At 38.2% G+C, this 288,358-nt stretch overlaps 4 protein-coding genes across 4 annotated transcripts; 1 reads left to right on the forward strand and 3 right to left on the reverse strand.

The window, feature by feature from the left end:
* Positions 1–56,050: 56,050 nt before the first annotated feature.
* Positions 56,051–146,772, reverse strand: LOC145013231 (uncharacterized). Its single transcript, XM_078972042.1, has 8 exons — positions 146,768–146,772; positions 146,077–146,675; positions 144,411–145,921; positions 138,760–139,078; positions 57,237–57,271; positions 57,095–57,142; positions 56,117–56,146; positions 56,051–56,059 (listed from the first exon to the last, which is right to left on the reverse strand). The coding sequence occupies exons 1-8, from the start codon at positions 146,770–146,772 to the stop codon at positions 56,051–56,053; spliced, it is 2,556 nt and encodes an 851-aa protein (XP_078828168.1).
* Positions 146,773–162,333: 15,561 nt separating this feature from the next.
* On the reverse strand, positions 162,334–163,384 carry LOC145013239 (uncharacterized). The gene is made up of 5 exons (XM_078972050.1): positions 163,344–163,384; positions 163,131–163,251; positions 162,817–162,999; positions 162,660–162,728; positions 162,334–162,587 (listed from the first exon to the last, which is right to left on the reverse strand). Exons 1-5 carry the CDS (start codon positions 163,382–163,384, stop codon positions 162,363–162,365), a joined length of 639 nt encoding a protein of 212 aa, XP_078828176.1. The 3' UTR covers positions 162,334–162,362.
* Positions 163,385–164,130: 746 nt separating this feature from the next.
* LOC145013250 (uncharacterized) lies at positions 164,131–165,978 on the reverse strand. The gene is made up of 6 exons (XM_078972060.1): positions 165,956–165,978; positions 165,808–165,863; positions 164,924–165,075; positions 164,536–164,803; positions 164,339–164,432; positions 164,131–164,266 (listed from the first exon to the last, which is right to left on the reverse strand). The coding sequence occupies exons 1-6, from the start codon at positions 165,976–165,978 to the stop codon at positions 164,131–164,133; spliced, it is 729 nt and encodes a 242-aa protein (XP_078828186.1).
* Positions 165,979–236,934: 70,956 nt separating this feature from the next.
* Positions 236,935–237,837, forward strand: LOC145001370 (protein DMP4-like). The gene has a single exon (XM_078960745.1). It carries the CDS (start codon positions 237,037–237,039, stop codon positions 237,655–237,657), a length of 621 nt encoding a protein of 206 aa, XP_078816871.1. The 5' UTR covers positions 236,935–237,036; the 3' UTR covers positions 237,658–237,837.
* The last annotated feature ends 50,521 nt before the right edge of the window (positions 237,838–288,358 follow it).

Below are 288,358 nucleotides of genomic sequence, written 5' to 3' on the forward strand. Positions count from 1 at the left end.
GGACCGTGGGAAGGTGCCGGCGTGATCGTACACACACTCGAGGAAACCATTTTGTGATCTTTTTTTATGTAATCGGTCGTGACTAAATTGTTACATTGGAACCTAAATTTATTACTCGATGTTTTGATGATTGTAAAAATGAAAAATTTTTGGTTTCGGAATTTATGACGTTACAATAACTATATTTTCAAATGCTTTGATACACTTTTAAGGGGGGTCGGGGTGGGGGGGGGGGGGGGGCGATACAAGAAAACACACGATTATCCTCGTGTGAATAACATAAATCTTTGCTATACTTTTTGTTATAATCAATCATATGTGATTTATAACTATCATACGAAAACGTTCTCATGCATTATAACACGATAACACTTTGTCCATTTTGAAATGAAACATGTTGTTATATAAATACCAAACACTTAATTTATATTTTGAGTATAAATGTTTAATGATGTCATTACAAATGTTATACTTTACGTACAAAGTCGACACTACACTAAGGTTTACCATACAAGCGAAACACACTTTTGGAAAAACTATAATAGGTATAGTTTACAGGGAAATCATGAGATTTTACATACTATAAGTACTATATCAAGGAAATACTTTCATATACAAGAACAAATGGACTTTTCATACGTAAATCTATTTCATACTATGTTTTGTGAGACATTCAACTTCACATACTTTCAAGTATGCCGTTAAAGTCGTGTATTATATACCATAATCTCTTGTAGGGAGAACGTGATACTTGTGTCTAGATCTATACGGGATTGACAATCCCGCACCTAAATTGTTAGTTATAGTTAGACCGGTAGGTCTGGGGTGACAAACATCATAACATTATAATGCCTGAAGAACGTTGTTACAGGCAGCCTAAATCAATAGCATGGTTATAAAACTATCATGGAGTATTCAAAACACAATGATTTACGAGGTTATCAAATCCCTTAGCGATTTTATACATACATTAATCTACTATTCTAGGCATGAAAAACACTATTGCATTACAGTTTTGGAACTTTTAAACTACCACACACTTATGAACAAATATTGGATTTTTAGAGGTAAACATTCAAAACAGTCGGGTCTTGGTAGAAGGCTACTTTTGTACTAGTAGGAAATATGGGATTTTCTAGGAGTTTTCAAACAATTTCATTTAAATTTATACAAACATTGACATTAAATACTTATGAACTCACCAGCTTAAATGCTGATCTACGCTTTCAAAGTAACTTGTATTCTTAGGTCACTAGTAGACAGGTACGACGACCAGGTTTAAAGAAGACGGAGCAGTCAAGATTCGTCTTTTATTTTGATTATTTGTTATGGTGTTTTATTCTATGAAATAACACACATGTATTAAAATTCTGCTATTAACACAATAGATGATGTTGTTGCTTGTTTACTACTTTGCACTGTTGTGATACTTTACATGACGTCCTCTGCCCCAGAACGTTTCCACCATTTTTGGTTTTGGGGTGTGACAGATTGGTATCAGAGCATTGTTTATAGTGAATTGAGTATGTCAACCCATAAAAGATATACAAACTATAAATACAATGGGATTAAAATACTATGACCAAGAGTTTATACTTTTAAATAATAAAATATTTAACTAAGTATAGATGCCTGCATTCATACTAAAATCAGTGTCACAGTGACAAAATCAAAAGTATTACGATTGTTGAGTATCACAAGTAAGCTCGGGAATGTATGGTCAGTCCTTGGAGTGGCATAGCCTGATCAACTATGCTGGTCCAAGGAGTGATTAACATATGCCCAAGAATGATTGTGATATGGCAACAAGTCTAAAAACTTACCAGCACTACTAAAATAAAGACATTAGGAGTATTTTGTGTTACTATAATTAATTAGTTGAGAACTAAAGATCTTAATTAATAGGTCAATAGTTTCCGAGTGGATATACTAAGGTTATAGGTAACCAGGATGACATAAAATTAGAATTTATGAAATTTTGCTTTACCCCCTGTTCCTTATGAATTTGGAGTTAAGGTCACTTATTCAAATGCAATGCTAGATGGTTTGGAGAAGAGCCAGAGGATGATCATCCAATCCCTTTGGGTGATCACCATATTGAAGGCTTTTCAGATGGTGCTATCTCCGATCCCGAGGTTGAGAACCTACCCTCGGTTACTCCCAACCTAAATCCTAACCCTCGTCCTGCTTTTCAAGGCCCGACGCCTCATTAGGTAGAATGTTTGGAGATATGGAGCGAAGAGAAAGATCAACCTATGCCATTTAATGGAGACCGAAGCTTCTATAACATAAGCGGAGGAGGCACAACAGACAGAGTTCTGCCAAACCTGATCCGTAGTGTTTCCCAAAACGAAATCCAGGACATGTCAGTTCTCCATCGTATCGTAGAGGTTGATGCCAATACATGAATGCATACCATCTGCACTGTTCACCTTGAAAATGCTTGTGAGAGATCTGAGAGAGACCATGAGGCTCTGCTCTAAGCACTAGCTGAAACTCGAGATGAAGTCATAGAGCTCCGAGTACGCCAGAGGGTGTACGAAAGACACATGCTAGATATAGGAACATCAACTGGCTGAACTAAGGGTTCACCAGAGGGATGACCGTCACCAGTAGGAGATGCTTTATCTTTCCTTCCTTGTTATAAGGAATTGTTTTCCTGTCTATGCCCTATGTAGCAGTTTTCTGTGTAACTACCCCAGTACCATAAGTACTTTTAGTTAGGCCTTTATACTGTCATAACTTCTCTACTCCGGATATGATGTAAGACCCACTACAAGGTCAATTTTCCCAAACTTATTACATCATAAATATTAGTGATATTGACAGTCGGCTAATTTCTGTGTCAATCTTTGTTCAAATACTTTCATCTTACTATAGTTAGAATTCTATCTGAAACTCACTCTAGTCAAGCGATTGGACTATGGTAATTTAGCTTCGGGATAATTTCCAATTCTCTTTCAAAATTTGGATAATGTTATTCACCAACCAATGATACCCTAGTTTGGACGACAAACGTCTTGTGATCATTCTAGGAACTTACTTCTACTCTTTACTAGGACTGCATCATAGGGATATAGGTCAGACCCTCGAGAACTTACTTCTACTCTTTACATGAATGATCAAAATACATCTAGGTTCAACCATAATCACTCACGAACTCATTTTCTTTCGTATAACAGAATCATGTCGTCATCCATAAATAGTCAGTCGAACAACGAAACCCCTATCCTTCATATCGACGCCGCTACATTCCAAGTTGTGGTAATAGTTTCAGTGTCAACTGTCCTTGCAAACCTCAGCGCTAACAACGCAAGCAACGGGGTTGACAATTCTGATTGTGGTATCGATCCAGGAAGCCAACAAATGATAACAGTCCTAGACTTGCAAAGCTGTAAAATCGAGAATAGGAAACGAAAGCGTCAAGCCCAAAAGGAGCGCAAGTAAACCCAAGGACTTGCCATGCAACAGCAAGAAGTGGCAATTCCTGCCGTTTCAGCACCGATCAGACCATACAAGGGAAAACTCCCGAAGTGTAACAAGTGTGGTTTTCATCATAATGGGGCTTGCCATTAATTACAATGTTGCAATTGCCACAAAATAGGGCACGATGCTCGTAGTTGTGGAGCACTGGCACGACCCATCACTCAAGTCCCTGACATCGAAGTCAACCCGACTTTCTATGGTTGCAGTGAAATCGGACACTTTAAAAGGAATTGTTCGAAAAGGAGGAACAACGAAAGCAACCGTGTCCCCATAACTCCGACCCGACACGTCACTTCCACCACTGATGCTGGTGCAGGCCAGATATGTCACCAATGAGGTGAGATAGGACACCTCAAGAAGGATTTTCCAATAACAAAGAACTCTGACACAGATGGTAAGATACTAAGGATCACTGTTGCCGGAGAGACTACTCCGGACCCACGTTAAAGTAATTAAGGTGTTTCATTGTAATAGACTCAAAAACTGTTGAAAGAAAACTAGTGCAACTTGAGTCTTATCTTTTGCGGGATTCGGTCAGTCAAGGCGCCCTCGTGCTACATATACTTGCTTTTTGTAGTATACCATGTTCGAAACAGTAGTCTTGTAGTTAATCTAAAGTGCTGAAACTCTGCTAAAAGTTACACTGTTGTGTTTTGTTTTTAACATCATTTATGATCTAAGTCTAATGCCTCTTATTCTGAGTAGTCCGACATTATCATATAACGAGTCAATTCGACCCTCACAACACCATATTCGTACGTAAATTCTTTTCTATATAATTGCCTTTCTAGTGAAGCCGTCATTCCAGAACTCTGAAGTACTCATGCATAGAGTACCTAATGTTTTGGGTCCTTCCCGAAGAAACCTCAGCAAATCTCCCCGGAATACCACTCGTACAGTACGTCAAGTTCAATCCGAAGACCCATACGGTTGATCTATCTCTGAGGAATGTATACACAAGGGTGATATATAATCAAGGCTCTACAGGTTTAGAATTGATGGTTCCGCTTTAACTTCTTTTCGTTGTTTGGATGTGAGCTTAAAGAATAATCATTTATTCAACTACCTTTTCAATCTTAATTATATATGACTAGTATACGCGAGACTATGATTGATGAACCAGGTATGACTTCTGATATGAACTTCAGGACGAAGACTACTTAACACTACTAGTGATAGTGCTGCCACACAAATAAACTTAGAACCTAATCAAGTGCCTTCCCGCTGAACGAGGACAAGAGATACCGATAGAATAGAAGCACCTATCCTATTCCTTAGTTCATGAGTAATCGTATTTTCTTTTGGATCTTCTCGATGTCTTTCCAGAAGAACTCCCAGGATTACCTCCACAACGTCAAGGTTAACTTCGGAATCAGATTAACAACGTCAAGGTCCTCACCCTGGGGAACTCCAGTCTAGTTCGTCAAGAAGAAAGACATATTGTTTAGTATGCGCATCGACTACAAAGACCTCGACAAGATTTCCATTAACAAACATTACCCTCTGCCTCGTATAGATGGATTGTTTGACTAGCCGTCAGGAGCAAATTACCTTTCGAAGATGGATCTGAGATCTGAGTATCACCAGTTATGAGTGTTAGAGGAAGATGTCCCAAGGACGACCTTCCAAACACGATACGGACACTACGAGTCCATAGTGATACCTTCCGGATAAGACCAATGCGCCCGCGGTATTCATGGACTTAATGAATAGGGAATGACGTCTTTACTTGGATCAGTTCGTCATTGCCTTCATAGATGACATACTTGTCTATTCTCGTAGTAAGGACGGCATGGTAAGCATCTACGTCAGATCTTGGAAACATTAGGATCAGAGAAGCTCTACGCTAAGTTCTCTAAATGCGAGTTTTGGATTCGAAGAGTCGAATTCCTGGGTCACATTGTTAGTGAAGAGAAAATTCATGTGAACCCTTCCAAAATCAAAGTCATTGAGAACTGGTCAGCACCAAAAACGCCTACAGAAATTCGCAAATTTCTAGACCTTGCTAACTACTATCATAGGTCCTTTCAGAAATTCTCTCAAATCGCGAAGCCTCATATGACTTCGACCTAGAAGGGCCTGGCCCTTGACTGGGAAGAGAAGCAAGAGAAAGCATTCCAAACGTTGAAGCAAGCCTCATGCACTGCACCGATACTATCCCTCCCAGAAGGAATAGAAGACTTGGTGGTCTACTACGTTGCATCCAATAAAGGGCTCGGTTGTATTCTGATGCAACGAGGTAAGGTCATTACCTATTCCTTTTGTCAACTTAAGACACTCGAAGCCAGCTATAAAACACACGATCTAGAGTTAGGGGCAGAGGAAATTGCACCAAAGGTTCGGAGATCATTCGGGAGACGATAGAGGATATCGTTCAGACTTGTGAACGATTGAAAGCCTCTAGAGACCAACAGAAAAGCTACGCTCACAAGAGAAGAAAACCTTTGGAATTCTAGGTGGCAGACCACTTTCTTTCAAAAGACTAACCCTAGAAGGAATTCATATGCTTCGAAAAGCATGGGAAGCTAAATCCAGGATACGTAGGGCCTTTCGAGATTCTTTCCACAATCGGCCCAGTAGCTTACAAACTCAATTTACCTCGCAAATTCAGTAACGTAAATTCTATTTCCACATATCGAACTTGAAAAAAGTGCCTATCCAACGAAACACTTGTAGTTCCACTCAATGATATCGAGATCAATGAGAGCCTCAACTTCGTGGAAGAACCCGTAGAGATCATGGACCGAGAGGTCAAGCAAATGAAACAAAGTCGTATCCTAATAGTGAAGGTTCGCTAGAATGCCAAGCAAGGACCTGAATACACTTCGGAGTGTGAAGATCAGATGAAACAAAAGTACCCACATCTTTTTCCCTAATCCACAAATATTTACCTTACGTTAAATTTCAGGATGAAATTCTCTCTAACGGGGGGATAATGTATCACCAGCAAAATTTAGGTCAAAAACAATTTGTTCAATAACCTTAATTGGGATAAATAAAGTGATAGAGATCATAACTAGATTTCCAAAAAGATAAAGAAAAAAAATCCGAGTTAAACAAAGAAGTTATGACCAATCAAACATCCACGACAAAACCGACAAAGCGTAGTTTAGTGTCAAAAGTGAGTTTAAGATAGAATACTTTTTAGCCTTAATTATCTTAATGAAAGCTGTAGAGTATGTCTCCACCTTCGTGTGGTTATAAAGAACGTCGAAAATGGAGCTCGTACGCAAAAGTTATGGCCTTCCGAAGATACAGCTGTCTAAGAGCAGGACGCGTGTTAGAAACCCTAATTTAACTGAACTCATGACGTGAGCATCATTTCTCACGATGTGAGGAGTCAAATCACCACTTTTCAGCCCTAGAATGCAAAAGTCAAGTCTACGTATAAGGCTCACGACGTGAGCCTTAAAACTCATGACGTGAACAGTCTGAATGACCCTTCCAGAGCAAGTTGATGAGTAACGCATGCCATGAGCGAAGCGGGAACAAACTCATGACGTGAGTTATGAAAACTCACGACGTGAGAGTCGAAATCTTGCCTATAAATAGAAATCGAAGCCTTCAGAGTTTGGCTACTCATTTCCATCCTTTCTCTTACTTCTACACCCTATTAAACCCTTCTAAACCACCCCGAAGCCTCGGTAACACCTCTCACACACGATGCGAGTCCCAATGCTCCGAATCCCCCGAGAAACTAACTTCTTTCCAGTTAAAGTACTGCCCGCGTGAAGCTCGTTTCTGTTGGGTTTTAGCCATAAGAACTTTCCTATGTGCGCATGCAAAACCCTATTGCTTGGATCTAGGCTTTCTAATAAACATGCTTTTGAATCCAAGACTTCTAATGGCTAATTAGACTAAATAACAATGATGAAACAGATCTAGAATCGTACCTTTGAATTCCTTGTTGATCTTGGTTGTCTTGGAGCTTCTAGAGTCACAATTGTCACTCCTCTAATGGCTTACAAACACCAATAGCAAGCAAGATGATTTAGGAGAGAGGAGAGGGGATGAATTCGGCTAGAGTATCCTTGCTTAAGGTTGTGTATCGAATTCCCTCACCCATAGGGTCTATTTATACTTGTAGACTCCTTAAGGGTTTCATCCTAAACCCTAATTGGATAATCTTCACTTAAGGCTATCCAAATCCATTCCATAGATAACCATATGGACGATTTGAGCTATCCTAAAGCTCTTAGAATCCGTCCAAGGTCCATCCTAATGGATTTACAGTCTAAAGTCTAACTATCAAACAATTGACAGTTTATACCCTCTTATTTAACTAATCTCTTTAAGTCACCAAATTAATACCAATTAATTTATGACTTATATTAATCAAATAGTCAAATATTATTCCTTATAATATTTACTCTCTCTTAACAAATCATCCTTCAAGTTGCTATGGTGAAGGCAACCCAAAAGGACCATGCACCACCGAATATAGTTATAGCCTTAGACACTATTCCAACAGTCTCCCACTTGGATAAGTCTAGTAACTATACAAGTACAATACGGTTTGCAATCGTAGCTCTCAAAGACGCTGTCAACTCTGATCTAATCAATCTTGTCCTTTAGATAAGGGATCGTACAGTCCTCTGTTAGATATCATGCTGACAATCCTATGGAATGGTTAGTCTAGCATTTAGATTTCTCGATCTCCGATTTATTTGACATAGAACTTAATCGAACACATCAATTCAGTTCTGACCGGGCCCGGCACATAAGTCAAATCAAATCATCGAGTGGCCAAGATATCTCTTCTACCCTCTTAGGATAAAATTTACAGATAAACTTCGAATTATATGCATTTACTTATTCATTAACCAACTACACACAACAATGCGTTTTATAACATCAAGTTACTGATGCGTTTTCGCATTATCAATGTACAATCAATTAACAAATAATAAACCATATATCTAGGTTTTAAGACCATATGATAATTATCGTCTCGCGATCACCTTTTATATCGTATTCCATAAAGTGATTCCAGCAAGCGCGGGTTTATTCCAATGCTCAAAACCAGTTCATAAGCACTCATGAACGTTGCAGCAACCCTTGCTATGTCTAAAACCATTTAGACATTCTACACACCAATTCATGACAATCTTCATTCATATCTACTCCCAACATATGAACGATTGTGGACCATTTGAATAATTCGATTATTCCTAATAAACTCAATTATTCTGGAAGTCAAAACATGCAAAGTGAAACAATAGTTAAACAACTAACATGTGATAGTAACTTTACTCATAAATAAAACTTCTTTATTTAATCATCAAATGTTAATTACATTTATCTATTATACGTTTCTAATACTATCTAATCTATACTAATATCATCCTTCAGCCCAATACTCCTAGCATGCTGCAAGTGCTTAACCCTACTCAGTCCCTTCGTAAGCGGATCTGTTGGGTTATATTCTGATGATATCCTCTTCACTACGAGTTGTCCTTCTTCTACACGATGTCTAATGAAGTGATATTTTCTGTCGATATGTCGAGATCTACCATGATCCCTTGGTTCCTTGGTCAAGGCAACCGCACCTTCGTTATCACAGAAAATCTCCATGGGCTCCTTTATGGCCGGCACAACTCCAAGATCACCGATGAAGTTCTTCAGCCATATTGCCTCCTTCGACGCTTCGCTCGCTGCGATGTACTCTGATTCGCACGTTGAATCAGCTACGGTTTCCTGCTTGGAACTTTTCCATGTCACTGCTCCTCCATTTAGGGTAAAGACCCAGCCCAACTGCGAACGGTAGTTGTCCCTGTCGGTTTGAAAGCTGGCGTCACTATACCCTCGCACCTTCAAGTCATCACTCCCTCCAAGGACTAAGAACCATTCTTTCGTCCTCCGAAGGTACTTAAGGATGTTCTTCACCGCAATCCAATGTGCTTTGCCAGGGTTCCCTTGATATCTGCTAACCATGCTCAAAGCGAAGGCTACATCAGGGCGAGTACAAGTCATAGCGTACATGATTGAGCCAACTGTGGAAGCGTATGGTACTCGGCTCATTTCAGCTATCTCAGCTTCGGTACTCGGACTTTGAGTCTTACTCAACTTGGCATTTCCTTGTATCGGTAGTTCTCCCTTCTTTGAGTTTTCCATACTAAAACGTTTTAGTACCTTCTCCAAGTAAGTATTCTAACTAAGTCCAATTAGTCTCTTACTTCTTTCTCTTACTATCCTTATTCCCAAAATGTAAGAAGCCTCTCCGAGATCCTTCATGGCGAAGCACTTCCCGAGCCAGGACTTAACCTCCTGCAGAGTCGGGACGTCGTTTCCTATGAGTAATATGTCATTGACATATAGAACGAGGAAGCTTACTACACTCCCACTGGCTTTGACATATACACAAGATTCGTCTTCGCTTCGTACAAATCCAAACTCTTTGACTTTCTCATCGAAGCAAAGATTCCATCTGCGAGACGCTTGCTTAAGTCCATAAATGGACTTCTCAAGCTTACACACTCTATTCGAATGCTTCGGATCCACAAACCCCTCTGGCTGAGCCATGTAAACATCCTCAGCCAACTTTCTTTTAAGGAAAGCGGTCTTGACATCCATTTGCCAAATCTCATAATCATGAAATGCGGCAATTGCTAGCATCACTCTAATAGACTTAATCTTCGCAACTGGTGAGAAGGTCTCATCATAGTCAACTCCGGGAGTTTGAGTAAAGCCCTTCGCAACCAATCGCGCTTTGTATGTGTGTACGTTCCCATCCATGTCGGTCTTCTTCTTGAAGATCCACTTGCACCCTACGGTCTTACGTTCGGGCACGTAATCAACCAAATTCCAAACTTGGTTATCGTACATGGATTGGATCTCGCTATCCATCGCCTCTTTCCATTTCGCAGACTCCGGGCCTGCCATGGCTTCCTTATAGCTATTAGGTTCATCAAGATTTACTAGTGTACCATCACTAATATACGTGTCCCCTTCGGTAGTAATATGAAAACCATAAAACTGGGGTTGAACTCTAATTCTATCAGAACGTCTAAGAGGTAAGGATTCGTCAATCGGTTCAACTGGAGTTTCCTCCTCGGGTTGAATGCCAGCGGTAGAGGTTCCTTCATCTATCGATTCTTGAATCTCTTCAAGTTCGATTTGCCTCCCACTGTCTCCTTGGCTTATGAGTTCTCGCTCTCGGAAAACTCCTCTCCTCGCAATAAAGATAACATTATCTTTCGGTCTATAGAAGAGATATCTAAAGGAAGTTTGCGGGTAGCCGATGAAAATACATCGCTCACTTCGAGGTTCAAGCTTGTCGTGAGTATCTCGTCTTACGAAAGCCTCGCAACCCCAAACCTTGATATGTGCCAACGAGGGAGCTTTCCCCGTCCACATCTCGTGAGATGTTTTAACAACCTTCTTAGTAGGGACTCGGTTAAGGATATGGGCGGCAGTCTCTAAGGCATACCCCCAAAAGAAGATAGGTAGTGAAGCACGACTCATCATAGAGCGAACCATATCCAATAAGGTTCGATTACGCCTTTCTGCCACACCATTCAACTGCGGTGTCCTAGGAGGCGTCAATTGCGAAACTATTCCACACTCCTTGAGATAATCGTGGAATTCAAGACTTAGGTACTCTCCTCCTCGATCGGATCGAAGCATCTTGATTTTCCTGCCCAATTGATTCTCCACTTCATTCTTGAACTCTTTGAACTTTTCAAAGGTTTCTGACTTTTGCTTGATTAAATAGATATACCCATATCTACTATAATCATCGGTAAAGGTCACATAGAAGCGGTTCCCATCCTTCGTGGTTGATCTAAAAGGTCCACATACATCGGTATGTATTAGGTCTAATAGTCCCTCACCCCTTTCACAAGTACTCATGAAGGGTGACTTAGTCATCTTTCCAAGTAAACAAGACCCGCATGTGTCATCTTCCCTAAGGTCGAATGACTCCAACACTCCATCCTTTTGGAGTTGGGCTATGCGTTTCTTGTTGACATGTCCAAGACGACAATGCCACAAGGATGCTTTATCCATAGTAGTGGAAGAATCAATATTCAAAACATCATTTCCTAAGTTATCAACAATCATAACAGTTTCATATATTCCATTACATGGTATAGCTTCAAAGTAAAAGGCACCATTTAGATAAGCCAAAATAGAACCATTCTCATTATTAAAAGAAAATCTAAATCCTTGTCTATATAAACCATGAAATGAAATGATGTTTCTAGCCATTTCTGGCGAATAGAAACAATTGTTCAAATCTAAAACTAAACTATTCTTAAGCACTAAAGAATACACTCCAATCTTGGTCACAGGCGACGATCTTAGTTCCCCATGATTAGATTGATCCTTCCTTGCTCCACATCCCTACTTCTTCTTAGTCCCTGCACATTAGAATAAATGTGATAACGACAACCGGTGTCAAGAACCCAAGAAATAGCATGATTAGAATCGTTAGATTTGATTGCATATATACCTGCGAAAGATGGCTTGATCTTTCCTTCCTTGATGGCTTGCAGGTAATCCGGGCAGCTTCTCTTCCAATGTCCTATCTTGTGGCAGTGGTGGCACTCTGCCTCCTTCGGGTTAGAGCAGGGCTTAGAGGGATCAACTTTGGTCCCACTAGAAGAGGAACCATCTCGGGCTTTCACCTTTCGATAGTTATTTGAAGAAGCTTTCCTCTTCTTTCCCTTCCCTTGACCAATAGCCAAGACAGGAGCAGCGGATGGATTGGGAGTTGGTGCAACAGACTTGTCCTTGAAATTGCTCTCAGCAACCCTCAAGAGACCTTGGAGTTTACTTAGAGTGACTTCCTCTTTGTTCATGTGGTAGGTCATCCTAAATTGATTATACATCGGAGGCAAAGAGTGAAGCACCATGTTGATCGCCAAGTCTTCGCCGAAGTCAACATTTAACTTGCGAAGGCGGTCGACATACCTTTGCATCTTTTGCAAGTGCACGGTAAGAGATTCTCCATGACCCATCTTGGCGGAAATCATGTTAGTGAAGATCTCGTAACGCTCTTGTCTCGCGTTTTGGTGGTACCTCTCCAACAAGTCTTGATGCATCTCGTATGGATACATGTCCTCGTAGGACTTTTGGAATTCGGAGTTCATGGTGGCGATCATGATGCAATGTACTTTCGTTGCATCTCGCTCATGGGTTTCAAAGGCGGTGATTTCGGCGGGAGTAGCAACTTCGGGGTTGATTTTCTCGAGCTTCTCGTCGAGGACATACTCTTTATCCTCATAGCGAGCAATGGTGCGAATGTATCTTATCCATTCGCCAAAGTTCGTTCCATCGAAGGTGACCTTTTGGAAAAGACTCATCAACGTGAAAGAACTAGCAGTAGCGTTGTTTGCATTTGACATCTATAGAAAGGACAAAAATAGATTAGAACAAGAATCCATAATTATCACCCAATAAGAAAAATTAGGGCTAGGATCCAACAATAACATTTACATACTAGAAAAGGGATGCCGTAATCCAACATGCAAATAAATTGAAAGTAAGTGAATGACGATTCACTAATTCTCCATCACAAAACTTAAACCTTTAGTCCTAAGTGTTTTTTGAGAATTCCTAGGTTCGGATGAGATTCATTGAACTATTCAATGGCATGTTTAAATCTCGATATGCCCCTCTTGTTTGTGACTGGGATTTCGAGGATCACAAGGCGGGTGTGAATTACCATGAAAATTCACATGGTGCCTTCATTGTTACGATCACCTATTCGATGTGCCGGTAAACCACACACGCTCCATCGAACTATGATAAACAATGAATCACCCTTTGCCACCTTCGCTTAGAACCAATTAGTGTGCCGGTAAACCACACACGCTCCACTAACATCTCAGCAAGGTGCAAAGTGTAATTTCATGGGATTGCATCAATTCACTTTTCCTAAAGTAACTAAGATTGGGAAATTTTAAAAGAAAGTTTAGTTACTTCGTATTTCTTATTATACTTTTAATGAGAGGATGAGGTTGCCCTATCCTACCCGTTCGGCTAACGACCCTCCACCAATCAAGCAAGCGGTGGGTGTGAGTGTACACCCATTAAGCGCCATTTTATAGGCCGCAACCTTATACCCACCTTATAGATCGGCTTCGTGAATGAGGCCTACTAGCGGTAAGACTAGCATTTAGTTATACATATATATATATTATTCTAGTAATATTATATAAGTATAGGGTTGCATTTTAAACTTTTCAAAAACTAGGGTTTGAAATTTAAGTTGTCTAAATTAAAACTTTAATCACAAATATAAATTTCAAAACTTTAGGGTAGGTTTTAAACATTTAAAACATGAAGGATCAAATAACAAATAATTCCAATTAACAATTAATATTCTAATTATCTTTATTTGATTTATCTTGATTTCTTTGAAGATAATTACCAAAATAATTAATTATTATCATATAAGGAAATTAAATATTTTATTAGATGATAAATATCTTTAATTAGATCAAGATAATAGTCATATTTATCAAAAAAATCGGATTTACTTTGATCTAATATGATTAAGGTAAGTTTCCATAAGATAATTATGAAAAAATCCCGAATCTGGCCATTCTTGACGCCTGGACTCGCCGAGTGCACAAGGGGACTCGCCGAGTCAGGCCTACTCGACGAGTCCACCTTGGAACTCGACGAGTCAGTGACTCAAAACCCAAAAAAATGAATTTTGCAGATTTGTTTCAGTTATTCAAGCAATAATTTAAAGAAAACCAATCTAGGCTCTGATACCACTGTTGGGTTTTAGCCATAAGAACTTTCCTATGTGCACATGCAAAACCCTATTGCTTGGATCTAGGCTTTCTAATAAACATGCTTTTGAATCCAAGACTTCTAATGGCTAATTAGACTAAATAACAATGATGAAACAGATCTAGAATCATACCTTTGAATTCCTTGTTGATCTTGGTTGTCTTGGAGCTTCTAGAGTCACAATTGTCACTCCTCTAATGGCTTACAAACACCAATAGCAAGCAAGATGATTTAGGAGAGAGGAGAGGGGATGAATTCGGCCAGAGTATCCTTGCTTAAGGTTGTGTATCGAAATCCCTAACCCATAGGGTCTATTTATACTTGTAGACTCCTTAAGGGTTTCATCCTAAACCCTAATTGGATAATCTTCACTTAAGGCTATCCAAATCCATTCCATAGATAACCATATGGACGATTTGAGCTATCCTAAAGCTCTTAGAATCTGTCCAAGTTCCATCCTAATGGATTTACAGTCTAAAGTCTAACTATCAAACAATTGACAGTTTATACCCTCTTATTTAATTAATCTCTTTAAGTCACCAAATTAATACCAATTAATTTATGACTTATATTAATCAAATAGTCAAATATTATTCCTTATAATATTTACTCTCTCTTAACAAATCATCCTTCAAGTTGCTATGGTGAAGGCAACCCAAAAGGACCATGCACCACCGAATATAGTTATAGCCTTAGACACTATTCCAACAGTTTCTTCACCCAAGACTCGCGGTTACGTCAAGAACGATCGTTCTTGGAAGCGAAATGTTGCTCGATTCACTACTTATCAAGTGATATCATACCCCTATAACTACGTTTTCAAATGCATTGTAAATGCTTTTTATACACTTTTACGGGCGGGGAGGGGGGGGAGGGATACAAGTAAACGCACGATTATCCTCGTGTGAATAACATAAATCTTGGCTTTACTTTTTGTTATAATCAATCATATGTGATTTATAACTATCATATGAAAACGTTCTCATGCAACATATCACGATAACACTTTGTCCATTTTGAAATGAAACATGTTGTTATATAAATATCAAACACTTTATTTAAATTTTGAGTATAAATGTTCAATGATGTCATTACAAATGTTATACTTTACGTACAAAGTCGACACTACACTAGGGTTTACCATACAAGCGAAACACACTTTTGGAAAAACTATAATAGGTATAGTTTACAGGGAAATCATCAGATTTTACATACTATAAGTACTATATTAAGGAAATAATTTCATATACAAGAACAAATGGACTTTTCATACGTAAATCTATTTGATACTAAGTTTTGTGAGACATTCAACTTAACATACTTTCAAGTATGCCGTTAAAGTCCTGTATTATATACCATAATCTCTTGTAGGGAGAATGTGATACTTGTGTGTAGATCTATACGGGATTGACAATCCCGCACTGAAACAGTTAGTTATAGTTAGACTGTTAGGTCTGGGTGACAAACATCATAACATTCCAACGCCTGAAGAACGTTGTTATAGGCAGCCTAAGTCAATAGCATGGTTATAAAACTCACATGGAGTATTAAAAACCTAATGATTTACGGGGTTATCAAATGCCTTAGCGATTTTATACATACATAAAGCTACTATTCTAGGCATGAAAACACTATTGCATTACAGTTTTGGAACTTTTAAACTACCACACACTTATGAACAAATATTGGATTTTTAGAGGTAAACATTCAAAACATTAAGGTATTGGTAGAAGGCTAATTTTATGCTAGTAGGAAATATGGATTTTCTAGGAGTTTTCAAACAATTTCATTCAAATTTATACAAACATTGACATTAAATACTAATGAACTCACCAGCTTAAATGATGATCTACGCTTTCAAAATAACTTGTATTCTTAGGTCACCAATAGACAGGTACGACGACCAGGTTTTGAGAAGACGGAGCAGTCAAGATTCGTCTTTTGTTTTGATTATTTGTTATGGTCGTTTATTCTATTAAAGAACACACATGTATTAAAATTATACTATTAACGCAATGGATGATGTTGTTGCTTGTTTACTACTTTGCACTGTTGTGATACTTTACATGACGTCCTCTTCCCCATAACGTTTCTGCCGTTTTTGGTTTTAGGGTGTGACATATTCTTCCTTGTTGCTAGTGGTGTTTACGACTCCATTAGAGGTAGAATAGTTAGCCCATTAAGCTTTCAAGAGTCAAGGACTTTGTGGGTTGTCTTGTTATTGTTAAATAACAAGTAAGGTAAGGTTTCTAACCCTAATCATATGTCAATTTCGAAATATGTATACTAGACATTAGGGTTTATAGCTTTGGATGATTAATGCATGTACAATTAGAGAAAACCTAGATCTAAAGCTTTAGGGTTGCATGTACACCATAGGATTAATGTAATGCTTTAAACCCATCAATAAATTGTCACACCCCCAAACCGGAACGGTAGAAACGTCCGGGGGTGGATGACTTCACGTTAAGTATCACAACACATGCATCATAGTAATCAAAGTACAACAACCATTACATTAATAAAGTATAAGTTTTACATAAGTATTCAAGTCATTGTATATATGACATCAAAAGTTATATAGCAAAAGCTAGAAGACGTGACTGTATACTTCTCCGTCTTCTCGAAATCTTGGGAATGTACCTGTCTACTAACTTTCATGAGAATACAAATGGTTTGAAAAAGTGTCAACATTTAAGTTGGTGAGTTCATAAGTATTTTTTTTGGAAAATATATCTTCTTTATTATTTAAAACATTAATGTATCTTCCAGAAAATCCAATATTTTCTTAGTAAATAAATCGTAGTCTTTGTACTTTGAGACTAAAAAGTATTAGTTTCTTATAGTTAAAAATCTTGTGACTCAAGGTTCATATTCATGCATTTGAAATGACCTGTACTGTTACCTCCTATGATTGCTTATTTTATATTAATTATAAATGATTAAAATCGAACATACAATCGATTGGGTGATTCTGCCCTAAGCCCACAACCAAAGAAGGAACAAGAAGAAAGGCGGAAGTCACACATTCCACTGTCTATCGGATCTTTATTATATATACTCTTAACTTATACATTATGTAATCAAAGACTTTAGTAAAATTGAAGCTCGATATATGTTTATTCGATCTCTTGTTCGTACCATATTAATAAATAAGGTAATGTTTTACTTTCCATGTGACTATATGTAAGTCTGGAAATTTTGTTATAGTAAACAAAGTAATATGGTTTGATTATTTAAATAAAACCATTGAAAGTACATTTGCTATGAAGTTTGTAAGTAAGGTTAATAATCAAATAAAATTATTTGATAATACATTATTCGTAAATATATCGTTGTTTTCTCTTTGTTATAAACCGCTACTTTGCATTTGTACCCATTTAGTATAAATCGGTACTTTGTGTTTGTACCTCCATTTAGTATGAACCAGTACTTTGCATTTGTACTCTGTTAGTAAAAACTTGTACTTTGCATTTGTATCCTTTTAGCATAAAGTATTTGTACAAGAGTATATAGTTAACCTTTGTATATTTGACTCGTAAAAATAGTATAAATGTTCCATAAATTATACCTATTATAATTTATATGAGTGTTTTGATCGATATGTAATATTCATGAAAGTACCCCATTTGCTCGACATGTCACAAGGAGGATATGAATTCGATTGTAGTAACTTATATATATATATATATATATATATATATATATATATATATATATATATATATATATATATATATATCACAACTGCATCTGATATAAATTGATTAACAACAATTGGGGAAGCCAATAAACAGTAGATGGAAATGTGGGTTGGGGATTGAATCCAACATTAACATGTTACCACATCATGGTTTTTTGAAGTCAGGCCAGGAGTGTGTTAGCATCAAAACGGATAATGACTTAAAAGGGTAATATATTTTTTGATTTGTACACATTTAGTCACTGACATTTCTTTCCGTCCACATTTACCCCTTCAACTTGTTAAACTATATACATTTAGTCATTATGACCGGTTACTCTTGGTTAGCCGGTAAAAATGACTTAATATAGTAATATATTTCTCACTTTGTACACACTTAGTCCTTAATATTATTTTTGTTGCAAAATAAGTCGTTTCTGTTTTTGTACTCATTGAACACTTATGAATGAATTATTTAGGTTCTTCTCACGACAACTTACATGGGATAGCCATATGGTGGTGGGATAGGTTGAGGTGGTCCTGCTACATGCTATAGGCCAATATAGTTGGTGCGGGCTAACTGTAAGACATAGGGACGGAGGCTCGAGAATAACAGGTGGGTTAAGGTGGCATGCTGATAAACCCTAGGTATTCCAGTTTGATGATTGAATGGACCTGTTGCATTTCACATTCTAGTCCAGTGATTGATTGGTCCAAGGTATTCCAATCTGATGAGTGTGGGCCCGTTATGTATGATAATACATTTTTTGTATCAGGTATTTTGGGGGAAATTCACTAAACGTTGTGATTACCAGTTGTTTATGTTTTCAGGTTCTATCGTTGATCGTGGGAAGACAAAGACATGATTGTACACACTCATCAACAGTATTGAGGATTCCATGTTTCTTATATTACTCTGATTTTCGATAAATGTATTTTGGAATAAACGTTTTTTCTTAATAATGGATTTATACTTATGGATTTTTGCCTCATATAAAAATAAAAATTTTTGGTTGTGAAAATGAGACATTACACATAAACATCAACAACCCCACACAAGTCATCAATGATTGTCCCACATAAGATGTCGTGAGAAAAATATAAAGAAATTAATCATTCATAGATACTTAATGTGTACATAAAAAAAATGACTTATTTTGAAACAAAAAATATTAAGGACTAAATGTGTACAAAATGAGAAATATGTTACCCTATTAAGTCATTTTCCCAGCTAACCTGGAATAACCGGTCATAAGGATTGAATGTGTACAGTTTAACAAGTTGATGGGGGTAAATGTAGACGAAAAAAAACTCGGTGACCAAATGTGTACAAATCAAAAATATATTATCCTTTTAAGTTATTATCCCGCATCAAAAATGTAAAAAGGTAGGGAGTGGTTGTTTGTTAGTTTAATGAGTTTTATTTTAGAATTTTTTTAAAAGTATAAACTTAGATCAGCCAATAAAACACATTATTCATGTTTGTCTCTGCTCTCTCCTATCGTTAAGACCATAACGCGCCTTCCTTAGCGAGATTGATAGCATTTTGAAGGGGTTGGTGTTTAGCACCTTTGGCACTTTATTGGCGAGAGTCAGCATGCGCACTCACTTCAGACTAAGTGGAGAGTTTAACTGGGTAACCGGTTGGTTACTTGCCAAATGACAATTTTGACACAATTAATCAAAATTTTAGGCATTAATGAACCTAAAAAATTATCAAAGGTTAAAACCAATAATTTCTTGAAAACTCAAGGGAATTTATGACATTAAGCCAATTTTAAATTAGCAACTTTCCATTACTATGATAATTTGCTTCTTCTTTTGTTTGAGCCATCCAAGCTGTATACCCATCGGTATGAAGCAATTGATGGGAGACTGCAGACTCTAACTTTCTGTTTTTACAGGCTTGTCTAAAGAAATATGTGTACATCTTTGAATAATCTCATTATTGCACTTGGGTCTATTTGCTCATATCAACAAATGTAGAAGATGGTATTAATGGGTGTGAGATTCAGATTTTGGAGCTCTAATTGTGGTTCTAGCTTTGAATCTCAACATGACTGATTTCATAGCCAATCAAGGGATGAGCGAAGGATGTCATGACTTTTGATTTTAGGTTGCTTATGATGGAAATGTAGTATAAATTTTAAGTCGATTAGGTCTCAATTTTATTTTTGTGATTAGTTAATTGTTAACAGCGAAATGACACTATGGCTACTCAAGCTCGTCCTACGAGGTATATTTGTAATATATAATTTCCATTTAATTCATGCTTTATACATATATTTAGCACTTGGAGGATTATTTCCATTGTTTCTTTTCCAGTCAGAAAACTTTTCCAGACAACACTTTACCAGACAATACTTTCCTAGACAGAAACTATCAAACGGGACCTAAGTCCAAGAGTATTTCTTTCTAATTACCAGTGGTGCACTCAAACAGAGTGCTGCACCAAATGCTAGGGTTACATGCATTACCACAACAAATGATTTTTACTATTTCCCAAAATACAAAATGAAAAAGATGTTTATCGTTTCTTACTTACTTAATAATCTTTTTTCATTGTTGCTACTAATTTTATATATTCTTTTCTTTATATGGCCAATTGAAGTTAAAAAACAAAGAAAATGATATACCAAGTGTAATGTTAATGTATTTACATATACATATACTTATGTTAAACTGTTATGGTTGATGATATCACCGATTACCAAACATGTAAACTGATGAGATATTAAAACTCTTTGATCGATTAGATCTTTGCAACAGGTAGATAAAGAACGTAAAACAATGAAACAATACTCAAGAATGGATTTGAATGTGTTGAATGATTAGAACGTTCAATCCTCAGCAGAGCTCGATAAAGAACTTCCGCTGTAGAGGATTCTAGGGTTACAAAAGAGATCTTCTAAAATTACACGTAAAAACCCACGATCTATCAGTTATAAAAAAGATGCATGCAAGCAACTATTAATAAACAAACCCTAGTAAAATAAGATACGGATGGACAGGCCCATGCCGTATACAAGATGGGCTAGGAAGCAAGCCCAAGACGCAACATCAAGTACCCAACAATCTCCCCCTTTGCGTCAATTGGGGCGAGACCTCACTCCAGCTTGCTTACCCCCGCAGCACTGGCTTTCTTGACGGTCTTGAACAGGCAGGGGATGATAGCAAGAAGTGTTTGTCGGAAGTGAATGTACCAATTTATCATATCATTGAAGTACTTTTTATCACTATCCGAGTTCTGCTTGCAACGATTGATGATACCCAGAACATGCTCCAAACAGGTAGTAGTGTAAAGATGTTTGTCAGCCAAAGCAAACAGGCATTTCTGACCTTCTGCTCTGGTGAACATGACTGAGTTCTGTTTCAGATCAATCTTTCCCATCTTCATTCGGTATATATCGCTTGCAGAACCGACTGGAGTGATGATGGGCTTATTCCTCAGAACATTAGCAACTTCTTGATCAAGCTTAGCCACCTCCAAAATATAGCAAACTAACATTCTCTTGAAATGGTCTATGATCGGACCATATTCAGCTTCATTGACAAGAAGAATGTTGTGCAAGACAATCCAATCGTGAGGGTTTAGGTTGGGAAGATCAGCCAGAGAGATGGAATGCTCAGATTTTTCAGATCCCCTCAAGACCTTGAATCTAACATTAACGAAATTGCCTTCACGAACAGGTCTGAGAACCCGAACATTGGTTATCTTCTGTGCGCTCCATTTCTGGTACTGAGGTTGAGCGGTCCTCAGATAATAGTCTATAAGCTCCCTATGCACCTTTGGGTGAGGATGGGGAACTTCAGCTATATGAGCGAATGCATGGAAGATGAAGGCCTTTCGGGTCAGGGGCATGTCGAACTGGGAATCGACCGAATTGACACGGTCTAAGGAGATGACCGGTTCTAACCACAGAGTGCAAGGAGACTCAATGGCTTCTTTGATAAGCACTTCGAGAGTCCAAGGAGGAAACAAAGTTTTCCTGCTTTCAAGGTGATCATGAGCCTCCTTTATCTTCCTCTCCTTGGCCTCGGCTTCCCTAACGATGCGAGCATTTTCATCCAGCTCTCTCTCTCTGGTCTGCTTCCTGACTAAGCTGACAATCGGTTCTTGATCATCACTTTCAACACTGTCGTCGGCAATTTTTTTGGCTTTGTTTGAGCACTCAAACCTGATGAAGGAACAGGTGTTGGTTTGGGTGCTTTCGGAGGGACAAGTGATGAAAATGTAAGAGATTGAGCTTTGGAACTTGGAGGGGGTTTCGGTTGAGCTGTGGACTTCTTTTCTCCCCCTTATTTCGGATGGTCCTCCTACTCAGGAATGCCTTCAATACGGCTAAGCAGGGCAAGAGCAGGAGCGAGCTTCTCTGCAAGACTACGCCTCACCGAATAGTTGAGAATCGGATCATGGGCTTCAATAATGTTAGACAAAGCTCCGTGGACATCTGAAACACAACTCTTGACCACAGCTTTCTCAAACCGAAGATAATCAATCTCCTTCTCAGCTTGGGAGAGCTGATGAGTTGCCAAAGTATGCTCGGATGACTTTCGAGCAAGCTCTTCCTTTGTGGTGGATTCGGCGGCAAGAGTGGCTTGGAAGGAAAGAAGACGATCCGCAACCGAGGACTGAAATGATTGGTTGTCTTCTTTGAGTTTTTGGCGAAAGCTGGCAAATTGGTCTTTTTCAGTTTCGAAGGAATGGACCAGCTTCTCCACAACGGTGCGGATCTTCTTAGTGTTTGTCTCTGATGCCGCCTGTAAAGACTCCAGCCAGATCTGGGCGTTTTGAAATAGTTTTTCGACTTTTTCGGTCGCAACAGCACTAGCCTTCATGGATTCGTCAATGGCAGCAGCAGCTGAGCTGATAGAGGCTTCATGTGCTTTAGAGAGAGACTCCACCATCCCCTGAATGGCAGCCTCCAAAAAGTGAGATGTTGAGGAAGAGGAAGAAGCCACAAGACTGTCAATCTTCTCGTGGAGTTCCTTGATGTGCTTTTTAGTGACTGGAGCATCATCATCATCATCACTCTGAAGTTGATTGGGGCTGTAGTAGATGGAGTCAAAAACGGTATCCTCACCTCCCAAAAATGTTTCGGTTTCAGCAGATGGAGTGGGAGATAAGGGTGCGGTTGGTGGTTCGATAATGGTAGTGGGTTCGGGAATAGAAGTGGGTTCGGGAATAGAAGTGGGTTCGGGTTGTGAAGTAGGAACCCCCATATCAGATACGTTGGTTGGAACCTCATGGGTGGTAGTTGTGGTGGCTTCTGTGAAAAGTGGTGGGGGAATGGAGGTTGTTGTGGTTGGAAGAGAAGTAGAGGTTGTTATGGGGGGAATAGAAATAGGGTTAGATATGGAGGGGATGGAAATGGAGGAGGTTATGATGGGAATGGAGGAGGTTATGATGGGAATGGAAGAGGTGGTTATAGGAGAAGGGGAAGGAGGTTTTTATGAAACATGTACCTCATGATCAAGCGAGTGAGGCGGAGTTTCGCCTCTAGCCGACTCATCTGAGTCAGAATGGTTCTCTTCCGAATCGCTGGAGGAAGAAGAGAGAATAAGTTTTCTCTTTGGTTGTACTTTCTTCTTCTTCGCTGGTGGGGAAAGATCTTGTTTTGAGGGTTTTCGCTTCTTAGGAGAAGGAACCTTTGCCCCCTTTGCTGCTTTATTGGTCTTCCCTTTCTCGGGTTTCTTCACTCTAGCAGCAGGTTTATCTGCATCATTAATGGACTGAACCATTTCAGCAGAAAGTTCCCTTGGACCCGAAGGATGAAAGTCCTTGTAGGCTGTCATTATTACGCTCTCCTTTGACACCCCAGTGGACATAGAGTCCGATTGGATCGGACGAAAGAAAATTTAGTCGGATCGGTAACAATTATCTTGGTGGTGTGGAAGACACTGATGGTGGAGAGAAGGGAACCTGCAACAGTGGGAACATGAAGTTTATCCATGGCCCACTTGGTGATGAGTGTCCAGAATCGGGCGTAGGATACCTCAGTGTGTCGAGAGGAAGAGGCTAGGCTCTGAATGAGTTCCTGCTAGAGAACCGAGCCATAGTCGAGGTTGAGGCCGTGATATAGACCATAGAGAATGGTCATAAAAAATTTGCTGGCCCCATCAGAACCAGAACTGTGCTCAGAGAGCCCTTTGAACAGAATGGTGAAGAAACCATTCCATGGAGGAGGGAGACACGACTTCTTGAACTTGGTGACCATCGTGAGAATCTCCGTGTAACCCATGTTGTAGAACATCGAAAATAATTGCCCGACGGTGATGGAATCGGGATTAACCCTAGATTCATCGGCTTCAAAACCTAGGAGCCAACAGAATCGTTGCTTGGAGATGGAGGTCTTGTGAGAAAGAAGATCAAAGTAGATGCAATCCACTGATCTATCATAATGGTCTGTGGAGAAGACCTGGGAAAGGCATTCCATAGGCACAACCTCGACCTTGGAAAGAGAGAGCACCAATGGAGAGTATTTGAGGCACTCTACCATGGGATACATATAATTCTCGTAAGCTTTAGGGTTGAGATCGATCACCAGGCTTTGTTGAGCGCGGATAGGAAGAATATTTGTGCGTGAAGAGGTTTCCTGAACTGATGAAGAATCCGCCTTTGTTGAAAGTAGAAGATGATGGACAGTAGATTAGAAATCACCTGATTTTGCTCGTTTGAGTTTTGATTGTGGTAAGTTTGGAATGAAGCAGATGTGTTCCTTTTATACTGTGGGTAGAGAAGAGAGAAAGATCATCCCCCAAATCTTCTTGATTCACGAAACAATTTCGGATTTGACAGAAGCGCGATGGTTGGCACTCCCGATGATTACGCATGAGAGAGAAGAACTGTTCTGTTTTGCACGCGTGCCCGTCACCTCACTATTTGTAACACCGAAAATTTTCAAAACAAAATTTTCAATTTTTATAAAACATAATTCCATTGATGTTCATTAAACAACCATTTAAATTATCCAAACAAGACAATACAAAATCCCAAGATCATGATATCAAGCTCCAAATGTGTGTGTGTACGGATCAAGCCGGCGCCTTCCCGCGGTCGTCACTAGTACCTGAAACAATAACATCAACACTGTAAGCACAAGGCTTAGTGAGTTTCCCAAAATACTACATATAACACATATTAGCCACTCGAAGCTATAACTCTGTGGGTCCGTGCACCCAAACTCTGTGAACCCTCAGGTTCTAACTCTGTGAACCTTCCGGTTCTAACTCTGAAAACATGCACAACATCAACACATAGAAGTAATGCAGTACAACACATAACATACATAGCATACAAATACTCTATCACATAACTCTGGTTACCTACACAAGGTAAAGTACAGTGAGAAGACTCACCTCGCATGTCTCGGTAAATCGTAAACCTGAAATCGCTAATCACTCGACCTGTCGAGCTGTCGTCCCCCTATAGCACAATACACTTCTAATTAACACTTTCCCCACTAGGGTTGACCACACTATAACAAGTCATTCTAGGTCAACGCTGGTCAACGGTCATCTTTGACCGAACTCGGCGAGTACCAAGGCGACTCGGCGAGTCTGGGCGTATACACCAATTTCCCTGGAATCCTCCCTTGACACGTCGAGTATTCCCTCAACTCGACGAGTTTCACCTGGCCTGAGTTGTGGGGCCACCACAACTCAACTCGCCGAGTCTCAAGAACAACTCGGCGAGTCCAGCTAGACTCAGTCCACCTGTCCATTCTGACTCCCCCTTGACTCACTGAGTCCACCTTTCCCAACTCGGCGAGGCCACTCACAGAGTGGTCGGGCAACATTCATGCTACTCGGCGAGTCCATGCCATGCACTGACTCAATCTTGCTCTAAAGGTCAGATCCAGTTCAATAATCCATAGATCCAGTCCCTCCAAGCTTATTTAGCACGTAAAGTTACAATCTTGATGCACATACAACCTTTATGTGACCATATATGATGTTTATGACTCAAATACTACAACACAAGGCCAAAGACTCTATTGTCACTCATAAAGCTTGATGAGTGAGGCTCCCTGGACCTCTATGGATCCAGATCCATGGCCTCAACTCAAAGAGGGAACCAATGGGCATCAAATCATCCCATAAATGACCACCACAAGCCCTAAATTGCATCATGCTTCACTAAACAGAAAATGGTCCGAGATAATACCTCTAGAGTGATGATCTAAGCTCCAAATCCACGAAATAGCAACCTCCTTTGCTTCCTCTTGCCTAGGGTCTCCTTCTTCTTGCTAGATAACACACACAAGATCAAGAATGGCTCCTTTCTCTTCACAAATAGCTCAAGAACACAAGGGTCACTCACTGAGGGTTGGGTGAGCACAAATGATGGCCATAAGGCCCTTTAAATAGGCCTCAAACCCGGAGATTTAGGGTTTCATTACACAGCGCAGACTCGCCGAGTCCATATCATGGACTCGCCGAGTCCAGGCGCGCACCAATGCTCAATTCCGCGTCTCTACTCGGCGAGTCTGAGCTCCAACTCGCCGAGTCCCTCTCACAATATGACAAAATTAGATTTACAAGATACCTGGTAAAAATCCGGATGTTACAATTCTCCCCCACTAGAACTAGACTTCGCCCTCGAAGTCTCGCTCTAAAATAGCTCCGGATGCTGCTCCCGCATCATATCCTCCGGCTCCCAGGTCATTTCTAATCCCTTCCGATGTTGCCACTGCACCAATACCAGAGGTACCTCCTTGTTCCTCAAAATCATGATCTTTCGATCCCTAATAGCCACTGGTCTCTCAGCATAATTCAGGCTTGCATCTACCTGAATATCCTCTAGTGGAACCACTGCCGACTCGTCGGCTATACATTTCCTCAACTGCGATACGTGGAAGGTGTTGTGAATCTGTCCCAACTCTGCTGGTAACTCCAGCCGATAGGATACCCGTCCTACCCTTTCGATCACACGAAACGGACCTATAAACCGGGGCCCCAATTTGCCCGTCTTCCTGAACCGGATCACTCCTTTCCAAGGAGAGACCTTCAGGAGAACAAAGTCGCCGACCTGAAATTCCAGCTCGGATCGGCGTCTATCCGCGTAACTCTTTTGTCGGCTCTGAGCGGTCGATAACCTTTGTCTGACCAGCTGTATCTGCTCTGTCGTCTGATTCACGATCTTCGTACTGCCCATTACCCTTTGCCCAACCTCTCCCCAACATATGGGAGTCCGACACCTCCTACCATACAACAGCTCAAAGGGCGGCATACCGATGCTCGAATGATGGCTGTTATTGTAGGAAAACTCCGCCAAAGGCAAATACGTATCCCAACTACCCCCAAAGTCCAATACACATGCCCGAAGCATGTCCTCAAGTGTCTGAATCGTCCGCTCACTCTGGCCGTCGGTCTGGGGGTGGTATGCGGTACTAAAATGCAGCTTAGTACCCAACTCCTCATGAAATTTCTTCCAGAAGCGGGAGGTGAAACGCACATCGCGGTCTGAAACGATCGAGATCGGCACCCCATGCCGAGATACAACCTCCCTCACATAAATCTCCGCCAACTTCTCCGCCGAAGAACTCTCACTGATGGCAAGGAAGTGAGCGCTCTTCATCAACCTATCCACAATCACCCAAATTGCATCGACTCCTCTGGCAGTCCTCGGCAATTTGGTGATGAAATCCATAGCGATCTGTTCCCACTTCCATTCGGGAACCTCCAATGGCTGCAACTTGCCATGCGGTCTCTGGTGTTCGGCCTTTACCCTTCGACAGGTCAAACACCTCTCGACAAACCATGCGACATCCCTTTTCATACAAGGCCACCAATACTCCTTCCTTAGGTCCAAATACATCTTTGTAGCCCCGGGATGGATCGAAAATTTCGATCTATGAGCCTCCTCCATCAATGTAGTACGTGTACCGCCTACAAACGGTACCCAGATCCGGCCCTGATAAGTCATAAGGCCTCGACTATCCGATACGAACTCCGAAACCAACCCAACGACCCGCTCTCTCTTCTGCATCTCCGGAAGCACAGCCTCAGCCTGTGCCCCACGAATGGCGTCCAGAACTAGAGCTATCACAGTCAGTCGCAAACATACATTTCGCAGTGGAGCACTCTCCGCCCTGCGACTCAATGCGTCGGCTACCACATTAGCCTTTCCCGGGTGGTACAAAATCTCGCAATCATAATCCTTGACCACATCTAACCACCTCCTTTGCCGCATGTTTAGGTTAGGCTGATCCATCAGGTACTTCAAGCTCTTATGGTCTGTGTAAATCGTACATCAAACCCCATACAAGTAGTGCCGCCAAATCTTGAGGGCGAACACCACTGCCCCCAACTCCAGATCATGCGTGGGGTACCTCGTCTCGTGAGGCTTCAACTGCCTCGATGCATATGCTATCACATGTCCCTTCTGCATCAGTACCGCTCCCAGTCCCAAAATCGATGCATCACAGAATACCACAAAACCCTCCATCCCTTCCGGGAGAGCTAATACCGGAGCTTCACACAACCTCTGGCGAAGCATCTCAAAGGAGGTCTGCTGCTCGGGACCCCATCGAAATGTAACACCCTTCCGGGTCAATCTGGTGAGTGGAACCGCAATCTTGGAGAAATCCTTAACAAACCTCCGATAATACCCTGCCAACCCAAGGAAACTCCGGATCTCAGAAGGTGACCTTGGCACCTCCCACCTCATCACTGCGTCAACTTTGGCCGGATCGACCAATATCCCCTTCTGGTTAACGAGATGTCCCAGGAACTGGACCTCTCGCAACCAAAAATCGCACTTGGAAAACTTTGCATAAAGTTTCTCCGATCTCAAAACTCCAAGAACCTCCCTCAAATGCTCCTCGTGCTGCTCTCTAGATCTCGAATATACCAGAATATCATCAATGAACACAATCACCGACCGATCCAACATCGGCCGACATACCCTGTTCATGAGGTCCATGAATATAGTCGGGGCATTGGTGAGCCCAAAAGGCATCACCACAAACTCATAATGCCCATAACGTGTCCTGAATGCTGTCTTCTGGACGTCCTCGTCCCGCACTCTCACCTGATGATAGCCCGACCTCAAATTAATCTTGGAGAACCAAGATGCTCCCTGTAACTGATCGAATAAATCGTCGATCCTCGGCAACAGGTAACGGTTCTTGACCGTCAACTTATTCAGTTCCCGATAATCAATACACATGCGATGCGAGCCATCTTTCTTCTTCACAAACAGGATGGGTGCTCCCCACGGCGAGCTACTCGGCCGAATAAACCCCTTCCCCAGCAACTCCTGAAGTTGCGAGGATAACTCTTGCATTTCTGGAGGCGCAAGGCGATACGGCACCTTGGCGATAGGCGCGGCTCCAGGAACCAAATCGATACCAAACTCCACTTGCCTCACGGGAGGCACACCTGGTAATTCCTCGGGAAAGATATCTGGAAACTCACGCACCACCGGAACTTCATCCACCGAACTCGGTCTCTCGGAGATCACTCGTGTATCCATCACATACGCCACAAAACCCTTACAGCCCTGCTGTAAACATTGCCTCGCCCTAGCAGCCGAACAAAAGGCTGATCCAGAACGTGTACCCTCGCCGTAAACCGAAAGAACTCCCCCACTAGGATCTCGTATAGTCACCAGCTGACGCTCGCAATCGATGACTGCGTCGAATCGGCTCAACCAGTCCATGCCCACTATAACACAGACATCACCCATCGCAATAGGAATCAGGTCGATCGGGAACTCAACCCCAAAAATCTCTAATACACATCCCCGGAGGACCTCCGTGGCACAAATCACTCTGTCGGCGGCTATGGAAACCCGCAGGGGCTGACTCAGTGCCCCCCGACTAACACTGATATGCTGACTGAATGCCAAAGATACAAAAGATAGACTCGCACCCGAGTCAAATAACACTAAAGCAGGTACAGAATTCACAAGGAAGGTACCTATGCATAGCATAATATAAGCATAATATCTCGACACCATAAATAAGTAAATAAAGAAAGCGTACCAGCCACGACGTCGGGTGCAGCGCGGACCTCTTCCGCAGTCAGCTGAAAGGCTCTTCCCCGAGCCCTCGGTGCCTCGGCCTTCACGGGCCGACTTTCTGTAGCAGTAGCTCTGATGGCGGCGGGAGCAGACCCCTGAGATACTCCGCGCAGCTGCGGACACTCTGGCTTCCGGTGTCCGGTCTGGTTACAGTGGAAGCACACTGTAAACCCCTTGGGGCAGTCCTTGGCCATATGCCCCTCCTTGCCACATTTGTAGCAAGACCCCGCTCGACAGACTCCATCGTGACCCTTGCCGCACTTTCCACAAGTGCGGCCCTTCTGGCTCCCGGGTCGGGGATCAGCGGGCTTGGCCCGCTTGGCTGCCGGCTGGGACTGTGCCGGCCGCCGATCCCTCCCCAGAGACTTCGCCTCCTCCCTGGCCTGAGTCTCAAGCTCAATCTCCCTCTTCCGAGCATTTGCCTGGAGCTCGGCAAATGTCCGATACGAGGAGTTCGCAGCGAACTCCCGAATATCCCGTCTCAGAATGCTCAGGTAACGGCTCATACGTGCTTGCTCGGTGGACACGTGCTCAGGGCAGAACATCGCCCTCTCATGAAACATCCTCGTAATAGCTGTGACTGACTCGATACCCTGCTTGAGGGTCAGAAACTCCTGTGTCAGACGTTCCCTCTCCACCTGAGGAACATACTCATCTCGGAACATGGTAGTGAACCTCTCCCAGGTCACTGCCGAAAGCTCAGTCGGCGTGAAGTGTGCCGTCACAAACTTCCACCAGTCCTTCGCTCCCAAGCGAAGCTGGTTCAGCGCGAATCGAACCTTCAAATGCTCAGGGGACGAGCAAGTGAAGAAGCATCCCTCCATATCCGATATCCACCTCATAGCTGCCACCGGATCCTGCGTACCATCGAACTCTGGTGGCTTGGTGTTGCTGAACTCCCTAAACAATGTCGCATCACCCCCCTGGGGTCTTGCCGTAGCAATTGCTGCGGTAGCCGCTGCAACCGCAGCCTCAGAAAGAGCGGCATAGCGCTCGTCAAATGTCTCAATCAACGCAGTCTTAATGGACCCGAACATCTCTGGTAACTCAGCTCTGATGACCGCAGCCACCTCCTCATGAATGATCTGTCGAATCTCCTCATCGCTAGTCCCGGCATCCTCCGGCATGCAACGTGTCCTCACCATGATCAACCTCTAAAATACAACATGCGATAATTAGAATTTACTCGAACACTCTTACATTCGACAATCCGCCCCTCCTTGATTCTTGGTATCCCAAGATTCTTATTTGGACTGTGTACCGCACCGGTGCTTTCGGTAGTACGGGCCCAATACTACTGTCCGCACCGTCTCAGTACACACCCCAAATCTTCCTCTTCGGATCCCAATCCCCAAGTACTCTATTATACTTAAATCACTCTGTAACAGGTCTCACACAAGGTCCCAGCTGCTACCTAATTACTCTCAGCATCTCATAGCAGCTCACCCTTCCCTAGGCTAAGGCATCACAAAACAGGCCACTCTAGTCCTATTAGCAATACCTAGCCTACTCTAGCATGCAAATACATCACTTTGATAATAACTATCACATAATATAGAGGTATTTTGGGAATTCACCGTTCGGGCGCTGGCTGATCGTACACACGTTTCTTCCTGGAAAATCTTTTACTCTTAGAAAACTTTGGTTTTATTTTGAAATATATCTTCAATTCCCCAGTTTGAGTTCAAATACCCCCGAAGGTGTACCCGAATCCCTCAAACCATCTTTGCCGGGGCTTCGGCCTCTTTCCCAAAAAAAACTCCCTCAAACCAAGGCTCTGATACCAATTTGTAACACCGAAAATTTTCAAAAGAAAATTTTCAATTTTTATAAAACATAATTCCATTGATGTTCATTAAACAACCATTTAAATTATCCAAACAAGACAATACAAAATCCCAAGATCATGATATCAAGCTCCAAATGTGTGTGTGTACGGATCAAGCCGGCGCCTTCCCGCGGTCGTCACTAGTACCTGAAACAATAACATCAACACTGTAAGCACAAGGCTTAGTGAGTTTCCCAAAATACTACATATAACACATATTAGCCACTCGAGGCTATAACTCTGTGGGTCCGTGCACCCAAACTCTGTGAACCCTCAGGTTCTAACTCTGTGAACCTTCCGGTTCTAACTCTGAAAACATGCACAACATCAACACATAGAAGTAATGCAGTACAACACATAACATACATAGCATACAAATACTCTATCACATAACTCTGGTTACCTACACAAGGTAAAGTACAGTGAGAAGACTCACCTCGCGTGTCTCGGTAAATCGTAAACCTGAAATCGCTAATCACTCGACCTGTCGAGCTGTCGTCCCCCCTATAGCACAATACACTTCTAATTAACACTTTCCCCACTAGGGTTGACCACACTATAACAAGTCATTCTAGGTCAACGCTGGTCAACGGTCATCTTTGACCGAACTCGGCGAGTACCAAGGCGACTCGGCGAGTCTGGGCGTATACACCAATTTCCCTGGAATCCTCCCTTGACACGTCGAGTATTCCCTCAACTCGACGAGTTTCACCTGGCCCGAGTTGTGGGGCCACCACAACTCAACTCGCCGAGTCTCAAGAACAACTCGGCGAGTCCAGCTAGACTCAGTCCACCTGTCCATTCTGACTCCCCCTTGACTCACTGAGTCCACCTTTCCCAACTCGGCGAGGCCACTCACAGAGTGGTCGGGCAACATTCATGCTACTCGCCGAGTCTGTTCTTCGGACTCGGCGAGTCCATGCCATGCACTGACTCAATCTTGCTCTAAAGGTCAGATCCAGTTCAATAATCCATAGATCCAGTCCCTCCAAGCTTATTTAGCACGTAAAGTTACAATCTTGATGCACATACAACCTTTATGTGACCATATATGATGTTTATGACTCAAATACTACAACACAAGGCCAAAGACTCTATTTTCACTCATAAAGCTTGATGAGTGAGGCTCCCTGGACCTCTATGGATCCAGATCCATGGCCTCAACTCAAAGAGGGAACCAATGGGCATCAAATCATCCCATAAATGACCACCACAAGCCCTAAATTGCATCATGCTTCACTAAACAGAAAATGGTCCGAGATAATACCTCTAGAGTGATGATCTAAGCTCCAAATCCACGAAATAGCAACCTCCTTTGCTTCCTCTTGCCTAGGGTCTCCTTCTTCTTGCTAGATAACACACACAAGATCAAGAATGGCTCCTTTCTCTTCACAAATAGCTCAAGAACACAAGGGTCACTCACTGAGGGTTGGGTGAGCACAAATGACGGCCATAAGGCCCTTTAAATAGGCCTCAAACCCAGAGATTTAGGGTTTCATTACACAGCGCAGACTCGCCGAGTCCATATCCTGGACTCGCCGAGTCCAGGCGCGCACCAATGCTCAATTCCGCGTCTCTACTCGGCGAGTCTGAGCTCCAACTCGCCGAGTCCCTCTCACAATATGACAAAATTAGATTTACAAGATACCTGGTAAAAATCCGGATGTTACACTATTGAGGTCGTTACTCTGTCGGCTGAGTCAGCATCTTATCTGTTTAATAACTGTCATCCAAACATAAGATTATAATGGAACCGAACGAGATTTTTGGAAAATCAAAGATTTTCATGCATAGAGTGTGAAAGATAAGGAAATAAAGTGAGATATATGTGGGAATCTGTGATGTCAATATAGACACAAAACAGTTGATCCCGGGAACGAATCACTTTCTTCAAGGTCAAGAGAGACCTTAAAGTGTTTGTATGGATTCTTGTTGAATTACGATCAAACGCTTTCTAAGAAGCGTTGAAAGGCATCTTTTTGTAAGGCTTAAAAGGGTGGCTTTCGCTTCATTTTAGAATCCCGGACCTTGACATAAGATCGAGACTAAATGAAGTACTTGTGAGACCGATGTGGTCTGTTGAACAAGTAGGCTAGATAATATATATAGTGACTTGTTGAAGATTTGTGATGGTGAAATCTCAAAGAAAAATTAAACTGGATTCTAAGGGAAGAAATGTTATCGTAAATAACAATTTCATAAGAATCGTACAACCAAAAAGAGATTTCATGTTGACCGTCAATTCATGTTAGGTATTGAATTTTGGGTTTCACTGAGCACATAGTGACACGTGGCTTAGATCATAAACACAGAGATTGTGTAACCATAAACCTCAGTGGTTAATTCCGAGAGTCTCAAGGGTTACCATATGGGACCGAAATATGATGGAGAAGAGTATTGAGGTGGTGAAGAGAAACGATAGTACCTCTGCTGAAAATAGTGACCCAGCAGTAAACTCTTAACCCATATGAGAAGAGAGTAAGGTAGCTCAGGATTAGAATAAATGGAGCAGCCTTATTGGGAAGACAAGGTTTGTATATACCTAGTCATTAAGGCTTTTATTCAAAATCAGTTGAGGCTTTGGACAACATGCAGCAGCATGCTTCTAGGGACGCTTAACTAGTTAGTATAAAGTGTGAGAACCAAACCTGTCCCATCGATATTTAAACAAGAATGAAAGAGGAAAAAAATATTTTTGGAGATTTTAAGTTTTTGAAAAGAGAAAAACCAAACAGAATAAGTAGTAAAAAAAATTGAACCGAACCCGAAATGGACCGAACGCTCGGTTCATTTCGGTTCCTAAAAAAAATATTTTTGGATTTTTGGAAAACAGCTTTACAAAAGTTTACAACCATAGACAACACCTTTTGAGATTGAGCGAAAATATGTGCTATGGGACCGAACCTGAAATAGACCGAATGTTCGGTTCATTTCGGTTCCCATGTGAACCGAACCCGAACTAGACCGAACGTTCGGTTCATTTCGGTTCATTTCGCTTCTAACTTTTAACTTTGGGATGGTGTCTTTGGTACCGATTCTGATTCCATCATTCCTAGACCATGAAGGATTTTATTGAAACTTGCTTCAGGTAGGGCTTTGGTGAAGATATCGGCCAGTTGATCAGTGGTTCAAACAAAGTGAATTTCGACATTTCCATCCTCCACATGATCCTTAATGAAGTGATACCTCAATGCTATATGCTTGGTCTTAGAGTGTTGCACTGGGTTATGACAGATCCTAATTGCACTTTCTGAATTGCAATATAGTGGGATCTTTTTCATGTTAAGTCCATAATCTCTGAGCTGGCTTTGGATCCATATGACTTGAGATGTGCAGGAGGCGACTACGATGTACTTTGCTTCGGTTGTAGAAAGGGAAACGCAGGTTTGCTTCTTTGACTGCCAGCTGACCAACTTCCCATCAAGGAATTGGCAACCCCCTGTGGTGCTTTTCCTGTCTAAACCACATCCTCCAAGGTCTGCATCAGAGAAGGCTTGAACGAAGAAGCCTGAGTTGGATGGATACCATAGACCGAGAGAGGTAGTTTGCTTCAGATACCTGAGTATATTTTTCATTGCAAGCATATGTGGTTCTCGTGGGTTCGCCTGAAACCTAGCACAATAACATACGGAAAACATGATATCAGGCCTGCTAGCAGTAAGATACATTAAGGACCCAATCATCTAGCGGTATAGCGTAATGTCAATTGCCGGTTTCTCCAGTGAAGGGGTGAGTTTGGTGCCGAATGCCATTGGAACTTTAACCTTTGAATCTCCCATCATACCAAATTTGGCAAGAAGAGTTTTGGTGTATGCTTCCTGGTTGATAAAGATGCCTTCGGGTCCCTGTCTAATATTTAATCCAAGGAAAAAGTTAATCGGACCCATGGAGCTCATTTCAAATTTAGTCTCCATCAGCTTTCTAAATTCAGCTGTTAAGCTGGGATTCATTGAGCCAAAGATGATATCATCGACGTAAATTTGTACAATCATAAGGTGGTTACCTTCCTTCTTACGAAAGAAGGTTGGGTCAACCGAACCTTGTTTAAATTTAGACATCCTTAAAAACTTTGTTAGCATTTCATTCCAGGCCCTAGGAGCTTGTTTCAGACCGTAAACCGCCTTGTCCAGAATATAGCAGTGATTTGGGAACTTCTCATTGACAAAGCCAAGAGGTTGCTCCACGTAGACTGTTTCTTTGAGTTCTCCATTCAGAAAAGCGCATTTGACATCCATTTGGTAGACCTCGAAGTTTTTGTGTGCTGCATAGGCAAGAAAAATGCGAACAGATTCCAGCCTTGCAACTGGAGCGAAAGTCTCTTCATAGTCAATTCCTTCCTCCTGACAGTATCCTTTCACGACCAGACGTGCTTTGTTTCGTATCACATTCCCTTCCTTGTCCATTTTTTTTCCTGAATACCCATTTGAGACCAACAACTGATGCATTTTTAGGAGTTGGAATGAGGCGCCAAACTTTGTTCCTTTCGAATTCATTCAGTTCGTCTTGCATAGCTTGAACCCAATCGGAGTGATCAAGAGCAGTGTTAACTGTCTTTGGTTCAACTTTTGAAACGAAGGAATTAAACATATAGAATTCTACTTTTGAAAATAAGGAAGTTTGTTTTGCCTTAAGTTGTGATCGGGTCAGAACCTTTTCAGTAACATCACCCACAACTTGAGAGACAGGATGATTTCTGGTCCATTTGACGAGAGGAGGGTAATTTGGATCATAGGATGGACCCAATTCAACGTTTACCATCTCTTCTGATTCGGATTGACTTTCATCATCATAAAGCATATTGGCATTCTCCCCCTCGAATGATGAGCTTTCTGGAGCAGTGGGACTTTCGGGTATAGTGAAGAGTTCGGGTGCTACTGTGCCTTCAGATGTTGTGGAGTGTTTAGGTGCTACAGTACCTTCGGGTGCTATAGTACCTGCGGGTGCTGTGGAACGTTCGGGTGCTGCAGTACCTTCGGGTGCTACAGTACCTTCTGGTGCTGTGGAGCGTTCGGGTGCTGCAGTACCAGAGTGCTCCCCTCGATTGAAGCATTAGAACTGGATACTCCTTCATTCATTCGCCTTGTAGCATCTTCTACTAGTTGCTTCAGATGATCCACCTTGTTGTCTGCTGCGCTGGCTTCTGAGTTAATGGCCTTCTCTGGTTCATCAAATAACTCGACAAACTTCTCAAAGAGATTTGCAATAGATATTGTGACTTGACCTGTTTGAGGAAAGATTTCACCAGTTGTGTCTATGTTGGCTTTTAGCTTTTTGACATAGCTATCATCAAAGGTCACGTAATAAGTCTCTTCTATTTTCCTTGAACGTTTGTTTAATACCCTGTACACTTTAGAAGTGAGAGAATAGCCCAGAAAAATTCCTTCATCGGCTTTGACATCAAACTTGTTGCGATGTTCTTTAGAGTTGAAGATGAAGCACCGGGAACCGAACACATGGAAGAATTTAACATTCGGCTTCCTATTGTTGATGATCTCATAAGGAGTGAGCGTGAATCGCTTATTGAGATATGACCTGTTTTGTGTAAAACAAGCTGCAGAGATAGCATCAGCCCAGAAGTATAAAGGTAAAGAAACAAAACTTAGCATGGTTCGAGCTGCTTCACACAAAGATCGGTTTCGTCTCTCGACTATTCCGTTTTGTTGAGGTGTGTAGGGAGCTGAGAAGTTGTGACTAGTTCCTCTTTCTGCCAAGAATTCTTCGAATTCTTTATTTTTGAACTCCAGCCCATTGTCGCTCCTGATGTTGCGAACGACTTTCTTCAGCTGTACTTCAACCTGCGTGATGAACATCTTTAGCTTGTGAGTCGCTTCATATTTAAGCTTCAGAAAGAACACCCATGTAAAACGCGAAAAGTCATCAACAATAACAAGAATGTACTTGTTACCGCCGATGCTTTCGATTGATGATGGACCACACAAGTCAATGTGAAGTAACTCTATTGGTTCAACAACTTTTGTGTTTATGATTGATGGATGAATTTGACGAGTCTGCTTCCCCATTTCACATGCCGCACACAAATGTTCTCTATCGTACTTGAGCAATGGAAGACCACGAACATGACCTCCAGTGACAAGTTTGTTGATATCCTTCTAGTTGAGATGAGAAAGCCTTCGGTGCCATAGCCAGCTTTCGTCAGATTGTGCCTTTGATAACAAGCAGATTGCTGGATTTCCTTTGATGGGTTTGAGGTTTAGGGGAAACATTTCACCTTTGCGCTCTGACTTGAGAATAACTCTGTTCGTTTGCTTCTTAATTATTTCCGAACCCTCATCATCAAATGAGACCTTGAGACCGGTACCTCCAACAAGCTGAGATACACTGATGAGATTATGTTGTAGTCCTTCTACGTATGCAACCTTCCTGATCGTGAAATCACCGTTTGTAATCATTCCATAGCCTTTTATGGTTCCGAAGGAGTTGTTCCCGAACTTGACATTTCCACCGTTTGAAAGAGATCTGAATTCCCTTAGCTCTTCCTTCCTTCCTGTCATGTGACGTGAGCAGCCACTATCGATATACCATTCTTCGTTAAACTGCTCATCACTGATAACCTGCACAAATTAAGCAGATTTAGGAACCCAAAGTTTCTTGGGTCCACGTGAGCCTTTCACAGGAACAGGAGTAGTAAGAGAGATGTCAACAAAATATGTTCTTTTTATTAACGTTGTTTGATCTTTCTTTTTTATGGTGAAAATTTTAATTTTATTGGGATTTGATGCTTTTGGTTTGGACTCAGATTTAACTGACGAAACCTTTGATTTCCCTTTCAGGCCAGTTGAAGATTTAGGTTTTTGAGTTCGGGCAGAATTGGATTTAGAATGGGGTTGAGAAGAAGAATGATGGAAAGAATTAGAAGAGTTAGAATGAGAGAATTTAGACTGAGATGATTTCTTGACTTGATATTCTAGGTGACCCTTTCGGTTTTGATTATCAGTGGGACCGAACCTAGAATTTTGGTCTCTTTTGCTCTCTGAACCGAACCTCTGCTTTCGGTTGACACTGTTCTCTGAACCGAACCTCTGCTTTTGGTTGACACTGTTCTCTGAACCGAACTTCTGCTTTCGGTAGATGTTTCTCTCTTGTGGTCTAACAATATTTTTCTCTAACTTTAAATTTCTGTCACGATATGAGAAATAGGCATTTTGAGACTGCCAAAACTGTTTTCTTTCAGAAAGATTCTTCTTGTATCTATGATTCCTTTGTTTTTTTCGGTTTCTCATCTGCTTCAGCTGATGATGGATGTTCGCCTTTTGTTTTTGTTTTGTGTCAACAGGTCCACTTTGAACTGATGAAGATTCACTTGAATCTGCTTTTTCTTTAGGGACATCTTTTGTACCACTAGTACTTGGTACGTCAATGTTATCAGGCTTGTTCAGTGGCTCCGAAATATATCTTCCTTTTGTTTTCCAAGATGGTTGCTCTGATAGACCAACTGTTTCATTAGCATTGTCGATAGGGGCAGACCAGAAGAACTCATCACAACCATCAGCATTATCTTCGTTTACAATGGCTGTGAGTTCGGCTGTCTGATGTTCGGTTACACCTGTGACCTTATACACCTGATTTGGTGTTGTCCTTACCTTTTGGTAAACAACAACCTTTTCTTCAAGGTTTAGGGACTTTTGTTAGGACAAGCGAGCAAACTCCACAAAATTTTCAGAGATGAGATTTTTGTGGTTTTCGGGTTTGCTCTTGACAAACTCAGAACAGTCAACTTCATCCTCTACAGAAATTTCACTCATATTATCATCCTCATTAAGCTCAGATGCATTTTCAACATTAATTTTATTTTCTAAGCTCAAATTGGCATTCAATGAGTCAAACTTTTGTGTGGTTTTTTTCCTTAGATTCAGTTTGTCATTTTCATCCAAAAGGTTTTTCAACATGTCCTTATGGTCCTTGGACTTAATGAAAGATTCAATTTTGTCTAGACCATACATATATGTCGGATTAACATCCTCAGACGAAACCACACTTTCACCATTTTATGCTTCAGCGTCGATTTCATCCTCCTTAAACTCAAGGAAGGGCAAAATCATACGATGAATTTTCTGCCCTATTTCACAGTTTAAATGAAGTTGAGTAATATTATTGTAAAGACGCTTAGCAATCAAACAAAAAACATTTCGCTATTTTAAAAGTTTTAAATTGTCTCTTTGCAAATAAATGTTTTCGTCCTTGGTTTTAATTAACTCCGACTCCTTCAGTTCGATCCACATCCTTCATTCACCACTCTTCGAAGACACCCTGCTTATTTGGTCAGTTAGGTTAGAATTGGTGACTCGAGTTTGAGTTAAACTGCTGTCTAGATGAGAAATTCTTGAATTAACAATTTTTAATTCTTTTTCATATGAGCATTGTGGGACTTTGAATGAAACAAAAACAGACTGTACCTTCTTGATCAGTTCATCAAGCTCGTTGAATTGCACGCTGAGCGGTTTTGCTGTAAAGCACATGTCCTGTTGCTCCTTCGTGTCTTCATTCCCACCATCTGTGTTGTATCCCCTCATCTGAGATACATCAGACACCATCAAGCATTTTCCACCGCTATCCTTCTCTTTCGCTAAGCCTTTCCATGAGAAGGCCTCCTTACTCCATCATCTTCGGAGTCGGATGACCAGACCTCCACTCCTCCGAACTCATCATTCGCTACCGAACCCTGCACAATTAAAGCATTCATAGAAGGGTTAGCAGTAGATTTCTTCTTCCTGATCTCATCCAGCTTTTTCAGCAACAAAGCTTCTTCATCTTTTTCCTCATCCTTTTCTGCCATTTTCTTGAGGACACAATCTTTTGCATAGTGATTCTTTCCTCCACAGTAATAGCAGCTCACTCCCGAATCTCCTTCAGTTTTCGGTTCCTTCTTTGATTCTTTTGCCTTTGGTTCGTCTTTGACCTTTTCAGAACTATAACTTCCCTACCAATTTCGGTTCTTATTGGTGGGAAATCTTTTCTTGATGAACCTCTTGGGGTTTGATACCATCATGGCATAGTCTTCAGAAGTAAGATCATAGTCCTCTATGTTGAGGTCTTCATCTTCCATAACCGCTTTACTTTTGGATAGGAGGGCCAATGAACCCAGGCTTGAAATTACATTTTTCTCCTGTAGTACGATCTTTTCTTGAGATTTCAAAATGCCTACCAGTTTCGCCAGAGAATAAGATTTGAATTGCTCATGCGCTTTAACTGTGGACACTACAACTCTCCACTCAGATCTGAGGCCGTTCAAAAACGTAACCTTCTGCTCAATTAGCTTCCTTTCAATATCATGTTTAATCATCTTGCTAAGAAGATGATTGAAGCGATCGAACGGTTGAGTCACGGTTTCTTCGGCTCCCTGCTTGAATTCATCAAACTCGGACAAGAGTAAGGTTTGAATGGAGTGTTCAAGATCTTCGTCTGTAGAATACAATTCTCGAAGCCTATCCCATATTTCTTTGGCAGTAGTACATGAACTCACCAGCCTGAAAGTGTCAGATTGATGAGCGAATCTGATTAATCTCAATGCTTTAATATTGCACTGAAATTTATCTTTTTCGTCTTGGGCAATATCTTTAACATCTTTCAAAAGATCATTATACTCCTTTTGAGTTTTAATAATCCTTGAAGTTGCAGAATGAGCGAAGGGTCCCGATACGATTGCTTCCCAGATGAGGTATCCATTGTCCTCAGATCCTATAACATAATCTTCAAAGTGATGTGCCCAGACTTTATAATCCTGGGTGTAAAGGATGGGAATCTTCGTTGTTGATCCAATGCTGTTCGAAATATTAATGGGATTGGATTGCGACTCGTCCATGCTTGATCGAATAACCTGTTTGAAAGATCAGACTTGTAATATATAATATTAGGGCAAGACGAATAAGTAATGAGATACGTCAATTATGGAGTGACGGCTCAATAAATATTAGTTAATGAGGAATAAACCCTAATAGCTTCTTTCACAGAAGAGATGTGTATGAATTACACAGCCTCCTGCTCTGATACCAATTGAGGAGATATTAAAACTCTTTGATCGATTAGATCTTTGCAACAGGTAGATAAAGAAAGTAAAACAATGAAACAATACTCAAGAATGGATTTGAATGTGTTGAATGATTAGAACGTTCAATCCTCAGCAGAGCTCGATAAAGAACTTCCGCTGTAGAGGATTCTAGGGTTACAAAAGAGATCTTCTAAAATTACACGTAAAAACCCACGATCTATCAGTTATGAAAAAGATGCATGCAAGCAACTATTAATATACAAACCCTAGTAAAATAAGATACAGATGGACATGCCCATGCCGTATACAAGATGGGCTAGGAAGCGAGCCCAAGATGCAACATCAAGTACCCAACATAAACATTGTTAATGCAAAACCAATTTACTCTTCTTATACTTAAATTAAATTAGGAATGTTAATTTATCTAAACTTTTGACAATAAAATATTTAAAAAAAATCTAGAAATCGGAAAACACGAAGTGATTTAAAGACCAGTTTCAAAATCTTAAGAAAAACCAATTTCGGTTCCAAAATTAGTGTAATCTAAAAACCAGTTAAAATACAAAAAATAATATACAAATAGCCAAATACAAAAATAATATACAAAGATCTAGAATATCTTTGATCCGTCGGAAATACTGTTCGCCCATTTTTTTTCTTTTCCATTTATAAAGTTTTATTGGTAACCAATTAATTTTGATCAACTATATAGTCCAATAAGTAAGAAATTATGATTTTTCAAATTCTGAATAGGGTTTATCTTTTGCCCTCTAACTATTGCAATTATATCATTAGTTGCATTTTGATATGGTTTAATCCTTTTGGGTTGAATCCAAAATTGAAAGAACCTAAAAAGAGGATCTTCATTATTTTTTATTTAGCAAACACAAAAAAAGATCTTTGTTAGTTGTTTCGTTCATCATATACTAAGAATTGTTTCGATGTCAATAATTGGTTAGACATATATTTGCAAATGCATTCCCTTTATTTAATATCACATATGTCAAGAGATGAAATAATCACGAAAGGAAAACTATTCGATGTTTACTAAATTGGAAACTAACCACCGAAACAAAACTATTTATAAATATAAACTAATTCACATAGTCTTAAGTACAAAGATATTATAAATGATATTTGTAGATCCTTTCAATAAAAATAGTTTTTACTGAAAAAACTATACAAACTCCCTCCCCACCCTTATGGCCGTCCGCCGCATTACGCAAGTAGACGGCTACTATATATATACATATATATATATATATATATATATATATATATATATATATATATATATATATATATATATACCACAACTGCATCTGAAATAAATTGATTAGCAACAATTTGGCAAGACAATAAATAGTAGATGGAAATGTGGGTTGGGGATTGAATCCAACATTAGCATGTTATCACATCATATTTTTATGCCACATCATGTTTTTTTGAAGTCAAGCTAGGAGTCTGTTAGCATCAAAAGGGATAATGACTTAAAAGGGTAAATATTTTTTGATTTGTACGCATTTAGTCACTAACATTTTTTTCCATCCACATTTACCCCTTCAATTTGTTAAATTGCACACATTTAATCATTATGACCGGTTACTCTTGGTTAGCCAGTAAAAATGACTTAATATGGTAATATATTTCTCATTTTTTACACATTTAGTCCTTAATATTTTTGTACACATTTATTCCTTAATATTATTTTTGTTGCAAAATAAGTCGTTTTTGTTTTTGTACTCATTCAATACTTATGAATGAATTAATTAGGTTTTTCTCATGACAACTTATATGGGATAGTCATATGGTGGTGGGATAGGTTGAGGCGATCCGGCTATATGTTATAGGCCAATATAATTGGTGTGGGCCGACTGTAAGACGTAGCAACGGAGGCTAGAGAATAGCAGTTGGGTTAAGGTGGCATGCTGATAAACCCTACGTATTCCAGTCCGATGACTGATTGGACCTATTGCATTTCACATTCTAGTCCAGTGATTGATTGGACCAAGGTACTCCAATCTGATGAATGTGGGCCCATTATGTATGATAATACATTTTTGTATCAGGTATTTTCAGGGAAATTCACTAAACTTTGTGATTACATGTTGTTTATGTTTTAAGGTTCTATTGTTGATCGTGAGAAGACAAAGACATGATTGTACACACTCATCAATAGTATTGAGGATTCCGTGTTTCTTATATTACTCTGATTTTCGATAAATGTATTTTGGAATAAACATTTTTTCTTAATAATGGATTTATAATTATGGACATTTGCCTTGCTTAAAAATAAAAATTTTTGGTTGTGAAAATGAGACATTACACATAAGCATCAAGAACCCCACACAATTCATCAATGATTGTCCCACGTAAGATATCATGAGAAAAATATAAGAAACTAATCATTCATAAATACTGAATGTGTATAAAAACAAAAATGACATATTTTGAAACAAAAAAAATATTAAGGACTAAATGTATACAAAAATATTAAGGACTAAATGTGTACAAAATGATAAATATGCTACCCTATTAAGTCATTTTTCCGAGCTAACCTGGAATAACCAGTCATAAGGATTAAATGTGTACAGTTTAACAAGTTGATGGGGGTAAATGTGGACAAAAAAAACTCGGTGACCAAATGTGTACAAATCGAAAATATATTACCCTATTAAGTCATTATCCCCATCAAAAATGTAAAAAGGTAGGGAGTGGTAGTTTGTTAGTTTAATGAGTTTTATTTTAGGAAAAAAAAATAAAAAAAGTATAAACTTAGATCAGCCAAGAAGAGCATAGTATTCATGTTTCTCTCTGCTCTCTCCCATCGTCAAGACCATAGTGAGCCTTCCTTTTGAAGGGGGTGGTGTTTAGCACCTTTGTCACCTTCTTAGCGAAAGTCTTAGCATGCGCACTCCCTTCAGCCTAAGTAGAGAGTTTAGCGGGTAACCGGTTGGTTACCTGTCAAATGACAATTTTGACACAATTAATCAAAATGTTAGGCATTAATGAGCCTAAAAAAACATTAAGGGTAAAACCAATTTTAGCAATTTTGACACAATTAGTCAAAATGATAGGCATTAATGACCTAAAAAAACATCAAAAGGGTAAAACCAATAAGTTCTTGAAAAATCAAGGGTATTTATGACATTAAGCCAATTTTGAATTAGCAACTTTCCATTACTATGATGATTTGCTTCTTCTTTTGTTTGAGCCATCCAAGCCGTATACCCATCGGTATGAAGCAATTGAGGGGAGACTGCAGACTCTAACTTTCTATTTTTACAAGCTTGTCTAAAGAAATATGTGTACATCTTTGAATAATCTCATTATTGCACTTGGGTCTATTTGCTCATATCAACAATTGTAGAAGATGGTATTAACGGGTGTGAGATTCAAACTTTGGAGCTCTAATTGTGGTTCTAGCTTTGAATCTCAACATGACTGATTTCATAGCCAATCAAGGGACGAGCTAAGGATGTCATGACTTTTGATTTTAGGTTGCTTATGATGAAAATGTAGTATAAATCTTAAGTCGATTAGGTCACAATTTTATTTTTGTGATTAGTTAATTGTTAACAGCGAAATGACACTATGGCTACTCAAGCTTATCCTACGAGCTATTCTTGTAATATATAATTTCCATTTAATTCATGCCTTATACATATATTTAGCACTTGCAGGATTATTTCCATTGTTACTAGTTATTATCGGAAAAATTGTCTGAAAAGTCTTATTAGTTTGGGAAAAGTTACAATTAAGCTCCAACTTTTTTTTGAATAGAAAAATTCTAATTATTTGATTTTAAATGATAATACTGATGGGTTTTAGCCATAAGAACTTTCCTATGTGCGCATGCAAAACCCTAATGCTTGGATCTAGGCTTTCTAATAAACATGCTTTTGAATCCAAGACTTCTAATGGCTAATTAGGTTAAACAACAATATTAAAACAGATCTAGAATCATACCTTTGAATTCCTTGTTGATCTTGTTTGTCTTGGAGCTTCTAGAGTCACAATTGTCACTCCTCTAATGGCTTACAAACACCAATAGCAAGCAAGATGATTTAGGAGAGAGGGGAGAGGGAGGAAATCGGCCAGGGGTTCCTTGCTTAAGGTTGTGTGTTGAATTCCCTCATCCATAGGGTCTATTTATACTATTAGACTCCTTAAGGGTTTCACCCTAAACCCTAATTGGATAATCTTCTCTTAAGGCTATCCAAATCCATTCCATAAATAACCCTATGGACGATTTGAGCTATCCTAAAGCTCTTAGAATCCGTCCAAGGTATATCCTAATGGATTTATAGTCTAAAGTCTAACTATCAAACAATTGACAGTTTATACCCTCTTATTTAATTAATCTCTTTAAGTCACCAAATTAATACCAATTAATTTATGACTTATATTAATCAAATAGCCAAATATTATTCCTTATAATATTTACTCTCTCTTAATAAATCATCCTTCAAGTTGCTATGGTGAAGGCAACCCAAAAGGACCATGCACAACCAAATATAGTTATAGCCTTAGACACTATTCCAACAGTCTCCCACTTGGATAAGTCTAGTAATTATACAAGTACAATTCGGTTTGCAATCGTAGCTCTCAAAGACGCTGTCAACTCTGATCTAATCAATCTTGTCCTTTAGATAATGGATCGTATAGTCCTCTGTTAGATATCATGCTGACAATCCTATGGAATGGTTAGTCTAGCATTTAGATTTCTCGATCTCCGATTTATTTGACATAGAACTTAATCGAACACATCAATTCAGTTCTGACCGGGCCCGGCACATAAGTCAAATCAAATCATCGAGTGGCCAAGATATCTCTTCTATCCTCTTAGGATAAAATTTATAGATAAACTTCGACTTATATGCATTTACTTATTCATTAACCAATTATACACAACAATGTGTTTTATAACATCAAGTTACTGATGCGTTTTCGCATTATCAATGCACAATCAATTAACAAATAATAAACCATATATCTAGGTTTTAAGACCATATGATATTATCGTCTTGCGATCACCTTTTATATCGTATTCCATAAAGTGATTCCAGCAAGCGCGGGTTTATTCCAATGCTCAAAACCAGTTCATAAGCACTCATGAACGTTGCAGCAACCCTTGCTATGTCTAACACCATTTAGACATTCTACACACCAATTCATGACAATCTTCATTCATATCTACTCCCAACATATGAACGATTGTGGACCATTTGAATAATTCGATTATTCCTAATAAACTCAATTATTCTGGAAGTCAAAACATGCAAAGTGAAACAATAGTTAAACAACTAACATGTGACAGTAACTTTACTCATAAATAAAACTCCTTTATTTAATCATCAAATGTTAATTACATTTATCTATTATATGTTTCTAATACTATCTAATCTATACTAATATCATCCTTCAGCCCAATACTCCTAGCATGCTGCAAGTGCTTAACCCTACTCAGTCCCTTCGTAAGCGGATCTGCTGGGTTATCTTCTGATGATATCCTCTTCACTACGAGTTGTCCTTCTTCTACACGATGTCTAATGATGTGATATTTTCTGTCGATATGTCGAGATCTACCATGATCCCTCGGTTCCTTGGTCAAGGCAACCACACCTTCGTTATCACAGAAAATCTCCATGGGCTCCTTTATGGCCGGCACAACTCCAAGATCACCGATGAAGTTCTTCAGCCATATTGCCTCCTTCGACGCTTCGCTCGCTGCGATGTACTCTGATTTGCATGTTGAATCAGCTACGGTTTCTTGCTTGGAACTTTTCCATGTCACTGCTCCCCCATTTAGGGTAAAGACCCAGCCCGACTGCGAACGGTAGTTGTCCCTGTCGGTCTGAAAGCTGGCGTCACTATACCCTCGCACCTTTAAGTCATCACTCCCTCCAAGGACTAAAAAACCATTCTTTCGTCCTCCGAAGGTACTTAAGGATGTTCTTCACCGCAATCCAATGTGCTTTGCCAGGGTTCCCTTGATATCTGCTAACCATGCTCAAAGCGAAGGCTACATCAGGGCGAGTACAAGTCATAACGTACATGATTGAGCCAACTGCGGAATCGTATGGTACTCGGCTCATTTCTGCTATCTCAGCTTCGGTACTCGGACTTTGAGTCTTACTCAACTTGGCATTTCCTTGTATCGGTAGTTCTCCCTTCTTTGAGTTTTCCATACTAAAACGTTTTAGTACCTTCTCCAAGTAAGTATTCTGACTAAGTCCAATTAGTCTCTTACTTCTTTCTCTTACTATCCTTATTCCCAAAATGTAAGAAGCCTCTCCGAGATCCTTCATAGCGAAGCACTTCCCGAGCCAGGACTTAACCTCCTGCAGATTCGGGATGTCGTTTCCTATGAGTAATATGTCATTGACATATAGAACGAGGAAGCTTACTATACTCCCACTGGCTTTGACATATACACAATATTCGTCTTCGCTTCGTACAAATCCAAACTCTTTGACTTTCTCATCGAAGCAAAGATTCCATCTGCGAGACGCTTGCTTAAGTCCATAAATGGACTTCTCAAGCTTACACACTCTATTCGGATGCTTCGAATCCACAAACCCTTCTGGCTGAGCCATGTAAACATCCTCATCCAACTTTCCGTTAAGGAAAGCGGTCTTGACATCCATTTGCCAAATCTCATAATCATGATATGCGGGAATTGCTAGCATCACTCTAATAGATTTAATCTTCGCAACTGGTGAGAAAGTCTCATCATAGTCAACTCTGGGAGTTTGAGTAAAGCCCTTCGCAACCAATCGCGCTTTATATGTGTGTACGTTCCCATCCACGTCGGTCTTCTTCTTGAAGATCCACTTGCACCTTACGGTCTTACGTTCGGGCACGTAATCAACCAAATTCCAAACTTGGTTATCGTACATGGATTGGATCTCGCTATCCATCGCCTCTTTCCATTTCGCAGACTCCGGGCCTGCCATGGCTTCCTTATAGCTATTAGGTTCATCAAGATTTACTAGTGTACCATCACTAATATACGTGTCCCCTTCGGTGGTAATGTGAAAACCATAAAACTGGGGTTGAACTCTAACTCTATCGGAACGTCTAAGAGGTAAGGATTCGTCAATCGGTTCAACCGGAGTTTCCTCCTCGGGTTGAATGCCAGCGGTAGAGGTTCCTTCATCTATCGATTCTTGAATCTCTTCAAGTTCGATTTGACTCCCACTGTCTCCTTAGCTTATGAGTTCTTGCTCTCGGAAAACTCCTCTCCTCGCAACAAAGATAACATTATCTTTCAGTCTATAGAAGAGATATCCAAAGGAAGTTTGCGGGTAGCCGATGAAAATACATCGCTCACTTCGAGGTTCAAGCTTGTCGTGAGTATCTCGTCTTACGAAAGCCTCGCAACCCCAAACCTTGATATGTGCCAACGAGGGAGCTTTCCCCATCCACATCTCGTGAGGTGTTTTGGCAACCTTCTTAGTAGGGACTCGGTTAAGGATATGGGCGGCAGTCTCTAAGGCATACCCCCAAAAGAAGATAGGTAGTGAAGCACGACTCATCATAGAGCGAACCATATCCAATAAGGTTCGATTACGCCTTTCTGCCACACCATTTAACTGCGGTGTCCTAGGAGGCGTCAATTGCGAAACTATTCCACACTCCTTGAGATAATCGTGGAATTCAAGACTTAGGTACTCTCCTCCTCGATCGGATCGAAGCATCGTGATTTTCCTGCCCAATTGATTCTCCACTTCATTCTTGAACTCTTTGAACTTTTCAAAGGTTTTTGACTTTTGCTTGATTAAATAGATATACCCATATCTACTATAATCATCGGTAAAAGTCACATAGAAGCGGTTCCCATCCTTCGTGGTTGATCTAAAGGGTCCACATACATCGGTATGTATTAGGTCCAATAGCCCCTCACCCCTTTCACAAGTACTCGTGAAGGGTGACTTAGTCATCTTTCCAAGTAAACAAGACTCGCATGTGTCATCTTCCCTAAGGTCGAATGACTCCAACACTCCATCCTTTTGGAGTTGGGCTATGCGTTTCTTGTTGACATGTCCAAGACGACAACGCCACAAGGATGCTTTATCCATACTAGTGGAAGAATCAATATTCAAAACATCATTTCCTAAGTTATCAACAATCATAACAGTTTCATATATTCCATTACATGGTATAGCTTCAAAGTAAAAGACACCATTTAGATAAGCCAAAACAGAACCATTCTCATTATTAAAAGAAAATCTAAATCCTTTTCTATATAAACCATGAAATGAAATGATGTTTCTAGTCATTTCTGGCGAATAGCAACAATTGTTCAAATCCAAAACTAAACTATTCTTAAGCACTAAAGAATACACTCCAATCTTGGTCACAGGCGACGATCTTCTGTTCCCCATGATTAGATTGATCCTTCCTTGCTCCACATCCCTACTTCTTCTTAGTCCCTGCACATTAGAACAAATGTGATAACCACAACCGGTGTCAAGAACCCAAGAAATAGCATGATTAGAATCGTTAGATTTGATTGCATATATACCTGCGAAAGATGGCTTGATGTTTCCTTCCTTGATGGCTTGCAGGTAATCCGGGCAGCTTCTCTTCCAATGTCCTATCTTGTGACAGTGGTGGCACTCTGCCTCCTTCGGGTTAGAGCAGGGCTTAGAGGGATCAACTTTGGTCCCACTAGAAGAGGAACCATCTCGGGCTTTCACCTTGCGATAGTTGTTCGAAGAAGCTTTCCTCTTCTTTCCCTTCCCTTGACCAATAGCCAAGACAGGAGCAGCGGATGGATTGGGAGTTGGTGCAACAGACTTGTCCTTGAAATTGCTCTCAGCAACCCTCAAGAGACCTTGGAGTTTACTTAGAGTGACCTCCTCTTTGTTCATGTGGTAGGTCATCCTAAATTGATTGTACATCGGAGGCAAAGAGTGAAGCACCATGTCGATCGCCAAGTCTTCGCCGAAGTCAACATTTAACTTGCGAAGGCGGTCGACATACCTTTGCATCTTTTGCAAGTGCACGGTAAGAGATTCTCCATGACCCATCTTAGCGGAAATCATGTTAGTGAAAATCTCGTAACGCTCTTGTCTCACGTTTTGGTGGTACCTCTCCAACAAGTCTTGATGCATCTCGTATGGATACATGTCCTCGTAGGACTTTTGGAATTCGGAGCTCATGGTGGCGATCATGATGCAATGTACCTTCGTTGCATCTCGCTCATGAGTTTCAAAGGCGGTGATTTCTTCGGGAGTAGCAACTTCGGGGTTGATTTTCTCGAGCTTCTCGTCGAGGACATACTCTTTATCCTCATAGCGAGCAATGGTGCGAATGTATCTTATCCATTCGCTAAAGTTCGTTCCATCGAAGGTGACCTTTTGGCAAAGGCTCATCAACGTGAAAGAACTAGCAGCAGCGTTGTTTGCGTTTTACATCTATAGAAAGGACAAAGATAGATTAGAACAAGAATCCCTAATTATCACCCAATAAGAAAAATTAGGGCTAGGATCCAACAATAACATTTACATACTAGAAAAGGGATGCCGTAATCCAATATGCAAATAAATTGAAGGTAAGTGAATGACGATTCACTAATTCTCCATTACAAAACTTAAACTATCAGTCCTAAGTGTTTTTGAGAATTCCTAGATTCGGATGAGATTCATTGAACTATTCAATGGCATGTTTAAATCTCGATATGCCCCTCTTGTTTGTGACTGGGATGCCGAGGATCACAAAGCGGGTGTGAATTACCATGCAAATTCACATGGTGCCTTCATTGAAACGATCACCTATTCGACGTGCCGGTAAACCACACACGCTCCATCGAACTATGATGAACAATGAATCACCCTTTGCCACCTTCGCTTAGAACCAATTAGTGTGCCGGTAAACCACACACGCTCCACTAACATCTTAGCAAAGTGCAAAGTGTAATTTCATGGGATTGCATCAATTCACTTTTCCTAAAGTAACTAAGATTGGGAAATTTTAAAAAAATTTAGTTACTTCGTATTTCTTATTATACTTTTAATGAGAGGATGAGGTTGCCCTATCCTACCCGTTCGGCTAACGACCCTCCACCAATCAAGCAAGCGGTGGGTGTGAGTGTACACCCATTAAGCGCCATTTTATAGGCCGCAACCTTATACCCACCTTATAGATCGGCTTCGTGAATGAGGCCTACTAGCGGTAAGACTAGCATTTAGTTATACATATATATATTAATCTAGTAGTATCATATAAGTATAGGGTTGCATTTTAAACTTTTCAAAATCTAGGGTTTGAAATTTAAGTTGTCTAAATTAAAACTTTTAATCACAAATATAAATTTCAAAACTTTAGGGTAGGTTTTAAACATTTAAAACATAGAGGATCAAATAACAAATAATTCCAATTAACAATTAATATTCTAATTATCTTTATTTGATTTATCTTGATTTCTTTGAAGATAATTACCAAAATAATTAATCATTATCATATAAGGAAATTAAATATTTTATTAGATGATAAATATCTTTAATTAGATCAAGATAATAGTCATATTTATCAAAAAATCGGATTTATATTGATCTAATATGATTAAGGTAAGTTTCCATAAGATAATTATGAAAAAATCCCGAATCTGGCCATTCCTGACGCCTGGACTCGCCGAGTCACAAGGGGACTCGCCGAGTCAGGCCTACTCGACGAGTCCACCTTGGAACTCGACGAGTCAGTGACTCAAAACCCAAAAAATCAAATTTTGCAGGTTTGTTTCAGTTAATCAAGCAACAATTTAAAGAAAACCAAGCTAGGCTCTGATACCACTGATGGGTTTTAGCCATAAGAACTTTCCTATGTGCGCATGCAAAACCCTAATGCTTGGATCTAGGCTTTCTAATAAACATGCTTTTGAATCCAAGACTTCTAATGGCTAATTAGGTTAAACAACAATATTAAAACAGATCTAGAATCATACCTTTGAATTCCTTGTTGATCTTGTTTGTCTTGGAGCTTCTAGAGTCACAATTGTCACTCCTCTAATGGCTTACAAACACCAATAGCAAGCAAGATGATTTAGGAGAGAGGAGAGAGGGAGGAAATCGGCCAGGGGTTCCTTGCTTAAGGTTGTGTGTTGAATTCCCTCATCCATAGGGTCTATTTATACTATTAGACTCCTTAAGGGTTTCACCCTAAACCCTAATTGGATAATCTTCTCTTAAGGCTATCGAAATCCATTCCATAGATAACCCTATGGACGATTTGAGCTATCCTAAAGCTCTTAGAATCCGTCCAAGGTATATCCTAATGGATTTATAGTCTAAAGTCTAACTATCAAACAATTGACAGTTTATACCCTCTTATTTAATTAATCTCTTTAAGTCACCAAATTAATACCAATTAATTTATGACTTATATTAATCAAATAGCCAAATATTATTCCTTATAATATTTACTCTCTCTTAATAAATCATCCTTCAAGTTGCTATGGTGAAGGCAACCCAAAAGGACCATGCACAACCAAATATAGTTATAGCCTTAGACACTATTCCAACAAATACATCGTTTTCTGTTACAAGAAAATAAATGACTTTTTTGTTTATTTGAGCTTAAATAAAATAATTGAGACTTTTATGTAAAAAAAATTGAAGACTTAATTATAAGTTTTTTTAAAATATTAGGACTTTTCTAACAATATCTTATTTTCTTTATGTAAATCGTGTGTGTATATATATATATATATATATATATATATATATATATATATATATATATATATATATATATATATATATATATATATATATATATATATATGTCCCATGATTTGGAAATATATTGTAAAAGGTGTAACGTGATCCGAGGATATGGAGTTGAACATGTATCACTATTTATATTTTTATGAGTTTTTTTGTAAATTCAATTAAGGAAAGAGAATGAAAATTTTGATAGAAAGAAAAGGTGAGGAATAAAAATATTTATTATTTCCTGTTCCCGAGTTCGAAGGAAATGAAAAGAAATGAATGAAAAATTTTAAGTTTTTGTGCTCCCGAGTTCCCTATTCCCAACTTTTATTTTTAACCTATAATGACAACATACTTTAATTTTTAACCAATCATAGCATCTTACTTTCACTTTAACCTATAATAGCAATCTACATTCTTTTTTAACCCATCACAGTATCTTTCTTTTATTTTAAAGTTTATTTGTTATTTTTGCATGGTTAACTGTGTAATATACGATTTATAACCTAATATTATCTGAAATAGTTGTTCCTACGTATGTCTTAGAGCATGAGCTAACTAAATAAATTAATCAACTTCACAAAACTTCTAAATACTTTGACATGAAGATCTCTCAGACATCTTCAGATATTAATCATATACGTGTACTATTGTAATGGATCATATTATCAAAATCCTTCCACCTCTCACATCGATGCTAACACAATAAAAGAAACTCACTCAAATCACGAGCTATAGTGCAATGAGGATGATACGAAGAATGAGGGTTGATGTTTTTATGATTGTTGTGAGAAAAAAAATTGTGTTGCACTCCCTCTACCAATTGTTCAATGAGGATGATAACCAAGATGATTTCATCTTTTAGTTCTCAAAATTATATGAACAAACTTTTTATAAATATAAAGTAAAAGAGTTATACAAAATCTTTGGAGATTAAATGATCACCGAGAAAAAATCTAATTTTAAATTCATTATATAAAAATCAATTTTAAATACATTACATAAAACATCAAATATATCACATTACAAAAGTATTTAATAAATCCAAAATAAAGATCAAATATACCACTCTACGGCCCCAACACTATCCCATTGATAATTACACACCGTAACAATGGTGGATACAAACATTAACCCACCTTAAAGTGGGTCCCACAGGGAAAAAATGTTCTCTAATTTTATTTATTTATTTATTTTTTTTGAGAAAGTATACATTCTGACACAATTTCACGATTTTTGGCACATATTTACTTAAAAATCCAGGAAAAAACCATGTCAAATCCGGTATTATTTTTTTTTTTTTATAAGTAAAAATTGGCCACAGATTACACATGTCTCATAAGTAACGGCTAGCAAAGTTGCACGACCATCATTGGTAGTGGCCAACAAAGCCGCACAAAACCCTTCGAAAATATCCAACGATTGATCCATATGTAGACACATGTCAAGATTTCTTGTATGATCATTTTGTCTTCTACTAACTAATTTCTTAATGAATTAATGTCAAAAGCAAGAACCACCACAACGAGTTAAATACGAATAGACCCATAAATATCAACATGGACAAGTGTCCGGTTAGACCAAAGATAAGTTCCCTTCAACATACGTCGTCCACTTCTTACCATAACCCTTAAAGATCTGTATGGACACGTGTTCGGATAGATCAAACACGTGCACTATCTCATGCACAACTAGAGATGGGACTACATAGAGCCTTATTGGATGAACGGAATTGCACGATTTATTATTTAATTAGTGGACTTGCAATAATTCAATAAACATGAGTGGGTCCCCTCGAATTTACAAAACTAGAAACTGCCTATAAATATCATTGCCATTGATCTAATTATTCATACGTTCATTATCATTTCACCTTTGAAGCAAACATTACTACATAAATTAACCCTATTTTTCTCCTCAAGTAGATGGCAAGCTCAAGGATGGCAAGGTTTGTGAGTGAGGTAGCGCCCCCACAATTTGTGAGTTTGATGAGACATCGAGCGACTAAAATGTTGGACACTATTACTGAAGACGAGAGGGAAGCAGAAACAAGTAGTTCTTGCGCTCCATCAAATTATGCGAGGGGTGGTAGTTCCATGCACTTTGGTAAACAAACCCAAAGGAAGTTTTCTGTGTTTGGAAATTGATGAATGGAGCTATGTTTTATTTTGGGATTTTTTAGTTGAATTGTTTTAAGAGACAGGTTTTAGTTTCACTCTCTCCAGACCAGTTTTTTTCAGTCTTTTGAGTAGTGGGGTTTTAAAGTTATTAAAGCCAAGAGTAGTATATTTTTATCAATTTATGTAAACGAAAAGTTATGTGTACTAAGCCATGAAACTTTTGTTAATGTCTTTAATTATGTTTTTAGTAAAGTAAAAACGTGTTGTGTTACTACTAGCAAGTGCGATTGTAAAGTAAAAACACTTAGGTAGCGTTTGGTATGTGAGATTGAACAAATTAGGATAGACCAATACCATTTGATGTAGTGTTTGGTGAAGATGGAACTAGGAAAAAAATGGGAGGAAGACCAAATCAAATGGTACTAAACTTTCAAAATTTAGTTCCACTAAAAAAAATAGAACATAAATGGACAAGGAATTTAAGACTAAAATGTCGTCAATACCTTGTTTGGTCTTCTGCAATCTCTCGATTTCTTCAAAAAAAAAAAAAAAAAAAAAAAAAAAAAAAAAAAATCCAATAGGTCATTCGATTGTTAAAATATTTGATAAACTCAATTATTTGGTTTGCTTTTTTAGTAACTAGTGAAGAGGCTCGTGCGTTGCATGTCTGACTTTATTTTGGTGCGTCACAAAAATAGGATGCTATAATTGCTTGAGTGTGAAAGTATGATGCTTAACAATCGAAATAACCAATTATGTACCAAATGAAAAATCTGATCTAGATAACTAGATACCATGTATCCAATAAAAAAGTTAAAATATGGCAGTTTTTATAAGTTATATAGATACAAATAGAGGAAACCTTAACTCTAACTCATAACTTCAATTGCTCCACCAAAAAATGAGACTACATAGAAAATGACATCTTTTTTTTTTTATAATCTTTTACTACCCGATACATTACAATTGCTCCACCAAAAAATACATCGCGTTGCCCTAAGTCATAGTCCTGGGATAAAGAGCACCATAATATCCTTGCTAACTTTCTCATTTTTTTGGAAACTAATAATGTAAAATATACAAAATAGAGTCCCAGATTCTTTTTTTTTTACAACATGATATCATTTTGTTGTATTTTTGTACCAAGGTTGTTAAAATTTAAATAATAAGCTGTTATCTTCTTTAATCACCATATATATTGACCTCTGGTATGTTGTATTTTTCCGTTTGGTGTAAGAGATCAATATTAAATAGTCAAGCATGGAAAACCTTTCAGCTCAAGAGTAGCAATTTCCTTCACCACTTCATGTCTAATTCAAATTGAGCATCGGCTATAACAAAACATAGTATAAATAATGAAATTTGTTTTTAAGCATTCATTTATTTAAAAAGTAATATAAACAAGAATAATAAATTAAATTTTACCTTTTTCAAAAGTAAAATCGTTGAAAAAACGGATGAGTTTGTTCCTGTTTGCAAACAGCACATTCACAATCAGTGGTGGTTTTTTTCTGGTTAGTAGGGAACCGCTATTCCAAAAAAAATAAAATAAAAACCATCTTTTTGAAAACAAATATTTATATGGGAATTAAAAATTGAATATTTGTTATATATGTGTATTACCTTGAACAAATGGAAGGCTTCTAGCTGTTTGAGTCCTACAATTGAAGAAAAATGGTCAAACATTAAAAAAAATGTATAAATGTAATAATACGTAATAAATAAATACCCTAAGAAGATTCATGAAAATACTCATGTTGTCCAATGAGTAAACATATCGAACCATCACATCACACGGTATTTGAACGATCTAACAACATTACTCGTAGTCGCTAAAACATTTTTGCAAACTCTCTGTTTACAATTTAAGAGAATAAAATAAGTAAATAAAAATAATATTAATATAGAAATAAACAATAAATAACCTTGACATCATATCTTCTAATAATGTAGTTGGAGATTACAACAATCTCTATAAATGGGCTTGGCTAACATATATTTCCTGTGGAGGATCATACTATCCTAAAATATCGACTTATGATTCCAATATTCCTAGCTGACGAGATATGTCCGATGTGTCGTTAGACATGTTTGGACTCTTTTGGAGAGCATGCGGTTCACTCTAAAGAACTCTCATGATTCAAATATAGACACAATATGGTTAGGGATGTTTTGTGTAACAACATGATTTTTCAAACAAAAATTTTCAATTTAAAACTCATAAACAAATGTCTCATCATTAATTATCAAAAAATAACCAACAAGTTTTCAACACAATTATTCAAATCCAGGATCCACAATCATAGCACAACATCAAGAGTGTGTGTACAATCATGTTGGTGCCTTCTCGCGATCCTCAGACGTACCTGAAACACATAACATATAACATGGTAAGCACAAATGCTTAGCGAGTTCCCTAAAATACCACATACAACAATCCGCCACTCGAGGCTATACTCTGTACGACCCTCTGGTCAATGTGTCTCAGCGGGACCCTCCAGTCCCGTAGCTCGTTGGACCCTCTGGTTCGGTCTAGCTCGTTAGACCCTCCGGTCCGGTTTGGTTGAGGACCCTCTGGCCTCGTAAGTCGTTGGACCCTCCGGTCTGGTTAGAATAATACATAGCATATATAATTGCAAAACACATAATCTCAAGCAAAGACGTATGACCTTCCGGTCCACACATAGATACCACCCTAGGTAACGTATAGTAAGAAGACTCACCTCGGGTAACTCGAATGATCTCAAACTCGAAACACTGATCTAGCCTCTGCCTAATCACATACAGAAAATATCTCTACTTAGAAAAGGCTCTCAAAGGCTAGACTAATCCCTTACTATTCTCTCAGAAGGGTAAAAGACCATTCTACCCCTTCAATGGTCCAAAAGTCCATTTGTTGACTAAACCCTAAAAGTCAACAAAAGTCAACCCTAAGGAGTACGCGGTGCGTACCAGATTCCTACTATGGGCGTACTCGACCACTATGTTGATATCGGGCTGTTTGAACCCTACGCCCCGCGTACTGGGATTTACGCTCAACGTACGTCCCACTTTTACTATTAACTCACTTATGGTCTTAACCAGCTAAGACCTTGGCTCAAAATACAAATCTGGACCCCTACAATCTCCTAATCCATAAAGTCGAAGACTTTACGCCTTTGCATGGCTGTAAAGGACATCATCATCCAAAACACACCACTTCCTTCACTAAAGAACTCATATCTCATACATGGCTCACTCCTAATGTCCAAGATTGGATTTTTATGGATCTATAACACTTTATACACTAAATATGGACAGATCAAGGTCTATGGAGCTCCTTTACTCATAAAGTCTCCACCTTTGGGACAAAAACCCTATAAATGGTCCATAATGCACAAATCAAAAAGATTGAGAAAGCTCCAAGCTTTTTACCTCCAAATGATGCTCCAACCACAGAAAGTTCAGATCCAAAGCTTGCCCTCCAACTCTATCTCCTTCAATGCCACCTCCTTCTCTTCAAAAGCACACAAGAACACTTTCAAGCTCAACCACACTCACACAAGCTCTAGAACAAGGGTTAGGGTACACTTAGGGTTTTGCTCTCTAGAAATGGTGGCTAAACTTGAGGCCATAATGTTCCTTATATAGGGCTCACCCCCACAATTAGGGTTTTAATCTGAACCTAGTACGCCCAACGTACACTATGGTACGGCCAGCGTATTGGGTAGCTTCTATGTCAAGACTATGCTCATGAGTACGTGCATCGTACTCTCCCTTACTGTGACAATAGTCAATTTCGGGTCAAGTCAAATTCAAACAAAGTCAACAAGTCAAACCGGTCAACTTAGTTAACCCTTTTATATTAGGGTTTACATTATGTGATTACTAAATAACCCACTATGTTAATGTGAAAACATCAATTGGAAAATTCGTGTGTTTAATTTTCCATAGCCTTGATAACGCTAAACAATGAACCAAAGCGATAAAACATTATTACACACTCATCGAGAGTGTGTAGGACATTAAAACATGGCTTAATGGGGTTTACGGACCTTGCATTGCGAAGCTAGACACTCAAAAATGACACAAACGAAACCTCTCTCAATCGTATTCACTTTCTTTTTTAAATCTCTCCCAAACCTCTCCAAAATATCTCTCAAAAGTTCTCGTAACTTTTTATAATCACTCGGGTCATCCCGAACCTTAACCGAGTCAAAACCACTTAAAACGGAGTAAAAATGAGTAAAATAGTCTTAAGGTGCCAAAACTCCTCTTAGGAGCCGAGACCCTCTTAAGAGCCGACCCTAGGAGAACCGAAACCTCCCTTCTGAACCGAGCCTCCCCACTGGAATCGAGAAGTAGCCGAAATCAAAACCTCTAGGACCGAACCTCCTGAGAACCGAAACCCCTAGGACCGAAACCCGCCTGAGGACCGAAACCCACCTGAGGACCGAACCTCGCCTTCGGCCCTTCCCTTCTCACCTTCGGTTCTCCTTCCCCTTCTCTCGGTTCCTCTCCCAAGACCAAACCCTACTTTCGGTTCCCCCATCCACCTTCGGTTCTAAGGGCTGGGACCAAACCTCTGGCCCAGAATTTCGAAAATTTACAATTTTTGCCGGATTTTCAATATTTTTAGTATTTTAAGCCCATTTTTCATCATTTTAACGCGGGATTTTCACCAAAAACTTTATTTTAACATATTAAGACCCATATGTCTTAATTAATCACGTTTTTAATGCAAATCTTATCCAAGATTTAGTGGTTAGAGTAATTAAGATGGAGTGTTAACTAATCTTTGATTTATGACACAAGCAACCACCACACCCACTCCATGACTAACCCACACACCTCCCCACCATACCTTGTCACTTCCTTGTACTTTTTCCCTCTCTCACAAGTTATCCACACGTTCTTAGAGCTGGACACTCATCCTATCTCCTCATTCTCACTCACTTTCTCTCTCAATTTCGGGATTCCAAGGCTGATCATCAAGATTTCTTACACTCTTGGTAAGTATAATTATCCTCCTTGTGATTATTACACTCCATTCTACTCAAATCGTGGGTTGCTCACACATATTTCATCCCTTTGGTGTTAGATTGTTGAAATCTTCAAGGCTTCTTCATGTGTTCTTGAGTTGAACACCTCCCTTCTCCTACATCCATCCACCAAAATCACACAAGGTGAGTTCATACCCCTACATTTTCATATTTTCTTAAGTTTTAAGGGGGTGGGGGTGGGGGGGGGGGGCAGTACAAGTTAAATCACCAAGAACACAACTAAATGCTTCTAACAACTTTCATCAGAAAAGTTTGACTCCATTCACGGACTGTTTTGGTCAACTAAAACATTTTAGTTTTCAAAATTGTACAAGGTGCAAGTATTTCAAGTTCATAGATTTCAAATTGATACTTGCACATTTTCATACGATTTTTCTACAATTTATGGTGATTTTTACAAAACTGCCTATCATCTCAAGAACCAATCTAGACCAATCTGTGTTTATGGATGTTTTCACCTAAGTTGGAGATCACTAAAAATCATGGAAAAATTTATGAACAAACTAGACTCATTTTCCTAACTTCTAGAATTTACGAATTCTGATTTGGACCTGTTATGAAGAAGTTTATAGTGAGATCCATGTGGTATAGATGGGAGGTACATTAAAATATTAGACCACACCATTCATTATAAGGTTTGAAGAAGTTTATAGATGATCCATGTTGTACAGGAGGGAGGCATATTATTAATAAGACACTAACATATAGAAATCATTCTTTATATGGATTATCATTCAATAAACTTATAATCAATATCCAATTTCAGTATAAGCCTAAACGACAGAACTGAAAACAAACATTTGCTTCTAGTTAAACATACCTAAGCTTAGGAATAAAAAGAAATAACATGTTAATAAATTCTTTCTCCAATAATGATCCATACTTCAAAATTGAGTAATATAACCAAAAAGAAAACCATTATATTTTTGTTATATTGAGACTTATTGTGGATCTGAAAAGTAGAAGTACAAACCTAAAACAATCAAGTACAACATGGAAGCTGAAGTTAAACATAAATTTTCTTTGAAATAACTAAAGGATAGAAGGTTGCTATAATAAATCAATAAACCAACAAACTAAAATAGGATGATTTAAAAGTCAAAAAACATCAATTTTCTTTCTTCAAGAACTAATCCACATGTGGAATACTCTAACACTCTAAAATTTAAGGAAATTTAAAATTTTCAAAATAAACAATTAGTCAACATTATTTACAAAAAGAGTCATTGTTTCAAAAGCATTATTTCAAATCCGAGTTTTCCCACAACCCAGTGACACAAAATAGGAAGCTATGTACAATCACACCTTTGCCTTCCCACGATCCTCGGAAGTACCTAAAAATGATAAACTAAAAACAGTAAGCCAAAGCTTAGTGAGTTTCACCAAAGTACGAACACAAAACATACATATAACAACATATACTGGGTCCATAGCTAATAAGACCGGATTACCCCTTAGCCCACAGTATGAACATGACATTCCAATCGGGCCCTCACCTCATATTTGGATTGCAGCTGGGTTTGTTGGCTACCGTACAAAGCAGTACAACTGCAACCTAACATAATATGTCGACATATGTAACAGATATAAGTAAACACAGAAACAACAAATACAGATAATTCTACATATCTACTAATCAACCGCAATCTAGCATAATACTATCCTAACTAGGATAAATCATCTAGTGGGCCAGCATAGGTGACTTCAACCCACGATATAGTGAGGAAAACTCACCTCTTAGTCTAAATGCAAGCTGAATAAATCTCTACTCTGAAAAATCAACTCAACGATCACTTAACCAAAACCAAGGATCCAATCTTAATTAATCAACTCAAAATACCAAAAATACCCATAGGTCAAACTTGGTCAAAACTCTAGTCAAAGGTCAAGGTCAATGAGTCAACTCGATCAATGTAGCTTTGTATGTGGGTCGTACTTAGCTCCTATGTTGGGCATACTCAAGCTTTGATTGAAATCTAGTGGTTAACCCTATATGCGCATCATATACTGGGTTACACACGGCATATGCATTGAAACCCTTTTTCCTCAATAAGAGCTTAATACATTAAGGTCTTACGTCCTAATTGCAGATCCAAGGCCAAAATACCACTGAGAGTCTTAAAGTTTCCAACTTTATGACTTCGCATGCCCATTAAGTGCTTAATATCAACAAACTTAACTTCTTAACGCCTAAAGACCTTCTAGATCATGCATGGGGAAGAACTAAGCATTAAGGTCTCATTTTTATGACTCAAGACCACTCATTGGGTCTGAAAGGATGACATATTTGGTTAAGAGCATGCAAAGCTGAAGAATCACATTGGTTGGGACCAGAAATGCCCTAAATGAAGAAATTACTAAATCTATAAGAAAAGATAATCAAGCTAAGAGATTTTTACCTCCTAGAGGGTGCTCACACATAGAGAATCCCAGATCCAAGCTTCTTCTAAGCTCCAATGTCCTTCTACCACCTTCTTCTTCTTCAAGAACATCACCAAAACACACAAATGAGCTCAAAATTTACTCTTCTCACTTAGGTTCATCTAGAGGGATGATTTTTAGGTGGAGGATGATGAGGGTGAAGGTATTGGGGCCATAAAAAGGATTATATAGGGTGCAATACCTCAAAATAGTGTTTTGGGTCGGAAAAATGTATGTGTTACGTACCTGAGGAGTACATCGAGCATACGTGTACAAGGCACACTTCCTTTATGCATGAGTACGCCATGAGTACACCCCGAGTACGTACGACATATAGACCAAAAATGCCAACCTTTCTAAAAGTTAGGGTTAAATATGTACCTTCGCAGAATGGGTGTTACAATCTACCCCACATAAGCTAGACATTGTCATCGAAATTAGATGTTGCGAATAGCTCAGGATAATGGTCCTACATCTTTGCCTCCAACTCCCAGGTGCACTCAGAGCCTCTTTGATGTTTTCACTTACCTTTACCAAAGGTATCTGATTTTCGCGTAAGAACTTGATATTTCTCTCCACTACCGCTACTGACCTCTTAATATAATTCATGCGATCATTAACCTATCTTCTTCCAACATGCACTTCCGCAACTACGAAACATGGAAAATGTTGTGGATATGACTGAGATCACTTGGCAAATCCAACTGGTAGCCCACCCTGCCTACCTTGGCAATCACAGGGAATGATCCAATATATCGAGGACCCGACTCCCCCAATTCCTGAAGCGTATCTGTAATGCCCGTAGATCAGGGCTAGTCAATTAAGAGATGTTAAGCATCAAAAATGAATTTTTGATGTAAGATTACTTTGAAGGAATAATCTTAACTAAGTTGTAGTATGTGTTACAAGGATTCCATACATATAAAGAACACTAAAATCCGAGTTATAACAAAGAAGTTATGACGTGTCGAAGTTTCGCGACAGAACCGGCACGGCACAGCGCGACGTAAATAGTGAATTTACGTTAGAGCTATATTTAGCCTTAGCGATCTAAACAAAAGTTGTAGAGTCCGTTAAACCGAGAGCGTGCATAAAAAGAATGTCCAAATCTGACTTCGTATGAGGAAGTTATGATTTTCTGAAGTTTCGACTTAGCAGTATACAGCCCGAATACTCGATTTGAGACCGAGTGGTTTTTAGCCGAAACAATCTAAACGAGAATCGAAGATCTCATTAGTTGTAGTGAAACGATAAAAAGATAGGCGAAAACGGATGTCGGATGAAGAAGTTATGAATTTATAACGGAGTTTTCCTGTCCCGACATACTAAACGAAAGTTGTAGAGCGTAGCCTCACCTACGTGTGAATATAAAGAACATCGAAAATGGAGCTCGTATGAGGAAGATATGAGTTTTTGAAGTTTATTAAATAATTAAAGTATTTAATTTAAATATAAATTCGATATTATCCGAAAGAGGGGGGAGTCACCAGCCTTATCCACATTACGCCCAACGTAACATAGAATTACGCCCAACGTAATTCGGGGTTTCAGCCCCCTATAAAAGGAAGTCGAGTCCAAACGAGTTCTATCGCTCCATTCTTCCTTCCTGTAACGTTTTTACCTCGTTTTTCGTGCAAGAAATATCCCGAAGCCTCGGTATCATTCCCGAGCCCTGAAGCAAGTCTCGAAGCCCCGAAGCCCCAAAGATCCCGAGAAGTGAGATTCCCGAGCCGAAGCTCTCCCCGCGAGAAGCCAATTTTTGTGAAGATCTTCTAGATCTACCGAAGAATACTACTTTTCCAAGTTGTAGTGTTGTCCAATCATCTTCTAATCAAGTGAGTGTGTGGTCACTTTCTTCTAACACATAAATATTAAGTATTTGCTACGAAATACGTGCTATGTGTATAATATATTGTTGTTTATTAGAGATGATTGTGGAATGGATAAATTATGTAAGTTTTAATGAGAAACTATATATGTATTTTCTATCTAAAAATATGTTGGGTAGAGCATGAGTAGATGAGGTTGTTGGTAGGTGGTAAAAGGTGGGTTGGACCATGAGATAAAAGGATAAAGAGATAAACTTGTTTTAGATATGAGAGTATGGATCAGAGCAGGAGGTTAGTTTTAGATCCAAGGGTACGGATCAAATCAAGAAGTTAGTTTTAGATCCGGAAATATGGATTAGGTAATGAGGCAAATTTAAGATTCGGGAGTACAAATTATGTTTTTTAGAACTACGTGTTCATTCGATAAGGTATCATGTGTATAGTTCCATTTAGGAACGTGATTTTAATACAAGTATTGATTATAATATGAAATATACATATGTATGTGAAGTATTTTTCATTGTCAGAAATACGTGTTAGATATATTTGATAATATACAATGTGCGAATCAGATATCGTTCAATATGTGTTAAGATGTGTATATATGATACTATTACTTAAAAACTTGTGTTAAGTATACACTAGTTAGCGTTTCCTAAATGGAGATAGTACCCAAAATTGATTATAAACATTGTAGGTTTGCCTAGTGATGGGTTAACACTTAAATGGGATGTTTAGTTCAATTAAGATTGGAATTTGGGTAGTCTCTTATTAAGAGTACGTGTGGGGTGAGATTGATGATCGGTGGAGTACGTCCTACGTACAGAAGTACATTTTATGTACGAAGTTCTTTTCAAAGCTCTATGTCTTGGGTTCTGCTTGTGCCAGGGTACTATTATGTTCTCGGGTATAAGTCTTTCGCGTAGCAGAGTACTATAACATGCCAGAAGTACTATCATGTACAAAGTCTTTTTGACACTTTTGTGTGTCGGTTACAGGAGCGTACGGGAGTACTCTAGTAGTATTTCCCCCATACTTTTATTTTGAGAGAGCTTTGGAGTCAGCGTTTCTTAGATGAAGTAATCAACCGAGCTTCATATGTCAGTGTTTTCTTTCACAAAGTAATTAAGGGAACTTCCTAGACTGCCTAATAAAGTGTGTCGGTAATAGACCACTGCTAGGTATGTCTGGTGTTATATTGCTGGATAGGATGCGTCTGGGGGTGAAATACCTCATCTATTCAGGCCACTGCTAAGCAAAGTTCGATGCTGGGATAGGTAGAGTCTGGGGGTACAATACCTCATGATAGTCGGACCACGCTTAGGCATTGTTATCTAGATAACTACCCCTGAATTAATTGTCTTGTGGTTCTTTCTTTTACGAACAAAGGTTCGTGGTGAAACTTATTCCATTCCCGTCAATTGATGTCTTTATTGATCCTCGTTTGCTGCCAGGGAATTTCCGAAGCAGCTTCGTCAGTTTGTGTTTCATATCAATTCCTTAGGCTAGATCTCGTAAGATCATTGTATAGGGTCAGTATGTTGGGATCGACGGGATGGGATATATTGTTTTTGAAATATAATTTATATGTGTTTATAACATTAGTGGTTTCGCAGGATCGAGATATACCTTATTATCACGTTGTTGGAACTAAGAGCTTTCATTCTATGTGTTCCTTAGGTGATTGGGTTCACCAAGGATATTCGAACTAAGTGTTCATTAGATATTTGAACTTAGTGTTCATCAGGGATATTTGAACTAAGTATTCATTAAGTGTTTGTGAACTAGGTGTTCATTGGGTAGTATTGCAACTAAGTGTTCACTAGGTGTTCTTAAACTAGGTGTTCATTAATTATTGTGAACTGCGTGCTCACCAGAGGTAATCTAAGAACCTTGGCAGCACTAGACTTTGTGCCAGTTCCTTAGGGCAATCCTTAGGAATGAATGCGACAAGGGTAATCGGTTCTTAGGACAAATCTTTAATAAATAAATGGAGATAATGGGGGTGGGTAATTGGATTGATTGTTTGATAATTAAATATAATAATTATATTATTGTAGGTTGAAAATCCTATATGCTCACCAGGCTCCCAAGCCTGACCCACTCAATTTTCTTTGCATTACAGGTAATGGCACAAGAGTATATGTTGGTGGACTTGACAAGAGATTTTGGATTATAGGCCAATAGTTATGAATAACTGTTGTAAGGTCTATTTTGTTCTGTTTATGATTTTGGTCTATATTGAACATGACATCCTGAGATTTTGTTATATAATGAAAATACATTTCTTTAAAGAAATGCTTTGATAATATTTATCATATTTTGTTTTAGGAACAAATTCCGCAACTGTTTTCTTCAAAAGATTACTCTGGTTTTATAAAACAAAGCATAAACAAATCGGTCTTTTCTAGCCGTGAAAATGGGGATGTTACAGTTGGTATCAGAGCATTAGTTTAAGCGAACTAGGAATTTGTAGGAAATTTCTAGACTTAAACTTAGAATGCTAAGTAATGATTGTGAGGAGTGTGTCTAAAATATGTTAGGTAGTACACCTAAATTGACACAACCACTAGTTATTTTAGGAATGATGCCTAAATTGCTTTTATGTATTAAATGTTTTGTGTGATAGCTATTTTGATGCTATTATTTGTTCGGATCTATGGTCTGTTGCTGACTGCATCTGGAAACCTTATGTGTTTAGGATTCTAAGCATATGACTACAATATTAGAACTAGCATGTAAATGCTTCGGGTGATAAGGAGATTTATACGTTTATTGTAATTCAAGCTTTCTTATCTTAAATTCTCGCTTGGTACACTGAATGTCTGCTTGGATGTACAAGAGGTCATGGTGAAGACTCGTAGAGAAATTGAGTAAATGGAGGAAATGAAGAAGGCTTATGATAGTGGATGACACCTATCAGAAGATATTGTAAGAGTGGTATCTTGCCTTTAAAGTATGTCTTATGAAATAACACTACGTTTAGAGGAGTACGGTACGTCTGAGGTACACCTTCGATTGGCAGGATGATGGAACGATTGATGAAATTCTTGAAGTTGTCTCATCGTCTGATATTTTCATCACCAATCGAGTTAAAGTAGAGTTGATGATTGAAGATTGAGTAATGAAGAAGTCCTAGTAGAGTGTAGGGAAATTGTTTATGATTATTTGGACACATTCGTAGGTGTTAAACTGTTTTGTGATTTTCTTGTATGGTGACTTGGTCGACTGCGGGACAATACTTGGGACGAGTATGAGTAGGTGTCAAAGGTAGTAGATGCATATACTACCGGAAGCACAAGACTCGCACTTGGATTAGGGAAAGTCACAAGGTTACCAAGAAGCTAGTGATTGATTCCGTTTTATTCTGGTATGTCATTACCATTGTTTCGGTAATGACTAGTAAGATGGTTGTTGTTCCGACCCTAGTGTTCATATCCAATTGGAGTACGACTACGGTGAGTATGTTACGTGGTTTAGAGAACCTAGTTCGAAGTAACATTGGACGTAAGTAAGAAGATTGAAGTCAATGCATCATTGGTATCGCATTAATTGTTCATAAAGTTTGTAGCTAGAAATGCTACATGCTGAAATGTGATTATATCACATTAGAATATGAAGGAAGGTATATTCCATTCTGGAATTTAACTTTAAAAAGACCGAGTCTAAGCGTCGCATCGTGCGATGAGAGGTCAGTAGAGCACGACCCATCGGTCTGTTACAATAGATAAAGGAAAGTATTTATCCTAAGAAGAAGAAGGAGTCCACAATAAGGACTTATTTGGTAACTCAAAGGTTACGATTGAAAAGTACGACATGGTACAATAAGCAAATGCAAGAATCGACATCGTCTGCGGTCAAGAAAGCCATAGAGTTAAATACTCTTTCAAGAAAACATAGAAGTTACGGTTATTACCTAAGATGAAGAAATAACGTGTGGAATCATTATGCAAGTCATGTTTCGTTGATGATTACGGGACGTAATCATCCTATGGGGGAGATAATTGTAACGCCCGTAGATCAGGGCTAGTCAATTTAGAGATGTTAAGCGTCAAAAATGAAATTTTGATGGAAGATTATTTTGAAGGAATAATCTTAACTAAGTTGTAGTATATGTTACAATGATTCCGTACATATAAAGAACACCAAAATCCGAGTTATAATAAAGAAGTTATGACTTGTCGAAGTTCCGCGACAGAACCGGCACGACATAGCGCGACGTAAATAGTGAATTTACGTTAGAGCGACATTTAGCCTTAGCGTTCTAAACAAAAGTCATAGATTTTGTTAAATCGAGAGCGTGCATAAAAAGAATGTCAAAATCTGACTTCGTATGAGAAAGTTATGATTTTCTGAAGTTTCGACTTAGCAGTATGCAGCGCGAATACTCGATTTGATACCGAGCGGTTTCTAGCCGAAATAATCTAAACGAGAATCAAAGATCTTGTTAATTGTAGTGAAACGATAAAAAGATAGGTGAAAACAGACGTCGGATGAAGAAGTTATGAATTTATAACGGAGTTTTCCTGTCCTAGCCTACTAAAATAATATAATAAAAATAAATTCAAAATTAGCCTACGGAGTCTAAGCAAAAGTTGTGGAGCTTAGTCTCACCTACGCGTGGATATAAAGAACGTTGAAAACGGATCTCGTATGAGGAAGATATGAATTTTTTGAAATTTATTAAATAATTAAAGTATTTAATTTAAATATAAATTCGATATCCGAAAGAGGGGGGAGTCATTGGCCTTATCCACATTACGCCCAACGTAACATAGAATTATGCCCAACGTAATTCGAGGTTTCAGCCCCCTATAAAAGGAAGTCGAGTGCAACCGAGTTCTATTGCTCCATGTGTTTTTACCTCGTTTTTCATGCAAGAAATATCTCGAAGCCCCGGTATCACTCCCGAGCCCCGAAGCAATCCCAAAGCCCCGAAGATCCCGAGAAGTGAGATTCCCGAGCCGAAGCTCTACCCGCGAGACGCCAATTTTTGTGAAGATTTTCTAGATCTACCAAAGAATACTATTTCTACAAGTCGTAGTGTTGACGATCATCTTCTAATCAAGTGAGTGTGTGGTTACTTTATTCTAACACATAAATATTAAGTATTTGCTATGAAATATGTGCTATGTGTATAATATATTGTTGTTTATTTGAAATGATTGTGGAATGGATGAATTATATAAGTTTTAATGAGTTAAACTATATGTGTATTTTGTATCTAAAAATATGTTGGATAGAACATGAGTAGATGACGTTGTTGGTAGGTGATAAAAGGTGGGTTGGACCATTAGATAAAAGGATAAGGAGATAAACTTGTTTTAGATCCGAGAGGATGGATCAGAGCAGGATGTTAGTTTTAGATCCAAGGGTATGGATAAGATCAAGAGGTTAGTTTTAGATCCGGGAATATGGATTAGGTGATGAGGAAAATTTAAGATCCGGGAGTACGGATTATGTATTTTAGAACTACCTGTTCATTCCATAAGGTATCAAGTGTATAGTCTGTAACGCCCTGACTCTCAGGTAATACTTTAAATAAAGTATTTTTGGATTTTGGCCCTACTCGATGAGTTGGTTTCCTTACTCGTCATGTAGCAGCGGGTGGGATTGCGAATTAAGTGATCTACTCGACGAGTCCTTTATGGGACTCGAAGAGTAGGAGCTGGAATGTAAAACCGTAATTCCTGGGGTTTGCACCCCTATTTAAATAAGACCAAGCCACTCTTAGTTCCTTTTCATCCCCTTTGCATCTCTAACTCGTGTGTGTGTGTGTGTATGTGTGCGATTGTGTGTTGAATCTTTGAGAGAATAGTTTTGGTGTAGGAGGTTGGGGAAAACAAGTGTTTGAGGGAAGGAGCTCAGAGGAGATCCGAATTCTACTTCTGTGGACATCTCTTGGGAAGGTATTTAACCATCACCCTCAGTTATTTCAGTTTAAGACCTCATCTTTGAATGAGTTTTAAGGTTTTATAAGGGTATTAAGTTGGTATGGCAACCCATGGACTAGATCTGAAGTTGTAAATTCAGATCTGGACCCTCTTTGACTCATTCAAGCACAAAGATCCAGCTTAAGTTAAAATTAAGGTCCCCTTGGTCCATGAACACCCATTAGAAGTTTCGTTTTGACATTAAGATCTTGTAAAGCAATGCATGCACGTAAAGTTTGCAACTTTACGTGATAAGCAGGCTTAAGGAAGTTAGATCTGCCATTTAGGGACTTGTCATGGCTTAAAGACGTCTGCATGTTAAATTGGTTGAAGGGACTCAGCGAGTCATATAAAGATATGTATTAAACTCGGCGAGTTGGATGAACAACTCGGAAAGTTAGATGAAGGAAGCCGTGAACTCGACGAGTTGGTTGAACAAATCGGCGAGTTAGATGAAGATGGTCATGAAACTCGACGAGTTGAAGAACAACTCGGCGAGTCGTATGGGTTTTAGCCAAAGATAGGTTTGATCGGGATTTGATGGAACTCATCGAGTCACCCTGATGACTTGGCGAGTTGGAATGTGCTTCAAGGACTCGGCGAGTTGAGGTCAACATGGACTGCTGACCTTGATCGAGGACATTGACCTTGATCAAGATTCGACTAGTGGGTTATGGAGTGCCTTATAGGGTTAAGGACTTATGAGTATATTGTGCTGTGGTTATAGGTGGTGGAGCCTGTGACGAGTGATCTGATAGTTAGAGCTACCTTCCATGTCGACATCTGCGAGGTGAGTTATCCTCACTATATCGTTAGGGTCTGCGGCACCAAGGTCGACCCTTTAGTCGTTATTGTTACAATATGCTACATGTGATATGATGTGTTTGATTGGGATTAGGGGAGACAAGATGTTATGCCTTTATGATCCGTAGTGATTGGTGTGTTAGTGACCTGCTAGGTTGGTGCTCTTGTTACGAGAGAATTCTATGATTGATGATCAGTGAGATAGATATGCTTGATGTTTGTATATGCCTATTTAAGAAAGTATGCGCACATGGTTATTTGCTTGTGGGTTGGGTTGAGGCGGTCCTTCTTTGTGCTGAACGCCAACATACCCTATGAGCGGTCCGGGGAGATTGTAAGCCACGTGGCGGACCAGTCATGCCGAAGGCTCGGGATAGATTCAGATAGACTATAGGCCTAATAGGGTGGACCAGTCAGGCTGATGGCCCAATATGCATGTTGATCGATTGATCATTATTGACATGGTTTCCGACAGTTCGATATTGGTATTTTGGGGGGTAGCTCACTAAGCCCTCGGGCTTACAGTTTTTAGTTTATTGTTTTAGGTACTTCAGTAGATCGATGGAAGGCGAAGGCGTGACCGTACCGCTCCTCATCCTTATGATATGTTTTGGGAAACTCTGATGATAAATGATTTGGAAACGTTTTGTAAAAACGATTACTATTTGTTTCTTTTGTTAAAATTAAAAGTTTAAATTTGGTGGATGTCACAAGTTGATATCAGAGCCTTGGTTTGAGCGAATTGGAGGAACATTTGTGTGAATCCAGTCTCAAATCAAGGATATTTTCGGATAGCAAAATTTTAAAATGATTTTCAAGATAAGGATGGAGGATGCAGAGAGTACGATCCGCCAGAGCCTGTAAGTAAGCCCCAAAATACCATATAGTTATTTGATATTCTAATATGATTAGAACAACATGCTAGTGCTTGGCTAGGGATCTTTAGGAATCGCATGATAGATTTGCCTGATTATATGATGCCTATTAGCCTAGTGTTCGTGTATATGGAATTAACATCAGAACTGTAGATGTTTAGTCACGGCTATGTGTAGTCAAGATCTTATAGCATGAGAATGTCTGATTCAACCTTAGTGTAGGATCGGATATTCGAAAGTCTATCGAGTCTAGCATCATGTGCAACCAGTATACACTAGCGCTGCAGGGATTGATGGAAGTTTCATGGATGTGTGAGTGGTACGAAGCTGCATGATCAATTACAAGATAGGCGATGTCCCCTATTAGTGAGGGTTGAGCGCATAGTATGTTGAGTATAGTATTAGGGCTTTGTGATGATACTTGAGACAAATATGGGTAGGTGTGGAAGGTAGTATGGGCCCGTATTACTGAAAGCACAGGACCCATATGCGTAGCAAGGAAGTCACAACCCCTAGAGTTTTGGGTTTTGGTCTCCCGATATTATATTGTTTATCTGATATTTTGGGTATGTTTGCAGCATGGTGGTGACGAGATGCTTTGCTGATGCATCCCGGTCGGGATCTAGGTCAGGATCGGGGACGGGAGATGGAGGGTCAGAGGTGCCAATAGCACCTGAGCCCGTAGTTCAGATTGGGACTGAGGAGCTGGATGCCAGGATCCGGGAGATCCTGCACGATGAGGTCACTGTGGAATTTCGAGTATAGTTGCCAGAGATGTTTGGGTTGATTAAGACCACGATGGTTGAGTACTTTGATGAGCCATATGTAGCTCTAGCAGAGATAGCTGCCGCTGCAGCCACTTCGGTTGTAACAGCGGCTGGGATTGGAGGAGGAGCCGGCAGGGCTTTCCAATACCAGGACTTCGATAATACGAAGCCCCCGACATTTGATGGTATACAAGATGCTATTCGGGCTATGGGGTGGTTATCTGACGTGGAGGGATGTTTCTTCACGTGCTCTTGTCCTGCTGACCAGAAGGTCAGATGTGCCCTGAACCTGCTGAGGCTTGGGGCGAAGGACTGGTGGAGATTGATGACAGTTTCATATTCGGATGACCAGCAGACTGCTATTACCTCGGAGCAGTTCAGGGATATGTTTCGCACCCGCTAAGTTCCTCGTGTTGAGCAGGAGCGACTTGCTCAGGAGTTATTGACTTTGAGATGGGATGGAGAGTCAGTGATGGAGATTACCCGGATGTTCACGGAGAGGGCTATGTTCTGCTCGGAGTTTGCATTGGAGCAATCTGAGGTGACCCATTATCTGAGTATGCTCAAGACAGATATACGATAGTTTATGGCTACACATCGTTGTGCTACCCTCCTGGATCTTCAGGAAGCCGCGAGGCGGCTTGAGTTGGAGATAGAGCTGCAACTGAAGGAGCAGCGTCAGGCACCGACCCAGCTGCCGCCGGCCCCTAAGTGGTCTAAGACTGCTGATACACGATCTGGGGGTCAGTAGAGCCGCACTTGTGGAAAGTGCAGCAGGGTTCATTCAGGGGTTTGTCGAGCAGAAGAAGGATGCCATAAATATGGCAAGGAGGGGCACTATGCCAGGGACTACCGTTAGTCTGCCCCTCCACCAGACATGAGGATTTGTTACCATTATCATCAGCTTGGTCATGTGAAGATCAACTGTCCGCAGCTCGCCGCTAAGTCGGCGCAAGGGTCTACTCCAGTTGCTGGGAAGATTGGTGATGGGAGGCTAGTTAAGGTGGAGCCTCCGAAGGCTCAGGGACGCGCGTTCCAGCTTATGGCCGAGGATGCCAAGACTGCACCAGATGTGGTTGCTTGTACATTTCTATTCTCTGCCTTAATTATTGTATTATGTTAGGCTTATTGATTTTACCTGTTATTAGGTACGTTGTTAGTAATATCTTTGCCTGCTTTGGTTCTATTTGATACGGGGGCGAGTCGATCGTTCGTAACTCAGACTTTTAGTATAGGGTTCAGGGTGCCGATGGATGATGTCGAGTGCCCATTGCGGGTCTCGATCGCCAGCGAGCATGGAGTTTCCGCTTCTTCGGTCTACCGGGGATGCGAGTTGGAGATTTTCGGGGTGCCTTTCCTGATATATTTGATTCCTATTCCCACGGGGGATGTATGCATGATTATAGGGATGGATTGGCTCAGCCGTTTTGGTTCCATGATTGACTATGAGAGGCAGCGGGTGGTAGTTCGAACCCCAAGTGGGGGAGAACTTGTAGTGTATGGAAAGGGCACCAGGTTGGGATCAAGGTTTTGTTTGGTAGCTAGGTCCCGACAATATATTCAACACAAGTGTGCCAGTTATTTGGCATATGTGAGAGATACACGGGAAAGGGAGCAGCTCTTAGTTTCAGAGGTTCCGGTGGTGAGAGAGTTTGCTGATGTGTTTCCGGAAGAGTTACCCGGAGTGCCTCCGGATAGGCAGGTTGAGTTTAAGATTGATCTAGTGCCAGGTGCGGCCCCTATCGCCAAGGTGCCGTACTGTTTGGCACCGCCTGAGATGCGGGAGCTGTCATCTCAGTTGCAGGAACTGCTGGGTAAGCAGTTTATTCGTCCGAGCAGTTTGCCTTGGGAAGCGCCAATCCTTTTCGTCAGGAAGAAGGACGGTTCGCACAGGATGTGCATTGACTATAAGGAGCTGAACAAGTTAACGGTGAAAAACCGTTATCCGCTCCCGAGGATAGACGATCTGTTCGATCAGCTGCAGGGCGCATCTTGGTTTTCCAAGATTGATTTAAGATCAGGATATCACCAGGTTAGGGTGAGGGAGGAAGACGTGGAGAATACCGCGTTTCAAACTCGTTATGGTCATTACAAGTTCGTGGTGATGCCGTTTGGGCTCACCAACGCACCGACAGTGTTCATGGATTTGATGAACCGAGTCTACAGACCGATGCTCGATCGCTCGGTCATCGTATTCATAGAAGACATCCTCGTATATTCCAAGACCCGGGAGCATCATGAGGAGCATCTCAGGGAGCTACTGGAGGTTTTGAGGTGAGAACTGTTGTATGCCAAGTTCTCGAAATGCAAGTTTTGGTTACGAGAGGTCCAGTTCCTCGGACATCTTGTTAACCAGGAGGGGATTCTGGTTGATCCGACCAAGGTAGAGGCGGTTATGCAGTGGAAGGTTATGAAATCTCCCTCAGACATCAGGAGTTTTTTGGGTTTAGCAGGGTATTACCGGAGATTCATTTGCGATTTCTCCAAGATTGTCGCACCCCTCACTCGTCTAACGAGGAAAGGGGTAGATTTACAGTGGGGCCTGGAGCAGCAGAGGACGTTTGAGACCCTGCGACAGTGTCTATGCGAGGCGCCAGTTTTGACACTTCCCGAGGGAGCTGAGGATTTTGTGGTATTTTGTGATGCGTCCATCATAGGATTGGGGGCAGTCCTCATGCAGAGGGGACGAGTGATAGCTTATGCATCAAGGCAGTTGAAGCTGCATGAGATGAGTTACCCCACACACGATCTTGAGTTGGGAGCGGTGGTCTTCGCTCTCAAGATTTGGAGGCACTATGGAGTCCATTGTACGGTATACACGGATCACAAGAGTTTGAGGCACATCATGGACCAGCCAAACCTGAACATGAGACGGCGCAGGTGGCTCAATGTGGTCAAGGACTATGATTGCGAGATCCTTTACCATCCTGGTAAAGTGAACGTCGTTGCGGATGCTTTGAGCCGCAAGTCTGCGGGGTCTTTTGCCCCAACTAGATGCATGAGGATAGCGGTGGATTCCCCGCTGGTACGTTTGGTCAGAGATGCTTAGATCGAGGGTATGAAACTGGAGAACTGGAAGTTAGAAAGGATTAAGGGCGAAAGCGCCCGATTTGTTCAGGATCGCCGCGGGCTATTGACCCGACGTGGTCCGGTTTGGGTTCCGATGACCGGAGGAGTTAGGCAGATAGTATTGGAGGAGGCTCATAAGTCTCGTTTTTCTATTCACCCGGGGGCCACCAAGATGTACCTGTTGGATTAATGTCAAAGTCCATAACTATAATTGGTAAGACTTGACCCGACCCGGCATGGTCCATTTGGGTTGCATGGCATCATGCACTTGGATAGACTATAATGAGAGAAATAAGACACTTATGGTTATTAATATATTATAAGTTCTAGTATATTAATAATAAGAATAATAAGATTATTTAATTAGTATTGATCAAGAATTAATCTAGTATTAATTAAGTGATCAAAAGAAGACTAATTAAATATATGGGTTGATTGTGTAAATCATCCATACTTGTATAGTGGGCTAATGCTCCATGGATAATCAAGTTGGGCTAAAACCCATAGGATGGTCCATGGATGCTCCATGGTGTATTTGAACCCATGGATCCAAGGAAATGGAAATTCATGACAATTAGAGTTTACCCTAATTGTATAACTATATAAGCATCTTATTCTTGAGGAAAATCGGCCACTAGAGATAGTAAGAAAGGGCTAGCCGATTTTCATGAAGTGTAGAATTCTCTCAAGTTATTCCAAGTGTATTTGGTGTTGTGTGAACCATTTGAGGTGTCACACTTGGGGCACTAGGCACTCAAGCTTCATGAAGACATTCTACATCAAAGAGGTATGTATTCTATCTTGTTATATTGATAGTTTTGTTTGCTAGATTAGGATAATACCTTGGATGTTCATATTTGCATATATAATAGAGAAAACATAGATCCAAAGGTATTTAGGGTTGCATGTACACTTAGGAGTGTTAGAATGCTCATAACCCAACAGTGGTATCAGAGCCTAGGCTTGTTTTCTTGTTATACTTGCAAATGGAGCAGAAAAATCGAGTTTTGATGCTGTCAGCCCAGCAGACTCGACGAGTCCAAGGCAAAATGCATCCAACTCGCCGAGTTATGTTCATGCACTCGACGAGTTGGACCCCATACAACATATTTTCGAGGTTTTTGGCTAGAAATGGACTAGGAACATTACCCTAAGTTGTTTTTGAACTTATAAACTTGTTTTTTTAATGTGGTAATGTTCTTGCTAATCCATTTTCAAAGATAATTGTCAATAGATTCATGTTTTGTATTAGTTTAAAGGTTAGACTAATTACATGAAAAAGTTTGATTTGAATTATCTTGTTCTTATGAGTTGCTTAGATTAATAGAAAATTTAATTGAAATAGTTGTTTTCAATCCATTTTAATCTAAGAGTTGAGTATAAAATGTGTTTGTGTAACTTGTCCTCAAGTTACATGAAGAGTCACATTAAAGACTCATAAAACTCATAAAATTTACAAAGGTTACAAAAATGAAGAGTCTAGTTCTAATTAATTGGAGTTATGACTCCATAATTTGTCCTCAAGTTATGGAGGACCAAGAGTCTCTTCATTAAATAAAAAAAAAATATATGTAACGTTAATTAATTCCATAAGTTATAAAATAAAGAAAAGTTAATTCTTTTATTAGTTTAAAGTCTTCCATAACTTGTCCTCAAGTTATGGAACTTGAAGAGTTTTTGGATTAAAACTACTTTAAATAAATAAGTTATGGAATTAATTAGTTTTGAATAGTTTCAAAACTTGCCCTCAAGTTTTGGAATTTGAAAAGTGTTCAGTTATGAATACTTTAATTCCAAGTTAGCCCTTAGAATTTTAAATGTTATAATTCAACCCTTATACTTTATAATATTATAAGTTAATAATATATATATATATATATATATATATATATATATATATATATATATATATATATATATATATATATATATATATATATATATATGTATAAGAGTAAAGTCAGTCTTACCTCTAGTACGCCTCATTCACGAAGCCGGTCTATAAGGTGGGTATAAGGTTGTTGCCTATAAAATGGCAACTTAATGGGTGTCCACTCTCACCCACCGCTTGCTTGACTGGTGGAGGGTCGTTAGCCAAACGGGTTTGACAGGACTATAATTCTCCCTTCATTAAAAGTATTAATGATAAATACTAAGTAACTAAACTCTTAATAATTCCCAATCTTAGTTACTTAGGAAAATGTGAATAAGGTGCTAATCCATGAAATTACACTTTACACTTTGTCTAAGTCGTTAGTGGAGCGTGTGTGGTTAACCTGCACACTAACTTGGACTTAACAAGGTAGGTAAAGGGTGACTTAATATTTATCATAGTATCGATGGAGCATGTGTGGTTAACCGACACGTCGATTGAGGGGTAATTTATTAAGGGTACCAAGTAATTTGCATGGTTACTTCACACCTTGTTTTGTGATCCTCGGCATCCCAGTCACAAAACCTGAAGGGCACACTCGAGATTGAAACATGCCATTGAACAATTCAATGAATCTCAAAAGATCTAGGAGTTTCAAAACCAATTTAAACCTAATAATACATTTCGTTTATCTTGATGGAAATTGGTGAATCGTCATTCACCTACCTTCAAATTGTTTTATAGCTTGGATTACGGCATACCTCTTTTAAGTTATAAAATAGTTTGTTGGGTCCTAGCCTTAATATTTCATATTGGGTGTCATATTAAGGACTTTAAGATCAACTATCTTGAATATTTCCCAAAACATGTCTGTTTTAGACATTTATGATCTTCCCAAATCTCTTGAAACAAGCATTCCTAATGAAGATGATGTCCCATGGATATCATACTTCTTTCTCCTCCTCCAATTATTCTCCCTAACCCACAAGTTCTTGAAAAGTTTAAGATCACTGAAGCCCCATTGGCAAGGCAAGGTCTAGGTGTGATCACATCTTGGAGATGTAGTCACATATTGACAAGCCGGGAGAGAAGGGTGTCAAAGTCTTGAGAAAGTTGGTGGTTCAACTACTTTCTAAGTCACATAGTGAGTTCTTTTGGAACACCTATGAAACAGACTATGACAAGACCCTTAATGATCTTATCTATTTGTTAAGATCAACTTCCTGAAAACTTGATGGACATTGACAATAGTGACACAAGAAATCCAGAAAAGCATTCTCTTCCCAATGGAAAGGGATCAGCCATAGTCAACTCGGTTGACCAAATGGTAAAGAGAAAAGTCCAAGTCTGTGATAGTCTCGTGTACCATTATCAAAGGGTACATATGTTTATATTGCCAAAGGAAGGGGCATTGGTTGCGAAGTTGCCAAGTTTACCTAAGGATGTTAAAGTCAATAAGTTTGACTCTACTTTAGGTAAAGTCCACTATCTAACTCTGTTAAGTTTCTATTCTGAGATTCTTGATACATGATGTGACTGGGTCACATGGTAATGTTTTAAGAATCAAAGAAAAGTAAAGGAACTCAAGAAAGAATATGCTGAATCTGATCGCATAGATGGATTTCTATCGCGTAGTTTGAAAATCGGATTCTTGAGCTACTTCTTAGGAGTTACGAGATATTGCTTAGGAATAGATAACAACAAGTTTTCATATGGATTGTAAGGATAAGTTTTCCGCAAAGTTTTAAAATAAAGAAAAATTTTGATTTTAGTTATTTTAAAATATCCTTACAATGGCATTTGAGGGAAAATTGTTGCTTATATGATTCCATTAATAGCAAGAGTGGAAATATGTAATTGATTCTTTCATTTGTGGTAATGTCTAAATTTACCAAATAAGGAAAGATTCTCATCATCCAAAGTCTCAATTGGACCGGGACTTGGAATCATGCAAGTTGTACAGCATGATGAATGAGAACTTTCAAGTATTGGAAAAATTAAGACTAATTACTTGTTCACATGGATGTGTGAGTCAAGTAATGGACTAAGGGATCGAGTACATAGTCATGTGCACTGATTAAGTCCACCACAAAAGATATAAGGCTATTCATCATAGTTTACTAAAGCTCAGTAAATATGATTATACTTACAAGCTTAAGTGTAACTCTGAGACATTGGAAAAGGTTCCAATGCGTGGCAGAGCAGATAAGAAGAATCAAATTAGGCAGAAGGATAAAAGTTTCTCAAATCTGAAAAGATGGGAGAGTACTTTAGTATCAGCTTTGTGATCATCTCAATGATTAAGAAACCATATCAAAATTAGTTCTCTAAGGAAGTCTTAGTGCATTCTTATGACTAAGAAGAAGGGATCTTGAATTGTTGAAATGGTTAAATCAAGAAGATGAGTTATACTTCGTTCCAACACAAGTCTTAGAGTCATACTCCAAGATTGTAATTTGAGTGACATGTCTTTAAGAAGGTTTAAAACACGTGTCAAATGTAAGAGTAAAAGTGTCCTACTCTTGTTCATTTGAAGTTGGTAAGTTGTGATGTTTTGGATAAAACAAAGACCAACTAAGGCCAATTGTGTGAAGTGTTTGTCTTGATTAGAATCCGTACTATCTCTTGGATGATTGACAACGGAGTCTTATAGGTCAAGAGGACAGTGGGAGTCTTAAAGGTCTTGAAAGTCTCAAGAACTAATCAAGAATGAAACCTGAATTTCCTCACTAGCACACAACTTGAGGTTTATAACCTATTGTGTTGACATATTCTGTGCCCATTCCAGTTAAAGTTGGCTTTGCATATGAGTTCTTAGAGTTCTCAAGGTGTTGCACAACAACTTGGAAGCAATGGCAGGCCCTTGAGCTGCCAGGTGGCAAGAAATTAAGATTGAGTTCAGTCCATATGAGTTCAGATTTGTCATTATCCTTGTCTTGTGACTATGGCTTTGACAATTCACATGGATAATACACCATTAAATCTAAGTGTCATAAGTTTTCTCTCCGATTCATGAAAATGATGGTGAGGAAACACTTTCACTAAGCAGATTTTAGATAGATAGCAATTGTGATATTTGCATTCGCAAAGTCGTTAGTGGAGCGTGTGTGGTTTACCGGCACACTAACCTGGACTTGTGAGAAGTGGCAAAAAGGTCTAACCATTATGATTACGGCATCCCTCTTCATAATTGTTTAGACACACAAGTGTGCTATCTAAGGGAAGGTGTATGATTTTGATAAAGTTCTATCAAAATAATCTAGTATCAGAAATCTGAACTTTGGTAAGAAAGTCAATAAAGTATTGATTTCTAGAAGTCCAGCTGATTTCTGAGTACATGTCAAAGCTAGTGGGAACATAAGTGTTATGCTAATAATCATCATGTTAGTGGGAGCATGATAATTATGATAAGTATTGCAAGTTAGCAATGTTAATTATAGAAAACAAAAGTTTCAACTGGGAAAGAGTTGTTTTGCTATAATTAAGGGAGAGGAAATTATACTTCATCTCAAATCTATAAGCTTAGATCGTGAGGTTTTAATCATTTAGTCAAGGATATATATGAATTTCATGTTGGAATGGCTCAACATAAGGAAATTCTGTATATGGGTCCATTATTTGCGTTCTAAAATTCGATTATGATTACGGCATCCCTTTTCATAATCTGAATTATGAGAACTTGGCAAATAGAAATGGAAATGTTATAGAAAAAGACTGGTTTAGTCTTTATGTGAGACATCATGAATCGTGTCCCATATGCTTCAGATATAGGATCGATTACATGTGCTATAGTTATCCGTTCTAAAAGTTTCCAAATGCCTGGGGCATTAAGAAGGGAAAAGGTTTAGAACTGGATATGACTAAAAGGATTAAACAATTGTCGATGACAATCTAAGGTTTACCAAAGATTGGATGCTCAAGGACAATTGGAAGTATAGTGATAATTCTGGAAGGAACATATTGACATAATCTGTAAGGAGGCAACTCTTGTTCAGAAGTGATAGTCAAAATGAATCTGGAAATGTTTCAAAGTCAGAAATTTCAATCTGTGTAAGATTAAGGAAACTTAATGCAAGAAGGATGTTTCCAAGGAATTGATATCCTTTGGAATACTCTGTAATGATTGTTGCCAAGTCTTTGTGAATTTGTGCATAATCGTTACAAGAGGATCAATGCATATAAGTTTAGAATCTAACAGATTTCAGTAAATGACATGAATTTGGAATTCTTGCATTTGCAGTAAGGATGTGGGAGTGTGAAAAGAGAATCATTGAAGTTATGTTCAATTGTTCTAGTTCACAAAGTAAAAATCATAGACAAACATAGTATGCATACTTGGTGTATGGCATGACTAGTGTTTAGAAAACATAGTGTACATGCTTGGAGCATGGGACAACTATTGTTTTAAATTCAAGAATAAAGTTGATAGCTGAGACAGTATTCAATGAATAATGTGTAATCATATGGTGATAAATAAAAAGTGTTTTATTTATATTCATAAGTTCTGATACCATTTTGGATTCGATTATTATTGTGTTTCACTTTGCATGTTTTGACTTCCCAAATAAACTAGGTTATTCTTCCTGAATGACTAAGTTATTCAAACCATCCATAGTCGGTCATATGTTGGAAGTAGATATGAATTAAGACTGTCATGGGTTGGCTTGTAGAGGTCTAAGGTATTGGACAAATGGCTACAAACACTCATGAGTGCTCATAAGTTCTGAGTATTGGATTCAACCCGCGCTCATTGGAATCACTTCATGGATTTTATCACGAGTGATCATGAGATGATAATATCTTATATTCTTCAAACCTAGAGATATGAGTTGTTACTATGAGTTGATAGTACATTGATTGCACGAAACCGCATTTGGTAACTCGGTGCTATAAAACGTGTCTTTGTGTATGATTCAACAAGTAGTAGAACAAGCCATATGAGTCGAAGTTTATCCATTCCTTTTACCTTCGGGATAAGAGCGATATCTGTGGGCCCCGCGATGATTTGATGGTGACAAATGGAAGTGCTCGGCCGGGCCAGGACTGATTTGATTTGTTCAATTAGTCAGTCGTCATAAATCGGAAATCGGGAAACAACAAATGGATAGAGAGAATGATTATAATCCATGTCTCAGTCCATATGATATCTAGAATGGAGGAATATATGATCCCTTATCTAATGGACAAGTCATTGACAAAGGTCAGAGTTCATCTACAAGGTCAAAGTTCGACAGAAGCTTTTGAGAGCTACGATTTCCAGTTGGTTCCTGAAGTCATACGCAATAATAGTTTTAGACTTATCCAAGTGGGAGACTGTTGGATTAACGTCTAAGTCGATAACTATAATTGGTAAGACTTGACCCGACCCGACATGGTCCATTTGGGTTGCATGGCATCATGCACTTGGATAGACTATAATGAGAGAAATAAGACACTTATGGTTATTAATATATTATAAGTTCTAGTATATTATTAATAAGAATAATAAGATTATTTAATTAGTATTGATCAAGAATTAATCTAGTATTAATTAAGTGATCAAAAGAAGACTAATTAAATATATGGGTTGATTGTGTAAATCATCCATACTTGTATAGTGGGCTAATGCTCCATGGATAATCAAGTTGGGCTAAAACCCATAGGATGGTCCATGGAGTATTTGAACCCATGGATCCAAGGAAATGGAAAGTCATGACAATTAGAGTTTACCCTAATTGTATAACTATATAAGCATCTTATTCTTGAGGAAAACCGGCCACTAGAGATAGTAAGAAAGGGCTAGCCGATTTTCATGAAGTGTAGAATTCTCTCAAGTTATTCCAAGTGTATTTGGTGTTGTGTGAACCATTTGAGGTGTCACACTTGGGGCACTAGGCACTCAAGATTCATGAAGACATTCTACATCAAAGAGGTATGTATTCTATCTTGTTATATTGATAGTTTTGTATGCTAGATTAGGATAATACCTTAGATATTCATATTTGTATGTATAATAGAGAAAACATAGATCCAAAGGTATTTAGGGTTGCATGTACACTTAGGAGTGTTAGAATGCTCCTAACCCAACAGTACCGTGATTTGTGTTCTAGTTATTGTTGGCCTAGTATGAAGCGAGATATCGTTTGGTACGTTGAGAGGTGCTTGACCTGTAGGATGGTCAAGGTCGAGCACCAGAGGCCACATGGTAAGCTACAACCTTTGGAGATTCCCATGTGGAAATGGGAATGGATCGCGATGGATTTCTTCATGAATTTGCCAAGGACGGCAATGGGATTCGATGCCATATGGGTCATCGTGGATCGATTGACCAAAAGTGATCACTTCCTATCCATATGGGGAGTTCGTCGGTAGAAACGTTGGCCGACCTGTACGTCCGCGAGATTATCTCTCACCACGGAGTCCCGGTTTCCATTGTTTCAGATCGGGATGTTTGGTTTACTTCACGATTTTGGCAGAAGTTCCACGAGGAACTGCGTACGCGGCTGCATTTCAGTACGACGTTCCATTCGCAGATGGATAGGCAGAGTGAGCGGACCATCCAGACCCTCGAGGATATGTTGAGGGCATGTGTCATTGATTTTGGTGGGAGTTGGGATTCCCACCTACCGCTTGTGAAGTTCGCCTACAACAACAACTACAATTCCAGTTTTGGCAGCCTGCCTTTCGAGCTGTTGTATGGGCCGAAGTGTAGGACCCCAGTCTGTTGGCGAGAGGTTGGGCACAGGGTGATGGGTCGGACAGAGGTAGTTCTGCAAACTACCGAGATGATACAATAGATTACACAGCGACTGCAGACTGCTCAGAGCCGGCAGAAAAGTTATGCGGACCGGTGCCAATCTGAGATGGAATTTCAGGAAGGTGACATGGTTCTCCTGAAGGTCTCACTCAGGAAGGGTGTGATCCATTTCAGGAAGAGGTGAAAACTGGGTCCTCACTATTGGGCCGTTAAGGGTTGTTTCCAGGGTGGGCAAGGTGACTTATAGGTTAAAGCTCCCTGAAGAGCTTAACCGGATCAACAACACGTTTCATGTTTCACAATTGCAAAAGTGTGTGATGGACTAGTAGGCAATAGTGTCGTTGGATGACATTCAGGTCGATGAGCGCCTGAACTATGTGGAAAGGCCTGTGGCAATTTTGGAAAGGAAGAAGAAGATTCTACGGAACAAGGAAATACTCTTGGTAAAGGTACAATGGGAACATCGGAAGGGATCCGAGTGGACGTGGGAGCCAGAGGCAGAGATGCGCGAGCATTATCTGGAATTGTTTACCCCAACGGACTTCGAGGACGAAGTCTAGTTCAAGTGGGGAGAGTTGTAATGTCCAGACTCTCAGGTAATACTTTAAATAAAGTATTTTGGATTTTGGCCATACTCGACGAGTTGGTTGCCTTACTCATCGAGTAGAAGCGGGTGGGATCGTGAATTAAGTGATCTACTCAGCGAGTCCTCTGTGGGACTCGACGAGTAGGAGCTGGAAAGTAAAACCCTAATTCCCGGGGTTTGCACCCCTATTTAAAGAAGCATAAGCCTCTCTTAGTTCCTTTGTAGCCCCTTTGCATCTCTAACATGTGTGTGTGTGCCATTGTGTGTTGAAGCTTTGATAGAAGAATTTTAGTGTAGGAGGTTGGGGAAAATAAGTGTTTGAGGCAACGAGCTGAGAGGAGATCCGAATTCTACTTCTGTGGACATCTCTTGGGAAGGTATTTAACCATTACCCTCAGTTATTTCAGTTTCAGACCTCATCTTTGAATGAGTTTTAGGGTTTTATAAGGGTATCAAGTTGGTCTTGCAACCCATGGACTAGATCTAAAGTTGTAACGTCAGATCTGGGCCCTCTTTGACTTATTCAAGAATAAAGTTCCAACTTAAGTTAAGATTAAGGTCCCCTTGGTCCATGAACACCCATTAAAAGTTTGGTTTTAACATTAAGAGCTTTTAAAGCAATGCATGCACGTAAAGTTTGCAACTTTACGTGATAAGCAGGATTAAGGAAGTTAGATCTGCCATTTAGGGCTTTGTCATGGCTTAAAGACGTCTGCATGTTAAATTGACTGAAGGGATTCGGCAAGTCGCAAAGCCGACTCAAAGATTCATATGAAGATGTGCATTAAACTTGGCGAGTTGGATGAACAACTCAGCGAGTCAGATGAAGGAAGCCGTGAACTCGACGAGTTGGTTGAACAACTCGACAAGTTGGATGAAGATGGTCATGAAACTCTACGAGTTGAAGAACAACTCGGTGATTCGTATGGGTTTTAGCCAAAGATATGTTTGCGTGTATACCCGTCGACTTGCAAGGAGGAAACTTGACGGGTAGCCTTAAGGTTTGATCGGGATTCGAAGGAACTCGACGAGTCACCCTGATGACTCGGCAAGTTGGAATGTGCTTCAAGGACTCAGTGAGTAGCCGGGTGTACTCGGCGAGTTGAGGTCAACATGGACAACTGACCTTGACCGAGGAATTTGACCTTGATCAGGATTTGACTAGTGGGTTATGGAGTGCCTTATAGATTAAGGACTTATGAGTATATTGTGTCATGTTTATAGGTTGTGGAGCCTGTGATGAGTGATCTGATAGTTAGAGCTACCTTCCATGTCGACATCTGCGAGGTGAGTTATCCTCACTATATCGATAGGGTCTGCGGCACCAATGCCGACCCTTTAGTCGTTATTGTTACAATATGCTACGTGTGATATCATCTGTTTGATTGGGATTAGGGGAGGCAATATGTTATGCCTTTATGATTCGTAGGGATTGGTGTGTTAGTGACCTGCTAGGTCGGTGCTCTAGTTACGAGAGAATTCTATGATTGATGATCAGTGAGATAGATATGCTTGATGTTTGTATATGCCTGTTTAAGAAAGTATGCGCACATGGTTATTTGCTTGTGGGTTGGGTTGAGGCGGTCCTGCTTTGTGTTGAAGGCCAACATACCCTATGAGCGGTCCGGGGAGACTGTTGTCCATGTGGAGGACCAGTCATGCCGATTGCTCGGGATAGATTCAGATAGGCTGTAGGCCTAGTAGGGCGGACCAGTCAGGACGATGGCCCAGTATGCATGTTAATCGATTGATCATTATTAACATGGTTTCTGACAGTTTGGTATTGGTATTTTGGGGGTAGCTCACTAAGCCCTCGGGCTTACAGTTTTTAGTTTATTGTTTTAGGTACATCAAGAGATCGAGGGAAGGCGAAGGCGTAACCGTACCGCTCCTCATCCTTATGATCTGTTTTGGGACACTTTGATGATAAATGATTTGGAAATGTTTTGTTAAAACGATTACTATTTGTTTCTTTTGTTAAAATTAAAAATTTAAATTTGGTATAAATTTGATGGATATCACATAGTCCCTTTTAGGAACGTGATTTTAATACGAGTGTTGATTACAATATGAAATATACATATGTATGTGAAGTATTTGTCATTGTCAGAAATACATGTTAGATATATTTGATAATATACAACGTGCGAATCAGATATGGTTCAATATGTGTTAAGATGTGTATATATGATACTATTACTTAAAACCTTGTGTTAAGTATACACTAGTTAGCGTTTCCTAAACGAAGATAGTATCAAAAATTGAATATAAACATTGTAGGTTTGCCTAGTGATGGGTTAAGACTTAAATGGGATGTTTAGTTCAATTAAGATTGGAATTTGGGTAGTCTCTTATTATAACTACGTGTGGGGTGAGATTGATGATCGATGGAGTACGTCCTGCGTACAGAAGTACATTTTATGTACGAAGTTCTTCTCAAAGCTCTATGTCTTGGGTGCTGCTTGTGCCAAGGTACTATTATGTTCTCGGGTACGAGTCTTTTGCATACTAGCGTACTATAATGTGCCAGAAGTACTATTATGTACAAAGTCTTTTTTGACAATTTTGTGTGTCGGTTACGGGAGCGTACGGGAGTACACTAGTAGTATTTCCAACATACTTTTATTTTGAGAGAGCTTTGGACTCAGGGTTTCTTTTATGAGGTGATCGACCGAGCTTCATATGTCAGTGTTTTATTTCACGAAGTAATTAAGGGATCGTCGTAGACTGCCTAATAAAGTGTGTCGGTAATAGACCACTGCTAGGTATGTCTGGTGTTATATTGCTGGATAGGGTGCATCTGGGGGTGAAATACCTCATGTATTCAGGCCACTACTAGGTAAAGTTCAATGCTGGGATAGGTAGAGTCTGGGGGTATAATACCTAATGATAGTCGGACCACGCCTAGGCATTGTTATCTAGATAACTACCCCCGACTTAATTGTCTTGTTGTTCTTTCTTTTTCGAAAAAAGGTTCGTGGTGAAACTTATTCCATGCCCCTCAATTAATGTCTTTATTGATCCTCGTTTGCTGCTAGTGAATTTCCGAAGCAGCTTCGTCAGTTTGTGGTTCATATCGATTCCTTACGCTAGATCTCGTAAGATCATTGTATAGGGTCAGTATGTGGGGATCGATGGGATGGGATATATGGTTTTAGAAATATAATTTATATGTGTTTATAACATTACTGGTTTCGCAGGATCGAGATATACTTTATAATCACGTTGTTTGAACTAAGAGCTTTCATTCTCTGTGTTCCTTAGGTGATTGGGTTCACCAGCGATATTCAAAGTAAGTATTCATTAGATATTTGAACTTAGTGTTCATCAGGTATATTTGAACTAAGTATTCATTAAGTGTTTGTGAACTAGGTGTTCATTGGGTAATATTGGAACTAAGTGTTCATTAGGTGTTCTTGAACTAGTGTTCATTAATTAATGTGAATTGCGTGTTCACCTGAGCTAATCTAAGAACCTTGGCAGCACTAGACTTTGTGCCAGTTCCTTAGGGCAATCCTTAGGAATAAATAGGAAAAGGGTAATCGGTTCTTAGGATAAATCTTTAATAAATAAATGGAGATAATGGGGGTGGGTAATTGGATTGATTGTTTGATAATTAAATATAATAATTATATTATTGTGGGTTGAAAACCCTATATGCTCACCAGGCTCCCAAGCCTGACCCACTAAGTTTTCTTCACATTACAGGTAATGGCACAAGAGTATAAGTTGGTGGACTTGACGAGAGATTTTGTGTAACATCCCGATTTTAGTGGAGTAATTAAATAGTAAAGTAGGAGTCCCGAGAAGTGATTTTATTGTTATTGTATTTTATTATAGCCCAAAAATCGAATGATAATTGGAGGATTGTTGGTTCGGGAAGCTAAATGTCAATATTCGGACCTCTGGGGGATTAATATAAAAGAAATTATGGAAGCGGGGGTTAAAAAGTAAATATTGGACTTGATTAGTAAGGATTTTCCGAAGGAGGGGTTGAAATAGTAAATTAGGTATCAGTTTTGAAAGAAATATGGCAAGGAGGTACCAATTGTGTTGTTATGGGAAAGATTCAAAAGTATCCGGGTATAAAACCCATCGCTACTCTCTCTAAACCCTAACTCTATTTCCAGTCGTAACCTTCCCGTTATACCTCCCTCTCATCTTCAATCGGCCGCCATCTTCTATCTCTCAACTCCAACACCACCAACATGTCGATTGTTCAGGCCAACCGAGGCCAACGAATCCAGCCGCCATGACCGGAGAAGTTGAAGACCACTGGGGGGAGGGGAGAGCGGGTGATCCTTTGTCGATATCGGGTTGCTTTTACCCCCAGTTGCCGCTGCACTTTCGTTGTTGGAGTCGAAGTTGCCAACGAGGACCGAGCATCGCTTCTTCGCCGCTGCTGGACAGTTCCGGTGAGGTCACGATCGTTCCAATCGCTCTTCTTCTACGTTGTTCAGATATTGCTGATGCCCATTCGTTTATCGCTGCTGCCGTCAATGTCCTTCAAGATCGACAAAGGGCTGCGGTGGGTGTTTTTGCACGTGTGTGTGTGTGGTTCTGTGAATGTTGACGTGTGTATGCATTTTTGGGCTTGCCAGAAAACAATTGGAACCACCATGGCAACCAACCATGGTGGCTGTCGGCCGGATGTTACTTTTCTACCACCATATACCACCATCGGCCACCGCAAGGGTGGCTGTGTGTGTGTGCAATCTTATTGTTGGGTGTATGTATCTTAGTGTGTGTGTGTGTGTGCGTGTTTGAGATTTCATTGTAAGTTGTAATAGTGTAGGAATAATGAAAAAGAAAGTCTAAACCACCACCGTGAGGTGGTGGCTGCCACTTCTCGCCACCACCGGCCGCTGTATCGGGTGGCGGTGTGCCTCGTTTGCATTTTTGGACTCATTTGGGGGATGCTTCGTCAAAGTGGGCCTAATGATGCCCTAATGGGCCCAAAGAAACCCTAATTTGCCTAATAAAACACTAATAGGCCCAATGAGGCCCAATGTGACCTAAAAGCCCAACCAATGGACTAATGAACTAGTATTGGGTTAGAAAACCCTAAGGGCATAGAACCCTAACTTGTGGAAATTGATCGGAACACACACACGTGAATTATTTAGTAAACTTGAAATATTAAATAATAATCATTGGCAAAATTAACCTAAAAGCAATATTGGACTTAATGGATTAAGTCCTTGGTAGATTAAGTCCTTAATGGGTTAAGTAGGAACACTTAACCCTAATCATCATTTCATGTGAAAAACCCTAATTTTGGGATTTTGGGCTTTTACTTATCGGGACCCACATTTGGGCCAATGGAATGGAATTAAGCATTAAGCCCAATTACATCATAAGACTTATTTAGTAAAGTGAGGGACTGAATGGATTAAGTCCTTAATGGGTTAAGTGAGAAACACTTAACCCTAGTTGTCATTTTATGTGAAACCCTAATTTCACTTGGGTTTTGTGTTGGGCCTTTCCTTTGGGATTTGGTAATTAGATTATTAATGGGCCATCCAAGAATAATCATATGGACTAGAATATGTTGATAGGCTTAGGGTAAGGCCCATATGAGGGTGTGGGCCCAATTTGGAAAATTGGGCCATATGTTGGGCTTTGGTCCACTACTTGACTATTGAGCCTATAGTGTGTGAGTTGGACTTTGAGCTTGGAACCCAATTATTAATTGGTGTTGTTTTATAATTGACAATTAAGGAATCTGTCAACCAGCAGATGGAGTTGTATCTGCGGGACTTCAGCAGTGTCAGGTGAGTTATCCTCACTATACTAAGGGGTCTAAGGCACCAAAGCCAGCCCATTGGATTCGATATCTTAGTAGTTACTAATATGTTGAGTTTGAGTTAGTAATGTATGCCAGTTGTTATGCTAGTTTGGTAGGTCGGTAGGAATACCTGTGATACTGATTGATTACCTGTATGTGCATTTATTTGTTACATGTCGACATGTTATGTGGGATGGATTGAGGTTGTACTGATCCGTGCGGTAGCCAACAAACCCTAGAGTATTCCAGATATGAGCTGAGGGCCCGATAGGCATTCCAGACTCATACTGAGGACTTGAGAGTATTCCAGATATGACATGAGGGCCCAGTAGGCATTCCAGACTCATACTGAGGACTCGGGAGTATTCCAGATATGAGCTGAGGGTGCGGTAGGCATTCCAGACTCATACTGAGGACTCGGTAGCATTCTAGATATGAGCTGAGGGCCCGGTAGGCATTCCAAACTCGTACTGTGGGCTCGTGGGTATTACAGTCTGTAGGGTTGTGGACCCGTTATGTGCTGTTCTGCTCAGTTTGTTATGATATGCTATTGTTGATGTGGTTATGTGGACTGTATGTGTATCGGTATTTTGGGGGTAACTTACTAAGCTTTCGGGCTTACAGTTCACTATTTTGTTTCAGATACTTCAGAAGATCGTGGCAAGGAGAAGGCGTGATCGTACCGCTCCTCATGTTCTATGATTTGTGTGATATGGTTCTAGGGAATACTCTGATGCTTAAACTATTTTGAAAACAAATGGTAATAACTTAATGGTTTTAAATGTTTAAAAAAGTTTTAAATTGGCTCGCGGGTGTTACATTTTGGATTATAGGCCAGTAGTTATGAATAACTCTTGTAAGGTCTATTTTGTTCTGTTTATGCTTTTGGTCTGTTTTGAACTTGACATCCTGAGATTTTGTTATATAATGAAAATACATTTCTTTAAAGAAATGCTTTGATAATTTTTATCATATTTTGTTATGGGAACAAATTCCGCAACTGTTTTCTTTAAAAGATTACTCTAATTTTATAAAACAAAGCGTAAACAAATCAGTATTTTCTGGCCATGAAAATGGGGATGTTACAGTATCACATCCTTCCAGGGTGAGACCCTCAGTAGCACCATATTGTCAACCTGGAACTCCAACCATGATCCACGCCGGACGATATAGCTCTTCTACCGACTCTAAGTTGTCTGCAATCTCTTCCTGATCTGTTGGATGAGCTCTGTAGTTTAGAGGACTACCTCAGTCCTCCCCATGAGTCTGTGACCTACCTCCTCTAAAAAAGATTGGGGTACGACTGTTGGATTAATGTCTAAGTCCATAACTATAATAGATGAGACTTGACCCGACCCGGCATGGTCCATTTGGGTTGCATGGCATCATGCACTTGGATAGACTATAATGAGAGAAATAAGACACTTATGGTTATTAATATATTATAAGTTCTAGTATATTAATAATAAGAATAATGAGATTATTTAATTAGTATTGATCAAGAATTAATCTAGGATTAATTAAGTGATCAAAAGAATACTAATTAAATATATGGGTTGATTGTGTAAATCATCCATACTTGTATAGTGGGCTAATGCTCCATGGATAATCAAGTTGGGGTAAAACCCATAGGATGGTCCATGGTTGCTCCATGGTGTATTTGAACCCATGGATCCAAGGAAATGGAAAGTCATGACAATTAGGGTTTACCCTAATTGTAACACTATATAAAGATCTTATTCTTGTCAAAATCGGCACTAGTATTATTCTAGAGACGGCTAGCCGATTTTCATGAAGTGTAGAATTCTCTCAAGTTATTCCAAGTGTATTTGGTGGTGTGTGAACCATTTGAGGTGTCACACTTGGGGCACTAGGCACTCAAGCTTCATGAAGACATTCTACATCAAAGAGGTATGTATTATATCTTGTTATATTGATAGTTTTGTATGTTAGATTAGGATAATACCTTGGATGTTCATATTTGCATGTATAATAGAGAAAACATAGATCCAAGGTATTTAGGGTTGCATGTACACTTAGGAGTGTTAGAATGCTCATAACCCAACAGTGGTATCAGAACCAGGTTTGTTTTCTTGTTATACCTGCAATAAAAGCTGGAAAAAAATGAATTTGTTGCTGTCTGATCATCAGACTCGGCGAGTCCATCAGGAGACTCGGCGAGTCCATGCCTAAAATGTGATCAATTCGATCCAACTCGCCGAGTTGGTTCATGCACTCGACGAGTTGGACCCCCAGACAGCATATTTTCGAGGTTTTTGGCTAGAAATGGACTAGGAACATTACCCTAAGTTGTTTTTGAACTTATAAACTTGTTTTTTAATGTGCTAATGTTCATGCTAATCCATTTTCAAAGATAATTGTCAATAGATTCATGTTTTGTATTAGTTTAAGGTTTAGACTAATTACATGAAAAAGTTTGATTTGAATTATCTTGTTCTTATGAGTTGCTTAGATTAATAGAAAAGTTGAATGAAATAGTTGTTTTCAATCCAAATTAATCTAAGAGTTGATTCTAAAATGTGTTTTTGTAATTTGTCCTCAAGTTATATGAAAAGTCACATTTAAGTTTCATAAAACTCATAAAAGTTGGCAAAGGTTACAAAAAAATGAAGAGTCTAGTTCTAATTAATTGGAGTTATGACTCCATAATTTGTCCCCAAGTTATGGAAGACCAAGAGTCTCTTCATTAAATAAATAAATAAATAAATAAATGTAACCTTAATTTATTCCATAAGTTATAAAATAAAGAAAAGTTAATTCTTTTATTAGTTTAAAGTCTTCCATAACTTGTCCTCAAGTTATGGAACTTGAAGAGTTTTTGGATTAAAACTACTTTAAATACATAAGTTATGGAATTAATTAGTTTTGAATAGTTTCAAAATTTGCCCTCAAGTTTTGGACTTTGTAAAGTTTTCTCTTATGAATACTTTAATTCCAAGTTAGCCCTTAGAATTTTAAAAGTTAAAATTCAACCCTTATACTTTATAATATTATAAGTTAATAATATATACATGTATAAGAGTAAAGTCGGTCTTACCGCTAGTACACGTCATTCATGAAGCCGGTCTATAAGGTGGGTATAAGGTTGTTGCCTATAAAATGACAACTTAATGGGTGTCCACTCTCACCCACCGCTTGCTTGACTGGTGGAGGGTCGTTAGCCGAACGGGTTTGACAGGACTATAATTCTCCCTTCATTAAAAGTATTAATGATAAATACTAAGTAACTAAACTCTTAATAATACCCAATCTTAGTTACTTAGGAAAATGTGAATAAGGTGCTAATCAATGAAATTACACTTTGCACTTTGTTTAAGTTGGTTAGTGGAGCGTGTGTGGTTAACCGGCACACTAACTCGTATTTAACAAGGTAAGCAAAGGGTAACTTAATGTTTATCATAGTATCGATGGAGCATGTGTGGTTAACCGACACATCGATTGAGGGGTAAACACTTAAGGGTACCAAGTAATTTGCATGGTTACTTCACACCTTGTTTTGTGATCCTCGGCATCCCAGTCACAAAACCTGAAGGGCACACTCGAGATTGAAACATGCCATTAAACAGTTCAATGAATATCAAAAGATCTAGGAGTTTCAAAACCAATTAAAACCTAATAATACATTTCATTTATCTTGGTGGAAATTGGTGAATCGTCATTCACCTACCTTCAAATTGTTTTATAGCTTGGATTACGGCATACCACTTCTATGTTATAAAATAGTTTGATGGGTCCAAGCCTTAATATTTCATATTGGGTGTTATATTAAGAACTTTAAGATCAACTATCTTGAATATCTCCCAAAACATGTCTGGTTTAGACATTTATGATCTTCCCAAATCTCTTGAAACTAGCTTTCCTAAATGAAGATGATGTTCCAATGGAAATCATACTTCTTTCACCTCCTCCAATTATTCTCCCTACCCCACAAGTTCTTGAAAAGTTTAAGGTCACTCGAGCCCCATTGGCAAGTAAAGGTCTTGGTGTGGTCACAACTTGGAGATGTAGTCACATATTGACAAGCCGGGAGAGTTGGGTGTCAATGTCTTGAGAAAGTTGGTGGTTCAATCACTTTCTAAGTCACACAGTGAGTTCTTTTGGAACACCTATGAAATAGACTATGACAAGACCCTTAATGATTTTATCTATTTGTTAAGATCAACTTCCTCAAAACTTGATGGACATTGACAATAGTGACACAGGAAATCCAGAAAAACATTCTCTTCCTAATGGAAAGAGATCGACCATAGTCAACTCGGTTGAACAAATGGTAAAGAGAAAAAGCTAAGTCTGTGATAGTCCCGAGTACCATTATCAAAGGGTCCATATGTTTATATTGCCAAAGGAAGGGGCATTGGTTGCAAAGCTGCCAGATTTACCTAAGGATGTTAAAGTCAATAAGTTTGACTCTACTTCAGGTAAAGTCCACTATCTAACTCTGTTAAGTGTCTATTATGATATTCTTGATACATGATGTTACTGGGTCACATGGTGATGTTTTAAGAATTAAAGAAAAGTGAAGGAACTTAAAGAAAGAATATGCTGAATCTGATCGCATAGATGGATTTCTATCGCGTAGTTTGAAGATCGGATTCTTGAGCTACTTCTTAGGAGTTATGAGATATTGCTTAGGAATAGATAACAACAAGTTTTGATATGGATTGTAAGGATAAGTTTTTCCGCATAGTTTTAAAATAAAAGAAAATTTTTGATTATAGTTATTTTAAAATATCCTTACAATGGCATTTGAGGAAAAATTGTTGTTTATATGATTCCATTAATAGCAAGAGTGGAAATATGAAATTGATTCCTTCATCTGTGGTAATGTCTAAATTTACCAAATAAGGAAAGATTCTCATCATCCAAAGTCTCAATTGGACCGGGACTTGGGATCATGCAAGTTGTACAGCATGATGAATGAGAACTTTCAAGTATTGGAAAAATTAAGACTAATTACATGTTCACATGGATGTGTGAGTTAAGTAATGGACTAAGGGATCGAGTACATAGTCATGTGCACTGATTAAGTCCACCACAAAAGATATAAGGCTACTCGTCATAGTTTACTAAAGCTCAGTAAATATGATTATACTTACAAGATTAAGTGTAACTCTGAGACATTGGAAAAGGTTTCAATGCATGGCAGAGCGGATAAGAATAATCAAATTAGGCAGAAGGATAAAAGTTTTCAAATCTGAAAAGATGGGAGAGTACTTTAGTATCAGTTTTGTGATCATCTTAATGATTAAGAAACCTTATCAAAATTAGTTCTCTAAGGAAGTCTTAGTGCATTCTTATGACTAAGAAGAAGGGATCTTGAATTGTTGAAATGGTTAAATCAAGAAGATGAGTCATACTTCGTTCCGATACATGTCTTAGAGTCATACTCCAAGATTGTAATTTGAGTGACATGTCTTTAAGAAGGTGTAAAACATGTGTCAAATGTAAGAGTAAAAGTGTCCTACTTGTGTTCATTTGAAGTTGGTAAGTTGTGATGTTTTGGATAAAACAAAGACCAACTTAGGCCAACTATGTGAAGTGTTTGTCTTGGTTAGAATCCACACTATCTCTTGGATGTTTGACAAGGGAGTCTTATAGGTCAAGAGGACAGTGGGAGTCTTAAAGGTCTTGAATGTCTCAAGAACTAATCAAGAATAAAACCTAAAGTTCTTCACAAGCACACGACTTGAGGTTTATAACCTATCGTGTTGACATAGTCTGTGCCCATTCCAGTTAAAGTTGAGTTCTTAGAGTTCTCAATTGGTTTCACAACATCTTGGAAGCAATGGCAGGCCCTTGAGCTGCCAGGTGGCAAGAAATTAAGATTGAGTTCAATCCATATGGTTTTGGATTTGTCATTATCTTTGTCTTGTGATTATGGTTTTGACAAATTCATATGTGTAGGAACTCATACACCATATAAATCTAAGTGTCATAAGGTTTCTATCTGATTCATGAAAATGATGGTGAGGAAACACTTTCACTAAGTAGAATTTACCTAGATAGAAATTGTGATGTTTGCATTCTCAAAGTCATTAGTGGAGCGTGTGTGGTTTACCGGCACACTAACCTGGACTTGTGAGAAGTGGCAAAAAGGTCTAAGCATTATGATTACGGCATCTCTCTTCATAATTGTTTAGACACACAAGTGTGTTATCTAAGGGAAGGTGTATGTTTTTGATAAAGTCTTATCAAAACAATCTAGTATCAGAAATCTGAACTTTGTTAAGAAAGTCAATAAAGTATTGATTTCTAGAAGTCGAGCTTTCTGAGTACATGTCAAAGCTAGTGGGAGCATAAGTGTTATGCTAATAATCATCATGTTAGTGGGAGCATGATAATTATGATAAGTATTGCAAGTTAGCAATGTTAATTATAGAAAACAAAAGTTTCAACTGGGAAACAGTTGTTTTGCTATAATTAAGGGAGAGGAAATTATACTTCATCTCAAATCTATAAGCTTAGATCGTGAGGTTTTAATCATTTAGTCAAGGATATATATATGAATTTCATGTTGGAATGGCTCAACATAAGGAAATTCTGTATAGGGGTCCATTATTTGCGTTCTAAAATTCGATTATGATTACGACATCCCTTTTCATAATCTGAATTATGTGAACTTGGCAAATAGAAATGGAAATGTTATAGCAAAAGACTGGTTTAGTCTTTATGTGAGACATCATGAATCGTGTCCCATATGCTTCAGATATAGGATCGATTACATGTGCTATAGTTATCCGTTCTAAAAGTTTCCAAATGCCTGGGGCATTAAGAAGGGAAAAGGTTTAGAACTAGATATGACTAAAAGGATTAAACAATTGTCGAGGACAATCTAAGGTTTACCAAAGATTGGTTGCTCAAGGACAGTTAGAAGTATAGTGATAATTCTGGAAGGACCATATTGACATAATTTGTAAGGAGGCAACTCTTGTTCAGAAGTGATAGTCAAAATGGAATCTGGAGATGTTTCAAAGTCAGAAATCTCAATCTGTTTAAGATTAGGAAACTTAATGCAAGAAGGTTGTTTCCAAGGAGCTGATCTCCTTTGGAATACTCTGTAATGATTGTTGCCAAGTCTTTGTGAATTTGTGCATAATCGTTACAAGAGGATCAATGCATATAAGTTTAGAATCTAACAGATTTTAGTAAATGACATGAATTTGGAATTCTTGCATTTGCAGTAAGGATTTGGGAGTGTGAAAAGAGAATCATTGAAGTTATGTTCAATTGATCTAGTTCACAAAGTAAAGATCATAGACAAACATAGTATGCATACTTGGTGTATGGCATGACTAGTGTTTAGAAAAACATAGTGTACATGCTTGGAGCATGGGACAACTATTGTTTTAAATTCAAGAATAAAGTTGATAGCTGAAACAGTATACAATGAATAATGTGTAATCATATGGTGATAAATAAAAGGTGTTTTATTTATGTTCATAGGTTTTGGTACCATATTGGATTCACTTATTATTGTGTTTCATTTTGCATGTTTTGACTTCCCGAATAAACTAGGTTATTCTTCCGGAATGACTAAGTATTCAAACCATCCACAGTCGGTCATATGTTGGAGGTAGATATGAATTAAGACTGTCATGGTTTGGCTTGTAGAGGTCTAAGGTGTTGGACAAAGGGCTACAACACTCATGAGTGCCCATAAGTTCTGAGTATTGGATTCAACCCGCGCTCATTGGAATCCCTTCATGGATTTTATCACGAGTGATCATGAGACGATAATATCTTATATTCTTCAAACCTTGAGATATGAGTTGTTACTATGAGTTGGTTGTACATTGATTGCACAAAACCGCATTTGGTAACTCGGTGCTATAAAACGTGCCTTTGTGTATGATTCAACAAGTAGTAGAACAAGCCATATGAGTCGAAGTTTATCCATTCCTTTTACATTCGGGATAAAAGCGATATCTGTGGGCCCCTCGATGATTTGATGATGACATATGGAAGTGCTCGGCCGGGCCAGGACTGATTTGATTTGTTCAATTAGTCAGTTGTCATAAATCGGAAATCGGGAAACAACAAATGGACAGAGAGAATGATTATAATCCATGTCTCAGTCCATATGAAATCTAGAATGGAGGAATATATGATCCCTTATCTAATGGACAAGTCATTGACAAAGGTTTGCATTTGGTTCCTGAAGTCATACGCAATAATAGTTTTAGACTTATCCAAGTGGGAGACTGTTGGATTAATGTCTAAGTCCATAACTATAATTGATAAGACTTGACCCGACCCGGCATGGTCCATTTGGGTTGCATGGCATCATGCACTTGGATAGACTATAATGAGAGAAATAAGACACTTATGGTTATTAATATATTATAAGTTCTAGTATATTAATAATAAGAATAATGAGATTATTTAATTAGTATTGATCAAGAATTAATCTAGGATTAATTAAGTGATCAAAAGAAGACTAATTAAATATATGGGTTGATTGTGTAAATCATCCATACTTGTATAGTGGGCTAATGATCCATGGATAATCAAGTTGGGCTAAAACCCATAGGATGGTCCATGGATGCTCCATGGTGTATTTGAACCCATGGATCCAAGGAAATGGAAAGTCATGACAATTAGGGTTTACCCTAATTGTAACACTATATAAAGATCTTATTCTTGTCAAAATCGGCACTAGTATTATTCTAGAGAGGGCTAGCCGATTTTCATGAAGTGTAGAATTCTCTCAAGTTATTCCAAGTGTATTTGGTGTTGTGTGAACCATTTGAGGTGTCACAATTGGGGCACTAGGCACTCAAGCTTCATGAAGACATTCTACATCAAAGAGGTATGTATTCTATCTTGTCATATTGATAGTTTTGTATGTTAGATTAGGATAATACCTTGGATGTTCTTATTTGCATGTATAATAGAGAAAACATAGATCCAAGGTATTTAGGGTTGCATGTACACTTAGGAGTGTTAGAATGCTCATAACCCAACAACGACATCTCCGATCCTAGAGAAACTTGTAAGGCAATGTATCAATGTTGCAGTGATAGTTGTTGTTGTAAGAAAACTCTATGAAAGGTAATTAGGAATCCCAGCTCCCACCAAAATCTATGATACTGCCCGCAACATATCCTCAAGTGCTTGGATGGTCCTGTTGGATAAGGTGTCTAAGTCCATAACTTATTTGGTACATACTTGACCCGAGCCGGCATGGTCCATTTGGGTTGCATTTCATCCAAACGATTTATGGATAATTTTATGAGAATTGTATTCTTACGATTTATTAATATATTATAAGTTATAATATATTAATATGAAGTCATGTTATTTAATTAGTTTTAGTCTTAAATTAATTATGAATTAATTTAGAGATTAAAAAGAAGACTGATTAAATTATGAGCTATTATATTTTATATAGTATGGTCTAATACTCATTTGTTAATGGGCTAAGCTAATATGGAAGTCCATGGATGATCCATATTGCTTTTAACCCATGGATCCTTGGAAAAAAAAGACATGGGTTGTTAGGGTTTCACCCTAACCATGCACACTATATAAAGAAGCATATGATGCAAGAAATATGGCCAAAGGGTAGACTCTAGTTGTGTGAGACTTAGTGGTGGCCGATTCCACAAGAAAGTATACTACTCTCTCAAAGTTTTCCAAACATTTGTGGTGATTTGTGATTCCATTTGAGGCATTAACACTATTGGTGCTTGGCTCTCAAACTCCAAATAATCAACCATCATCAAAAGGTATGTATTTCTACTAGTAGTTTTATGATTCATAATCCTTATGCTATGCTAGTTAGGAACAAACCTTGGAAACTATTATTTGCATGTATTTTAGAAGAAAACATAGATCCAAGGTTTATTAGGGTTGCATGCACACTTAGGAAGTGTTAGAATGCTCAAAACCCAACAGTGGTATCACAGACTAGGCTTGTTTTCTTGAATACTTGATGCAAATTGCTGAAAATCGAAGTTTATGTGCTGTCTGCACAGCAGACTCGCCGAGTCCATGAAGGGACTCGACGAGTCCAAGACAAAATTCATCTAACTCGGTGAGTTGGTTCATGCACTCGACGAGTTGGAACCCCAGACAGCATATCTTCGAGTTTTGGTGCTGGAATTGGTCTAGAATCATTAGTTTAAACTGTTTTGGACTCATAAAACCTGTTTTTGATGTGGTAATGATGATGGTGGACCAATTTCAAAGTTATAATCAAAATTTTCAAGTTTATATGTGTTCATATGATTCTTGAAATTGTTGATGTGGATGTTCATGTTCATATGAGTTTTGTTAGATCATAGGAATTATTTGCAAATTGTTTGTTAGCTAATCCTTGATCTTAATGTGTTTTAATGGAATTCATAATTTCTCCTCAAGTTATGGAATTCGAAAAGTTTTTTTTAAGAAGTCATAAGTTACACTTTTGAAGAGTTTTTCTAATAAATGCTTTTATGAACTTCATAACTTGTCCTCAAGTTATGGATTTCCAAGAGACTCTTTATTAAAAGTATTAAACACTTAATTAAAACTCATAAGTTATGAATATCCAAAAGTTTATGAATTGTTCAAAACTTGCCCTCATGTTTTTGAATTTGTAAAGTCTCACACAAACTTTAATTCCATACCCTAGAAGTTTTAAAAGTTAAAATTCTACCCTTATACTATTATAAGATTAATGATTAATTATTATATATATATGTATAAGAACAAGTCGTTTTACCGTTAGTAGGCCTCATTCACGAAGCGGTCTATAAGGTGGGTATAAGGTTGTTGCCTATAAAATGGAGAATTAATGGGTGTCCACTCTCACCCACCGCTTGCTTGATCGGTAGAGGGTCGTTAGCCGAACGGGTAGGACAATGACTTTAAATTCTCATTAAAAGTATAATGATTATTATAAAATAACTAAATATGTTTTATTTAATTCCCAATCTTAGTTACTTTAGGAAAAATGTGAATTTGGTGCTAGCCCATGGAATTCACACTTTGTACCTTACCATGTCGTTGGTGGAGCATGTGTGGTTAACCGACACACTAACTTGGATTAGTAAGGATCACGAAGGGTGACTTAATGTTTGTCATAGATCAATGGAGCGTGTGTGGTTTACCGGCACGTTGATTAGGTGATAATATTAAGGGTGCCAAGTGAATTGGTATGGTTATTCACACCTTGTTTTGTGATCCTCGGCATCCCAGTCACAAAATTTGAGAGGCACACTCTAGATTGAAACATGTCATTGAAAAGTTCAATGAATCTCAAAAGATCTAGGAATTTCAAATCCAATTAAAACCTAATAAATTATTTTGTTTTTCATGGTGGAAATTGGTGAATCTTCATTCGCCTACCTTTAAATATTTTATAGCTTGGATTACGGCATCCCTCTTCCAAATTATAAAATATTGTGTTGGGTCCTAGCCTTAATATTTCATATTGGGTGTTATATTAAGGATTTTGAATCAACTAAATTGATTTTCTCCCATTATAGATGTCTGGTTCAGACAACTATGATCTTCCCAAATCTCTTGAAGATGGTGTCCCTCAACATCATGCTTCACTTCCTCCACCCCCTCCAATTATTCTCCCTCACCCACAAGTTCTTGAAAAGTTTAAAGTCACTCAATCCCTATTGGCAAGCATAGTCTATGTGTGCTCACATCTTGGAGATAAAGTCACATATTGACAAGCCGGGAGAGTTCGGTGTCAAAGTCTCGTGAAAGTTGGATGTTCAATCACTTTCTTAGTAACATAGTGAGTCTCTTTGGGACTACTATGAGACAGACTATGAATGATCTTATCTATTTGCTCAGTGCTGCAGATTCAGCAATGATTCAGAACACTAGTAAAGCAAATTTTATTAGAAGATCAACTTCCCAAACCTTAAATGGACATTGGCAATGGTAGCATTGGATATCTAGAAAAGCATTTTTCTTCCCCATGGAAAGGGATCGGCCATAGTCAACTCGGTTGACCAAATGGTAAAGAGAAAGGCTAAGTCTGAGATAGTCTCATGTGCCATTACCAAAGGGTCTATATGTTTTATTGCCAAAGGGAGGGACACTGATTGCGAAGCTGCCATATTTACCTGAAAGATTATAAGAGTGATCAAGTCAAAAGTTTGACTCTACTTCAGTTAAAGTCCACTGACTAACTCTATTAAGTTTCTATTTGGAGATTCTTATTACATAATGTGAATGGGTCACATGTTGATGTTTTTTAAGAATCAAAGAAAATATAGGAAGCTTAAAGTAAGTATATGTTGGTTCTGATTGTAAAGGTGTGTTTCGATCGCATGGTTCGGTAATCAGAATTTTGAGTTGTTGCTTAAGAGTTATAATATATTGCTTATGAATAGATAACAAGGTTTTCATGTGGATTGTAAGGATAAGTTTTTCCGCAAAGTTTTAAAATAATAGAAAAAAAGGGTTTTAATTTTATTTATTTTAAAAATATCCTTACAATGGCATCTGTGGAAAATTGTTGCTTATATGTTGCCAGTAATAGCAATATTGGAAAGTGGATTTGATTCTTTCATTTGTGGTAGTATCTGAATTTACCAAATGAAGAAAGTTTTTCATCACCCAAGTTTCAATTGGATAGAAACTTGGAATCATACAAGATTGTATTGTATGATGAATGAGAATTTTCATCTTTGAAAATTAAGACTAATTGTTTGATCACATGTATATGTAAGTCAATTGAAGGACTACGGATTTAGGTACACTGGGTGTGCGCTGGTCAAGGTCCACCACAAAGATTAATTTGTCACGATTTACTAAAGATTAGTAAATATGATTATATTTATAAGGTTAAGTATAATTCTGTAACATTGGAAAGGTTACAATGTAAGACAAAACAAATGAGAAGAATCAAATTAGGCAGAAAGATAAAAGTTTCTCAAATCTGAAAGGATGGGAGAGTACTTTAGTATCATATTTCATGATCATCTTAATGATTATGAAACCATATCACAAATTCATACTCTAAGGACGTCTTAGTACATTGTTATGGCTAAGAAGAGAGGTCATGAATTGTTGGATTGGTTAAAATCAAGAAGAGAGGTCATGAATTTTTGGATTGGTTAAAATCTATGATACTAGCCCGCAACATATCCTCAAGTGCTTGGATGGTTCTGTTGGATAAGGTGTCTAAGTCCATAACTTATTTGGTACATACTTGACCCGACCCGGCATGGTCCATTTGGGTTGCATTTCATCCAAACGATTTATGGATGATTTTATGAGAATTGTATACTTACGATTTATTAATATATTATAAGTTATAATATATTAATATGAAGTCATGTTATTTAATTAGTTTTAGTCTTAAATTAATTATGAATTAATTTAGAGATTAAAAAGAAGACTGATTAAATTATGGGCTATTATATTTTATATAGTATGGGCTAATACTCATTTGTTAATGGGCTAAGCTAATATGGAAGTCCATGGATGATCCATGGAGCTTTTAACCCATGGATCCTTGGAAAGGAAAAGACATGGGTTATTAGGGTTTCACCCTAACCATGCACACTATATAAAGAAGCATATGATGCAAGAAATATGGCCAAAGGGTAGACTCTAGTTGTGTGAGACTTAGTGGTGGCCGATTCCACAAGAAAGTATACTACTCTCTCAAAGTTTTCCAAACGTTTGTGGTGATTTGTGATTCCATTTGAGGCATTCACACTATTGGTGCTTGGCTCTCAAACTCCAAACAATCAACCATCATCAAAAGGTATGTATTTCTACTAGTAGTTTTATGATTCATAATGCTTATGCTATGCTAGTTAGGAACAAACCTTGGAAACTATTATTTGCATGTATTTTAGAAGAAAACATAGATCCAAGCTTTATTAGGGTTGCATGCACACTTAGGAAGTGTTAGATTGCTCAAAACCCAATAGGTCTGCACACTCTGGATGTCAGTCTATGGATGATAAGGAGTGCTGAAATGCAACCTTGTACCCAGTTCCTCATGGAACTTTGCCAGAATCGTGAGGTGAACCGAACATCTTGATATGAGATAATGAGCTCTCCCAGATGCCCAAAAACTGCGTACTTTTGGTCAATCGATCCATGATGACCCAATTATCATAAAAAGCCTTGGCAGTTAGCGATAGCTTGGTGATAAAATCCATGGTGATCTATTCCCACTTCCACATGGGAACTTCCAAAGGCTGCAACTTGACTTGTGGCTGTTGGTGCTCGACCATGACCATCTTACAGGTTAAGTACTTCTGAACATACTAAGATATCTACCTTTTCATATGCGGCCACCAATAACTTAGTCTCAAATCCCGATACATCATGGTAGCTGTCGAGTGTATCAAAAAGAGGGAATTATGTGCCTCCTCTAAAACCATCTATCTTAACCCACTAGAAACTGGAATCCAAACCCGACCATATCAGGTCAACAATCCCCAACTATCGGTGAAAAATCTATTGATATTGCCCCTAACCCTCTCCTATTTCCAAAAGTGGAGAATCAACGGATATCCTCATACACATATTCCCAACTAAAGATCCAGCCGACTTGCGACTCAAAGCATCGACGGCCACACTCACTTTAGCCCGGATGTTAAAGGATCTCACAGTCATAATCCTTAACCCCATCAAGCCATCTGCGCTACCTCATGTTTAAGTTTGGCTGGTCCATGGGATACCTCAAACTCTATTGACCGTGTAGACGTTACACCGGACCTCATATACATAATGTCTTAAAATCTTGAGGGAAAACACTACTGGAACCAAACCAGATCATGAGTAGGGTATCATGCCTCATGCGGCTTCAACTTCCAAGAAGCATACATAATCACTCACCCCCTCTGCATAAGAACCTCCCAAAACCAGTGATGGATGCATCACAAAATACCACGAAATCCAAGTCACCCTACGGAAGGGTCAACACCGAGGCCTCACATAACTTCTATCGCATTGTCTCAAACATCATCTGCTACCCTAGGCCCCAACGGAAATTTACGCCCTTCCTAGTCTAACGAGTGAGTGATACAACAATCTTGGAGAAGTCTTGGATAAATCTCCAATAATATCCCGCTAAAACCAAGACATTCTTGATCTCTGAGGGGAACTTCAACACTTCCTACTGCAGCACAGGCTCAATATTGGCAGGATCGACCAAAATCCCATTTTGGTTAACGAGATGCCCAGGAACTAGACCTCTTGTAACTAAAACTAAAACTTCGAGAACATGTATAGAACCGTTCCTGCCTCAATACTCCCAAAATCTCTCGAAGGTGCTCCTTGTGTTGTTCTCTTGTCTTGCAATACAGTAAGATATCATTAATAAAAACAGTAACTGACCGATCAAGCATCGGCCTGCACACCCGGTTCATCAGATCCACAAACACTACATGCGCATTGGTGAGCCCAAATGGTATCACCACGAACATGTAATGAACATAACGAGTCTGAAACACAGTCTTCTCTATGCCTCCTCTCTAACCCTCACCTGATGACACCTTAACCTCAAATCGATTTTGGAGAACCAAGATGCACCACGTAACTGATCAAAGAGGTAGTCAATCTGCGGAAGGGGATGACGGTTCTTCATCGTCAACTTGTTCAACTCCTGATAATCAATGCACATCCAGTGTAAACCATCATTTTTCTTGATGAAGAAAGTTGATGCTCCTCACGACGAACTACTTGATATGATGAACTTCCAACCTAACAACTCTTGAAGCTGAGAGGGTAACTTATGTATTTCAGGCAGTGTCAAATTGTACGATGCATTAGCTATCGGAGCCTCACCTAGCCGTAGGTTAATCCGAAACTCAACCTGCCTCTTAGAAGGAACACCGGGTAAATCCTTCGGAAACACATCAGCAAATTGATGGGTTATGAGCATTACTACATCCTATGTGATAATGCAACCGTAATTTCTTTGGATCTAAGTTTTTCACTAGTTGAACATGCAATTGAATACTAAAGCAATAAACCCTAGATCTAGCATACAATTTCGAAAAACATATAACAAAAAGGGTTTTTGAGTTTACCTTGCTTGTTATGTAATAATAACAAGAACTCCTAGAATATCCTTGACTCTTGAAAGCTTAGTGCCTCAAATGTTGCACCTCTAATGGCTCACAAACACCACTAGCAAGCAGAAGAGAAGGAGAGAGGAGGAAGCTCTTAGAATTTCGGCTATGGTTTCTTCTTAGCATGCTTTTTTCAAAAATCCTAAGCCATGGGGTTCTTTATATAACTGAGGGTTACTAGGGTTTCTAGAGGAAACCCTAATTTCATGCTTAAGGCTTAAGCAACTCATTGACTTCCCACTAAGAATCCTTGGACGAAATCTATAATGCCTTCCTATATATTTTTGTCCACTGCTAATTAAGTAGTCCATCAGCCCAGTTTCACAACTATAAATGATTTGAAAAACAACCCATGTTCTTTTAATCAGTTCCTTTAATCCCAAAATTAATTCCAAACCAGTTTCTGATTAAATGCTAATTAAACAACCTGATTTCTAATTAATATATTATTTTCATAATACATTAATAAGTTAATTTATTATTCCAAATAATAAACTCAACCTCTCTCTCAAAAATTCATTCTGTCAAGTTGCTAGGCTGAAGGCAACTCAAAAGGACCATGCTACTATCAAATCAAGTATATACCAATTATAGTTATGAGTTTAGACACCTAATCCAACAAACTCAACCTCCCACTTGTGATTAAATTCACACTTCCCTAAAATTGTTTTTCCCGGCTTCCCACTTCAATGCCCCTCAAGTCCAATAAGGGATGCCATTCGATTTATTTTCTTTGATTTCTACTATCTATGGTCTATGGCATGGACGATGTGTCTATTGATGCCGCCGGATCAAGGAGACGATAACTTGTATCACTAAAGGAAATTGAGAAATTGGCTACTTTAAGATTACGCTTTGGGCTGAAACTTTAATTCTCATATACAAATAATGAAAAGGCCCAATGTTTTTCTCTTTTCCAGTGCCTACTGATGCGTTTGTTTCCCATCAAAATCCTTAAAAACCAATATTAAAATTTTATTAATCTACAATGAGTTAGTAATTAAGATATATTATAATAATAATACAGTGATTGATAATATTAAACTCAAGATTTTGTAGATTAAATTATTAATAGAATGGCTATTAGTGGCGTCTTAGATGATTAACCCAACGGTATATCATTTGAGTTGGCATAAAAGTTTAATAGTTACCATTTTATGTAATTATATGTATTTTTAAGCAACAAGCCCAAATGTTATTTGATTTGTAATACATATGATGAAATGTTAGCCTAATGTGCATGTGAATTATATTTATGCCCAAAGGTGATGTGTCATATTTATGTGGCATAATTATTCTTTACGTATGTTCGAAACATTTGAGTATTGGTCGTAGTCAAAGCGAAACAAACATTCAAGTAGAACCTTAATTTAGTCTATTATTTTGGTGTTATAATAGACTCTACCTTCAACAGTTCAACTTGCTAGTTTTGCTTGCTTTATGTGATTGTCCTATATGCTTTAGCTCACTTCTGTTCTTCTAGATATAAATGCTTTAATTGTATCAATCTACTAAGCGCTTTAAACTCTAATCACAGGATTGAACCTTTAACTAGCACTAACTTCGTGTCATGGAGAGATACTGTGAAACCATTACTTGGAATGATAAACTTACGTTATTCTTTTTGGGAGAGATCATATTCAAATGTCCATAAAACAAATACAAATATAGTCTCTAACTCAACTATTCCTAAGGGTCCTCCTTGTTGCAAATTTGGTCATAAGGAAAGACATTTCCAATGTGGGTACCCAAAAATAAAGGAATGGTTAGCAAAGAACTATGATCATCTATTTATCATTGACGAGTCCATTAATATTAGTGTTTCTGTAAACACATGGTGGGTTGATTCTAGTTCTATGGTACATGTTGCAAATACGCTAAAGGTTGCGATACTATCCATAAGTTTAAAAGAAACTAAAGGACAATCAAATTCGGGAACAGTGACGACCTAAATGTTGAAGCCTTAGGTACTTTGCAATTAGTTATGCGAGTCGGGAGCTGTCTTATGCTTCCAGGCAGCTAAAGCCGCATGAGGGTCCTATATTCGACTCATGATCTAGAGTTGGGGGTGGTAGTGCTTGCCCTCAAGATTTGACAGCATTATTTGTATGGGGTCCAATGTACTATCTACATGGATCACAAGAGTTTGAAATATCTCATAGATCAGCCGAATATCAATAGGAGACATCGCATGTGGATTGATATGGTCAAGGATTATGACTAAGAGATTTTGTATCACCTAGAGAATGAGAATGTGGTTGCTGATACTTTGAGCTGCAAGACGGCTAGTTTTGTTATTGAGGGCCTATGTATGAGGATTTTGATTGATTCGTCATTGATGGATTTGATTAGGAGACTCAGGCTGAGGGAGTCAAGAAGGAGAATTGGAAACAAGAGACTCAGGAGTGATATTAACAGATTTGCTACTGATAGTCGTGGATTATTGAGCTGATATGGACAGGTTTGGGTGCCAGATTTTGGTGTGATTTGGTAGACTGTGATGGACGAGGTGCACAAGACCAGGTTTTCGATACATCCTAAAGCCACAAACATGTATCAGGATTCAAGGCTTAATTACCAGTGGTCGTGCATGAAGAGAGAGATAGTCTGGTATATTGAGAGTTGCTTGACCTGTCGGATGGTTAAGGCCGAGCACCAGAGGCCACATGACAATTGCCACCATTGGAGGTTCCCATGTGGAATGAGAACATATTACTATGGATTTCAACACCAAGTTACCTCGGACGACTAGGGATTCGATGCAATATGGGTTAATATGTGTGACATCCCCAATTTCATGGCCAGAAAAGACCGATTTTGTTTATGCTTGTTTGAAAATCAGAGTAATATTTTACATAACAGATGTTTGCGGAATTTGTTCCCAAAATAAAAATATGATAAAGATTTATCAAAGCATTTCAGTAGAAGTGTATTTCATTAAAAAGACTCGGGATGTCATGTTCGATACATATCAAAAGCATAAACAGTACATTATAAGCCTTACAACAGTTATTTACAACTACTCGCCTATAATCCAAAAATCCTTCATCATCATCCAAACTATGCTCTGGGTCCACTACCTTTAAAACAGAAAGTTGAGTGGGTTAGACTTGGGAGCCTGGTGAGTATATAGGGTTTTCAACCCACAAATGATAATAAATTTATTAATTTCATCGATCAACAATAAATTTATTCATTTCATCAAACCAACAATAACTCTGATTACCCATTCCCATTATCCTCACTTTACGTTCCTAAACACCTATATAAGGAACCTAGTCTAAGGATTTTATCATCGGGATGGACTTTACTGCTAAGGGGATTCCTCATCCATATATGTCCGTAAGGTAACCATGAGGGGGATGGAGTACACCGGTGAAAATCAAGCCCACAAACACCTACAGGTTGCGAGCTTGCTAGCGTTCCACTAGACTATCTAGAAGAGTCTGTAGTCGTCATCCATACTCCGCTAGATGACTGGAACAACAACAACATCGAGGCCTCTCATCATTTTATCATACACCAATTATTTCATCTACACATGTTATACCCAACATATTTGTAGATTATATATATATATATATATATATATATATATATATATATATATATATATATATATATATATATATATATACAACTTAAGTCATTTTAAAACTTGTATAAACATTCATGCAACAACCATCTCAAATAAACAATCAATATATATACACATAGCACGTATTTATATAAAATACTTCACATCTATGTGTAAGATGAAAGTGACTATATACTCAGTTGATTTGATGATAATCGGGCATCACTTTGTTTCTTAAAATGATCGTTTCTGATAAAACCAGGAGTTTTATTGAGAAACCGGGCTCTGCGACGGTCGGAGCTTCAAACCCAAAAATATAAAATTTTCCGGGTCTTCGGGTACTTCGGGACGTGTTTCGGGTGTTGGAAATGATATCGGGGCTTAGAGGGAGGTCAAAATAGTCAAAATATAAGTTTAGGGGTGAAAATGACATTTTTCTAATTTTATCGGGGAGATCTCGGATGCTTCTATTTATAGGGGAGACTTCGGACCGAGGGGAGCACGTGGCTCGGATGCGAGAGGGACAAGTGGTTGGTGCGAGGGCGAGACACAGAGGCGAGGTGTAGGAGGTGCGTTGGAAGATGCGAAGGCCACGAGGCTCGGACATGGCCCGTGTGAGATTCGGACATGTGAAGGGTATGAGGCAGCCTTTGATTAGCTAAGACTTCGGTCCGAGGAGAACGTGACACGCGTCGGATTCGTGAGAAGGGTGAAGTGGTCGGATCTGTACCATCCGTTAAAAATTCATAACTTCTTCATCCGACGTCCATTTTCATCATTCCTATTACCGTTGTACTACTATTGACAAGACCTTCGATTCTCGTTTAGGTTGTGTCAGCTAAATATCGCTCAATCTTAAGTTTGAGTTTTTAGCTGTCTATTGCTAAGCTAAAACTTAGAAAAATCATAACTTCCGCATACAAAGTCAGATTTGGGCGTTATTTTTATGTACGCTCTCGGTTTAACGAAAACTACGACTTTCATTTAGATTTCTAAGGCTAAAAAGCAGTTTATCGTAAATTTACTTTTTATGCTTCCCGGTGCCGTGTTGGTTCCGTCGCGAAACTTCGACATGTCATAACTTCTTCATTATAACTCGGATTTCGCCGTTCTTTATATCTCCGGAATCCTTGTTTCTGCCACTACTACTTTCTTAAAAGATATCGACTTTTTCTAATATTTATTTTCAACGCTTATTTTTATTATTAATTAATTAAATCATAATAATTAAACAAATAAGCACATAATTCACATAATTCCTCTAATTACTTCAAAATGAGTTACAAAGGTTGACCTAGATTATTACTCCATTATTAATGCTTTTAGGCTAGAAACACGGGCGTTACAATTCTCTCCCACTTAAGGATGATTCTAGCCCCAGAATCACACATCAGCAAACAAATGCGGGTAGCGATTTATCATGTCACTCTCCGTTTCCCAGGTGAAATTTGGCCCATTCGTATGTTTCCATTGCAAAAGCACTAAATCGACCATCTTGCGTTGCAACTTTTTAGTCTTACGGTCAACGATTGCTTTTGGTTCTTCGATTAGCCTCTTGCTTTCATCCAGCCTTAACTCAGAAATTGGAATTATGTCGGGAACACCTCCCGTGAACTTCCTCAAATAACACACATGGAAAGTGTTATGAATACCATCTAGTTCTTCTGGTAATTCTAGCTTGTAAGCTTGATTCCCAATTCTCCGAAGAACTTTAAACGGTCCAATAAACCTTGCACTTAACTTTCCCCTTTTACCAAATCTTATAAGTCCCTTCCACGGAGAGACTTTAAGAAAAACCGAATCACCAACTTCGAATGTTATCGGTTTTCTTTTCTTGTCAGCATAGCTCTTTTGAAGATCCTAAGCTGCTAACATCCTTTCCCTAATCACTTTCAACTTTTTAGCAGTCTGATGGACTATCTCAGGGCCCATAAACTGCTTTTCTCTAGCTTCAAGCCAGCATGATGGTGTTCGACACTTCTGTCCATTCAAAGAGTGATAAGGTGCCATCTTGATGCTCGAGTGGAAACTATTATTATAGGAAAATTTTACCAAAGGTAAATGTGATGGGTTTTGTGCATTCTAACACTTCCTAAGTGTACATGCAACCCTAATAACCTTGGATCTATGTTTGTCTAATTATCATGCAAAGTTGAATTCCAAGGTTATATTCCTATCTAGCATACATGGGGAACAATTTTAACTTAAAGTATAGATAGAATAACTTACCTTGTTGTTGTTTGTGTTCCTTGAAACCTTGTGAGCCTAGCACCCCAAGTGTGATGCCTCAAATGCTTCACACAACACCAAATGCTCTTGGAAGAACTTATGAGAGAACACACACTTCTCAAAAATCGGTCAAGCCCTCTTGTTTCTTAGTGTAGCCGATTTTGGTGGAGAATATGTTTCTTATATAGTGTTGACACATCTAGGGTTAAACCCTAATGTGTCATGACTCTTCATTTCCATGACCCATGGGTTTGTAACTCCCATGGAGCATCCTATGGGTGGAACCCAACTTGATAATTTATGGAGCCTCTTAGCCCACTATACAAGATATGGATGATTTACATAATGAACCCATATATTTAATTAGTTATCTTTTGATCACATAATTAATTCTAAATTAATTCTTGATCAAACTAATCAAATAATATTATTAATATATTAGAACTTATAATATATTAATAATCTCCAAGTGTTATTTCTCTCATTTAGTCTATCCAATTGTACGGTGCCATGCAACCCAAATGGACCATGCCGGGTCGGGTCAAGTACATACCAGAAATAGTTATGGACTTAGACACCTTATCCAACAGTCTCCCACTTGGATAAGTCTAATAACTATTACTGCAAGTATGACTTCAGGAACCGATCGGCAATCGTAGCTCTTTACAAGGATTCTCGGAACTGAGAAGATGATGGTACGCCATTTAAGATAAGTGATCATATAATCCTCTGTTCTAGATATCAGTCGGACAAATACATGGAACAATGTCTTACTTATTGTCCAACAGTTTGTTTCCCGATTTCCGATTTGTTTGACAAAGAACTTAATTGAACACATCAACTTAGTTCTGACCGGGCCCAGTACATAGGTCAAAACAAAATCATCGAGGGGCACAGATATCAGCTTCTAATCCAAGAAGGAACAGATAAACTTCGACTCATATGTTTGTTCTACCACTCATTGAATTACACACAAGAGCGCGATTTATAACATCGAGTTACCAATGCGTTTTTTCGTACAATCAATGCATAACCAAGTTGTAAGTAACAAATCATATCTCTAGGTTTGAAGACTTATACGATATTACCGTCTCACGATCACTCGAGATAGAATTCCATGAAGTGATTCCAGTGAGCGTGGGTTGAGTCCAATGCTCAGAACTTTTGAGCACTCATGATTGCTGTAGCCTTGTCCAAGACCTCTACAACCAAACATGACAGTCTTGATTCATATCTACTTCCGACATATAACCGACTGTGGAGGTTTGAATAATATGTTATACCAAACAAAAATTATTCTGGAAGTCAAAACATGCAAAAGAAATATAGTAAATGATCGACAAGAGATAGCAACACTTTACTCATAAATAAAACACTTTTATTCATCATCAGATGTCAATTACACTTTACAAATTTCGAGGTTATCTAACTACTAAATCTAATATCATCCATCAACCCTATGCTCCGAGCATGCTGGAGATGCTTAACCCGAGTAAGTCCCTTAGTGAGGGGATCTGCCGGATTCTCATCTGATGATACCCTCTTTGCCACGAGGAGTCCTTCTTCGATCCGATGTCTGATGAAATGGTATTTTCTGTCGATGTGTCTAGATCTCCCGTGATCCCTTGGTTCCTTGGCTAAGGCAACAGCACTTTCACTATCACAGAAAATTTCCATTGGCTCTTTAATAGCTGGTACAACTCCAAGGTCTCCAATGAAGTTCCTCAGCCATAACGCCTCCTTTGCTGCCTCGCTAGCTGCAATATACTCTGATTCACAAGTAGAATCTGCCACTGTCTCTTGCTTGGAACTCTTCCAAGAAATTGCTCCTCCATTTAGGGTAAAGACCCAGCCCGACTGAGAGCGGAAATTATCCCTATCAGTCTGGAAGCTAGCATCACTATACCCTACAACTCTCAAGTCATCACTACCACCGAGGGTAAGGACCCAGTCCTTAGTCCTTCGTAGATATTTGAGAATATTCTTTACCGCAGTCCAGTGTGCCTTGCCAGGGTTCCCCTGAAACCTGCTAACCATGCTCAGGGCAAAAGCTACATCAGGTCGAGTACACGTCATAGCATACATGATCAATCCTACAGCCGAAGCATAAGGTACTCGACTCATTTGTGCTATCTCAGCCTCAGTGCTAGGGCTTTGTGTCTTACTCAGTTTGGCGTTACTCTGGATGGGCAACTCTCCTTTCTTGGAGTCTTGCATTCTGAATCTCTTCAGCACCTTATCCAAGTAGGTACTTTGACTAAGTCCAATTAGTCTTTTACTCCGATCTCTCAAGATCCTTATCCCCAAAATATAGGCAGCTTCACCAAGGTCCTTCATAGCGAAACACTTTCCAAGCCAGGACTTTACTTCCTGCAGGGTTGGAATGTCGTTTCCTATGAGTAGTATGTCATCCACATACAATACCAAAAAGCTAACTATACTCCCACTAGCCTTGACATACACACAAGATTCATCTTCACTCCTAGAAAAGCCAAATTCCTTGACCTTTTCATCAAAGCAAAGATTCCATCTGCGAGGTGCTTGCTTTAATCCATAAATGGATTTCTCAAGCTTACACACTCTATTAGGGTACTCGTTGCTGACAAAACCCTCTGGCTAACTCATGTAAACATCTTCAGCCAACTTTCCATTAAGGAAAGCGGTTTTGACATCCATTTGCCAAATTTCATAGTCATGAAATGCGGCTATGGCTAACAGAACCCGAATAGACTTAATCTTGGCTACCGGAGAAAAGGTCTCATCATAATCCACTCCAGGAATTTGAGAGAAGCCCTTTGCAACCAGTCTAGCCTTATAAGTGTGTACTTTACCATCCATGTCGGTCTTCTTCTTGAAGACCCATTTGCACCCTACAGTCTTTCGACCTGGTACATTCTCAACCAAGTTCCAAACTTGATTGTCATACATGGATTGTATCTTGCTATCCATAGCCTCTTTCCATTTAGAAGACTCGGGGCCTGCCATGGCTTCCTCGTAGCTGTTAGGGTCATCTTGACTTACTAGTGTCCCATCACTAATAAGTGTCTCACCTTCTGCAGTAATATGGAATCCATAGTAATGCTCAGGTGCACTCCTAACTCGCGTGGAACGCCTCAGAGGTACAGATTCGTCAGTTGGCTCAACAGGAGTTTCCTCCTCAAGTTGAGGGCTAGAGTTTGAAGTTCCTTCACCACTTGACTCTTGAATTTCTTCAAGATCAATTTGCCTCCCACTGTCTCCTTGGCTTATAAACTCTCTTTCTCGAAAGACTCCTCTTCTTGCTACAAAGACCACATTGTCACTAGATCTGTAGAAGAGGTAACCAAAGGATTGCTGTGGGTAGCCGATGAAAATACACCTCTCGCTTCGAGGTTCGAGCTTATCATGAGTTTCGCGTCTCACGAAAGCCTCGCAACCCCAAATCTTGATGTGGTCTAGTTTAGGTACTTTACCAGTCCATATCTCGTGAGGAGTTTTGGCAACTTTCTTTGTAGGGATTAGATTAAGGATATGGGCGGCAGTCTCTAAGGCATACCCCCAGAATGAGATTGGTAGTGAAGCTCGACTCATGATGGAACAAACCATGTCCAACAAGGTTCGATTACGCCTCTCAGCCACACCATTCAACTGTGGTGTCCTGGGAGGTATCAATTGTGAGACAATCCCACATTCCCTTAGATAGTCGAGGAACTCTGAACTAAGATACTCACCACCCCGATCGGATTGAAGCATCTTAATGTTCCTGCCCAATTGATTCTCGACTTCCTGTTTAAATTCCTTAAACTTCTCGAAAGTCTCTGACTTATGCTTGATTAAGTAGACATATCCATATCTACTGTAATCATCAGTAAAAGTCAAATAATAACGATTAGCATCCCTTGTGGCATGTTTGAATGGTCCACACACATCCGTGTGTATCAGGTCCAACAAACCTTCACCGCTTTCACACGAGCCTGTGAAGGGTGACTTTGTCATTTTTCCAAGTAAGCATGATTCGCAACTATCATTTGACTTTAGGACAAACGACTCCAAGACTCCATCCTTTTGGAGTTGGCCTATGCGTTTCTTGCTTATATGTCCAAGACGACAATGCCATAATGATGCTTTATCCAAGTTATTATTATTAGTAGAATCAATACACAAAACATCATTTCCTAAGTTATCTACAACAGACACAGCTTCATACACACCATCACAAGGTAATGCTTTAAAATAAAGAACATTATTAAAGAAAGCATCAATAGAACCAACTTCATTATTAAACGAAAAGGTAAACCCTTGTTTGTACAAAGCATGAAAGGAAATAATATTTGTTGCCATTCCTGGCGAGTAACAACACTTATTCAAATCTAACCTAAACCCACTACTTAGAGATAAAGTATAAACTCCAATCTTGGTGACAGGTGAAGCTTTCCTGTTCCCCATGATCAAGTTTATTCTTCCTTGCTCCACATCCTCACTTCTTCTTAGTCCCTGCAAGTCACAACAAATATGAATACCACAACCGGTATCAAGGACCCAAGATTTCGAATGGGGTGAGTTATTAGAAATGATAGTGTAAATACCTGCATGGTTGGGTTTGACTTTCCCAGCCTTCACATCCTGCTGGTACTTTGGGCAGTTCCGCTTCCAATGAGCTTTTTCATGGCAATAGAAGCATTCAGCCTCTTTTGGGTCAGACTAAGGAGTAATGAAACCTTTCTTGGTTCCACTTGAAGAAGAGCCATCAAGGGTCCGAGCCTTGGTACCCTTCGAAGATATCTTTCTCTTCCTCCCTCGACTTTTCCCGATTGCCAAAATCGGAGTTGAGTTTGGAGTAGGAGTGATAGCAACCGACTTCCCCTTAAGACCTGTTTCTGCAGTCTTGAGAAGTCCCTGAAGTTTGCTGAGAGTGACCTCTTCCTTATTCATGTGATATGTCATGCGGAATTGATCATAGCACGATGGTAGCGAGCGCAAAATTATATCTATTGCTAGCTCCTCAGGGAGGTTCACATTAAGTTTCAGCAATCGATCCACATACCTTTGCATTTTCTGCATGTGGCTCGTGACGGAATCCCCGTCCTTCATCATGGTTGTTATCATGGAGCAGATGATTTCGTACCTCTCTTGTCGTGCACTTTGATGGTATCTTTCCATCAAATCTTGGTGCATTTCATAAGGGTAGAAATCCTCATAGGACTTTTGAAGTTCTGCTGTCATTGTGGCTATCATGATGCATGCTACTTTCGTAGCATCCTTTTCATGTGCCTGAAAGTCAGCGATCTCCTGAGGAGTTGCAGTGGTCTCATCAATCTCCTTAAGCTCCTTGTCAAGGACATATTCTTTGTCCTCGTAGCGGGTAATCATCCTGATGTTTCTGATCCATTCGTTGAAGTTGGATCCATCAAAGGTGACTTTCCCACACAGACTCATAAGAGTAAAGGAGCCATTAGGATTCGAGCCAGAAGCATTATTTGAAGACATCTGAAAGAGGAGAACGAGTTTAGTATAGATTTAAGAGAGTCCTTAATAAAACACCCAAATGTAATATTAAGGCTAGGATCCAATCACAATATAATATAACTTAGAAGAGGTATGTCGTAATCTAAGCTATACCATATTTGAAAGGTAGGTGAATGACGATTCACCAATTTCCACCACGAAAACCGAAATATTAGATATTAGGTTTTATTGGTTTTTAGAAATTCCTAGATTCTTTGAGATTCAATGAACTTTTCAAAGGCATGTTTCAATCTCGAGAGTGCCCTCCAAGTTTTGTGACTGGGATACCGAGGATCACAAAACGAGGTGTGAAGTAACCATGCAAATCACTTGGTACCCTTAAAGTTTATCACTCAATCGATGTGCCGATAAACCACACACGCTCCACCGATACTATAATAAACCTTAAGTCACCCTTTAGCTACCTTGTTAAGTCCAAGTTAGTGTGCCGGTTAACCACACACGCTCCACCAACGACTTAGACAAAGTGTAAAGTGTAATTTCATGGATTAGCACCTTATTCACATTTTCCTAAAGTAACTAAGATTGGGAATTTATTAAAACATTTAGTTACTTTATAATATTCATCATACTTTGAATGAGAGTTTATAAGTCCTTGTCTTACCCGTTCGGCTAACGACCCTCCACCAGTCAAGCAAGCGGTGGGTGAGAGTAGACACCTATTAAGTCACCATTTTATAGGCAACAACCTTATACCCACCTTATAGACCGGCTTCGTGAATGAGGCGTACTAGCGGTAAGACGACTTTATTCTTATACATATATATATAATTATTAAATCATCATAATATAAGTATAAGGGTTGAATTTTAACCTTTTTAAAATTCTAGGGGTTGGAACTTAAAGTTTTAACTTAACTTTTCTTGTTCCAAAACTTGAGGGAAAGTTTTGTAACTTTCAAAACTTTTCATTTCTTGTAACTTATGAGTTTAATAGAGTAATAAAATGAAGACTCTTCATTTTTCTAACTCTTGTGTTTGTTTTAATGGTTTTAATTCAAGTGTGACTCTTGGTTTTCCATAACTTGAGGACAAGTTATGGACTCCATTAAAACACATTATGATCAAGAATTAATCTACCACATAGGTTACAAATAATTCCTATGATCATCTAAAACATCATAAGAACAAGAACATGAATATGAACACAATCAAAAATTACATTTAAGACTTTGTAATTTTGATAACTAGTTGTTGTGAATGAATTAGAAAGAACATTACACCATCAAAACAAGTTTTCAAGTACCAAAACAGTTTAGGGTAATGTTTCTAGTCCATTTCCAGCAACTAAAATCGAAATTCCGCAATCAGTCGATCCTACTCACCGAGTGCATGAATTTACTCGCCGAGTTGGTTGAAGATACACGTGAACTCGCCGAGTCCCCCCTATAGACTCGACGAGTCCACTCGTAGACAGCAAGATTTTCGACGAACACTACGACTTTCATTTAGATTTCTAAGGCTAAAAAGCAGTTTATCGTAAATTCACTTTTTATGCTTCCCGGTGCCGTGTCGGTTCCGTCGCGAAACTTCGACATGTCATAACTTCTTCATTATAACTCGGATTTCGTCGTTCTTTATATCTCCGGAATCCTTGTTTCTGCCACTACTACTTTCTTAAAAGATATCGACTTTTTCTAATATTTATTTTCAACGCTTATTTTTATTATTAATTAATTAAATCATAATAATTAAACAAATAAGCACATAATTCACATAATTCCTCTAATTACTTCAAAATGAGTTACAAAGGTTGACCTAGATTATTACTCCATTATTAATGCTTTTAGGCCAGAAACACGGGCGTTACAATTCTCTCCCACTTAAGGATGATTCTAGCCCCAGAATCACACATCAGCAAACAAATGCGGGTAGCGATTTATCATGTCACTCTCCGTTTCCCAGGTGAAATTTGGCCCATTCGTATGTTTCCATTGCAAAAGCACTAAATCGACCATCTTGCGTTGCAACTTTTTAGTCTTACAGTCAACGATTGCTTCTGGTTCTTCGATTAGCCTCTTGCTTTCATCCAGCCTTAACTCAGAAATTGGAATTATGTCGGGAACATCTCCCATGAACTTCCTCAAATAACACACATGGAAAGTGTTATGAATACCATCTAGTTCTTCTGGTAATTCTAGCTTGTAAGCTTGATTCCCAATTCTCCGAAGAACTTTAAACGGTCCAATAAACCTTGCACTCAACTTTCCCCTTTTACCAAACCTTATAAGCCCTTCCACGGAGAGACTTTAAGAAAAACCGAATCACCAACTTCGAATGTTATCGGTTTTCTTTTCTTGTTAGCATAGCTCTTTTGAAGATCCTAAGCTGCTAACATCCTTTCCCTAATCACTTTCAACTTTTTAGCAGTCTGATGGACTATCTCAGGTCCCATAAACTATTTTTCTCTAGCTTAAAGCCAACATGATGGTGTTCGACACTTCTGTCCATTCAAAGAGTGATAAGGTGCCATCTTGATGCTCGAGTGGAAACTATTATTATAGGAAAATTTTACCAAAGGTAAATGTGATGGGTTTTGAGCATTCTAACACTTCCTAAGTGTACATGCAACCCTAATAACCTTGGATCTATGTTTGTCTAATTATCATGCAAAGTTGAATTCAAAGGTTATATTCCTATCTAGCATACATGGGGAACAATTTTAACTTAAAGTATAGATAGAATAACTTACCTTGTTGTTGTTTGTGTTCCTTGAAACCTTGTGAGCCTAGCACCCCAAGTGTGATGCCTCAAATGCTTCACACAACACCAAATGCTCTTGGAAGAACTTATGAGAGAACACACACTTCTCAAAAATTGGCCAAGCCCTCTTGTTTCTTAGTGTAGCCAATTTTGGTGGAGAATATGTTTCTTATATAGTGTTGACACATCTAGGGTTAAACCCTAATGTGTCATGACTCTTCATTTCCATGACCCATGGGTTTGTAACTCCCATGGAGCATCCATGGAGCATCCTATGGGTGGAACCCAACTTGATAATCCATGGAGCCTCTTAGCCCACTATACAAGATATGGATGATTTACATAATCAACCCATATATTTAATTAGTTATCTTTTGATCACATAATTAATTCTAAATTAATTCTTGATCAAACTAATCAAATAATATTATTAATATATTAGAACTTATAATATATTAATAATCTCCAAGTGTTATTTCTCTCATTTAGTCTATCCAATTGCACGGTGCCATGCAACCCAAATGGACCATGCCGGGTCGGGTCAAGTACATACCAGAAATAGTTATGGACTTAGACACCTTATCCAACAAAATGTTCATCCCAGTTACCTTGGAATTCCAGGGTACATGCTCTCAGCATATCCTCCAGTGTTTGAATCGTTCTTTCACTCTGACCATCGGTTTGTGGATGGTACGCTGTACTTAGACACAATTTCGTACCCAATTCCTCTTGTAGACTTTTCCAAAACCTCGATGTGAAACGACTATCACGATCCGATACAACAGTTAAAGGCACACCGTGAAGTCTTACTATCTCCTTCACGTAAGCATTAGCAAGTTTATCCATAGACCATTTCTCATTGGCTGCTATGAAGTGTGCATTTTTCATAAACCGATCAACGACCACCCAAATCATGTCGTGACCATTTTTCGTTCTGGGTAGTTTAGTCACAAAATCCATGGTGATGTCTTCCCATTTACCCATGGGTACAGGTAAAGGTTCTAAACTACCATACGGTTTCTGATGTTGTGCTTTAACTCTCGCACATGTCACACACTCGGCCACATACTTTGCAACATCGAGCTTCATCGTCGGCCACCAATAGTAGGGTTTTCAAATCCCTATACATTTTCGTGCTACCGGGATGAATCGAGTACATGGTCTTGTGAGCTTCTTCCATCAGAAGATCTCTTATTCCTCCTATCTTAGGTACCCAAATTCGATCTTGGAATACCTTCAGTCCTTGACTGTTTATCTCGAATACTAACGTTTTGCCCAAACATTCTCCCATTCGGTCATTCTTCTCTGAAGCTTCTTCCTGAGCTTTCTTTATACTCTCCACAATTATTGAGACAACTTCAATTATTAACGCTCTTGGCCTTTTCCTTTCAAGGTTGACTTTCCGACTGAGAGCATCAACAACAACATTTTCTTTACCAGGGTGGTAAAGTATTTCACAGTCGTAGTCCTTGAGTAACTCTAGCCAGCTTCGTTGTCTCATGTTGAATTCCTTCTGATTAAAGAGATATTGGAGACTCTTATGATTAATGAACATTTTGCACTTTGTGCCATAGAGGTAATGCCTCCATATCTTTAAGGCAAATACTACAGCTGCCAACTCCAAATCATGAGTAGGGTATTTCTTTTCGTGCTCTTTCAGTTGTCTTGATGCATCTGCTATCACCTTATCCCGCTGGGTCAGAACACAACCTAACCCAACTCCAGATGCATCACTATAAACTGTGAAGTCTTCAACTCCTTCCGGCAAAGAAAGAGTTGGTGCTTCACATAATTTCTTCTTTAACTTCTAAAAGGCTTCCTTATGCTTTTCACTCCAAGTAAAAGTAGCTCCTTTGTGGGTCAAAGCTGTCAATGGAGCAGCTATCGAAGAAAAGTCATGGATAAACCTTCTGTAATATCCAGCTAATCCAAAAAATCTTCGGATCTCCGTGGGACTTTTCGGTTGTTCGCACTTCATTACAACTTCAATTTTTGATGGATCAACCATTATTCCATCTTGGTTGACCACATGACCCAAGAATTGGACTTCCTGGATCCAAAAATCACATTTGGAGAACTTGGCATACAACTTCTCCTTTTTCAATACTTCTAACACTTCTCGCAAGTGTTTACGATGTTCCTCCTGGATTTTCGAGTAAATCAGAATGTCATTTATGAACACTATCATGGATTTATCGAGGAATCGTTTGCAAACCCTATTCATCAAATCCATGAAGGCTATTAGAGCATTGGTTAGTCCAAATGATATAACCAAAAACTCGTAGTGTCCATATCCTGTTTTGAAAGCCATCTTCTCAATATCCTGGTTTCTCACCTTTAGCTGATGATATCCTCACCTTAGATCGATCTTCGAGAAATATCTCGAACCTTGCAATTGATCGAACACATCATCAATCCTTGGCAACGGGTACTTGTTTCTTATTGTTGCCTTGTTCAGCTCTCTTTAATCTATACACATTCTCATGGTCCCGTACTTCTTCTTTACGAATAACACAGGAGCTCCCCAGGGCGATGAACTAGGTCTAATGAAACCTTTGTACATTAATTCCTAAAGTTGAGTCATAAGCTCCTTCATCTCCGTTGGTGCTAATCAGTATGGTGATGTTGCTATTGGTGTTGTTGCTGGTAACAAGTCTATTCTAAACTCCACTTGTCTATCAGGGGGTAATCCGAGAAGATCTTCGGGAAAGACTTCCGGAAAGTCACACACCACCAGTATCTTCTGCACCTCCTTCTTTTCCTTTTTAGCATTGATCACAAATGCTAGATATGATGTACATCCCTTGGCCAAACACTTTCTGGATTTCATTGTGGAGATGATTCCAGAACTCACTCGGCGTTTGTCCCCATACACCATAAATGACTCTTTCCCTGGCGGGTTTACTTTTACTATCTTCTTCCTACACAATATTCCAACATCATTGGCGCTAAGCCAATCCATTACCAGCACAATGTCGAAACCATTTAACTCAATAGGCAAATAATTCCTCGTGGAACTTATTCCCATTCAAGTCTATGAATATGTTTTTCATGCGATAGCTAATAGGTATAAACTTACCACTAGAAACCTCGACTATTAAAACATTATGTAGTCTATCAACAGGTAAAGCTAGTTTTCTACCAAATTCATGCGAAATAAAGGAGTAGTTGGCTCCAGAATCAAAAAAAAATTGGGCAGGCAATTCGTTTATGAGAAAAGTACCTGAAGCGACATCCACTTCCTCCTTTGTAGCTTCAAGTGTCATTTGAAAGGCTCTGGCTTTTGGATTTGGTGGGAGATTGGGCCTTGCTTCCCCTTTCTTCTTCGGGCAGTCCCTTGAGATATGTCCTTCCTGACCACACCCATAGCAAACTTTCTTGAAGAGGGTGCATTCATTGGCATAATGACTAGGCTTTCCACATTTAAAATGTGTGACCTCTTCGCCACATTTCCCAACATGCTTCTTCTTACACTTGTCGCACCATTTTGCTTCTCTTCCTATTTTCAAACCAGACTTCGAGAATTTACTTTTCTTGTTGGGCCTTGAAGGTCCCTCAAACTTCCTCTTCTCACCAACATCTGTCCTCTCCATACCTTCACCCTGATTTGGGTCTCAACATTCTTAGCAACCTAGATGACGGCTTTCAATGTGGTTGCTTTCTTAACCTGATGAGTTTAAAACAAACTTAAAGATCGATTAGATCTATGAAACAGGTAGATAAATGACTAGATAAACAATTAAGAACAAGCTAATGGATCAAAAGGTGTCGAATGATTTAATAAACAATCCTCAGAAGAGCTCGATAAAGAACATCAACTGTAGAGGATTTTAGAGTTTACAAATAATCAATGAGAGTGACGACCGCGCCTATACGCATACATGCATGCATATATATATATATATATATATAACGAAACCCTAACCTTTTATCTATCAAAAGAAGGCTAATCTAGATAAACACGGATTAACAAGCCCAATCCGGTTGTAAAACAAAAGGGCCCAAGATGCAACATAATAATCTTCAACAATCTCCCCCTTTGCGTCTTTGGCACCGAATCTTCGTTCCCTTTTAATAGCAGAAGGCTTCTTCACCGTCTCAAAAATCCTCGGTATAATAGCCAGAATGTGTTGCCTGAAGGTAATGTACCATCGAAGCATATCAGTGAAGTTCTTCTTGTCTGCTGTGGAGTTCTGCTTGCATCGGTGAATGATGTTTATAATATGCTCCAGACAATCTGTTGAAAACAGATGCTTGTCTACCAAAGCAAACAGAAACTTATGCTTGTCACCTCTAGTGAACATGACCGTCAGATTTGAAGAGTCAATTTGCCCTAACTTCATTTTGTGAACGTCTCCTGTCTTGGAAGTAGGCTTGACGGTCGGTTTCTTGTTCATTATTTTTGCTATTTCTTGATCCATAGTGGCGAGATCATGGATGTAGGAAGCCAACATTCTTTTGAGATGTTTTAGAATTGGTTCATACTCTCTATGATTGGAGAGAAGAATGTTGTATAGTAGAATCCAATCATGCGGATTCAGACTGGGAAGATCTGCCAGAGAAATAAAATGTTCTGTGTTGGCCGTTCCTCTGTTGATTTTGAAGTTAACGTTCACAAATATCCCAGCCTGTGTTGGTTTCAGTACCTTGACTTTAATTATCTTTTGTGCACTCCATGTCAAGTACTGTGGTTAACCATACTGCAAATAAAAATCTATTAATTCTCTGTCAACCTTCAAGTTTGGATGAGGGACATCGGCAGTGACATCAAAGCAATGAAATGTAAAAGCTTTTCGAGTGATTGGCATGTCAAACTGCGAGTCTTTAGTATTACCACACTCGAAAGATGCAATCGGTTCCAACCAATATATGGAGGGAAACTCAATCACTTGATTGATGAGTGTGTCTCTGTCCCATTCTGGGAACAGAGTCTTCTTGGCTTGTAGAACATCCTCATCCTCCTTGATTTTTCTTTCTTTGGCCTCGGCCTCTCGAGCTATTTTAAGTGTTTCATCCAGCTCTTTGTCCCTTTTCTTTCGTTGAAGAGCTTCAGCGATAGTTTCATCTGTATCTGACTCGCTCTCAACAAGGAACTGTTTTCCAGAACCCGAAGCTACATTAACCTTCGGTTCTGTCTTTGATAAACCCTCCTCTCCCCCTTGTCTCGGAAGAACAAGCTTCTCCGAGACACCCTTCATTTCGCTCAAGATATTAATCGCAAGAAGGAGTTTAGCCTGGAGATGCTGTCTGATAGTAAGGGTAAGGAAGGGATCATGAGTGTCAAGGACAGTTGTCAACAGATTCTTAACATCACCAGCGCAACCTTGAAGAACTGCCCACTGAGTTTTGAGCAAAGAGATTTCTTGTTGTGCCTGGGCCAGTTGTATCTTCTGAAGGTCGATAGTTGCCTGATGCTTGACAAGATCTTCCTTTAAGGTGCTCTCTGCTGCTAGAGAAGCAAAACGTGAATCCAAAGATTGGAGAAAAGAGGTGGATTCAGTTTTGAGGTCAGCACGCAGAGCCTCAAACTTGGAGGTTTCACCCTGAAGGGTAGCCGAAAAGGATTCGACTGACGTCTGAAACTTGGCTGCACTGGTATCAGCATGTGCTTTGAGAGAATCAAGAAATATCTAAGTTGTGTGAACAACCTCAGAAACTTCCTTTGTAGCTTTGGAGCATGAAGCGGCTGAGTTGTCGATGGCATCGGTGGAGCGATCCAGAGCGTCAGTATACGTCTTGATCGCCGACTCGATGAAGGCTTTCAGCACCACACCCCCATACGCTTTATTATCAGCCAACAGACTATCGAGTTTGTCGTGAATTTCTTGAAGCTGCTGACTGGTAATATGGGTATCGGCATCAGTGTCTGTGGGAATCCGGTATGGGCTATAATAAAGAGAATCGTACTCTTCATCATCACCGCCCAAGGTAGCACCGGAGTTGGAGGATGGAGAAGGGGTTGGTGGGATGTTGATGACGGGGGTTTCAACCACAGTAGCAGCCCCTGTATCAGATACATTGACTGTTACTGGTGGTTGGGAAGAGGTGATAGTAACTAATTCGGTAATGATTGGAGTAGGGATAGAAGATGTAGGTTGAGTAATAGAGAAAGGAATGGTTGGCTCTGTTGTAGTGGGAGGGATGGTTATAGGAACAGAAAGTGGGACCTTCTGTTTTTTTGATTGGGGGGTGGAGTAGGAATTTTAGGAGAAGGTGGAGGAGTGGGTGATTTGGTAATTTTGGGAGATGCTGGTGGAGAAGTGGGAAGATGAGTGCCTGCAGGAGAAGATGGTTGTTGAGGAGACTGAGCAATGGTTGTTTCTGTGGGAGGAGCGACAGCCTCTGTGTCGGATGGGTTATTTGGAGCAGAGCCAGGAGAAGGGGATCCTTTGGCCCTTTTAGCCATCTTCTTGACCTTCTTTGATTTGGACTGAGAAGGTTCATCTGCATCATGTTTTCGTTTCGAGGATCTTGGCTTTCTCTCCTTTTTTGGTTCAGTTTCTTTCTTCTCTTGTTTCTCCTTTTTGCCAGCCCTCTTGCCACGGATGGCAAGTTGATCAAGGGCTTCCAAGGCAGCTTTCTGTTCTTCGGACAGAACCCTTGGAGGCAAGGGTGTTCTGGTGCTATAGTCAGCCATGATTTTGTTGTGAGGCGTGACACACCTGTACATAGATTCAGGGATTAATCCATAATGGAGAAACTTACTTGGATCAGAAACGATGATCTTCTTAGTGTGGTAAGAGGCTATTGAAGCTAGAAGAGCATCCTTCATCACTGGGATTTCAAGGGAATCCATGGCCTTCTTTGTGATGAGCGTCCAGAAACGGCCGCATGAGATCTCAGAGTATCGAGTGGAGGTGTTGAGACTCTGAACGACTTGAGACCAGATTATCGAGCCATAATCTAGGTTGATGCCGTTGTAAAGACCATAAAGAATGGTGAGAAATCCTTTACTTGTGGTATCGGAACCACCACAACGCTCCGCTAAACCCTTAATCAAAAGGGTAAGCAATCCATTCCATTGAGAAGGAAGACAAGATTTCTTGACCTTCGCAATTGTCGTAAGAACCTCCGTATAACCCATCTCGTACATCATCGAGAAAAGTTGAGTAGTGGTGATAAAATCCGGTGAGATGACGGAAGAATCAACTGCAAGTCATAGAAGAGAGCAAAACTTGGTTTTGGACACAGAGGTTTTCTTGTCATGGATGGTGAAGTAAATGCGATCTTTGTGTTTGTCATAATTTGCTGTTGTGTAGACTTGAGAAAGCAGGGACATTGGAACGGCTTCCACCTGCGTGAGTGCCAACAGCAATGGGGAATATTTTAGGCATTCCACCACATGGAGCATGTACGCATCATATAAGAAAGGGGTCATCTCGATAATCATATTCTGATTAGGCTTGATGGAGAGCAAAGATGAAGATGCAGTTTGATCTTGTGCGGAAGAAGAAGTCGCCATTGTTGAATTGAAGAAGAAGATGAACAGTGGAAACTTTTCAGAGAGAGAATTTACGTGGGAGGTAAATGCCAAAGAACACGATCACCCCTTATTTATACCGTTCACTGGAGAGAGAAAATCGTGATGATGAGGGAACCAAAACGTCGCCTGAAAAAGCGCGATTGGATGTTATGGTGTATCCTAGGAATACGTCAGCACACGTGGGTGTGAAACGAATCAATTTCACGCGCCCAAATCATATTTTTGTACCGTTTGAAATTCCTTGTGCCCTTGTTTGGTTACAGCGAAAACTTAAAACCATATACCAAACAACAATTAGAATGTTGGAAAGAATTAATTTCCATGCATAAGTGTGTGAAAGATGAAGAAATAAATCAAAGGTGTTTGAGATGTGAGTGTTGTCTATTATGAAGACAGAAAGCGGAAGATTCCGGGCAAGAATCACTTCCTTCAAAGCCAAGAGAGACTTGAAGTGCTTGTGTGGTTTCCTTGGAAATACGATCAATTGTCTATTAATAAACAATGAAAGGCATCTTTTGATCATAGGCTGTGGGGTAGCTTTCCTCTAACCGAACATCAAGTCTTAACATAAAACTGAGTGTTGGCAGAGATACCTGTGAGACCGATGTGATCTGTTGAACAGGTAGGTGGGAATTATCAATGACAAGCATGGGATAAACAGAAATCTCAAAGAAAAATAAACTGGACCTCTTTGGGAAGAAATGTCTTAGGTGGAGACGATTTCGTAAAAGATCACACAAAAAGAAAATGAGATTTCCAAGTAACATCTTGAGTATATCACTCACCATCAATTCATATTAGGTATTGGATTTTGGGTTTCACTTAGAACGTGGTAATTGAATCCAAGATCATAAACACAGAGGTTGTGTAACCATAAGCTTCAGTGGTAAAGACCGAAAGCATCAAGGGTTACTTTAGGGAATCGAAGGTAAATGTAGAATTTGAGGAGGTGGTTAAGAGACCGAACGTACCTTCTGCTACAAAAGTGGGACAAAGCAGAGCAACTCATGTTTCAAATGAGTAGAGTACGGTAGCTCTAGACCGAGTGTTTAGTGAATAGCCTGATTGGGAAGAAACGATAGGTATTGATTGAATGATTAAGGCGTACTCAAGGTCATAGAGGCTTGCGACAACATACAGCAGCATGCTTCTAGGGATGTCTAACTAGTCTGAGAGAAAGATAAAACATACCTGGGTAAACACTACATAAGGTGATACTTGTATTTACCTGTGCAAAGCGTACACCAACCAGGAGTTGCGAGTGGTGGAAATAAGTAAGAAAACGGAATAAAACAGAAGGATAAAATGCTTTTGTGATTTTGAAATTTTTCTGAAAAATAAATAAAAACAGAAAGATAAAATGTTTTTGTAATTTTGAAATTTTTCTGAAAAATAAATAAAAATAGAAAGATAAAATGTTTTTGTGATTTTGAGATTTTTCTGAAAAATAAATAAAAGCAGAAATATAAAATTGTACAACATAAAAAAATGATGAAGCAGAGATAGACTGAGCGATCTGTGTATTTTGGTGACAATTTCAGAACAGAGAGGAACCGAGCGGTTTGTCTATTTCGGTTCCATTAAATCACCAGAGCAGAGAGAGACCGAGCGGTCTGTCTACTTCGGTTCCATTAAATCTCCAGCGCAGAGAGAGACCGAGCGGTCTGTCTACTTCGGTTCCATTAAATCTCCGGAGCAGAGAGAGACCGAGCGCTCTGTCTATTTCAGTTCTTGATTCTTAGTTGGAGATTTGAGGATTTGGGACCGACTCTCCTACCATCGTACCCAAGCCTTGTAGAATTTTTTTGAAAGTCGTTTCATGAAGAGCTTTGGTGAAGACATCGCCCAATTGATCAGTGGTTCGAACAAAGTGTACTTCAACGTTTCCGTCTTCCACGTGATCTTTGATGAAGTGATACCTCAGTGTGATGTGCTTGGTCTTGGAGTGTTGCACTGGGTTATGACAAATCCTAATTGCACTTTCAGAGTCACAATATAGTGGGATCTTTTTCATATTGAGTCCATAGTCTCGGAGTTGACTCTGGATCCAAATCACTTGAGAGGTACAGGAGGCAGCGGTAATGTATTCTGCTTCAGTAGTAGACAGAGACACGCACGTTTGTTTCTTTGACTGCCAGCTAACCAACTTCCCATCGAGGAATTGGCATTCGCCAATGGTGCTTTTCCTGTCGAGACCACAACCACCAAGGTCTGCATCTGAGTAGGCTTGAACGAAGAAGCCTGAGTTAGAAGGTTACCACAAACCTAAAGAGGTAGTTCTCTTGAGATAACCAAATATGTTCTTCACTGCAACCATGTGAGGTTCCCGTGGATTTGCCTGAAACCGAGAACAGTAACAAACAGAAAACATTATGTCAGGTCTGCTAGCAGTAAGATACATTAGTGAGCCTATCATTTGACGATAAAGTGTAATATCAACAGCCGGTTTATCCAGGGATGGAGTGAGCTTAGTGGCGAACGCCATTGGGACTTTGACCTTTGAATCTCCCATCATGCCAAATTTTTCTAAGAGATTCTTTGTGTAAGCTTCCTGGTTGATAAAGATGCCTTCAGGTCCCTGTCTGATATTTAAACCAAGAAAAAAGTTAATGGGACCCATCGAGCTCATTTCAAATTTAGTCTCCATCAGCTTTCTGAATTCAGCTGTTAGGCTTGGATTCGTGGAGCCAAAGATGATATCATCGACGTAAATTTGAACGATCATAAGGTGGTTACCTTCCTTTTTGCGAAAGAAGGTTGGGTTAACCGAACCTTGTTTGAATTTGGACGTCTTTAAAAATTTAGTCAGCGTTTCATACCAGGCTCTTGGTGCTTGTTTCAGACCATACACGGCTTTATCCAAAATGTAATAATGATCGAGATACTTTTCATTCACGAATCCAGGAGGTTGCTCCACATACACAGTTTCTTCGAGATCTCCGTTGAGAAATGCACACTTGACGTCCATTTGAAAGACCTCAAAGTTTTTGTGAGCAGCATAGGCAAGAAATATTCTCACTGATTCCAGCCTAGCTACAGGAGCGAAAGTGTCTTCATAGTCAATGCCTTCCTCCTGACAGTATCCTTTTACAACCAGACGTGCTTTGTTTCTTATAACGTTCCCTTCCTTGTCAAGTTTGTTCCTAAAGACCCATTTGAGACCAACAACCGAGGCATGTGGACGAGTTGGAATAAGACGCCAGACCTTGTTCCTTTCAAATTCATTTAGTTCATCTTGCATAGCTTGAACCCAATCGGAGTGATTAAGAGCAGTTTTAACTGTCTTTGGTTCAAATTTTGATACGAATGAGTTAAACATGCAGAATTCGACTTTTGAGAACACCGATGCTTGTTTTGCCTTGAGTTGTGATCGAGTCAGAACTGTTTCTGAGATATTACCAACAACTTGAGAGACAGGATGATTTCTGGTCCATTTGCTGAGAGGAGGGAAGTTTGGATCAAAAGATGGATCTAATTCAGCATTTATCATTTCTTCTGGTTCGGACAGACTGTCGAAGTTGTATGACATATCAGCATGCTCCTCCTCGACATATGATCTTGCAGGAATGTCTTGTGAATCTTGAGCTACAGTGGTTTCTTGTGGTGTTGAGCTTTCGGGTGTTGATGTACCTTCGGTTGGTGAGGCATTCTCAGTTGGTGAGGCACTCTCGGTTGGTGAGACACTCTCGGTTGGTGAGACACTCTCGGTTGAAGGTTGAGACCTTAGCTCCCCCTCAACTTGTGAACTTGGCTGGGATGAAGGTGGATCCTCCCCCTCAACTGATGGTGGACACTCCCCCTCAACTGATGGTGAACACTCCCCCTCGACTGACGCATTGTGTTGGGGAGGGTCTTGTGAACTCGATTCTTCTTCATTCATTCTTCTTGCAGCATCGTCAATAAGTTGCTTCAAGTGATCTACCCTGTTGTCTGCTGCACTGGCTTCAGAAAGAGTGGCCTTCTCTGGTTCATCAAAAAGCTCCATGAATTTCTCGAATAGATTAGCGATCGAGGCTGTGACTTGGCCAGTTTGAGGAAATATTTCTCGAGCTGTGTCTTCGTTGGCCTTTAGCTTTTTAACATAGCTATCATCAAAAGTCACGTAGTAAGTTTCTTCTATCTTCCTTGAACGCTTGTTTAACACCCTGTATGCTTTGGAAGTAAGAGAATAACCCAGAAATATCCCCTCGTCATCTTTGACATCAAACTTGTTGCGGTGTTCTTTGGAATTGAAAATGAAGCATCTAGAACCGAACACATGGAAAAATTTCACGTTTGGCTTCCTGTTGTTGATGATCTCATAAGGAGTGAGAGTGAAGCGCTTGTTAAGATACGACCTGTTCTGTGTAAAACAAGTAGCAGAAATAGCATCAGCCCAAAAATATAAAGGTAAGGACACAAAACTTAGCATCGTGCGGGCAGCTTCACATAAGGATCGGTTTCATCTTTCGACAATGCCGTTCTGTTGAGGTGTGTAGGGAGCTGAGAAGTTGTGACTGATCCCCTTTTCTTCCAGGAATTCTTCAAATTCTTTATTTTTGAACTCCAACCCATTGTCGCTTCTGATCTTGTGAACGACCTTCTTCAGCTGTACTTCAATCTGCTTGATGAACACTTTTAGCTTGTGAGTCGCTTCAGATTTAAGCTTCAGAAAGAACACCCATGTAAAACGTGAAAAGTCATCAACAATAACAAGAATATACTTGCTACCACCAATGCTTTCTATAGAAGATGGACCACATAAATCAATATGAAGTAATTCTAGTGGTTCAACGACTTTAGTGTTTATTATAGATGGATGACTTTGACGACTCTGCTTCCCCATTTCACATGCAGCACACAGATGATCTCTGTCATACTTGAGCAATGGGAGACCCCTCACATGACCTCCAGTGACAAGTTTGTTAATATCTTTGAAGTTGAGATGAGAGAGTCTTCGGTGCCATAGCCAGCTTTCGTCAGATTGTGCTTTGGATAATAGACAGATGGTTGGGTTTCCTTTGATTGGTTTTAGATTTAGGGGAAACATTTCACCTTTGCGCTCTGATTTGAGAATAACTTTGTTCGTATTCTTCTCAATAATTTCCAAACCTTCATCATCGAATGAGACCTTGAGACCAGTACCTCCAACAAGCTGAGATACACTGATGAGATTGTGTTGTAGTCCCTCTACATATGCAACTTTCCTGATTGAGAAATCATCGTTTGTAATCATCCCGTAGCCTTTGATGGTTCCGAAGGAATTGTTCCCAAATTTGACATTTCCACCATTTGAAAGAGATCTGAATTCCCTTAGTTCTTCCTTCCTCCCTGTCATGTGACGCGAGCAGCCACTATCAATGTACCATTCTTCGTCATACTGCTCGTCACTGATAACCTGCAAAAATTTAAGCAGATTTAGGAACCCAGAGCTTCTTGGGTCCTCGTGAGTTTTTTACGGGAATAGTAAGAGAGATGTCAACAACATATGTTCTTTTTATTAGCGTTGTTTCATCTTTTCTTTTGATGGTGAAAACTTTGATTTTATTTGGATTTAATGGTTTTGTTATTGATTCTGATTCAGTATCGGAAACCTTCTGTTTTCCTTTTTGTTCAGCTGATGACTGAGATTTTTGAGAAGAAACAGAATGGACTTTAGGACAAGAAGAGACAGAGGATTTTGAAGAGTTAGAATGAGATAACTCAGAACGGTATGATTTCTTGATTGAAGATTCTTGGTGACTCTTTTGCTTATTATTAACGGTAGGACCAACTTTAGAGTTTTGACCTCTTTTAATTCCCGAACCAAACCTGTGCTTTTGGTTGAAATTATTCTCTGAACCGGATCTATACGTTCGGTTGTTGTTATGCTCTGAGCTGAACCTCTGCTTTTGGTTGTTGTTTTGCTCAGAACCGAGCCTCAGCTTTCGGTTGTCATTGTGCCCTGAACCGAACTTCTGCTTTCGGTTGTCATTATGCTCTGAACCGAACCTCTGCTTTCGGTTGTTGTTTTGCTCAGAACCGAGACTCTGCGTTCGGTTGTCATTGTGCCCTGAACCGAACTTCTGCTTTCGGTTGTTGTTCTGCTCAGAACCGAGACTCTGCGTTCGGTTTCCGTTTCTCTCCATCGATCCATCAGAATTTTTCGCTGGTTCTAAATTCCTGTCTTGATGTGAGAAATAGGCATTTTGCGATTGCAAAAATTGTTTTCTTTCTGAGAGATTTTTCCTGTATCTCTGATTGCTTTCCCGTTTTTGACTTCTCATCTGCTTTGGTTGATGATGGATGTTAGCTTTATGTTTTTGATTTTCATTGGTTGATCCACTCTGAACCGATGTTATTTTGCATTGAGAAGTGACTTCTTTTGTAGGAATTTCTTTCTCTTAAGGGACATCTTTTGTTCCACTGGTACTTGCCACGTTGAAGAAATCAGGTTTATTTAAAGGTTCTGGTACGTATCTGCCTTTGCTTTTCCATGAAGTCCTTTCAGACAGACCTACCGTTTCATCAGCATTGTCAATGGGAGCCGACCAGAAGAACTCGTCACAGCCATCAACATTATCTTCGTTCACAATAGCTGTTAGTTCAGCAGTCTGATGTTCGGTTACACCTGTGACTTTGTACACCTGATTCGGAGTGGTTCTAACTTTTTGGTATACAACTGCCTTCTCTACAAGAATCGGGGACTTTTGTTGGGACAACCGAGCGAATTCCACAAATTTTTTTGAGATGAGATTTTTGTGGTTCTCGGGTTCGTTCTTGACAAATTCTGAACAATCAACTGTGTCCTCTACAGAAATTTCACTCATATTATCGTCCTCATTAAGCTCAGATGCATTTTCAACATCAATTTTATTTTCCGAGCTTAAGTTGACATTCAGTGAGTCAAATTTTTGTATGGTTTCGGTTCTTAGCTTCATTTTATCATTTTCATCCAAAAGATTTTTGAGCATATTCTTGTGGTCTTTGGATTTTATGAAAGATTCAATTTTGTCCAGTCCATACAAATATGTTGGATTAACATCCTCAGACGAAATAACACTCTCACAATTATATGCATCAGCATCAATTTCATCTTCCTTAAACTCGAGAAAGGGTAAAATCATGCGATGAATCTTTTGCCCTATTTCAAAATTCAAATGAAGCTGAGTAATATTAGTATAAAGACGTTTGGCAATCAGACAAAAAACATTTCGTTGTTTTAAAAGCTTTAAATTGTCTCTTTGCAAATAAATGTTTTCATCTTTTATTTTGATTAACTCCGACTCCTTCAGTTCGATCCACATCCGCCGTTCCTCACTCTTCGAAGACACCCTGCTTAATTGATTAGTTAGGTTAGAATTGGTGACCCGAGTTTGAGTTAAACTACTATCTAGATGAGAGATTCTTGAATTAACACTTTTTAATTCCTTTTCATATGAGCATTGTGGGACTTTAAATGAGACAAAAACTGATTGTACCTTTTTGATCAGTTCATCAAGTTCGCTGAACTGCTCGCTGAGTGGTTTGGCAGTAAAGCACAGATTCTGTTGTTCTTTGTCATCATTCCCACCATCAGTGTTGTATCCTCTCATCTGAGAAATGTCGGACACCATCAAGCATCTTCCTACACTGCTCTCTTCTTTCGCTACATAAGCCTTTCCATGTGAAGGCTTCCTCACTTCATCATCTTCAGAGTCGGTTGACCATACCTCCATGCCACCGAACTCATCATCAGCTACCGAACCCTGCACAATTAAAGCATTCATGGAAGGGTTAGCAACAGATTTCTTCTTCCTTAACTCTTCAAGCTTTTTCATCAACACAGCTTCTTCATCATTTTCTTCATCCTTGTCTGCCATCTTTTTTAGGACGCAATCTTTTGCATAGTGGTTCTTTCCTCCACAGTAATAGCAGCTCACTCCAGAATCTCCTTCAGCCTTCGGTTCCTTCGTTGATTCTTCAGCTTTCGATTCATCTTTGACCTTTTCAGTGCTATAGCTTCCTTGCCAGTTTCGATTCCTATTGGTGGGGAATCTCTTCTTGATGAATCTCTTAGGGTTTGACACCATCATAGCATAGTCTTCCGATGTGAGATCATAATCATCCAAGTTGAGATCTTCGTCCTCTATCACAACTTTGCTTTTCGATAGGAGGGCTAATGAACCTAGACTTGAAACCACGGTTTTCTCCTGCAGTACGATCTTTTCTTGAGATTTTAGGATGCCCACCAGTTTCGCCAAAGAATAGGATTTGAATTGCCCGTGTGCTTTAACGGTGGACACGATTGCTCTCCACTCAGACCTGAGTCCATTTAAAAATGTAACCTTCTGTTCAATAAGCTTCCTTTCGATGTCATGTTTGATCATCTTGCTAAGAAGATGATTGAAGCGATCGAACGTTTGAGTCACCGTTTCTTCTGTTCCTTGCTTGAACTCACCAAACTCAGACAAGAGTAAGGTTTGAATGGAGTGTTCAAGATCTTCGTCTGTAGAGTACAATTCACGTAGCCTGTCCCATATCTCTTTAGCAGTCGTGCATGAACTTACCAGCCTAAAAGTATCGGATTGAAGAGCAAATCTAATCAATCTTAGCGCTTTGATATTGCATTGAAATTTAACTTTTTCGTCTTATGCTACATCTTTAACATCTTTTAGAAGATCATTATACTCCTTTTAAGTTTTAATAATCCTTGAAGTTGCTGAATGAGAAAACGGTCCAGAGATAATTGCTTCCCAGATGAGGTATCCATTATCCTCAGATCCTATGACATAATCTTCAAAGTGATTCGCCCAGACTTCATAATCATGGGTGTACAGGATGGGAATCTTCGTTGTTGATCCAATGCTATTTGAAATATTGATGGGGTTGGATTGCGACTCGTCCATAATTGATCGAATAACCTGTTCAAAGATCAGACTTGTAATATATCAAATTAGGGCAAAAATAATAAATATTGAGATACGTCAATTTTGAGATGACGACTCAATAAATATCAATGAATGCGGAATAACCCTAATCGAAGCTTTTTCACAGAAAAGAAGTGTATCGATTACACAACCTCCTGCTCTGATACCAATTGATGAGTTTAAAACAAACTTAAAGATCGATTAGATCTATGAAACAGGTAGATAAATGACTAGATAAACAATTAAGAACAAGCTAATGGATCAAAAGGTGTCGAATGATTTAATAAACAATCCTCAAAAGAGCTCGATAAAGAACATCAATTGTAGAGGATTTTAGGGTTTACAAATAATCAATGAGAGTGACGACCGCGCCTATACGCATACATGCATGCATATATATATATATATATAACGAAACCCTAACCTTTTATCTATCAAAAGAAGGCTAATCTAGATAAACACGGATTGACAAGCCCAATCCAGTTGTAAAACAAAAGGGCCCAAGACGCAACATAATAATCTTCAACATAACCATTGGACCAAAATCCGTTGGTAAACCATGTGCAAACTTATTGACCTTAGAGTGTTCAGATGGAACCAAGTATGGAATAAGATTCATCTTTTCAGTGAAACTAGCAGTGTATTCAGTAACGCTCATTTTTCATTTCTTCAAATTCTGAAACTCATTATTGATTTCCAGAAGATCCTGGTCAGAGCAGTATTGCAATTTCAGTTGTACCACAAAGTCTTCCCAAGACATCTTGCTAGCTTCTCCCTTGGGCATCGAATCAGCTAGTAACTTCCACCAACTCAATACACCAGATTTTAACATAGGAATTGCAAGTGCGGTCTTCTGTTTGTTGTTGCACTCATAACTCTCAAACATTGTCTGCATTTCGGAGATCCAATTTATAACTTCCACCGGTGTCAGACTTCCGGATTGACACGGTGGTTTGGATGCCATGAAATCTTTCTATTTGCATCCACGTCCATCACCTCCTCCATCCTGGTTGTTTTGTCTAACTATCAGTGGGTTGGCTTCACCAACAGTCCCACTATAGCTCCCTCCTACTGATTTCCCTTCATTCAAATCAGCCTGTTCAACAGGTATCGTAGTTTCTTCCTTATTCTGTTGTAGTAATCGCCTTGTCTCCTCCATTTGGCAATCCAACATCATCTGCATCATTTCTTGTACCCCAACCATCGCCATTGGCTCAGTTGCAGCTCCTGCAGCTGGTACTTGTTTAAGTACTGGGGGTTGATTCCTATTCCCATTTTCTTTCCCAGCTCTACTGCGGGTTCTTGCCATCTTGATCTATACATCGAATAGGATGAATTTAGATCTTTATTCACTATAGACTCTGAAACATTTACATGCTAGTTCTAATATCGTAGTCATACGCTTAGAATCCTACACACATAAGGTTTCCAGATCTGGTCAGCAACAAACCATAGATCCGAAGAATTAATGGCATATATGGTAAACATATAGCATTTAGCACATAAAAGCATTTTAGGCAACTTTCCTAAAATATACTAGTACTCGTGTCTTAAATATGGTATACACTCATCTCACAATCATCACTTATCATTATAAGTTTAAGTCTAGAAATCCTACAAATTCCTGGTTCGCTTAAACTAATGCTCTGATACCAACTGTGACATCCCCAATATCATGGCCAGAAAAGACCGATTTTGTTCTCAAAATCAGAGTAATATTTTACATAAAAGTGTTTGTGGAATTTGTTCTCAAAATAAAATTATGATAAAGATTTATCAAAGCATTTCCGTAGAAGTGCATTTCATTAAAAAGACTCGGGATGTCATGTTCGATACAAATTAAAAGCATAAACAGTACATTATAAGCCTTACAACAGTTATTTACAACTACTAGCCTATAATCCAAAAATCCCTCATCATCATCCAAATTATGCTCTGGGTCCACTACCTGTAAAACAGAAAGCTGAGTGGGCCAGGCTTGAGAGCCCGGTGAGCATAAAGGGCTTTCAACCCACAAATAATAATAAATTTATTAATTTCATCGATCAACAATAAATTTATTAATTTCATCAAACCAACAATAACCCTGATTACCAATTCCCGTTATCCTGACTTTACGTTCGTAAACACCTATATAAGGAACCTAGTCTAAGGATTTTATCATCGGGATGGACTTTACTGCTAAGGGGATTCCTCTGCCATATATGTCCGTAAGGCAACCATGAGGGGGATGGAGTACATCAGTGAACATCAAGCCCACAAACACCTACAGGTTGCGAGCCTGCTAGCGTACCACTGGACTGTCTAGAAGATTCTGTGGTCGTCATCCATACTCCGCTAGATGACTGGAACAACAACAACATCGAGGAGACAAGGCGATTACTACAACATCGAGGAGACAAGAGTCTATGGTCGTCATCCACACCAATTATTTCATCTACCTATGTTATACCCAACATATTTGTAGATAATATATATATATATATATATATATATATATATATATATATATATATATATATACAGCTTAAATCATTTTAAAACTTGTATAAACATTCATGCAACAACCATCTCAAATAAATAATCAATATATATACACATAACACATATTTATATAAAATACTTCATATCTATGTGTAAGATGAAAGTGACTATACACTCACTTGATTTGATGATAATCGGGCAGCACTTCGTTTCTTAAAATGATCGTTTCTGATAAAACCGGGAGTTTTATTTAGAAACCGGGCTCTACGAGGGTCGGAGTTTCAAAACCGAAAAGATAAGTTTTTCCGTGTCTTCGGGCACTTCGGGACGTGTTTCGGGTGTTGGAAATGATATCGGGGTTTCGGGGGAGGTCAAAATAGTCAAAATATAAGCTTAGGGGTGAAAAATGATATTTTTCTAATTCTAGCCGGGAGATCTCACATGCTTCTATTTATAGGGGAGACATCGGACAGAGGGCTGCACGCAGCTCGGATCCGAGAGGGACAGGTGGTTGGTGCGAGGGCGAGACACGGAAGTGAGGTGTAGGAGGCGTGTTGGAAGATGCGAAGGCCACGAGGCTCGGACGTGGCCCCTGCGAGATTCGGACACGCGAAGGGTACGAGGCAACCTCTAATTGGCCGAGACTTCGGTCCGAGGAGAACGTGACACACGTCGGATTCGTGAGAAGGGTGACGTGGCCGGATCTGTACCATGCGAATTTCTCGGAAATTGCACCCAAAACTTCAAAAATTCATAAGTTTTGCATACGAGCTTCCTTTTTACCGTTCTTTATATGAACGCGTAGGTAAATTTACATTCTACAACTTTCGTTTCGACTTCGTTGGCTAGTTTTGACTTTAATTTTTATATTATTATTTTTAACAGACCGAGACAGGAAAATCCGTTAAAAATTCATAACTTTTTCATCCGACGTCCGTTTTCGTCAGTCCTATTACCGTTGTACTACTATTGATGAGACCTTCGATTCTCGTTTATGTTGTGTCGGCTAAATATTGCTCGATCTTAAATTCGAGTTTTTAGTTGTCTACTGCTAAGCTAAAACTTAGAAAAATCATAACTTACTCATACGAAGTCAGATTTGGGCGTTCTTTTTATGTACACTCTCGGTTTAACGAACACTATGAATTTCATTTAGATTGCTAAGGCTAAAAAGCACTTTATCGTAAATTCACTTTTTACGCTTCCCGGTACCGTGTCGGTTCCTACGCGAAACTTTGACAGGTCATAACTTCTTCATTATAACTCGGATTTCACCGTTCTTTATATCTCTGGAATCCTTGTTTTGACCACTACAACTTTCTTAAAAGATGTCAGATTTTTCTAATATTTATTTTCAACGCTTATTTTTAGTATTATCTAATTAAATCATAATAATTAAAAAAATAAGCACATAATTCACATAATATTCACATATTTCCTCTTCATTACTTCAAAATGAATTATAAAGGTTGAACAAGATTATTACACCATTATTAATGCTTTTATCCCAGAAATACAGGCGTTACAGTATGAACCGTCTGACCAAGAGCGCTCACTTTCTATTTATTCGAGAGAGCTTTTCGGCTAATAAATTGTCCGATTTATATGTGCACGAGATTGTTTCTCGGCATGGTATTCTAGTTTCTATTGTATTAGATCGGGGTGTTCGTTTCACCTCTAGGTTTTGGTAGAGGTTCCACAAGGAACTCGATACGAGCTTGCATTTTAGCACTGCTTATCATCTGCGAACAGACAGTCAGAGTGGGCAGACCATTCAGAGACTTAAAGACATATTGAGAGCTTGCGACATATATTTTGGTGGGAGTTAGGATTCCTACCTTCCTTTAGCTAAGTTTTCTTACAACAAAGACTATTACTCGAGTATTGGTACGCCGCAATTCGAGCTCCTTTATAGGAGGAAGTGTCATACCCTAGTTAGTTGGGGAGAGATTAGTTAGAGAGTTATGGGAAAGACTGATGTAGTCCTTCAGACAATAGAGCTTTTCAATAGATTAGACAGAGACTATATACAACTCATAGTCGGCAGAACAATTACGCTGATAAGCGTCGATCTGAGTTGGAGTTTTAGGTTGGCGTCATGGTTTTGTTGAAGGTATCACCCTAGATGGGTGTAATACACTTCAGGAAGAGGGGCAAGTTGGGGCCCTAGTATACAGGGCCCTTTGAGTGATTTCCAGGGTTAGAACGGTAGCTTATAGACTATATTTTCCTAAGAAGCTTAAACGAATCCACAACACTTTCCATATTTCACAACTTCATACGTGTGTGGTTGATGATTTAGCAGTTGTTCCTTTGGATGATGTTTAGGTTAATGATCGCCTGAATTATATCGAGAGACTAGTGACGCTCTGGGATCGAAAGATGAATGCCTTGCCCAACAAAGTGGTGTCTTTAGTCTAGGTTCAGTGGCTGCATCAGAAGGGTTCCGAATGGACATGGGAACCCGAGTTAGAGATTCAGGAGCATTACCCTGAGTCGTTCGCAACAACAGACTTAGATGACCAAGTCTAGTTTAAGTGGGGGAGAATTGTAACATCTTGATATTGAGGTATTTCCATTTTTAACCCGAAGTATGAAATTAATTGCATTTTTGACCTTGTTATGACAATTGTGGAAAATTGGACCAAAATGGCATTTTTATAATTTTGGGACGTCACAACGTACGCTGGGCGTAACCCTAGGTACGTTAGGTGTACATGTCGAGATCCCAAACCCTAATATGTAGGGTTTGGACCATATTTAAGCATCCTTAAGTCCCAAGTCCTCTTTCTTTCATCAACCTCCAGCCCCAACTTCGACCTTTGCAAACCCTATTTTTTTAGCATTCTTGAGCCATTTGTGTTTGTTTTGGTGTTCATAGAGGTATAAGAAGTAAGATAGAACAAATTGGAAGCTTGGAACAACCTTGCATCTGGAAGTTTTGCAGCCTCTTATATTCCTAGAAGGTATAAATTTCATATGTACCTTGAGGCTTATTTGACTAGATATAGCTTGTATGATGTTATTGTGAGCTTTTGTCCCCAATCAATGATGTTCTTGAGTATGAAATGATATAGAACCAAATAGATTTTCCTTCTAGACGTTTTGGAGTGTCTAAGGTCATAAAAATGTAATCTTGATTGTTACTTTCCCTCCATACATGATTTTTAGTGCTCTAATGCATTAAAGAGTTAGGATTTTTGTTGTTGGGCACATAATAGCCATGCAAGACCATAAAGTTGGAAACTTTATGGTTATTAACGTTAGTTTAGGAATAGATTTGGAATGTGGACAAAAGAGCTTAATGATTAAGCTCTTAATAAGAAGGAAAAATGGGTCAGTTGCGTACGTTGGGCGTAACCCAGGTACTCCGCGTGTACAAGGTCAACCAGCCCACGTTTTGGTCGATGCTTGTGTACGTCAAGTGTACAAGTTGAGTATGCTGGGTGTACTTACCTGTGTTGACCAGGTTTGACTTTTTGACTTTTAACTTTGACCAGGATTTAATTAAGAATGATCACTATTTGATGAATAGGTGACGGGTAAAGTTGATATTTGGAGCAGAGACCTATTCAACTATTTTTTCGGACTGAGAGGTGAATTTTCCTCACGATACTTATAGGTCAAAGGCACTAAGGCCGACCCATTAAATTTGGTATCTTGTTTTATTGTGTGTTGTTATGCTGATATATATATATATATATATATATATATATATATATATATATATATATATATATATATATATATATATATATATATATATATACTAGGTTTAAACCCGTGGAAATCCACGGGTGATAAATTGAAATATAATTATAGTTTTTAATTTGTAACAAAAAAAAGATATGAAAGTTTAGAAAAAATGAAGAATAGTGATATTAGCATTAATATGAATAAGTCAAATACAAAAAAATTGTAAAAATTAATTAATTAATATGATAGATGAAGTACGATACAAGAAAAGTAAATAAAAGATGGTAGAAAAGCATTGTTTATAAATTCCCAAAAACTTCCTTATAAACGACATTGGAAGTTTTATTTGTGAGACTACCATCCTTATCTAAAATTAACAATTTTAATCCGTCCCTACTTTGGACTCTAGATAAAGCAACATAAAATTGGCCATGTGAAAACACGGGATGTTTGAGAAACAAACCAACCTTGGATAATGACTGTCCCTGACTCTTATTAATGGTCATTGCAAAACATACAGCCAATGGAAACTGTCTTCTTTGAAATTTGAATGGAATTTTCTTTTCTGATGGAGTTAGAGACATTCTTGGAATAAAAGTGTGGTTTCCAATATTAGTTCCAGATACGATACGTGCCTCAATAACACGTTTGCCCAATGAAATCACCTGGAGTCTTGTTCCATTACACAAGCCGTTTTTCTGATCAATATTTCTCAGCAACATAACTGGAACACCGATTTTTAAAACTAACTTATGGTTTGGTAAACCTGATACTTTCAGACCATTTAAAACATCAGGTGAATATAAATTTGCATCAAATTGATCATGGAGAAATTCAGATTGGCATATACTATCTGAACTTAAGTATTCAACCTCATCTCCTAGAAATTTCAATAGCAAACGATCGTTTATTTCTTGAACCACTTCGTTCTTTGGAGCAAGTATTGCTCTTTCTTGAAAATAGCTTGTATTGTTGTACTTTTCCAAAATCGAAGGATATACAAACTCGATTAATGAACCTATAGGATCATGTGCATCATTAATGAGAATATCATCTGGAATATCAATAACCGTTTCTCCATCGTTGATACCACCAAGTTTGCCTTCTCCTATATCCAACAACCAATTTGCAAAATCTCCAATTTTTTCTATATCAGATTGATCCCTTCCAACACTTAGTCTCATGTTTTTTGTTAATTTATGGATCTTGCAATGTTGCCATAAATATGAAGAACTTAACGAAGCATTAACAATGTTTTGTCTACTTCCACCTGGAATAACAGGTAAGATCTGTCTAAAATCTCCTCCAAAAACAATAACTTTCCCTCCAAACGGAATATCTGAGTTGCTAGAATTTTCAGACTTGAATACATCTTTCAAACTTCGATCTAAAGCTTCAAATGCGTGCTTGTGGACCATAGGAGCTTCATCCCAAATTATCAATGAGGTTTTTCTCAATAAGCTTGCAAGGTCACTATCTGGATTTATTCTACAAACAGAATCCTCTGTTAGTTCAAATGGAATTATAAATCGGGAGTGTGCTGTTCTACCTCCGGGCAATAATAATGAAGCAATCCCACTTGAAGCAACATTTAGAACAATATGACCATCTTTTCTAATAGCGGCAGATATTGTCTTCCATAAAAAAGTTTTACCAGTTCCACCATAACCATAAACAAAGAAGACACCTCCTTTATTTTCTTTAACTGCACTCATGATATCAAGGAAAATGTGACGCTGCTCATTTGTCAATGCAAGAAACATACGATCAAACTCGGTCTTCATAGCGGTAATGTCATATTCTAGCTCCTCGGTGATAAGTCGATTGTTTGAAGAAGAAACAGAATCAAGATCCAGGATAGGCATGTTTTTATAATTTTTTAGACTCGAGTTATTCCGAAGTAAAACTTGTTCTATCTCGAACAAAGTTAAGTTCTTAAGCTGATCTTCATTGAGTGATAAGTCTGGAGGACAAAGAGCTAAGTAATTAGAAATATTATTAACAATATTTATTTATAATTAAAAGTATTATTTAATGTATGTTTAAAAATAAATAAATGACTACTTAAATAATAATAATAATAATAATAATAATAATAATAATAATAATAATAATAATAATAATCTTTAATACCTGGAGACTTGAATCTATGTCGTTGGTTATAAAGAATTCCATCTGCCAAATATTCCCATGTGTTTTCCCAAACAACCTCCGGTTTAGACATACTGTTACACATCAACAATGTAGCAAATAAGAATCGTAGGTAAAAACCAGATCCAGAATGACTTGCTTCTTTGATTGCATCGATGTATTCATTGTCATCATCCAAGAGCCCAAGAGCATAACAAGCATCTCTAAAAGAAGAATATTCTTCACCATTTACTGTGCGAATTTCTTCAAATGATTTCGGACCTTTCACCTTATTTAACAAAATCCTTAGGAAATAAGCTTCCCCTAGTTTAGGTGAAACCGAATGAATTCTACCAATGCACTTTCCTACTTCCCTTGGCTTCCAAATCCTATCACCACGATTCCAAACAAACTTTGTAGGAAATTCAACATACGTAAGTTTCCATGCATCACCATTAACTGCATTACACTCCATCCAAGCTGTGAACATTGAAGAAGCAACAGAGGGTTTGTCGAGAACATCGTGAATATCATCGTCTTCCCCATATACGATTTGTTGTTGACCAGGAAGATGAAAAGGAAGTCTAACCACAGAAGGATATCTGTAATGAACATCATATTTAAAAATTCTCCATGATGCTTCACATGCAGATAAATATCTACAGTCGTAATACTCATTTATTTCATCGACTACATCATTACTTGTTGGATTAATGTCTAAGTCAGTAACTATATTTGGTATATACTTGACCCGAGTGTGCATGGTCCTTTTGGGTTGCCTTCACCAAAGCAACTTGACAAGGTAATTTGATATGAGAGAGGAGATATTATGATTTATTAATATATTATAAGAATAATATATTAAAGGAGAAATCATATTTATTTGATTAGTATTAGTCATAAATTAATTAGGAATTAATTTGGTGACTAAAAGAGACAAATTGAATAAAGGGGTATAAACTGTCAAATGTGTGATAGTTGAGTTTTGGGCTAGGAAACCTAATGGACTAAGGGGGGAACGAAATTATGATGAAGGATCATCATATTTTCGTCCAAGGCCTCATTCCATAAGGTTTCTTGGGCTGCTTGGTGGCTAAGCTATCCATTAGGGTTTTGACTGAAACCCTAGCACCCTATAGTATAAATACATACCCTATGCTTCAATTTAAGGCCACTTGATTCCAAGGGAACCCTATGGCCGAAATTAGCATCATTCCCTTCTCTCTCTTAGTTGCCTTCTTGCTTCAAGGTGTTTGTGAGCCATTAGAGGCACTACAATTGTGGTGCTTGCTTTCAAGAGTTCAAGAGAGTTCAAGGGATCAAGGAAACTAGTTGTTATTGCTATATAACAACAAAGGTATGTTTTCTACACTTCTATGTAAATTTCGAAAATTATAGAAGCATGCTAGGGTTTATTTTGTGTTCATAAAGTTGTATGTCTTATAGTGAAAACATAGATCCAAACTAGGGTTGCATGCACACATAGGATTGTTTGTACATAACCCAACAGTGGTATCAGAGCCATTGGTTTTTTGTTTTCAATTGGATTTGATGCATATTATGAACTTGACAAATTAGGGTTTATGGCAAGTAAACCCTAAGGCTTGGTGATTTTCGCAAATTAGGGTTGCCAAACCCTAGTTGGCGATTTTTGATAGGGTTCTTGAAACCTTTTTGCCTAGCCTCCAAATTTCGAAATTAGGGTTATGAAACCCTAGGGATTTCGAAAATCCCTTGTCCCCAAGATAAGGTCCCAAGATTTTAGGGATATGGATAATACTATCTTTGTGATTATCAATTTAATTGTTTAAACTAGATAATTGAAGATCTTGTATTATCCTTTCCATATATTTAAAAATAAAAGGATTAAATAAATTAATAGTTTAATTTTATGATAATCCCTAAAGATTTAATATTTCAAATTAATTGTTTGATTTTGATAAATATTAAATCAAAGATTTTTGGTGTTTAAAATTTTAAATTAAATAGCCTTAATTCCGAAAATTTTAAATACACATTAAGATACTAGTATTTTTGAAATGTTTTAAAATACACCCTTATACAATTATGATATTATAAGATTAATTATTATATATGTATAAGAATAAGCTAGTCTTATCGCTAGTAGGCCTCATTCACGAAGCCAGTCTATAAGGTGGGTATAAGGTTGCTGCCTATAAAATGGCGCTTAATGGATGTACACTCACATCTACCGCTTGCTTGACTGGTGGAGGGTCGTTAGCCGAACGGATAGGATAGGGCACTTAATTCCTCATTAAAAGTATAATGGAAATATTAAAGTAACTACATTGTTTTACAAATTCCCACTCTTAGTTACTTTAGGGTAAAATGTGAAAATGATGCTAATCCATGGAATTACACTTCGTACCCTTGTCAAACGTTGATGGAGCGCGTGTGGTTAACCGGCACATCAATTTGGGGATGACATTGGTAGCGAAGGGTGACTCGATGTTTGTCATAGATCAATGGAGCGTGTGTGGTTCACCGGCACATTGATTAGGTGATAAAGACATTGAGTGCACCGCGTTGATTCGCATGGTTATTCACAAATTTGTTTGCGATCCTCGGCATCCCAATCGCAAATTTGAAATGCATATCGAGATTTAAACATGCCATTGAAAAGTTCAATGAATCTCAAAGATCTAGGAGTTTTCAATACATTTAAAACCTAAATTGCTTTTTCGTTTTTCATGGTGAGAATTAGTGAATCATCATTCACTTACCTTCAAATTATTTACTTTTAGAGTACGGCATCCCTTTCTAAGTTGTAAATAATGTTGTTGGATCCTAGCCCTAATTACTCATTTGGGTGTTTAATTAGGGATTCATTTCTAATCAAACTTTGTTCCTTTTCAGATGTCAACAAACAACAACAACAACGCTTCTGGGTCATTCTCGTTGATGAACTTGTGTCAGAAAGTGGCATTTGATGGTTCAAACTTCACCGAGTGGATGAGGTATATCCGCATGATCACACGCTACGAGGACAAAGAATATGTCCTCGATGAAAAGCTTGAGAAGATCATCCCAGATGTTGCTACTCCTGAGGAATTGGCCGCCTTTGAGGCCCACGAGCGTGATGCCACGAAAGTTCACTGCATCATGCTGGCCACCATGAACCCCGAACTCCAAAAGTCCTATGAGGACATGTATCCATATGAAATGCATCAGGATTTGCTGGAAAGGTATCACCAGAGCGCGAGGCAAGAGCGCTATGAGATCATTACTACCATGATCACGGCTAAGATGGGGAGTGGAGAATCCCTAACCTCTCATTTGCAGAAAATGCAGAGGTATGTTGATCGTCTTCTCAAACTTAATGTTAAGTTTGATGAGGATTTGGCTATCGACATAATCCTCCACACCTTGCCCTCCTGCTACAATCAGTTTAGGATGACCTACCATATGAATAAAGAGGAGGTCTCCTTGAGCAAGCTCCAAGGACTCTTGAGGACTGCTGAGAGCAACCTCAAAGACAAATCCGTTGCACCGTCCCCTGCTGTGGCCGCTCCTGTGATGACAATAGGTCAAGGAAAGGGTAAAAAGAGGAAGGCTCCATGCAAGAGCCACCATAAGGGGAAACCCCGTGATGGTTCGTCCTCAAGTGGGACCAAAGTAGGCCCTGCTAGACCCTCTTCCGATCCTAAAGAAGCAGAGTGCTTCTATTGCCACCAAAAGGGCCACTGGAAGCGAAGCTGCCCACAATATCTGCAGGACATTAAAGATGGGAAGATCAAGCCCACATTTGCAGGTATGTATTCTATTAAATCTAATAACTCATCATTTGCTACTTCATGGGTTCTTGATACAGGATGTGGTTACCACATTTGTTCTGATTTGCAGGGCCTAAAAAGAAGTAGGGAAATGGAGCATGGGAAGATGAACCTGATTATGGGAAACAGAAGATCATCGCCTGTGACCAAAGTCGGTGTTTATTCTTTAGTGTTGAGTAATGGGTTAGGAATAGATTTAGAGAATTGCTGTTATTCGCCAGATATGGCAAGAAACATTATTTCTTTTCACGGGTTGTTTAGACAAGGTTTCAGATATTCTTTTGATAATAGTAATGGTTCTATTAATGTTTATTTGAATGGTGTCTTTTATTTCAATGCATTACCTTGTAATGGGATTTATGAATCTGTGATGATTGTTGATAATTTCGAAAATAATGTTTTGAATATTGATTCGTCTACTAGTCTAGACAAAGCATGCTTGTGGCACTGTCGCCTTGGCCATGTCAACAAGAAACGCATAGCCCAACTCCAAAAGGATGGAGTGTTGGAATCATTCGACCTTAGGGACGATGATACATGTGAATCTTGTTTACTTGGGAAGATGACCAAGTCACCCTTTACTGGCACTTGTGAAAGGGGTGAGGGTTTATTGGATCTCATACACACTGATGTGTGTGGGCCCTTTAGATCCACCACAAGGGATGCTTGCCGCTTCTACGTGACTTTTACAAATGATTATAGCAGATATGGATATATCTACTTGATCAAGCAAAAGTCGGAAACCTTTGAAAAGTTCAAAGAGTTTAAGAGTGAAGTGGAGAATCAGCTGGGCAGGAAAATCAAGATGCTTCGGTCAGACCGAGGAGGAGAGTACCTAAGTCTTGAGTTTCACGACTATCTAAAAGAATGTGGAATCGTTTCACAATTGACGCCTCCAAGAACACCACAATTGAACGGTGTGGCTGAGAGACGTAATCGGACCCTGTTGGACATGGTTCGTTCTATGATGAGTCGGACTTCGTTACCAATAGCTTTCTGGGGGTATGCCTTAGAGACTGCTGCCCGTATACTTAACTTAGTTCCCACTAAGAAGGTTTCCAAGACTCCTCACGAGATGTGGACAGGGAAGGCTCCCTCGTTGGCACATATTAAGGTTTGGGGTTGTGAGGCTTTCGTAAGACGAGAGACTCACGACAAACTTGAACCTCGTAGTGAGAAGTGTTATTTCATCGGCTATCCACAGAAGTCTTTTGGCTACCTTTTCTATAGACCGAGTGACAATGTTGTCTTCGTAGCTAGAAGAGGAGTTTTCCGAGAAAAGGAATTGATAGGCCAAGAAGACAGTGGGAGGCAAATTGAACTTGAAGAAATTCAAGATCAAAGCGATGAAGGAACCTCTGACACTGGCACTCAACTTGAGGAGGAAACTCCTGTTGAGCCTGTTGACGTGTCCTTACCTCTTCGACGTTCCTCTAGGGCTAGTGTTCCACCCCAGTTTTATGGTTTTCATATTACTACTGAAGGGGATACGTTTATTAGTGATAGTACACTAGTAAATTTGGATGAACCTAGCAACTATAAGGAAGCCATGGCAGGCCCAGAGTCTGCAAAATGGAAAGAGGCTATGGACAGCGAGATTCAGTCCATGTACGACAACCAAGTTTGGAATTTGGTTGATAATGTACCAGGTCGTAAGACAGTCGGGTGCAAGTGGATCTTCAAGAAGAAGACGGACATGGATGGGAAAGTGCATACTTATAAAGCGCGATTGGTTGCGAAGGGCTTTACTCAAACTCCCGGAGTTGACTATGATGAGACCTTCTCACCAGTTGCGAAGATAAAGTCTATTAGGGTAATGCTTGCCATAGCTGCGTTTCATGATTATGAAATATGGCAGATGGACGTAAAGACCGCTTTCCTTAATGGAAAGTTGGCTGAGGATGTCTACATGAATCAGCCAGAGGGTTTTGTCGATGTGAAGCATCCGAATAGAGTATGCAAGCTTGAGAGATCTATTTATGGATTGAAACAAGCATCTCGCAGATGGAATCTTTGTTTTGATGAGAAGGTTAAAGAGTTTGGCTTTCTGCGAAGCGAAGATGAATCTTGTGTGTATGTCAAAGCCAGTGGGAGTATAATAAGCTTTCTCGTATTGTATGTCGACGACATACTACTCATAGGAAACGATGTCCCAACCTTGCAGGAGGTCAAGTCCTGGCTTGGGAAATGTTTCGCTATGAAGGACCTCGGAGAAGCTGCTTATATTCTGGGAATAAGAATAGTAAGAAACAGGGAAAAGAGACTGATAGGACTCAGTCAGGATACATACTTGGAAAAGGTGCTAAAGCGTTTTAGTATGGAAAATTCCAAGAAAGGGGAGTTGCCAATCCAAAGCAATACCAAACTGAGTAAGACTCAGAGCCCGAGTACAGAAACAGAGATAGCTGATATGAGCCGAGTACCTTACGCTTCCGCAGTAGGCTCTATCATGTACGCTATGACTTGTACTCGCCCTGATGTGGCCTTCGCTTTAAGCATGGTCAGCAGATATCAAGGGAATCCTGGTAGAGCACATTGGATTGCAGTTAAGAATATTCTTAAGTACCTTCGGAGGACCAAGGAATGGTTTCTAGTCCTCGGTGGGAGTGATGACTTAAGGGTACGAGGGTACAGTTATGCTAGTTTTCAGACGGATCGGGATAACTTCCGATCGCAGTCGGGCTGGGTCTTTACCCTAAATGGAGGAGCAGTGACTTGGAAAAGTTCCAAACAAGAGACCGTAGCTGATTCAACGTGCGAATCAGAGTATATTGCGGCGAGCGAAGCGTCAAAGGAGGCTATATGGTTGAAGAACTTCATTGGAGACCTTGGAGTTGTGCCATCCATAAAGGAGCCCATGGAAATTTTCTGTGATAATGAAGGAGCGGTTGCCTTAACCAAGGAACCAAGGGATCATGGCAGATCTCGACATATCGACAGGAAATACCATTTTATTAGACATCGGGTAGAAGAGGGACTCCTCGTTGTGAAGAGGGTATCGTCAGAAGATAACCCAGCAGATCCCCTTACGAAGGGACTGAGTAGGGTCAAGCATTTTCAGCACGCTAGGAGCGTAGGGCTGAAGGACGATATTAGTTCAGATTAGATAGGTAGGAAACTTGTAATAGATAATGTCATACTCAACAATTGATGATTAAATAAAAGTGTGTTATTTATAAGAAAGTTTCTATCATGTGTTGATTATTTATCTATTTTTCCGATTTTTGCATGTTTTGACTTCCTGAATAATGAGATTATTCGAACAGTCCACAATCGCTCATATGTTGGAAGTAGATATGAAGAAAGATTGTCATAAATTTGTTTGTAGATTGTCTGAAAAGTTTTAGACATAGCAAAGGTTTGCTGCAAAGTTTATGAGTGCTTATGAAATTAGTATTGAGCATTGGAACAGACCCACACTTGCTGGTATTACTTCATGAATGTCATCACAAGTGATCGCAAGATGATAATATCATATAATCTTTAAACCTAGAGATATGGTTATTGTTTGCTAGTTGATTATACATTGATAATGCGAAAACGCATCAGTAACTTGATGTCATAAAACGCATTATTGTGTATGGTTTAACTGGTAAATGATAAAGGCATATTAGTCGACGTTTTTCTGTTCCTTTTATTCTATGAGGATAAAAGCGATATCTCGGCCACTTGATGATTTGGTTTGACTTATGTGCCGGGCCCGGTCAAGATGAAGTTGATGTGTTCAACTGAGTTCTATGTCGAACGAATCAGAGATCAAGAAATAAAATGCTAGACAATAAGTATTGTTAGCATGATATCTAGAACAGAGGATTATACGATCCCTTATCTAAAGGACAAGTTATTGGTCAGAGTTGACAGCGGCTATTGAAAGCTACGATTGCTATCGGGTTCGGAAGTAATACGTGAGATATAGTTACTAGAATTATCCAAGTGGGAGACTGTTGGGTTAATGTCTAAGTCAGTAACTATATTTGGTATATACTTGACCCGAGTGTGCATGGTCCTTTTGGGTTGCCTTCACCAAAGCAACTTGACAAGGTAATTTGATATGAGAGAGGAGATATTATGATTTATTAATATATTATAAGAATAATATATTAAAGGAGAAATCATATTTATTTGATTAGTATTAGTCATAAATTAATTAGGAATTAATTTGGTGACTAAAAGAGACAAATTGAATAAAGGGGTATAAACTGTCAAATGTGTGATAGTTGAGTTTTGGGCTAGGAAACCTAATGGACTAAGGGGGGAACGAAATTATGATGAAGGATCATCATATTTTCGTCCAAGGCCTCATTCCATAAGGTTTCTTGGGCTGCTTGGTGGCTAAGCTGTCCATTAGGGTTTTGACTGAAACCCTAGCACCCTATAGTATAAATACATACCCTATGCTTCAATTTAAGGCCACTTGATTCCAAGGGAACCCTAGGGCCGAAATTAGCATCATTCCCTTCTCTCTCTTAGTTGCCTTCTTGCTTCAAGGTGTTTGTGAGCCATTAGAGGCACTACAATTGTGGTGCTTGCTTTCAAGAGTTCAAGAGAGTTCAAGGGATCAAGGAAACTAGTTGTTATTGCTATATAACAACAAAGGTATGTTTTCTACACTTCTATGTAAATTTCGAAAATTATAGAAGCATGCTAGGGTTTATTTTGTGTTCATAAAGTTGTATGTCTTATAGTGAAAACATAGATCCAAACTAGGGTTGCATGCACACATAGGATTGTTTGTACATAACCCAACATTACTATCAGCTTCATTATTGCTTCGTACAACGGCAACTGTAGCTCTATCAGGTCCCTTGTTTATGTATTTGAATAAATAATTTATCGAAGAACCCTGATTGCACCATTCAACATTAATATGTGCCTGATATCTTTTCAATAGATATTTGTTGTATGGGACAACATTTCTATTATCCAATTTCACACCCGATTTTTCAACAAAATGACCATCATTTCTTCTCCTATATAATGGAAAACCATTCTGATCAACAGAGTTATGATTACAGAATTGTTTTGGAAAGTTTTTCGAACACTTGTTGTCGACCATGCATGGACAATTGATGTTTTCAGCTCCACATGGACCATGAATCATGAACTCTTGCACAAGTTTATACAACTCTGGATCTTCATCTATGTTTGGTATCTCAGTGGAAATTATCGTATCGATCAATTCAACAGTGGGTAACTTGTAGTCAGAATGCATAAATAAACATATATGACTATGCGGCAAACCTCTTTTTTGAAATTCAATTGTATAAACAACTGCAAAATATTTTGGAAAAAAAATAAAAAATGATTATACCGTAAGGAAAAATATAAAAAATATGTAATAAAAATTATAACTTTTATCAATTATGAAGAAACATAATTTCAAATACCTGCTTGAACTATGCCGAAAATGTGATTCTCCCTTAGGTCTTTAATAAATGCATCAAGCTTGATCTTGAACAACCTACATAGTATATCAGGTCTGTCTTCTGGTTGAAGTGAAGTATCCTTAAGGAACCTTTTAACCTCTGGCCATTTGGGATTACACGTAAAGGTTATGAAGAAATCAGGATATCCAAACCATTTACATAGCGACATGGCATCCAAATAGTTTTGCAGCATATAACGCGCACCACCTGTGAAAGATGAAGGTAATATCACACGTTGGCCGATGTTGGAGATATTTGTAGTTCCTTGAGCTTTTTGTTTACTTAAATTCTCGTAAGACTCGCATCTAAGAACATGTTGTTGGCTACGTATGAAATACATTCTTTCACTTTCAATCATCGTATACGCATCTATCAAAAATTGTTGAAACAACCTTTTTGAATTAAGAATCAGTGAGAACGAATGATCTCTGTCTTGAATTCTGAAAGCGAAAAATTCTCTCATTGTACATTTCGAGCGCTTGTTGTTGGTTGTAGATTCAACACCTCTATGAAGAATATCAACGTTGTAACCATCATCCCCATATGGAAATAGTAGCGGATATTGGAGAGGAAGGTAAGAAGGATGCAATTCACTGATACGCTGTAGAAATCCCGATTTTGTCTGAACAACAATATCTCTATTTTCAACCGAATCAAAATTGTCACCTACAATTAAAGCGGCAACCTCAGAAGCAGTTGGTAGGTTATATGTCCTTCCATCTCGATCCCTTTTCCCGATAATTCTTAACTTCATATCAACTTCAGGATTTTTTTTAAAAGTATCTCTTACCATCCTATAAGAGCTAACCAAGACATTATTTGAATCTAACATCACCTTCAAATCTTGAATAATATCATTATCGATTGATGTAGATTGATGCTTTTCCCCACTATAAAAAATGAAAATATACATAATATTAGTAAAAAAATAAAAATAAAAAAAGATTAAAGTTAAGTATGAATAAGAAGTTTGAAAATATACCCAAAGCATGTTTGTCTATTTGAAATTTCGTTCTCAGTATCATAAATGTATAACTGAGAGAATTTTGGTTGCGATCCATTTGGTGGTAAAAGGCTTCCAATAGTATGATAATTTTGACCACCAAGTCTGAAAATATATGGAGCATTTCCTCTATTGATTGAATAATCAATTTTACCACCCATTGACGTAAAAGAAAACATTGAATTGTAACGTCGAATGTTTTTCATGAAGTTTTTGCTTTTAGAATCCGTTGCTCTGAACATTCTTTCATAAGTTGGTGGTGCGTTCTTTAAATCTGGTAGTTGAACCTTGCCATAACCACAACATAATGAATAATTTGTGTTCCCTTTTTTTTTCCTCTTATGGATTCATTTGTCCATAATTTTGCATGACATGTTTGACATACAACAATTTGATCACCATGATCCAAATATTCTGTAAGAAAATAAAGTTGTTTTAGTAAAATATTTAATTTTATAAGTATATACAATATGATATTTCAGGTGTAAGATAAAAAATGGGTATATATATGTATTACCTTTGGAAATACCTACTATTAGGTTTTCATTATTGACTTCATGTACATCTTCTAGATCTGTTGTCAAGTCAATCAATGGAATAGGAGATAAATGTTCCAACTTCCTTTTTAATTTATGACATCCTGGATTTAACTTGATTGATGATGAAGAAGCAATTATTGTAGATGCATTTCTTGAAGTCATGCCATTACGAAGTCCAGAGTAATGTATTTTATTTTGTAACGTTGAAGTAACATAGTTATTGAAACTAATATTAGCTGGAAAAAAGTAGTAAATATATATAAATATATTAGAAAGTGGTTAAAAGTAAATTTCAAAAACAAATATTATTACCGTTTGAAATGTTAGATAATGGAGTTCTAACATTTATACATGAAGGAGAAGATTGTAGGGGTGTACTTTGGTTTCCACGTGATCTATAGAAAAAGACATTTTCATTTTGTTGAACAACGTTTTTTGATTGATCTGTAAAAAAGAACATGTTATAAAAATTGAAGACATATATTATAAATTAAAAATTACAATTTCAAACTTTATATTACTACAGGGGAATAATATAAAATGATGAGAATGTATGTATTTTTTATATAGGTTAATGAAGTTTAAAATTTTTTAAAAAAAAAAAATTACAGTTATCCGTGTTTTTCAAGACATGTGGTGTAGACGGATTTTGAACAGTGTATTTTGTATTCCTTTTCTTCGATCTCTTATTATCCAAATATAATTTTCTATGTCTTCTGTTCTCTCTTGCTTGCAAGTAGTACATATTATTGTTTGTTCCTGCATAAAGAATAAAAGTTATCACCATGATCCAAATATTCTGTAAAATAAAAGCGTTGAATAAAATATCAATGAATTTTATAATTATATAGAACATAGTATCTGAAATGTAAAATGGATTTTATTTTTTCATTACCATTTGAGATACCAACTATACGATTTTCACTGTTCACTTGATGTATATTTTCTACATCTTCTGTTAAATCAATCAATGGGATAGGGGATAAATGTCTTGTCTTCGTTTTTAATTTATGACATCCTAGATTTAACTTGATTGATGATGAAGAAGTTGTTACTGTAGATGCATTTTTTGATGTCATATCATTTGAAAGTACATGGTACTGTCTTTTCTTTGCTAACTTGGAAGTGATATATTTATCGAAACCAATGTTATCTGAATAAAATAAAAATAAAATAGTTAACTAAATAAATAAATATTTACATAATGGATAATAGTATATTTTAAAAACCAAAAATAATTACCATTCGTAATGTTAGATAACGGATTTATAACATTTGTAATGTTAGAAAATGGAGTTCTAACATCTGTAAAGGAAGGACAGTATTGTATGGTTGTGTTATGCTTTGCAGGTGTTGTAAATGAATTGACATTTTGAGTTTGACGAACAATGTTGGTTGATTGATCTGCAAATAGAAATAACTTATAAAACTTGTAAATATATGTATTCAACTATATAATAGTAAAAGATGGAATATAAAATACTAATACAGTTATAGTTAATGGTTTTTTTGAAGAGATGCTGTAATGATATACTTGGAACGTTTGGTATTGTTTTTATTTTCTTCGATCTTTTATTTTCCAAATATATTTTTCTTTGTCTTCTTTTCTCTTTGGCCTGCATGTGGTACATGTTACTGTTGTTTTCTGCATAAGAAGACATAGGTTAGGAAATGAAATGTGAAATTATGTACATAATATGTTTATATAATACAATTGAAGTTAGTTAGAATTAAATAAATAATGATAATAAAGTAAATGTATTTAAAAAGTTACCTTTATTAAGATATCGTTTATTAAAATGTTAGCATCATGACTCATCATCCTCATTTCCAACGTAGAGTTTATTAGATTTAAATCTACTGTTTCCCCAATTTCAACCAATCGTGGGTTCGGATGATATCAGGGGTTAAAACCCTAGATCTCCATGGAATCAATGAAGGTAAAATTGTGTGATACACGATAATCGTGATGATTATAAATTGCTTATTGATCTTATGTATCTATTCAAGATTATATTTTTACAATTAGAAAAACATCTATTCCAGCATATTGATTATTGTTGTAAATTTCAACCATAAATTCATAGATAAAACAAAGTGATCTAAACTGATAATACTAACCTGACATATGGATATGGAAATCTTGCAGGTAGAACTGGAATGAGGATTACAACTTTAACGAAGCAGTTTGATGTAAGCTTAATGAAAAATAAATCGCAGAAACAATTGAACATTAAGAAGACGAATGAGGTGTTTCAAAATTTTGGATTTCACGTTTTGAGTTAAAGTTATATTCTTGAATATTGGAAAAAGATTACGATTATATGATTTTATTGTTGTTGGATCTTTATTAGATATAATTTTCTTCCTGATTTTTCAGAATTTAAAAGATTACAACTAAAAATTAGTTTAATATTCAAATTTCATCTAAAAAAGGAGTATAGAATATTAGGAAATAGTTGGTTGAATATAGGTTATTTACAGAAGATAAGTAAATATGCTGCAACCATTACAAAAATGTATGGATTAATTTTAGAGAATGAAAGATATAAATTTTGTTTACAATTTGTTATTGATTATTTATTAAAAATAACATATTTATCGTGACAAAAATAATAGTTATTATAAATAATAGACATAAATGTTCCATGTTTAAAATAATCAACATAAAGATGCGAAGGTGATTATGGTTAATATTCATTATTGGAGTCAAATGCAGTTCACGTGTAAAAGCAAAAATGTTCGCATTTGGTAATACAAGTCAAAATTGGGTTTCGCATATGAGGTTGTATGGATTGGGGTTAAAGATTCGAAGGTGATTATGGTTAATATTCCTTTCGTATTTGGTGAGACAAACAACTCAAATGCGAATGAAGTAAAAAAAAAAATGACTGGAACATGCGAAGAAAGAGGGTGAATGAAGAATGTGAATTTTACAGTAGAATGCGAATTGGGGAAGAAAGCTAAGAATTTCGCATTTTTATTATACAAATTGATTGATTGATTGATTTGTCTTAATTGTTAATTGCGATATATGAAATACTTATGAATTTAGGGGCAATATCGTCATTTTGAAGTAAAATAAGCCTTGGTTATTAAATGAATCATAAGAAGGATCTGTTATTTGATTTTGGAATTGGGGCGAATAATCGAACCATTTGGAGTTGCGAATTTGATTTTGAAAAGCCAATCAGTTGGGTTCGCATATAAAACAGAAGTTTTGATTTTGGATTAGCAATTGGGTTAATTGGTTTATTGATTGAGGGACGATTCGTGAAGAAAAATGCGAAGTCAAGAAGTACTGTGAAATGTGATTTGTTCAATATTGGAGTGAAATGCAGTTCACGTGTAAAAGCAAAAATGTTCGCATTTGGTAATACAAATCAAAATTGGGTTTCGCATATGAGGTTGTATGGATTGGGGTTAAAGATACGAAGGTGATTATGGTTAATATTCATTTCGTATTTGGTGAGACAAACAACTGAAATGCGAATGAACTAAAAAAAAAAATGACTGGAACATGCGAAGAAAGAGGGTGAATGAAGAATGTGAATTTTACAGTAGAATGCAAATTGGGGAAAAAAGCTAAGAATTTCGTATTTTTCTTATACAAATTGATTGATTGATTGATTTGTCTTAATTGTTAATCGCGATATATGAAATAATTAAGTTAGGGGCAATACGGTCATTTTGAAGTAAAAGAAGCCTTGGTTATTAAATGAATCATACGAAGGATCTGTTATTTGATTTTGGAATTGGGGCGAATAATCGAACGATTTGGAGTTTTGATTCGCAATTGGATTGATGATTGAGGGATGATTCGTGAAGAAAAACGCGAAGTCAAGGACTGTGAAATTGTTGTTTGCAAAAATTTAAAAACTCGATTGTGGAGTTGTTGATGCTCATTTTGCGAAAGTAAAACAATCGAGTGTTTGCATCTGTGAATGAATTTGAAGTCAATTGGGTTAATATTCGCATATGGGTTCAACATATGAATTTTTGATTTCGCAAGTTTAGAGTTCAAGAACTAAACTGTGTTCGCATCTGGAATGAAAATTTTGTGGTTCGCATTTGATTAATTAGGTTAAAATGGAAGGTGATTAATGCGAAGGGATGCGAAGGGTGTAAGAATGAAGATGCGAAGTATTTCACAGTAGAATGAGAAATAATCCATTCTTTTGTTTATCATTTAAGTGTAGATGTTACCAAGAAAACAATGAGAAAATTACATATTTACTGATATACCCTTAAGGGTATATAATGAGAAAAAAACTAAAAATCGAAAACTAAACAGAAAAAACCTGTATATTTAACAAAAAAATTAGGATATAAACAGGAAAATCGTAAAGCATTGATTGATTTATATATTTAATTGTATCACTTGCAAACATACTTTTCAAAAACAGATATAAACATATACGTACATATAGACAATAAAACATATATTTAGAAAAATAAACTAAAAGATGATCAATTCCAAAATATAGTATTGTACTTTGAGAGTAGATTCGTAAACATAGGATATAGTGTAACAGGAAGTTTAAAATGAAATTTGTAATTTTTTTGTTTATTATTTAAACGGGTTTGATAAATCACATGAATTGATAATTTGAGTTACTTTTTCAACAGGTTTGTAGTTTATATGAATATGATGTTAAAAGAAACCAGCAACTGATAAAAGTATTTTCAAGTTTTCAGAAAACGTGTCATGTAAGAAAAATCATTATGGAAGAATTATTGGTCTAACCATCCAAATACCCTAATTACGATTAAGTATTTAGATGGACCAAATCATTGGAGGAAGCAAATAGGTGTAGAAGAAATTGAATGGTCCTATGACTCTAATGTATCACATACAGTTATATAAGATACACATATTAAGAAAACCAAAAATCGACATACACAGATCGTGACTATATGTACCAGAATATACATAAAGAAATACCAATGTATCAAACTGTTATACATAACAGGTAAAAAAATAGAGGGAAAAGTGATGAAATCGATTAAGAATGTAGATGAAATAGAACATCTAAAAGGTAAAGAGCAATGTAGTTTTGTGAAATGTGATTTGTTCAATATTGGAGTCAAATGCAGTTCACGTGTTATTATGTGTTTAAGTTGATTAGGAGTAAATAAGTTAGTTAATTACAGAGATAGTGTAAATACAGAAGTACATTTAGGTAAAATAAAGTGGTATGTCAAATAAATTGATATGTAAAATGAAACATATAATTAACTGCATAATTACACATATGAATGTAATTCTTCAAGATTTTGTGGGAATAAAGCAATGTAGTTTAAAATAAGTTGTAGGAAAAACAAAATAACATGGCAAACCAAATTATAGGACTACAAAAAAACCCAATGGTCCGAATGTACTTTCAAGAAACAAAAATAACAACCATGAAATCCCAAACAAAAACATTCAAAACCAAGAAAGATAAAAACGTAAACGGCTTAGGAGTCTATGATGCAAAATCAAAATTAAACACGAAGTAAGATTGTTTGTCGAAGTAAAATGCATTTACTTTTCTTTCTTGGGTACCAAAAGAGGAGTTGGTTGTTCATCTGGTGGTGACAGTCTAGGATATTTAGAAGTAGACAAATTCTCCATTTCATCAATATCTATGCATGTAGCAAGGTTTCTTTTCAACTCAATTGGTGTAGAAATGAATTTTATAGGACTTGTTGCAGTTGACTTGTCCCTAGCACATGGAGTTAAATTTTCACCGGTCTGTGAAAAAGAATCCTAAAAAAATATTTACTTAGTTGTTATAAATTAAAAGAAAATATTTGAGAAATATATTTTAAAAACTAAAACCTTGAGAACTTTGGTGTCATGAGAACCAACATCTGAAGAACCAATCAAGAATGAATCAGAATTAGCAGGCTGCATCACAAGATGAAAACAAATGATATTGAGTCAGATATTGTTGGGTCAATGTGTTAAAAAACAAAATATAATTGTTGAAAAAAACCTGTGGAGTAAGATTATTTTTTTCCAATTCATCAATTATGTCTGCATTCTCAGTTAATCTTGATATCCCATAAAGATTACTTTTATTATCGACATTGTAACGTGTGATATCAATCTTAATTGCCAACTTTCTGTCCAACACAACTTTCAACTCCATTGGATACAATTCCAAATTGTTGCCAAGCTAAAATGTAAATAAATATCATTAGAAAATTTGTATGTAAAATATATAATGGCAAGTTTTAGGCCAACACAATTGTAAACACCTTTTGAAAAAAATCCAAACTAATGCCAAGTTAAAATATAAAATAATACCTTCTTGTTTTTATCATACAACTCTTTAGCTGTGTATTTGAACAACTTCTTTGCTTCTTGGTCAAATAAAGTTAAAGTCAATGTTCCTGTGTTGTCTTGAACCCGAAGTGGGATTTTAAATCTAAATAAAGTATAAAATTATATTATATTAGACAATTATGATAAACATATATTATTATTATATAAAATTAATATCTAATACCTTGGAATAACTGAAATTTTGATATTTTTGCATTTAAGATTAGCACATTCATAAGTAACGATTTCGGCCACTTCATGAGAACCATCAACCTTATCAGTTGAAGACTCTTTTTCTTTTGCTGACTTTTTGCAGTTGCTACAAGCAAGGTAATACCAACGTATATTTTGACGTATTCCCTTAACAGTACCAACAATAATGACTGTCTTTTCCTGGATATTAAAATAATGCTCATTGTTAATAAATGTTATTTTGCGAAAGTGTATTTTAGTTTAGTTATAACAATATACTCTAAATATGAAAAAACATTTAAAATTTAAAAACATAAGTGCATTAAACTAACAATTTTAAAAATAATGTAAAGTACCTCCAAAGGTTCAAACAAGTCTTCAATGTTAGAAAACAAATGATTTTTCAGAAAGTCATCATGTTCTGTGTCTTGTTTTGATGCAATCATTTTAATTCCACTTGATGACAGTTGTTGTCCATTTTTAGAGACCAATCTGTTCATTTACAACAAAGAAATGATTTAAATTTATTATAGTATGAAATAAATAAATCTGATAATACATAGGAAATTCTAAATGAAAATACTTGTTTTTGTAGATTGTAATTTCATCGATATCATTGTTTATGAAAACCCTACTAACATCAAAGTAAGTGGATGAAAAAGGACGACCTGCCAAAATAAATTTGATTATTCAATAATATATATATATATATATATATATATATATATATATATATATATATATATATATATATATATATATTAGATTAGATTATGCTTGTTAAAAATAGTTACAAACCATTAATAAACTTCACCCTGGCAAATTGAACAATAACAACAACTGGAGCAAGGCTGTTATTGTTAGCAAGAAAATCATGCATGTAGTATGCATTATGACCCCACAAAGTTATCTTAAGCTTAGTATCCCTGAAATAATAAACAAATATTGTAAATAATATAAATGAAGCTATATTACTTGTTTGTAATAATGGTGAATACTCTATATCTTGAAGATGCAAGAGCATCTTGTGTTTTGATTTATCTTGTTCTGAGGTATCCATATGCCCATACTCAAAAATGTGTCCAATAATATCTACAAAAGGAAGGAAATATAATTTAATATAAAATATCAAATTGTAATACGAAGAAAGAATTTAGGATGTTATATAGCAAAAGTTAATATTAAATAAACCAACCAAAAGAGTTTGACTCCAGGATGTTGTTAGAAACGATAGTATTGAAGTCAACAAAATGAAAGCCATGTGCAGATCCAGAAAAGTTTTCACAATCTTTTACAATTGTATCGTGATAAAAATTTAGTTTTGATTCCGGATGAGCAAACTTAAATTTTGAAGTATTTGGTGCGACGTTAGGTTTCTTGACGTAAATTGAACTATCCTCTTTTAAATAGCGCTTGAATTTAGGAAACCATTTCTTCAGACATGATGCATGAATTTTCCTTCCCTAAAATAAAAGAAATAATAAATATTTAAATATAATTGCTTATGAGTATCAATAATATAATTGCTTATGAGTATGAATAATTTTTTATAAAAATAATAATTGAATACATCCATCTTATACCTCCTCATCCATCAAAATCATTTCTATCGAGTATGTGTCGTTCGCATCAAATCTTGACTTTTGAGTCCAAAGACGTATGATCCGAACTTTAATTGTGATATCGTCCTTGATTGAGTCAATTTCCTTTATAGGAGTAATATGTTCCATTGTACCTTGCAAGTTAAAAAAAAATTTACATTAAATTAGACAATTATAATCAGCACACAGAAAAAAACAATCAAACAGTCAAGAAGAAAGTACATTGGTAGGCTGTTACGATTAAATTAGACAATTATAATATGCGTTTTTCCAGGTGAGTATTCATATAAAATATTTATTTCCTTAATTAAAACAACAAAAGATATATTTTTATTTATTTTTCCAATCTGCATAACTTTTTTTATGAGTGTAGTCGATGAATCGATAAAGCAAGAACATATGAGTTTTGATTCGCAATTGGATTGATGATTGAGGGATGATTCGTGAAGAAAAATGCGAAGTCAAGGACTGTGAAATTGTTGTTTGCAAGAATTTAAAAACTCGATTGTGGAGTTGTTGATGCTCATTTTGCGAAAGTAAAACAATCGAGTGTTTGCATCTGTGAATGAATTTGAAGTCAATTGGGTTAATATTCGCATAAGGGTTCAACATATGAATTTTTGATTTCGCAAGTTTAGAGTTCAAGAACTAAACTGTGTTCGCATCTGGAATGAAAATTTTGTGGTTCGCATTTGATTAATTAGGTTAAAATGGAAGGTGATTAATGCGAAGGGATGCGAAGGGTGTAAGAATGAAGATGCGAAGTATTTCACAGTAGAATGCGAAATAATCGATTCTTTTGTTTATCATTTAAGTGTAGATGTTACCAAGAAAACAATGAGAAAATTACATATTTACTGATATACCCTTAAGGGTATATAATGAGAAAAACACTAAAAATCGAAAACTAAACAGAAAAAACCTGTATATTTAACAAAAAAATTAGGATATAAACAGGAAAATCGTAAAGCATTGATTGATTTATATATTTAATTGTATCACTTGCAAACATACTTTTCAAAAACAGATATAAACATATACGTACATATAGACAATAAAACATATATTTAGAAAAATAAACTAAAAGATGATCAATTCCAAAATATAGTATTGTACTTTGAGAGTAGATTCGTAAACATAGGATATAGTGTAACAGGAAGTTTAAAATGAAATTTGTAATTTTTTTGTTTATTATTTAAACGGGTTTGATAAATCACATGAATTGATAATTTGAGTTACTTTTTCAACAGGTTTGTAGTTTATATGAATATGATGTTAAAAGAAACCACCAACTGATAAAAGTATTTTCAAGTTTTCAGAAAACGTGTCATGTAAGAAAAATCATTATGGAAGAATTATTGGTCTAACCATCCAAATACCCTAATTACGATTAAGTATTTAGATGGACCAAATCATTGGAGGAAGCAAATAGGTGTTGAAGAAATTGAATGGTCCTATGACTCTAATGTATCACATACAGTTATATAAGATACACATATTAAGAAAACCAAAAATCGACATACACAGATCGTGACTATATGTACCAGAATATACATAAAGAAATACCAATGTATCAAACTGTTATACATAACAGGTAAAAAATAGAGGGAAAAGTGATGAAATCGATTAAGAATGTAGATGAAATAGAACATCTAAAAGGTAAAGAGCAATGTAGTTTTGCTGACCTGATGATGAGTACGTGACCCTTAAAATCGTATTGACTTCTGAAATTGTATTGAAATATATCATCTCTTCCTAAACTGATTTCCTGATTTTTTGGGATTGATATAAAATGGAATTTAAATTGATTACGTGATTTATTGGGATTGATTTGATCTTCAATATTCCACTGAATTAAATTTGAAATTTCCTGATTTATATATTTACTGATTGACGATTTATGTTTCCTGATGTGTACAGTTTTATTTTTGAGAATAGAAGGGCGAAGTGGGAACTTCACTTATAATTTTTGAGCGGGAAAATGCAAGGGTGAGTGGCTAAGGGAATGCCAGGTGGCGTTTCTAGTACTGTTTTATTAGTAGAGAAGATATATATATATATGCTGTTATGTAATTAGACTTAGGGGTGAGCAAAAACCGTACCGCATCGAAAACTAACCGTAAAAACCGCAACAGATAAACTACAACAACAATATAAACCGATAGTGAGGTTTTCTGTTTTTCAAAAAACACAAATTTTCGGTGCGGTACGGTTATTAATTTTCAAAAAACTGCAAAAAAAACCGCACCGCATATTACATACAATTTTTTTGTTAGTTATTAATATATTAAATATTAAAAGAAGATAAGTTTCATGCGTGAAAGAAGGATAAAATTTTAAAAGATAAAATTTTTTGTTTTTTGTTATGTTTAACCTTGAAAAATGGTGAAATTTGACAACTTTAATATATTTATTGTTAATTACTAGTGATTTGTCACACCCCCAAACCAAGGATGGCGGAAACGTCCGGGGGTGGAGGATTTCATATATAGTATCACAACAACGAGTATAATAGTGCTCAAAGTACAAACGACTAATATAAATATAATTGAAAAAGTTACATCATAGTGTAAGTTTACATGTTTCTAAATGAATTACATTATTTTCACATAATACAATGTTTGACGCCTAAGCGTTCCATCCTCAAAAGCCGTTGTTTACCTTTTTTTACTGATTTTCTTAGAATACAAGTAGTTTCGAAAAAGTGTCAACAATTAAGTTGGTGAGTTCATAAGATTTTTGAATGAAATGTTGAAAACCTTCCTTGTAAAAGTAATATTTGTTCCTGAAAACCCAATATTTTCCCTTTTAAATTGTATTATAGTCTTAAATGCGAAGACTAATAGTGTACTAGTATTTTTCCATATAAAATTGTAAATCATGAAAGTTTAAATTGACATAAACTTGTTACTTTAAATAGAAATCCCATAAATCTTGTGTTTGTTAATACCCCATATGAGTTATTATAACCATACTATGGCTTAGTTGGCCTTGTATACAATGTTCTTCAGGTGTCGGAATTTTAATGACATTTGTCACCCCATACCTACCGGTCTAGCTGTTGCATGCAGCTAAGGTGTGAGTTTGTCAAATCCAATATAGATCTATACACAACTATCACGCTCTCCGTACAAGAGATTCTGGTTATAACTACAAGACTTTTGTTGTGCTACTTTGGAAGTAACGTGAAGCGAATGTCTCACAAATATATTCATTAACAGATTTACGTAGTGTGAAATTGAAAACCCCTTTTTGTAGAAATGTACTCTTTCGTAATGTATATGTAACATAATCTATACCTATTATAGTTTATCAATATGTTTGCCATGTATAGTATTCCTTTTTCTGTGTAAGTAGAATATATAGCAAAACATAACTATGTTTACTATGCCTCATCATGCATTAATTGTAATAATAAAGAGCTCTTACAATTTAGTGGACATTTCTTTGTAATATAATTATATCCCAACAGAAAAACACATGCGAAATACGAAGTCATCAAAGATTAGTTGGATTACTGTCTAAGTCCATAACTATTTTGGTATGTACTTGACCCGATGGTGCATAGTCCTTTTGGGTTGCCTTCACCAAAGCAACTTGATAGGAATAATTATGGAGAGAAAGGATTAAATATGATTTATTAATATATTATGGGAATAATATATTAAAGGAGAAATCATATTGCTTAATTAATATTAGTTAAGAATTAATAAGAATTAAGTTTGTGACTAAAAGAGATTAATTAAACTTAAGGGACTGGAATTGTAATTATAAGATAATTGCAATTGGGCTATGGATTACCTTATTATATAAGGTTGGACGAATTCTATGGGGAAACACATAAGAAATCGTCCAAGGCCTTTAAGAAAGGAATCCATGGGCTGCTTAGGGCTTAAGCAGTCAGATTAGGGTTTCCTAGTTTAAATCCTTAATAGCATACATGTATAAATAGCACCCTTAAGCCCCAAAAACGAAAATAAGCTTCCTTCTGGGGTTTTGGACGGTTTTGGGCAGCCTCCTTCTCTTCTCCTCTTTATCCTCTTGCTCTTGGTGTTTGTGAGGCATTAGAGGAGTGACATTTGTGACTCTAAGCTTTCTAAAGTCATTACAAGAAGGAATTGTGATTGTTATTGCTACATAACAATCAAGGTAATATCTTAAACCTATTATTGTGCTAATATCGATTATCACATGCTAGTATTAGGGTTTATAGTCTTGGATAAATTGCATTTATAATAGAGAAACCTAGATCCAAGCATTAGGGTTTGTATGAGCACATAGGATGTTCTTATGACTAAAACCCATCAGTGGTATCAGAGCCTAGAATGGTTTCTATTGTATTGATGCGTTATGCTGCTGAAAAACGTTTTCTGGCCTTCTGTTTGACCTGACTTGGCGAGTCACTACCTGGACTCGGCGAGTCAACACTACTCGGCGAGTTCCAGAGTGTGACTCGGTGAGTCGGAGCGTCAGACAGAGGGATTTTCGAATTTTGTTGCTGTTTTGCTCAAGGATAATTACCATATTCATTTTAAACCTATACAATATGAATTTTATTGTTTCTTAATGAATATCCTTGCCAAAACACAAGATAATTACCAATTGATTAGATAATAACTTCCTTATATGATTAAAGTTGATTATTTGTATTAATTGGGTAACTTATTTTGCACGTAACAGAAATTAGGTCAAATATAGATAATGATAAAATTAATTGTTTAATTTATATTATTTGTTAGTTGATCCTTGTGTTATGATAAGTTTCATATTTTCCCCCTTTAGGTTTATAGTTTAAATTTGAACTCAAATGTTTAGTTTTGAAATTTAAATAGTTGAAACCCTAATGTTTTGAAAAAAGTTTCAAAACTTGCCCTCAAGGTTTGGAATTTAAATTTTGATTAAAAGGTTTAATTTTGATTTATATTTAAATTCTAAACCCTAATGTTTTGAAATGTTTCAAAACTTGCCCTGAAGTTCTTGGAATTTAAAAGTTGATTAAAAGTTTAATTTAGAAATTTTAAAATCTAAAGCCCTAGTATTGTTTTGAAAAGTTCAAATCACACCCTTATGGTTTTATTAATTAATTAAGGTGTATAATTAAAAGAGTTTAATAAATCCATAACAGTTTTTGGTTTACATTTAATTGAATTAAAAGTATAATCGTTAAATTTGACCACCTAGTATTTTAAAAGTGTAAAATACACCCTATACTATATATAACATTAAAAGTCTAACATTATATATATATATATAGATATATATATATATATATATATATATATATATATATATATATATATATATATGAATAAAAGTCAGTCTTACCGTTGGTAGGCCTCATTCACGAAGCTGGTCTATAAGGGGTGTTTAAGGAAATTGTCTATAAAATGGCGATTGAATGGGTATCCACTCTTACCCACCGCACTCTTGACTAGTGGAGGGTCGTTAGACGAACGGGTAGGATAGTACAAAACTTTCCATTAAAGTATAGTGAAGTACAAAGGTAACTAAATGGTTTTACAAATTCCCAATCTTAGTTACTTTAGGCAAAAGTGAATTGATGCAATTCTATGAAATTACACTTTGTGCCCTTGCGAAGACGTTAGTGGAGCGTGTGTGGTTTACCGGCACACTAAATGGTTCTAAGCAAAGGTAGAAAAGGGTCACTCAACGTTTTTCATAGTTCGGTGGAGCATGTGTGGTTTACCGGCACATCGAATAGGTGATCGTAACATGTGAGGGCACCATGTAAGTTTTCATGGTTATTCACACCCGCTTTGTGATCCTCGGCATCCTAGTCACAAACAAGAGGGGCATATTGAGATTTAAACATGCCATTGAAATGTTCAATGAATCTCAAAGGATCTAGAAGTTTTCATAGATTTAAAACTTAAATTTATTTTTCGTTTTTCATGGTGGAAAATTAGTGAATCGTCATTCACTTACCTTCAAATATTCTGCGACTAGATTACGGCATCCCTTTTCTAGGTTGTCGCGTATTGTGTTGGGTCCTAGCCTTAATATCTCATTTGGGTGATTTATTAAGGACTCAATCTATCAACTAACTTTAATTTGTTTTCTTCCGTTTTATAGATGTCAAAGTTTGACAACTATGGTCTTCCCAAATCCCGTAGAACAAGCTTTCCGCACGAAGATGCTTCGCTTCCTCCACCTCCTCAAATTATTCTCCCTAACCCAAAAATTCGAAGGCTTGATAAGTTCAAGCTCACTCAAGCCCTTTTGGCAAGTAAACACGAAGAAGGAAAGTCGGTATGTGGACACGTCCTAGGGATGAAGTCACATATTGATAGGTTAAGAATGTTAGGATCCGTTTTCTGTGAGGAGATGGATGTTGATTGGGTTCTTCAGTCACTTCCTAACTCGTATAGTGAGTTCGTAAGAGAGTACTATATGATGAATTGCGACGTGACCCTTATAGATCTCACCTATATGCTCATTGCTGCTGAATCAACAATGGTTTGGCGCAACAGAGAAGCAAAGTTGATTGGTGAATCTGCCTTCAAGACCTCTATGGATATAGACAATTGCAACGAAATACATGCTATGATCGAAAAGTTTGATCATAAGAGAAAGGCAATGTCTTAGGTAGTTCCATGTCTTGTTTCAAAAGATTCAATTTCTTTTATTGCCAAGAGAAGGGGCATTGGAGACGAAGCTGCCCTATTTACCTAAGAGATCTAAGAGATGGGAGAGTCAAAACGTATGGCTCTACTTTAGGTAAAATCCATTGACTAACTCTTTTAAGCTCCTATTCTAGATTCTTAATACATAATGTGATAAGATTACAATTGATGTTTTGTAGGATCGAAGAAAGGAGAGGAAGCTTAAGGGAAAAAGTGAGCAGAATCTAACCGTGAAGAAATGGATGTCGATCGCATTGCTTGAAGATTAGATTCTCGAGCTGCTACTTAGAGTTAGAATTAGATTGCTAAGAAATATGTATTAGCATAGTTTTTCAATGAAGTGCATTGTAAGGACAAATTTTTTCCGTAATAAAATAAATTTTGATTTTATATTATTTATTTATCCTTGCAATGGCATGTATGAAAAATTGATGTTTGAATGTTTCTATTATTAGCAATAATGGAATTGATTCTTAATTATGGAAATGTCGAAAATTTACCAAATAGGGAAAGTTTCTCATCGCCCAAGTGTCTATTGGATAGAAATTTGGAATCGTACAACAAGAATTGTATGATGAATGAATAAACTTTCACATTTGGAAATTAGACTAATTTATTGACAAAGTGTCAAGTGAAGGACTAGGAGATCAAGTACACAAGTTTATGTGTTGATCAAGTCCATCATAAGAGTAACAAAGATATTCGTCATGACTTACTAAGGGTTTAGTAAATATGATTATATTTATAAGATTAAGTGTAATTCTGAATTGATTGTAAAAGTTTATTTCAATAAGCAGAATGAATAAGAAGAATCAAGTAGGCAGAAAGATAAAAGTTTCTCTATTCTAAGAAGAAGGGAGAGTACCTTTTACGCTTTATGATAGGTCTTAATGATTAAGAACCATATCTCAATTGATCCTCTAAGTGAGTCTTAGTACAACTGTATGTATAAGAAGAGGAATCAAGAATTGAAGAAATGGTTAAATCAAGAAGTCAATCATACTTCATTCCAAAACAAGTCTTAGAGTTAAGATTGTGACATTGAGTGATAAGTATTAAGAAGGTTTATAACACTCATCAAATGTGGAAAGTTGTGATGTCTTGGATAAGACAAAGACCAACTAGGACCAATTTATGAAGTGTTTTGATAAAAACTACACTAACTCTTGAATATTTGTTTGTCAAGAAATGTTTATTGAGAAGACAATCTTATATGTCAAGGAGTCAGTGAGAGTCTTAATGGTCTTGAAAGGTTTCAAGAACAAATCAAAATAAACCTTATCGATCATCACTAGCACACGAGTTGAGGTTTACAACCTATCGTGTTGACACTATTTTGTTTCTGTGTCGTTCCAATCGAGTTAATTATGCATATGAGTCCTATGAGTTCTCATTTGAATGCATAAAAGACAAGGACCTTAATCAATGAAAGGTACATTGATAGGAAAGGTGAGCTTCTTAACTACTTGGAAGATATGGTGGGCAGCTGTGCTACCATAAGGCAAGAAATCAAGATTAAGAAAATTCGGTCCATATTAGTTTGAATTTGTCGCAAACCTTAGTTTTCACAAATTCACATGGATAGGAACACATACACCATTAAAATCTCAGAGTCATAAGATTCCCTCCTTCATGAAAATGATTGTGAGGAAATGCTTTCACTAAGAGAGATTTTAAGAAGACAACAATTGCAAAATTGTATTCTCAAATTTGATCATGGTTACGGTATCCCTCTCCATGATTTGAATTGTGAGATTTGCCAATTAGTATTAATTGTTTAAGACACATATGAGCTATCTTGGATAAAGGTGTATGAGATTTAGAAGCCTTGATAAAGGATTATCAAAGCATTAAGTATTAGAAATATGAACATAAGAAATTAAATAGGTATTGTTTTTCTGGAAGTTAAGCTGTTTCTGAATACATGTCAAAGCTAGTGGGAGCATAAATGTTATGATTATATGATTATTAAGGCAAGTGTTGCAAGTTAGCAATATTAATTATAGAAAACAAGAGTCATACTTTGCAAAGTTGTAAGAGTTGAATAGTTGTTTTGCTATAATTAAGGGAGAGAATATTATGCTTCATTTCAAATCTAAAGGCTTAGGTTGTGGATTGTTAATAATTTAGTCAAGGATACATAGTGTGTTCTTAAATTTCGATTATGATTACGGGATTCCTCCTCATATTTCGAATATATGAGAATGTAGCACGTAAAATATTATGGCAGAAGATTGATAAAGCATTAAATCTTCATGTAAGACATTGTGCATCGTGTCCATACGCTTTGGGTATAGGATCGATTGCAAATGCTATAATATTTGACCATTATAAAATTTTCCAAATGTCTAGTGCATTTAGAGGGAAAAAGGACAAGAATCAGTTTTGACTAAGATAATTAAACAACTATCAAAGGACAATCCAAAGTTCACTGAGGATTGGTCGCTTGTGAGTTGTTGGAAGTATAGTATTGGATGGAGTATATCGACATTTTTATGAATAGATAAGATTCTATTAAGAATATGTTGTCATATGGTAAGTATGGAAAGGTTTCCATATTGGGAGTTAGATATTGAGAATCTATGTCTAGATTACAAACTTTATGCAAATCGATGTTAAAAGAAATGTACTTTGAGTGAGAGACATCACATATATGGAATTGTATTGTAACAATCCCCGATAGAGGACTTTGTAATTTCATTGGCGATAGTCATTGTAACTTTAGTGCAGTGACATTACAAAAGGATCATTGCATAAAATATTAGAATCTAACATATTCTATAAGTGGGAAGAATTTGATATTCTATCACTTGTGGAAAGGATTACGAGTTGTGAAATGAGTATGATTGGAAATGTGTTCATTTGATCTATTTCACAAAGTAAGAACCATAGGTAACCATTGTGTGCATGCTAAAAGCATGGGACAAGTGTAGTAATAATTCATGTAAGAAGTTGATTACCCGAAACAACAAATAATGAGTAATCGATATGGTGATAAATAAAAGGTGTTTTATTTATACTCAAAAGGTTTGAGGGCATATGGGATTAGCATTATTCTTGTGTTTCACTTTGCATGTTTTGAATTCCTGAATAATTTAATTGGTTGAGAACAGTCAAATTATTCGAACGGGCCACAGTTGTTGATATGTTGGAAGTAGGTATGAATGAACACTTTCGTGAATTGCTGTGTGGATTGTCTAAAGAGTATTAGACATAAGCAAATGTTTGATGCAACATTCATGAGTGCTTATGAATATGATTTGAGCATTGGATTAAACCCATGCTCACTTGGATCACTTCGTGGATTTTATCACGAGTGATTGGTGAGACAATAACATCTTATATTCTTGAAACCGAGATGTGTGAGTTGTATCTTGCGAGTCGGTTGCATATTGATGATATGTAAACGCACTAGTAACTTGGTGTCATAAAATATATTGTTGTGTGTGATTCGGTGAGTGAGTTCAAGCAAGCATTGAATCAAAGTTTATCCGTTCCATTTATCCAAAATAGGATAAAAGCGATATCTTTGGGCCCCTCGATGATAATTGCAATTGGGCTATGGATTACCTTATTATATAAGGTTGGACAAATTCTATGGGGAAACCCATAAGAAATCGTCCAAGGCCTTTAAGAAAGGAATACATGGGCTGCTTAGGGCTTAAGCAGTCAGATTAGGGTTTCCTAGTTTAAATCCTTAATAGCCTACATGTATAAATAGCACCCTTAAGCCCCAAAAACGAAAACAAGCTTCCTTATGGGGTTTTGGACGGTTTTGGGCAGCCTCCTTCTCTTCTCCTCTTCATCCTCTTGCTCTTGGTGTTTTTGAACCATTATAGGAGTGACATTTGTGACTCTAATCTTTCTAAAGTCATTACAAGAAGGAATTGTGATTTTTATTGCTACATAACAATCAAGGTAACATCTTAAACCTATTATTGTGCTAATATCGATTATCACATGATAGTATTAGGGTTTATAGTCTTGGATAAATTGAATGTACAATAGAGAAACCTAGATCCAAGCATTAGGGTTTGTATGAGCACATAGGATGTTCTTATGACTAAAACCCATCAAGATTTACACTTTGCTCAACATGTTACAAAGTGTTATTAAAGTTGCAATCAGTAAATTCGTTTTTACCATTTCTGTACTGATTTAGAAAAATCACAGAAAAATCATACGAAATCAAAAACCAGATCCGTAAACTCTGAGAGTTTAGAAAATTTCTCTAGTTTTTTCAAAAATTTTATTATGATTTTTAGAAGCCCCTAACTGGCGTGAAAATGTTCATATTCATAGACAGGTCCGAATTCGTAGCTACAGTGATAGACAGTTTTGGAAAAATCACCATAAATTGTATAAAAATCATATGGACATGTGAAAGTAGTAATTTTAAAGGTATAAACCTGAATTATTTGCACCTAATACAGTTTTGAAAACTAAAAAGTTTAAGATGTTCAAAACAGTTCGTGAATGAACATTAACTTTTCTTTTGAAAGCTGATGTTTGAGTTTAGTTATGTTGTTGGTGTTTTAACTTGTACTCTCCTCCAAAAACTTGAAGAAAACATGAAAATGTGGGGGTATAAACTCAACTTGACTGATTTCAGTAGATTTATTATGAAGAAAATGAGTTTCCAAGTCAATAGCACTTGGGAGATATTTAAGGATTTGAAAATCTAGTAACAAATATGATGACCCTTGTTATGAGAGATTCATAATCTGAGTGAAGGAGTGAATAATGTTTCAAGGTAGGATGAGAATACTTACTGAATGAGTGTGGAAATCTCAAAGGAATCCTTGGAGTCTTGAGTTACTTGAGAGGGAAATGAGAGAGAGAGGTGTTTGTTTCTTGGTGATAGAGTGATTAAAGTGGAAGGGGAGATGGGAGTTTCCATCCTTTGATCAAGATACCAATTAGAGGAGAGGTGTGAGAGGACAAATAGTTGACTAGGTATGGATGAATAGTGACTGAGGATTGTCCTATGTGGGTATGGGGGTTAACTTGAGTCATGCTTCATGGAAAGAGCAACACTCTATCTCAATATCTTACCCACTAGATATTGTTCTTAAGTTGAGATCTCCTCCAAAATGTGATTAAATATGAATATATATGGTCTTATATGTCAAAATATAATTTTGGGTGAAAATCCCACGCGAAAATCATGAAAACGAGCTTAAAACGCAAAAATGTTCGAAAACGGGGAGAAGGGTGAGAACCTGCGAGGGTTCCGGAGTGCTTAGGGGAGTTCGAAAGCTTCTTAGCAAAAATTCGGAGTCATCTGGGGCATTTTGAAGTCACATGCTCAATTCCGGAGGTCCGAACCGGAGGGTTCCGAAGTCGGCTTGAATTTTTCGAGCGGGACTTGTTCTTCTGAGACGCGAGGCTTTCCGGTGAAGCCTTCCTATCACGTGCGAGCCGGTCCGAAGCAAAGCATTCCAAAGCTACATTCTGGAGCAATGGAGTTTCGAAGCTGAGAGAGGATGCGAAATTGTCCGGAGCATGCTAAAATCCGAAGTGAGAAGGTTCAGGGTTTCTCAACAAGATGTTCATGGTTCCTCAACAGGAGGTTTAGGACTAAGAAGGTACTTGGAGAGATTTAGGAGAGATTTCACACACTTGGAGAGATTTGGGAGAGATTTCACATACTTAGAGAGATGTGGGAGAGATTTGGGGGAGAGAGAGATTGATAAAGAAAGATTGAGAGAGACTTTGTTTGTGACCTTTTTGGATGTTTAGCTTCGCAACGCAAGGTTCGTACACCCAGTTAAGCTTCGTTATGATGTTTATATGCCCCCGAGGGGTATGGAATAATGTTTTATCGAATAGTTTCGTCACTTACCCCGATTAGGGTTTAGGATTTCTGAAAGTACGAACTTTCCAACTAATAACTTCTTATTAAAATAGCAAGTTGTACAATGGTAACATAATGTAAACCCTAATATATAAGGGTTAGATGAGTTGACCATTTTTACCTGTTGACTTTATTTGACTTTGACTTGATCGGAAATTGACGGTTGTTACATGATTTGACGTTTTTAAGATATTAGTTGTTTGTGATTTAAGTTAATTGTCTTATAACTTATGTTTGTTTTTTTTTATTTATTACAAGTAATATGTTTGAACTCTAAAACCATTTGAACTCTAAATTGCAGTTCAAAACCATATAAAATAATCGCATCAAATCCATGTGGTTAATAACCGAAATACAAAAAAAAAATAAAAAAATAAAAAAAATAACTGCACCAGACGATAACCGCTCTCAGGTCAAAGGCCTTGAGAGCGGTCCAGATAGTTTGTAGGCCTACAAGGTGGTCCAGTTATACCGAAAGATCATGTATACATGTTTTTGTTGTATGGTTGTTTGTGATCTTTTGGGGTAACCCACTAAATGTTGTCACATAGTTTCAGGTATTTCAGAGGATCGGGGGATAGCAAAGGCACGATCGTGCACATTCCTTCGGTTTTTTATGTTATTGGATTTTGAGACATTCTAATTTATGACTTATCCTTTTAAAACAATGTTTTGTAAATAATTATGGTGTTTGAGATATTTTTGAAAAATAAAAATTTCAATTTGATTTTTGGGATATTACAAAATTGTTTAGTGAATCGTTGAATTGGTGTTAGGAATGATTTGTGTGACATATGTCGATGGTTAATTTGTGTTGTTCCCAATCACATCAAAATTAATTTACGATTTGGTTAGCTGATAAAACCAAAAATCAGAATCAACGCTGTGTTTGGAAATAAAGCAAAATATGCGAATGTGAAGATGAAATAGAACAATGGTGATCGGAATGTAAGTCATGTGTTCTGATCTAATACAGAAACTGTAAAGGTCTCACGATGTGTCGCAGTTTGTATGTCTCAATTAATAATATTATAATTGGTTCTCACAATTTCGAACAATTTCTGGTCTCACAATTTGAATGGGTCTCGTAGCTGGGTTTCGTAATCGGTTGTGTGTCGCAGCTTCTATTCATTTCACAGTAAACAATTAAGGAAGAAGACATCAATTTTACACATTTGGTCCCCAAAGATTAGACAAATTGGCAGCTTTAGTCTAAAATTGGAAAAGTTCATAGATTTCAAGGGCTATTGTTTGAGATGATTAAATCTTACTTTTTGCGAACGTTTTTTAGGTGAATCGTACATATTGGATTCCGATTTAAGTCAAAGGAGTTCCGAAAAGTGAAAATTTCGAAAATTGTTTTATCTTTTTGACTCTTTTGGATTTGAAGCTTCACGTTTATTCCACATGTCGAGAGGAGTATATAATTGATATATCCGCTTTTAGCACATTCTCATGCCCATTTGATGGTTTTATAATCATATTTTGATTATAAAAAGAGGAAGAATTTGGTATGGGCATTCAAAGGAATACTGCGACTTTTCAACATGATGATTTTTAATTAAGCTTGAAAAAGAATTATTGAAGTCGAGTATTTTTGGAGTCTCGATGAGCATATTAGTGTTTATTTTTTGAGATTCCCTATGTATGTTATTTACTCGATTTTGGTTCTTCATGATCAATTTTGATTGAAATCTTGATCTTGATTTGTTACATCGCATTTTTAGATCTTCATTCCTTTAGTGAATGTTCTTCATGATTATTTTGTAGACCGATGTGATGTTGAGGAGTTCATCAAAAGATTTGAGGAGCATAGAAGTGATTCAGAATACTTGATCTGAAGTGGTAATTTTTTATGTGTTTTCACTACAAAGACATATCTTTGGGATTACTTTCGATAGCTCGATTTGATTAATATCTTTGGAGCTTTTCTACATTGTTACATATCCTAGATCCCATCGTTGCTTAATGAACACAAACGGTTGGAGTTTTTGGATTTCTTCACCATTGCTTCTCGTTATGATGTAAAAGATGGATTTCTTATTTGCTAGTAGTTGATTCGGTTTTAGAGTCTTGTCATCCATTCCAAACTTTGAGGAGAGAATGTTGGATGCAAAGTTCTTTATGGAGGATGTAAAAAAGAAGACTTGTAAGAACCACTTAGACGTGGGATTTATGCTTTTTCACTTGTGTGTGTATGTGTGAGTGAGTGAGTGTAAGAGAGATAGAGAGAGAGAGAGAGAGAGAAAGAAAGAAAGAAAGAAAAGAAAAGAAAGAAATAGAGAAAGAGAGAAAGACTTATACATGCACCTCTATATATAGTGAATGCCATATCAATTATAGAATGTGCTTGAGACATGCAGTCAAAGAAAATAATGATTTGAGTTATTTATGTAGACTAGATCTAGATCCCTTTTTGTAACTTATCACCATGATTGAATATATCTCTTAACCACTCAAATCATATCGTGTCAGTTGTGTGATTATCATTTATGCATGTAAAATTTGGGTTTATTATCTTAACAAGTTGGCATCTTGGAGCTTGTTCTCTTGGCCATGCAAACTAGGTTGTCTTTTGTCCCCTTTTAGATGTTCGAGTTTAGATCTTGTAGATTTGGATTCAAATCAATGTATACAACAGGAAGCTTTATCCATTAGGATATTATGGGAGTTCAGATCTAAACGTTGGAGCCCTGTCTTCACGAATTAAGACAAAAGTCAATGAAAAATTAGCGAAAGCATGATGCGCTTTTCCTAAGGGTGGGGCACTTTTTAGTGTTTCTTGTTACAATTTTATTTTGCTAAAAGCGCTTAACTGTTGTGTCCCGTAGTGAGCACGAAATGCTCTTATGAAGTGTGGTGCACTTTGACCATTGACATTTTAATCAAGTTGACTTTTGGTTAAATTGAGGGTTTGGGGGATATAGATTGAGGATTGGCTTCTGTTGGTTGTATAGGTGACTCATAGTACCAGTTATTAATTTTGGGTGAGTTGTGTGTGTTAGGGTGCAAAGTTATTCATTCATGACTTTGTAAATGTTTGACTTTTGTAAAACCCACTTGCATGTGGTGCTTTAGCCTTAGACCCATTTGTTAGTTAGAGTGAGAGAGAGACATGTAAACACCTCTATAAATAGTGGCTTCATATCACTTGTAGAGGTGTGCTTGAGAGATGTAAAAATGAGTGTGTAAGTGTGTGTTAATTATGTAGTCTAGATCTAGATCCTTTTTGTAAACACCATATACATTCAATATATCTCTTAAACACCCAAATCACCATGTTCAATTGTGCAAGCTTTAATTCTGCATGTCAAACCATGTTCTTTGTCACTATAATTGGTATCAGAGCGGGTCTTCAAGATCAAGGTGATATTTGAAGAATGATTCTTGGTTTGGCAAATTTTGTCGCAATTTGATCAATTTTGGTGAGTCTCTCTCTATGATCTCTCATAATCATTAAATCCGTGCGTTGCGTTCTTGATTTTTGATCGTTTGATTCGTTGGATTAAAATTTTCTTGAAAAACCCCATTGATGATCCAATAATTTTTTTTATTGATCCTTGAGCCCAAATTCAACTTTGTTCAAGTCAAATCTAAATCTCGATTTTTAATGTACATATAATTCAAGCCCAAAATTTCGATCAAATATTGTTCATGATCTATATTTGTATTTGATTGTTGAGCCCAAAAAGAATATGGATACTGTTCATCAGTTGAGTCCAATTCAACATCTATTATCTATTATTTCTTTGGCATAAGATACATCGGTCAATAGATGGAAGTCAAACGGAAAATTAATATTGAAATCGGAACGAAGAACAGTCGAATGTTTAAAGAAAATCAAAGCGAAACTCAGAATACGGTTCTTATGAATCTAGAATCGAAGTTGAACGAATTTCTGGGATTCGAAATCGATTAGAGTCAATCTCTATTTAGCCTGATTTGAATCGAGACTACTTTAATTTGATGTTCGTTCGATCTTGTTGTACTTTAATTTCGCTATGGATTTTGGTGTTTGGAATCGAAAGGTTTGGAGTTAAAATTTTGTGTCGACTGTTTTTGGTGCTTGGGTATCAAGATCGATAGTTGACTGGAACCAAAAAGGATTTGGATTCGATGGCTAATCGTTGATGTTGATTTGATAATTGTTGAATGTTCGACTGAAGTCTCTGTTGTTTCACTTTTTGTTGATTTTGATTTTGTTAAAGACGAAGGGCTGATTGAATGTGTTTTTGGGATTTGTATGTCGACTGGGATGTTCTTACTGTGAGTCAAAGTTGTAATGGAGTGATGAACATAACTCGGAATCAATTGATGTCGACTGATTGTTGATGAAATTGATTCTGTGATCTGCTAAAATCAAAATCGAAATCGATTCTATGATTTGAAATTGGGTGTTTGTTTGATTAATGAACGAAGGGGTTCTAATTTTGATTTTGGAATTGTTCGCATGATTGGAATCGATCGATTGTTCTTAATAATGAAGGATTGATGTGAGAATGGTTCCACAAGTGATCGATGATTTGGGAAGAGGGCTGATTAAAATCGATTTCGCATATTGAATACAGTTCACACGTTTGATCGATAAAATGCGAATAATAAAAAAAAAAACGAGTTCGCATATGAGATCAAAGACAGTTCGCATATTTGTTTGGTTACAAAACTCACTTGGAATCGCAAATAAAATCAAAGATTGCATTTGATCTTGATGGGTTCGCATTTGTGTAACTGCAGTGTACATATAGTGTTTAATTCGCATTTGGAGTTTTGTATTGGAATCAAAATGCGAATTCATCTCATTATGATTCGCATTTTGGGTAAGTGAAACATGCGAAGGTTTGTGAAGGAATGTGAATGATAATGTGAAAGTTTTTACAGTAAAATGCAAATTGGGGAAGAAAGCCAAAAGTTTCACATTTGGTCCCTGTTCTTTTCAAGAAATAACTCAAGTGACCCAACTTCGCAAGTTTGAAGAATATGCAGAAATTGTAAAAACAAATGCATGTAGTTTCACATTTTTGACAGTTTATACCCAACTTCGCAAATGGCGTCATAAAATGCTGAAATTGCAGAATTTTCAGTTTTGGTCCCTGCAGTTTGTGCGAATTTACGCTTTATGCCCGGTTTCGCAAATGGGCTAGAGTTTCGCATATTTGACCGTTTTAGGCGCAACGGGTCACTACAGAATTTTGAAATTGACAATTTCTACCCATTTTTGAGAAATTTTGTCAAAGGCGATCCGTGAACGGCAATAAAAATTGAATATGTTTTGGGTTTTCCGGATTGAAGTACAAAGTTTATGCCACATGTTAAAAGGGAGTTTTAACATGAAAAATTCCGAATAGAGCACGTTATTTTTCCATGGAGTTTTATAATCAAATTTCGATTATAAAAAGGGGGAGAAGTTTTATATGGAAATTCGAACTTGAATTTTTCATATTACGCGGATTTGAAGACCAAAGTGATCTTGAAATTTTGAAGCCACGAGATGATGCAATTGGAAGTTTCGAAGTGATATATTCGAAATGGGTTTGGAATTATTGAAGATTTTTGGGGTGTGTTTTTATGCGCAACCTTGGGTGATTATTTGGAGTTTGGAATACTCTTAATCATTCGTTGCTGCTCGGATTGTATGGTATCACATCCTAGAGCCCAAATTGAAGAGTCATGGAAGAATTGAAGATTGAAGTTCGTTTCGACATGTGTCACCTTTGAGGCTTGAACCGTGTAGTGCTTGATTTTGGATGATTTGAAGTGGGTCATTCATTCCTAACTTTGAGGGGGAGAATGTTAGGGTGCAAAGTTATTCATTCATGACTTTGTAAATGTTTGAGTTTTGTAAAACCCACTTGCATGTGGTGCTTTAGCCTTAGACCCATTTGTTAGTTAGAGTGAGAGAGAGACATGTAAACACCTCTATAAATAGTGGGTTCATATCACTTGTAGAGGTGTGCTTGAGAGATGTAAAAATGAGTGTGTAAGTGTTTGTTAATTATGTAGTCTAGATCTAGATCATTTTTTGTAAACACCATATACATTCAATATATCTCTTAAACACCCAAATCACCATGTTCAATTGTGCAAGCTTTAATTCCGCATGTCAAACCATGTTCTTTGTCACTACAGTGTGGATTATCTACTAGTCTTCATGGTAAGTTTTCTCACTATACGTTGTACTGCGGAGTAACACATGTGTTCCAGGTACTTCTCAAATTTGACCATAATTATAAAAAATATATTACAAATTCATTACTTATGCGGGGCATACCTTATCAGTACGTCGTGCGTAGCCTATTAAAAGATTTTGTGGATCCTCTTGAGTACGATAGGCATACATATGAGTATGATGTGCATACTTACGTAGATCTCAAAACCTAATTTTTAGGGTTTGGAGCCTATTTAAAGGACAGTATGACCCTAAGCCCTCCCTTACCTTCAGCCTCCGTCTTCTAAATGGCCTGCTTGCAAACCCTAACTTTCCGTGGTGAGATTTGGGCCTTTTTGAGTGTTGTGTATTTATTCTTGAAGGAATGAGATCTTTGGAGTGTACTAGGAAGTGCCAAACATTTGTGGATCTGGGATTTGCACACCTTTAGCAACGTCTAAAATGTATAAAGCTCTAGATTTGATGCATGTTTCTTTAGATCTTGCCATTTAGTAAATTTTGTTCATTTTGTTCCTATAGTGTTGGATCTGAAAATGGTTTTATTAAGTAAAGAGGAGAGTGTAATGCGCGAAATCGGTCGGGCTTAAGTAAGGTTTCCCAATGTATTAGCCACACTAGAAATATATGATTGACTTGGTTATTTACTAAGTGTATGCTTTCAAAATTGTACATGTCTAGGATTGCATAGCCCTAGAATGATGAATTCTGCCTTATTTCCTATTCCTTGTTTGGTTGTGGTTTTAGGGTAGAAGCTTTATTTGACAGTCTATGTGATTCTATTTGTGTATAACTTGCATGCATAGGACAACCTGCGATGATTGATTTAGATTTCTGATTTGGTGAGGATAGAGAAATCCTAGAATAGTCTAGGATCTGAGTTTGTGTTGTGAGTTTGTGGGTCAAGTTAATCTGTGGTTGGGTGAATTAGAGGTATCAGGTATGGTCTTTGGGAAGGTACATATAGGTGTGGAAGGTAGTACTGAGCCCGTACTACTGAAAGTACAGGACCTGTACCCAAAAAAGTACAAACTTGGAAGGTCTAAGGAGTCCAGTGAGGAGGATCCCTTTTAACTTCCTTATCCATTGCTCTTTATGTTATATTTTTCATTTGAGGTTACTAGTGGCATCCTTGACACTACCTCCGTGATATTTGGTACCGTCAAGGAGGGGATCATGCAGATTATGAAGGAGCGGCTCAAGTCTTCTCAAGCTGAGATTACTGGCGGTCAGATTGGGACCCGAACTCCCTCATTTCAGGAGTTCAAGACGTGTGGTGCACCTGAGTTCTTTGGGGTTAGGGACCGAATCACTAGTCGCCATTCGGTTTACGACATGGAGAATTCCCAACGCACACGCTTTTACCCGGAGGCGGAAAAGGTGGGGTTCGCATCATGTGTGTTGAGGGATCGGGCACGAGATTAGCAGGAAGAGATTACCCGCAAGGTAGGATCTGCGGGTTTGGTTAAGATGTCATGGGAGGAGTTTGTGTGGAGGTTTGATTAGGAGTTTGCACCAGCCATTGAGGTGCAATGTTTGGTGAGGGAATTCAAAGACCTTCACCAGACCACGGAGACCGTGGCGGAGATCACCACCATGTTCAGAGAGTGAAAGAGAGCGCTATTGGTTTTGCAGTACGTTGCGGATGAAGAGATGAAGAAGACGAGGCATCATTCCATGTTGAGGGATGATATCTAAGAGTTCATGAGCTTTTTGGGGTGCAAGACCATTATTGAAATGATAGAGGAGGCCCAGGAGCAGGAAATTGAGTTAGAGCTCCAGACAAAGGGGAAGCATGAGCAGGTTCAGAAGGTAGTGGGCCAGGCTAAGAAGCCTAAGAACTCTAATCCTCCTAACAAAGGCCAGCAGGGTCGGGGCCACTGTGCCAAGTTCGGCAAGCCGCGTAGTAGAGGCTGTCGGGTAGGAGGCTCGACATGTTACGCATGTGGCCAGTCAGGCCACATGAGCAGGGGCTGCCCCAGGAAGGGCTTGGATTGTTTTCACTGCAACTATTCCGGTCATAAAAAGGCCGATTGTTCGAGGTTGTATGGAGGAGCAGTGGCGACGCTTGCGCCTGCCATGATGAGGATTACGGGTGGCTGTCCGATCAAGTTGGATGCTCCTACGGTGAAGAGCAGGGCATTTCTGCTGACTACATAGGAGGCCTGAGCATTATTAGATGTCGTGATTGGGAACTTTTTGGTCAATGGATTGTTGGTTCCTGTTCTTTTTGATTCGGGGGCTACCCGATCATTTGTATCTCATGCAAGCAACAAGAAGTTTTGAGATGCTCTTGGGACTTTGGCTTCCCATCTTGAGGTGGAAATTGTTGATGATCGCATTGTGAGTGCAACGAGGATATTTCGGAGGAGTGTACTGAACATGTTCGGCGAGAGGTTTTCTATCGATTCGGTACCGATTCCTTTGAGGGGATTGAAAAGTGATCATTAGGATAGAGTAGTTGGGGCCCAAATGGGTCGTAATTGATTGTGAGTAGCAGCTAGTGCGATTTCGAACCTCGAGTGGGGGAGAACTGGTTATTCATGGAGAAAGAGCCTCACATGGGCCAGATCTCTGGTCGGCTGCGATAGCTAGGAACTTCTTCAACAGGGTTGTTGCAGGTTTCTTGCTTATATTGCGGATTCAAGGGTGGAGACCATGATAGAGTTGAGCAGAGTACCTATTATGCGAGATTTTGCCAATGTTTTTCTAGGGGGGTCGCTTGGGGTGCCACCCGAGAGGCAGGTAGTGTTCTGGATTGATTTGTTGGCTGGTGCAACTCCGATAGCCAAGGCGTTGTATCGTCTAGCTGCGCCTGACATGCAAGAGTTGTCTACATAGCTACATGAGCTGCTAGATAGCGGATTTATTCGTCCGAGCAGTTCCCTGTGGGGAGCACCGATCCTGTTCGTGAAAAAGAAGGATGGGTATCACAGGATGTGTATTGATTATTGGGAGTTGAACTAGCTAACACTAAAGATCCGTTACCCACTTTCGAGGATCGACGACTTACTTAATCAGCTTCTGGATGCATCTTGGTTTTCCAAGATTGATCTTCTGTCGGGATATCATTAGAAGAGGATCATGGACGACGATATACCGAAGACGACCATCAGAACTCGATATGGTCATTATGAGTTCATGATGATGCTATTCAGGCTCACTAATGCCCCCGTAACATTGATGGACCTCATGAACCGGGTGTACAGACCGATGTTGGATAGGTCTGTGATTGTTTTTATTGATTACATCCTGGTCTACTCCAAGACCAAGGAACAGCACAAGCAACACTTGAAGGACGTGTTGGACACTATGAGGAGGGAGAGGCTTTATGCCAAATTCTCTAAATGCAAATTTTGTTTACGTGAGGTGCAATTTCTAGGGCACATCATGAACCAATAGGGTATTTTGGTGGACCCGACAAAGATTGAGGCATGATGCGATGGAGGTTCTAAGGAACGCATCCAAGATCCAGAATTTCTTAGGCCTTGCGGGGTACTATTGGAGATTTATTCAGAACTTCTCCAAGATTGCAGTGCCTTTGATTCATCTGTCCAAGAAGAATGTAACCTTACAGTGGGGTCCAGATCAGCAGTTGGCCTTCGAGAGTTTGAGACGGAAATTGTGTGAGGCCCCGATTCTGGCGTTACCCGAGGGATTTGATGATTTTTTGGTATATTGTGATGCTTCTATTTTGGGTTCGAGGGATGTCCTTATGCAGAGGGGGCATGTGATTGCTTATGCCTCGAGGCAGATGAACCCTCACAAGGCGAATTACCCCACCCATGGCTTGGAATTAGGGGCGGTGACATTTGTCCTTCAAATTTGGAGGCATTACTTATATGGGGTCCAATGCACCATTTTCACGGATTATAAGAGTTTGAATTATTTGATGGATCATCCAAACCTGAATATGCGGCAGAGGAGGTGGTTAGACATGGTGAAAGATTATTACTTTGATATATTGTATCATCCCAAGAAGGCCAATGTGGTGGCCGATGCTTTGAGCCATAAGGTGGCAAGTGCACTGATCTGAGGTATTTTCTTAAGGATGATGGTTACCTCACCATTGATGAATATGATTAAGGGGCACATGTAGAGGGATTGAAAAGGGAGAATTGGAAGACTAATTGGATTAGGGGGTAGATTCCATTGTTTATCGAAGATAACTAGGGATTATTGACTCAGTGTGGCAGGGTTTGTGTTCTAGCATACTAGGTCCATGAAGATGTACTGAGACTTGAGATTGAGCTACTGGTGGCCCTGCATAAATCGGGAACTTGCTTGGTTTGTTGAGCGGTGTTTAACCTGTAGGAATGTCAAAGCCGAGCATTGGAGGCCTCACGTCAAGGTTCAACTGTTACCTATCCCATATGGAAATGAGAGGAGACTACCATGGATTTTATCACAAAATTGCCCAAGACGATGCAGGGTGTTGATCCTATTTGGGTTATTGAGGATAGGCTGACGAAGAGTGCACACTTTATTCTGATTGCTAAGACTATATCCACTGAGAAATTAGAGGATATTTATATTCAAGAGTAGGTGGGCACTCAACTGCATTTCAGTACAACTTACCACCCCCACACCGATGGGCAGATCGAGCGGACGATCCAGATGCTTGAGGATATGCTCTAAGAATGAGTTCTACATTTTGGAGGGAGTTGGGATACTTACCTCCCAATAACAGAGTTTTCCTACAATAATAGTTATAATGCTAGTATTTATTGACCCCCATTCGAGATGTTGTATGGAAGGAGGTGTAGGACTCTAATTTGTTGGGGAGAGGTTGGCCATCGAGTAATGGGAAGAACCGAAGTGGTGCTTAAGATCACTGAGTTGATTCAACAGGTGTGTAATAGGCTACGAGTCGCACAGAGTCATCAGAAAAGCTATGTTGACCATGCCGTTCAGATCTCGAGTTTCAGGTGGGGGATTTTGTATTGCTTAAAGTGTCACCTTGGAAAGGTGCCATCCGTTTTTCGGAAGAGGGGAAATTTGGGACCCCGATTCATTGGTCCATTTAGGATCACTGCCTGATTTGGAAACGTTTCTTATTGGTTGTATGTCCTTGACGAGCTCAATCAGATCTATAACACCTTCCATGTGTCTCAGTTGCGGAAATGTGTATCTGATGAGGTTGCAATTATCTCATTGGATGACATTCAGGTGGATAAGAGCTTGAACTATGCTGCGAAGCCTATTGTAGTTTTGGAAAGGAAAACTAAAGATCTTTGTAACAAATTAGTGAAGCTAGTGAAGGTGCAATGATAACATCGGAAAAGCTCCGAGTGGACGTGGTAGCCGGAGGAAGAAATAAGGGAATATTATCCAACATTTTTAAAGGTAGCAGACTTTAGGGACGAAGTCTAATTCAAGTCCGAGAGATTTGTAACATCCGAAATGCAGGTAGTTGCACTTTCACCACTGAAATGAAAGTATTTTAGCATACGAAGCCCCTACGTAAGCTAGGTGGACCTATGAGTACCCTTAGCATGCTAGGATAGCATGATCGCGGATTGGTACCACGTACGCGGGCCCTACTGGTGCGTATGTGGGTCGTACATGGAGGGAGTCAAAACCATAATTTTTAGACTATGAAACTTTATTTAAACGCACTTATACCTTTTGGACCAAATCCTAAACAGCCTCCATAGCCTCTTTTCGTCCTTAAAGCCTATCTTTGCAAGTATGTGTGAATTTTGAGGCTAAAGGTGATTTTGGTGGACATTTTAGTGGATTTGCAAGAAGAGGGAAGTGGTGTTCAAGCTTTAAAAGTGGGAAGAGCTTGAGGATTCTGCATCTAGAGCATCTTGGTGGGCTTTTGAAGGTGTAAAGCTTTCACTTTTCTAATCCTTGTTGTTAGTTGAGTTAGGATTTTGTAAAAATCCACTTTTGAGTCCATGAATCCTCTCTTGTGAGTTTGAGCAACTCTATAGGTTAAAAATGTTAGAATTGAGGTCCTTTGGTTTGGTTAAAGCATAAAAATGCTAACTTGATGATGGTTATGGCTCCATGCATGTTTTAATGAACTAAGTGAGGTGTTGGGTTCACATATGACATGTAAAGGCTTAAAGGTGCCAACTTTATGCATTAGGACCTTTGAAGCGACCAAGATTTGGAATTTGAGCATAAAGTATTCATACATTAAGCACTTAACAAATTTTGTGCTAAGCAGCTTGTACGTTGGGCGTACTACCTTTACGATGTACGTACATCTCATGAACTTAGTACGCTAAGCGTACAGAAGAGGTACGCTAGGCGTACGCTTCTGGTGGGCTTTGTGCTTCTGATAGACTTTTGGTCCGGTTGGGCCCAAATTAGCTTTGCGCCTGGATCTTCTAGTGTTTGCGCCTTTGAACTTGTTATTGGGCCATTGATGGCATAATTGGGCTTTTTTAGGCCTTATGGCCCATTATGGTTTGGACTATGGATTCTAGGCCTATTAGTAGAGGAAAGACTTTTGGGCCATAATAGAGGGACTTAGACTTAGGACTTTGGGATCCTTGACTGTGTTGTATCATAATCCTAATAAGGGTTATTTATATATTTATACAATGTGAGATTTTGGATTGGTAGTCAAGCAGTTATTTGATATCAGCCAATTGAGGTGAGTCTTCTCATTATGCCAATGGGTTGATGGCACCAATGCCGACCCATTAATTGATATGTGGATTTAATAATTGATATACTATGGTTTTGTTACTTGGCTTGCAATGCCTTGTGGGAAGACTATGTGGGAGCCCATGACACCTGGTAAAGAACATAGGGGGAGCCCATGGCCCTTGGATGTTAGACCATGGGGATAGCCCATGACATTCTAGGTGAAGACGATGGAGGGAGTCCATGGCCACTCTACATGTATATATGTTGCATGGTACTATGTGATTGTATGTTTTGTGTATTTTAGGAACTCATTAAGCAATCACTTATAGTTTGTTGGGTGTTTTAGGTACTTCTAGTTTTAATGGGAAGGGCTCGGCCTAATGTTGCAACACTCACTCTCCATTATTTCCGCATTTATTGTTTTGGATACTCTGATCTGTTGGATATGATTTGATGTAATGGAATTTTCCAAGACAAACATGATTGTAATTTTTGTATATTAAATGAAAATTTTCATCTGTATTATCGGGATGTTACAACACATAACAAACAACTAACTATCCTAGTCTAATTGCCTAAATGCATACTACATGATAACTATATCCTAAAACACAATGGATGCATATTGGAGTATACAATATCATGAGAAGAACTCACCTTGACAGATTCTCAGAGGATTAATAGTTAACCAGACAATTTAGCTGACGGCTAACACTTAAGTATGGATTAATATTACTATAGTTTATTAGTTCTTATGGTAATTTTTAGGAGTGAGCAAACCCAAACCAAGAAACCGAGAAACCGATTGAAACTGATGAAACCGAAACCAAAAAAACTGAAACCGATGCAAAACCAACGGTTAGGGTTTGAATTTTTTTTACAACCAAAAATTTGGGTTTGGTTTGCTTTTTACCTAGAAACCGACCGATCCAACCCGAGAAACCGACCCATACTTAAAACTAACAAACCGCCCCAAGAAACTGACCCATCCAACCCGAGAAACCGACCCATACTTGATTGGGTTTTGGTTGTAATATACTATTTTGGGTTTTGGTTGGAACTTGTAAAAGACTATTTGTTGTAACACTCATGTTTTTTGAAGTATTTAAATTAAATTTGGTGTTTTTTGAAGTATTTAACTTATTGCTTCATTTATAGAAAATGGGTTAAAACCTAAAACCCATGGGTTTAAACCTAGAACCTGTAAGTATATGGGTTGAACCCAAGAAATCGAAAAACCGCCCAAACCGACCTCAGAACCCGAGAAACCAAACCGATTAGAAACTGATCCTATTGGGTTCTGAAAACCAAAAACTGACCATTTATGGGTTGGGTTGGGTTTTGGTCCAAATACGACCCAAACTGACCCAATGAATACTAATATTTCAATCAAATAAGGATCATACAGGCGTGACAGTTGGGAGGCAACACCATTTTGACGTATAACCTCTGAAATCCAACAACAAAGCCAACATGACCATTCTAGTCACCTCTCCCGAAAGTAGTTCAATCAGTATAATGACTTGGAATTACTGATAAAACTTAATTATAGGTACCTAGTAATGATTTATAACTAGGGCTATAAACGAACCAAACAAACACGAACAAGGTCTTGTTCATGTTCGTTCGTTTAAGTTAGCCGAACAACAAAGGAACACGAACGGATAAACTAACGAGTTTTTCTTGTTCATGTTCGTTCGTATAACAAATTACTTTGTTCATGTTTGTTCATTTATGTTCGTGAACATGCTAAACGAACATAAACGAACAAACATAAACGAACCACGATAAAAAAACACAATTGAACATATATGAACATAAACGAACATATAATATAGCAATATAATAAAAAGTATTTGAATATAGATGAATATAAATAAACTTAAACGAACAAACATAAACGAACGTAAACAAACATCATAAACGAACGTTCACGAACATAAATGAGAGAACGAGACCATTGTTCATGTTCGTTCGTTTAACTAAATGAATGACAATTTTTGTTCATGTTCGTTCATTTATTAAATAAACGAACATAAATGAACTTCCCGCCGAACGGTTCGCCGAACGTTCAGTTCGTTTACAGCCCTATTTATAACTATAATTATAAATTATATGAAGGCAGAGTAAGTGTAGCTCACTAACATACTACTATTGATGAGAATTGGGATCTAAGCGGGCAGAATATAGACTCGCGATCTCCTACTCGAAGACTACTACTTAGATGAGTACTCATTGGTGACGTAGGGATTTTTTGTATTAAAAAAATCTAAGAAAATGGGTTGTATGGAATACTCGAGAGATAAGTGGTGTATGGGTGTGGAGGATGAAGCACATACGGAGCACACTATTTATACATGAGAAAACTATATACGTATTGTGCACCCTAGGCATGCGTGCCAAGCACCATGGTGACATGGCTACTCAGGTTGACTAACACGTGTCCAAAAAGGGATAGGGTTGCGTAGATGACTTCGGGCGCATGTTATGAGTATCGTACGTGCGAGCCTGACGTTTTTCAGATTTTCAAAATTTGTTAACTTCTTCATACGAGCTTATCTTTTAATGTTCTTTATCTCCAAAAAAAAGATCGCGACTAGATTAACAACTTTCGTTTAGACTCCGTCGACTAATTTTGATTTACTTTTTTTTCCATATAAGCTTAGACTGTTAAAGCCTGTATCAAATACATAACTTTCTTATCCGGAGTCTGTTTTCGACTGTCTTTATATCGTTGAGCTCGTATTAACGAAATCTTCAATTCTCGTTTATATTATATCCGGTAAAAATCGACCAATCTAAAATTCGATTTATGAGTTGTACACTGCTATGCCGAATCTTAGAAAAATCACAACTTCCTCTAATGAAGTCAGATTTAGACGTTCTATATATATATGCACACTCTCGGTTTAACGACTACCACCACTTTCATTTAGATCACTTAGGATAAAAACTAATGTATCAAAATTTTACTTTTTACGATAAACAAAGTCGTGCATGTTTAATCGTGAAATTCGAAAAAGTATTACTTCTTCAGATGAAGTCAGATTTACACGTTTTATATATCTACGGAAATTATATGTAACATACCTAAACTCAGGTAACCTTTATAACCCCTCTACTTTTGCAATTGTCAATATAAGTCCCTTAAGTTGAGCATGGGACTTATGAGTTCGCTGGGTGTAATCAAGTGTACGCCCCACGTACTCGCACGCTTAATTTGGTCGCAGACTCACTTGGGTACGCTGGGCGTAATGTGCCTAGATGCAAACCTTAATTATCGCTTGTGCACTATAAGAGGAATGTTAAGTCCTTACCCCCAGCCACCATACTTCATTGAGTGAGACTTAAGAGACTAGGAAAACCCATTTTGAGCTTGTGTGAGTGTTCTTAAGCTTGAAGGTTCCTTCTTAAGGTGAAGAAGGAGAAGAGGAAGACATTGTTGGAGCTAGAGGTTGGAGAGGAAGAGTGGATCTGAGTTCTATAGAGGTTGGAGCTCCATTTTGTGGTAAAAGGCTCAAATATTTACTTTCATTTCATGAGTTTTGTTTATGAACCCGTTTTAGGGTTTTTGGTCCAAAGGTGGAGACTTTTGGTGCAAAGGGTCTCCATAAGCTTAGATCTGGCCTTTCCCAGTGTATTATGTGATGGAAGTTCATAAAATCCAATCTTGGTCGTGGATGTTGAGTTATGCATGAGATATGGACTTAATATGGAAAGAGGAAATGTGTTTTGAGGGTGTAAGGGCCTTTACAACCATGCAAAGGCTTAAAGGTTCCGACTTTATGGGATAAGAGGTTCTTAGGGAGTCAGATTTGGAAGTTGGAGAAGTGGCTTAACCGTTTAAGACTAAAATCCATAACGTAGCTGAATTGGGTATTACGTTGGGCGTAATCCCAATACGCGCAACGTAAGGGAGTTGCACACCCCGATTTTGTGAAGGCACCGGGTACGCCCAACGGACATGCTTGGTACATGCAGTATAACCCGGAGGGTTGACTTTTGTTGACTTTTAGGGTTTGGTCAACTTTAGGGTATTGAAGCCATGAGAAGGGGTAAATTGGTCTTTTACCCACCTGATAATGATAGGAAAGGAAGGAGTCTAGCCTTTGGGAAATGTATTAATGTGAAGTGCTTGTTATGATTAGTCAGAGGCTAGGCCCGATTCACAAAGTTCAAGATTATCCGAGATACCGAGGTGAGTCTTCTCACTATACTGTACCTAGAAGGGTACCTATGTGTAACCAGAAGGTCTTGTATGATATGATGAATGTGCTATATGCGATTATGTGATATGTATGTGCTATGTATGTTATGTAAGACGAGGACTGAAAGGTTAAGATGACATTTATGTGTTAAGTATGGTATGTATGATAAGGACCGGAAGGTCAAGACGATATGGACCAGAAGGTCAAGTGGGTACGGACCGGAAGGTCAAGTGGGTATGGACCAGAAGGTCGATACGGGTAGGACCGGAAGGTCTACCGGAGTGCAGGACCGAAGTCCCCTGAGACACCTAGATCGGAAGATCCCATAGAGTATGGCCTGGAAAGGTGTATGTGTGGTATGTGGTGTTTTGGGGAACTCATAAGCGTTTATGCTTACAGTGTTGTGTTATGTGTTTTAGGTACTAGCAACGATCGCGGGAAGGCGACGACTTGACTCGTACACACACCGATGGATTTGCATATGTTTTCATCTTGGGATGTAATGTTATGGATTGATATGTGACACAAACGATATTTTTATAACTATATTATGAATGAAAGTGTGTTTTAAATGTGAAAAATTGTTTTGAAAATTTACGTCATTACAAGTTGGTATCAGAGCCTTAGTTTAAGGGATTTGGGCGCATCTTTGGATGAATCTGAACTCAAACTAAGGAATTAAGAAAGTTTTTCATAAAATAAATGTTTCTTCAAAAAGAATAATAAGGTTTTGAAGAAGATAGAACAAAGTAGTGTGTACGATCAGCCAGTGCCCGAACGGTGATTTCCCAAAATACCCTTACATTATGTGTTTTGCGATATGATTATGATATGATATGCATGCTAGAGTTGGCTAGGTATTCATAGTAGGACTAGAGTGGCCTGATTTTGTGATGCCTTAGCCTAGGAAGGATTTTGCTGCTATGTGATGCTTGAGAGTGAATAGGTAGCAACGAGGAGTTCATGAGAGATCTACCGAAGGGTAGCCTATGCTAATGAGATGTAGAAGTACTTGTGATCTGAGATCCGAGGAGGAGGACTTAGGATGAATACTGATGCGGTGTGAGCGGTAGTATAAGGGCCCGTACTACCGGAGGCACCGTATTAGTGCGCAGTCCAAATAAGAATCCTTTAGGTACTAGGGAACAAGTTGGAATGTGTTATTGAGTGCGAGTATTCTCGAGCGGGCCTCTGATATTTTTATGTTGTATTTCAAAGATATCATGGTTGGGACACGACACACACCTGGGAGTAGTGGTGTCAGCGACGAGGAGATCCGTCGATTGATTCATGAGGAGGTGGTTGTTGCCATCCGGCCCGAGATACCAGAGATCTTCGGGGACATCAAGACCACATTGATTGAGACCTTTGACGAGCGATATGCAACATTGACTGAGGCTGTGGCTGCTGCAGCTACTGCAGTTGTTGCTGCTGCTAGACCTTAGGGAGGTAACTCGTTGTTGTTTCGGGAGTTCAACAACACGAAGCCTGTCACACCCCCAAACCGGAACGGCGGAAACGTTCGAGGGCGGATGACTTCATGTGGTAACGTAACAAATGAATACATAGTAAAGAAAGCAATCCAACCATCATATATATAATTGAAAGTTTACATTGTTTAAAAGAGTACATGTTCAAAACCAATTACAATATGATGTCAAAATATGAATTTAAACTAGTGCCGCAGCGTTCCTTCTTTGAAAGCTGTTTAGTACCTGTAATTACTGAGTCCCTGGGACATACAAGTAGTTTTGAAAGAGTAGATCAGCATTTAAGCTGGCGAGTTTCATAAGCATTTAATGATAGTATTTGTATGAAAATAAAATGGTTCGTTTTTCTTCATTAGTCTTTAGAAAATCCCATATTTCCTACTAGTATAAATGTAGCCTTAAATCAAGACTAATATATGTTAAAAGGATGATGTTTTTCCATCCATGAGTGGTGGTTAGAAGTTCCAAACTTATATTCCCATTGGGTTTTTCATGCATAAAATAAATGAACTTATGTGTGTATGAAACCTCCATTATATCTGAAAACCCCCGTAAATAAATGTTTTTTAATACTCTATGTGAGTTTTATAACCATGCTATTGACAAGGAATGCCTATACACAACGTTATCCAGGCGTTGGAATGTTCTAACGTTTGTCACCCCAAATGGTGGACTGTAGCTAACAGTCAGGGCGCGGGTTGTCAAGCCCATATAGATCTATACACAAACACCATGCTCCCCCTCCAAGGGATTCTGGTATATAATACAGGACTTGAAATGTGTACTCGAACGTACGTGAAGTTGATGTCTCACAAAACTTAGTATAAAACAGATTTACATGTGAAAATGTTCGTTTGTTATTGTATATGAAAGTAGCTTCTTGAAATAGTATTTCCATGCATGTAAAAGTTCATAGTATTCTCGTAAAACTATACCTATTATAGTTCCTAAAAGTGTGTTTCGTTTGTATAATAAACCCTTAGTGAAAATGTTCACTTGTTATGAAAAGTGTAGTTTTTGTAGTGCCAAAACCGACACACATAAATATAGTATAAGCATAGTGTCTGATTTATATAAATACATAAATCATTTCTCATTTCAAAAGATAAAATGTTGTCGTGATATAATTTGCATATGAAAGTTTCCCTATAATAGTTATAAATCACATATGATTCATTTGATAAAACGTGTATAGTGAAAGTTTATATAACACAAAATAATAATCGAGTGTTTTACTTGTATTCCCCCCTTAAAAGCATATAAAAGTACTCATAAAACATTTAATGGTGTGAATTATAGGGGTATGACCTCACTTGAAAGATCGGAGGAGGCGGGATGAAAACCGGGCATAATTTCGACTCGAGGAAGTGGATTTCCTCGGGATTCTCGGGAATCTCGGGAGCACAAACGACCTTCAGGACTTAAGCAAAGTGATCGGGGCTTCAGGGTAGCACGGGCACGGAAAACGAGGCAAGAACGCAAGAGAAATGAGAGAAATGGTTCATTTTCTTCGGAACCCTCGCATCCCTTTTATAGGGGCTGGGAACCGACCTCCTACGCTGGGCGTATGCGTGCGTTACGCATGACCGAATCCTCGACTGCCTCGGAGCTTGGATGGGATGGGGCATAGCCTCACATAGGCGCGACGTGGACGATACGAGGCCAAGGCATTGCGTACGGTAGGCGTACGAGCTTACGCTGGGCGTAACTCGGCCTTATCTGATGACTCCCCTTCGGATAACACCAAGGGTTTTTAATTAAAATTTATATTTTAATTATTTAATAAGCTTCAAAAATTCATATCTTCTTCATACGAACTCCATTTTCGACGTTCTTTATATCCACGCAAAGGTGAGACCATACTCTACAACTTTCGTTTAGATCCCGTCGGCAAATTTTGAAATTATTTTTATTATTTTTTTTAAAAGGTCGCGGTAAGAAAATTTCTTTAGAAATTCATAACTTCTTTATCTGACGTCAGTTTTTGCCAGACTTTTTACCGCTGAAATACCATTGTCGAGACCTTCGATTCTCGTTTAGCTCATTCCGGCCAAAAGTTGTTCGATCTCCGATTCGAGTTTTTAGCCGTCTATCGTTAAGCTGAACTTGGAAAATTCCTAACTTTCTTATACGAAGTCGGATTTGGGCGTTCTTTTTACGTACAATCACGGTTTGTTGACATCTAACATAATAGGTAATTTAATTAGTGATTTTTGGATATTTTATTTTCGAAGTTAATTTGTATTATAACGAACGTGGTTACGATACTTGACTTTTTAGGTCGTTTACATGTAGTTGAAATATCGGGTTGTCACATCATCCCCCTGTTAGACGGAATTTCGTCCTGAAATTTAAAGTAAGAAAGATACAAGTGAATTAGAGAAACAGATGCGGGTACTTTTGTTTCATCTGCTCTTCGCGTTCCCATGTGAATTCAGGTCCTCTCTTGGCGTTCCAACGGACTTTCACGATGGGTATGCGGCTTTGTTTCGTTTGTTTGACCTCTCGGTCCATGATTTCTACCGGTTCTACCACGAAGTTGAGGCTCTCGTTGATCTTGATCTCGTTGAGTGGGATAACAAGAGTCTCATCGGGCAGACACTTTTTCAAATTCGATACGTGGAAGGTTGGGTGTATGTTACTATGTTCCCATGGTAGATTAAGTTTGTAAGCTACAGAGCCGATTCTGACAAGAATCTCGAAAGGCCCTATGTACCTTGGATTTAGCTTTCCACGATTTCCGAAGCGTATTAAGCCTTTCCATGGCGAGACTTTCAATAGAACACGGTCTCCTACTTGGAATTCCATAGGTTTTCTCCTTTGGTCAGTGTAGCTTTTCTATCGGTCTCTACATGCTTTCAACCGTTCACGAATCTGAACGATCTTCTCTGTCATTTCTCGTATGATTTTTCTGGACCGATGAGAGTGTTTTCAGTATCTCGTCCTTTAGCTAGTTGTGTGTCGCCAACTTCGGTCCATAGAGGGCTTCAAATGGAGTAGCCTTTATGCTCGTATGATAACTATTGTTGTATGAAAATTCAACAAGAGGTAAATGGATATCCCATGCCTTTCCAAAGTCAATCACATAGGTTCTCAGCATATCTTCCAAAGTTTGTATCGTTCTCTCACTTTGCCCGTCTGTTTGTGGATGGTAGGCTGTACTCATGTCTAATCTAGTCCCTAGGGAACTTTGTAGTGACTGCCAGAACCTTGATGTAAATCTACTATCTCTATCAGAGATAATGGACATCGGAACCCCATGCAATCGTACTATTTCCCTGATGTAAGTTCTTGTAAGCGTTTCCATCTTGTCAGTTTCCTTGATTGGTAGAAAATGCACGGATTTGGTCAATCTGTCGACGATGACCCATATGGTATCAAGTCCACCTGTTGTCTTGGGCAACTTGGTTATGAAATCCATAGTAATCCGTTCCCATTTCTATTCCGGTATCTCTGGTTGTTGTAGTAATCCTGAAGGTTTCTGGTATTCGACCTTAACCTTAGCGCAAGTAAAACATTTACTTTCAAAGGTAACAATCTCTGCTTTCATGTTAGGCCACCAGTATAGTTTCTTAAGATCCAAATACATTTTATCTGAACCTGGGTGAACCCAATACCTCGTGTTGTGCGCTTCAGTCGTGACCACATCCCTGAAACCACCATGTCTTGGTGTCCAGATACGGTCCATGAGATAATAGGCTCCGCCACCCTTGATTTCTAGATTCTTTTCCATTCCTCTCAGGGATTAACCTATCACATGCTCGGATTGTAAAGCTTCTAGTTGAGCCTTCTTAATTTGTGTGGATAAGTGGGAATGGATGGTCGTATTCAGAGATTTCACTCTCCGACCAGTGTATTCGTTCCGACTGAGGGCGTCAGCTACTACATTGGCTTTTCCAGGATGATAACGAATCTCGCATTCGGAATCATTGAGTAACTCGACCCATCGTTGTTGTCGCATGTTGAGCTCCTTCTGATCGAAAATGTGTTGAAGGCTCTTGTGGTCGGTGTAAATAGTACTCTTCGTTCCGTACAGGTAGTGTCTCCAGATCTTTAAAGCAAATACCACTACTCCTAACTCAAGATCGTGTGTTGTATAGTTTACTTCATGTGTCTTAAGCTGACGGGAGACATAAGCAATAACCTTCCCTCGTTGCATAGCAACACAACCAAGCCTTCTCTTGTTTTGCTTCCCAGTGAAAGACTACGCCTTTCTGGGTTAATGTAGTAAGAGGTTTCGCGATGCTAGAGAAGTTCTTTATGAATCTTCGATAGATGCCAGCTAGACCTAGAAATTGACGAATCTATGTAGGTGTCTTTGGTGCCGACCAATACTTAGTGGCCTTAATTTTGGAGGGGTCCACATGTATCCCTTTTTTGCTAACAACGTGGCCCAAAAATTCGACTCTTCGAATCCAAAATTCACATTTAGAGAACTTCTCATAGAGCTTCTCTGATTGTAGTGTTTCTAAGACCCTTCGTAGGTGTTGACTATGTTCTTCCTTACTTCGGGAGTAGATAAGTATATCATCGATGAATACGATGACGAACTGATCCAAGTAAGGGCGGCACACTCTATTCATTAGGTCCATGAATACTGCTGGTGCGTTGGTTAATCCGAATGGCATCACTACAAATTCGTAGTGTCCATAACGGGTTCGGAAGGCTGTCTTGGGAACATCTTCCTCCAGCACTCGTAATTGGTGATATCCGGATCGTAGATCTATCTTCGAGAAGTAGTTCGCTCCTTGAAGTTGATCAAATAGGTCGTCAATGCGGGGTAGAGGGTAACGATTTTTTGATAGTGAGTTTGTTCAGCTCTCGGTAGTCTATGCACATCCGGAACGATCCGTGTTTCTTCTTCACAAACAAGACTGGTGCTCCCCAAGGTGAGAAACTTGGTCTAATCAATCCTTTTTGGTGAAGTTGGCTAAGCTGACTGGAAAGTTCTTGCATCTCTGCTGGTGCCAGACGATAGGGCGATTTTGCTACAGGGGTAGCCCCTGGAATTAAGTCGATTCTGAACTCGACTTGGCGTTGTGGTGGTAATCCCGGTAGTTCTTCTGGGAAGATATCGGGGAAATCCCGTACCTCTGGGATGCTGTTTATTTCCTTTACTTCCTGACTCGTATCGATAATGTGTGCAAGAAATGCTTGATAATCCTTCCGCAAACACGTCCGAGCTTGGATGCACGAAATGATGTGAAGGTTTGTACTTGATTTGTCGCCGTAAATCACTAATGTTTCATGGTTAGGGAGATTTAGATGAACGGATTTTTCAAAGCACATGATGTAGGCGCGAAGAGGACTTAACCAATCCATGCCAACTATAATGTCGAAACTTTTTATTTGGACTGGCATAAGGTTGATTGGGAAAGAGTGACCGTCTAAAGTTAATGTACACCTCATGTATATGCAATTAGTGTTTTCCGTTTTCCCATTTGCCATTTCTACAGTGAATGAATCTTCTAACATGCTAGGTTTACGTTTACGTAAGTGAATAAAGTTTTTGCTCACAAAGTTTCTCTCTGCTCTGCTATCGAATAGGATGCATGCATATGAATTATCGAGAAGAAACGTACCAGCACTTCTGTAGGATCAGCTACGGCTTCCTCGTGAATAATAGCTAATACTCGTCCCACTCCGCCGGTATTTGCTGCCTTTGGGTAGTTTCTTTTGTAGTGGCTCACCTCGCCACAACCGTAGCATGCTTGGCCTACACCAGCAACGGGAACTTGAGTGATCGGCTTTACGGGGGCCTTGCAGAAACGGATAGTGTGTCCCTTTCTGTTGCAATTGGAGCACTGCATTTCCCGACAAGGTCCGTGGTGGTGGTAATTGCACTTGGTGTACTTTGGGAGGTTGCCACATAAGGCTTTGTTGGGTAGTGATTTGTAGGAACGGTAGTAGGTACCGTCGCAGCGTTTACGACAACCAGTTGTTGTTTTTTTGAGGATTCTTGGGAAGACCCACCCTTCCCCTTATTCCACCCTCTCTTCTTGTTGTTGTTATTGTTGTTTCTCTTGTGTGGTTCTGGTGCAGAAGTTGTTGAGTTTGTACGCTGGGAACCGACCTCGTACGCTGGGCGTACGCATGTACGCTAGGCGTACGTGTGTACGCTGGGTGTACGTGTGCGTCCCGCATGACCGAATCCTCGACTGCCTCAGAGCTCGGATGGGACGGCCCATAGCCTCGCATAGGCGCGACGTGGACAATCCGAGGCCAAGGCCTCGCCTACGCTGGGCGTACGAGCTTACGTTGGGCGTAACTCGGCCCTATCTGATGACTCCCCTTTGGATAATACCAAGGGTTTTTAATTAAAATTTATATTTTAATTATTTAATAAAATTCAAAAATTCATATGTTCTTCATAAGAACTCCGTTTTCGACGTTCTTTATATCCACGCGAAGGTGAGACCATGCTCTACAACTTTTGTTTAGATCCCGTTAGCAAATTTTGAAATTATTTTTATTATTTATTTTTAAAAGGTCGCGGTAAGAAAATTTCTTTAGAAATTCATAACTTCTTTATCTGACGTCAGTTTTTCTTAGACTTTTTACCGCTGAAATATCATTGTCGAGACCTTCGATTCTCGTTTAGGTCATTCCGGCCAAAAGTCGCTCGATCTCCGATTCGAGTTTTTAGCCATCTGTCGTTAAGCCGAACTTGGAAAATTCCTAACTTTCTTATACGAAGTCGGATTTGGGTGTTCTTTTTACGTACGATCACGGTTTAATGACATCTAACATAATAGGTAATTTAAATAGTGATTTTTGGATATTTTATTTTCGAAGTTAATTTTTATTATAACGAACGTGGTTACAATACTTGACTTTTTAGGTCGTTTACATGTAGTTGAAATATCGGGTTGCCACAAAGCCACCAGAGTTCGATGGGATGTAGGACCCGATTGCTGCGATGAGGTGGATCTCCGATATCAAGGGATGTTTCTACACGTGTTCTTGCCCAAAGCACTTGAGGGTACGGGTCACTCTGAACCAGCTCCGCTTAGGGGCGAGTGATTGGTGGAAGTTCGTGACGGCGAGCTTCACTCTAGCCGAGATTTCTTAGGTGACCTGGGAGAGGTTCGTCGCCATGGTCAGATACGAGTATGCTCCCCGATGGAAAGGGAATGGTTGATTTAGGAGTTCTTGACCCTCAGGCAGGGTACTGATTCTGTTACAGTTGTTACCAGGAAGTTTCATGAGAGGGCGATGTTCTGCCCTGAGCAGGTGTCCACCGAGCAGACACGCATGAGCCGGTATTTGGGCATTTTGAGGAGGGATATCTGGGAGTTGGTATCGAACTCGACTTATGTCACACCCCCGAACCAGACAGCGGAAACGTCCGAGGGCTTGTGCGTGACTTCATCTTGAAATATCATTACAGTGAATATAATTGAAACATATCATCATCATCATCACACATGTAATATTACAACATTCATTGTTTACATCGAGTATTGTATTTGAATATTACATGCCAAAATAGTAAGAGTATGATGAAACAAAATATCACACAATATCCATTAGTTTGTTTCGTTCATCCTGCTTCAACGGTATCCTGAGAATACAAGTTATTTTGAAAACGATCAACATACAAATGTTGGTGAGTTCATAAGCATGTTTGTGAAAATGATTTGTATAACTTTGAAAACCACCAGAAAATCCGATATTTTCTAAAAAATTGTTTAGTGTGTTTGTGTTAGATCTTGTATTAATGCATGTATGTTATTGTTTATTTGACTAAAAAGGTAAAGAGAATGTAGAGAATGTAAGAGCACGTAAAGAGAATGTTCCCAGACAACCCGACGTTGCCTAAAAAAATGTAGATGTCTTCCGTAAACTTCATAACGTTAATTCCTCTAAGCGAGCCGTCATAACCATACTAAATAATGACAATTTCGCCTGTCTTGGCATCGTTGGACGCCGATGGAAAAATAGAATAAGGTTTTTGTCACTCTAGACTGGCCTAGTCTAACTGTAGCGAACAGCTCAGATGTGGGGTGTCATCCCCGTATAGATCTATACACAAATCCCCGTTCTCCCTCCAGGAGACTCTGGTTATAGCTACAGGCTACGATCGTACACTTAATAGGTGCCAACCGATAAAAACTCGCTAGATCCTTAATCGAATTTACTCGAAGAAAAATGTATAAACTCATTCTAGGACCAATGATCCATGTAAGTGAACCACGAAGGCATCGCTAAACATGTAAATCATTTCAAGGCCTAAATGGAATTATATAACATGGGCCCGAAATATATATGAAACGACAACTAAGTATCAATTCACATATAAAGTATTTACAGGCCCAAATAGCACACAAATAGTATCCAAGGTCCGTCGCACATGTTAATGGGTTAGTGAGGCCCAATAAACATGTAAATAGTATACAGGACCTATCACACATAGAAATGGGTCATTAAGGCCCAATAACCTAGAAAATGATCAAATTAAATTCATTTGTTGGTTTATCATTGGTTTTAGTTCAAGTATTCACTAAAATAGTATAAAAAGTATAACGCATATAAAATCCATTCTCAGGCCCAATAAACATGTAAGTGGGCCACTAAGGCTCACTATACGTGTCTATTATTTCCAGGCCCAATAAGGATATGCATATCATTTTTAACCCGTTTATTATTGTTTTGTTTATTTTAGCTTGATTATTTACAAAGTTGATATAAAAAGCCCTCCTTTTTGTAAAAATGAAGTTCTTGTCCCAATAAGCATAAAATTTACAATTAGGCCCAATTTTTGTTAAAAACTTGTGTTGATGACAACTTTGTGGTAAAAATAACATTTATAAACTCATTTTTGTCAAAAATAGCATTTTTGCTTGATTTTTGTGAAAATGCACATTTTTCTGGTTTTTGGTTTTTCCGACCTAGTTTTTAGAAAATTTGTAGAAAATTCATTGTAATTCGAAATTTGGATCCGTAAATTCTGGAAGTTTGGAAATCTTGTCTACCTTGTTAAAACAATTTTCTCATAATTTTTGATGGCCTTAAACTAGTGTGAAATTACTCATCTTCACAGGTTGGTCCGAAATTATTTCAAATATGATAGGCAGTTTTGTAACATTCGCCAAAAGTTGTAGAAAAATCGTATGAAAACGTGCGAGTAGTCATTTTAAAGGTATAAAGCTGACTTTTATCCATGTAAAACAGTTTTGAAAAAACTTCCATTTGAATGGTCAAAACAGCCTGAGATTCGACCAAAACTTTTCTGTCAAATGCTGTTTTGTGAGTTTAGTTTATAGATCTCTAACCATAACACTCATTTTTGCTATATCAAGTGTATAAATCCAGTATATACTAGTTTTCATGTATTATTTTCAATAAAACATACTTCTCTCAAGATTCATATAAAGATCCAAGTGATACACTTCGACTTTCTTAACATATTTGTAGATTAGTGAAGAAATCACACATAATCACCATATATTTCTAGGAAATCACACATAATCATGCATATACACATAGATCTACACAAATCAACTTGTATTCTCCCCCAAAAACAAGTAAAAACCAAAAACAAGGGGGTATGAACTCACCTTGGGGTTTGGTTCGGTTTTAGTGAGAAGATGGAAGGAGAATTCGGCCTAGCTTGCTTTTTGATAGGAGTTTTCGAATTCAAGATGGATCTAAGAGTCATGATCCACGAAAATGCATGAGTTAAGAGAAGATTTTTGAAGTAATCAAGAGACTAGACCATGGATCTAAGTATAAACTTACCAAAGACAATGATTTTGGTGGTAAACCTTCTTGAAATTGCTCTAGATCTCGAAAAATCTTAGAAGTAAGTAGAGATTTTCTTGAGAGGTTTGATGATGTATTTAGAGAAGATGTGTATGTGTGTGGTTCTTGGCCATGAGTAGAAGAAAAGAGAAAGGGAAGAAAGAGAGTGAGGAGGTGGAAGTTCTTGATGCATGTGATTTATGAGTTATTTAGTGGATAAATTGCATGGAAGTCCATCATACAATAATGATGTGTCTAATGCTAGTTAATCCCTTATTTTTTTTTTATTGTATTTTAACATGGGCCGAGATTTGGGCTAAGAGGAAGGAGGGTGAATTAGTTTGGCCCAATTCTTTCTTTGGTTCGAAATTATGGAGCCCATAAAGAAAATTTTCAGCCCATTGGGCCTTTAGGATAGTTCTCGGCCCAATAGGTCCATGAGAAAGGTGTGGGTCATTCTAGGCCCATTAAGACCCAAAATACTATATCTTAATGAATGTGAGTTCAAATAAGGCCCAACTTAAGACTCTTAGCTTAAAATAATTAAGTTAAGGGTTTATTGCCCCATTAGGTCCAATAAGAGAATCATAGTCCATAATGAACTTGAGTCGGGATTTGTAGGGTTTCCAACCCTTATTTGAGCATATGAGATATATCTGAATGAGAATGGAGTATAGTATTCACTTAGAGTACAAGTTATTACACTAGGTGAATGATTGTATGAAAGTAGAATTTCCTAGCAAAAATGCTAGTTGTGACAACTTACCGGACATTTTTTGAGCTCCAGGCAAAGTCCCGGAAGAGGGAGACTGAGTTGGAGACGCAGGCCAGGGAGGAGGTCGAGTCTTAGAGGATGGATCGGCGGTCGGCACCATCTGTCACACCCCAAAACCAGGAACGGCGGAAACGTTCTGGGGCGGAGGACGTCATGTACAATATCACAACAATGAATAGTAGTAAACAAGCAACAACATCATCCATTGCATTAATAATATAATTTTAATACATGTGAAAAGATATGTTTAATAGACACTAAAGTATGAATCAAAAAAGAAAGATGAGTCTTGAATGAGCTCCATCTTCTGTAAACCTTGCATCGGTACCTGTCTACTATTGACCTTAGGATACAAGTTATTTTGAAAGAGAGTATCAACTTTTAAGCTGGTGAGATCATAAGTATTTTAGCATCTGTATTTGTAATAATGTACTTGTAAGAATGTATTTGTAAGACTGTATTTGCAAGTATGAGTATGTAAAAGTTTTGAATAACCTAGAAAACCCTATGCTTCCTACTGAAAGTAGCCTTCTACCAAGGCATCTAGTATCTGACTGTATCTCTTGTAAGAGTGTGTATTTTCCCAAATCTAACTATCATTAACCAAAAATATAGTATTTACATTACCGTGCATCATGTGAATGTTCACGAAGTGAATATAATGGGGAAATAATATACTATTGTAGTATTATAATAAGTGACTACTGTTGTACTAACAACCTTAAACCAAATGGAATTTAAAGTACCATGTGATCGGCCTTTATCCTGCTACCGACTCAATAGTAAAAAGACGATGTAAGACACCGTAAGAAATGACATTTGGCACTCGTAGACTTGCAAGTCCCACTGTAGCGAGCAACAAGGTGTAGGATAGTCAATCCAGTATAGATCTATATATGCAAACTCATACGCTCCACGATTAAGGAGATTCTAGATGCAAAAACGGTCATGGCAGGTAGTGCCATGTCCCGTTTAATGGCTCACATAACTGAATGTAATGTATATGTAATGTATGCTAGCTGTATTGTATGTTCTCCCTCTGTCCAGCTTGTATGTTCTCTCTATATAGTATTGTAATGTATTGTGTGTACTAGCTGTATTGTGTGCTCTCTCTCTCTCTCTCTCTCTAGCATGTATTGAAATGTACTGTGTGTACTAGTTGTATTGTGTTCTCTCTATCTAGCAAGTATTGACTCATGCATGAACTGACTCTTTGTATGATTCATTGTTCTAGTATTAGTATCAGTAAAACCCTAAACTACGCCTATTGTAGTTTACTAGTAATATGACTTGTACGTATGAACATGGAAGTATACCCTTGCTACCAAAGGGTATTGAATTGACTAGAAGAACCTTTATGACTATATATGTACACATGCTATATAACTAATATTTAAATGGCCTTCGGACGGATGACCGATGCCCTAAAGCCACATCCCAACGAGGAAAAGGAGATAAAGCGAGCTAGCCTTCCTAAGTCCTTTAAACATTACTTATATAACTACAAATATCTAGGCATGCAATTGACAATATAAAAGTATAAAAGAAGTTTTGTAAAACCTTTGAAGAGTTTAAGAGCTAAGAAAGGATGACTTGATGTCAATTTGTAAAACGGTTTGAAAGAAGTTTATTTGATAAGGGCAGTTATAAGTATAAGGAAACCTTTGTTTTGAAACAAGATTGTAAAGGAGTTTTGAAAAAAACATTCAGTATGTAAGACAGTATGATAAAGAGTTTTTAACATATATAAACATTTAAGAAAGTCGTTTGAAGAAATCTGTTTTGGTAAAACAGTTAACGTATAGTAAATCCATTTGCATGTTAGTTATTAATCACATGTGATTGATATAATTGTTAGCATGATTCAACTTTTATCCCCCCATAAAGCATTTAAAAACATTTAAAAACATTTAAAAAGGTTAATTTAGGGGTATGAACTCACCTGTAGTGTGCGGATCTGATGGAAGTGTCGGGCAAGTGCTTGGTGTCAAGTGAAGACTTAGACACACACAATGAGCCTAGTTAACATATAATCAAATATATATATATATATATATATATATATATATATATATATATATGTATCTAATTAGTTAATTAATAACTAATTAATCAAGTTAAGACACCTTAGGTCATAGAAACACTTTGATTCAATTGCTACAGGTACGAAAGGTTTGCACCTAAGGGTTGTATGACATGGCATTAGAGTTTATGGCCCATGAACCACCCCTTTATGGAGTTTACGGCCCATAACCATTTCCCCATGAGTTTAGGTCCGTAAACTCATGGTACTAAGTTCTAAATTGTGTTTTGAGGTCTTACAAGTCATGATTGGGCATCAAATGATCAAGTCCAATCCTTAGGATAGCAATAAGGGCACAATAACACTACCTAGTAGATTTCACGGCCTAAGGACCCTTTCCTTAGGTGATTACAACCGTAAAATCCTATGGGGAGTTGTTTTGATTGTTGTTTAAAGTCTTAAACACTTCTAGGAAGGATCAAGGTTGGCATCCAAGGCATATGAAGGAGCTAAGGTCCAATTTACCACCTTGAAAGGGGTTTACGGCTCAACATTATCCTTGGCTATAAACTCCTTTGTTCTATGGTCTCATGATGATTTCAAGTGTTATAAGGGTCATACTAAGCATACAAGAAGCTATAGCAACTGCACTTACAAGATCGGAGCTCGATTGGGTGTTTAAGGTCCAAGAACACTAGTGTGTGTTCTTGGTGTTTTGAAGATCTAATGAAAATCAATAGTTGAATGGATGAAATGATGTATAATGACTAGGAGATAGGTTATAACAACAAATCAAGTCAAGTAATACTTACATTCTCGGAAAATCGGGTGAAGAACGGTATGCTACGTGAGAGAGAATGGCTTTGGTTCTTGAGTTTGGAAATGAGGAAATGAAAGAATAGAGAGTAAACTCTTGCCTAAGGCATGAGTTTTCGGCCCTAAGAGAGTTCACGGCCCAAAACTCTTAGTTTGGCCGTGAACACCAATTCAAGGTGTTGCTCATTCCATTACATTCCCGATTAACTAAAAATCACTTCCTTTTATCCGTACGATTCGTGAATAATTAATTAAAATACTCAAACGGAGTTTAAACTGCCGAAAAATTAGCAGAAAGGCATTTAACTTTTAATTGAAGTGTTTGACTATACTGGATGGAAAATTTTGGGTTGTCACATCATCCCCCCGTTAGAGGGAATTTCATACTGAAATTTGAATTTCGGTAAAGGAGTAGATATGAAAAATCGAGCAAGGAGGTGGGTAAACTTCCTAATCAATTGGTTCTCACGCTCACAAGTGAATTCGAGTCCTCGGTTGGTAATCCAATGAACCTTCACTAATGGGAGGTTAAGTTGCTTCGTCCGCTTTACCTTTCCATTGATGGTCGCTAGGGTTCTTCCACGAAGGTAAGGATCTCGTTGATCTCGATCTCATCGAGTGGGATTACGAGAGTCCTGACCGAAAGGTACGTTTTCAAGTTAGAGACATGAAGGGTAAAATGTACGTTACTGAGTTCACGGTGTAGGCTGGGTTTGTGAGTTACACGACCGATTTTGGTAACAATCTCGGAGGTCCTAACTATCTTGGATCTAGCTCTCCATTGTTTCTAAAGCGTATCAAGCCTTCCCAGAGTGAGACTTCCAAAAGGATTTGGCTTCTCACTTGGAAAGCCAAAGGTTTATTTTTCTCGTTTCTCTTCCCAGTCAAGTGCCACTCCCTTTTGGGTCAAAGTCGTAAGAGTTCCAAAATTTACGAGGAGTTCTAAACGGACTACTATAGTAGGTTTGCAAGACCTAGAATTTGGAGAATTCCCAACTGTGTCTTTGGTGCTGACAAATTCTCAACGGTTTTCATAAACTGCAAGGGTCCTCAAGAATTTCCACATCATTAATAGTGTGTCTTAAGAAATTTTGACTCTTCAATTCCAAAACTCGTATTTAGAGAATTTCGCGTAATGCTTCTCTGATTGTATTGGTTCCATGGTTTGCTGTAGATGCTCTTTATGATTTCGTTCTTGCTGCGAGGGTAGATAAGTAAGTCATTTACAAGGTTAATGATGAACTGATCCAAGTAAGAATGGCGTGCCCTATCCATTAAGTTCATGAGTACTACAGGCATATTGGTCCTATTCGAGGGGTATCACTATGGATTAGTAGTGTCCGTATCGAGTTTGGGAGGTCGTCTTCGAAATATCCTTCTCTAACACTCGAAGTTGGTGATATTTGGATCTCAGGCCCATTTTTGAAAAGTAATTCGTTTCTTGCATTTGCTCAACCAACTCATCCATGCGACGCAGAGATAATGATTTCCAATGGAAATCTTGATGAGGTCTTCGATAGTCGATGTACTTATGATGTGCGCATGAAACTGGTATTGTGAGGATCGAATTGACTCAAATTGTATGATAATGTCGGAATCATATGGGAACTAAAGACATTAGATTTGAACATAAGGCGTTACAGAAAAAACACAATAGTGCAACCTTGAACAGAGTTACAATACTTTAGATTTACTACAAAACTATTGTTGCGGATAAGGTATACTACAAAAGACAAGTATAAGCAGCACGAGGGTCCCTTTACTGTCGGGATCTCACAAAAGATAAGACTCTAGTTGCACTAGTTTTAAATAGTTTGTAAGTATGTTACAACGAACGCCTTAGATACCCTAACGAGGGTCTGATATACTTTCTCCTGCAGCTGTGATTCTGAGAATCTTCCCGTCAGCGCCCGAGTTCTTTGCTATTGGACAGCCCTTTTTGAGATGTCCCATCTGCCCACATAAATGACATATCTGGCTAGCGCCAACATCGGTGGTGGAAGTGAAGTGTCGAGTAGGAGTTATGGGAACACGGTTGCTTTCGTTGATCTTCTCTTTTGGTCAATTTCTATAATAGTGCCCTGCCTCACCACAACTATAGCAAACTAGGCTAGCTCCAGTGGTGGAGGCAGTCCTACAGAAATGAGCAATGTGCCCCATCTTGTTGCAATTGTTTCATTGCCATAATTGGCAAATTCCCTTATGGTGATAGTTGCACCGGTCACACTTTGGGAGTGTTCCCTCATATCGTTTGACTGGTGTTATGATGACCGGGGTTGCCACTGATTGCTATTGCATGGAAATCCTCTGAAATTGCTTGCGTTCCACTTGGGCTTGACGTTTTCGCTTCTTGAACTTTGAGTTGTTGTTTTGGGTGTTGGCAGCTGTTACTATTTGTTGATTTCTCGGATCGTTACCATGATCGGAATTGTCAACTCCTTTATTAGTCTTGTTTGGATTGATAGCGTTGTGGTTTGCAAGGACAGCTGTCACGGCAGCCATCATGTCAGCTGTAACTGTGGCTTGGAAAGTAGCGGCGCCCATAGGAAAGGCAGGATGACTACTTCCGGATGACGACATGATTATGTAACACGCAAGAAAAGGAGTTCGTGAGCTATTATGGTTGAACTTATATGTAGTCCGATCGTTCATGAAAAGAGTAAGAGTATGTTCTTGAAGGTTTGACCTACATCCCTGTGATGCAGTCCTAAGAAAGAGTAGAAGTAAGTTCGTAGAATGGTCTCAAGATGTTTTGTCGTTCAAGCCGAGGTATTAATGGATGGTGGAAAATATGATCCAACCTTTGAAAGAGGCTTGAAGATCATCCTGGAGTTAAATTACTATAGTCCAAAGACCTGACTAAAGTAAGTTTCAGATAGACTCAAATGAAGGTATGATAAAAGTATCTGAATAGAGAATAACTCAGGAGTTGGTCGACTATCAATATCATCGATGTTTGAGATGTAATAAGTTTAGGAAAAATTGACCTGGTAGTAGGTCTTACATCACATCTAGAGTAGAAAATTCTTTGACAGCATAAAGACCTAACTAAAGTACTTATAGTACAAGGTAGCCACATAGATAAGTGCTACACATAACAAAGATAGGAACATGGTTCTTAAAAACAAAAAAGGGATGTAAAGCATCTCCTACTGGCGACGGTTACCCCTATGGTGAAGCCTTAGTTCATCTAGTTGATGTTCCATATCAAGCAGGTATCTTTCGTATACCCTATGACGTACTCTGAGCTCTATGACTTCAGCTCCAGTTTCAGCTAGTGCTTACAGCATGGTTTCATGGTCTCTATCATATCTCTCTCGGGAATGTTCAAGGTGGTTGGTGCGAAGGATATGCATCCCTCCATTGGTGTCAACTTCCGCAATACGACGTAGAGCTGTCCTGCCCTGAATTTCATTTCGGGAAAATCTACGGATCAGGATTGGTAGAACTCTGTCTGCTGAGCTCCCTTCATTTATGTTGTAGATGCTTCGGTCTCCATTAAACGACATAGGTTGATTTTGATCTTTTCTCCATGCTTCCAAACATTCTACCCAAGGGGGCGCCGGGCCATCAAAAGTTGGACGAGGGTTAGGATTTGGAATGGGAGCTACCGGGGGTAGGTTCTCAACATCAGGTTTGGAGTTATCATCATTTGAAAGGTCTTCAGTATGGTGATCATCCAAAGGGATTGGATGATCATTCTCGGGTTCTTCTCCAAACCATCCAGCAATGACTTCATTCGGAAGGTATTGGTTATCGTGGGGATGGAGTCCAGCCATGTTATCTACGCGAGAATTACGGTAAGAAAATAACTATTACATGAACTATCTAGATAATTATTAGAAAATCTTCATTAGTTACATCACTATTTGTAAACTGCATACCAGTCATATGTAATCAAAATAGGATAGGCCTTTGAATAAGTGACCTTAACTCCAAATTCACAAGGAACCGGGGTAAAGCAAAATTTTCATAGATTCTATGTCTATAATATCCTAGATACATAAAACCTTAGTGTATCCACTTAGCAACTATCAACTTAGTAATGAAGATCCTTTTTAGTTCTCAAGTAAGTAATTATAGTAACGCAAAATACACCTATAGTATTTTAGACTTAGGTTCTGTTATAATGTTCTCATTGTGGTATTGTTGGTAAGATTTTTAGACTGGTTGCAACCTCACAACTACACTTAGGCACATGCTAGTCAACCCTCAGATAATATAGTTGATCAGGCTATATCTTCCCAGTTTTGACTATATGTCTCTAAGTCTACTTGTGCTGTCCAACAATCGTAATTCTTTTGTATTGTCCTATTGACAATGATTTTAGAATGAATGCATGCATGTATACTTAATTAAATATTTTATTATTTAAAGTATAAACTCTTGGTCAGAGCATTTTAATCCCATTGTATTTATAGTCTGTATATCTTTTATGGGTTGATATACTCAATTCACTATAAACAATGCTCTAATACCAATCTGTCAAACCCCAAAACCAGGAACGACGGAAACGTTCTAGGGTAGAGGACGTCATGTATAGTATCACAACAATGAATAGTAGTAAACAAGCAACAACATCATCCATTGCATTAATAATATAATTTTAATACAAGTGTTCTGACATGTTTAATAGGCACTGAAGTATGAATCAAAAATGAAAGATGGGTCTTGAACGAGCTCCATCTTCTCTAAACCTTGCATCGATACCTGTCTACTGTTGATCTGAGGATACAAGTTATTTTCAAAGAGAGTATCAACTTTAAAGCTGGTGAGATCATAAGTATTTTAGCGTCTGTATTTGTAATAATCTATTTGTAAGAATGTATTTGTAAGACTGTATTTGTAAGTATGAGTATGTAAAAGTTTTGAACAACCTAGAAAACCCTATGCTTCCTACTAAAAGTAGCTTTCTACCAAGGCATCTAGTATCTGACTGTATCTCTTGTAAGAGTGTGTATTTTCCCAAATCTAACTATCATTAACCAAAAATATAGTATTTACATTACCGTGCATCGTGTGAATGTTCACGAAGTGAATATAATGGGGAAATAATATAGTACTATAGTATTATAATAAGTGACTACTATTGTACTAACAACCTTAAACCAAATGGAATTTAAAGTACCATGTGATCAGCCTGTATCCTGCTACCGACTAAATAGTAAAACAACGATGTAAGATGCCGTAAGAAATGACATTTGGCACCCGTAGACTTGCAAGTCCCACTGTACCAAGCAGCAAGGTGTAGGATAGTCAATCCAATATAGATATATACGCAAACTCATACGCTCCCTAATTAAGGAGACTCTGGATACAAAATCGGTCATGACAGGTAGTGCCATGTCCCGTTTAATGGTTCACATAACGGAGTGTAATGTATATGTAATCTATGCTAGTTGTATTGTATGCTCTTCCTTTGTCTAGCCTGTATGTTCTCTCTGTATAGTATTGTAATGTATTGTGTGTACTAGTTGTATTGTGTGCTCTCTCTCTAGCATGTATTGAAATGTATTGTGTTTACTAGCTATATTGTGTTCTCTCTATCTAGCAAGTATTGACTCATGCATGAACTGACTCTTTGTATGACTCATTGTTCTAATATTAGTATTAGTAAAACCCTAAACTACGCCTATTGTAGTTTACTAGTAATATGACTTGTACGTATGAACATGGAAGTATACCCTTGCTACCCAAGGGTATTGAATTGACTGGAAGAACCTTTATGACTATATATGTACACATGATATATAACTCATATTTAAACGACCTTCGGACGAATGACCGATGCCCTAAAGCCACATCCCAACGAGGAGATAAAGTGAGCTAGCCTTCCTAAGTCCTTTAAACATTACTTTGATAACTATACATATCTAGGAATGCAATTGACAATATAAAAGTATAAAAGAAGTTTTGTAAAAACTTTGAAGAGTTTAAGAGCTTAGAAAGGATGACTTGATGTCAATTCGTAAAACGGTTTGAAAGAAGTTTATTTGATAAGGGCAGTTATAAGTATAAGGAAACCTTTGTTTTGAAACAAGATTGTAAAGGAGTTTTGAAAAGAAACATTGAGTATGTAAGACAGCTTGATAAAGATTTTTAAACATATAAAAACGTTTAAGAAAGTCATTTGAAGAAATCTGTTTGGTAAAACAGTTAACGTATAGTAAATCCATTTGCATGCTAGTTATTAATCACATGTGATTGATATAATAATTAGCATGATTTAACTTGTACCCCCCCTATAAAGCATTTAAAAACATTTAAAAAGGTTAATTAAGGGGTATGAACTCACCTGTAGTGAGCAGATCGGATGGAAGTGTCGGGCAAGTGCTTGGTGTCAAGTGAAGACTTAGACACACACAATGAGCCTAGTTAACATATAATCAAACATATATGTATCTAATTAGTTAATTAATAACTAATTAATCAAGTTAAGACACCCTAGGTCATAGAAACACTTTGATTCAAGTGCTACATGTACGAAAGGGTTGCACCTAAGGGTTGTATGACATGTCATTGGAGTTTATGGCCCATGAACCACACCTTGATGGAGTTTATGGCCCATGACCATTTCCCCATGAGTTTAGGGCTGTAAACTCATGGTACTAAGTGCCAAATTGTGTTTTGAGGTCTTACAAGTCATGATTGGGCATCAAATGATCAAGTCTAAGCCTTAGGATAGCATTAAGGGTACAATAACACTACCTAGTAGAGTTCACGGCCTAAGTACCCTTTCCTTAGGTGATTACGGCCGTAAACTCCTATGGGGAGTTGTTTTGATTGTTGTTTAAAGTCTTAAACACTTCTAGTAAGGATCAAGGTTGGCATCCAAGGCATAGGAAGGAGCTAAGGTCCAATTTACCACCTTGAAAGGGGTTTACGGCCCAAGATCATCCTTGGCCGTAAATTCCGTTGTTCTATGGTTTCTTGATGATTTTCAAGTGTTATAAGGGTCATACTAAGCATACAAGAAGCTATAGCAACTGAACTTACAAGATCAGAGCTCGATTAGGTGTTTAAGGTCCAAGAACACTAGTGTGTGTTCTTGGTGTTTTAAAGATCTAATGAAAATCAATAATTGAATGGATGAAATGATGTATAATGACTAGGAGATAGGTTATAACAACAAATCAAGTCAAGTAATACTTACATTCTTTGAAAATCGGGTGAAGAATGGTATGCTACTTGAGAGAGAATGGCTTTGGTTCTTGAGTTTAGAAATGAGGAAATGAAAGAATGGGCAGTAAACTCATGACTAAGGCATGAGTTTTCAGCCCTAAGAGAGTTCTCAGCCCAAAACTCTTAGTTTGGTCGTGAACACCAATTCAAGGTGTTACTCGTTCCATTACATTCCCGATTAACTAGAAATCACTTCCTTTTATCCGTCCGATTCATGAATAATTAATTAAAATACTCAAACAGACTTTAAACTGGCTAAAAATTAGCAGGAAGGCATTTAACTTTTAATTGAAGTGTTTGACTGTACTGTATCAAAAATTTCGGGTTGTCACACAGTCTCAGCCGGTAGCCAAGCGGGCCAAGCCCGCCGATTCAAGATCTGGGGGACAGAAGGGCCGCACTTGCGGAAAGTGCAACAAGGGACACGATGGGGTTTGTCGATCTGGTGCTTGCTACAAGTGTGGTAAAGAGGAGCATATCGCCAAGGATTACCCAAGGGGATATATGGTATGCTTTCACTGCAACCAGACGTGTCACCGGAAGGCCGAGTGACCGTAGTTGCATCAAGGATCAGCACAGGGGTGTGCACCTGTTGCTAAGGTTACCGAAGTTGATCCGACAAAAGTTGAGGCACTGAAGGCTTGCGGGAGAGCCTTCCAGTTGACAGCAGAGGAGGTCCGTGCAGTGCCCGATGTCATAGCTGGTATGTGTTCTTTCGTTTATTTATGTTAAATATGAAGTGTTGTGCTTATATTATGATATGCGTAGGTATCCGACGAGAGGCGATGAGTCGGCCTCTGTGAGTCTCTATAGCTTACGAGTGAGCGGTGTATGCCACAGATGTGATTCCAGGATGTAGAATTGAGATCTTCGGTGTGGAGTTCCCGATTGATCTAGTCCCGATATCGATGGGCGACGTATGTGTCATAGTGGGCATGGATTGGTTGAGCCGGTTTGGGGATCTTATAGACTACGAGAGACAGCTGGTGGCGAAACGAGACCCTAGTGGGGGAGTGCTTACGGTGTACGACGAGGGTACCCGTCCTGAGTCAGTATTTTGTTCGGCTGCAAGGGCGAGATAGAGTCTTCAACAGGGTTGTAGTGGGTTTGTGGCCTATGTGATAGACACCCGAGTGGCCGCTGGGAGGCCGAGTTCGGTTAAGGAGGTCCCGATAGTGTGCGAATTCCCGGATGTTTTCCCCGAGGAAATGCCAGGTGTGCCTCCCGAGAGGCAAGTAGAGTTCTGTATTGAATTGGTTCCGGGGGTGGCACCTATCGCCAAGGCACCCTACCGCCTTGCGCCACCAGAGATGCAGGAGTTATCCTCGTAGCTTCAGGAGCTGCTGGGGAAGGGGTTTATTAGACCGAGTAGCTCACCTTAGGGAGCGCCGATACTTTTTGTCAAGAAAAATGATGATACATAGAGTTGTGCATGTTTAATCCTGAAATTTGAAGAAGTATTACTTCTTCAGATGAAGTCGGATTTACACGTTCTATATATCTACAGAAATTATATGTAACATCCCGAAACTCAGGTAAACTTTATAACCCCTCTACTTTTGAAAATTGTCAAGATAAGTCTCTTAAGTTGAGCATGGGACTTATGAGTACGCTGGGTGTAATCAGGTGTACGCCACATGTACTCACGCACTTAATTTGGATGCAGACTCACCTGGGTACGCTAGGGGTACACAGGGTTACGCTGGGCGTAATGCACCCGGATGAAAACCCTAATTATGGCTTGTGCACTATAAAAGGAACGTTAAGTCCTTACCCCCAACCACCATACTTCATTGAGTGAGCCCTAAGAGAGCAGAGAAACCCGTTTCGAGCTTGTGTGTGTGTTCTTAAGCTTGAAGGTGCCTTCTTAAGGTGAAGAAGGAGAAGAGGAAGCCATTGTTTGAGCTAGAGGTTGGAGAGCAAGAGTAGATCCGTGTTCTATAGAGGTTGGAGCTCCTTTTTGAGGTAAAAAGCTCAAAGCTTTCCTTTCATTTCATGAGTTTTGTTTATGAACCCGTTTTTAGGGTTTTTGGTCCAAAGGTGGAGACTTTTGTGCAAAGGGTCCCCATAAGCTTAGATCTGGCCTTTCCCAGTGTATTATCTGATCGAAGTTCATAAAAATCCTATCTTGGTCGTGGATGTTGAGTCATGCATGAGATATGGACTTAATATGGAAAGAGGAAAGGTGTTTTGAGGGTGTAAGGGCCTTTACAGCCATGCAAAGGCTTAAAGGTTCCGACTTTATGGGATAAGAGGTTCTGAGGGAGTTATATCTGGAAGTTGGAGAAGTGGCTTAACCGTTTAAGATCAAAATCCATAAAGTAGCTGAATTGGGACTTACGCTGGGCGTAATCCTAGTACACGCAACGTAAGGGGTTGTGCACCCCGATTTTGTGAACGCACCGGGTACGCCCAATGTACATGCGTGGTACACGCAGCGTAACCTGGAGGGTTGACTTTTGTTGAATTTTAGGGTTTGGTCAACTTTAGGGTATTTAAGCCATGAGAAAAGGTAAAATGGTCTTTTACCGACCTGAAAATGATAGGAAAGGAGGGAGTCTAGCCTTTGGGAAATCTATTAATGTGAAGTGTTTGTTATGATTAGGCGGAGGCTAGACCCGATTTACAGAGTTCGAGATTATCCGAGATACCGAGGTGAGTCTTCTCACTATACTGTACATGGAAGGGTACCTATGTGTGACCATAAGGTCTTGTATGATATGATGTATCTGCTATATGCGATTATGTGATATGTATGTGCTATGTATGTTATGTATGACGAGGACCGAAAGGTTAAGATGACATTTATGTGTTAAGTATGTTAAATGTGATAAGGACCGGAAGGTCAAGACAATATGGACCGAAAGGTCAAGAGGGTATGTATCGGAAGGTCGATACGAATAGGACCGAAAGGTCTACCGGAGTGCGGGACGGAGGTCCCCTGAGACACCTAGATCGGAAGATCCCACATAGTATGGCCTGGAAAGGCGTATGTGTGGTATGTGGTATTTTGGGGAACTCAATAAGCGTTTATGCTTATAGTGTTGTGTTATGTGTTTAAGGTACTAGCGATGATTGCGGGAAGGCGTCGGCTTGACTCGTACACACACCGATGGATTTAGATATGTTTTGATCTTGGGATGTAATGGTATGGATTGATATGTGACACAAACAATATTTTTATAACTATATTATGAATGAAAGTGTGTTTTAAATGTGAAAAATTGTTTTGAAAATTTACGTCATTACATTATATCGATGTTTCCTACGTGTCTATGATGATTATTTTGGCTTAAGAATAATGTATCTCTATTTCGTATTTTGTTATAATCTAGAGCTATAGTAAAAATGGGGTCTAACATATAACTAATTTTATGTTATTTACTTAACACATGATGAACGGTGCCCTTAGTTTTAAAAGATGATTTTTTCCTCACATGCCTTGCACGTGCTATGACTCAACAAACCAAAGGAGACGACACTAGCAATAAATATAAATATTTGACAAAACTATAAGATTGGTCCCTGTGGTATTCAAAAAACTTTGGATAGGGTCCAAAAAGTTTTTCACTTGCATAGATGGTCCAAAATCAAAATTTTTCTATGTTTTTGGTCCAAAAAATCTTAAAAAGACTTTTTTACCCTTTTAATTTATTTTTTTTATTTTTTTAATATTAGATATACTTATTTTATAATTAAAAAAAGATCTGCACCTCTCTCTCTCTCTCTCTCTCTAGATCTATAATCCATTCTAAATCGAAAAGCTATTGTTGATTTCAAATTTTTATTAGTGATAACAACAAAATTATATTACTTCACAACTTTGTTCATTGTCAATGTAGATATTTGATTGATAAATTGAATGCCACAAACCCATATATGAAAGCGGATGTGCCCTAGAACGATGTTACGATCAGTCCACCCAACCCATAGATTATGAGTGCGTATGTGTGTCTTTGATAGGAAACCTCCGCCTGCAAAACCTCTGCCTCCCCTAACTGCAAAACCCCTCTCATATCTTCTTGATTCCGACTGTGTATGAGATTTCCACCGAGTTCTTCGATTCTTAATCTCTCTTATTGGCAATTCGGTTTACGGTCTTTTGAGAGTTCAATAGCTCTTCCTTGTTTCCCTAACACTGCCCTAGAATCATTGACATTTGCAACTACCAACGTTCTATGTTTCGATTTCGGTATTCTATGTCAAATGGGAAAATAAAGAAGAAAAGGTAGAAAGTCAAACATGATACTTGTCAAAGAGATTGACGAATCAACTTCATAGGCGTATCCTTGAGCGCATCAACTTCAACTTCAGGTTTAGATTTTTCATTTTGACCCAATTTCAAATGTATTCCTTCCGCTTTTCCAGACTCTGAAGTGGAGTTCTCGTAAGATCAATCTCTTCAATCCAAGGATTGACTTGTAAAGTCTCCATTATCAATATCATCCCATCTCTCCCAATGTTCGTTCTTCTTCCCTTAAATGTAATCGATTTTAGGGTTATGTTTGCTTGAATTTGAAGAGTCGAAAACCTAGTTAATGGACAGAGCAAGTGTTCGACACCGATCCTACCAAATCGGTTTGTCATCTACATGCAAGCTTTCCAACCACCATTTTTTGAAAAATTTGGCAGTGATGTAAACAACTTCACAGTTTTTCAAATACGTTTTCGAGAGGTTTACTTCTCATAGACTCCGATTATGCTTTAGAAACCACCGGAATTCTTTGGCCTGCCACAATTTCAATTAGATGTCGATTAGGTTGAGAGGATTGATAGAGAGAGAGAGAGAGAGAGAGAGAGAACGTGGGGGCAGGGGATAATTCTTTTTTTTTTTATTTTTAAAGTAAAAAATATTAGAATAATTATAAAAAATACAAAAAAGAAAATAAAAGTGTATAACCGTCTTTTCAAGTTTTTTTGGACCAAAATCTCAGAAAAACTTTGATTTTGGACATTCCATGCAAGTTGAAAACTTTTTGGACCCTATTCAAAGTTTTTTGAATACTATAGGGACCAATCTTGCAGTTTTGTCTAAATTTTTTATAACCATGTGGTCCGTTTGTAAAAACATAACATATAGAACAAAACTTGATATGTTGAAAAATTGTAATAATTATTTATAAAGATAATCTTAAAAATTGTTCTTTTTCAAATAGTTTGTTTGTCTCCTTTACAAATAGAATGGGTTGTGTAATTGTAAAATTTTCATATTGGGGCTAATAGTATTGAAATTTTTAGTTAGACAAAATTGCAAAAATAGTCCCTGTGGTATATATTTTTTGGGGTTTTAGTCCAAACTCCAATTTTTTTGGATTAGTGGTCCTTTTGAGTTAGTGCGGATTTGGTCCCTTGGAAAACTGAAATGACTGTAATGCCCTTAGAATTTATTTTTTTATGTTTTTTTCTATTTAATTTAAATGAAAAAGAAAATAATTAATTAATTTGGGCCTCTCTCTCTCTCTAAATTCGTCTTCCACCTCCACATCTAAAATAAATTTGGCCTCTAACCAGAACTATGTTCCTCTCATCCCTCCTCTCGACGGAAACCCCTAAACGTAAAAATCTGGCAACATTCATCGCCTCCCCAATCTGCCACCATCACCTTCATTTATCATGCCAGAAATGGAGGAGGATCTACATTTGATTCAAATATGATTCAACTCACTGATGTCAAATCCACCGGCGACCTGTGCTTCTCCATCTACCTTATGCTTCCTCCGTTATTCCCTCAAACTCTAGTGGCGACTATAGACCAACAAGCAAGTTCCGACATCGACGACTTTAGACCCAGATATGTGGAAATAGAAACATCCGTTTTTTTCTTTTCCATTTTCAACTATAAAGGGGATGGTCAGGGGCTCATCGGAAAAGCGACAATGGGGACTGCGGGTGGTTCACCAGAAAAGTGGCGAGAGGAAACTTCTCTTTACTCACCTCTCTCCTCGGAAACCGACCTCGATTTCTCCCTACACTATCTTCCTCCCATTTTCTTACAATCTGCTAGTTCATCACCCTTCTTGAGCAGTGACGATGGTGGCTTAAGGGAGGAGATGGTGGCTTTGGTGATCTCATCTCTCTCAGCACTCCCCTCTTGTACCTAAATATCTAATATCCTATTTTATTTGATTTGATAAATGGTTCTCTCCCTCACACTCTGAATTGGGAAAGAACGAGCAATGATAAAAAAAAAATCACTGGTATGATTTTCCACCATCACACTCCAAATCAATCACCATTGTTGTTGGGTTAATGTTTGTAAAATCAATCACCATTGTTGTTGGGTTAATGTTTGTGTAATTAGTGTGTACCTTAATGTGTTCCCTCACTCTTTGTGTTTATATATGTGAAGATGATTTTTATAAACTTTGGAAAATTAATTAACACAAGAATTTTGAAGAGCAGATGTGTGTTTATATGTGAAGTTTGATGTATAAGTGTGTGTTTATATGGAAAAGAATCTCGTTGATCTCGATCTCATTGTTCCCTCACTAATGGGAGGTGAAGTTGCTTCGTCCGCTTTACCTTTCCATTGATGGTCACTAGGGTTCTTCCACGAAGGTAAGGATCTCGTTGATCTCGATCTCATCGAGTGGGATTACGAGAGTCCTGACCGAAAGGTACGTTTTCAAGTTAGAGACATGAAGGGTAAAATGTACGTTACTGAGTTCACGGTGTAGGCTGGGTTTGTGAGTTACACGACCGATTTTGGTAACAATCTCGGAGGTCCTAACTATCTTGGATCTAGCTCTCCATGGTTTCTGAAGCGTATCAAGCCTTCCCAGAGTGAGACTTCCAAAAGGATTTGGCTTCTCACTTGGAAAGCCAAAGGTTTATTTTTCTCGTTTCTCTTCCCAGTCAAGTGCCACTCCCTTTTGGGTCAAAGTCGTAAGAGTTCCAAAATTTACGAGGAGTTCTAAATGGACTACTATAGTAGGTTTGCAAGACCTAGAATTTGGAGAATTCCCAACTGTGTCTTTGGTGCTGACAAATTCTCAACGGTTTTCATAAACTGCAAGGGTCCTCAAGAATTTCCACATCATTAATAGTGTGTCTTAAGAAATTTTGACTCTTCAATTCCAAAACTCGTATTTAGAGAATTTCGCGTAATGATTCTCTGATTGTATTGGTTCCATGGTTTGCTGTAGATGCTCTTTATGATTTCGTTCTTGCTGCGAGGGTAGATAAGTAAGTCATTTACAAGGTTAATGATGAACTGATCCAAGTAAGAATGGCGTGCCCTATCCATTAAGTTCATGAGTAGTACAGGCATATTGGTCCTATTCGAGGGGTATCACTATGGATTAGTAGTGTCCGTATCGAGTTTGGGAGGTCGTCTTCGAAATATCCTTCTCTAACACTCGAAGTTGGTGATATTTGGATCTCAGGCCCATTTTTGAAAAGTAATTCGTTTCTTGCATTTGCTCAACCAACTCCTCCATGCGACGCAGAGATAATGATTTCCAATGGAAATCTTGACGAGGTCTTCGATAGTCGATGTACTTATGATGTGCGCATGAAACTGGTATTGTGAGGATCGAATTGACTCAAATTGTATGATAATGTCGGAATCATATGGGAACTAAAGACATTAGATTTGAACATAAGGCGTTACAGAAAAAACACAATAGTGCAACCTTGAACAGAGTTACAATACTTTAGATTTACTACAAAACTATTGTTGCGGATAAGGTATACTACAAAAGACAAGTATAAGCAGCACGAGGGTCCCTTTACTGTCGGGATCTCACAAAAGATAAGACTCTAGTTGCACTAGTTTTAAATAGTTTGTAAGTATGTTACAACGAACGCCTTAGATACCCTAACGAGGGTCCGATATACTTTCTCCTGCAGCTGTGATTCTGAGAATCTTCCCGTCAGCGCCCGAGTTCTTTGCTATTGGACAGTCCTTTTTGAGATGTCCCATCTGCCCACATAAATGACATATCTGGCTAGCGCCAACATCGGTGGTGGAAGTGAAGTGTCGAGTAGGAGTTATGGGAACACGGTTGCTTTCGTTGATCTTCTCTTTTGGTCAATTTCTATAATAGTGCCCTGCCTCACCACAACTATAGCAAACTAGGCTAGCTCCAGTGGTGGAGGCAGTCCTACAGAAATGAGCAATGTGCCCCATCTTGTTGCAATTGTTTCATTTCCATAATTGGCAAATTCCCTTATGGTGATAGTTGCACCGGTCACACTTCGGGAGTGTTCCCTCATATCGTTTGACTGGTGTTATGATGACCGGGGTTGCCACTGATTGCTATTGCATGGAAATCCTCTGAAATTGCTTGTGTTCCACTTGGGCTTGACGTTTTCGCTTCTTGAACTTTGAGTTGTTGTTTTGGGTGTTGGCAGCTGTTACTATTTGTTGATTTCTCGGATCGTTACCATGATCGGAATTGTCAACTCCTTTATTAGTCTTGTTTGGATTGATAGCGTTGTGGTTTGCAAGGACAGCTGTCACGGCAGCCATCACGTCAGCTGTAACTGTGGCTTGGAAAGTAGCGGCGCCCATAGGAAAGGCAGGATGACTACTTCCGGATGACGACATGATTATGTAACACGCAAGAAAAGGAGTTCGTGAGCTATTATGGTTGAACTTATATGTAGTCCGATCGTTCATGAAAAGAGTAAGAGTATGTTCTTGAAGGTTTGACCTACATCCCTGTGATGCAGTCCTAAGAAAGAGTAGAAGTAAGTTCGTAGAATGGTCTCAAGATGTTTTGTCGTTCAAGCCGAGGTATTAATGGATGGTGGAAAATATGATCCAACCTTTGAAAGAGGCTTGAAGATGATCCCGGAGTTAAATTACTATAGTCCAAAGACCTGACTAAAGTAAGTTTCAGATAGACTCAAATGAAGGTATGATAAAAGTATCTGAATAGAGAATAACTCAGGAGTTGGTCGACTATCAATATCATCGATGTTTGAGATGTAATAAGTTTAGGAAAAATTGACCTGGTAGTAGGTCTTACATCACATCTAGAGTAGAAAATTCTTTGACAGCATAAAGACCTAACTAAAGTACTTATAGTACAAGGTAGCCACATAGATAAGTGCTACACATAACAAAGATAGGAACATGGTTCTTAAAAACAAAAAAGGGATGTAAAGCATCTCCTACTGGCGACGGTCACCCCTATGGTGAACCCTTAGTTCATCTAGTTGATGTTCCATATCAAGCAGGTATCTTTCGTATACCCTATGACGTACTCTGAGCTCTATGAATTCAGCTCCAGTTTCAGCTAGTGCTTACAGCATGGTTTCATGGTCTCTATCATATCTCTCTCGGGAATGTTCAAGGTGGTTGGTGCGAAGGATATGCATCCCTCCATTGGTGTCAACTTCCGCAATACGACGTAGAGCTGTCCTGCCCTGAATTTCATTTCGAGAAAATCTACGGATCAGGATTGGTAGAACTCTGTCTGCTGAGCTCCGTTCATTTATGTTGTAGATGCTTCGGTCTCCATTAAACGACATAGGTTGATTTTGATCTTTTCTCCATGCTTCCAAACATTCTACCCAAGGGGGCGCCGGGCCATCAAAAGTTGGACGAGGGTTAGGATTTGGAATGGGAGCTACCGGGGGTAGGTTCTCAACATCAGGTTTGGAGTTATCATCATTTGAAAGGTCTTCAGTATGGTGATCATCCAAAGGGATTGGATGATCATTCTCGGGTTCTTCTCCAAACCATCCAGCAATGACTTCATTCGGAAGGTATTGGTTATCGTGGGGATGGAGTCCAGCCATGTTATCTACGCGAGAATTACGGTAAGAAAATAACTATTACATGAACTATCTAGATAATTATTAGAAAATCTTCATTAGTTACATCACTATTTGTAAACTGCATACCAGTCATATGTAATCAAAATAGGATAGGCCTTTGAATAAGTGACCTTAACTCCAAATTCACAAGGAACCGGGGTAAAGCAAAATTTTCATAGATTCTATGTCTATAATATCCTAGATACATAAAACCTTAGTGTATCCACTTAGCAACTATCAACTTAGTAATGAAGATCCTTTTTAGTTCTCAAGTAAGTAATTATAGTAACACAAAATACACCTATAGTATTTTAGACTTAGGTTCTGTTATAATGTTCTCATTGTGGTATTGTTGGTAAGATTTTTAGACTGGTTGCAACCTCACAACTACACTTAGGCACATGCTAGTCAACCCTCAGATAATATAGTTGATCAGGCTATATCTTCCCAGTTTTGACTATATGTCTCTAAGTCTACTTGTGCTGTCCAACAATCGTAATTCTTTTGTATTGTCCTATTGACACTGATTTTAGAATGAATGCATGCATGTATACTTAATTAAATATTTTATTATTTAAAGTATAAACTCTTGGTCAGAGCATTTTAATCCCATTGTATTTATAGTCTGTATATCTTTTATGGGTTGATATACTCAATTCACTATAAACAATGCTCTAATACCAATCTGTCAAACCCCAAAACCAGGAACGACGGAAACGTTCTAAGGTAGAGGACGTCATGTATAGTATCACAACAATGAATAGTAGTAAACAAGCAACAACATCATCCATTGCATTAATAATATAATTTTAATACAAGTGTTCTGACATGTTTAATAGGCACTGAAGTATGAATCAAAAATGAAAGATGGGTCTTGAACGAGCTCCATCTTCTCTAAACCTTGCATCGATACCTGTCTACTGTTGATCTGAGGATACAAGTTATTTTCAAAGAGAGTATCAACTTTAAAGCTGGTGAGATCATAAGTATTTTAGCGTCTGTATTTGTAATAATCTATTTGTAAGAATGTATTTGTAAGACTGTATTTGTAAGTATGAGTATGTAAAAGTTTTGAACAACCTAGAAAACCCTATGCTTCCTACTAAAAGTAGCTTTCTACCAAGGCATCTAGTATCTGACTGTATCTCTTGTAAGAGTGTGTATTTTCCCAAATCTAACTATCATTAACCAAAAATATAGTATTTACATTACCGTGCATCGTGTGAATGTTCACGAAGTGAATATAATGGGGAAATAATATAGTACTATAGTATTATAATAAGTGACTACTGTTGTACTAACAACCTTAAACCAAATGGAATTTAAAGTACCATGTGATCAGCCTGTATCCTGCTACCGACTCAATAGTAAAACAACGATGTAAGATGCCGTAAGAAATGACATTTGGCACCCGTAGACTTGCAAGTCCCACTGTACCAAGCAGCAAGGTGTAGGATAGTCAATCCAATATAGATATATACGCAAACTCATACGCTCCCCAATTAAGGAGACTCTGGATACAAAATCGGTCATGACAGGTAGTGCCATGTCCCGTTTAATGGCTCACATAACGGAATGTAATGTATATGTAATCTATGCTAGTTGTATTGTATGCTCTTCCTTTGTCTAGCCTGTATGTTCTCTCTATATAGTATTGTAATGTATTGTGTGTACTAGTTGTATTGTGTGCTCTCTCTCTAGCATGTATTGAAATGTATTGTGTTTACTAGCTATATTGTGTTCTCTCTATCTAGCAAGTATTGACTCATGCATGAACTGACTCTTTGTATGACTCATTGTTCTAATATTAGTATTAGTAAAACCCTAAACTACGCCTATTGTAGTTTACTAGTAATATGACTTGTACGTATGAACATGGAAGTATACCCTTGCTACCCAAGGGTATTGAATTGACTGGAAGAACCTTTATGACTATATATGTACACATGATATATAACTCATATTTAAACAACCTTCGGACGAATGACCGATGCCCTAAAGCCACATCCCAACGAGGAGATAAAGTGAGCTAGCCTTCCTAAGTCCTTTAAACATTACTTTGATAACTATACATATCTAGGAATGCAATTGACAATATAAAAGTATAAAAGAAGTTTTGTAAAAACTTTGAAGAGTTTAAGAGCTTAGAAAGGATGACTTGATGTCAATTCGTAAAACGGTTTGAAAGAAGTTTATTTGATAAGGGCAGTTATAAGTATAAGGAAACCTTTGTTTTGAAACAAAATTGTAAAGGTGTTTTGAAAAGAAACATTGAGTATGTAAGACAGCTTGATAAAGATTTTTAAACATATAAAAACGTTTAAGAAAGTCATTTGAAGAAATCTGTTTGGTAAAACAGTTAACGTATAGTAAATCCATTTGCATGCTAGTTATTAATCACATGTGATTGATATAATAATTAGCATGATTTAACTTGTACCCCCCCTATAAAGCATTTAAAAACATTTAAAAAGGTTAATTAAGGGGTATGAACTCACCTGTAGTGAGCAGATCGGATGGAAGTGTCGGGCAAGTGCTTGGTGTCAAGTGAAGACTTAGACACACACAATGAGCCTAGTTAACATATAATCAAACATATATGTATCTAATTAGTTAATTAATAACTAATTAATCAAGTTAAGACACCCTAGGTCATAGAAACACTTTGATTCAAGTGCTACATGTACGAAAGGGTTGCACCTAAGGGTTGTATGACATGTCATTGGAGTTTATGGCCCATGAACCACACCTTGATGGAGTTTATGGCCCATGACCATTTCTCCATGAGTTTAGGGCTGTAAACTCATGGTACTAAGTGCCAAATTGTGTTTTGAGGTCTTACAAGTCATGATTGGGCATCAAATGATCAAGTCTAAGCCTTAGGATAACATTAAGGGTACAATAACACTACCTAGTAGAGTTCACGGCCTAAGTACCCTTTCCTTAGGTGATTACGGCCGTAAACTCCTATGGGGAGTTGTTTTGATTGTTGTTTAAAGTCTTAAACACTTCTAGTAAGGATCAAGGTTGGCATCCAAGGCATAGGAAGGAGCTAAGGTCCAATTTACCACCTTGAAAGGGGTTTACGGCCCAAGATCATCCTTGGCCGTAAATTCCGTTGTTCTATGGTTTCTTGATGATTTTCAAGTGTTATAAGGGTCATACTAAGCATACAAGAAGCTATAGCAACTGAACTTACAAGATCAGAGCTCGATAAGGTGTTTAAGGTCCAAGAACACTAGTGTGTGTTCTTGGTGTTTTGAAGATCTAATGAAAATCAATAATTGAATGGATGAAATGATGTATAATGACTAGGAGATAGGTTATAACAACAAATCAAGTCAAGTAATACTTACATTCTTTGAAAATCGGGTGAAGAATGGTATGCTACTTGAGAGAGAATGGCTTTGGTTCTTGAGTTTAGAAATGAGGAAATGAAAGAATGGGCAGTAAACTCATGACTAAGGCATGAGTTTTCAGCCCTAAGAGAGTTCTCAGCCCAAAACTCTTAGTTTGGTCGTGAACACCAATTCAAGGTGTTACTCGTTCCATTACATTCCCGATTAACTAGAAATCACTTCCTTTTATCCGTCCGATTCGTGAATAATTAATTAAAATACTCAAACAGACTTTAAACTGGCTAAAAATTAGCAGGAAGGCATTTAACTTTTAATTGAAGTGTTTGACTGTACTGTATCGAAAATTTCGGGTTGTCACACAGTCTCAGCCGGTAGCCAAGCGGGCCAAGCCCGCCGATTCAAGATCTGGGGGACAGAAGGGCCGCACTTGCGGAAAGTGCGACAAGGGACACGATGGGGTTTGTCGATCTGGTGCTTGCTACAAGTGTGGTAAGGAGGGGCATATCGCCAAGGATTACCCCAAGGGATTTATGGTATGCTTTCACTGCAACCAGACGTGTCACCGGAAGGCCGAGTGACCGTAGTTGCATCAAGGATCAGCACAGGGGTGTGCACCTGTTGCTAAGGTTACCGAAGTTGATCCGAAAAAAGTTGAGGCACTGAAGGCTTGCGGGAGAGCCTTCCAGTTGACAGCAGAGGAGGTCCGTGCAGTGCCCGATGTCATAGCTGGTATGTGTTCTTTCGTTTATTTATGTTAAATATGAAGTGTTGTGCTTATATTATGATATGCGTAGGTATCCGACGAGAGGCGATGAGTCGGCTTCTGTGAGTCTCTATAGCTTACGAGTGAGCGGTGTATGCCACAGATGTGATTCCAGGATGTAGAATTGAGATCTTCGGTGTGGAGTTCCCGATTGATCTAGTCCCGATATCGATGGGGGACGTATGTGTCATAGTGGGCATGGATTGGTTGAGCCGGTTTGGGGATCTTATAGACTACGAGAGACAGCTGGTGGCGAAACGAGACCCTAGTGGGGGAGTGCTTACGGTGTACGACGAGGGTACCCGTCCTGAGTCAGTATTTTGTTCGGCTGCAAGGGCGAGATAGAGTCTACAACAGGGTTGTAGTGGGTTTGTGGCCTATGTGATAGACACCCGAGTGGCCGCTGGGAGGCCGAGTTCGGTTAAGGAGGTCCCGATAGTGTGCGAATTCCCGGATGTTTTCCCCGAGGAAATGCCAGGTGTGCCTCCCGAGAGGCAAGTAGAGTTCTGTATTGAATTGGTTCCGGGGGCGGCACCTATCGCCAAGGCACCCTACCGCCTTGCGCCACCAGAGATGCAGGAGTTATCCTCGTAGCTTCAGGAGCTGCTGGGGAAGGGGTTTATTAGACCGAGTAGCTCACCTTAGGGAGCGCCGATACGTTTTGTCAAGAAAAAGGATGATACATAGAGTTGTGCATGTTTAATCCTGAAATTTGAAGAAGTATTACTTCTTCAGATGAAGTCGGATTTACACGTTCTATATATCTACAGAAATTATATGTAACATCCCGAAACTCAGGTAAACTTTATAACCCCTCTACTTTTGAAAATTGTCAAGATAAGTCTCTTAAGTTGAGCATGGGACTTATGAGTACGCTGGGTGTAATCAGGTGTACGCCACATGTACTCACGCACTTAATTTGGATGCAGACTCACCTGGGTACGCTAGGCGTACACAGGGTTACGCTGGGCGTAATGCACCCGGATGAAAACCCTAATTATGGCTTGTGCACTATAAAAGGAACGTTAAGTCCTTACCCCCAACCACCATACTTCATTGAGTGAGCCCTAAGAGAGCAGAGAAACCCGTTTTGAGCTTGTGTGTGTGTTCTTAAGCTTGAAGGTGCCTTCTTAAGGTGAAGAAGGAGAAGAGGAAGCCATTGTTTGAGTTAGAGGTTGGAGAGCAAGAGTAGATCCGTGTTCTATAGAGGTTGGAGCTCCTTTTTGAGGTAAAAAGCTCAAAGCTTTCCTTTCATTTCATGAGTTTTGTTTATGAACCCGTTTTTAGGGTTTTTGGTCCAAAGGTGGAGACTTTTTGTGCCAAGGGTCCCCATAAGCTTAGATCTGGCCTTTCCCAGTGTATTATCTGATGGAAGTTCATAAAAATCCTATCTTGGTCGTGGATGTTGAGTCATGCATGAGATATGGACTTAATATGGAAAGAGGAAAGGTGTTTTGAGGGTGTAAGGGCCTTTACAGCCATGCAAAGGCTTAAAGGTTCCGACTTTATGGGATAAGAGGTTCTGAGGGAGTTATATCTGGAAGTTGGAGAAGTGGCTTAACCGTTTAAGATCAAAATCCATAAAGTAGCTGAATTGGGACTTACGCTGGGCGTAATCCTAGTACACGCAACGTAAGGGGTTGTGCACCCCGATTTTGTGAACGCACCGGGTACGCCCAATGTACATGCGTGGTACACGCAGCGTAACCTGGAGGGTTGACTTTTGTTGAATTTTAGGGTTTGGTCAACTTTAGGGTATTTAAGCCATGAGAAAAGGTAAAATGGTCTTTTACCGACCTGAAAATGATAGGAAAGGAGGGAGTCTAGCCTTTGGGAAATCTATTAATGTGAAATGTTTGTTATGATTAGGCGGAGGCTAGACCCGATTTACAGAGTTCGAGATTATCCGAGATACCGAGGTGAGTCTTCTCACTATACTGTACATGGAAGGGTACCTATGTGTGACCATAAGGTCTTGTATGATATGATGTATCTGTTATATGTGATTATGTGATATGTATGTGCTATGTATGTTATGTATGATGAGGACCGAAAGGTTAAGATGACATTTATGTGTTAAGTATGTTAAATGTGATAAGGACCGGAAGGTCAAGACAATATGGACCGAAAGGTCAAGAGGGTATGTATCGGAAGGTCGATACGAATAGGACCGGAAGGTCTACCGGAGTGCGGGACGGAGGTCCCCTGAGACACCTAGATCGGAAGATCCCACATAGTATGGCCTGGAAAGGCGTATGTGTGGTATGTGGTATTTTGGGGAACTCAATAAGCGTTTATGCTTATAGTGTTGTGTTATGTGTTTAAGGTACTAGCGATGATTGCGGGAAGGCGTCGGCTTGACTCGTACACACACCGATGGATTTAGATATGTTTTGATCTTGGGATGTAATGGTATGGATTGATATGTGACACAAACAATATTTTTATAACTATATTATGAATGAAAGTGTGTTTTAAATGTGAAAAATTGTTTTGAAAATTTACGTCATTACATTATATCGATGTTTCCTACGTGTCTATGATGATTATTTTGGCTTAAGAATAATGTATCTCTATTTCGTATTTTGTTATAATCTAGAGCTATAGTAAAAATGGGGTCTAACATATAACTAATTTTATGTTATTTACTTAACACATGATGAACGGTGCCCTTAGTTTTAAAAGATGATTTTTTCCTCACATGCCTTGCACGTGCTATGACTCAACAAACCAAAGGAGACGACACTAGCAATAAATATAAATATTTGACAAAACTATAAGATTGGTCCCTGTGGTATTTAAAAAACTTTGGATAGTGTCCAAAAAGTTTTTCACTTGCATAGATGGTCCAAAATCAAAATTTTTCTATGTTTTTGGTCCAAAAAATCTTAAAAAGACTTTTTTACCCTTTTAATTTATTTTTTTTTATTTTTTTAATATTAGATATACTTATTTTATAATTAAAAAAAAGATCTGCACCTCTCTCTCTCTCTCTCTAGATCTATAATCCATTCTAAATCGAAAAGCTATTGTTGATTTCAATTTTTTATTAGTGATAACAACAAAATTATATTACTTCACAACTTTGTTCATTGTCAATGTAGATATTTGATTGATAAATTGAATGCCACAAACCCATATATGAAAGCGGATGTGCCCTAGAACGATGTTACGATCAGTCCACCCAACCCATAGATTATGAGTGCGTATGTGTGTCTTTGATAGGAAACCTCCGCCTGCAAAACCTCTGCCTCCCCTAACTGCAAAACCCCTCTCATATCTTCTTGATTCCGACTGTGTATGAGATTTCCACCGAGTTCTTCGATTCTTAATCTCTCTTATTGGCAATTCGGTTTACGGTCTTTTGAGAGTTCAATAGCTCTTCCTTGTTTCCCTAACACTGCCCTAGAATCATTGACATTTGCAACTACCAACGTTCTATTTTTCGATTTCGGTATTTTATGTCAAACATGATTCTTGTCAAAGAGATTGACGAATCAACTTCATAGGCGTATCCTTGAGCGCATCAACTTCAACTTCAGGTTTAGATTTTTCATTTTGACCCAATTTCAAATGTATTCCTTCCGCTTTTCCAGACTCTGAAGTGGAGTTCTCGTAAGATCAATCTCTTCAATCCAAGGATTGACTTGTAAAGTCTCCATTATCAATATCATCCCATCTCTCCCAATGTTCGTTCTTCTTCCCATAAATGTAATCGATTTTAGGGTTATGTTTGCTTGAATTTGAAGAGTCGAAAACCTAGTTAATGGACAGAGCAAGTGTTCGACACCGATCCTACCAAATCGGTTTGTCATCTACATGCAAGCTTTCCAACCACCATTTTTTGAAAAATTTGGCAGTGATGTAAACAACTTCACAGTTTTTCAAATACGTTTTCGAGAGGTTTACTTCTCATAGACTCCGATTATGCTTTAGAAACCACCGGAATTCTTTGGCCTGCCACAATTTCAATTAGATGTCGATTAGGTTGAGAGGATTGATAGAGAGAGAGAGAGAGAGAGAGAGAGAACGTGGGGGCAGGGGATAATTCTTTTTTTTTTATTTTTAAAGTAAAAAATATTAGAATAATTATAAAAAATACAAAAAAGAAAATAAAAGTGTATAACCGTCTTTTCAAGTTTTTTTGGACCAAAATCTCAGAAAAACTTTGATTTTGGACATTCCATGCAAGTTGAAAACTTTTTGGACCCTATCCAAAGTTTTTTGAATACTATAGGGACCAATCTTGCAGTTTTGTCTAAATTTTTTATAACCATGTGGTCCGTTTGTAAAAACATAACATATAGAACAAAACTTGATATGTTGAAAAATTGTAATAATCATTTATAAAGATAATCTTAAAAATTGTTCTTTTTCAAATAGTTTGTTTGTCTCCTTTACAAATAGAATGGGTTGTGTAATTGTAAAATTTTCATATTGGGGCTAATAGTATTGAAATTTTTAGTTAGAAAAAATTGCAAAAATAGTCCCTGTGGTATATATTTTTTGGGGTTTTAGTCCAAACTCCAATTTTTTTGGATTAGTGGTCCTTTTGAGTTAGTGCGGATTTGGTCCCTTGGAAAACTGAAATGACTGTAATGCCCTTAGAATTTATTTTTTATGTTTTTTTCTATTTAATTTAAATGAAAAAGAAAATAATTAATTAATTTGGGCCTCTCTCTCTCTCTCTAAATTCGTCTTCCACCTCCACATCTAAAATAAATTTGGCCTCTAACCAGAACTATGTTCCTCTCATCCCTCCTCTCGACGGAAACCCCTAAACGTAAAAATCTGGCAACATTCATCGCCTCCCCAATCTGCCACCATCACCTTCATTTATCATGCCAGAAATGGAGGAGGATCTACATTTGATTCAAATATGTTTCAACTCACTGATGTCAAATCCACCGGCGACCTGTGCTTCTCCATCTACCTTATGCTTCCTCCGTTATTCCCTCAAACTCTAGTGGCGACTATAGACCAACAAGCAAGTTCCGACATCGACGACTTTAGACCCAGATATGTGGAAATCGAAACATCCGTTTTTTTCTTTTCCATTTTCAACTATAAAGGGGATGGTCAGGGGCTCATCGGAAAAGCGACAATGGGGACTGCGGGTGGTTCACCAGAAAAGTGGCGAGAGGAAACTTCTCTTTACTCACCTCTCTCCTCGGAAACCGACCTCGATTTCTCCCTACACTATCTTCCTCCCATTTTCTAACAATCTGCTAGTTCATCACCCTTCTTGAGCAGTGACGATGGTGGCTTAAGGGAGGAGATGGTGGCTTTGGTGATCTCATCTCTCTCAGCACTCCCCTCTTGTACCTAAATATCTAATATCCTATTTTATTTGATTTGATAAATGGTTCTCTCCCTCACACTCTGAATTGGGAAAGAACGAGCAATGATAAAAAAAAAATCACTGGTATGATTTTCCACCATCACACTCCAAATCAATCACCATTGTTGTTGGGTTAATGTTTGTAAAATCAATCACCATTGTTGTTGGGTTAATGTTTGTGTAATTAGTGTGTACCTTAATGTGTTCCCTCACTCTTTGTGTTTATATATGTGAAGATGATTTTTATAAACTTTGGAAAATTAATTAACACAAGAATTTTGAAGAGCAGATGTGTGTTTATATGTGAAGTTTGATGTATAAGTGTGTGTTTATATGATTTTAGTTGTAGGTCAGAGAGAGAGAGAGAGAGAGAGAGAGAGAGAGAGAGAGAGAGAGAGAGAGAGAGAGAGAGAGAGAGAGAGAGAGAGAGAGAGAGAGAGAGAGAGAGAGAGGTGGGCCTTTTTTTATTTTTTAATTATTAAAATAAATAAATAAATATTATATTCTAAAAAAATGAAAGAAAAATGGAAATTAAATATTCCAAGGATATTAATTTAATTTCAATTTACCGAGGGATCAAATCCGTAATAAAACTAGCTTAAAAAAATCATTAATCCAAAAAAGTCAGAGTTTGGATTAAAACCCACAAAAAATACATACCAAGGACTATTTTTGCATTTTTGTCTTTTAGTTAACTAAATATGAAAAATAAAATAAATCAAATAGTTAACTTGATTAATTATGTATTTAAAATTATAATAATAATAATAATAATAATAATAATAATATTGATAACAATAACTATTTTATTTATTAGATTGAATGGAGAAATTTACGTTATACTAAGATTAAATCCTTAATTTGGTAAAAATGTAAAACTAGGGTTATTGGTTAATTACATTTAAATCCTATTAATTTTTTAAAATCGTTATTCAGTTTTTATCTAATATCCCTTTTCATCAACCGACAGTTTCCTAACCTTGTACATCATCATCTACAACTTGTAAATTATGTTGTAGAAATTTTCCGTTACTTCGGTTTTGTCATTTTTAGTTTATTTTGCTTTTTGCTGAAAAGGACCACTACTTGTATTTAACTTCTTATATAACTGTTCAACAAACTACCTTCAAAGCAAAACTCCCGCACATAAATCAAGGTGAATATATCTTCTCTAAATTTTGGTTTGTGTTTCTTGCAAGGTATCCTTAGATGACAAGTTGACAACACTCTTTCACAACTCTCCCTTTTGTCCTACTCAACACTCATAAAGATCATCACTCAATCTATAAATACAATATACATATTCCAAAAAGAACAATTCATATCATTAAAAAACGTAATCAAGTTTCAAAAGCAATGGAGATTAAGGTTGAAAACGCGAAAGATGAACAAGCTCCTCTTCTTGCAATCACACTTCTTCCCGAATCGGTAGAGAAAACCCTGATACAAAAAGCCATCAGCCAAACATTCGAAAGCACTGCCCACTTAGCGAATCTTTTACCGACTGGTTCGGTTCTTGCTTTTCAACTCCTGTCGCCCATATTCACAAATCAGGGCGACTGCGATCCTGTGAGCAGGGCCATCACTGCTGCACTTGTGGCTCTTTGTGGTTTTTCGTGTTTTCTACTGAGTTTTACTGATAGCTTCATGGATGGAAAGGGTAATGTATGTTATGGGTTCGCGACAACACGTGGATTATGGATCATTGATGGGTCGACAACTCTACCACCGGAACTTGCAGCAAAGTACAGGCTGAGATTCATAGATTTCATGCATGCGTTCATGTCGCTTATGGTTTTTGCAGCGGTGGCTTTATTTGATCAAGATGTTGTGAATTGCTTTTATCCATCTCCATCTGATGAAACGACAGAGCTCCTCACGACACTGCCTGTTGCATTTGGAGTCGTTTTCAGCATGTTGTTTGTTGCTTTCCCTACACGACGCCATGGAATTGGGTTTCCCATTAGTACCATTTGACACCGATCCAGACCATTAGTAAAAAGAAGGGGGATTGAAGGTGGTGGCCTATGGGTGGCTTGATAACATGTTACAACCAAGTTTTTCATCTATGTACCTTTGTTTATTTAATTTCTATAAACATTTGATATATCCACAACAGATTATGATATTTCAACTGAAAAAATTATATTGTCACAATTATATCCTTCTGTATTTAAGAGAGAGATTCCAATTTTTGTTTAGAAAAAACGCACAACCAGGTTTTCAAAAATTATATGTTCTCAATTGGCAATTATGTTAAAGTCAATATATGTGACGAACATATCTTATATTTTAATTTATTAATTTATAAATATTAAAAAATGATAATTATACCTTTGTGTTTCTTTTCTTATTGAATATTATATCAGCTTCTTGCCTTTGGCCATTCATAACAGAATCATTTGGGTTTGCGACATAGCTTCTTTCCTTTGGTCATTCATCACGCAATCATTTGGGTCACGATGGTATTAAAAGTTGAATAAAAGTATGTGTTGAAAAAAATAAAACCACTGCACAATTAATCAACCATTTATCGAAAAAAAAAAAAAAAAAAAAAAAACCTTCAAATTAGTACATATCAAATTACAATAAGATATAACCCCAACAAAAATTTTAAAACTAATGTACATCAAATATTCAAACTACTCGTATATTATACCATCATGCGAGCAGTTTAAATGTTTGACAGATTGATTGTATGATAGTTTTATGTAATTAACATGTTTATACATTCTCTTTTAAAAAAATGAATTAGTAATGTAAAGACTGAATATTGACCAAAAAAATGAAGTATTTAAATAAAGGTTACGACCCTAGGGCTTCTAGCCCAATAGTATCAGGTATCACTTTTCTTCCTAAAATCGATGGTTTAAGTCTCCTATATGACATATATCGATTAATGAGCAATTTAAGACTATATTAAATTTGTTGTTCAAAAGTTGTTATTAAAATGAGGATTATAAATGTAAAAAGAAGGAAGCGGATGTATTCAACGAGTAAAGTTAATATATATATATATATATATATATATATATATATATATAGATATATATATATATATATATTTAAAAATTATTATTTTAAAAATAAAAGATATAGTTGTCAAAATTAGATGAGTTAGCATGATTTTGAGTACATAAAATTTTTTGCACTTTTTTTTTAAATAAAAAATTGTAACTTCTCAATAAATAAGGGTATAATTGTTATAATATAATTTTTGCAGATAGAAACATTAAAATCTTCCATGCATGTAACAACACCATGGTTGTTAAGATCTTGAACTTGATCTTAAGTTCCTACAAGCCAAAAATGAATCCGATCTCCCTAAAATCTGTCTGAAGCAACATCTATAGTAGGATCCTAGGATACCATCTAAGATCTTAAGATCTTATTACGACGCGATCCCACACATATAGTTTTATTATATAATCGAACCTAAGAAATTCTTCTATTCGACTTGAAATCAAGCATTGCATGTTGGAAAATTATCATAGACCATCATCACTTCATCTCGAATTAAGCAAGTTAAACTATTATTCAATTTATGACCTTAAGCCTTTAATTTTAGATTATAATGATCTTGTTTATTTTTGTAATTAAGATGTTTTCTTCCTAACTCTTACGGTTTGTAGCAACAAGAATTTTGAGTCATGTTTTAAAAGTTCAAATTGAGTCCATATTGACATTTTAAATGGCATCGAGTTAAGATGAATCATGCACATCTAATACCTTGCAAAAAAATTGAATATAAATTCATTTTGATAGGATCTTCCGATCCCGATCCGATCTTACGATTACGATTTTGCAAAATATAAAACGGTCTTGGGAAAATCATCAACACCTTTTCAATAGGGGTCTCCCATATACTATTTAACATTCTGTTGTTCATATCCATATATGACCACCGGAATTTTTTAATTTCGACGTTGAGATAAATCAAAACAAATTAATATGGTCCTAAATTATAGGTACTATATATTTTAACCATGAATAACTTTCACTTATTAACTCCAATATATACAACTTATCATGATAATTGGTTTATACAAAATAAGGTCGAGATAACACACTGATCCCTTAATATTTGGAATATGTATAATGACACAAAAAGTATTAATATAACACAAGACACACTATTATCATTCAGGGTGGTTATGGATGAATAGAAGAATAAGACAACGCAAGCTTATATCTTCCGAGCCATACCAGAAAATATCGCCATGTAGGTTGCCAAGAAGAAAAGAGTGAAAGAAGTGTGGGAGCTGCTTAGGATGAGTTATCTTGGTGTTGATCGAGTGCAAAAACCAAGATTGCACACACTTAAAAGATACTTTGATGCACTATGAATGAATTTTTTTGGATTTTTCCTTTTTGTTTTAGTTGCACTTGATTTGGTTGAACATGGATGTGTGTTTTGGTTTATGAGGTTATTTATGTATTGTTTATGCTATGTGATCTTGTGACCTTTTGATCCCTCACAACCCACAATGGGGTCCTTAATAACTTTTTTAAAATTAAAAACGTTTGATCTCATCTATTCATCGAGTTTCTTAAATTTAAGTATCCTTTATTGTAAAAGAATGTCAATCAAATCATCCAATTTGAAATAATTGAGTAATTGGCCAACAATTAGTTATAGGAATCGTGACTACACTTCGGCCATGAAAAGTTAATACAATCAGTTAGGTATATTTTATCCCACAAGCATTATATAAGTGGCGTGCAAGTGTTTTCAAAAGGACTGCATACACTTGTATTATGAAAAAAGAGATTTTTCGATAAGATTTATAACTCTACTTTTTCAAACATATGATATCATAGTTATTGTGTACATTCAATAGATCATGGTACCTTTTATTATAATCATATTTTATATGTAGGTTCTTTATAAAATCCAATTTTATATTTCGACGCATTCAAATGTTAGCATTAATATATTATATTAACATTTGACATTTGAAAGCTAAAAAGTCATTTATAAATCCTTTAATAAAACTTCATTTATTATTTAAGATTTAGAGTTTGCACAAGCCTCTATAATACAATTTTAAACTTGTTAGTTTTAATCATTAAAACTTGTAGTGATAAACTTTTAAATGATAAAAATCATTCTATTTTAAATGAATTTTATACATCTTATATTTTCAAGACAAATTTATGTAAACCAAACTCTATATGATCATTTTTATGTTCAAAGTATTATCTGACAATGAAAATCCTATTTTTAAACTAGGCATAAGATCAATATAAGAACAAGCATCAAAAACAAAATATTCACGTATAAACCAAACCAAAAACTATTGACATTTTATGAATTGTTATAAAAAAATGTAAAGTCCATTCCTAATGGAAATATGGGACAAAATACCACAACCAAAATTTGGAGACGAAATTTACTATATGTAAGATTAATGATAAGAAAATTGTAGTTCACTCTGAGCTGATTACATAGATACAAGGTTTAACAAAAATGGAGTTCATATGAGAATGTTATAGTCGTTGGAAAAGTACATTGCTATTCGGAAAAAGTTAGTCGAAAGTCTTAAGGACACAAAACGCCTTTTAAAAGGCGCGAAGTGCATGTGCCGAGTCACAAAAAAGCATATGTCGATCAAGATGAACATGTAGCATACAATAGGGAAATATGGAATATTTGGAAGGACACATGGCATCGGGTGCAATGCGTCCAACGAATTTTTGCCACTATAAATGGCTCGAAGTGTCATTCACTGAATGGTTTTTCTGAGAGAGCTCTGAAAGGTTACATAACATCGTGTAGCCTTCGGATAGACAAATATAGCGTTAATATATTGGAGTTTAGAACAAAGTTGATGAGTGAAGATTATAGCTTAGTGACAGAGGTCATCTGTTTAGCAAGGGTATGACTACCATTGGGCTAAGATATCCTTTCGATTGTTAATACATAATTTTATTTACGTAATTATTAAGGTGTGAAGGCTTGATAAATTCGATACATTATTAATGTTTGTAATACGATGTTATTATGAACTAATTGGTTTATTTGATAAACAGTTTCCTGTTTGAACTCTCGATTCGATAACGAGGGTCATAAATCCTAGTTTACAAGATTGTTTGACAGTAAGATTAGATTATCAACTTATGGAGTTAAGCTGTTTGTTAATCGTTTTTAGGAGCTTAGTGATTTGGTACCAAATGGTTACCCAATGTTAGTGATCTGACAAAGGCCAATTTAATAGATATGATAAATAATTTCCTAAGTTTAAGGCAAGTTTAATAGAAATGATAAATAATTTCCTAAGTTTAATGAGAAATATTTTGAGGAACTTGGTATTTGTTGAGATAGGTTAGACTAGTGTTTGAGCTAAGAGATAGCTATTGATATTAAAATTTAAAGACCGATAAATTCAAATAGGTAAACATATTAAGAACAAGGAATAAATATCAAATGTGTTGAATGACTGAATATCACAGCCTTAGAAGAGCTCGATTAGGTTCAGCTACTGTAAAGGTGTGTAGGGTTTACAATGCAAAAAGACAATTACAAATAACAGTACATGCATGCACCTTAAATAGATAAACCCTAATAAATAAAGCATGGGTGGACAGGCTCAACCGGGATACAAGCTATACTAAACATAAGGCCCAAAACGATGCAACACTTTAAGCTCTAACAATCTCCCCTTTACATCGATTGAGGCGAGAGATCTTCATTATTGTGGAGTTTGCTTCTGCACTTCAAAGACTTTCGGAATTACGCTTAGTTGAGCCTTGCGAAATTGGATCTACCATTCAATCATATCCAAAAAACATTTCTTGTCACTTATGTTGTTTCCTTTGTATTTTCTTACGATGTCCAAGATATAGTTTGTGAAAAGATGTTTGTTATTAAGAGAGAAACACACTTTTTGCAATTATGTGTGAGTTCACTCCTTCATTTGAAAGGCCACACATCCTTTCTTATCTTCCTAGGTTTCATTTTGTAAAAATGTGACATAATTGGAAGTGATGAAAAGATGTTTGTCATTGAGAGAGAAACACACTTTGTGAAAGTATGCTTCAGTTCACTCCTTTATTTGAAAGGCCACACACTGATGCGACATTGACCTCTAGCGGGTCTTGTGGTCTTCTGCTGCGGTGGAGATCTGGGTATCACAGTGCAAACCCGTTAGAGCCATCCCAAGGACTGTGCCCCGGGAGCAGACTCCAACGGTCAAGTTAGATCAGCTAGAAGATCTGAGATGGTCCTCCATAGCTGGAGAGAACCATCTTGGTGCTAGTGGTGGTGTATGGTGGCTAACGGCGACGGGTGGCGGCTAAGCCACCCGACCGGAGTATAGTGACAGGTGAGCCATCGAGAAGCTCTCTCTCCATGGAGGAGATACTATTCATTATATAGGGGCAATTAGGTCAAGGGGAGTTAGGTCAGGCCTTGGGCCAACCCAATTCGGGCCCAACTAGCAAGGTGTTGGGCAAGGCCGCCCGGACGTGCCGAGCGGGGCTGGCGGGCGCTGTCACACCCCAAAATGATGAACGGCGGAGGACGTCATGTACAATAGCACAACAATGAAAAGTAGTAAACAAGCAACAACATCATCCATTGCATTAATAATATAATTTTAATACAAGTGTTCTGTCAAATTATGATAGACACTAAAGTATAAAGAAAATGAAAGACAAGTCTTGATTGAGCTCCATCTTCTCTAAACCTTGCATCGGTACCTGTCTATGGTTGACCTGAGGATACAAGTTATTTTGAAAGAGAGTATCAGCTTTAAAGCTGGTGAGATCATAAGTATTTTAGTGTGTTAATTTGTATGTAAGTATTCGTATGTATATGAACTGTAAGTATTAAAAATGTATATGAATTGTAAGTATGAAAATGTTTGTAAAACAACTATAAACGTTTGAAAAACCCTAGAAATCCCTATGATTCCTACTATTATAAAAGGGATTCTTCTACCAAGACTTAAATGTTCTAAATGTAGCCTTCTACCAATGCATCTAGTGTTTGTGTGTGTGTGTCTCTTGTAAGAGTGTGTATTTTCCCAAGTCTGACTATCATTAACCAAAAATATAGTTTCTACATTACCGTGCGTCGTGTGAGTGTTCACGAAGTGAATGTAATGGGAAAATGAAATAGTACTATGGTGTAGTGTCGAACTACAACCATACCAATTACCTTAAGCCTAGGGTGATTCTTCTAAGTACTGTAGTATTTGTAATAAATAACTACATCGGTACTCCTATTGCCTTATTTGAGGGATAAGGTATAATGTAATGGCTAGATCCTAGGCTAGACGCTCCACTGTCAAAGGGATTTTTAGACCTTTACATGCCCATGCATATATGCACGCTGTGACACATCCATATTACTATGATCATGTATACCCGATATAACTATCACAATTGCGATATGATTCATCGGTATAGTTAGATCCTGAACTTGTTCCATGCTATAGCACCTAGTGATCTCTGTCCTATCATCATATATGTAAACGTACTCATGTAAGTGTAATCATGTAAATGTACTCATGTAAGTGTATATATGTAAATGTACTGTAATGCTCAACGTGTGCTAGCTATAATGTGTGTTCTCTCTCTATCTAGCATGTATAGTAATGTATTGTGTGTACTACCTGTAATGTATGTTCTCTCTATCTAGCAAGTATTGACTCATGAATGAACTGACTCATTGTATGATATCACGTTCTACTAATAGTTCTAGTATCTTCCTAAACTACCCATATGGTAGCTTACTAGTAATCTAACTGGTACATAAGAACATGGATGTATACCCTTGCTACCCAAGGGCATTGGATGAACTGGAAGGACCTTTATGACTATATATGTACATATGATATATAACTAATATTTAAACAACCTTCGGACGGATACACGATGTCCCACCAGACCACATCTCAAGCGCGAAAAGGAAATAGGGTGGATAGCCTTCCTAAGTCTTTTAAACATTTCTTATATAACTATACATACATAGGCATGCAATTTATAATATAAAAGCAAAAAATAAGTTTTGTAAAACCTTTGGACATAATTAATATCTATTAAAAGATCGACTTGATGTCAATCTATAAAACGGGTTGGAAGCATGGGTTTGATAAAACAGTTTAAGTATAAGGAAACATTTGTTTGAAACACAATTGTAAATGAGTTTGAAATGAAACATACATAATAAAATGTACAGGTTAATAAGGATTTTTAAACATATAAAGTGTTTATGAAAAACACTTGAAGGAAACTGTTTGGTAAAACGACTAATGAGTAGCCAATCATTTAAATGATGCTTACTAATCACATGTGATTGATATAGTAACTAACATGATTCTACTTGTATCCCCCCATAAAACATTTAAACACAGTTAAAGCATTGATTAAGGGGTATGAACTCACCTGTTGTGGGTGATACGGATGAACCGAAGGGGTAGGACTGCTAGGTGTCAAGTGAAGTCTTGAACACACTCTATGATCGTAGTTAACATATAATATCACATATATGTAACAAATTAGTCTATAAACAACTAATAAACAAGTCAAGACACCCTAGGACATGCTAAACACCTTTATCAAGTGTTATTAGCCTCTAGGATTGCATCTAAGTGTTTGTTGGGGAAGCTATTGTGTGTAGGGCTCAAGGAAAACTCCACCATGAGGTTCACGGCCCTAATGACACTACCAAATGAGTTTACGGTCCGAAACTCATGAGTTTACGACCGTATGCTCATACGTATGTTACCATTTGATGTTTGATGCTCTATAAGACCCTAAGAAGCAATTCTACTTAATGGCTTGGTCTTTGGAAGAGTTTATGGCATTATATAACTCCTTTTAGGAGTTCACGGCCCTGGGACCAAATCCCATGGAGATTACGGCCGTAATCTCCCTTGGAAGGGTGTTTGTGGTGTTTTCAAGTCAATAATTTAACTAGGAATTAAACTAGACTAGTGTACAAGGCTTTAGAAGAGTTTATAGCACCGTTTGGCCTTATTGATTGAAGTTCACGGCCCTGGAACTTCTTGGGTTGTGAAAACCTTACTCTTGGTGTTCTAATGGTGTTTGCTAGTCCTAAACACATTATGGTTCATGTCTAAACTTGTCTCTTTGCTCAAGGAAAGCTTTTAGGGCATTTTGACACCTTAAAATGGAGTTCACGACCCAAGAACATCCTTGGCCGTGAACACACTTCTAGACTTTGTTTCTTAATGATTTTGTGTTCTAAACATGTGATGGTAGTTCCTAGGTTGAGTTCCAAGGCTTGGAGGGACATTGGGCACAGTTTGGCCCTTATAAAAGAGTTTACTCCCCAAGGTCTTCTTGGGCGGTAAACTCTCAAATCTTGCTGTTTTGATATGATTTTGATTTTATTAAACACAATTTAAGCTATATAATACAACTAGATAGACGTACTCACAATTTGGGATGAAAACCCAAAGATCCGTGAGAGAGAAAATGGCTTTTCTCTAGTTGGAAATGTAACTAATGAATAAATATGGCTCAAATTTCTATATATTGTCCTGGGATTTTTGGCAGAAAATATTTTATTCCCAAAATGAACTCTAATATCATAGAGTTTTGGAATAACAGTGTTGCACAAAACCCTAGCACATCCACTCTCCTGATATCTGCTTAAGTCTAAATCCTGAAATACTCAAACTTAAACTCAAAAGTCTGGAAATTCTATGTAACTGTTCTAACTTCTATTGACTTGATATGGTTTGTATAGAATGGAAATTTCGTGTTGTCACAGGCGCGCACCAGGAAGGGATGACAAGGGAGTGTCAGGTGAGGGAGCGCTTGGCCAGGTCGGTAGGATAGTCCCCAGTAGTACTGGCAAGGGAGCGCCAGGCAAGGCTGGCAAGGTAACGCCAAGCAGGGCTGGCAGGAGCGCGTTAGGCCAGGCTGGCGCACTAGAGTAGTGTAGGCCATGCCAGTGGACCATATCTCATCAAGTGCCCCCAGTCTGGTGTTATTGGTACGCGGCCAATGACATCGGACTAGACTTAGTCGGATAAACCAACAGGAGAGTCCCCAGCAGGGCTGGCAAGGGAGTCCCCGACAAGGTTAGTAGGAGTGCGCCAGGTCAGGGTGGCGCGCTAGAGCAGTCTGGGCCGTGCTAATGTACCATATATCATCAAGTCCCCCAAGTCTAGTGTTATCGGTATGCGACCAATAACATCAGACTAGATGTAGTCATATAAACTGTGCATCGTCAAGTCCCCCTAGTCTGATGTGATTGGGTTGCTGACAATCGGATCGGACTAGATAAAGCACCAAAGCATTTAAATAATAAAGAGAAATGACTGAACCTCGCCCATGAGAGTCGTGGGGTTGTGTGACGAGCCAAACATTACTTGAGATGACTTGATACTCCTTCATTGAGAGGAGTTCGAGCCGGTTGGTGAGATGCAACGTAACTGTTGCAGCGATGATGCAGACCGAGGCTGCTAAAGAGTGTTACGCGACACTGATGTCGGTGGAATGTCGGACCGGGGTAGCTAATTAGCGTAAGCTTGCCATTCAGTCCCTGAGACTGTTATCCGACGTGATTGTTGAGGTAGCCATGTCAGATGGGATGTCACCAGTAACCATCTACATAGTCTGCATTAATAACCATCTTGGGGATCTTTCTTGCTCGGGCTACACCTAGCTGGATTTCGGCATACTAACCTTATTCCCCCCTTTTCTTAGACGAGGCGAGGAATATATTCCGAGAGCTGGGCGACTAGGTTTCTAGAGAGGGTCACGTAGTAAGACTATTGTCATTAGCCAGACAACAGAATTCTTGAGGAACAGGTAGTGAGGCTATAGGTAGGAAACATGCAGTGATACTATTGCTGAGAGCCAAGAAGCAGAGGTGCTAAGGGATAAACGGTGAGGCTACAGGTAAGGTTGTACAGCGAGACCATTTCCAAGAGCCATGAAATAGAGATGTTGTGGGGTACGCAACTAGGCTACAGTTCCGGTTACGCAGCAAGACCGTTTTCGAGAGCCAGAAAACAGAGATTATGTGGGGTACGCGGTTAGGATACAGGTCGGGTTACGCAGCAAGACTGTTTCCGAGAGCCAGGAAACATAGATGTTGTGGAGTCGTGTGTAGCAGGGCCGCTGTCGGGATGACCTTCTTGCTGGAGGGTATCCTTACTATAGCAGGTTGTAATGCAGATAACACTTCATCGATCGTCCGAACACGAGAGAGCTGTGATGACTGTGAGATAGGAAACACCGAGATCATGGTGTTGGTCATGGAATAAGCTTGTGATGCACGACTTATGATATGCGACTTAGGAGAATAGCTTGGTCTTAGCAGCCAATGATCATGGAGGTGTCATGCGGGAAAGCCTTGCGTGTAACAGATCGGGTTTGGCTGCTAACGATCGTAGATTGATCGCGCGAGAGAGAGTCACGTGGAATGGATCGGGCTTGGCTGCCAGCGATTATAGACAAATTGTACAGAAGAGCATCATGTGGAATGGTCGGGGAATGTTGCTATATTGGAGTCGGGCTGAGAAGCTAGGCGACTCGAGGCAAACGTACTGAACCTCACATGCAGGGCTTAGTCGAGCTGAGAAGTCGAGCGACTCAAGGCAAGGGTACTGAACCTGGAATGCGGAGCTTGCCGCTATGATGGAGTTGGGCTAAGAAGCCAAGCGACTTGAGGCAAGGGTAATGAACCTCACATGTTGAGCTTTCCACTATAATGGAGCCGGGATGAGAAGCTAGCCGACTCGAGGCGAGGGTACTGAACCTCGCATGCGGAGCTTGCCACTATAATGCAGCCGGGCTGGGAAGCCAGGTGACTCGAGGCAAGGGTACTGAACCTCGCATGCAGAGCTTGCCGCTATAATGGAGTCGAGCTGAGAAGTCGGGAGACTCAAGACAAGGGTACTGAACCTCGCATGCGGAGGTTGCCGCTATGATGGAATCAGGCTAAGAAGCCAAGCGTCTTGAGGCGAGGGTATTGAACCTCGCATGTTGAGCTTGCCGCTATAATGGAGCCAGGCTGGGAAGCTAGGCAACTCGAGGCGAGGGTACTGAACCTCGCATGATTGGGCGTAGCACCCTACAATCTATGCATCTAGCTCATGTGATCACTCTGGGTTAAAGCGGAATGGTACCTAATGCTTTGTTGGATCGCTAGTCGTACTAATAACTGATGCCTCGTTGTCTTGACTGTTTGTCGAGGGCTATGCGGGGTTAATATTTAGAGCTGGATAGTGTAGCTACCGTCAAGTGGTGCGTAGCGAGACCTCCGTCGAGGGTTGGTCATCAAGGCCGCTGAGAAATAAGCACCGAGCTGCTAGTGATAAATGAGTAGCACAACTATTTAGAGTTGGGCAATAAGACTACTGAGAGTTGGACCACGATACTGCTCTTTCGGTCCGAAATACTAATGTCGTCTCAGGAATGCACTATCATGGATAGTATCAACTCTTCATATACTTTAACTTTGTCCCTTCACAATAAAAATCACTTATGCATAGTGTCTCTACCCCCCCCCCCTATTTTTTTCGCATAGGAGGCGGAGAGAGAGAGAGAATGTTGCATGCATAGCCGTTGAAAACTAAGAAATACAACTACTAGAAAGAGCTAGGCAACTCAAGCGGGCCGAGAAGAGTTGGGTAGCGCGACCGCTGAGAGCTAGGCAGCGCAACTGCTGGGAGGCAGGCAACGTTATTGCTAGGAGTCAGGCGACAAAATAACTGGTGAATGGGCTTTTTACAGTTGCCGAGCTGGGTCGCATGGCTGCTGAGAGCCGAGCGGCGCAGTTGCTATGGTTTATTTCAAAATGCTTCACGAGTAGTAGTAACATACTACTATTCTCCACCACCCCCCCCCCCCCTTTTTTGAAAAGTTGAGTTGGTTGGATCACATCTAATGAAATTGGACTTAGCTTGATTGGGTTGGAGCGCACGAGCTTTGAGATATTTTTTTTTAATTCGAGTTCATCCATCCTGCAAAGAGTTTTCTGAGAATATATATTATTCGACGGGATCACAACACGCAAGCTTTGAGTGGCTGATCTAGTTTTGCCAAATTAGCCTGCATACAAGATGGACCATAAAAAGCTTAAATGGAGCCCAAGGTGATTTACTGCAGCCTATCGGCCGAATAAAATAATTGGCCAAGTCCAAAATAAATTTTATGGAGCCCACTTGTGGAGTTCTTGCAACCTGTTTGGAACCTAGCTCCCCCTTTTTTTTCCTCTCTTTTTTGAGTGAAGCTTGAGGCACACAAGTAAATAGTTATTTCAAAAAATTCAACCCATTTGTGAATTAATGGAGCCCAAATGCAAATCCATAAGCCTAGTTTGTTTGTGGATGTAGTGGATATGAAATACAGAAATAAATATTGTAAGCCCGCTATCTTTTTTATTAGCTTTGAGTGTTACAACAACATTGTTCTCTCACTTTGTCATAACAAATTGCGAAAGAAAGAGGCATGTTGGTGAATACAGGGGTTGCAATTGAGGATATTCTATTGACACTGGAGGAAAGCAGTAATGGTCGGATGGCGATTTAAGATCGTCCGGTGGTCGGGGCTCCTGGTGATTACACGCTAGAGTTCGACGGATGCAGGGGAGATTAGATGTGTTCCCACAGGTGGCGATTAATAAAACACAGGGGTCGCGGTATGGCCTAGCAAAGGGTTGCACTAATGGCCTTGCCATCATCGATTGGAGGCCTGGAGCTGTTGGGTCAATGATTGGAGTTGCTCGATTGAAGGTGGAAAAGGATAGTGATAGGTTGAGAAAGTAGGAAAGCAACCGACGATAGGGGTGAAGGTCGTTGTCAGAGATGACCTCGATTAGCTGGGGCAACCGGTGATGTTGGTTCTGGCGGTGTTGTGGCTTTAGTAGGTGACAATTAATTGAGCACAGGGAACCAATGATAGCTGCTGGACTATTTTGTTAGGGTTAGAGTTGGCCAGATTTCGTCTTTCCGACAGTGTGACAACCCGACATTTTTACACTATGCAATCGATCCATATATCTATCATTCACTTGCATTTAGCATCTTTTAGCAGAATGTTGGGTCCGCGCGAGTGTTTTAGGCCTAGTATATCATAGATATGGGCCTTAGGAAGGGTTAGGAAGGGCATTGCATCACAAAATCCAACCAATCACACCAAGAGAGATGTGTGCGGCGGCACACTAGAGTGTGCGGCCAACCAGCCGCACACCCAACCGTAAACCCCCTCCAGCCTCACATCGGACCCTATATATAATAGAGGACCCCTTTCCATTCACTTTTGGCTGCAACTTCTCTGTCTCTCTACTTTCTCCCTCTAAAGACATCACCCAAGAACACTTAGAAGGCCTCCAAAATGTGAAAAACATCATCTTTCAGCTTGTTATAGAGGTAAAACACTTGAATCCAAGCCTAAAACTCATAGTATTCTTCGTGTTCTTCACTCCTTGAAGGAGCGCGGCTGCACACCTTCATCAGGTGGCCGCACACACTCAAAACACCCTACAAAGTGAGAGTATGGCCTCTATAATCAATCTAAGACTTAGTTTGACACTTGAAACCCATCAAAATTGACACATAGGACTCAAACAAGGAGTGTACGGCTACACACCACTATGTACGACCGCACACACCCCCTGTACAGCCACACACTCCAGTATGCAGCCTCACACGCAAGTCTAGCCGCATTCCCTAGCCATACACTCATTTTTATGGCCATACACCCACTCCAATACTCATATTTGGCCTTAAACTTGCATAGATCATTAAGTATGGGACACAAGACACTTAGTCTTGGTGATTTCAAGCCTTTAGGATTATTCCCCATCATGTTTAGTCATGAAACACCCTAGATGTAACTCATATATGTGTCACCATATGATTAATAGGAACCACTTTCGTTCAGAGCATCTGTTGACACTCAACACTCATATCAATCGCACTCTCAGACTTTACGTTAAACAGTGAGTTCATACCCCTAAATTAACCTTTTAAATGCTTTTAAATGCTTTTAGGGGGGGGGGGGGATACAAGTTGAATCAAGCAAGTTTTAGTACTAGTCATATGTGATTTATAACTTATTGTCAAAAGAATTTTGTAGTCATATGTGATTTATAGCTTTTAAATGTTTCAATTTACTTTGCCAGTAAACTACTTTTCTAAATTTTCAAAACTTACTTTATTTTCCAAATCATATCTACACCAATATATTTATATAAGTGAGGATTGAAGGACTTAGAACTCATAACTGACCTTATTTCATGTTCTTGTTTGATTGTGGACTTAGGGTATTAGGTTATCTGTCCGACTGTCATTGAATTGTTAGCTATATATCATATATTTTTGTTGAATATAAAACCCTTCACTACAGCGCAATATCTTTACGTATCAAAGGCATTCAACTAAACAACTATATTTAACTATAATAGGTATAGTTAAGGATTACCACTCATTACTACTGTTACTATGATGCGCATTATGGTCAGTATAATTACAAGGCTATACGTGATATACACTATGTGAAGAGAACACTATACACTATACTAAGGAAACACTATACACTATAAGCATAGAAACTATAAACTACATCAAGAGAACACTACATAGAATACTAAAAGAATACTTTATACTATACGAGAGGAAATACTATAATAGAATGTGGTGCACTATTTCTCTATACGACCCATCGCTATGCGATCGTCGGGTAACCAGCGCCCCCTGGAGGGAGAGAGATCACTACGTGGATAGATCTATACGGGATGGATTTTTTTCCCCATCCCGACTACTAGCTACAGTCCGAGCCTACTAGGCCCAGGGATGATAAAACACTACTACACTATTTGTGACCTGGAGGGTCAACCGCTATACCACTATTACTCAGTATGGTTACATACGAGCTCACATTCAAAATTAAACACACTAATAATTAAGGGTAAACAGACTTCTCGAGGTGTATACACATTTAATACTATCCGAAGTTTACATTCACTACTACATTTCACCGGCAGTGACACTGCTGGGGTAAAAACTCTATTCTTTCTTTATATGAACGGGCTTAAAACTATATTCTCATTACTGATGTTTTCACGAGAAAACTATTACCTTTTCAAAGAATCAAACTTACAAATAACCTAGTCTTGGTAGAAGACTACTTTTGCTAGAAAATATATGATTTTTCTAGGGATCGAACTACCTTTAAACTTTGTTAACAACCATTATACTATGCGATTTGTAAACACCTTTATACAAGCAATGACACTAAATACTTATGAACTCACCAACTTTGTGCTGATACTCGTTTTCAAAATAACTTGTATTCTCAGGTCGACAACAAACAAGTACACATGCAGCTTTTGGGAAGATGGAGCATATATAAGACCCATATTTTATTTTGTTTATACATTTGATGTCTATCAAACTGTTCAGAACACGCCTGTATTACAAATATTATATTAATGTAATGGATGTTGTTGCTTGTTTTTTACTATTATGCATTGTTATGATGCTGTACATGACGTCCTCCACCCCAGAACGTATTCCGCCATTCTTAGTTTTGGGGTGTGACAGATTGGTTTTAGAGCTTTGTTTATAGTGAATCAAGTATATCAACCCATAAAAGATATACGGACTATAAACACTTAGGGACTAAACACTCTGACCAAGAATATATACTTTTAAATACTAAAATCTTTAACTAAGTATATATATATATATATATATATATGTGTGTGTGTGTGTATATATATATATATATATATATATATATATATATATATATATGCATCCATAAATACAAAGGGTCAGTGTCATACTAGAACAGAACAAAAATATTAAGATTGTTGAACATCACAATTAGACTTAGAGACATATGGTCAAATCTGGGTGGATGTAGCCTGATCAACTACATCTTCCTAGGAGTGACTAGCATGTGCCTAAGGATGGTTGAGGTGTTGCAACAAGTCTAAAAACTTACTGACACTACTAGAAGGACATTTGAACAAGAATACTATAGGAGTATTCCGTGAGAACTAAAAATGGTTGTTACTAGTAGGGTAATAGTTGCTAAGTGGATACTCTACGATTACATGTGACTAAGACATTATAGACTTAGAATCTGTGATCTTTGCTTTACTTCCTGTTCCTTGTTTGGTTGTGGATTTAGAGTTAGGGTCGCTTATTCGAAGGTCTATCTTGTTTCGGTCGCATGTAATTAGTATGCACTATGCAAGTATTGGTCTGAATAATAATGATCCTTTTATAAGTATCTTAGATTAGTACGTCTACTAACTATTCTTCCCCTTTTCTCGCTTAGATATCATGGCCGAATTTCATCATGGTGACCCATACTTCCCAAATCACGGCAATGCGGATGGCTTGAAGAAGAGCCTGATGAGGAACATCAAATACCATTGGATGACCACCAAAGAGAAGGCTTCTCTGATGGGTCTAACTCCGAACCTGAAGTCAACAACCTACCCCCTGTGGCCCCGGTCCCAAACCCTAACCCCCGCCTGGCCTTCGAAGGCCCGACACCTGATTGGGTGGAATGCATAGAAACGCGGAGTGAAGAGCAAAATCAACCCATGCTATTCAATGGAGACCAAAGCTTTTATGACACGAGCGAAGGAGGATCAGCAGACAGATTCTTGCCCATCCTGATCCGAAGAGTTGCCCGCAATGAAATCCAAGGCAGGACAACCCTCCAGCGTATCGCAGAGGTTGATACAAATGGAGGACTGCACTCCCTTCGCACCAGCCGCCTGGAGCATGCTAGGGAGAGGTCCGCATACGGGCATTAGTTGAGACTCGGGCTGAAGTCATAGAGCTCTGGGTTCGCCAAAGGGTCTACGAGTGACAACTCCTCAACATGGAACGCCAACTATCTAACCTTCGAGTTCGGCTGAGAAACATCCGTTGCCGCCGATAAAAGATGACTAGCACATCTTTTCTTTTGACTTAGGGATACCTTTAGCATCTGCATTTGAATGAAGCACTTGTCTATATAATATTATCATCTTTTAGTATGCTATGTAGTCATCTAAACTATCAATCATTTTCCCTTCATATGGTTTGATGTAAGGTCTACCGTTAGGCCATTTTTCCAGAACATATTTACATCAGTAATACCATTAATATTGACAATTATCTTACCTACTTGGAAAAGTATATACTTTTATGTCTCCCTACTCGGTATATGACTTTGTTTGACAAATTGTATATGGTGATTTAATTCATGAAATGCTCTCATCATACTTATAATTGTTTCTCACTATTGTCGTCATCCTTATAAATTTTCAGCAAAAGTTGCCTCCCCGTAAGCGCCCAAACAGAGGCAGACTTGTGACTCAAACTCCTCCACCACCACCCCCTCCACAGTTTGATCTGGTGATGTTTCAAACGGCTGTAACCGCAGCGGTGACTGCAGCTCTGGTTCAAATAAATTCCGGTGATGCAAGTGGTGCTGGAATGGGCGGCAATTCTAGACATGGTGAAGATCACAACGGACACATGGATGCACCTATAAGGACTTCATGAACTACAAACCAACCTTCTTCGATGGGACCGGAGGAATCCTTGCATTATCTCAGTGGTTCGAAAGAACGGAGGCCGTCTTCGAGATGTGCTCGTGCCCTGAGGAAAGCAAGATTAAATTCGCTGCTTGCACCTTCACCGAAAGGGCCTTGACATGGTGGAATAGCCATGTTAAATCACTCCCCCTGGTAACAGCCAACGCCATGGGCTGGGACACACTAAAGGATCTATTGATGAGAGAGTACAACCCTAGGGGTGAAGTTCAGAAACTCGAAGAGGAACTTTGGAACCTCAAGATGAAAGGGACCGACGTACAGCTTATAGAGACAGGTTCTGCAACTTGGCAGCTACGTGTCCTAACATGATCCCTTCTGAAAGTAAGAAGATTGAGCGATACATCTAGGGTTTAGTGCCCCCGTATCGAGGGAACATTTTAGCATCACGCCATACGACTTTTGATAGCGCCAAGGAATTGGCTCAAAGGTTGATTGATCATCAAGTTCCTTCCATCCCATCAACAACCACAACCGTTGCCACTACACCAATCATGCCATCCGATAACAAGAGGAAACAGTGGGACCGGAAGAAGGGCAAGTAAACTCAATCATCCTCTAAAAACCAACAGACAATGGCTGTCCATGCTGCCACTAATCCTGGTGCCCCTGCACCAGCCAAAACATATGTTGGGAACCTACTCAAATGCACCAAGTGCTCTTTCCATCATCACGGCCCCTGCCGTGAAATGCGCTTCACTAACTACAACCAGAAGGGTCATACCGTCCGTTTTTGCAGGTCTCAACCCAAACCCATCAGTCAAGTTCCGAGTACCGGAGTGAGTCAAGCCTGCTATGGATGTGGAGAGATCGGACACATCAAAAGAAACTACCCGAAAGCTGGGACTATGGGAGGGACAGGAAGACTACTTGATATTCGCCACGATGAAGCAGTAGCATACCCCATAGTAGTCATGAGTACGTTCCTTCTCGATAACTCTTATGCTTGTATCCTCTTCGATAGTGGAGCAGAAAGAAGTTTCGTAAACCAAAGCTTTAAACACTTACTTAAACAATCCTCACAATCGTTAAAAGAAACCTTCGTCGTAGAGATGGCTAACGGAAAGACAGAAAGTTCTAATGAGATCTACATAAGTTGTACCCTCACGCTAGATAATCATTCATTTCCAATCGACCTCATACCAATATCGATCAAGAGTTTCGACGTCATCGTAGGCATAGACTTGTTGTGTCTCTATCGCACTGATATCCTGGGCTTCGACAAAGCCATCCATCTAAATCTACCGAATAACGAAACTCTGTTAATCTATGGAGACAAACCCAGTATGAGTCTTCGTAACATTTCCAGTATTGAAACCCAGAAGTACTTGCGTAAAGAATATCGCGCGTTCCTTGCACACGTAGTCGACATGAGCCAGAAAACGAAAGATCTAAAATACTTCCCCGTAGTATGCGACTTTCCTGACGACTTCCTAGAGGAGTTACCAGGCTTACCTCCGCAACGCCAAGTCAAGTTCAGGATCGACTTAATTCCAGGAGCTACCTCCGTAGCCAAATCGCCCTATCGTCTAGCGCCTGCTGAAATGCAAGAATTGTCCGGTCAACTTAACGAGCTGCTCAGCAAGGACTTTATAAGATCGAGTTTCTCACCCTCGGGAGCGCCGGTCTTATTCGTAAAGAAAAAAGATGGATCGTTCTGTATGTGCATCGATTACAGAGAACTCAACAATATGACGGTTAAAAATCATTGCCCTCTTCCTCGTATAGACGATCTCTTTGACCAACTGCAAAGGGCGAGTTACTTCTCCAAGATTGATCTGAGATTCGGATACCATCAGTTGAGAGTGCTATAGGAGGATATTCCAAAAACAGCCTTCCAAACTCGTTACGTGCACTACGAATTCGTTGTGATGCCGTTCGGACTGACCAACGCGCCCACAATATTCATGGACTTAATCAATAGGGTGTGCCATCCTTACTAGGATCAGTTCAGAATCGTCTTCATTGATGACAAACTGGTTTACTCTCGAAGTCAGGAGGAGCATAACGAGCACCTACGACGAGTCCTGGAAACCCTACGATCAGAGAAGCTATACGTGAAGTTCTCTAAATGTGAGTTTTGGATCCAAAGAGTCGAATTCTTAGGACATGTGATTAGCGAAGAAAGAATCCACGTGGACTAATCCAAGATTAAAGCTATTGAGAAATGGTCAGCACCAAAGACGCCTACAGAAATTCGTCAATTTCTAGGCCTCGTTGTCTACTACCGCATGTTCATTCAGAAGTTCTCCCGGATCGCGAAACCCATTACCACATTGACTCAAAAAAGCGTGGCCTTTAACTGGCGAGAGAAACAGGAGAAGGCATTCCAAACCCTAAAACGAGCCTTATGCACCGCACCGATAGTATCCCTTCCCAAGGGGACATATGATTTTGTGGTTTACTGTGATGCATCCAATCAGGGACTCGGTTGTGTTCTGATGCAACGAGGTAAGGTCATCGCCTACGCTTCAAGATAGCTGAAGACACACGAGGTCAACTACACCACACACGATCTCGTATTAGGAGTGGTTGTGTTTGCCCTAAAGATCTGGAGGCACTACCTGTACGGTACGAATAGCACGATATACACCGATCACAAAAGCCTCTAACACATATTCAACCAGAAGGAGCTCAATATGAGACAACGACGGTGGGTCGAACTACTCAATGATTACGAATGTGAAATTCGTTATCACTCGGGTAAAGCCAACGTAGTAGCAGACGCCCTAAGTCGGAATGAATATTTTGGTTGAAGGGCCAGATCACTGGCATTGACCATCCATTCTCACTTATCCGCATAAATCTGAGAAGCCCAGATGGAAGCCCTAAAACCAGAGAACGTGCTGAGCGAAGCCTTGAGGGGAATAGATAAGAATGTTGAGATCAAAGGAGACGTAGTTTATTGTTTCATGGACCGGATCTGGACCCCAAAGTTCGGTGGTTACAGGGAGGTTGTCATGAATGAAGCTCACAAGACCAAGTACTCCGTTCACCCAGGTTCGGACATGATGTACCTTGATCTCAAGAAGTTATATTGGCGGCCAAACATGAAAGCTAAAATCGCTACCTTCGTGGGCAAGTGTCTGACTTGTGCCAAGGTGAAGGTCGAATATCAGAAGCCCTCAGGTTTACTACACCAGCCCGAGGTACCTGAATGGAAGTGGGAGAGGATTTCCATGGATTTCATTACCAAATTACCCAAATCTTCGAGTGGGTATGACACCATTTGGGTAATAGTCGACCGATTGATGAAATCCACTCATTTCCTGCCAATCAAAGAAACTTTCAAGATGGAAACACTCACACGAATCTACTTCCAAGATATAGTTCGACTGCATGGTGTTCCTATATCTATTATCTCCGATAGAGATAGTAGGTTCACTTCGAGATTCTGGCAGTCACTGCAAAGCGCCATAGGAATGAGGTTGGACATGAGTACAACCTACCATCCATAGACCGACGACCGAAAGTGCAGATCCCCTCTGTGCTGGGCTGAGGTGAGTACCACTCAGTTAGCTAAAGGACGAATTCCTAACAGCACTCTTACAAGACCGAAGATCATTCGAGAAACGACCGAGAAGATCATTCAGATTCGTGAAAGATTGAAAGCCGCTAGAGACCGACGGAAAAGCTACGCAGACAAGCAAAGAATGTCCTTTTGGAAGTCTCACCCTGGAAAGGCATGATACGCTTTTGAAAGCTTGGAAAGCTAAATCCAAGATACATAGGGCCTTTCAAGATCCTCGCTAAAATTGGCACCGTAGCTTACAAACTCAATCTACCTTGCGAGCTTAGTAACATACATCCTACATTCCACATCTCGCACTTGAAAAAGTGTCTATCCGACGAGACTCTTATAATCCCACTCGACGAGATCAAGATCAACGAGAGCCTCGACTTCGTGGAAGAACTAGTGGAGATTGTGAATCGGGAGGTCAAACGAACGAAACAAAGTCACATCCCTATAGTGAAGGTTTGCTGGAATGCCAAACGAGGCCCATAGTTCACTTGGGAGCGCGCGGATCAATTGAAACTTAAATATCCCCATATTTTTACTTAGTTATTTGTACTAACTTAGTTGCTTGAACTCTAATTTAGGGACGAAATTCCTCTAACGGGGAGAGGATTTGACAACCTGACATTTTTACACTATGCAATCGATCCATATATCTATCATTCACTTGAATTTAGCATGTTTTAGTGGAATGTTGGGTCCGCGTGAGTGTTTTAGGCCTAGTATATCATAGATATGGGCCTTAGGAAGGGTTATGAAGGGCATTGCATCACAAAATCCAGCCAATCACACCAAGAGAGGTGTGTGCAGCCACACACTAGAGTGTGCGGCTAGCCAGCCGCACACCCAACCGCAAACCCCCTCCAGCCTCACACCTGACCCTATATATAGTAGAGGATCCTTTTCCATTCACTTTTGGTTGCACCTTCTCTCTCTCTCTACTTTCTCTCTCTAATGACATCACCCAAGAACACTTAGAAGGCCTCCAAAACGTGAAAAACATCATATTTCAGCTTGTTATAGAGGTAAAACACTTGAATCCAAGCCTAAAACTCATAGTATTCTTCGTCTTCTTCACCCCTTGAAGGAGTGCGGCCGCACACCTTCATTAGGTGGCCACACACACTGAAAACACCCTCCAAAGTGAGAGTATGGCCTCTATAATCGATCTAAGACTTAGTTTGACACTTGAAACCCCTCAAAATCGACACATAGGACTCAAACAATGAGTGTACGGCCGCACACCCCTGTGTACAGCCGCACACACCCTCTGTACGACTGCAGACTCTAGTGTGCAACCTCACACGCAAGTTTGGCCATGTTCCCTAGCTGCACACTCATTTTTATGGCCATACACCCATTCTAATACTCATATTTAGCCTTAAACTTGCATAGATCATTAAGTATGGGACACGGGACACTTAGTCTTGGTGATTTCAAGCCCTTAGGGTGATTCCCCATCATTTTTAATCATGAAACACCCTAGATGTAACTCATATATGTGTCACCATATGATTAATAGGGACCACTTGCGTTCAAAGCAACCGTTGATACTCAGCACTCATATCAATCGCACTCTCGGACTCTACGTTAAACAGTGAGTTCATACCCCTAAATTAACCTTTCAAACTCTTTTAAATGATTTTATGGGGGGGGGGGGGGGATACAAGTTGAATCGAGCATGTTTTTGGTACTAGTCATATGTGATTTATGACTTATTGTCAAAAGAATTTTCTACATTTCCAAGTTACTTTGCCAGTAAAGTTGTTTCAAATAATTATCAAACTCATTTTCAGGATCGTTTTTTCTAAAAACTACTTATCGAAATTTTCAAAACTTATTTTATTTTCCAAATCATATCTACACAAATATATTTATATAAGCGAGGATTAAAGGAATTATAACTGATAACTTACCTTATTTCATGTTCTTATTTAATTGTGGACTTAGGGTATTAGGTTATCTGTCCGACTGTCGTTGAATTCTTAGTTATATATCATATATTTTTGTTGGATATAAAAGCCTTCACTACAGAGCAATATCTTTACGTATCAAAGGCATTCAACTAAACAACTATATTTAACTATAATAGGTATAGTTAAGGATTACCACTCATTACTACTGTTACTATGATGCGCATTATGGTCAGTATAATTACAAGGCTATACGTGCTATACACTATGTGAAGAGAACACTATACACTATACTGAGGAAACACTATACACTATAAACATAGACACTATAAACTACATTAAGAGAACACTACAAACAATACTAAAAGAATACTCTATACTATACGAGAGGAAATACTATAATAGAATGTGGTGCACTATTTCTCTATACGACCCATCGTTATACGATCGTCGGGTAACCAGCGCCTCCTGGAGGGAGAGCGATCACTACGTGTATAGATGTATACGGGATGGATTTTTTCCCCATCCCAACTGCTAGCTACAGTCTGAGCCTACTAGGCCCAGGGATGACAAAACACTACTACATTATTTGTGACCTGGAGGGTCAACCGCTATACCACTATCACTCAGTATGGTTACATACGAGCTCATATTCAAAATTAAACACACTAATAAGTAAGGGTAAACAGACCTCCCGAGGTGTATACACATTTAATACTATCCGAAGTTTACATTCACTACTACATTTCACCGGCAGTGACACTGCTGGGGTAAAAACTCTATTCTTTCTTTATATGAACGAGCTTAAAACTATATTCTCATTACTGATGTTTTCACGAGAAAACTATTACCTTTTCAAAGAATCAAACTTACAAATAACCTAGTCTTGGTAGAAGACTACTTTTGCTGGAAAATATACGACTTTTCTAGGGATCAAACTATCTTTAAACATTGTTAACAACCATTATACTATGTGATTTGTGAACACCTTTATACAAGCAATGACACTAAATACTTATGAACTCACCAACTTTATGCTGATACTCGTTTTCAAAATAACTTGTATTCTCAGGTCAACAATAAACAGGTATAGATGTCGCTTTTGGGAAGATGGAGCACATATAAGACCCGTCTTTTATTTTGTTTATACTTTTGGTGTCTATCAAACTGTTTATAGCATGCCTGTATTACAAATATTATATTAATGCAATGGATGTTGTTGCTTGTTTTTACTATTATGCATTGTTATGATACTTTACATGACGTCCTCCACCCCATAACATATTCCGCCATTCTTGGTTTTGGGGTGTGACAGATAGCTTGAGGTTGTACAGTTGTGATGATGGCTATGGTGTTTAGTAGTTCCCGATGATTGCGTAGTCCCTGATGGTTGTTGTTGTTGTTGGCTTTTAGATGCGTCGATCGGAGGAGGTGATCGTTCCCCTGGTGGGCGAGTAGTCTAGGGATTGGTCACGATAGGACAACCTGAGTAGCATTTAACGCTGGTTTGTTAGGTCCATTGGAGATGCTTGGGCGCTGGCTTGAAGGTTGCTGCCAAGGCTGCTTCACCGGACGCCGCTATCGCGAGATGACCGGTGGAAGGGGGTGGCACAGCGGTAACTGGCGATGGCGACGCTCCGGTTGTTGTCGCTAGTGATTCATCGGAAACGAAGAGGCCATTACTCCATTGGAAAGAGAGAAATCCAAGTGGGGCCCGATTTTTATTTTGACTTTTGTTGATAGCTCTGTCATTTGTCTGTACTCCATGCCTCTTTCCTTTTTTTTTCTTTTTTTGGTCGGCCATGAAACGACAGAGAGCAATTTGTATCTCATCTTTTTTTGTTAATGTGAGAAGGAAACACCACTCAACATTATGTGTCCATATCCTTTCTCTTTTTTATTGTTTACTTTCTTTCAACACTTCATCTCTACGTCTTTTTTTTTTTAAAGAAAACCATTTATTGATGGTAAAACTATAAGGGAAAAATAATTTTTACCAGTGTCTTCAAATATATAAGGATTACAACACAACCTTATACATAAACTCATTGCTAAAATGAATTTTTAATTATATATGAACTAGAATGTGGTAAAGTTTAAAAAATTTATTTGCTTCTCAACTTTCTTAGTAAACCATTAAAAAGGAATGGTAAAACTGATCTGGGTGAAAATGTGTTTTCTGAAAGTTTGAGAAGATAAAATATTTACAGGAACTTATTAATCTTAAACATGAGGTATTTAACTGAAAATGGGTTAAGACCCATCAAAACTTCTCCTCCCTTCTCTTTTCTTTATGAGGGTTTTGTAAAATGTACAAGCCATATGGCTGTCTGTACAAAGAACTGCTTCAGTGGGTAAGAATGTACAAGAAAATGCACAGCTAGAGGAGAATTTCCAGATGATGTATGAACAAAAGAAACTCATAAAAAACTTCTTTTCTTCATCCCCACTTGCTGAACAAACTCAAAAAGAAAACCGGATCTGATAAGGTAGTGCTCATAAAGCTTCATTTTCTTTCAGCTTGCTCAACAAGTTATGAAGATATGAGCAAGAAACAGATCTGGTATATTTTTCATTATGTATCTCTAATCGTTTTAGAGAAAACGCTAAATAGACTACTTAAGACGGGCTTTCCAAAGAAATTCATAAACTGAAGGTCATTTTTTGTAACATAAACTTAAAATAAAGTAAAAAGTCATGAAAATTTTCTTCTCCTCTCAAGTTACTTGGATAAACACCAAAATATGAACAAACATGAAGAAATGGTCGAAAAAACCCTCTTCTCTCCCCGAAAATACAAGTAAAAAGGGTTTGAAAATGTGTTTTTAGAACTTGAAAGGTGAATCAGTTAACAAAAACGTTCAGATTTAAGATCTGAGTTAAAAACGAAGTACATTTTCAGATCTTGAACTAAAAGTGAATCAGATCGAAAGATCTGAAACTTAGCTAATCAGATCTGGATAGATCTTTGCCAAGATCCAAACGAATCCGAACAAAGGACGGTAGAAATGGATAGATCTTAGCAAAATTTAGATTAAATAATGTCAGAGCTAAACAAATCTTAGAAAAAACTAAAGCATTTGTACATATCTTGGAAAGAACCAAGCGGATCTGAACCAAATGATGCTAAACATTAACATATCTGGTCAACCTGAGATAAAGCACAACAGATATGAACAGATCTAGGAAAGAACGAGATGATGGCTGCTTGTTCGTGTCCAGGATGGCGCCAAATGATGCGACATCGACCTCCGGCAGGTCTTCTGGTCTTCTACTACGGTGGAGATCTGGATATCACAGTGCCAACCCGTTAGAGCCGTCCTAGGGACTGTGCCCCATGAGCGGACTCCGATGGTCAAGTTAGATCAGTTCGAAGATTTGAGATGGTCCTCCATAGCTTGAGAGAACCATCTTGGTGCTAGTGGTGGTGTATGATGGCTGATGGCGGTGGGTGGTGGCTAAGCCACCCGGTCGTAGTATAGTGGCGGTTGAGCCATCGGGAAGCTCTCTTTCCATGGAGGAGTTACTATTCATTATATAGGCGGCATTTAGGTCAAGGGGAATTAGGTCAGGCCTTGGGCCACCCACTTCGGGCCCAACTAGCAAGGAGTTGGGTAAGGTCGCCCGAAGGCGTCGTGTGGGCTGGCGGGCACCCACCAGGAAGGGATGATAAGGGAGTGTCAACGCGAGGGAGCACCTAGCCGGGTCGGCAGGAGAGTCCCCAACAGGGCTGACAAGGGAGCGCCAGGAAAGGCTGGCAAGGGAACGCCAGGCAGGGTTGGCAAGAGCGCGCCAGGCCAGGCTGGTGCGCTAGAGTAGTCTAGGCTATGCCAGTGGACCATATCTCACCAAGTCCCCCAGTCTGGTGTTATTGGTACACGGACAATGACATCGGAATGGACTTAGTCGGATAAACCAACAGGAGAGTCCCCAGCAGGGCTGGCAAGGGAGTCCCCAGCGAGGTTAGCAGTTGTGCGGCAGGCCAGGCTGACGCGCTAGGGCAGTCTGGGCCATGCTAATGGACCATATATCATCACACCATCCATCCTTTCTTATCTTTCTAGGTTTCATTTTGTCAACATATGACATCCCAAAATTTAGATCAAAAACTGTGAACGGTCAAGTTCACAGTAAGTTATCTAAAAAATCCACTCATTAAGTTTTACTAAACCTAACGTAAAATAAATAAGTTATTTCGTCTATTATAAGATATCAGATGAAATCTTACTTCCAATTATGTAATCTGAGATAAAAATCAAATAACCCAACATTCAATAATTTCGTGAACGGCCATATGTTTGCATTTTTAACTTAACCATCCAAGGTTTAACAAATTAATAAATATTACATCCCTAATATATATAAGTTCAAGTGTATATATATATATATATATATATATATATATATATATATATATATATATATATATATATAGTCATTAAAATACCCGAATACATGAATGATATATAATTGTATTTATATTCGAAAACTTAAATACATTTACACATACGATTGTGTTTTGTGCATAATTCCAAAATACCAAATACAATATATAAATACATACACAAATACATATATTTAATCTACCAAATACAAATAAATAAATAAATACAACAACTCTGAAAATATATCTATTTTTATAAATCATAAATCACTTTTCAAACTACACATGCTAATGCATATAACTAGTATAAATAAATCAATACTCTTCCAAATGCACAAATAATTGGGTTATTACAATGCTTCTAAATCCAAAATCGGACCGTGTGCGCCTTTTTTCCACAGTTGGTCCATGTTAGGTCACGGCAGGGGCCAGGGTTATGGTGGTACTTGCACTTTTCACACAAAGGAAGGTTACCAGCATATTTACTGGTAGGGGTCTGAGCTGTAGATCTGACAACTGAAGCAGCAGCAACGGGGGTTGTAGCAACATGGACTGCTACAGTCTGCTGTTTCTTTGAGGATCCTTTGGAAGGTTGGCCTTTCTTCTTTTTCCAGAACTTTCTCTTTTCACCACTAGTTTTGGTCAATTCGGGAGTGACGGTTGTTTCCTCAACTTCATCACTGTGATCAATCAGGGTCTGGGCTAAACTTTTGGCACCATCATAAGTATCCGGTCGTGCATATAAGATGTGTCCCTTGGTTGGCTGGGTCAGCCCCCAAATAAATCTTTCTATTTTCTTACTCTCCGGGGTAACCATTCCCGGACAGAGCAGTGCCAGGTCATCAAACCTTGAGGTGTATGCTGCAAGATCAGAACCCTTCATCTTTAGGTTCTAGAGCTCGTGCTCTCACTTCTGAATTTCACCCCGAGGGCAGTACTCAACTAGAAGGAGTTCTTTCATGGCTTCCCAACCCATAGCATTAGCTACAGGTAGGGTTAGGGATTTGACTCGGCCATTCCACCAAGTCAGGGCTTTGTCACTGAAGGTACAGGCTGCGAAATTTACTTTATCTGACTCCGAACAAGCACAGATTTCGAATATAGATTCGATTTTCTTGAACCATCGAGTGAGGGAATTGACACCTCCAGTGCCATCAAAGGAAGTGGGTTTTCCGTTCAGGAAATATTTATAAGAACCCCCTTTTCAGTGTCCTTGACTATCTTCTAGGTTTTGGGGCTGGGGACCACCTCCTAAATTACTGGGGTTCATTTGTGACACGGCGGCTGTCACTGCAGCCGTAATAGCTGTTTGAAGCGTTGTGAGGTCAATTTGAGGAGAAGGTGGTGGCGGAGGGTTGTTGGTCTTTGAGTTAGGTCTCTTTCTTGGAGGCATCTTGATCTAATAAGATCAGGAAAGAGAGGATGATAAGTCCTCCGAATTGAATCAAGAGATAATGATAGATATGTATCCTGAATAAGCGATAAAGCAGGAAAGAGTTATCAAAACAGATAATTTATCGCTAAAGGAATGATCAAGGAATAACGTTTGAATGAGGCTTTCTACAAAGGATTGGCTCGAGAAATACTCCTATAGTATTTCATGATTCGCTACGACTACGGTTCGATGTTTGGGATATTAGGGTAAGTTTTAGGCATACCGCACACCACAATCACTCCCAAGCACATGTTGGTCGTGTCTCGAATGAATATAGTTGGCCAAGCTATATTGATCCTAGAGACGACTACATAACTGCCCAGGTTTAACCGCAACATACAACACCCATTTACTTATGTTTTGTTCTACTTGTAGTTACGGATCTCGACGGTTCGATATACTTGTATACTTTTGAAAATACTTATCCTTTGAAGGATACTTTTAGTTCAGAGAACTTAGGCCCCTTAGTGTTTATAGTTTTACACCATGTAAGGTTTGGTATACTTCATCCACTATAAACAAGGGCTCTGATACCAATCTGTCAGACCTCGAAAACCGAAGGCGTAAACATTTCTGGGGCGGACTCCACGTTGAGTATCAAATCCAATGCACATTGTAAGTAAAGTAAACAACCATTACATTACATATAATGAAATTTACATTTGTTCAAAAAGTAAAGTTGTACAATGTGATACATATATATATATATATATATATATATATATATATATATATATATATATATATATATATATATATATATATAAACAAAAACAAGACGTGTCTTCTTCGCTCTCCGTCTTCGCCAAAATGGATCATCGGGTACCTGTCTAATGCAGACCTAAGAATACAAGCAGTTTGAAAATCAGCATAAAGCTGGTGAGTTCATAAGAGGTTTTGTTTTGTGAAAATGTACGAGTTTCCTTTTGGTTTTTGAAAATGTTACGACCCAAGAAAATCCCATATTTTCTTAAAAGTAATGTTTGGCTAACTGTTAGGTTACACTGTTCTGGTTATGTTCGACTGTAATCCCAGGAAAATACCATATTTTCCTAATGTGAAAGATGTATATTGAAAACCTGGTTATCCTTGTAAAGTGTGTGTTAGTTCACCAACCCAAAATGTAATGTAAAAGGTGTACTCTGAAAATGTATTAGTTTTAACACGTTTATAAAACTAACATATACCAAGAAAACTAGTTACTTAACCTATTATTACTATTATGTAAATCTCTGTTATCCAAATTGCGAGTTCCATAACCATACTAAAGACTAATTATGGAAATAAGTAGTCCATTTCACTCTATGACTTTCGTCACCCTTGAACCTTTCAGTTCGGCTGTAGCTAGCAGCCAGGTGTGGGGTAGTCAGCCCCGTATAGATCTATACACTCAAGTCACGCTCCCTATCTAAGAGATTCTGGTTATGGGGGCAGTCCTCCACTCGCGTATCTCTGTGGAGTGTTCACCGAGGATGTGTCTCTAATTATAGGATTAACAAATTTACTAGTAATAATATTGAAAGATCAAATGACTATCCTCCACTCGCGTATCTCTGTGGAGTGTTACCGAGGACAAAACCATGATCAAATGTTATGCTTTTAACTGTTATATGTGGGAAAACGTTTGTGAAAATATAAATACGACAATTTATAATGTATTTCACACATAACATGATAATGTGTTCTGTAGGTTCAAATGGTTACTTGTTACAACTGTTAGTGTTAAAAGCATATGTAATGTGAAACACAATGTATATAAAACAAGGTTTGAGTACAAGTATCACTTGTACTTTGCTTGTATTCCCCCCTGAAAACAATGAAAACATTGAAAATGGGTAGGGTATGAACTCACCAGACGAGAAAACGTGGCAATTTGAATGATAAACGTTGGTTTGGGGCTTGATAATGTGCGAGGTTCCTATGTAATATGAAATAATATCCAAAGGTATCTAATTAGACTTTAAAACACTAATCATATATGATAATACACTCCAATGAGCGAAAACACTTCAAATCAAGTGTTTGGAGCGACCTGAGTGACATCTACGGACGTGTATGGCTTGGATAATGATTTGGGACTTCAAGAGTAAACTCCTTAGGGATTTTACAGCCCTAAACACCACATCCACATGAGTTCACGGCCGTGAACTCATATGTGGTGTTTTTGGATGCTAAATGGCATTGAAACACTTGGGGAAATGTCGAGATGAATTTATCTAAGGCTTAAGAATGAATTAAATCACCAATAACACCATCAAAGGCAGTTTACAACCCTAAACATGGAGTTTACGGCTGTAAGCTCCTAAACCCCTCTTATATTGATGATTTGGTGGCTTTAGACTAATCACATGTGATTCTAATAATTTATCCAAGCCCTAGAATGAGATTTAAGCACCATAGTACATGTGTAAGTGAGTTCACGGCCCAAGAACTCATCCTTGGGGAGTTTACGGCCGTGAACTCTCCATGGGGTTTTTTCCATCTAGTTTGAGGCCCCTAAATCGATTGTGGTTGGTTCTAGAATTTATTCCAAGGCTAAAGGTGTGCTTAAATGGCTTTTAAACACTTGGTTTTGAATTTACTCTCCAGGAATGATGAGTTTACGGCCTAAGCTTGTTCTTGGGCAGTAAACTCATGTTTACTCCTCAAAAACCATGTTTATGGTGTTCCAAGTCCGAATTGGTAAGCCATAAAGTCATATCTAAGGTCCAAAGTTGGTTTGGAGGGGTTTTAAGGCTCAAAAACCCAATTTATTTGACTTTACAGCCCAAGCATGCTCCAGGGCTGTAAACTGATGAAGATGGTCCTAAATCAATGTTTAAACTCGGATTTGAAAGCTAAAGAGGTTGAATAACAAGTTAAGGAAGTTACCTTAAGGATTTGAAGCCTTAAATCAATGTTTTTGGACCTTGAATTTGGATTGAGGAGAGAGGTTAGAGAGAGAGAGTACTGAGAGAGAGAAAAAGCTTCAATGGAAGCTTAGATCACTTTAAATAGTGTCTATGTTTTGGACACGGTGGAATTCTACCCGATAACGACGTTATACGGTGCTTTTGGTCGCACCCGATTAAGTTACCGGAACCCGATTTGGTCGACTCTAAAATTTTTCCGATTACTAATATCGAGTGTTAATGTGAGTTCTAAACATGTTTAGACACTCATTAAGTCATAATAGAAGTCCCACAATTATGACTTAATTTAATGATGTAACGGAAACGAAATCGAAAACGACGAATATATAAACGAATAGGGTTACAATTGATGGAATGAACTTCAGGTTGTCACACATCTCTCTTCCATTTTTATAAAATTCAATTTCCATTATAAAAATATATATATTTTTTTATAAAATGTGAATTTTAATCAAAAATTTATTCATAAACCTTAATTTTTGGGTCAGAAAAAAAGCTTAAATACTAATGACTTAAATTTAATTTTTACTTGATGATATATTCCTAAATTTAATTATCTTAAAGTGATATTATAAGCTTCATAATTATTTTAATTGAATTTTAGAGGTAAAATTTTATAAATTTAGGTTTTTAGGGCATTTAGGGTTTTTGAGAGTTTGTAAATATTTGGATATCAAAACAAATAGAATCTTTGAGACATCAAATTATATTTATGATATTATAACTATTTTATAGTTGTAAATAATGTTTGTCACTTATTTTATCATTTTATTGGCATTCTATGTAGTGGTTTCGAGGTTGAAGCAAAATTGAGGAATCAATTATACTAGTCCTAGTCTTCAACTTTGACTTAAGTTTCTACGAGACTTTAACCTAATTTCTACTATTTGGTAAAGTGCATGATGTGTGTATATGATTCATGAAAAGGTGTTCGAGTCAAAGAGTGACTTGAATATGGATATTTACTATAGGTAAGTAGTTGTGGAATTCACATATGAATGTGAAATCTAAGTACACTATACGTCGTTTCTAATTTTTTCCAAGTTTCTAGTAGTTTATAACTTAGCTTCTAGTTACTAAGTCTAGTATGTGTCGTGCCTATACGTGCAACTATGTTTAGTCAAATCTAGAACCGACTCGAATTTTGAGGGTTGCCACATTTAGTTTCCATCCTCTCTTCATATTTGTTATCAAAATTATCAATAAAGTTTTTAGTCGAGATTCTTGGGCCTTCAAAAGATATTCAACTTCAACCCTAGTAACTGAATTCTTGCCTCCATATTAGCCAAAAATTAAAGTATTGAATTCATCTTAGAGTTTAGAATCCTGAATTCTTGCCTCCATATTCAACTTCAACCCTAGTAACTGAATTCTTGCCTCCATATTAGCCAAAAATTGAAGTATTGAATTCATCTTAAGTTATCATGTATATCTCCCTCTTCAAGATTGAACTACAAGTCATCAACTGAAATCATGACGTCGCTTCAACTTCATTAATGGTTTTCCCAGGTTCGATTGAATGACATAAGAAAAGTGTAGGGTTTTGAATAATAGTCTTAGTAGAATCCTTTGATGGTTTATATTGAATCATCAATTGATGCGTAGAGTTGATTAATTTGTGCATATAATCATAAATCCTATCAACAATTGGGAATATCGAAGCATCACCAACCATAAAATTTGGATCCGTCATTGAGGAAAACCTAGTTGTATCAACACCAATTGGAAAAAGAATATTTTATTAAGTATACACTTCCTTTAGAATCAATCCCCAAAACCTACCACTCGAAACTGCGATTACTAGTTTGGAATGAGAAATAGAATACTGAAATTCTTCCTAGAATAAAGATGCATAATCAACATCAAGTCCATATTACAACCCATCTATAATAAAATAGACTTCACCTTGAACTTCTCCCTATTAAGCACCGTAGAATAATGCCAAAAAAGAAACTCCAAATATATGAAAAACTGGATTTCTTTATGTGACTGATAATGGATAAAGTAGATTGATGACCCATCTCATTGAACATGTGAATGACTTGTTTGGTGGTGACATCATACACATACCTTTAGAAGGAAACTTCAAGATTTCGGAAAATTGATTCTTGGTTCATTTCTTCATTTAATTGGACACCAATTGAAACGTAACAATGTTTATGGTTTTCTTGTAAATAGCTGGAAAAGTAGCCAAAAACGTGATATTGCACCGAAATTGCATTTGAATCATGAAAAGTGAACCTCTAGCAATCATAAGAATGAAGATATGGAGTCATCAGTTTCTGAGATCGGTGAAGTACGAAATAGAGATGGAGTACAAGATGGAGATCTTTCCGACAAGCAGTGAAGATACGAGATTAGGTGTGTATTTGAGTATTTAGTGTTTCTTGTCTTACTTGTGATGTAATGTTTCATAAGACATATTTTTTTGTATCTTTTAGATAAGCAGTTGTCAGTAGTTGTTTATTAACCAGTACTAGGAATGTTACTTGGTCTGTATGATGTACCTCCTTAGTCTATTTAAGGAGTGTTTTTAATGAAAATAAATATATGAATTGTTATTCCAAAGATTGCAAAAATTCTCTTTCACTTTTATCATAAGCCAAGATCTTTCATAACATTCTTCTTGTTCACTAAATGTTTTTACATTGATTATACTCCTAGTTTACATCATTTAATATTTACTACTTTGTTAAATATTTCATTCATGTCTTGACTGGTATTACCAGAATCGAATGGAACCTCTAATTAAGAGCAGACATTAGTCTTAAAGATTACCTTAAGGTTTGAGTTTTAAAAGCTTGTCCTTGCACATTAGTTCTAGTACTCACAATTGGTATCCGAGCTTGATTGGTTGTCCTTTGAATCCATAAGAACATATTATAGTTGATTCGAAATTAGCTTGGTATTTCGATGATTTCCGTATTCAGGATAAAAGTTCTTGAATATACCACTTCTACTCAAATATCTTAACTTCAATGGCTGCTCCTAATTCTCAATAAATGTATTCAATCCAAATAGCAAATAGCATGGGATGCTCTTATCATGACCAATTGCTACTTGATGAAGAGTGTGATCACTGGAAAGTCAAAATGGAAAGGTTTTTACTTCATAAAGAAAATGGTGAAGTTATCTGGGGATCTATAAAGGAAGGTCTACATTTTCCAGTTAGACAAACTTTGAGAGATGTTGCTACAACTCTCATGGGATAGGAAGAACAACGTTAAGCACTTCTCACTGCTGATGACATCTAGAAATTGCATGAACATGAAATTGCTTTTTCCGAAATGGTGTTTGGTGTTCCTCTTTCTCTCTTTAAGCACATTAAGTTGTGCAATTCTGCTAAAGAGATTTGGGACACACTCCAAGACCTGTTTGAGGGATTACAAAACATAAAGGATTAGTGCTTGACTTCTATCGTCAATGAGTTTGATGCTTTCACAATAACTCCAGGTGAATCAGTTGCCTCGGCCTCTAACAGATACCAAATTGTCGTCAACAACATGATAACTCATGGGATTGTCCGAACTCCACTATAATACAATCTCAAGTTCATCCATAGTCTTGGTAAAGAATGGGGAAATGTGAAATCATGTCTTTAGTGTAATAGATCACTGAAGAAGTTGAAGCTTTGCCAGCTGTTTGACGAACTTCATGGTTATGAATAAAATGTTACACAAACTTTAAGAGAAATTTTAGGAGGTCCTCTTGCTCTTGTTAGTTCTTTCGATCCTTATATCATGAACCCCTCTGCTTTGGACCCATTAAAATTTGTTATCCCAACTATCCCACCTGTTCAACCGTCTCCACCAACTTTACCTGCTCCTGCTAGTTCCAACTATCAGTTTGATGGACACCTCGACCCTGATGCAATGGACTCTGAACTACGTTTTCAACAAGAGTTTGCTTTACATTCCATGAAATGTAAGCTTCCCTTCAGTCCCACTAACAAACCATATCACAAACGTTTCCAAGCTCCTCATCAAATAAATCCCTAAGCATTTCCCAAACCTTCGAAAAATACACATGCTTATAAACCCAACATCTCTACACCAAACCACACCTCCGAATCCCACGAGACTCCAGAAAGACCGAAGATCATTTGTCACAAGTGTTTTCATGCAAATAACTATGCCAAAGACTGCTTGGTTGAAGCACCACAAAAACCAAGGATCAAGGACTCTGCATACTATGCACATCAAGCCCAAGAAATGGATGCTAGTGAAAAAGCATTCGTTATCACTGTGTCAAGAGATGTGGAAGGATACTGGTCATCTGGAGATGAAGATAATGTGATTACTAGTAGAAACATGTTTCTTATGGCAACACAAACAATTGGATGTGATGAAGGCTACTCGTCATCTAAAGGAAGATTATGATGATGCTGAACCGAACTACTACTATATGGCAACCAACGACTGTGACAACCCGTAATTTCAATCTTTTAAAAGTCAAACTTATCCAATAAAAGTCAAACTTGTGCTTTGATGTAATCTTAAGTTTAGATTAAAAACCTTTTCATGTTAAAACACTTAGTTAAAAGTGTTGGATATAGTATCTAAGTCCATAACTATATTTGGTATGTACTTGACCCGACCTAGCATGGTCCATTTGGGTTGCATGGAACCATGCACTTGGATAGACTAAATAAGACAAATAAGACACTTATGGTTTAGTAATATATTATAACTTCTAATATATTAATAATAAGAATACTAATATTTAGTTAGTATTGATCAATAATTAATTTAGAATTAAGTATGTGATCAAAAGAAGACTAATTAAATATATGGTTGATTGTGTCAATCATCCATAACATATATAGTGGGATAAGGCTCCATGGATTATCAAGTTGAGTTAAACCCATAAGATGCTCCATGGGGGTTACATAACCCATGGGTCATAGAAATGAAAGGTCATGACAATTAGGGTTTACATGGTGTAACCCTAATTGTAACATTCTATATAAAGAAGCTATTATTCACCATTTTCGGCCAGTAGAGTGAATGAAAGAGGGATAGATGAAATTCTAAGAAGTCTTATTCAAGTGTACTTGGTGTTGTGTGAAGCATTTAAGGCATCACACTTCAGGTGCTAGGCTCACAAGGTGTCAAAGGAATCCAAGCTACAAAGAGGTATGTAATTCTTACTAACTATTAGAATAAAAGATCCCCATGTATGCTAGATAGGATTATGAACCTTGGAAAATCCTTTTGGATGTATCTTAGTCACACATAGATCCAAGGTTTCTAGGGTTGCATATACACCATAGGAGTGTTAGAATTCTTAAAACCCAACAACGGTATTAGAGCCTAGGCTTGTTTGTTTGATACTTGATGCAAAATAGCTGAAAAACATAGTTTTTTGTTCACTGACCGCATGAACTCGCCGAGTCCAAGGGGAGACTCGACGAGTCCATGAAGAAATTAATGCAACTCATTGATTCAGTTCATTCACTCGATGAGTACATGCTTCAATGTTCAGATTTTCGAGTTATGCTGCTGGAAATGGACTACAAACATTACCATAAACTGTTTTGGTGTTTTAAAACTTGTTTTAGTTGGTGTAATGTTTATGCTAATCCATTTACAATGGCTATTATCAACAATTACAAGTTTTATATAACTTTGTTATGATTCTTGATATTCTTGATAATCATGTTCTTCAACTTATGAATTTAGATGATCATAGGAATTGTATGTAACCTCGATGTTAGTTAATTCTTAATCATTATGTGTTTTAATGGAGTCCATAACTTTTCCTCAAGTTATGGAAAACCAAGAGTCACACTTGAATTAAAACCATTAAAAGAACACAAGAATTATGAAAAATGAAGAGTCTTCATTTTTAATACTCTAATAAAATCATAAGTTATGAGAAATGAAAAGTTTTGAAAGTTTACAAAACTTTCCCTCAAGTTTTGGAACAAGTAAAGTCATAATTAAAACTTTAGTTCCAACCCTTAGAAATTTAAATATTAAAATTCAACCCTTTATACTTTATAATATTATAAGTGAATAATAATTATATATGTATAAGATAAAAGTCGTTTTACCATTAGTAGGCCTCATTCACGAAGCTAGTCTATAAGGGGGTATAAGGTTGTTGCCTATAAAATGGCAACTTAATGGGTGTCTCTTCTCACCCACCGCTTCCTTGATCGGTGGAGGGTCGTTAGCCGAAAAGGTAGAACAATGACTATAATTCTCATAATAAGTATTATGAATATACTAAAGTAACTAAACTTTTATTAATTCTTGATCTTAGTTACTTTAGGAAAATGTGAATAAGGTGCTAATCCATGAAGTTACACTATGCACTTTGATTAAGTCGTTAGTGGAGCATGTGTGGTTAACCGACACACTAACTTAGACTTATCAAGGTAGGCAAAGGGTGACTTAATGTTTATCATAGTATCGTTTGAGCGTGTGTGGTTAACCGGAACTTCGATTGAGGGGTAATACATTAAGTGTACCAAGTAATTTTCATGGTTACTTCACACCTTGTTTTGTGATCCTCGCCATCCGGGTCACAAAACTTGAAGGGCACACTCGAGATTGAAACATTCCATTGAAAAGTTCAATGAATCTCAAAGAACCTAGGAATTTCTAAACCAATTAAAACCTAATAAACTTTATTCCGTTTTATGGTGGAAATTGGTGAATCGTCATTCACATACCTTCAAATATTTTATAACTTGGATTATGACATCCCTCTTCTAAGTTATAAATATTGTGTTGGGTCCTAGCCTTAATATATCATTTGGGTGCTTTATTAAGGACTATCCTGAAATCTAATCTAAACTTATTCTTTCATTTTAGATGTCTTCCAAAAACAATGCTTCTGGCTCAAACCCTAGTGGCTACTTCTCTCTCATGAACCTTTATGGGAGAGTCATCTTTGATGGATCCAATTTTATGGACTAGATCAGAAACATTAGGTTGGTCACTCGCTACGGGGACAAAGAATATGTCCTTGATAGGGAGCTGAAGGAGATTGACGAGTCAACTGCTACCCTAGAGGGGATTGCTACATTTCAAGCACATGAAAGGGATGCTACCAAAGTAGCATGTATCATGACTGCCACAATGACAGCTGAGCTCCAAAAGTCCTATGAGGACTATTAGCTTTTTGAGATGCATGTGGACTTGATGGAGTTATACCATCAAAGTGATCGTAAAGAGAGGTATGAAATAATCTCCACCATGATAACCACCCAAATGAATGACAATGAGTCCCTCATGACCCACATGCAGAAAATGCAAGGATTTGTGGATCGTTTGAAGAAACTGAATGTTGAATTTCCTAAGGAGTTAGAAATAGACATCATTTTTCACTCCTTACCTTCATGTTATGATCAATTTAGAATGGCATACCACATGAATAAGGAAGAAGTTACACTTAGTAAACTTCAAGGAATCTTAAAGACTGCAAAAAGTAGTTTTAAGGGTAAGTCAAGTGTTACTACTCCTCCTACTCCTACTGCGGCCAATGTCTTGGCAATCGGGCATGGCAAAGGTATGAAGAGAAAGAATCCTTATAAGGGTACCAAGGGTAAGACCCTTGAAGGCTCCTCTTCAAGAAAAACCAAGAAAGGTGTTGTCACTCCTTCTGCTAACCCTAATGAGGCTGAATGCTTCTATTGCAATGAAAAGTTGCACTGGAAGAGAAACTGCCCTAAATACCATCAGGATCTTAAGGATGGGAAAGTACAACCCAACCATGCAGGTATATACACTATATTGTCTAATAACTCACCTCATTCTTAGTCTTGGGTCCTTGATATAGGTTGTGGAATTCACATATGTTCTGATCTGCAGAGACTAAGAAGAAGTGAGGATTTGGAGCATGGAAAGATAAACCTAATCATGGTGAATAGGAAAGTTTCACCTGTCACCAAGATTGGAGTTTATTCCTTGTTACTAGATTGTGGGTTTACATTAGACTTGAATAAATGTTGTTATTCGCTAGAAATGGCAAGAAATGTTATTTCCTTTCATGCATTGTATAAACTATGGTTCACCTTCTATTTTGATAATAAAAGTGGTGGTATTGATGCTTTCTATAATAGTGTTCTTTATTTTAAATCATTTCCTTGTGATGGTGTGTATAAAACTGTATCTGTTGTAGATAACTTAGGAAATAATGTATTGTGTATTGATTCTTCCACTAGCTGAGATAAAGCGTCTTTATGGCATTGTCGTCTTGGACATGTAAGGAAGAAACGCATAGGCCAAATCCAAAAGGATGGAGTCTTGGAATCATTCGACCTAAAGTCGGATGATAGTTGTGAATCTTGTCTAGATGGAAAAATGACAAAGTCACCTTTTACTGGCACTTGTGCTAGGGATGAAGGTTTGTTGGATCTCATACACATAGATGTGTGTGGACCTTTCAGAACCGCCACTAGAGATGCTAATCGGTTTTATGTGACTTTTATTGATGATTTTAGTAGATATTGATATGTCTACATAATCAAATATAAGTCGAAAACCTTTGATAAATTCAAAGAGTTTCAGAACCGAGTTCCTTGACTATCTTAAGGAATGTGGGATAGTCTCGCAATTGATACCTCCCAGAACACCACAATTGAATGGTGTATCTAAGAGGCGCAATTGAACCTTGTTGGACATGGTTCGTTCCATGATGAGTCGAGTTTCACTACCAATATCATTTTGGGGGTATGCCTTAGAGACTTCCGCCCATATCCTTAACCTAGTCCCTACAAAGAAGGTTGCCTAAACACCGCACGAGATGTGGAATGGAAAAGTTCAAAATCTAGACCACATCAAGGTTTGTGGTTGTGAGGCTTTTGTGAGACGCGAGACTCACGACAAGCTCGAACCTCGAAGTGAGAGGTGTCTTTTCATCGGCTACCCACATAAATCTTTTGGTTATATCTTCTATAGAGCCAATGAAAATGTGCTCTTTGTAGCAAGCAGAGGAGTCTTTCTAGAGAGAGAGAACTCATAAGCTAAGGAGACAGTGGGAGGCAAGTTGACCTAGAAGAAATTCAAGAGTCAAGCGGTGAAGGAACCTCAAACCCTAGCCCTCAACTTGAGGAGGAAACTCCTATCGAGACGACTGAAGATTCTGTACCTCTGAGGTGTTCCACCAGAGTTAGGAATGCACCTAATCTTTATTATGGTTTCCATATTACTGCAGAAAGGGATACCCTTATCAGTGATAATACCCTGATAAATATGGAAGAGCCTAACAGCTACATGGAAGCCATTGCAGGCCCTGACTCTGATAAATGGAAAGAGGCTATGGATAGCGAGATATAATCCATGTATGACAATCAAGTTTGGAACTTGGTTGACAATGTACTAGGTTGTAAGATAGTAGGGTGCAAATGGATCTTCTAGAAGAAGACCGACATGGATGGTAATATACACACTTATAAGGCACGACTGGTTGCAAAGGGTGCAAATGGATCATCCTGATGTTGCTTTTGCTTTAAGCATGGTTAACAGATATCAGAGTAATCCTAGCAAGGCTCACTGGACTTCCGTAAAGAATATTCTCAAGTACCTGCGAAGGACTAAGGACTGGGTCCTTACCCTTGGTAGGAGTGATGATTTGAAAGTAGCAGGGTATAGCGATCCTAGCTTTTAGAATGATAGGGATAATTTCCGCTCTCAGTCGGGCTGGGTCTTTACCCTAAATGCAATGGCAATTACTTGGAAAAGTTTCGAGCAATATACAGTGGCTGATTCCACTTGTGAATCAGAGTATATAGAAGCAAGTGAAGCAGCAAAGGAGGATATATGGCTAAGGAACTTCATCGAAGACCTTGGAGTTGTACCAGCTATTAAGGAGCCCATGGAAATTTTCTGTCATAGTGATAGTGTAGTTGCCTTAGCAAAGGAACCAAGGGATCATGGGAGATCTAGGCACATCGATAGAAAATATCATTTCATCAGACATCGAATAGAAGAAGGAATTCTCGTGGCAAAGAGGGTATCATCAAATGAGAACCGGCAGATCCCATCACGAAAGGACTGAGTAGGGTTAACCATCTTTAGCATGCTAGGATCATAGGGCTAAGAAATGATATTAGTTTTTAGAAGTTAGATATTTTTGAAATATGTAAAATGTAATGGACATTTGATGATAAATAAAAGTTGTTATTTATGAGTAAAGTGTTGCTATCTCTTGTCAATCATTTACAAGTATTTCTTTTTGCATGTTTTGACTTCCATAATAATTATGTTATGGTATATATCATATTATTCAAATTCTCCACAGTCAATCATATGTTGGAAGTACATATGAATCATGACTGTCATGGGTTGGTTTGTAAAGGTCCAAGATGTTGGACAAAGGGGGTTACAACACTCATGAGTTCTCAAAAGTTCTGAGTATTGGATTCAACCCACACTCACTAGTATCACTTCATGGAATTTATCTCGAGTGATTGTGAGACGGTAATATCATATAAGTCTTCAAACCTACACATATGATTTTTTACCTATGAGTTGGTTATGCATTGATTGTATGAAAACACATTGGTAACTCGATGTTATAAAACATACATTTGTGTGTAATTCAACAAGTAGTAGAGAAAACATATGAGTCGAAGTTTATCTGTTCCTTCTTGGATTAGAAGCGATATCTGGGCCCCTCGATGATTTTGTTTTGACCCATGAACTGGGCCCGGTCAGAACTAAATTGATGTGTTCAATTAAATTCTATGTCAAACAAATCGGAAATCGGGAAACAACTGCTAGACAATAGAAAGACATTGTTCCATGTGTTTGTCCAGCTGATATCTAGAACAGAGGATTATATGATCCCTTCTCTTAAATGGCACACCATCATCTTCTCAGTTCCGAGAGACCTTGAAAGAGCTACGATTGCCGATTGGTTCCTGAAGTCATACTTGCAACTATAGTTATTAGACTTATCCAAGTGGGAGACTGTTGCATATAGTGTCTATGTCCATAACTATATTTGGTATGTACTTGACCCAACCCAACATGGTCCATTTGGGTTGCATGGCATCATGCACTTGGATAGACTAAATGAGAGAAATAAGACACTTATGGTTTATTAATATATTATAAGTTCTAATATATTAATAATAAGAATAATAATATTTAGTTAGTATTGATCAAAAATTAATTTAGAATTAATTATGTGATCAAAGGAAGACTAACTAAATATATGGGTTGATTGTATCAATCATCCATAACTTATATAGTGGGACAAGGCTCCATGGATTATCAAGTTGGGTTAAACCCATAAGATTCTCCATGGGGGTTACATAACCCATGGATCATGAAAATGAAAGGTCATGACAATTAGGGTTTATATGGTGTAACACTAATTGTAACATACTATATAAAGAAGTTATTATTCACCATTTTTGGCCACGAGAGTGAATCATAGAGGGCTAGTCGAAATTCTAAGAAGTCTTATTCTCTTAAGAGATTATTCCAAGTGTACTTGGTGTTGTGTGAAGCATTTGAGGCATCACACTTGAGGTGTTAGGATCACAAGGTGTCAAAGGAATCCAAGCTACAAAGAGTTATGTAATTCTGACTAACTATTAGAATAAAAGATCCCCATGTATGCTAGATAGGATTATGATCCTTGGAAAATCATTTTGCATGTATCTTAGTCAAACATAGATCCAAAGTTTCGAGGGTTGCATGTACACCATAGGAGTGTTAGAATGCTTAAAACCCAACAAAAAGGGTTGTAGAAATCTGAAATTCAAAAACTTAAAATCCAAGGAGCCTCGCAGGAACCGAAAACCACTTTGCAACCATAAACAACTTGCAACCGAGAACCTCGTTCTCGGCTGTGAACTCATTTCTGACCATAAACCTTTGGTTTGCGGATGTGAACTCCTCCAGATTGTTAGGGTGGAAAGTGATGGGTTTTGAGCATTCTAACACTTCCTAAGTGTCCATGCAACCCTAATAACCTTGGATCTATGTTTTTCTAATTATCATGCAAAGTTGATTTCCAAGGCTATGATCCTATCTTGCATACACGGGGAACAATTTTATCTTGAATAATAGATAAAACTACGTACCTCGTTATTGATTTTGATCCTTGAAACCTTGTGAGCCTAGCACCCCAAGTGTGATGCTTCAAATGCTTCACACAACACCAAATGCTATGGAGTAAACTTAGAGAGAAAGTGTAACACTCTAGAATCGGTTCTAGCCCTCTTAGTTCTTTTGTATCACCGATTTTGTGAGAGTATGAGACTCTTATATAGTGTTAACACATATAGGGATACACCATGTAAACCACAATGTGTCATGACTCTTCATTTCCATGACCCATGGGTTTGTAACTCCCATGGAGCCTCCATGGACCATCCAATGGGTTTAACCCAACTTAATTATCCATGGAGCCTCTTAGCCCACTATACAAGATATGGATGATTTATATAATCAACCCATATATTTAATTAGTTATCTTTTGATCAATTAATTAATTCTAAATTAATTCTTGATCAAACTAATTAAATAATATTATTAATATATTAGAACTTATAATATATTAATAAACCATAAATGTTATTTCTCTCATTTAGTCTATCCAATTGCATGGTGCCATGCAACCCAATTGGACCATGTCGGGTCGGGTCAAGTACATACCAGAAATAATTATGGACATAGACACCTTATCCAACAGTCTCCCACTTGGATAAGTCTAATAACTATAACTGCAAGTATGATTTCAGGAACTGATCGGCAATCGTAGCTCTTTTCAAGGTTTCTCAGAACTGAGAAGATGATGGTACGCCATTTCAGATAAGTGATCATATAATCCTCTGTTCTAGATATCAGCCGGACAAACACATGGAACACATTCTTGCTTATTGTCCAGGAGTTTGTTTCCCGATTTCCGATTTGTTTGACATAGAACTTAATTGAGCACATCAACTTAGTTCTGACTGCGCCCGGTACATAGGTCAAAACAAAATCATCGAGGGGCCCAGATATCGGCTTCTAATCCAAGAAGGAACAGATAAACTTCGACTCATATGCTTGTTCTACTACTTGTTAAGTTACACACAAACGAACGTTTTATAACATCGAGTTACCAATGCGGTTGCGCACATTCAATGCATAACTAACTCATAGTTAACAAGTCATATCTCTAGGTTTGAAGACTTATATGATATTACCGTCTCACGATCACTCGAGATAAATTCCATGAAGTGATACTAGCAAGCGTGGGTTGAATCTAATACTCAGAACTTATGAGCACTCATGAGTGTTGAGGCCATGTCCAACATCTTAGACCTCTACAACCAACTCATGACAGTCTTACTTCATATCTACTTCCAACATATGACTGACTGTGGATAATTTGAATAATATGTAACACAACATAAATATTCTGGAAGTGAAAACATGCAAAAGAAATAATAGTAAACGATGGACAAGGGATAGCAAGACTTTACTCATAAATAAACACAACTTTTATTCATCATCAAATGTCAATTACATTTTACAAATTTCAAAATTTTCTAACTACTAAAACTAATATCATCCTTCAGCCCTATGCTCCTAGAATGCTTGAGATGCTTAACCCTACCCAGTCCTTTCATGAGGGGATCTGCCGAGTTCTCATCCAAAGATACCCTCTTTTCCATGAGAAGTCCTTCTTCTATGCGATGTCTGATAAAATGATATTTTCTGTCAATGTGTTTAGATCTCCCATGATCCCTTGGTTCCTTTGCTAAGGCAACTGCACTTTCATTATCACAGAAAATCTCTATAGGCTTCGATATAGCTGGTACAACTCCAAGGTCTCCAATGAATTTCTTTAGCCACATAGCCTCTTTTTCCGCCTCGCTTGCCGCTATATACTCTGATTCGCAAGTTGAATCAGCCACTCCCTTGTGCTTGGAACTTTTCCAAGAGATTGCTCCTCTATTTAAGGTAAAGAGCCAGCTCGACTGAGAGCATAAATTATCCCTATCATTCTAAAAGCTAGGATCACTATACCCTGCTACTTTCAAGTCATCACTCCCACCAAGGGTAAAGACCCAGTCCTTTGTCCTTCGTAGGTACTTAAGAATATTCTTTACCATTGTCTAGTGAGCCTTACTAGGATTCCCCTAATACCTGCTAACCATGCTTATAGCAAAGACTACATCAGGACGAGTACAGGTCATAGCATACATGATCGAGCCTACTGCTGAAGCATAAGGTATCCGACTCATTTCTGCTATCTCATCCTCAGTACTCGAGCTCTGAGTCTTACTCAGTCTAGTGTTACTCTGGATGGGTAACTCTCCTTTCTTGGAATCTTGCATGTTGAATCTCTTCAACACATTGTCCAAGTAGGTACTTTGACTAAGTCCAATTAGTCTTTGACTCCGGTTTCTCACAATCCTTATTCCTAGAATATAGGCAGCTTCTCCTAGGTCCTTAATAGCAAAACACTTCCCAAGCCAGGACTTAACTTCCTGCAGAGTTGGGATGTCATTTCCTATGAGTAGTATGTCATCCACATACAGTACCAAAAAGCTAACTATACTCCCACTAGCCTTGACATATACACAAGATTCATCTTCACTCCTAGAGAAGCCAAACTCTTTGACCTTCTCATCAATGCAAAGATTCCATCTGCGAGGTGCTTGCTTTAATCCATAGATGGATTTCTCAAGATTACACACTCTATTAGGATACTCTGTGGTGACAAAACCCTCTGGTTGATTCATGTAAACATCCTCAGCTAATTTTCCATTAAGGAAAGCGGTTTTGACATCCATTTGACATATTTCATAGTCATGAAATGTAGTTATGGCTAACAATACCCTAATAGACTTAACCTTGGCTACTGGTGAAAAATTCTCATCATAATCAAATCCTAGAGTTTGAGAAGAAAAGCCCTTTGCAACCAGTCGTGCCTTATGAGAGTGTACATTACCATCCATGTCGGTCTTCTTCTTGAAGATCCATTTGCACCAACTGTCTTACGACCTCGCACATTGTCAACCAAGTCCCAGACCTGATTGTCATACATGGATTGTATCTCGCTATCCATTACCTCTTTCCATTTAGTAGACTCAGGGTCTGTCATGGCTTCCGCATAGCTATTAGGTTCATCCACACCTACTAATGTCACATCACTAATAAGTGTCTCACCTTCCGCAGTAATATGGAAACCATAGTAATTCTCAGGTACATTCCTAACCCTTGTGGAACGCCTCAGAAGTACAACTGGAGGTATAATTGGATCAACAGGAGGTTCCTCCTCAAGTTGACTGCTAGGGTTTGAGGTTCGTTCACCACTTGACTCTTGAAGTTCTTCAAGGTCAATTATCCTCCCACTGTCTCCTTGGCTTATGAACTCTCTCTCTCTCTCTCTCGAAAGACAGCCCTCCTTGCTACAAAGACCACATTCTCACTAGGTCTGTAGAAGAGGTAATCAAAGGATTTTTGTGGGTAGCCGATGAAAATACATTTCTCGCTTCAAGGTTCGAGCTTGTCATGAGTCTCACATCTCACGAAAGCCTCGCAACCCCAAACCTTGATGTGGGCTAGACTAGGAACTTTTCCAATCCACATCTCGTGAGGTGTTTTGGCAACCTTCTTTGTAGGAACCAGATTAAGGATATGGGTGGCAGTCTCTAAGGCATACCCCCAAAATGAGATTGGTAGCGTAGCTCGACTCATCATGGAACGAACCATGTCCAACAAGGTTCGATTACACCTCTCAGCCACACCATTCAACTGTGGTGTCCTGGGAGGTGTCAATTGTGAGAGAATCCCACATTCCCTTAGATAGTCGAGGAACTCAATACTAAGATACTCACCACCATGATCGGATCGAAGCATCTTAATGTTCCTGCCCAATTGATTCTCGACTTCCTGTTTAAACTCTTTAAATCTTTCAAAAGTCTCTTACTTATGCTTGATTAAGTAGACATATCCATATCTACTATAATCATTTGTAAAAGTCACATAATAACGATTAGCATCCCTTGTGGCATGTTTGAAGGGTCCACACACATCCGTGTGTATAAGATCCAACAAACCTTCACCCCTCTCATAAGAACCTGTGAAGGGTGACTTTGTTATTTTTACATGTAAGCATGATTCGCAACCATCATCTGACTTTAGGTCAAATGATTCCAAAACTCCATCCTTTTGGAATTGGCCTATGCGTTTCTTGCTTATATGTCCATGACGACAATTCCATAATGATGCTTTATCCAAGTTATTATCATTAGTAGAATTGATACATAATACATTATTCCCTAAGTTATCTACAACAGACACAACTTCATGCACACCATCACAAGGTAATGCTTTAAAACAAAACACATTATTAAAGAGAGCATTTATTCCACCAGTTTCATTATCAAAAGAAAAGGTAAAACCTTGTTTATACAAAACATGAAAGGAAATAACATTTCTTGCCATTTCAAGAGAATAACTACATTTATTCAAATCTAAAGTAAATCCACTACTAAGCAACAAATATAAACTCTAATCTTGGTGATGGGTGAAACTTTCCTATTTGTTATGATCAAGTTTATCTTTCCATGCTCCACATTCTCACTTCTTCTTAATCCCTGCAATTCAGAACAAATATGAATACCACAACCGGTATCAAGGACCCTAGAGTTAGAATAGAGTGAATTATTAGACGAGATAGTGTAAATACCTACATGGCTAGGTTTAACCTTCCCATCCTTCAAGTCTTGCTGGTACTTTAGGCAGCTACGCTTCCAGTGCCCCTTTTCGTGGTAGTAGAAGCATTCAGCCTCTTTGGGATCATAAGAAGGTGTAACGAAACCTTTCTTGGTTCCGCTAGAAGAGGAGCCATCAAGGGTCTTACCCTTGGTACCCTTCGAAGGGTTCTTTATCTTCTTCCCTCTACCTTTCCTGATTGCCAGGACAGGTGCTGAGTTTGGAGTAGTAGCAGTAGTGGTCACAACAGATTAAGACCTGATTCTACGGTCTTTAGGAATCTCGGCCCTGAATTTGGCTTTTAGAAATTCCTACATTCTTTGAGATTCATTGAACTTTTCAATGGCATGTTTCAATCTCGAGTGTGCCCTTCATGTTTTGGGACTGGGATACCGAGGATCACAAAGCAAGGTGTGAAGTAACCATGCAAATTACTTGGTACCCTTCATGTTTTTCACTTAATCGTTGTGCCGGTAAACCACACGCGCTCCTTCCGACCTCATGAAAAACCTTAAGTTACCCTTTGCCTTCCTTGTTAAGTCCAAGTTAGTGTGCCGGTAAACCACACACGCTCCACCAACGACTTAAACAAGGTGCAAAGTGTAATTTCATGGATTAGCACCTTATTCACATTTTTCCTAAAGTAACTAAGTTTGGGAATTTATAAAACATTTAGTTACTTTATTATAATCATTATACTTTTAATGAGAATTTATAAGTCCTTGTCTTACCCGTTCGGCTAACGACCCTCCACCAGTCAAGCAAGCGGTGGGTGAGAGTGGATACCCATTAAGTTGTCATTTTATAGGCAACAACCTTATACCCACCTTATAGACCGGCTTCGTGAATGAGGCGTACTAGCGGTAAGACGACTTTGTTCTTATACATACATACATACATACATATATATATATATATATATATATATATATATATATATATATATATATATATATATATATATATATATATATATATAAACTTATCATATTATAAGTATAAGGGTTGAATTTTAACTTTTAAAATTCTAAGGGTTGGAACTAAAATTTTAATCAAGACTTTACTTGTTCTAAAACTTGAGGGGAAGTTTTGTAAACTTTCAAAAATTTTCATTTCTTGTAACTTATGAGTTAATTAGATTATTAAAAATGAAGACTCTTCATTTTATAAGCCATGTGTTCTTTTAATGGTTTTTTAAAACAAAGTGACTTTTGGTTTTCCATAACTTGAGGACAAGTTATGGACTCCATTAAAACACATAATGATCATGAATTAATCTACCACATAGGTTACAAACAATTCCTATGATCATCTAAACATCATAAGAACAAGAACATGAATACGAACACTTTCATGAATCAAAACTTACATTTAAATCTTCGTAATTTTGATAACTTGTTGTTGTAAATGGAATAGCAAACATATTACACCATTTAAAACGAGTTTTCAAGTACCAAAGCAGTTTAGGGTAATGTTTCTAGTCCATTTCCAGCAACTAAAGTCAAAAATCCGCACTCTGAGGCTTCTAATCGCCGAGTGCATGAACCTACTCGGCGAGTAGGATGAAGATACACATGAACTTGGCGAGTCCCCCCATAGACTTGGCGAGTTCATCATGCAGATTGCACAGAATCGACTTTTTTTAAACTAATTAGCAAAAATAACAAACAAACAAGCCTAGGCTCTGATACCACTGATGGGTTTTGAGCATTCTAACACTTCCTAAGTGGAACCCTAATAACCTTGGATCTATGTTTGTCTAATTATCATGCAAAGTTGATTTCCAAGGCTATGATCCTATCTAGCATACATGGGGAACAAATTTTAACTTGAATAATAGATAGAACTACATACCTTGATGTTGATTTTGATCCTTGAAACCTTGTGAGCCTAGCACCCCAACTGTGATGCCTCAAATGCTTCAGACAACACCAAATGCTATGGAGTAAACTTAGAGAGAAAGTGTAACACTCTAAAATTGGTTCTAACCCTCTTGTTTCTTTTGTCTAACCGATTTTGGGAGAGTATGAGACTCTTATATAGTGTTGACACATCTAGGGTTACACCATGTAAACCCTAATGTGTCATGACTCTTCATTTCCATGACCCATGAGTTTGTAACTCCCACAGAGCCTCCATGGACCATCTAATGGGTTTAACCCAACTTAATTATCCATGGAGCCTCTTAGCCCACTATACAAGATATGGATGATTTACATAATCAACCCATATATTTAATTAGTTATCTTTTGATCACTTAATTAATTCTAAATTAATTCTTGATCAAACTAA

Source organism: Lactuca saligna, chromosome 1 (assembly GCF_052625555.1).
Source record: "Lactuca saligna cultivar CGN05327 chromosome 1, ASM5262555v1, whole genome shotgun sequence".
Taxonomy (NCBI): domain Eukaryota; kingdom Viridiplantae; phylum Streptophyta; class Magnoliopsida; order Asterales; family Asteraceae; genus Lactuca; species Lactuca saligna.

What these genes read in the sequence shown, in the direction of transcription:
- LOC145013231 (XM_078972042.1), bottom strand. An exon ending in AGGGACAGTCATTATCCAAG is followed by an intron (nt 139,079 to 144,410) that starts GTTGGTTTGTTT and finishes TTCGATGTATAG; the next exon opens with ATCAAGATGGCAAGAACCCG. An exon ending in CCACTGATTGTGAATGTGCT is followed by an intron (nt 56,147 to 57,094) that starts GTTTGCAAACAG and finishes TTTTTTTTGAAG; the next exon opens with AAATCGAGAGATTGCAGAAG.
- LOC145013250 (XM_078972060.1), bottom strand. Translation starts at nt 165,978, where the DNA reads ATGTTTATATCTGTTTTTGAAAA. An exon ending in CTCATTATATACCCTTAAGG is followed by an intron (nt 165,076 to 165,807) that starts GTATATCAGTAA and finishes TTAACTTGCAAG; the next exon opens with GTACAATGGAACATATTACT. An exon ending in TTGCATCTTCAAGATATAGA is followed by an intron (nt 164,267 to 164,338) that starts GTATTCACCATT and finishes TTATTATTTCAG; the next exon opens with GGATACTAAGCTTAAGATAA.
- LOC145001370 (XM_078960745.1), top strand. Translation starts at nt 237,037, where the DNA reads ATGGAGATTAAGGTTGAAAACGCGAAAGATGAACAAGCTCCTCTTCTT.
- LOC145013239 (XM_078972050.1), bottom strand. Translation starts at nt 163,384, where the DNA reads ATGAATGTGCTAATCTTAAATGCAAAAATATCAAAATTTCA. An exon ending in GCAAAAATATCAAAATTTCA is followed by an intron (nt 163,252 to 163,343) that starts GTTATTCCAAGG and finishes TACTTTATTTAG; the next exon opens with ATTTAAAATCCCACTTCGGG. An exon ending in TGTATGATAAAAACAAGAAG is followed by an intron (nt 163,000 to 163,130) that starts GTATTATTTTAT and finishes TTTACATTTTAG; the next exon opens with CTTGGCAACAATTTGGAATT.